General features: G+C 41.1%; 17 protein-coding genes across 22 annotated transcripts in view; 9 read left to right on the forward strand and 8 right to left on the reverse strand.

Annotated features, from left to right (window-relative positions):
* Positions 1–591, forward strand: part of LOC115787375 (uncharacterized) — a 5,228-nt gene extending 4,637 nt beyond the window's left edge. Inside the window, exon 8 of the mRNA XM_030740058.1 lies at positions 1–591. This exon is cut by the window's left edge and continues 295 nt beyond it. The gene's annotated coding sequence lies outside the window, so the exon portion shown is untranslated.
* A 983-nt stretch (positions 592–1,574) lies between these two features.
* LOC115787466 (gap junction beta-1 protein-like) lies at positions 1,575–5,291 on the forward strand. Of its 2 annotated transcripts, none has more exons than XM_030740192.1 (2): positions 1,575–1,711; positions 2,619–5,291. In XM_030740192.1, exon 2 carries the CDS (start codon positions 2,633–2,635, stop codon positions 3,458–3,460), a length of 828 nt encoding a protein of 275 aa, XP_030596052.1. In that variant the 5' UTR covers positions 1,575–1,711; positions 2,619–2,632; the 3' UTR covers positions 3,461–5,291. The 2 variants fall into 2 exon arrangements, with proteins under 2 accessions (XP_030596052.1, XP_030596051.1); XM_030740191.1 differs by lacking the exon at positions 1,575–1,711 and adding an exon at positions 2,262–2,355.
* A 660-nt stretch (positions 5,292–5,951) lies between these two features.
* LOC115786749 (gap junction alpha-3 protein-like) lies at positions 5,952–8,849 on the forward strand. Of its 2 annotated transcripts, none has more exons than XM_030739133.1 (2): positions 5,952–6,177; positions 7,008–8,849. In XM_030739133.1, exon 2 carries the CDS (start codon positions 7,032–7,034, stop codon positions 8,109–8,111), a length of 1,080 nt encoding a protein of 359 aa, XP_030594993.1. In that variant the 5' UTR covers positions 5,952–6,177; positions 7,008–7,031; the 3' UTR covers positions 8,112–8,849. The 2 variants fall into 2 exon arrangements, with proteins under 2 accessions (XP_030594993.1, XP_030594992.1); XM_030739132.1 differs by lacking the exon at positions 5,952–6,177 and adding an exon at positions 6,773–6,882.
* Positions 8,850–13,987: 5,138 nt separating this feature from the next.
* vma21 (vacuolar ATPase assembly factor VMA21) lies at positions 13,988–16,071 on the reverse strand. The gene is made up of 3 exons (XM_030739172.1): positions 15,879–16,071; positions 15,511–15,620; positions 13,988–14,962 (listed from the first exon to the last, which is right to left on the reverse strand). Exons 1-3 carry the CDS (start codon positions 15,938–15,940, stop codon positions 14,823–14,825), a joined length of 312 nt encoding a protein of 103 aa, XP_030595032.1. The 5' UTR covers positions 15,941–16,071; the 3' UTR covers positions 13,988–14,822.
* Positions 16,072–29,325: 13,254 nt separating this feature from the next.
* mtnr1c (melatonin receptor 1C) lies at positions 29,326–38,649 on the reverse strand. Its single transcript, XM_030739399.1, has 2 exons — positions 38,337–38,649; positions 29,326–30,356 (listed from the first exon to the last, which is right to left on the reverse strand). Exons 1-2 carry the CDS (start codon positions 38,527–38,529, stop codon positions 29,491–29,493), a joined length of 1,059 nt encoding a protein of 352 aa, XP_030595259.1. The 5' UTR covers positions 38,530–38,649; the 3' UTR covers positions 29,326–29,490.
* A 7,010-nt stretch (positions 38,650–45,659) lies between these two features.
* neurl1b (neuralized E3 ubiquitin protein ligase 1B) lies at positions 45,660–73,025 on the reverse strand. Of its 3 annotated transcripts, none has more exons than XM_030739181.1 (6): positions 72,847–73,025; positions 52,988–53,232; positions 52,559–52,892; positions 50,195–50,935; positions 46,920–47,045; positions 45,660–46,573 (listed from the first exon to the last, which is right to left on the reverse strand). In XM_030739181.1, the coding sequence occupies exons 1-6, from the start codon at positions 72,941–72,943 to the stop codon at positions 46,326–46,328; spliced, it is 1,791 nt and encodes a 596-aa protein (XP_030595041.1). In that variant the 5' UTR covers positions 72,944–73,025; the 3' UTR covers positions 45,660–46,325. The 3 variants fall into 3 exon arrangements, with proteins under 3 accessions (XP_030595041.1, XP_030595043.1, XP_030595042.1); XM_030739183.1 differs by lacking the exon at positions 72,847–73,025 and adding an exon at positions 58,054–58,298; XM_030739182.1 differs by lacking the exon at positions 72,847–73,025 and adding an exon at positions 58,054–58,298 and having other exon boundaries at positions 52,988–53,235.
* A 9,162-nt stretch (positions 73,026–82,187) lies between these two features.
* Positions 82,188–85,484, reverse strand: dusp1 (dual specificity phosphatase 1). The gene is made up of 4 exons (XM_030739131.1): positions 84,805–85,484; positions 84,411–84,556; positions 84,073–84,292; positions 82,188–83,449 (listed from the first exon to the last, which is right to left on the reverse strand). The coding sequence occupies exons 1-4, from the start codon at positions 85,211–85,213 to the stop codon at positions 83,094–83,096; spliced, it is 1,131 nt and encodes a 376-aa protein (XP_030594991.1). The 5' UTR covers positions 85,214–85,484; the 3' UTR covers positions 82,188–83,093.
* A 4,565-nt stretch (positions 85,485–90,049) lies between these two features.
* Positions 90,050–109,112, forward strand: ergic1 (endoplasmic reticulum-golgi intermediate compartment 1). Its single transcript, XM_030739331.1, has 10 exons — positions 90,050–90,187; positions 97,716–97,777; positions 101,381–101,453; positions 101,910–102,004; positions 104,550–104,674; positions 105,268–105,372; positions 105,470–105,530; positions 105,702–105,802; positions 106,603–106,725; positions 108,030–109,112. Exons 1-10 carry the CDS (start codon positions 90,168–90,170, stop codon positions 108,135–108,137), a joined length of 873 nt encoding a protein of 290 aa, XP_030595191.1. The 5' UTR covers positions 90,050–90,167; the 3' UTR covers positions 108,138–109,112.
* A 756-nt stretch (positions 109,113–109,868) lies between these two features.
* On the reverse strand, positions 109,869–163,029 carry flt4 (fms related receptor tyrosine kinase 4). The gene is made up of 30 exons (XM_030740032.1): positions 162,654–163,029; positions 141,384–141,480; positions 139,578–139,852; positions 137,427–137,548; positions 137,149–137,320; positions 135,514–135,653; positions 135,264–135,435; positions 134,169–134,286; positions 133,847–134,031; positions 131,469–131,634; positions 128,775–128,910; positions 128,123–128,231; positions 126,352–126,711; positions 125,622–125,768; positions 124,080–124,211; positions 123,504–123,610; positions 120,742–120,877; positions 120,162–120,266; positions 119,862–119,975; positions 118,740–118,828; positions 118,321–118,480; positions 116,906–117,000; positions 114,724–114,846; positions 114,471–114,582; positions 114,198–114,297; positions 113,858–113,963; positions 113,655–113,779; positions 113,091–113,211; positions 112,853–112,938; positions 109,869–110,427 (listed from the first exon to the last, which is right to left on the reverse strand). Exons 1-30 carry the CDS (start codon positions 162,709–162,711, stop codon positions 110,208–110,210), a joined length of 4,188 nt encoding a protein of 1,395 aa, XP_030595892.1. The 5' UTR covers positions 162,712–163,029; the 3' UTR covers positions 109,869–110,207.
* Positions 163,030–167,396: 4,367 nt separating this feature from the next.
* On the reverse strand, positions 167,397–173,353 carry trim105 (tripartite motif containing 105). Of its 2 annotated transcripts, none has more exons than XM_030739310.1 (7): positions 173,249–173,353; positions 172,458–172,802; positions 170,005–170,100; positions 169,327–169,560; positions 169,153–169,166; positions 168,896–169,011; positions 167,397–168,669 (listed from the first exon to the last, which is right to left on the reverse strand). In XM_030739310.1, the coding sequence occupies exons 2-7, from the start codon at positions 172,743–172,745 to the stop codon at positions 168,110–168,112; spliced, it is 1,308 nt and encodes a 435-aa protein (XP_030595170.1). In that variant the 5' UTR covers positions 172,746–172,802; positions 173,249–173,353; the 3' UTR covers positions 167,397–168,109. The 2 variants fall into 2 exon arrangements, with proteins under 2 accessions (XP_030595170.1, XP_030595171.1); XM_030739311.1 differs by lacking the exon at positions 173,249–173,353 and adding an exon at positions 172,939–173,046.
* A 3,365-nt stretch (positions 173,354–176,718) lies between these two features.
* npy7r (neuropeptide Y receptor Y7) lies at positions 176,719–180,282 on the forward strand. Its single transcript, XM_030740035.1, has 2 exons — positions 176,719–176,750; positions 179,113–180,282. Exon 2 carries the CDS (start codon positions 179,147–179,149, stop codon positions 180,260–180,262), a length of 1,116 nt encoding a protein of 371 aa, XP_030595895.1. The 5' UTR covers positions 176,719–176,750; positions 179,113–179,146; the 3' UTR covers positions 180,263–180,282.
* Positions 180,283–181,989: 1,707 nt separating this feature from the next.
* Positions 181,990–187,672, forward strand: prelid1a (PRELI domain containing 1a). Its single transcript, XM_030739976.1, has 6 exons — positions 181,990–182,121; positions 182,671–182,779; positions 185,023–185,248; positions 185,342–185,455; positions 185,757–185,835; positions 186,816–187,672. The coding sequence occupies exons 2-6, from the start codon at positions 182,688–182,690 to the stop codon at positions 186,935–186,937; spliced, it is 633 nt and encodes a 210-aa protein (XP_030595836.1). The 5' UTR covers positions 181,990–182,121; positions 182,671–182,687; the 3' UTR covers positions 186,938–187,672.
* A 194-nt stretch (positions 187,673–187,866) lies between these two features.
* On the reverse strand, positions 187,867–191,373 carry mxd3 (MAX dimerization protein 3). The gene is made up of 6 exons (XM_030739977.1): positions 191,194–191,373; positions 190,481–190,580; positions 190,274–190,303; positions 190,043–190,157; positions 189,668–189,833; positions 187,867–189,510 (listed from the first exon to the last, which is right to left on the reverse strand). Exons 1-6 carry the CDS (start codon positions 191,261–191,263, stop codon positions 189,398–189,400), a joined length of 594 nt encoding a protein of 197 aa, XP_030595837.1. The 5' UTR covers positions 191,264–191,373; the 3' UTR covers positions 187,867–189,397.
* A 1,527-nt stretch (positions 191,374–192,900) lies between these two features.
* Positions 192,901–206,441, forward strand: fam193b (family with sequence similarity 193 member B). The gene is made up of 10 exons (XM_030740197.1): positions 192,901–193,183; positions 194,882–195,160; positions 198,775–198,961; positions 201,911–202,129; positions 202,309–202,720; positions 202,820–203,003; positions 203,089–203,322; positions 204,654–205,704; positions 205,800–205,875; positions 205,986–206,441. Exons 1-10 carry the CDS (start codon positions 193,025–193,027, stop codon positions 206,080–206,082), a joined length of 2,898 nt encoding a protein of 965 aa, XP_030596057.1. The 5' UTR covers positions 192,901–193,024; the 3' UTR covers positions 206,083–206,441.
* A 1,115-nt stretch (positions 206,442–207,556) lies between these two features.
* On the forward strand, positions 207,557–218,868 carry ddx41 (DEAD (Asp-Glu-Ala-Asp) box polypeptide 41). The gene is made up of 17 exons (XM_030739184.1): positions 207,557–207,733; positions 209,305–209,400; positions 209,650–209,800; positions 209,899–209,973; positions 210,089–210,149; positions 210,238–210,374; positions 210,491–210,563; positions 210,647–210,800; positions 214,404–214,540; positions 215,128–215,290; positions 215,788–215,919; positions 216,031–216,102; positions 216,188–216,284; positions 217,521–217,670; positions 217,769–217,840; positions 218,200–218,310; positions 218,488–218,868. Exons 1-17 carry the CDS (start codon positions 207,707–207,709, stop codon positions 218,622–218,624), a joined length of 1,845 nt encoding a protein of 614 aa, XP_030595044.1. The 5' UTR covers positions 207,557–207,706; the 3' UTR covers positions 218,625–218,868.
* Positions 218,869–219,198: 330 nt separating this feature from the next.
* dok3 (docking protein 3) lies at positions 219,199–225,394 on the forward strand. Its single transcript, XM_030739616.1, has 5 exons — positions 219,199–219,255; positions 220,374–220,676; positions 220,969–221,059; positions 222,906–223,093; positions 223,474–225,394. Exons 1-5 carry the CDS (start codon positions 219,199–219,201, stop codon positions 224,329–224,331), a joined length of 1,497 nt encoding a protein of 498 aa, XP_030595476.1. The 3' UTR covers positions 224,332–225,394.
* Positions 224,857–226,007, reverse strand: atoh1b (atonal bHLH transcription factor 1b). The gene has a single exon (XM_030739617.1). The coding sequence runs from the start codon at positions 225,971–225,973 to the stop codon at positions 225,203–225,205; it is 771 nt and encodes a 256-aa protein (XP_030595477.1). The 5' UTR covers positions 225,974–226,007; the 3' UTR covers positions 224,857–225,202.
* Positions 226,008–276,389: the final 50,382 nt, after the last annotated feature.

Below are 276,389 nucleotides of genomic sequence, written 5' to 3' on the forward strand. Positions count from 1 at the left end.
GCAAGTAAACATACAGTGGACTCTGAGTTGTAGCTTACATGAATGGCTATAAAGTTGAAGGATATTTGGGAAAAAAAAATTATGAAAAAAATAGATTTATAATAGATTAATTGGACTAGTACACATTAAGTCATGTGTATATAAAAGTTATCTTGTGTATTTTTAGTTGATACAATAAGAGCTTGAAAACTGTTTCTAGTAAGTGTACATTTATTTTCTCAAATGACTGAACAGGAATTTTTTCATCTTTTGTATCTTTTTTTTCCTTTTTTTTTTTTTTCTTTTCACTTTATGTACATGAAAGGGATACAGTTTTTTGCTTGTTTTCTTTTGAAAGTTTCAGTCTTTAAAGATGTGTATGCATGTTCCCTTCCCTGTGTTTAAAAACTATATTTCAAGTTCTGATTATTTTTAGCCACTAGACGGTGCCAGCTCAGTCTGATTACCCGCTCTTGAGTAGTATTCATTGCTTTTTGTTTTATCTGTATGCTGCAAACAGTAGATCTGTTATTTTTCATTTTATTTTACGTATCACTTTTCTTAGATCATAAAGCCATGTTGCCTTGGTTATCTTGTTCTTATACAATGGCAAATTTGTTGTTTTTGTTTGCATCCCTACTTTTGAAATAAAAACGTGCTCTCTACAATTTCAGATTTATGCTGTGTCCCTTCCTTGAAACTTGTAAATGAGGTGCAGTTCATTCAAAGAATTAGAAAGCCACCCAAACCCTCCCACTGCACTTGTCAGAAGTGATGGTATGGTCTGAGTGACGCAGAAAAGCTCGCAGCACACTGAACTGCTGTATGCCATTGTGACAGTACATGACAAACGGCCCTGTTGTTTTCACTTGTGTGCAGTTTGTTGTTACTGTAAATTACTGTTTCTGCTGTTACAGGAAGGGGTTTGACCAGAACTGACTTGTTATCAGTACTATGTAAATAATGATTTTTATACAATGTCGTCAGTAGACCGTGAAGCTGTATGATTGTGAGAGCGTATGGAATTGGTAACATGCAGTACAGTAATGTGTTTTATAGATGGCAGAGACATGACTGAAGTTATCTAACCTGGGTGACTCCAGATTATTACATTCTTGTGGTATGTACTTGTAATTAAAAGTGTCAAGTTAACAATCAGACATTTAAAGTGAGTGTTCAGATTCCTGTCAAAGGAGCAATTTGGAAAATCTGGTAACTATTAATTCCATTATATTTACAGCACATGTTTGTGAAATCAAATCTAAAGTATTCAAATCTGGCCACTCCATTAGTGTTTGCAGTAGCTGACTAGGTCATATATAATCTGGATAAATTTGGAAACCTGTTAGTATCTCAGTGGCAGTGACTCAGGTCAAAGGCTTCCTTCACGTCTCTGCCCTGCCAAGCACAATAAATAGTGTGGCAGGCTGAGGCCTTTTGTGTCCACACAGATTCCTTCTTTTGCCCCGGGGTAGGCGGAAATTGAGGCGTTTGATCTGAATTCTGAAAGAGTCTTGTTGCAGCCCCATAAAGGGTGCCATTGTATGTAAATAGTTTATATAAGAGCATATGACTGCTACGGTGCAGGGCAGCGGCTAGTGGCGGAGGAATGATTAGCATTTTCCGAACGCATGGTGTTCTCAGTCCAGCCTTTTGGCTCGCTAAAAAACACAAAATTTGAATTAATTTCTTCCCATTTTGTACACATTTTTGTGTACCACCACAGCTGAAGGTAAAATCCATGTTCTCTCCTTTTAATTGTGTTTTATACTAACATTCATTGAGTGAAAGGGGGTTGGATTTGGTGTGAGTGATGACTGACATGCCCCAGTAACTTGGCTTGACAAATACTTGGCGTGCTCATAGTCTCATTATTATTTCCCTTTATGGTAGCAATATTTTATTGAATATGCTTTAAAAGACACTCATCATTTTGAGATGATTTTTTTTTTTTTTTTTTTTAAGGCAAATCTCAAAGAATGTAGCTTTTCTCAAACAATAGATCACTCTCACTAGTCAGACAAAAAAGAAAAACCTCAATGAGATGCAGGTCTTGCTGCTTCCTTGGAGAAATTCGCTGGCAGTCTGTCTGTCTGCAGCTGGGCTGTAGGCCAGCCTGGGAGTACAGTATTAATACAGGACGAGTGCATCACGTGGTTCTGCAAATGTTTCACAATTGGTTTCGACCTGTTGCGTCTTCTGACGGTGCATGGTGGTAGGCCATCGCCCCTGTTTTTATACAGCCGGCAGGCTGCTTGGCAATTCTTGTCTGTTGTTCCTGACTGCCAAATCCAGCTTGATGCTCAGGTCATACCTCAGGATGGTCATCTTTGGACCCGGCGCTGCTTACGCCGCTTGCACCGCCGGCTGAGCCTGGTAAACCTCTAAAAACTAATGTTACACCAGTTAGATTTTTCCTAAAATGCTAAATTTTGTGTCATTTACATAGTTTATAAGCCTTATTTAACATGACAACCCACTGTGACTTTATGCCAGTAATGAAAGAACAGGCTGTAAATTTTCTAATCATTCTTAAACTTAGCACTTTTTTGGAATTATGATAGAAAGTCACACACACATGTAACTGCATACACCTGTAAAATCTTGTTGTTTATCCAATATTAATCCCTTTTTTCCAGACCTGGAGGCGAAAATGAACTGGGGGTCCTTTTATGCCGTGATCAGCGGCGTAAACAGGCACTCTACTGGCATCGGACGCATTTGGCTGTCTGTCATCTTTATCTTCCGCATCCTGGTCCTGGTGGTTGCTGCAGAGAGCGTTTGGGGAGATGAAAAGTCTGGCTTTACCTGCAACACCCAGCAGCCCGGCTGCAATAGCGTCTGCTACGACCAGTTCTTCCCGATCTCACACATCCGCCTGTGGGCGCTTCAGCTCATCCTGGTCTCCACCCCTGCACTCTTGGTGGCCATGCACGTAGCCCACCGAAGGCACATCGACAAGAAGATCCTGAAGAGGACAGGCCGCAGTAGCCCCAAAGAGCTGGAACACATCAAGAACCAGAAGTTTCAGATCACAGGAGCTCTGTGGTGGACATACATGATCAGTATCATCTTCAGAATCATCTTCGAAGTGGCTTTTCTCTACATCTTTTACTTGATCTATCCAGACTTTAAGATGGTGCGTTTGGTGAAATGTGACTCATACCCTTGCCCCAATACAGTGGACTGTTTTGTCTCCAGACCAACAGAAAAGACCATATTCACTGTGTTTATGCTGGCAGTGTCTGCGGTGTGTGTGCTGCTCAACCTGGCTGAGGTGGTGTACCTCATAGGCAAGGCCTGCAAACGGTGCTTTCGCGGCTCTGAAGATGAGTCAAAGTTGCCGTGGATAAGTCAAAAATTGTCTACTTACAGGCAAAATGAAATCAATCAGCTGATAGCAGATCATTCTCTCAAGTCTAAGTTCACTGTGACCAAAAAGAGCCCAACCGAGAGGGGTGAGAGGTGTTCTGCTTTCTGAGACTCTCTTGAACTAATAAGCAGTAACCACACCTGACTGTAGCATCTCATGCATTAATGTCACGTATACTGTGTATTTGGTCAATGGTCAGCTTCTTGAACATTTATTTATTTATTTATATATAATTCAGTTAGTTGGTCTTAGATTATTGTTTTTATCTCTTCATTTTTACTCACAAATGTTAGCTGCTCTTCTTGTCTAAACTATGTGGAGCCTGTAGTGAAGGTTTAAAGACCAAACTAGTGGTTCTGCACATTTTAGCTCATTTACCACAAATCCAAGATGGCTTGACACTTCAAAGTATGCATTTGTTGAAATCTTGCAGGTGCAGCAGCTCAGTTTGCTTAAAAGCCCCAAAATAATTGTTCTGATTGTTGTATTATATGAGAACATTAACGCATACCAGCTATAAATGGTAAGTATCGTTACATATACGTGATTTCAATTAAGAGAAAAGAAAAGCAGCCAAAAAGTTCAGAAACATCGGTTTGGTCCTTTAAAAAGCAGCGATTACTGAAGTAGTTTAAATGCTGGATAAGAAAGTCTACTTGTTAATTTTTGTCATTTTGGTCACAAAAATGCTACTATTCAAAGCTAGTATAAGTATATGGGTTTAATCATTTATATGGGTACAATGATTTTAACATCTATTAACAGTATGGTAATTAGATTTTATTGGATGGTCACTGATTACTCTAAACTTTGTGTAGACATCAAAAACATATTGCTATAGTTGGTGCTAGGAAAGAATATTTAATTTATTTTTAATTAAATATTGTTTAAATGTGTCTGTGATGTTATAACCTACACCATACCTATTGACCACAATATTCAATTTCAATTCAATTTTATTTATAGAGCACTGAATCGCAACATTGGCCTCAAGGCGCATTATATTGTAAGGTAAATGCCCTACAATAATTACAGAGAAAACTCAACAGTTAAAACGACCCCCTATGAGCATGCACTTGGCGACAGTGGGAAGGAAAACCCTTTAAACAGGAAGATACCTCCAGTGTAACCAGGCTCAGGGAAGGGCAGCCATTTGCCATCTGCTGGGACCGGTTGGGGCTGAGGGGAAGGGAAACGGGACAAAAGCACATTGAAGTCAGCAGCCTCTGAGGCGGGGTGGTCTGCAGCGTGCAGCAGATCTTTTTGGGTCCCTTAGGCTGTAGCATGGGGCCTCTGTAAACTTGCGGATGCGCGATCCAAATGGGATCTGCGGGGTTTGGAGGCCTGGTCACTACCTCGAGCGCTGCGTCTGGTTCCTCAAGCAGCTCCTTTGACAGGGTGCTTTTATCTGCAGGGAGAGACCACTGCTGTCGGGGTGTGCTGTTGCCACGGGTGGTGTTTGGATGCGGGCATACCTGCATGAATGCAACAACCCAAAGTTTCTTTGAAGAGCATTGCATTGTGAGGAGATGATCAATGTTCACCTGTCAGTGGGTTTAGTATTGTGGCTGCTCAGTGTGTACAAAAAGGAAAAATATTTGCCTCAAACATGTTACTATTTTTGAATGATGAATAAAGTCTTCACTTTGACATGTCATGAAACCTTCATCCATTTCCAACTCATAATCCCTGAAAGATATAATAGACATTACAGTGATTTCAGTGTTTCTATTTGTCTGCAGGGTTACCATTCAGTAGAATATCTTTGCAGCTTTTGTTGTAAAGTTTTCTTCTGGTGAGCTTAAATAAATGTTTGCAGTTGACATACTTTTTAACAGACCCTTATATTCACCATCATGTTATATTAGTTAATATCTCTCCTATCCCATAAATGTAATGCCTGATGCTCTGGTATGTTTATACAAACCTTTTGTCATTTATACATGTAATATATGGGGGTGGGGGTGGGGGGGGCACTCTCTAAATGCACATATAGCGGTTTACATCCAGGTAAACAATCCAGATAAACTATATAATGGGTTGAAACTATTTACAATGTACATTCTGTAATATAAAAAAATAAACTGCCAGATAATATGAAATTGAGCAAATGTACAGTGTATTGTTTCTTTGAGTACACAATGAAATGGGTTGCACCAAACCGATGAAGTATTCTGAGTTATCATTTTTAATAACTATGATTTTAACTCCCTGAATCTAAAGTTTTTTTAATCAGTTTACCCCTTCCACTCACTAAGATTTGGAACTTGAGGATGCCAGTACATGCTCATCTCCAAGCACCCACCACCACCACCCCCATGATAGGAAAGAGACCCTTGTGCTATATTTAGACCCCAGGAACACTTGTGGCCAGACTTAGCAGACAACATCATTGGCCAGCTGCCCTGTCACTTGCTGTAACAAGCGAGCAGGGGTTTGTTTAATAGTTTACACTGGACAGTGCACACTGTGCCAAATATAACTGAGGGTTGAGGGAGGGCAGGTCGGCTGGTTGGTTGGTTGGTTGTGTGTGTGTGTGTGTGTGTTGTGGCCGGCTGAAGACCCTTGGGCCTGGATCCTGATTTCTGCGTGAGCTGTATTTGAAGACAGAGGCCTGAGTCACTGAGCTTGTCGGCGTGGAGCTGAATTTGTGACTAGCAGTATTCCACTTTTCCTGTCCATTCAAGGGCATTGTTGGGGGCCCTAAGATCAGAGTTGCACTGAGGCCTGTCAGAAAAGCAGTGAAGCCTTATGGACCCTCCCAGACGAGTGAAGCTTTGCCGCAGAGGATGTATAAGTTGACACGGTGGCTTCCTCCAGTAAATGTGAGTCTTCTGTGATTTTGTATTTTTGTGAACTTTATGCTTTATGGACTGAAATACTTGTTCTTTTAGGACACGCTGTGACCAAAAGCTGTAGATGTCAGTTTACAGCTGCCTTATGTGGAAACACAAGTTGCAGTTTTTTTTTTTAACCCCAAACAATGCCATTATTCTCCATTTTAACATGGGATCACACACCGCGGTGGTCCCATATTTACATTTCTGCTCAGCCTATTAATGTTGGATGCGGCTCCCACAACGTTAACCCACCTGCTGCATTTCAACACTTGAATTCATCCTCCTTCACAGCAGCATACCTTCTGCTTCCACTCTTACTACTGCACAGTCCATCCATCAGAAGCAGAATCTATTTAAAACCTAATGTGTCACAGGAGCCGACAGCTCCAGCATTACTCAACTGTTTCTAATTCGCACTCCCACCACATCTGCCCGGTGTTTGATTTCACTTCGTGTGACTCGTGTTGCCATGGCGTAGGTCATGAAGGCCAGGAGCTGCAGAATCATGACTGAAACCTGCCTTCCTCCTGTCCACACTTGCCAAATATATACCTTCCAAAAGTAAATATAATCCTGTTTGCATCCATGTGGATAAGCCCACTACATGCTCTGTGGCAGTCCCTCAGTTGGACACTCAGTTAGCAGATTGGCTCCTCAGAAACGTCGTTATTCTGAGCTCTCCTGAAGTCGGTAAGAGAATTTGTAGTCATCAGGAATAACTTTAAACTCAGGATTAGTTTTACTTTTATATGTTATGTGCACAAGTCTGTAGATGAAATACATGAAACTATTTTCTGTTTTCAAATCCTCTGTAGTCCCAGATCTGACCTCTCACAGCCATGGGGGACTGGAACCTGCTGGGAAAGCTCCTAGAAAAAGCTCAGGAGCACTCCACCGTGGTGGGGAAGGTGTGGCTCACTGTCCTGTTCATATTCCGCATCCTGATCCTGAGCGCTGCGACAGAGAAGGTGTGGGGCGACGAGCAGTCGGGCTTCACCTGCGACACCAAGCAGCCTGGTTGCGAGAACGTGTGCTACGACATCACTTTCCCCATATCCCACGTCCGCTTTTGGGTGCTGCAGATAATCTTTGTGTCCACACCCACTTTAATATACCTGGGGCACATTCTCCATCTTGTGAGGATGGAGGAAAAGGAGAAAGAGAAGGAGAGAGAAAAGGAGCATGCTCATCATTCAGACAAACAGACTCTCATTGTGGACTTGAAGCACAAGAAGGCTCTGATAAGGGACAATAAGGGGAGGGTGCGCCTGCAGGGGGAGCTTTTGCGCACATATGTCTTCAATGTAATCTTCAAGACGCTGTTTGAGGTGGGCTTCATTGTGGCCCAGTACTTTTTGTACGGCTTTGAGCTGAAACCTATGTATGCGTGTGAGAGACCACCCTGCCAAAATGTGGTCAACTGCTACATATCCCGCCCCACAGAGAAAACCATCTTCATCATCTTCATGCTCGGAGTGGCCTCTTTCTCTCTGTTACTCAACCTCATAGAGATCTACCATCTGGGCTTCACCAAGTGCCGCCAGGGCATCACCTTCAGGAGACGTAACCAGTCCCATGAGAGTATCTCCAAGGAGCCCATTGAGGCTGCAGGGCTGTTTGCCCCAAGTTACGACGACTGCTTCCAGGGGCACCGCCAAGTCCAGCCTGCTTACCCGCCCGTACCCTGCTACACTGCGGCCACAGACTCGTCCTTCCACCCCTACCACAGTAAGGCAGCCTACAAACAGAACAAGGACAACTTAGCGGTGGAGAGGAGCAGCAGCAGCAAGCCAGAGGAATGTGACCTGAAAGGAAAGAAGGGAGCAGGATCTGCCCCTGGGTCACCTACGCAGGCCAGGCCCGGCCACAGTGCCAAACACAGCAGCAACAAGACTAGAATAGATGATCTGAAGATATGAAGAGGTTTATGTTTCTCTGAGGGGTCTTAAAATGTGTGTGGGGCTCATATGTTGTTTGGAAGTGTTCATACATGCCAAACTGACTCCCACTCTTCAAGATGGCACCGCTTTGACTCATTCCAACTTGGAGGGGAGGTATTCACAGAGCACAGAGAGAAGCCTGAAATGGCACCACAAAGACATTTCTAATAAACCTTCACAATAAAGGAGATTCTGCTTCTTTACTGGTCCTTTTATATATGGAGAAACAAAAATGGATTTCACTTTGGACTACAGCAGTAAATGTTGTGGCAACAGACTAGTTTTGGTACTGGTGTTTTCTAAAGTTGTGTTGATTGGTGTGAAGCTTTCCGCCATTCAGTTTTATCACTCATATCAAATCTACAAAAGAGAGTCGGCTCGGGTTTACAGAGAGCTCATCTTTATTTTTCTCAACGCGTGAAGAATCTAGAATCCAGGGCAGGAACTTGCACAGCACTGGCCTGACCTCATTCAAGGAAATCAGATAGGGAGAAAAGTTAAATTTAACTCCCTTTAACTGTTTTGAGGTCATCATCTAGCATAGTTCACTTGCTTAGACTTGAAGTGAGGAGTTGTGCAATACCTGACAATTCATTGGAGGCTGGAACTGCAGTTACTCCAGAATGCGCCTCAAAAAGATATTGCACTGGTCTCAGGAGTTCCCACATTTGTACTGTCTCTTTGTGGGGTTTTTTTTTTTTTTGGTTTTTTTAAAATTGCAGCAGCCAAAAAGTACACAACAAGAAAAGCATGTCGTTTGGTTTATCCTTGTTTCTGTCTGAATTTGTGACGTTTGTTTTCTTTGAAGCACTCGGTTTCAACCCTGTTTGTAAAACCGCTTGAAATAAATTGTCTTAAATTTGCAGCTCATCTGTGATTTCGAGTCTTTACCATGTAGCGATGTCATGTCATACCCCTGAAGTTAACACATCAACAGCAGCTGTAATATTAGCTGTGCTGAACCCAACTTGAAATGCAGCGAAGCTCTGCAGGCGACGTCTTTCTTTTAAAAAAGATCACATTGTTAACGAACACGGGATCTCTGAAATTAGGATTTGCCAGGTGTCGTTTGAGTCATCATTTCAGCATGTTTAAAACGGACATGTTGAAGCAAGAATAAACACGTGTAAAGTCTTTGCTGTGCGCGTTTCCCTCGCGTGCACATCTCATACTCATCTGTGCCAGGAAAGCACGAACCACTGCTATGAAAGCCTTGAAACTGATCGCAAGTGCATGATGAAGAAAGCACACTAATTTCCAATAATTTCCAATCCAGATGCTTGGTGTCTCAAGGAAATCAGTTCTTTTATATATATATATATATATATATATATAAGTTCATATATAATCTGTTTAAGTTGCAGTTTCTGTGTGTTATGAGGTAAGACTAAGTATGGTCTGGGCATACTAGACTCCACTTTTGTGTGTTGCGGTGCCAAGCACAAAATGCTTCACATCCCTCACATGTCATTTGGGAAAACACACAATAACACAATGGACTAAAGAGTCAAACACTTCACACGATTCACACATCCTTACGAACTGAGATGAAAAATGGAGGTAATTTTGGAATAATGTGACCGTCTTTGAGAGAGAAGCTTCATCTTTTTTCTTAAAGATGACAGATGAAAAGGAATGAGTTATGACGTAGTTCATATCCAGCACCTTGAAATGAAATCCTTCTGTGAAGCTTGTGTTTCACCATCAGATTATTGGACTGTTACAGAAGATGTCCAGTGTAGCACATTTTTTGGAGATATATGGTATATTTCGATAAATTATCTACAGCTATAAAAGTTCAGTGTGTTATATAAAGCATAAATAACCTAACAGTGGCATTTTATGAAATGCTGCTCTTGCACAAAACAGTATTATTTCTAATATCCTCCTGAGGTTTTGCTCATTTTTTTTTTTTTAATTCTGTGGGTGAAATTATCAGCAGCGTGACCACCCAGGACTACAAAAACATGGTTATTATTTCAATGCAATTTGTCTTTGAGGCTATTAAAATCGTGTGGGGTGATGGGCCAAAACATTACGTTACTGTTGAAAAGAATCAAGGCGCTCATGTGTGTTATTAACATTTGATTTGGAGCCTCCCATTTACAGTACAAGGAGAAGAACAGCACATTATCTCTGTTTAATGTAACAGAAGATATTAATGACTAAAAGTACACAGAGATGCTGTGCTGTAATTTTAAACTGCACAGCAAAACATCCAGTATTCTAGATAAAGGTGATAATCATTTGAAAACACTACTATGGTAGCTGAAATTGGCTCCAGCCCAACAGCAGCCCTGAAATGAATGAGAAGAAAATTAGTTGTTTTTTTAACTCAAAAATATCATTAGCTCTAACTCCCCAACTGTCTCTGATATTGGCTTCTTTCAGTTTGAGAGCTTTCTGTTATGTACCGCCAGTGTCACATCCCCCAAACACCACAGCGGGATTCCAATCTTATCTTTGACTCGATTTCTTCTTTCACAGCCATTCCTTGATTTAATTCCACGTGTACTTAGCATTATTATCTCTATGAAAGGCCCACTTCCAGTCCAATTCCAGCTTAAGGATAGCTGGCTTTGCAATAACTTCAAGCAGAGTGCATAGGTGAATCAGTAGCTGCAAGCTGTCCGGTTCTTGAGTCAGCAAAGCAACCCTGAATCACATTTTCACCACCATTATTCACAGCTGCTGTGGGGGTTCCTCTTCTGAAGAGCTGCCGTTGGCCTGTGTCAAGCAGAGTGTTACTGTGTTTAATTTGTCTGGCCAGAGCACATTATAGTTCTCGTTATACCTCTATGTTACAGTCACAGTGGCTCTTTTGGAGAGTTTTCCTGACAGACCTCCCGTTCAGGTCATCTCTTTCCAACTGCAGCTACACACACTTTGACACTAAAACTTGCGAGCATTACCTGCAGATCCTGAGGTGAATTTTAGGGCTTTGGGAATTAGTGCACTGGAAAAAAAAACACTGTTGTTTGAAATCTAAGCTTGAAAATGATTCTCCTTACTATGTAATATTTAATTCAAATAATTTGGAGATCTTTTCCATTTCTTTCCAGTATTAAAAGCATCTAAAAACCGTCTTTTTGAAGGTCTCTATATCTTACCCCGATGCCATCATACGTGTCATGGCAAAGAGGACAGCAGACCCTAAATGTGATAGGCTTAAATAAGCCCCCTTTTCACTCCTTGATGAAGAGCTGATCACTGGCACCTAATCTAAAAGCCCCTGATTAAACTTTACTTGTTGATTTGAAGGTAAGATAGATGCAAGAATCTATCAGTTCTTCTTCATATCAGTTCTTTCCTTCAATCATTTTTTTTTCTAATTTAATGGTAAAACTAACGTGTCATTAGTTTTAGTGTGCCACCTTTATCTCCGTGCACTGTTCAAGAGGATTCAGTTGCATTGGATTATATTAAAGTTGCAAAGTATCTACATAAATAAAACCTTCTAAAGTGGTAAGTGAGCAAAGATATCCTCATATGATCATAAAAGACTAAATGATTATTATAATCTCTGTGCTAATTAAATAAAGAATACCCCAGTGTTGCTGTTGTTTTTCTTCAGGGCTGCAAACATGCCTCACGTCTTCTCCAAAGCACCTGAGCAGAATTTCATGGGAAATAACAACACAAACTAACACAATAACGTGCCTTCTTGGTTGTGTTTAATGGTGGATATGATCTTAAGTGTTCAGATGAGTTATTTTCCTGCTTTACTCTGTTTGCTCCCTGAGGTTTAGTGTAGTGTATTTCACATGCACGGTACTCTACTGCCCTCTTTCTGTACTTTCGCTTAAACACTGACGCAGCTGCTTGTCTTTAGCTTTGTATCTGTTGGGCACGCCATCTGCTGGGCAGGGAAATCTAAGTGAGAGAGGCAACTGATACACTTACCAGCCACTTCATTAGGTACACGTTGCTGATGCTGGGTTGGACCCCCTTTCAGCCTTCAGAAATGCCTTAATTCATCATTTTCAACAAGGGGATTCAACGAGGTGCTGGAAACATCTCAAAGATTTGGGTCCATATTTACATGATAGCTCCACATCTACAAATCTCCCATTCCGCTTCACAAAGGTGCTCTATAGTGTGGCCATTTTCTTCTGACCTCTGGCATCAATGAGGCATTTTCACCCAGAGAACTGCCTCTTACTGGATATTTTCTCTTTTTTGTACCACTCTCTATAAACACTAGAGATGGTTGTGGGATGGTTGTGGGAAAATTCCAGTTTCTGAGATACTCAGAGCAGCCAGTCTGATACCAATAGCCACATTCAAATGACCTAAATCACCTTCCCCATATTGATGCTCGGTTGGAACTTTAGCAGGTCACCTTGATCATGTCTGTATGTCTAAATGCATTGAATTGCTGCCTTATATTTGGCTGATATTCATGTTAACGAGCAGTTGAACAGGCATACCTAATAAACTGGCTGGTGTTCTATGTTTTACCATATACAGTATGATCCAATGTAAAGTGCATCAAGAACATTTGTGCTGCATGAGGCGTGTGGACTCCACTATAGGACAGAACAGAAAAGAAAATCATCAAGTGCTGCTGCTGCATGCAGCTTTTAATCCTTCATTTAAGTAGCCGTTCAGCGCTCTCTGGCCTGTTTTTCGTGACACTGACACTACGCATTCAACCTGCTAATGTGTGATAAATGACAAAGAGCCAAAGGCAAAGCCTGCCCTTGCCCCCATCTTTGTGTTGTTGCAAGGGTAAGCGTATGAAATATCAGCCAAAAGGAGAAAAAAAAAAGGGGGGGGGGGGGGGGGGGGGGGGGGTGTGGGGGGGGGGGGGGGGGAATCTGATGTTTGCTGACTGATTCACTCTGATTGCTCGCAGGCCTGTCACCTCATCACTAACACCAGGCTTGTTAAACTCAATGCAGACCGCACAGCTATAACTCTAGATTTTGCACAGTGTTGGAGCCACACACGTACACACAAAGCAGTACTGGCGAGAAGAGGCTCATGTGGTGTGAAGAGAAAACGAACAGAAATCAGCTGCTGATACGGTTTCTGAGGCAGAAAACGTCGTTCGGGCTCAGCAACTGTCAGTTCTTATTCCTGCTCCTTTAATGTGTTCTCTGTGGGAACTGGCTGACCATGTGCTGCCACCATGTGACAATTCAGACTCCCTGCAGAGGTCAATAAGGTACAGATTTTTGAGACAAAGCGTGTTTTATTATGGCAACTGGAACTCATGCTGTTCACTGAAGTCATCATCAGGCCTGGGAAAAAGTCTGTCATGTTCATTTGTTTGTTTTTTCTGTAAAATGTTTCTTATTAAGATGTCCTTATAAATTAAATCATCACTTTCAACAGTTTTCATCATCACTTTTTGTTAGTGTGGTACTGTTGTGACAATGTGTAAAATGTGCTTCTGGGGTGGATTTTATTAAAAAAATAAAAAATTATGAGAAAAATCGCACTCATGTTTGATCTCTGTGCACACATTTTGACTCGTTATGGCTTATGCAATAGTCAGCAGGGGAAGTCATGACCCCTTGTGTGATGCAGCTCGATCATGCGCATGCCTCACTTATTAAAAAAAAAAAAGAAAAAAGAAAAACCAAACAGTTCATCCGAGATTTAATTAGAGGATGGGGAAAGATAATATTTTAAATGTGATTTTTTTTTTTTTTAATGTCACATTTACAATAGACTGTTTGTTGTTCAGGTATTGGATCATTTAAAAACACAGGACACACGAGAAACCTGAAAACAAATGTGCATGCATGTTATTTAAGATAATTGTGTTGGAATCAGAGAAATTTATTCTTTACCAGGAATAAAGCTTCTTCGTGTATCTTCATAATTTCAGAAAATGACACTAAAAATTTACAATTTTTTTTGTTTATTTGAACAAGTCAGTACTCACATCTGCATGACAACCAACTTCACTGGCTACATTCTCAAAAATCACTGAACGTCATTGACACAAAACACAGAATTTAAGTACAGTGTGAAATAGTAAATGATTGCAACACCAAAGTTTCATAATGTTGCCAAGCTACAGCACACAAACGCACTACATCTGAAAGAAAAACACTTGGTTTAAAAGGGCTAACAGATGACTTAATTAGATCAAGGACGAGACGTCACAAAGATTTTGTTCCAAAACACAGCATGAGACTTAAGCATAAGGTGGGTTAAAGTAACACAAATTCCAGCTGAATGAAGCAGTTTGGAGTCAGATCTTTCATATGCATTAAACATGAGACAAAGTGTGTGTGCACACCTGCACACATCAGTCAAAACCCAAGATGCTTTCCTTCAAGACAAACTCTTTACTGAGAAGGGACTTCGAGCACTTAGCCAAATGGCAGCTTATGACAAAGCCTCTTAAAAACACGGGCCGTCCTCTGTTGACAAAAGTAATATTTTCAGAGAACAAAAAGTCAAAAAGCAGGCTTGCTGAGGCTGGTGAGAAAGCACACCCAGCAGGCTCCACTCCCCCCAGGCCAGAGAACAGAGTAGTTTCAGACTTCAACCTCATGTAAAAGCCTCAGTGCAAACCAGACAACCTAACTGTCTGGTTTGTAGATGGTGCTATATTGTAGATGGTCTTAATGCCCACAATTTTGGGGGAGCAGAATGGGTGGGTTTGGATCCCTGCCTGCATCTGTCTATCTGTCTGTCTCCTCTTGTCTTATAAGCTGATAAGGACATGCCTTAATCATGTTTGCCCTTGCCTTTGGGCATGCCTTCGTTCCAGGCCACATAAACAAACAAAGCCAGCACCACATGCACAGCAAGAACCGCCACAATGGCTGCATAGAAGTAACTGTCAGAGCTTGACATCTTCATCGAACCTACAAAACAAAAGCAGAGAGTTAACGGTGATGACGAGCAGCTGCATCACAGTGTCAAAAGTGTCATGTTTTTCGTGGCATTTAGCACAACTTTCCCTGGCACAGAATTACACTCAGAAAAATAAAAGCAGCAGTTATTTATTAGGTTTTGCCATGTAATCCTGTAGTATCTCTGGTTATGTTAGATCACTGTGGGTCATATTAACCAACAACGAGTATGCTTAAAGGCAAACATGACATTTTTAAGATAGATCAGTCACTGGCCTGACAATAGATACGCATTCTCATCTGGATTGTATCATTTTAAATAAAAACCTTGATATGGTAATGCTCTGAATGATGAACATTATGCAAACTACCACTGCTATTAGAAGTTCAAGATAAAACGAAAATAATCAAAGCAGAAATCACAGGAAAATGTGTCAAGAAAGAGCGATAGGAACAGACTGGTGGCTCTCATGAGATGTTTACGTGGTCAGCTGTTGTCTGCAGGGACATTACCCCACAGTACAAAAAAACAGTACTACAAATTAGAAAATATACCTCACCTTCAAAGACGTAAACCTTTGATGCGAAATACAGTCCAATAGGCACCGTGACCATGAGGATGGTGAAGAACAGCAGCGTCTTGAGGGCTGAAACCAGGGAGCTTTCATTTCTGCAAAGAAGCGTAAGTTCATGAATGAGCCGAGTTCAAACCACACAGCGACCCTACTGTAAAGGAGCACCAGGGGTCCCACAGGCTGACTACTGCCCCTTGGCGAAGATTAAATCCATGTTACAGGATTACGCTACATAAAAAAAAAAAGTCTCCGATCTACTTTGGCGCACGTTCAGGCTCCAGCGGGGTTTTCAGGTTACTAGGTTTACAGGCTAGCCGTTAGCTTAGCCAGTCATTAAAGGAGTGTTTTCTCACCCTCTAAAATACTGCGGCGGCACGGCTGCAGCGTCTGGAGATGCTTTCACGGTTCCGTCCATTGCTGTGCTGACAGGAAGTGACACAAATATGAAACTGTGAGATAATTATGCTTGAATATGAGCGTTTAACCCTGTCAGCGTTGTGTTGACAGCGCTGAAATTCCTTCTTCCTGGATGGTCACGAGACTGCCACATGACGAGGTATGACGCCAGATAGTCTCGCGGTGATAGAATTTATTTGTATTAACGTGAACATACAAAGGTCGGTGTTGTGCCAAAAAAGCGATCGTCTGCCAAAAAGTGATTTCCGGTATTTGCCAAACAAAGATTGACTGTATTTAAGTGATTGTAAATAACTTGTTGGCCTCTAATCTGTGAAAGATATGCCAAACATATCTCTCATGAATGATATCAAGTCATTCTGTCACAAAGTAGAAGCTGTTATTAATCAGAGTAAAACTTGACATTAAAAATAATAATAATAATAAATTCAAGACAGATTTGGCCAGGAGGGCAGCAGAAATTGCAACAAATATAACATCACAGTTCTATAAAGATATTTTAGGTCGCCAAAAGGACTGGATTTATTATAATGTAGATACAATAACACAAACATATAAATACTGGCAAAATAAGTAATTACACCATGCCATTATTTATTTAACAAAAATGAAGCAGTGTGCCGAAAAGCTACGTACACTCTTACTGCTTCCATTAAGGGTAAATAGCAGCTTCTTGATTAAGTGATCATCAGTGTGAGCAGCTCTATAAAAGCAAAAGTTTTGGTAGTTTGCTGCTCTGGAGCATTCGGGTGTGTGAGTTAACACAATGCCAAGGAGGAAATACATCAGCAGATATCAATTTTTGCTGCCAATCAGTCTGGGAAGGGTTATAACACAGTTTTGAAATAATTTGAAGTCCATCTTTCTGCAGTGAGAAAGATCTTTCTCTAGCAGAAACATTCCAGTATAGTATTTCCATGCTGTCAAACTCAAAGCTGCCATCACTGCTGTAGTCCCATCGTCTTTCTGCCTGCATACTTCAAGGCAATCAGTCTCCACTTTGCATACTTTAAATCTCACCACCTACCTGTCATTCTTCCTTGCAGACTCATTTGTGCAACCCACCACCTTCCCGTCTCCACCTCATCCAAATCCCTCAGTACACCATCAAAGCCTCCATCGTTATCTTCACCACCACCAGTGTCTAGACTCCGGGGGTCCTGTCCTAATTCCTATTGATTCCATTCTGCTTCGATGGGCCATCAGAGTCTAACCGCCAGATAGATTAATTGAATTCTGTATATTAATAAATAATGTTCCACTTTTCGAAATTATCTCTCCTTACTGAAATAGCCTTAGCATCGGCGTCTGTTCCACGAAAACGTCAGTGTTGGCCATAACTCGAGAATGATGTGACCTATGATGTTCAAATTCACACCATAGATGTATACAGCTAGTTCAAGCTAGAACCATCAAACTTCACACACTTGTTCACTATCACAGGGGCTACATGCTGACCGAGAGCAGTCATGCATTTTGACAAATGTGAGGCCATCTGTCTGACAGGTAAAGCTTGGCCCAAATCGAATCCTGGAACAGGTCAATGATCCCAAGCGCCGCAGCAAATCCATAATAGAATGGCTGAAAAAGAAAAGAATCAAAGCGCTGCAATGACCCAGTCAAAGTCCAGACCTCAACCTGATTGAAGTGCTGTGGCAGGACCTTAAGAGAGCTCCGTGTAAACAAATGCCCACAAAACTCAATGAACTGAGGCAACACTGTAAAGAAGAATGGTGTGACTGAGAAAGTCATACAGAAAATAATTCCTTCAAGTTATTACTCATAAAGGTGGTTCTAAAAGCAGCTGTGTAAAATCTTAGAATTTAAAGCGGGCTTGCATACATACAGTACATACTTAGCATTTAATGTTATATATTGTTGTTATTATTATCTGTCTCTGTCAGACTGATTTATTGCGTTATAGAGTGTGGTATGAAAATGTTTCTGAATCTGTCCTTGTGGCAGCAAAGCTGAATCAGTCTGTTAGAGAAGCTGCTCCACTGCTTGCCCAGTGAGTGGAGCAAAGGTGGTCAGGATTATCTAAATTACAGTTTGCTCAATGACCTCTTCTCCAGCACAACCTCAAAAGTGTCCATTTTGCAGCCAATCACAAAGTCAGCCTCCCCAATCAATTTATTCAGTCTGTTGGCACCACCAGCTCCAATGCTGTTCCCCCAGCAGACCGCTGCAAATTACACTGAGCTTCCTGTAACTTCTCTCTCAGCAGCTGCAGCTACATTGTGTTAAGGGATGTTTTCACCTGCAGCCGTGTGTGGTCCAAGACCTCCCCAGCACCTTCATTACATGTAACGCGAAGGCAATTGGGTGATAGTTTTTAAGCTCAGATGGTGTTGACCTCTGGTGCAAATGCATCACAATAGCTGTAGTCCATCCATCCATCCATCCATCCATCCATCCATTTTCCTGTGCTTATCCAGTTCAGGATCACGGTGGGGCTGGAGCGGGGTGCACCTTGGACAGGTCATCAGTGTGTCGCAGGGCTAACAGCATTCAGCATTACATTATTGTATATTACGGTACTCTGAAATAGTAAAATTCATATTTGCTAAACCTCAAAATGTCTTTACAGTCAGGAAAACATTCATTTCATATGCTCTCCTTCCACATCCTGACATCATAAAAAATACTTAACGCACAAAGCAAAAAACCAATATAAAACATACAAGAATGCACATTCTTTATTTTTTAAATCTCCTGCACACTTACACTGTAGTTCATTTCTGGCTCTTTAGATGAACATATTTCAATTTAAAGACTACATTTTTAAATTAAATCCCCAAATTCTTGTAGAAATGTAAAAATAAACTGACATTCAAATTACTAATAAATTATTTCTTCATTTTGTTTCTCAGAAGGTGGCTCAAAACTCTGTTGTAATATGTTTATACACCTAACACAGCTCTATTTTCAGTTGAATTAGCTTAAAAAAAATAAAAACACTCATGTAAGCACCACTTTCCTATCCTTCCATTCCCATATATATTCTCTGAAAATAGAAGTGGGTGGATATTGAATATATCAATTACATTGGGCTCATTACTTCATTCTTAAATAAACTGCATCTTCAATGGAAAAAATAACATGACATAACATAACCTCAGTGTCCTCAGTGGCTGTGCATGCACAGTTCACATGTTCAGCACGTGTTTGTGCACGCACACTCCCGTATAACACTGTTACATTATTTCTTGTTTAATTGCCGATGTAACAGAAAGCCATTTAGCCCATTTCGTGCCATTCGTGTGCATTTAGTATTGGTGCATTGCCCACGTTTCTGGTCAAAGTGTGCCTCGCTGAGTCTCAGGGAGTGGCACTTTCTGCTCCAGTTAGCTTTGTTCTTACCAGTTCCACGCTCAGCAGGTTCCCCAAAACACATTCAATTTGAAAAGACTCTCAAAAGGCACCAGCAGAACCTCTAAGAAGGCGTCCAGGGATGCATGTTCAAAATAATCATTTTGCTTCCAGTGCAATTTCACTCTCAAATAGTTATCCAGGGAAAAACAAAAAAAACAACAAAAAAAAACAGCCTAAGACGTCAATGACTGTGAAGATGCAGACGATTGTCGTGGTGATTCATATTAATTTAAAATGGGCTGCTGGATGAACCAACATAAGCAATTTTTGAAATTGTTTTCTGCCTCTTTAGTTTTGTTAGTCACCTTTCGGGAGACAGACAGGAAGCACAGGGGAGCAGTCCCTGAATCTGTCGTGCATTCTTGTGTGTAGACCTGTGAAACCAAGTGCATTTCTCTACAATCATCAGCACCCCTTGTGAGAGAGTGGAACGGGTCAGCCTTGACCTGTGAAGGAAGGAGGGAGGTGGGAATTAGCAGTTTGATGAGCTGCTCATAAAGGGAGATGGCACTGAGCTGTGGCCCCTGTGACACTGAACATTACTGCTGACAGTTGCTCAGCTGTGTGGGATGATGAGCTCCTTTTGTCTTTATGTTAATATTCTATATGGTTTATAGATTACTTGGTCATATATAGCTCTTCACCAGTTCGCCTTTATTGCTACAGTCTTAAGTCCATCCTATGCATATTTAGCTGATGAGCTTAATTATGATTCTGTTGATTGTACCGATGACTCACATGGATCGTGTGGCTATGTTTTGTTCTCATTTTAAAAGCTGTCAATCAACAGCCATCATCATCATGTTTAACCATGTAATAAAACTGTCAGTTGAGTTCATTCATCTCCTATGCCTTTTGTGTGTGTGCCTGTGTGTCTAACTGCACAACCAGTGTTGATCTTCACCTGAAAAACTAATACATATCTGCCACTTAATATTTTGCAGTAGCACATTCAGTTTTCATTTCTATTCATGCCATGTTATTCAGCCTGAAACATCCTTCTACCACACAATAATAAACTCACACCAAAGATTCAGTGTTTCTTTTCCTTCTTTCTTGCTTTTTTTGTGGAAATGCGTTCAATCAGATGCTGATTTTAAAGAGAGACACACACACACGGCTGCCCCTCCCTGTGCCTGGTGCTGCCAGAGGTTCCTTCCTGTTAAAAGGGAGTTCTTCCTCCCCACTGTTTCCAAGTGTTTGCTCGCAGGAGATTATCTCATTGTTGGGGTTTTCTCTCGAATAATTCAGGGTCTTGACCTTACAATATAAAGTGCCAATTTAAAGCACTGCTGCTGTAAATTGGCACCTTATGAATAAAATTGAATTTATTAAATAAAACAGAATTGAAATGAAACACTGACATTTTATTAGTCTTAAACCCTTTTAGTGACATCCAGTGTTATAAATACACAGTATTTTAAGTATTTGCACAATTTATCGATGTAAAGGCTTCAATGAGGACATTTTATTGCACCTTAGCAGGATATCTCCAAACAGTTTTCAGTCAAAATGCAAACGGTTAGCCCTGCAACAGGCTGGTGACCTACACAGGGTGTACCCCACCTCTGCTCTTTTACAGCTGAGATAAGTTCCAGCTCCACCGTGACCCTGAATTGGGGATATCAACATGGACAGGAAGCACAGGAGAGGAGCCCCTAATCTATGTTTTCATTTTGAGCCCCCTCCAAAAGGCCAGTAGATAAATCTGAAGGGTTATGAGGTAACTGATAAAAAAAAAAAAAAAAAAAGAATAAAAGCATTTTATTTAAAGTCTTTTTTTTTCTGTTCTTTCCATTGCAATTTTATGGCTTCATGCTTTTTATCATAACACCATCTGAGATGGTGCCTCATTGGCGCAACTGCAAAAAACGGGCAACATACAACAAACCCAACTTAGACCCTCATGAGCTGTGATGTCACAGGACATTTCATACTAATCATTACATTATTACAGTTAGGACCAATTATAAAATAAACAGTGACCTCTTTTGATAAACAGGTCATCAGTGAATATTCCAGGTCAAGATTCCTTCCTCTAAACACACCGGACTTATATTTTCCCTGGAAACAGATGAAAAACTGGAAAGTAATTAAATAGTTTATTGCAATGAGCTTTGGGAATAGACCATAAACCACACAAGATGGAGTCAGTGCACTCACTAGACGCACTTGTTCACCCTGTTATGGTGGGATTATAAATTTTGATAAAACAACCAGTTCTAAAATAGAAGCCTGACAAAAGCAGTGCTCTCAGTGGAATACAAGGGTGTAGGGGTCTTTAATTGCAAGTTTGTTTGAAGGTTGCCCTTCAAATGAATCTTGACCTCCGACCTTCTGGAAGTATTTCTCATGGCCCTCTGTGTCTGGACTCCCCTGGCTATTTGAACTCCATATCTCACCGGCAGTCAATGCCAAACATGAGGCACTCGGCATTCGACACCTGTTGCTCAGACCAAACTACACAGTGTCCTTCAGAAAATATTTAAAGTGTCGTAACAGGGAACCGCCACTGGAAAAGAAGTTTCTGTTTGAAACCAGAGTAAGAACTGAACAGCTTTAAAGACAGCCTGTGTTATTTATGGCTACAGCTGTTCCTGCTTGTGAAGCTACTGTTATGGGATAGGATTGTTATTAGAATGCAGTCATGTCAGCAAGCACTTAATACTTCACACTAGGAAGATTTCACTTATTACTTCAAACAGTTTACCAACCACCTTGAGGCTTATTGATTACAATAAGCCTGCAGGATATTCAGTTTTCTGGCTTTAAATCAATATATGTGGAGGGAGGGCTTTTTTTTTTAATAGCCAAATGAAGGTTAGCCTGTCTAATGTTATGCCCATCAGTGGAAGTTACAAGTTACCAAAAAGTCACAAGGATTGCAGATTTTGATGAATATGAATAAGTGCCAGCATTTTATGCCATTTTTTTTTTCTTTTCAGTTTTGCACAGGATATGATGTGAAGTGGCACAGTTTATGTGTCATAATTGGCTAAAAATTGATAAAATTGTCAGATATGGCTCAAAAAAATATGCCAATCTATGGATGCACCCCTACTGAAATCCAACTCACCAGACAACACAGCAGGTGAAATAACAGAGAGTATATAAAGAGTATTGCATGAAACAATAAAAAGCTTCTTTTTATACTTATTCTATTTACTTACCAAGAGAACTGGAAAAGGTGCATTCAAATATAATATGTCTGACTACCTCTCAACATCCCACTTTATCCCAGTGAAAAACTGTTTGTCCCACATATAGATTGTTGGGATCTGGTAACCCTGCACACTTATCCAGATTCATCCAGTGGACCTTTTTTTGTGCTCTAGGGCAAAGTCATGCTGGGAAAAGGGGGAAAGGGCCTTTCCCAAACTGTTCCCACAAAGCTGGAAGCATAGCATTTTCCAAATTGTCTTGATAAGATTTCCCTTCACTGGAACTAAGGTCAGCCCCAGAAAAACAACCCCCATAGTGTTGTTGAATTCAGTGTTTAAAAGGTGTGGCTCACCTTTGTCCATGTAGGGTACTTCCTAAACACAGCCATCCATCCATCATCCATCCATCCATCCATCCATCCTCTTCCATTTATCCAATTCAGGGTTGTAAGAGAACTGGAGCCTATCCTGCTACCATAGGACCAGAGGTGGGGTACAGCCTGAACAGGTCGCCAGTCTGTCACGGCTAACGCAGAGAGACAGAGCCATTCACAGTCACATTCACACCTATGGGCAATTTAGAATCACCGATTAACCTAACCCCTACTAAACACATGTAGTAATTTAATATCAATCAAGTTGCATTTTCCTATTAAAAAACAATAATTTTGGTAATTTAAGCATATTAAGTATGAAGATATAAGTATATCTTCAGTAGCATGGTCTACTAGAGGTGCTGTTAATAAATAGTGAGCATGGGAACATTTTGTCAGGCTGAAATGATTGAGCATTAAGAAGTTAAACTCCAATCCCCTCTGTAGCGTATGATACAAATGAAGTCAAGTCAAATCATTGTCATCATCCCCATTTCTGGCTCTCATTGGCTTCCTTGGATGCACGACACCTAAAACCTCCTGGTAGTATTGTGACCCACAGCCCGTCGGGACATGTAGGAACACATCATATGCATGATAACACAGGCAGCGCTAAACCCGATGGACAAATGCATTAGTTAGAATTGCCATTGTAGCAGCAGGCCCACAGTGAGACTCCCTGCTGTAAAAGGCAATGATGTGCAAGAGCTGTGGAAATTCCTCTGTGCAGAGAGCGGCGTTACGTGCGGCTTCATCCAGCCGGCCAAAAAAACCCATCCTGTCACGCAAGAGCTGGGCCATATAATGCCTCATTGCTCATCCATTTTGTGTCAGCTGTGTTTGTGGCAGAGCTCTGCTGCCGTAGAAATAATCTCCCACAAATGATTTGTTTCTTTAACACTTCTCATGCGCACATGCCGCTGAAGGAGGGAGGAAAATAAGCAAGTAAATGCAGGGATAAAGGGGGTAGAGTTTCGTGTCATCAGATAAATTTGAGTTTGTGCCTTTGCTCCACTTGATGCATTTGCATGAATAAATACTCAGTGACATCAAGATGATGCTGCATAGAGCGCTGAGATATTTACCCAAAACTGAGGAAAGAAAACCCATCTTGGGTATGAATAAAAAACACTGTTATTTACACTGGATTTTAATTTATCTCAATATTGAAAATGTATAGGCATCTGTGCTGTGACTTAGCTCTAAGCTTACCACATATTTGATGTAGAGCCGAGAAGCCAGGGAGACTGTAAAATACTGCTCAGAAAGACCATGTGACTCACAGTGAGACAGAATCACATAGCTATGTGAAATTGGCAAAATAAAGGCATGAGTTATGATGGATCATATAGCATACAGCAGCATGGGTAGACCATGCTGTCCTTGAACATAACAGTAAGAAAAATGTCTTCAAGCTTTTGCCCTTCATATTAAATCACAAAATGACAGGCACAGTAGAAGGAGGCGTGGGCGGGGTTCACTTCAGCCATTCATCCCAGATTCTCGATTCTATTATGGATGTATCTGCTGAGTAATATGAGTTATGACACAGTCTTTTCAATCAGTCTACTTAGTGTAAGGACAATAATTATTTTTACAAAGACACTATTTTAAAGTTGTCTAATATGATTAGAATTTTTAACAGATATTGAAGACCAAGACCAACATTTTTTGTTTGTTTGTTTGTAAGAACTAACATAAATGAAACAAGCAGTTAATGCTTAAAGCTAACTGAATGTTTTCACCTTGGGACTGCAGTACATCAGTGACAATAAACACATATTCAGACAGCCAGGATTTTACTGCGGTACCAAACCCCCGTCAACATTCAGGATGAGGCTAACTTGTCTGTTTCAATATTTGCATATTATATTTTTGCCAGGCCTGCATCAAACTTGGTACAGCTACAAGTTGAGAATTTTAAAGAAAACATATTTAATTACTTCAAATGTCCAGAAAGATTCCCCTCTTTCTGCCATCTCCTGTGACCATCTTCCACCCTCAGTTAATGGTGTAGAATGGTAAAGCCGCATCAGATAGGAAATAAAAACTTGCCAGTTGTTAGAAGTTAAACCTTCTAGTGACCTTTCACATGTTGGTATAACGTGCATATGAACGCGCAATCGCAATGTCCCATTTACGTGCGTAAAAATGACGTACATTAATGCTAGTTTTCAAATACACATACACAGAAAAAGAAACAGTAATTTTTTTTAAGTAAATATTTTAACTAATCACCATATAAATGTCATGAATGTTGATACCTTAGGTAGTTTCATCAAAATTGAACCAGTCATCCAGGAAGAGTTTGGGAAGAAACATACATACAGACATACATATGCTATGATCACTATATTATTTAAAAATGTTTTTAAATGGTGTTGTAATTGGAAAACAAATTAGCGTAGATGTAACTCATCAGACGAGCTATTTAGCAGTTCAGTTCAATTCAGTTTTATTTATACAGCACCAAATCACAATAACAGTTGCCTCAAGGCGCTTTATAGTGTAAAGTATATTTATATTGTGAGATAAGCAATACAATAAAACAGAGAAAACCCCAACAATGACACGGCCCCCCATGAGCAAGCACTTGGTGACAGTGAGAAGGAAAAACTCCCTTATAACAGGAAGAAACTACCAGCAGAACAATTTGTTTGCTTTTTTTGTTTGTTTTTTTGATTTATGGTCAAAACCAGCAATGGCAACAACAGCGGTAACAACAAAAACAGGTATTTCTTTGTTTCAATAGAAGACACAGTGGTAGAAAACCCTTCTGTGAGTTTGTAGATATTTTATGGAACATATTAGAGCGGTACCTGTGGCATTTTCCCTCATGAAAAATAGCCGTGGCGATGGGGAAGGTACCCTCAAAAGAAGGACAATATCACAAAAGATATGTGAATCTATAGCTTAAATGTTTTGGTTAATTTTTTTTAGACTGATAAGAGCCAATCAGTATGCAAACATGAGGGTCCACAGTGTCAGTAAGCATTTTACATCAGATGGATGTACCCAGTGTCTTCTGTGCTCCTCCTCTGCTCCACACCAAAACAGGTGCACACAAAGCAGAGTAGACACAGGGGGTGGAGAAGATAAGAGACAGTTGAAATGACAATAACTTGACTTGACAACAACTAGTCACGTTACTGTAAGTGTAATAAAAACTTCCCTAAAGAGAGTTAATGTATGTTCATGCTTTTGATTTGTGCGCTGGCTTTTTCTCTCCTCTGACCGGTTGAAACAGCACTCTCTGTGGTCGAGACCTTCTGTATTACAGTTTAAACACTTTCCTCTCTTGCTTGATAAAACACACTGCTCAGCACTGTGGACTGGCGTCATGTAGCAAGAGAACCTGTGAGTGAGTGGGGCTGTGGAGGGACAGTGGGCGGTGAGGCAGGAAAAGCTTAGCATAGTTATAGATATATGCATAAAATGAGGTAAATGTGTGATTGGAGGGCAAACTTTCAGCTTTGGTTCAAGGGGTTTAACAATAGATTTGACTAAACGGTCAAAAATTACAACTGTAATTGGACAACTGACTGACAAGCAGTTGTCAGTCAGTTGTCCAGGTAATGCCTGTTATCTTATTAGTTCATAACAAATTAAGCAGATAAAAGATCTGGAGATGATTCCAAGTGGTGACCTTGCATTTAGCAGCTGTTCATGGAGCTCTTAACCGGAGGTCCAGAGGGATGTCAATCATTATTTTGGCTAAAGCTAAAGCAGCCTGCTACTAAAGTACACAATTTGGTCCATTTTTTGTTGACTCTAAGAAAAGTGCCAAAGATTACACAGGCATAAAGGCATAAAATAGTATTTTTTGCACCAACAAGGTGACCAAAGTGCTATTAGCTGAAAACTTGGCATATCTCAGTATAGTGTGCAGTGCATGCTAAAGATTTGAGGAAACTCTGAGTGGAGGCCAAAAGAAGACGTGGCAGGCTTACAGCAGATGAGCAGTATCTGGAAGTGATGTCCTTAAGAAATCTGTACCTGGCACCTGAGAGACCTGAGAGATGCATGCGTCCCTTAAGTTGAGCCATCTATTGTTTGCTGAAACCTCATTAGAAACGGTCTCACTGGAAGGATGTTTGTTAAGAAGCTATTTTTAAGGAAGGGAAACAGGGAGAAAAGGCTGACGTATGCCAGATTACACAAGAAATAGATTGGCCTCCCCAGAGCCCAAATCATTATTGAAGCAGTGTGGGATCATCTTAAGAGAGAACAGAACAAGAGGCAGCCAACATTCAAAGAACAGATTTGAATATCCTCCAAAAAGCCTGGATAACTATTCTTAAAGACTATTTAAAAGAAATGAGAAGAAAGCTTGCCTCAGAGAGTTCAGGCTGTGTTGAAGAAGAAAGTTGATCATACCAAATATTGATTTTCAAGCTTGTCAGAATTGTATAAACTCTGTTTTTGCTTTATATACTATATTTCCATGTGAGTATTTCCCATTTTGCTTGCAAAATGTAGAGAAATGAAGGGTCACACAAGACTTTTGCACACTACTGTAACTGTGTGTAATTTTGATGGACAGAGATTACCTGGTGATCTATTTTGTTTATGTGCCAGTGAGCAAAATCTGTAAATACATTTGAGAATAAAAAATCTTTGGTATTTGCATTCCGGTTGAACAGTGAAATGAGGTATAATTGGCTAATCAGTGTGATGTAGTCATCAACCTTTCTTCTTTTAGAAGCCTTCTTTTTTTAACCTTGTGTTTAAAAAAAAAAGTGAGACTGTAAGATGCCTTAGGAGACAAGAAGAGAAAATAAACAGCTTAGGTTAAAAAAAAAAAAGAGCGAGAGAGCAGGAAAAGGAGAGAATGAAGAGTAGAAGGTGAAAGGAAAAGGAAGAAGGGTGACCAAGCCATCCGTCTGTGACTCTTTGGTGCGGTAGTGAATGCTGTCATTTTCCCTCAAGCCCCTTTAGCCACTCATCTGTGGCTGACTTTGCACTGGCATGTGGGTTGCTTCTTTCTTCCACATCACAGACACTGATTTGTTAGCAGCAGAATTGAACAGTTTTGTGTCGTTTTGCTGCTGTGCAAGTTGACGTCGCCTGGCTCTGTAAGACGGCTTGAGTGCTGAGCCAACATCCCTCATGAATTCAGATTCGTACTTCTGCATCTGTAATCATCCACTGATGGTTTAATTTAGTCAGACATCAGGCAAGCCATTCAAGCTTAGCTGCCTCAAAGCACAGCAGAATACAAAAGCTGGACAGTGGATCTGTAGGTAAATGTGGATGTTTACAAATCCTGAAGTAGACATTGAGAATGTGCAATCTTTTTAATATTCCAGTAACAGTGCATCATATCAAAAATGTGTCACGTTGACATCTTGGAGCCTCCCTGTGAGGTGAACTGCTCAGGGTTTGTTTGCTGGGTGGAAGTTATGCTGGGAGGTTGTCAGAGCTCATCTTGGCTAGGGTGACATGTGCTCAGGCACCCTTGCACTATCACGGAACTACATCTCTTCTTTCCTGATGCTTATCAAGTCCCTTAGGCATTTTATAAAGAAGAAAGTGAGCTTTGTTTATCATCTGTTCTTCCTCATTGCACAATCTCCCCTATCCTTAAATCATTTAGGGTCTAAAAGGCAATGCCCGGGGCTTTGAACTTCTTAGTCAGATAGACATTTGAATGCAACAGTTGAAATAGCTAAAAACACAAGAGATCTGACGAAAAGCTGTGAGAGAATTTTTCAGACAACAAGGCATGCTTTGTTGTACTGACACACAAAACCATTGTGAAATTTGTCTTTTCCTTTTCCTCAGTTCTAACTGGAAGAAAAGCTTCCACAATTTTCCCGCTGCATCATCGCTCAGAAGATGAACCCAAGGGTGAAACAGCATCATGGTGAATTAATAAGCTGACATTCACAGAGAAACTGAGGCAGAGCTGTTCACTCACGCTGAGGGAAAAACTCTGAGATTTGAGTTAGACTGAAGCTGAAATGTGTTTCCGAATTGGCACCTGCCCCAGTTTTAATACTCTGAGTCACTAGCATCCAAATAAGAGCATTAAGTCTTTGGTAATTGATCCATAAAAGGGCTTCTGTTTAAACCTAAAATTAGATTAAGGACTCGACTGAAGGAAACAAACCTTAAGGCTTTTCCATCATTATTGCTGTATTTAAGAGCCCAAAGACACAGAGGTGATAGAAAATACATTTATTTCATTATCACCATGGTGCTGAAGTGCTCATAATTGTTCTGTGCAAATAGGCAGTGAGTCATTCTCGTACACGTGATTTGCACATGTTAGGATGTGGCTTAAAAAGCAGGTCCCCCAACCAAAGAACCTTAAGTGTGCATGAAAGATTTTAAGAAAGTAATTTTCACAGCTGACCACCATCTACAATCTGAATGTTTTTGGTAATTTGCCCTTTCTATACTTTTTTCCCCCAGTTTGTTAATATGTCGGGAAAGCCACAGTTGAACACAAAATGCTAATCATACAATCAGTGTTTGTTCTCAACAGGAGTGCAGAGTGTCCAACAGGCTGAAAGGAATATGATGGCAGCGGTGCTGTCTCCAAACACAAATGTATCTTTACAACATGAAAAAGATACAGATCCTGAAAAGGCACTCAGTGAATCATAGCACACATCCACTTCCCCGGTAAAAGTTCATACATCGACCTCTGCCACATTATTGTTTGTTACAACCGGTGAAGGCTTGCTCTTCAGTCCCTCTGTGGCACATCTTGAGGTTTCCATGAGGAGCAAACGTGGCACGCAAAGAGCGAGGAGAATCGTCTTGTACTCTTTACGGAAGTTTTGGTTAAGTAGTCCATATATGATGGCATTGAGGCAGCTGTTGAAGTACGCCATAAAGTAGCTTGTGACAAAGAGCCACTCGGGTATGTTGGGTGCAACTTTCGGAGGATTTATAGCTACAGCCAGGCCTATAAGGTTCAGTGGAGCCCAGCACACGGCAAACAAGACAAATACCATAAACATAGTCAGGAAGTTCCTCACATCACTGGGTTTCAGTTTGGTCCTTTGCTCCGGTTTAACTCGATGTTTCACTTGAATCACGAGAACCCATATCCTCATGTAGCAGTAGGACACAACCAGCAAAGGGATCAGAAAGTGAATAATCACCACTGAGATAGTATAGTACGAGCTAACAGTCTGGGCAAAGGTGCAGGAGTAGATGCGAGGGTCGTACTGCAGTGAGCCGACAAAGAAGTTGGGAATAGTGGCAATGGCGGTGAGTAGCCAAGTAAGACCTAGGTAACAGAGTGTATTCCTCAGGCTGTACAGACGATCGTAGTGGAGACTGTGGCAAATGTAACAGTAGCGATTGATGGCGATAGCCGTGATGTTAAAAATGGAGCCGATGACACTGATGCCCATGATGAAGCCACTGGCCTGGCAGTGCAGGTCACCCATAGTCCAGTCATTGTGGAAGATGGCTGTCAGGACCAGAGGGTATGGGTACAGCGCCACCACCAGGTCTGCCACAGACAAACTCACCACAAAGATGTTGCCTGAAGAAAAAGAAGAGATGATGAAAACTGACAAAATGTGACTAAAAGTGCAATTAAAACATGCAGTGCCCCCATCTTCAACTCCCATCTCTGGGTTATTCCTTAAATTGGGACAGTGGAGGCTTTACTGTGACTTTTCCTTGATAAATGATGCACTTGATTGAAAAACCATGATATTTCTCTTAAATCTAACCATGCAGTTTGAGTATTTTACCTAAACAAATGGTGATAGAAAAGCTAAAATCAAAAACCAAAGTCAAATAAAAGTGTATAAAAAGCAGAGACACAGGACTTGAACTACTGTCTTCTGGTTTTTGTGTATTCCCCATGTCAAAAAAACTTAGCTAGAGAGGTAACCAGACGCATTGGAAGATAATGCTAAAGGGTGAAGGAAATTAGTTTTTATGAAGTTCATGGTATATGTTTGCACTTACCATATGTACATTTATTTGCCTGAGAAACTTTGTCTTAGACTGGAATATAAACACAACTGATTAAAAATACACAAGTACATAATGTTTGGTGTCATTGGGAACTTGGTATTCTCACTGGGCAACGGTCAGCCACTCATGGAGACTACACAATGATAGAAATGGAGACTCCGAGGTCATCCGAGGAAGCAGCTGTTGAAATTCTCTGTTTTCCACATTTTGTTTTGTATAATGATGTAACCAAGATAGATAAGCTTTGACTATATGAAACTGTGAGCTGAAAAAGAGTGTGTGAGTTCTTCATGTCACATCCAGTAACACACTGGCATGGCATGCGGTTCTGACCCAGATTAATCTGTAAAACTGTATGAAAATGACTAATTAAATTTAATAATTGGACTCCTTATTCCGTTGTTTTGTCTCATTCCTGTTCGATAAACGAACACGCAGAAACCTAAAATATCCAATCAGTCAATCACATTGCAGCAGCTGCATGATTTGTAGACATGGTCAAGACAACTTGCTGAAGTTCATGCATTAGAATGGGAAACAAAGGTGATTTAAGTGACTTTGAACATGGCATAGTTGTTGATATCAGACGGGCTTGTCTGAGTGTTTCAGAAACTGCTGATCTACTGGGATTTTCCCACACAAAGGTGTCTAGGGCTTACGGAATGGCCTGAGAAAGAAAAAAATCCAGTGATGTTGATGGCAGAGGTCAAAGGAGAATGGCTTTAAGCTTATAATACCACTTACAACAAAGGTATGTAGAAGGACATCTCTGCAGAACACATCTAACTTTGAAGCACATGGGCTACGACAGCAGAAGACCACACTGGGCGCCACTGCTTTCAGTTAAGAACAGCAAACAGATGTTACAGTTTGGCTCGCCAGAATTGGACAGCAGAAGATTGGAAAAATGTCACTTGGTCGGCTGACCCTCAATTTCTGCTGCGACATTTAGCTGGTAGGGTTAGAATTTGGCCTAAACAACATGAAAGCACGGATCTGTCCAGCCTCGTATCAGTGGTTCAGGCTGGTAGTGGTATAAGGGTCAGGAGGATAGTTTCTTGGCACACTTAGTACCCTTTCGTACCAAATGAACATCATTTAAGCACTACCGCCTGCTTGAGCATTGTTGCTGACTGTGCCATGCCACAAAGCTCAGATCATCTCAGCTGGTCTCTAGATTTCAGTCCAACAAAGCATCTCTGGGAAGTTGTGGAACAGGTGATTCCCATCATGGCTGTGCAGCTGGCAACTGGCAGCTGGTGATCCTATCATGTCAATATGAACCAGCAATGCTTCCAGTACCTTGTTGAAGCTGTGCCACAATGAATTAAGATAAAGGGCGTCTAACCCTGTACTAACAAGGTGTACCTAATAGTGAGTATATATAGTTTTTATTTTAACAAATATTGGATGGTTTACCATGATATATCGTCTAGATAGTCATGTCCCTTGTAGCGACAAACTAAAACTGACATCAGCGCAGTCTAGTTTGTCCAGTACTTTGATTAAGCCCAGATTTAATTAATTTAGCTGCGTGTGAGCAAAACATTATCTCCCCATGGGCAGGTCCATCCCAATAATGTGTTTCAATCGGCCTGTTCTCACTGTAATGCTTCCTTGCTCCTGGGAAAAGGCAGTCAGATACTTAGAACACTACAGTTTAAGTGCATATCAACAAGGACATGGGTGGTTTGAGGGTCCGATTACATTCAAACATGTCCCTATTCTCCCGAGGTCAGTGCTGATTCTGGTGTGACGCTGGATCTCCTCAGATGACATGAGTTATAGAAAATGACATGTGATATTGTTACAGTGCAGCTGTTCTGGGCGGGGAAGAATAAAACAATAAATCAACTTGTAATGTCAGATAAGAAGATAGATAACAAGGACATACAATGGCCCCATAACGCAATTGTGTTGGTCTTGGAAAATAAGCATTAATGTCCGAAAAGTTTTGAGTAAACGTTGCACAATATAATCCATGTAAAGTTACGACAGCATAAACAGTTTTTACAGCCAATAGTCACAGTTTACTCATCTTTTTTAGAGATTAAGTACTTTAGTGTATGATAAATGCTCGGTGACAAGTTGAAGCTTAAGTTACATAATGCTTGTCATGATAACCAAGCAGTTGGCTGCTCTTGCATTACATCCCTGATTAAAAAATAAATTACATATAATGATAAATATCAGACATTGACGTGGCATAACCGCCAACTTCTGAAGGTTTTGTGAATTGTGAAGGAACAAGGCTCTCCCTCCCTCAGACAACAGCTGAAACAACAGCGCTGATTGGCAGATAAGATGGAAATGGATTTGAAACACATGTGGCCATCAATCCGCATTCAAAGCCTGTTCTAATCTCTGCACCCCAACACGGCTACATTACGTTGTTTAGCAACCAGTCTAATTTTATTTCACTCCATGAACTTTATTCACATGGTGTACTGATGAAGAAGATAGCAGATAGCAAACCATTATAAGTTTCGTGACGAAAATCAGATTGTTGATTTCACAATTTACCACCGACCTGGGTTTTTAGAGACAGTCAATTTCCAAGTCCCTAAAACAGCACCAGCCATCGCTCAAACCTGCTGGGATAAAAATAAAAGCATTTGTTCTCCATCCTTGAGTCAGCTCAGTGGGCAAATCTGTCAGACTGCATTTGCGATGCTCCCAGTGCTCGCTGTGTGCATTTGTCATTGTGCAGAGGTTTGATTCCTCGCTGACATCACACGGCTCCGTGTTTACTGTGTGCGCTGGCTGGACGGGGCATGCTCCAGCCGAGCTCACTCTGGCTGAACCCTCTCACTCGCTTATCGTCGGGAGGATGAGGTAAGTGCTAAAACACCACTGAGAGGATTGCTGTGAAGTGGCCAGATGACTGTCTTTGTTTTGTTGGCATCCATTATTCAAACACTGGATGAACCATTACCTCTCTCCGTTTAATTAACCGACTTGGCCGGCGATGATGCTCACCACAAACAAACCCAAAGCACTCAAATGACTGCTGTATCAAACAGAGATATTCTCACACGGATACAAGAATGGAGCAGACATCTTTGGGAGCTATAATTATCAAGTGTTGAATAGAGCTTAACTTGAATGCTGATTGGTTGCAGGCCATGAGGGACAGCTGACACGCAGCCTTTAACTTGTCTGACACCACTCGCTCAGTAGTGATCCGACTTTGAAGAGTACTCGCACAAAACTGTCAACCAAGCGAAATGTTGCATCAGATTAACTGACTCTTGTCTCCTGAGAGCTGAGTGACCACCCAGTGAATTTCCCCAGTGTGACTCTTGTCATATTTTCTGGTGAATGAAACATAAATTGAAACAGCGCACCGCAGAGCGCAGTGTGAGCGAAAGATATTTGTCCCCGCTTCATTCCAACCGAGTGACTCGGAGTAGTAAAACAATGTGGGAAATAAAAAAAAGGGAGTTAAGCTGGAGCAATACACCGTTATATTATGAAGATGCACGCGACTGAGATAAACAAACCACAAGACAAAACAAAAGGCTGCCGGCCGAGTCGGTTTTCAATCTTACTGCTTCCATGGCTGCTGCACACGTGAATCTCCAGGGTGCGTGTTCCGTCAAACCCACCGTCTGTATCCCATCACTCTCACTGCTCAGACTGGAGACTTGACTTACTAGGCTTTAATTCATCCGGCTGTATTTATACACTTTTCCCTGAATCCAGCTGTCACCAGCACAGTGCTTATTACTACAAGTGCACATCCCACATATGATTGCATTCGACTTAGTAAGTCGTGTTATAAATAAGTAAGAATAACCTTTTGGCAAGGGCATAAGCACTGATGAATTAGTAGTGGCGACTTCATGACCTCGTGTTCATGGGGCCAGGGAGTTTTTTTCTCTCTCTCTCGCTCTCTGAAGCTTAACATTAAACTGACATGAGCTGCCTTTTGGTGATGCAGCCTGCTATGAGCCTGGTCAAAACCATCATTGTCATCATCAAAGCCCATCTAGCAATCATACCCCATATGTCTGAGATAGGAAAATGCAACTGCCTGGAGTTTAAAACAAAAAAAGAAGAAGAAGAAGAAGAAAGGATCATCAGTACACAAATATTGTCTGGTGCAACAGGATTTCACTTATTAAACTCAATACCTGAAAGGTAGGAGGGTGAAATATGGTAATTTTATAGAGGAGCCTCCTCCTGTCTGGGGTGGATGAGTTGTGAATATGAGACTACATTTCCAGGTGTGGCTTAGTTAGATAATAAGAATCTAACAACACCCTGTGACTACACTGGAAAACCTAATGTCATCTACAATTTATTATTTTATTTTTTTCCAGGGGTGGGAAAAAAAAAGACATTTAATGGCGCGTGCTAAGTGATATTCCCCATGGATCTGTGCTGTCAATTTAAATCGGCTTCTGGTTTGACTCACTCAAGTCCACTGACTCAATTAACTCACCCCGACCTCCATGCACCTCACCCTGTGGACGCTGCAGTTTTTTAGGTTTTATTCATGACTGTGGAATGACTGAGGGGATGCAATGCATGATTTAACAAAATTCAAGTCCATCTTCAACTCTTACACACCTCACGACCCAGAGCTCCCGACACAGCAGGGGGGCAGACTATACATGCCTATGCACACATGGGATCTTTGGAATTCTCTTTCCTTTCCCCATTTTTTTCCCTGCCTCCATTTCATCCTTTCCTTTTTCTGTCTCTCCTTCTCTCTCTCAGTCTCTCTCTCTCTCTGCACTGCACTCTTTCTCTCTCCCGACTGCATTTTGTGAGTGTATTTTTAGTATGGTTAACCCCAGTGGGAAAGCGTAGTGTTAACACCCCCATTGGCAGTCCTATAGTGCCCATGCTCTACACTTTGAGGATTCTGCGGATGCATCCTGTTACATTTGCACACATGAAAGACCCTGCAAACCTGATACAACTGGAACATAAGGTACCAGTTCTCCCCAGATGTATCAAGATACTGGGGCAATGTCACTTGGAATACGAACCAGCAACTACCAAATGTTTTCTTGTGCATGTTTGTTTGTTTGTTTGTTTGTTTGCTTGCTTGCTTGTTTGTTTGTTTGTTTGTTTGTTTGTTTGTTTGTTTGTTTGTTTGTTTGTTTGTTTGTTTGTTTGTTTTAGGGGGGAGGTGCGTGGGGGATTAAATGGTGGCGAGTGAAGGGATATATTGAGGGAGCGTGCAAAGCGAGTGTGTTGAAGTGAAGCAGAGCGGAAAGGTCCTGCTGCTGCTGTGTGAGGAAGCAAACCAGCTGTCTGAATAATGTGTAATGGAGAGATGAGATGGGATGTTTTCGGCAGTCCGCCTGACACATCTATATCTGAGCGTGTGTTTTATATATTATACTTCTTGTAGGCCCAAAGAGTGATGTTGCATTATACTGTGCATACCGGCCCTGCACTAAAAAAGCCATGTATAAAATAAACCGATTTTTATAGCCAGCGGATCTTCTACAGCTGTTCTTTAGCTGTGTCCATGCTTTCCTTTTGGAAACTGTACAATTAAACATTCATACAAAGTGAGTCAAACCTATAAATAGCTTGTTAAGAACAGAGAGGAGATTGTTGATAGGCTAACGGCAGCAACAATTTCAGTCACTTAAGGACACACTTGGAAAAAAAAAAAAAAAAGAAAAGCAAAGCGATAGCACGGTAGTCTCTAAGCTTCCACTGGAGTTTCAGGTTTCTATTCATCCATGCTAACAAATGGAACACCACAACTCTGGGGAGGACTCGCGTGTGACTGGATATGTCAGCAAGCCCAATTAGAGCAGGAGAACAGTGACATGAGGTCTGCAATCAGTGGACTGTGCACGGTCCACCAGCCCAAGGTAGACTCTTGAATAGGCCATTTACTCCTGGCCTGTTGTTTGAGACCAGTGGACTGCGTCATTTTTTACCAACTAGATAATCAAATTATTCTCTGGGATCCTTAACTTCTTGCCAAATGCCTTTCGGCTGATGCACACAGGAGCAAAATGGGTGTGTTATGTAATGTATTTGAAATTGTAATTAAAGGCTCATTATGCCCAACACTTGCTGACCTAATCCCGCTGCCTCATTAGCATGTTCTCATTAGCATTAGTTGTGATCACTGATCACTAAGTTTAGTGTTTTTGCTGGAGCAGAAGGCGTTCTTGACTCTACTTTCAACCGCGGAGCTGCTGGGTATAATTGCCAGGGTGCACACTGCTTCCTCTGCCAGACCTTTGAGTTCAAAGCAGCACAGTATCAAATGCACCTTTTCTTGTGGCTCTCAGATATGTTGTCAGCCTCTGCAAGACATCTCCGAAAAACACATCTCAATGTTCTGTTCCGCGCTTTTATTTTTAGTAAGGAAATCATGGGATTTGGTCAATTAAAGTAAAATGCGCTTCTGTGTTTCTTTTCAGTGGAGAAGAACATATCCATGCATCTGTTGCACAGCTACTTATTATGCATTAAACCCTGTAGGGCTTCAGTAACTTTAATGCTAAGGCTGTCCTGTGATACAGCTTTTTCCAGTTTTATTTATAGGGAGACACAGAAAAAAAAACGCAGTGCAGTTATGACTGCCAACATTTACTAACAAGAGACTATTATTTGTCATCCAAGAAGGAATAGGACTAAGTCATGAGAATATCTGTGCAGCTTTTCTAAGATTTTCATATGAAAAGTTTCATGATCTGACTTCAGTATGTTGATTAATAATGAGAAAATGAAACCCCAAACAGAAACAGTACTGCTCCCTGGTGCATAGATGAAAAGGCACCTTGAAAAATACTGATGCACAAAACACAAAATGCAACTAATATTTTTTTTATAGTCCCTTGGTTCGTGAACACAGATATTAGGAGACAAACAGTGCCAGTCACTAGGAATGACAGTGGCTTCTCAGTGGCCATTAGAAAACGCAGGCTACAAGATAAAAGGGGCAACTGAAAGATAATGCTACCACTGCCGAGGAGGAAAAGGGACATGGAGCTGTCCATGATAAATGGACCTTCACTCTGCTTTCTGAGTATTTCAAATGTAGCTCACAAAGGATGGGGTTGTGTGTGGCATAAAACGCATACAAAGGGACGCAGAAGCTGCACAGCAGTGTCTATCACCTTGGATTGCTCATAACACCTGATATAAGGAGGGATATGATTTATCAGGGATGGAGAAACCAGCAAGGTTAAAGCCAAATGGGGGAGTGTGTGTGTCATTATTTATGAGAAGATATGAAAGCAGGCATGCAAGGCTGTGGAAACTCTATTACAGTGAGACTGGAGGTCCACTTCAGATAGCAGTCTGCTTGTCAAACGGGCTGCACGCACATTACATAATTTTAGTTATGAATGAAGCGAGGCCAGAAGACTGAATTTCATACCGTGGCTCACTGAGATTGAAGTTTTTTCTAAATCCAGCTGCTAAAAAAATTCAAATGAATTGTTTTGGAGTAGTTATGATCAAAATGAAGAATAACTTTTGCCGCCCTGTTGGTCCCCCCCCCCCCAAAAGTATCAGTTTCTGCACAATAAACAAAGTCTGCGTGTCTCACCTGCATTCCTTAGCTTTTTGTTCCTGTACACGGACAGGATGACGAGCACATTGCCCAGGATGTCTACCACGATGGTGAAGATCAGCACGCTGGCCAGCGCAGTGGACACTCCAGCCGAGGTAGCGCTCAGCCCGCAGTCGCTCTCATTCCGCAAACAGCTCGAAACGTTCACATCCTTCTCCTCTAAATCCATCTCAGTCCTCAGGATGCAGCTGCCATGGTGGGCTTACTAATGTTCAGCTAAAAATAATGATTAAAAAAAAGTGCAAACCAAAAACGCAGAAGGACTTTAGGGGAGGGAGTCTTTAACTTCTTGGCGCATGAAGCCACACACCTCCAACTGTGGAGTAGGAGGCTAAGAAGACGTGAGTCCTGACATGATCTTTACAGTAGTGACACGCTTTACGTGCGCCCGGGGGAAAGTAAGGAGGTGAGAAAGACTGGAAAAGCTCGTGTTTCACCTCGGCGCTCGGTGTGGTCAGTCACAGAGGCTCCTGCTGCGCGCCGCTCCATTCTGACAGGAGAGCTCGTCCAGAAGGCATGTGAGCACTCTCCTGTGCGTAATGGAAATGCAGAGCTTACAGACAGCAAAACGGAGTCTGGTGGATTTGAGAGCACTGAGAAGAACCCAACTTCCGTTCAACTTAAACAAAAAAAAACAAACAAACAAACAAAAAACTGTCAGATTAATTATGATCTGTTTAAAATCTACAAATATCCGCTGTTTCTGGAACCGCTTCAGTGTGCCATTCTTGCTGAATAACAGCTCGTGTGATCCAAATGAGCACGGGGTTGTGGAGAATCCTGGCAAGGGCATGTCGCTTATTTTAAATGCAAGATCTGTATTTATTCCGATCAGTTATTGCATCTATCTGATCACGAGAGCCTCCATGTGCTTGGAAATGGCGCCTTCATGTGTCCAACACAGAGTCTTACAGTCAGAAGCCTACAAAAAAGTTAATATTTTAAATGTATAAAAACTGCACTGTAATCTTTTACATTAGAGACTGAAATGCTAATTTAATTTCTTACCCGTATTTATTTTTGCTCAGTTTGCAGCGGTAATGCACATGTGTGTTCCTTGCAACCTAAGGGATGCAAGGAATCCCAAACCCATTTGTTTTGTTTCTTTGTATATTAATTCAGTCTATATTTAATATAATCTAAAACCTCTATTGGATTTACTACATAAACAGCAATTCTTCTACATATCACTAAGAATAAGTCATATTGGTCACGTTTTCCAAAAGTTGCATTTTTCCCAGCAGTGCATTTGCATGTATCCTGTCTGCACAGAGGTTTTTGAGATGTTTTCAGTTTGGAAAATATTGCTGAAGTGTCTCTTTGGATATGAAATGAGTGTGTCTGCTAAACACGAGGTGATCACAGGAAGCCAGAGGGTGCAGAGTGGAGGTTTGACCAGCTGAGGCTGAGCTCTGTCTGTCCCACTCCTGACCATATGCTGCCTGCAATGGCAACTCTTCTGGTTTTCCAACTGAAGGAATATAAATGACATCATGTTTCCCTGTTGTGTTGTATTCTTTTGATGCATTTTATTGCCTAACTAAGCAGTGGAAGTCCTCTTACAAATTTAACCACAATGAAAAATTGCCCCTCCACAAAACTAATAGCAGATGGGGTTCAGTTTGTGCACCCAGTGATCTGCAGTGCCAGTTTCTTTTTTTAATACCACAGAACTGTCTCGCTATTGTAATTAAATTAATCAGTAGCTTTTAGCAGTGGAGCTCCCCTCACTCCCCTCAGCTCATTCTTATTCAAGGTGTGTTGCTTCCTTCTCAAAACCATATAAAAAAAGACCTCAAATATCACAGTGCTACGTGCCTGGCCTGGGGAAAACCATATAACTCATATAAAATGCTCTGTGACTCCCTGTACATGTCCCAATCTCAAACCAGATGTGTATGAATCAGAGTTCAAAGTAATAGATTTATGAGCAATGCCCAAAACAGCACAGAAGTTCAGCTACACACCTCCCAAACACTAAACGAAGAGGAAAACCAAAAAAAAAAATGTTTATATATAAAAGTTCCTTAAGCAAAAAACAAAAGGTAAAACAAAGGGCTTCTCAGTTCTACTAAACCACCATGAGATGCTCTGTATATACAGTGTACTATTCATAAAGGTAAAGTCTCAAATAACAACACAATCCACATATCCATAGCTTCTCTGCTCACACAACTCTCATGACAATGCACTCAGCTAACTGCTGGCTTAATGGTGGGAGTGGTAGAGATGAGGAGAGGGCTGCGGTAGAAGTCAGCTTGAGTTTAAAAGGCTGCTGTCCTACATTTCTTCAATCCACAGGCAGCTATCTCTTCAAATGGAACAATCACAGGGCCCCACCTGTTTCAGCATCAGACACACAAACACCCACACGCTCTCAGCAAGAAGGCGAGAGGGATCTGCCAAAAAAGAAAAAAAAAATACACCGACATAACATCACAACATCCCCGCACCCGAAAAATGTCTGAGTCAGTAAGAGCCGGACAGATTGTCAGTCATGACGTTTTCTAAACCTTTTCCTGTAAGTGAAATCCTGAAGGAACAAGTGAATGATGTGCTGGTTGTTATTCGGCATTCGGCACATGCACTTGGGGTAGTTTAGGACAGGACTGGACCCAAGGTGCACTTGGAAACATTGCAATTTCAGTAAGGCCGAGGCCTCTTTTTCAGTGTTACTGGAGTGCAAACTAGCCCGCTCAAAAATCTGCTACTGAACTATCAACCTTTTGTGCAGTGCCTGTATTGGCTAGTTTTGTACTGAACTGAATGTGTCAGCTTGATGAAGCGGCAGACTGAAAGTACTTTTGAACTGACAGTTTGAATCAGTGTGAATGTTGCGGGTATGAATGGTGATGCTTTTAAGCACACACTGAGACACATTTGAGCAGCTGTGGGTGCGTCTGCGTAAAAGAAACTGAATAAAAATGCAGACTCGGTGCAGGGATTTTTGCCATCCGATTTTATAGCAAAGTTTCAAAAATGCTAGCTTTATTTATATCCATAGATGTGAATAAATCTAGAATCCGTAGCTGTGGAGTCCCAGCGTCTTTTTCCATACTAACCCCAGGCGCTAAAGTCAGAATTTGAAATTGTTGCTCACTTGCACTGATGTGAGCAGCTCACAATATAAAGCTACCACTTTATGCTGCTGAAGATAACAATGATATCGCAGTATGGAGACATTGCAAGAAAACCATATACAAGACTGAACTATATCCGTGTAACTGCAGAAGAAATATACCCTAACAGTTAAATCTATCTATCTCCCATAGCTTATATAGATGGTTGCTTTGCTGCTCTTACTGGGTTACTGCTCTTACGGACAGTGAACAAGAGAAGTGAAGAAAAGAGTGCTGGCAGTGTGGAGTGGGTGGAGATGAGTGTCGGGGGTGATTTGTGACTTAAGGACAGCAGCAAGGGAAGGTTTACGAGATGATAGTGAGACCTGCTGTGTTGTATGGTTTGGAGACACAGACAAAAAGACAGGAGGCCTAGCTGGAGGTGGCAAAGGTGACGCTATTAAGATTTTCATTGGGAGTGACCAGGATGGACAGGATTAGAAATGAGTACATCAGAGGGACAGCTCAGGTCAAACAGTTTGGAGACAAAGTTGGAGAGGAAAGGCTGAGATGGTTTGGATATGTGCAAAGGAGGGATAATGGATATACTGGACAAAGGATGCTGAAGATGGAGCTGCCAGGCAGGAGGAAAGAGGAAGACCTCAGAGGAGCATCAGGGATGTAGTGAAGGAGGACATGCAGAGGGTTGGTGTGACAGAGGAGGATGCTAGAGATGGAGGCAGGCGATCCGCTGTGGTGACCCCCTAAAGGGAACAACCCAAAGAGGAAAAAGAAGAAGGTTGGCTGAATTTGCGGAGAGGGGTGGGGTGGGGATCAGGTGGAATTTAATAAAAATGTCCAGTCTCAGGGGGGTAAAGAGAGGGAGTGTGACTGAAATATTCATATTGGCATATTGGCATCAACTCCCCAAATAAAAGCCAGAGAAGCTGACACTGTGGACTGGAAGGAAAAAGAAGAACTCAGGACTCAGGACTCAGATTTGTTTCCATCCTCAAAAAAGCTTGAGGCTCTGCAGCAGGTCTAATGAAAGCACAAATTTTTGGTTGTCTGTTTTGCTTGACAGAATATGTCAGCACATATTTTAATATTCAGCAATGTCATTCATTATAGAGGGGGAGTTCAAAACTAATGCCTTTTTATGATTACATTCACAAATATCTATCTATCTATCTATCTGTCTGTCTGTCTATCTATCTATCTATCTGTCTGTCTCTGTCTGTCTCTGTCTGTCTATCTATCTATCTATCTATCTATCTCTCTCTGTCTGTCTGTCTGTCTGTCTGTCTGTCTGTCTGTCTGTCTGTCTATCTATCTATCTCTCTCTGTCTGTCTGTCTGTCTATCTATCTATCTATCTATCTGTCTCTGTCTGTCTGTCTCTCTGTCTGTCTGTCTGTCTCTCTGTCTGTCTGTCTGTCTATCTATCTGTCTATCTATCTATCTATCTATCTATCTATCTATCTATCTGTCTATCTATCTGTCTATCTATCTATCTATCTATCTATCTGTCTATCTGTCTATCTATCTATCTATCTATTTATCTATCTGTCTATCTGTCTGTCTATCTATCTATCTATTTATCTATCTGTCTATCTGTCTGTCTATCTATCTATCTATCTATCTGTCTATCTGTCTATCTATCTATCTATCTACTTATCTATCTGTCTATCTGTCTGTCTATCTATCTATCTATCTGTCTATCTGTCTATCTATCTATCTATCTATTTATCTATCTGTCTATCTGTTTATCTGTCTATCTATCTATTTATCTATCTGTCTATCTGTCTATCTATCTATCTATCTATCTATCTATCTGTCTGTCTATCTATCTATCTATCTATCTATCTATCTATCTATCTATCTATCTATCTATCTATCTATTTATCTATCTGTCTATCTGTCTGTCTGTCTGTCTATCTATCTATCTATCTATCTGTCTATCTGTCTATCTATCTATCTATCTATCTATCTATTTATCTATCTATCTATCTATCTATCTATCTATCTAGCTAGCTAGCTGAAAATTTGACATAGATATTGCATCAAACTGCATATTTAGAGATGCTTATATTCACATTTGAAAATACTTTGATTTCTGCAGTTTCCACTGAAACTAAGCATGTGTCATCCCCCAGTATATTTAATGGCCTCAGCCTAGCCACCCCACCCATAAACCATTTGTCGGGTTCTGCCACTGGTTAGCACACATTTGCAGCAACATTAGCTTTTATTTTGATGTGACAGCTGCTTGACTGTAACTACAGTTTTGTTTTGGAGCTCTGGCAACTTCTGGGAAAAAAAACATACCACAATCATAAACTTGTGATTTTAAAATATCAGCTTAGGGCTTACCACTTACCAACAAGGGTCATATTTGCACACCCATGACAGAGCCAGAGAATAATTAGCATCTCATTGATGTCATGTCCGTAATGACATCCAATACAACCAACAGAGCCACAGCGTGAATTTTGGTTTGACTTAGAAGGGAAAACAGAGGGAAGCCTCACTGTACATGCTCTATTTTTCCAAAAATAGTAAAAGTAAATTTAATCCATACATAGAGTTATGCGCAAAAGTCTTGAGCCACCCCTCATTTCTTTATATTTTGCTTCCTAGCAGCCAGACCTTCTTATAATGTTTTATTAAAGTGGTCTTGAGCAATAGTTCTCCAGGCTTTCTGAAGGCCTTTCTCTGGACATTGGCTGCTTTTTTTACTCATTTTCATTTCAGTCCTCTTACCTGATCCTTTTCAGAGGAATGAGCTCTTTTTTCTGTTTAAGTCACTTAATACTCAGTCATACTGAATAATTCAAGCATAAAAAAAGGCACCTAACTCAAGGGGATAAACTAGTGTCGTGTCTACACATAACAGACAACAAAGAACCCATTTTAAACTGTATCTTCAGGAAGTTTGTTACTAGCAGCCTGCAGTAACATATAATAAAAATGGCAGCCAGCATCCAAAGAAGAGCTTTGAATGTCCTTCAAGAAGCCTGGAGAACTATTCCTGAAGGCTTCTTAAAGAAATGGCAAGAAAGCTGCCTCAGAGAGTTCAGGCTGTTTTGAAGAATAAAGAAAGTCATTCTAACACAAACAATCTCTGTTTTTGTATACGTATATTTCCATGTATGTTTACATCTTCAGTAAATCACTGCACCTATCTCACATTTTCCAAGCAAAATAGAAAGAAACAAGAAGCACTTTTTTACTTTGAAGAGAATAGTATTGTATTTTTATAATCATTATGTAGTATTAGAAAACAGATAGGTATTAATTTGTGAATAACTAGATATGAATAACTTGAGCATATTATATAATTTTATACTAAAGTATATTTCTAACTAACAAGGCGGCTAAATTCTTTCTCTTGTCCAAACTTTTGGGGTCGACTTGAAAGAAAGATGTCAGGTCAGAGGTCAAAGGATGCAAACTATAATGAGATATTTAGAATCCAATGCAAACAAAGGCAGCATAACTTTAAGCAGATTTTTAAAGATAAAAGACATTTTATGAAAGTTTGACCTTATTTGACCTTGAAGAAGAGGTCAGAGGTCCAAAGTAATGTGATATTTAGAAGCCCCATATATCATTCCCTATATGCTCTCAGTACAAACAATGATAGGAAGAAACATGGTTTTAAATAGCATTATTATCAGTTTGACCTTCAGATCAATCTATTGACCTTGAAGGAGAGGTCAGAGGTCAAATGTGACATGATATTTTATATGACACTTTCTATATGTTGACGCCAACATATTCTAAGGCTTTTTGTCAATTTTTGACCAATAAACCCTGAAGCTGACCTTGAAGACCTTGGTGCATGTAAGGTCAATTTTAATGGATTGCTAACACGACCCCACTTCACACCCCTAAAAAGTTTTTATCAGAATTCAATGAAAACTCTTCGAGCTATCGTGTTTACAGACAGAAGGACACACAAACGCTACCAAAAGCATAACCTCCTCGGCACAGGTAATGAGGGGTGGCTCAAGACTTTTGCGCAGTACTGGGATTTGCAAAACCATAAACATTTCTTTATACTTTTATACATTTCTGCAATATTAAACAATAAAAATATATTAAACTACTATAAAGATATTACTACAAATTTAAATGTGATTACACAACCTTATCAGGTCGCGGGTGCTTTTCACATTTTTTTAACTTGAGGTTCTGTAAAAGTATTAGTAAGAAACTCGACACACTTTAATCACACTTAATTCATTTTATTAATCTCTCGTTGTGCAAAGCCAGATTCTTTCTATTACACTTTTCAAACGTTCCATTCACACTTTCTTAAAGCATGCCACTGAACACACTTATATGCTATTACAACCCTCTTTCTACTTACTATTAGAATTTTTATTGCATAAATTCTGTGCCCTTTTCCACCACAAACCTTTAGTACTGTACATTGGAAATATGGCTAGGATTGTTAGTATAATTACTCAGACACATTACGTGACATAAATCTAAGGCACTAGAAGTCATAGACGATGGTCCGCGTATTCTGCTGAAGCACACATAATTCTAGGACGGTAAGGGTACAAACAAGATATTGAGGAGAGGCCTTTTCTGCTCAGCAAATACATGTGACGTCACATGGAAAATACAAAACAGGAGCACGGGTTTCATCTCTTCTTTCGTATCCAGAATACGGGTGCTCATGTGTGAATACCACGTATTAAAAATGAGCCCCACACAGTTCTGCGTGTGAAGCGCTCAGTCTGTCTCGAGATATAAAATCTGATAGGCACAGTAATGTCCTAGTGTGGCTAATCTCCAGTTGGGATCAAGATCCATGGACAGCAAAGCCTGAGAAGGAGCAACAGGTAGTATCCAGCAGGGGGAAGTCACCTCACCTGTTTAAACTTTTTTAGTCATCATGGCCGATACGTTTTGATAACATCTTTGATGGGCCTCCGGCATATCGGACAGCACGCATTGATCTGTCTTTTCAACTTCAGCCCGCAGTCGTTGCACAGGCACATGTGTCCACAGGTGTAGATGACTGTGTCAACCTCTTGGTCAAAGCAAACGGTGCATTCTCCTCTTTTTCCTGCAGAGGGCAGTTCTGAGGCAGTGAGAGTGGGAGAGGTGGGAGGACTGAGAGGGGAGCTGGGAGCAGTCACTGCAGGAAAAGCAAGAAAACATATGTGGGTATTTTAAAATAGCGCAGGCATGGACGCATGGAGACAGATACCGCTTGGTTATTTTGTTGTTATAGGAAGAGAACTCCAGGCTCAGCTCAGTACTACTACTGCTTTTTCTTTATTTTACACCTACTTTTCCATGCTTTTTTTTTTTTTTATGAGCCCATCTTAATCTGAGACCTAAAGAGTTGCTGCTAGGGCTTAATCAACTGATTGTTTAGTCTGCATATAATCAGAAACCACACAAACCTTGCTACAGTGATCTTGAGAGGGTTTCTATATACATTGTAGCCTTGGGTATGCTGTCAGGATTTGGCAACTTACCCAGAGAGGATTCAGAGGCAGAGGAGGATCTGTTGACACTGAATGCCAGGTCTGAGTCACTGTCATCTGGGCTGCTGCTCTGTGAAGTGGTGGGGGATGTAGAAGGAGGACTGGACTGCAGTGTTCCTGTGTCGCAAATATGAATACACATGAGCAAACTCCATATAATTAGACTCGCGTAGTGGCTTTTAAAGGTGGGATTCAATTAAAAATGGTACAGTAAATGTAGCTCTGTGTGCTCTGGGTTAGTGTGCCCTTGAAATGTTTGATAGTAACACTGGAGTTTTAGGATGGATTCTGATCAGGCCTAATCGGTCAGATTAGACAGGCATGTGTCCTTCATGGACTGATTTATTTATTTACTTTTTTTTTTTTTTTTTAGGAGAATATTGCGGGATCAGAAACCACTGAAAATGGGGTCTGAGCTTTGGGAGTAGTGGGACTAGGACAGATAGGTCACAGCTCAAGGCTGAACAGGCTCATGCAGACATAAACTATTCCAATACATTCCTTCAGCCTGGGAAGAAATGAATGATAGGGACTGTCTAGAATAGACATTCATTATTTTAGTACTAAAGCAAAACTTAGACATTTTAGGAAATAGGCTTATTTGTTTTGTGTCAAAGAGCTGAATATGAAGATAGATGCCACTCTTGTTCTGTCCATTACATAAACTTGTCGCCACAGATTCAGCATTGCACACCAAAGACAGTGCCTTTGTGTGTGGAAGAACCAGAGATATATTGTGTTTTACTTTTGGTTGGAGATTATAGGTGTGACATTTGGGAAGGAACTATAGACTCACATTCATTTCCCCCGCTGCAGATTTGTCCATTAGTCTGCTTATCTCGTTAGACATGTGACTTTAAGAGCTGTTTCCTTTGTAAACTATGGGCATTGAGAGTCAGTGAGACAAGTAAGGGCATGCTCTTCGGGGATTAGATGGAAACTCACTCAGACCAAATGAATGCGATGAAACAAAACATGGGAAATGACACATGCCCAAGCTAAAGGTGTGACCTATTTGCTGAGTGGGAAAACAACAGGCAACTTCTCAGACATGACCGAACAAGAGAAGCTTTGATCACATGACATCTCTGTGATATTTGTGCCTACTGTTTAATGCTTACTTCGCAAATAGGAAGTGAACAAGTTTGTAAAACAATCAGACCAAAAATTTTTAAATCAAATCTACAGTGTCGCAACGAGTCAATTTTCCCATAATTATTATAGATGTGTCTTTTGCTAGTAGTAGTTAATAAAGTATAACTGGCAAGCTTCTTGGCTGAAAAATACAAACACAAGCATCATTAGCAGGTAACTATCTGCTAGGTTTCAACTCATGTAAATCAAGTCCTTGAACTGGACCTCTCAACCATTTTTTTTTGGAGTTGCTGTTGATGTTTTGTGGAGCAGTTTTAATGCAGTTACCTCACTGATAATATGGCCTGCTGTGCAGTTAATTGTGCATGTAAATTAGTCTTCTCCACATACCAAAGTTAGTTATGGAGTTCTACAGGGCTCTGTGCTGGGACAAGTACTTTTTAGATGACACACATTTTCACTGCTATGCAGATGATAGTTATATTTATGTATGAAGCCAGATGGGGTGCGGTGGCTATAGCTCAGGAGGTAGAGCAGGTCACCTCCTGATCGGAAGGTCCAGGCTGCATGCCAATGTATCCTTGGGCAAGATACTTAACCCCAAGTTGCTCTCCGACTCGACTGTTGGAGTGTGAATGTGTGTGAATGTTAGATAATTAAAGCACTTAGCTTAGTTAATCATGGAAGTGCTAGTATGAATGGGTGTGCATGGGTAAATGCAAAACATGTATCTGTCAGACTGCCCCAGGACAGCTGTGGCTACATTAGTAGCTTACCACCACCAGGTATGATTGAGATGTGAATGAATAGTGCATGAAATTGTAAAGTGCCGTTGGGTGTCTAGAAAAGCGCTATATAAGACTAATGCATTATTATAAGCGCTTTGAGTGCTCAGACTGAGTAGAAAAGCACTATATAAGAACTAGTCCATTTACCAGATGACAAATCAAGTCAATCAGTTAAATTACAGGCATGCCTAAAAGACATAAAGGCCTCGATGTCTTGAGCCTTCAGCTTTCAGGCCTTTCTCCTATGGAGCCAGCTCTTAGTTTGGATTCAGGTAACAGACACCCTCTAGTTTTAAGATTAGGCTTAAAACTTTGTTTATAATTCCTTTATAATAAAGCTTAGGGTTTGGGCTAGATCAGGTGATCCTGAACCCTCCCTTAGTTATGCTGCAATAGACTCAGGCTGCAGAAAGACTTCCCATGATGCACTGAGCTGTTCTCCTCCACTCCCATCTTTCCACTCTCCATGTGTTTATACACCTGCATGTCATTATCTCCCCGTGAGCCTGGTTCTGCTGGAGGTTTCTTCCTGTTAAAAGGGAGTTTTTCCTTCCCACTGTCACCAAGTTCTTATTGATTGTTGGGGTTCTCTAATATTGTAGGGCCTTTATCTTACAATATAAAGCACCTTGAGGCGCCAGTTGTTCTGAATTGGCACTTTATAAATAAAACTGAAATGAAATAATTGTGCAGGCAGACAGGAATTCTCTGTTTAGGATTTAGGTGAGTGAATTTCTAGTAATCTCTTTTTTTATGCTGGAACTAAAAACCAGATATCTGTGTGATGCACCACCACAGTCAATGTATGCTCCATGCTCACCAGGTTTTCTAACATTAGCTGATAACTTAGCAATCATTTAGCTTATCTAAATCTGGTTACTTCTAGACATTAAATACTAAGGCAGTCGTACTGCTAAAGCCAAGGCTGCAAATGCAAGTTGGCAAACCAATGGGTGAAATCATGGTGGGTAAATCCCTACAGTCTGTGGTAATGTACTCTGGAACTGGCAGCCTCAAAGAGATGAGGAGTGAGCTACAGAGGTCTGGCAACTTCTTTTCAAACTCCTTACCCCCAGATGCTTACTTCATCTTTATGTTTGTAGCCCTTTAGCCCTGACTGACACTGACTCAAGTAACATCATTTGAGGCACACTATGAGATGCTGCTCCATTTTTTTTAATGTAATGCAGCAATACTACCTAATACCTGTAACTTTTCTATTTAGTACTTTCTGTTTTCCTCAGCAGCTAGAACAATCTGATCTAGTTTCAATAATTACCTTAATAAAATTCATGGACTTTAGGAATTTTTGTGCAAAGGGAATCAGTAAACATCTGGATTTGATTCTTGATATCTACTGTGTGCTGCTTTAGAAACACGTACCAAGTATCCTGAGTCTGTTAACAGCCCCATGTAGGGTGAAAAAGGCCCACAGGACCTGAGAGGAGTCCACACAGAGCAGCCTGCCACGTCCCACTCCGTTCACTCCATGGTGTACCTCTCCACTGGGCAGCAGACTGAAGCTGAGTACGTCTCCAGAGCAAGGCATCGGGAAGCCCTGGTGCACCACCCAATACTCTTTGCGGTCCAGAAGAACTTCGGGGTCTGCTGGCAGGTCCCCAGCATGTAGAGTAGCAGGGTCACAGGAGGTTAAACCAAATGACAACGCCCCAAAATATGGCAGGCCCATGTGGCCGACCTCCACGTACAAAGTCTCACCCACGTGCAGGGGCCGGTCAGTGAACACCAGAGTCCGACTGCTGTCCAGAAAGTGTATGCAGGCAACTGAGCGGTCTGCGGAGAGTATTACATCAGAGCCACGGATGAGGTGAAAGTGCAAATCATTGTCCAGTGGAGAAGAAAGACCCCGGACCACCCTTGGGACAATGAATCCAGTGGAAGCAGACGAGGATGATGTGGAGGAGGAAGAGGTGGAGGAGCAGCAGGGGATGAGCTGAGTGTAGTTATTGAGCTGGAGGTTGGCCATCTTGGCAGCGGCAGCCTGGTTGTTTTCCAACTGATTGTTGCTGTAATTGGCTGAGTCGTGGCTACTCTGGGGGAGATAGGCACTCAGACGGGCCGCACTCAGGCAGCTGGATCCCACACTCTCAGCAAACGTGCTGTCTGTGGTGGAAAATATGGAAAAGCAAGTACGTGACTTGGACATAGAATTACATGATCCTTTCCAGATAAGCTCGGGTCACTTCCCTTCTCAGTGTTCCTTTTTCTCTTTGTTCTCTGTGTTTTCATAGTAAAACTATGAGATGAAAGCGATAAGCTCTAGGATCCTATTTGCGTAGTTGCATACACTTTGATGTCTTTGCAATGTGCTTTCTTTGGTGAGGTAAGCACCTAATAGTTGATTTAATTATCATTAAATATGGTAATTCTTATAGGGAAACAATGGCAAATGTCAGTGGCAATGCTCTTAATCTTAGGGTGACATTTTCAAATGTTTCCTTTTGACCGATAAATGCTTCCAAACCTAAACAAAAACATCAAATATTCAGATTGAAGATGCAAAACTGAGATTGTTTGTTCTATAAAGAGAACAAACAATAACTAATAAATAAACGCACTTGTTTTCAGTCAACTTGTTCATTAATTGACACGCAAACTTGATAAGCAACTTTAGTAGATTAGAATTTTTGATGATTTCCTTTTTTTTAGTAGTGCAAAGCAATTCCTGCCTTGAAGAGTATGTTATTAAAAGAAAAAGAAAGAAATGGTGACATTTCCAAGAAAACACTACTGTCTATCTGTGGTGGTATTTAATGCTTATTCTCACTGTTGCTGACAGCAAGCAGCTTTGAAATAAGAAATCAAACATGTCTTTCACACAGTAAGCAACAACTGTTTGCTGACAGGCTTTTTGATAAATCCTCTTGATGGACACTCCAAAGAGAGCTGGAATAAGCATCTGTGCTCAGAGCCCTTCATAAGTCGCTCTTGTTGTGATGTTTGCTGTGGCATTAAACAAACCTTCCCTCGCCGAACAAATAAGCACTGCTGGTCCTGAGTTCGTGTGTCATTCAACATTTATATTTGCCTCCCTATTTCATTTCCTTTCTTTACTATCGTGTGCTCTCTAAACGACCGCAGTCCATGCACAGATTCCACAGCACAGCTGAAACTGTCTGTTTTATAGGCTGATATAAACAAGCTCGCCGCTAGTAGTCCTCCTTTGACTTATTATACATTCCTTTATTACTATTTCTAGTGATGCAGGAGCAGATGAACACACTGGCCCCTTACCAAAGCTCCTGGGATCTGCCGACTTGACCAAACAAGGCCAGAGCTCCTGTCAGGCTGAAGATAAACACACCCAGTGTGTACGAGAGGGAAGCGCAGGGGAGAGGGTGATGGAAATGATGGCAGCATAAAGGGAGAAAGTACTAAAGCGCGGGAAACTGACAGCAAGAAAGTGTTAAAGGAGGAGATGAAGAGCAGTCTGAAGTGCTCAGGCTGAAGTGATTACTCACTACAAACGAACTACTCCTACAAACTCAGCATGTAGCGCTGCAGGGCTTTGTAGAACTCCCAAGAAGCTGCTTGGATTAGCTGCGAATATGTTAAAACCATAAAAATATGTCTCAGCAGTTACAGAGTTCTAGCTGACTGACAAAGCCGGTTGAAGTTACTTTCTTCCGTTTCCAAAAAGTTAGCGGCCCGCCTCGCTCAGCTGCAGTCACAACAAAAAAACATAAGTATTTGATTAGTGATTCAGCAACATAATAAAATGCTTACCAAGCAGCGTGACCTCCTGAGTGATGCCATAGATATCTATGATGGCCCACAGCGGACAGCCGATGCTGAGCCCACAGTGGAAGAGGATGGGCTCTCCTTCATTGATGCTATAGAAAACTCTTCCATGGCGATCAGCCCAGAAAGCCAAAATGTTGTCCTTCAGGGCCAGTCTCTCGGGCAGAGCTTTGGCCCAGTAACCGGGTCGTGTCACCAGGTCTGGACAAGCATACTTGGGGATGTCAGCAGCAGCTAATTCGCTGGGATCCAGACTGGTAAAACCAAAGCGTAAAGCCCCGCTCCAGCCGGTGTGCACACCAGTCAAGCGAAGACGCACCTGAATAAGAGGCAGTGGAATAAGTTTTTATTTTGATTCTTTAAATTAGTACCTCTTTAGAAAGTTTGTAAGGTAATTAAAGGATGAAAACAAACCTTTTCATAAAGGTGCACGGGCCGATGGCTGAAAGTGATGCCATTGCAGAAGCTGTTCTTGCGAGTGGCTCGCCGAAGCTGTCCATCCAGCCTGATGTTCTTGCCTTTAGCATGTGGGTGAAAGCGAGGTGACTCCATGTTGAGGCTGACTGGTGGAGCAGATGTTCTTCTTTCCACAGCTGCCCCATTGTTAGGCAGGGTGTAATACTGCCGAGTAGCCACCGGGCGGGGTTGCAGAGTTGTATCTGCTGGTAGAGAAACAGGGTACAATAGAAAAGAGAGCCAATAATGAGTCCACTAATTATGGAGAATAACATGGAGTGTGAAGAGCATGTCTGTTTTTGTGTGACTCAGACATGGACAAGACAGCAATTTTGGCCAAAAAAGGCCAAACATATTAGGATACAATAACTCGCTTATAAGTGGCCAGTGGCAGCTGGTTTAGAGGGCAGAGGCCAGTTACGTAAAGGAATCCAAAGTCTTGCATACTGCATTCCCAATTAAGTAAATATGAGTAAAAAAAAAAATCCCTCTGCTCCTCTCAACAATGAGTTTCTTTTAGCATGTAGCCTGCATTTACAGTATAAAAAGGCCAGCTGTCCCAAATCAGTCATCTCACCACACACCATATGGGACATTTATATCTCAAATAAAATACAGTAAATATAGTGAAACTCATGACCATGCACCACTGGGACACATAAAAAAAGATCTGGGCTTGGCTAAAACTAACATATACATATAGGTCCAGTGCTTATATTAGTACTGTCACAAGAGAGAAAATATTAAAAATAAAATAAAATCAACAGAAAGTCAAGAGCAGAAGTAATAACATTTCCTCTTATTTATGGAGAACACACACTCCTGGCCTACAGCATAAACAATCTCTGGATAGCCCCTTTGATTCCTCCACAGTTATCTTCAGACGTGGGGAATGAATCACACAGTGCCTCGTCAGTATAGAAATACCCAAATAAAAAAAGGCTTAATCTTTGATTTTATCTTCAGAGGAGTCAATGTCCTACTGGGGAAAAGAATTTCTTTGTGAGCAAAACAAATTAACAAGGTTCAGAAATCAAACAGGACCAGCTGTACACTGGCTTAGAAGAGGTCTAGATAGCTTGGGTTCAATATTAAATGGCATTAAAGCTTTAGGTTAGTGATAAAGGTATAGATTGGTGCAAATTCAAATTTCAAGGGGAGGCAGGGTTTTTTTTTTTTTTTTTACTCTCCTCCAGGGCCACAGAGTGATTACGCTTGTTTAAAATTCACTGCGAACTGGTGTAAAGACAATAACTCAGTGAAATGTTCCACAGTACATTTCCTAAATTAGACATTATCGCTGATTATATTCTAAACTATGAAGCAGCAGCAAGAACATCTGTAACATCTCAAATCATGTGCTGGTGCCCCTTCCCTTTCTACTTTGGGAATTTGGCTTTTGAGAGAGTAAAATATACTTTGGTCAAGTGGAGAAAAACATGTTGGGGCTTAGCCTATAGGCCTTCAGCTCATCTGCCTCACTGACAGAGTGACATACTGGGGGTCTGCAGTTAAGGGACCGAGCCTGATATAGACACTTGTTTGCCATTATTAGATGAAAGGCATAGCACAACAGGTCATGCAGCAGGGGACAGCTCATGGCAAGGTCTGTGTTAGCCCTAGCTGGTTCCTCTCATGAATTAACATTACATTGGTGTCACGGCACTAAATATTTGATCTTCTGGAAAAGAAACACCCGGTGATCTTTGAAAGTCTCAGAATGTCATTTAGTAAACCTGCAAACGTTCTGCAAGACCATCCTCAAAGCCTCCTTAAACAAGCAAATCCTCCACTTAGCATTCACACTGGTTGCTCATTCCTACCATCTGAAACAAGCCACACCAAAACTACTTTATCAGTGTTGGGATAAGTTCTACGTTTGAGAGACCAGACCCAATTTAAATCTGGCCAATCTCCCCTTCAAAGTCAACTTCACATGCACCTGTAACTGCTTTCAGCTGCTTTCAAGTCCTGTGTTGCCACTCATACTTGTGCGTCTCTGACTTCACAATGGATGTACAGGGAGCAAACATCAACTCCTCTAAGCTGACTTTCATGTGAAGCGTGCTTTCAGTCAAAGAGTCCGCCGTTTCTGAGACAGAAGGTGGTGCATCAAGTCAGGAGTCTTTATTTTTAACATTTACTGAGGTTCTGCACTGCAAATTTGTCCCCTCATGGGCAGACAGCATATTGAGTTCTGGAGTCAAACCCCTCCTTAGGCATCAGGTGGAGGAAATTCTGGTGTGTGCCGGAGTCTGTGAGTTAACCCAATCATCAGCAAAAATCCCCCTTTATTGGTCAGATTTAGCTTATTGTGAATGTCGTGAGCGAGTTGCCAGAACAGATCATTCTAAAAATTGGAGCTGTGCCGAAAGTGGTCCAGAGGTGCACGTGTGGGGTCTTTGAAGGGGAGCTTGGCTGCATGCGGGTGAGCGGTACGTGTGACAGAAAAAGAGGAACAGCCTTTTTTCCTGAAATGTAATGTCATCATCTCACCATCAGCTGTCATCTGACAACAGTTTTGCTTTTTATTAGATGTTTTTAAGTTATAGGCATTTGCCAGAAGCAATAGTGATGGGTTTGACCTCTAGTGGCACCTGGAGAAGTCTATTTATCATATACTGTACATATATTACAGTGTCCACATATTCTTTGCCTTATGCATGCATTTGATGCCTGCCACAGGCCCACAGGTGGTGGCAGTGTCCTGGTCATTTGCTCATAACTCATATCTGTCCAATGTTTTGTTGACTTACTCTTCCACCCAGACCTCCTCATTACTCAGATTTGTGACTCCATACTTAGTTCATACTCCTCTGCTGTCTTAATTACTATGGCCTCTAGAAGGCACTGTCATCTAGATCAAGGCAAACTAATGTGAGCTGTAGTTTGTTAGAATCATTTGGGTGCACTTGTCCCCTTAGAGGAAGACAATGACCCCATCAACAGGCACAAGGGGTCACTGAGTGGTATTTAATGGCTACAGCTATAGGACATTTTGGACCAGAGTATTAAACAGCGCTGTCCACAGTCATATTCAAAACACTATGTCGTTAAATATATTTGGAAAAGGGGTCATCGATCATTCAGGGAGCGATTCCATAAAGACATCTAAAATCACTGCCTGGGTGCACTTTGCTTTTCTGGTGGTAATCACTTTACTGAGACATGTTCATGTTGGTTAGTCCTTCAATCTGTCGCTCTGTCTTTCTGTCATCTGCAGCTTTCTGTACAGAACCTTGATTTTAACATACAGAATCAGAAATCTGCAATCTCATCTGTGTTGGAGCCATTTAATGGTGAATAAATCCAGGCAGCTGATCAGAAATTCTTCTTTTTTCCAATTTTTTTAAATTTTTTTTAGCTCAGTTAATGTGGTGGTGGAGGATGTTGCCATCAGAAAAATTCCTCGCATACAGTATATTCAGTATCTGCTACCGTACATTAATCAGTTGGTTTTAGAAATGACTTAGGGCATGGGAATGTTCTCCCCATGTCTTGCTCCTGATGAACGGAAAAAAGCGCAAATAAATGCAATCATAAGACTTCACAAGACAAAGAGCTGTGCCAAAGAGAGCTTTTTGATAGTAAATCTGATATGTTATCTCTGGCCACGAGATGATCAGGCTCTTTAGTCGTTCATGTGTCTCGGCTGTATGTGTTCATTGCATTGTAAATGATTCAGTAAGCAAGACATTGTGGGTTTTAAGGGAATTTCAAGGTCTTCTCTTTTTGTTAATCTTTATCTCTAACAGTTACGAAGATGAATTTCATTTTAATCACCTCTAAGGGCAGGTCTTCGTGACAGCAAAGCCAACAAAAATAACTCTGTGCAATGAGAATATATAGTTAGACTGCACAAATGCAGATATTTGATTAATACATTAATAGGACCCAGGCTGCTCCTGCTTTTCTATGACTAAACATTCTCAGGCCAAACCCCACTTCAGCTGCTTTGGCAGCAACCACATCATTTAGCCAGTGAGTGGGTCTGTTGGGGGCGTGGGAGTGTGACAGACATTAAATCAAAGTGATATGTGGAACTGATTATCAAGTAATGTGCTCTAGGTGTCACCATAAAGTGGCTCAGAAAGAGGTATTCTGAGAGCTCATTACAGCAGCTTTATTCAAAAAACTCGGGGCTGACAATCAACCCACATGCAAATTACTGGCAATCACTTGAGACTCTACTTTACATAACGCACCTCTGATACTTGGAGATGCTGGAAACCACCACCAATAAATATAGCTGCGCATATTAGGAATATGGCCTATTTTCATATTTGTTCAGTTCAGACTTGTGGTTATTTTTCTTGATCTGTTCCTTGATGTGTCTTTATGTTGTGTGTCTTTGGCGATTTCGGTCTGTAATAAAAGCGGAATAACGGGGGAATCAACAGCCTGCTATTTGCTGCTAGTGCCACACAGAAAGAGGAAAAAAAAAAGGGGGAACAGGAAGTTAAAAAAAAAGAAAATAAAACTAAATCGTTGTTTGGTGACACAAACACACACACACACACACACAAAGAAAAGCTTACATTTGGGATTTAATGCGCAAGCTCTATTTTCAAATAACTTGCAAGCAGAAATGTAACCCCCCCCCCCCCCCCCCCCATTTATTGTATATTAAATGTATTGCTGGCTTCGCACCGTTTATATATTGCTCGTTGTGTTTTAGCATCAGCTCTCCTACAGTAGCTCAAAAACGTGGCTTTTCTGATTATTCTCGATGCTACCGGTATTATTATTGAGGCCACATCCCTTTGTTTAAATCCTGTAGATCGTGGGTTCAAAGTGAATTTGTAGAGAAACGCGGCGGCTGCTGCTGCTGGAGCGCTCGCTTGGACCCGCTCCCTGGGAATCACGCTCTGCTCCCCCGTGATGGGAAGCGCGTCTCTAACGCAAAGCGAACACAAGTAGGACAAGCCATGTGTATCACTGGTTATCAAGCTGTTCCGCGCAGACACCCCTTCTTGTGTGAACATTACCAGCCCTGTTAATTATAAATGAATAACAAGACTCACCTATTAAGGGTTTAGGTGTTGTATTCCCCATTACATCCAGAAATTTCTCGCACCGGCTGACAGCTTAATCCCGATCGCAGTGCTTCTCTGTCCATCCATGTATCCTCGGTCTGCTGACTATTAGCCTGGACCTGCTTCAGTCTGAGTATCAGTATCTTCAAATCGCGCTGTGCCTCCCCGCTGGACCACAGACGCGCTCTTCTTAATGTCAACTGCGAGCCCTGCGACAGGCAGACACCTCCAACTGGCGCACAGCAGCCCCCTCCTTTCTTTAGTATGATTCTCCCCTCTGCACGACTTTAAAGTCACAGTGAGCTCAGATCCCCCCTCAAAAAAAAAAAAAAAGTCACAGAGCCTTTTAATAATTAATCGTGATTTAATCACAGCTATAATGAAGCCCAGTGGGCGTGTAGCCTGTAAGACAAACAGTATGTTTGATGGAGATGCAAAAGGAGTGTCTGCCAGGATATTTGCATATGACAGTATGCTGCAAACTTTGGCACCAATAAAATGATTCCATCATGGCTGTTTAACGATCGGGGGTGGTGGTGGTAGTGGCAGGGGGGGGGTCATATACATCAAGTTAACAGATAGATGGATAGCCAGAGTGCAAATCACAGAACCCTAAAGGAATACAGACACTGATAGGAAGGGGAGCGACCCAGATTTAATCACTCACTCATAGAGTGCACACACAGATAAGGATTCCACACTGTCGATAAAAGTCCAAGCACTGTATGAGGAAATCCCCCTTTTCCCACCCTATCCTCTGTCCTCCCACAGCCTTGACTGCTGTGCTTCTCTCAAGCTGTTTCCTGTCTTCTGGACCGCATTGCTCTCTGAGGAGCCATGGCCTGCAGGGCTTGTAGGAATCAGACCATCAGTGAAGGGGGAGTTGGGACATCATGAGCGGAGCATTACAGAAGCCTGAGGTGCAGCAGCAGCAGCAGCAGCTGTGTGACAAATATTATGAACAGAATCTGTTCTTGAAGAAATGGAAATGCATGAATATTTATGTGCGCAAATTATGCTTCCTCGACATCAGAGTCATGGCTGTGACTAATTGGAAAGCATATGGCAGAATTAGGTGGTTCGTGTGTGCAGGTTGACTGTGCTGACATGATCCAATTTGCAAAGGGAGGGGGGGGGAAGTGCTGCTGGGCTCTGGTAGCTGACAACATGGTCATATTTGATCTAACTCAGGTCGAGGGCAAACAAGTCTTGTGTGAGATGGCGTTTGGGTGAAGGCAGACTGCAACTAAATATAACTCAAAGACAAAAGCGTTTGTTTCTTGCTCCTCAAAGCTGTTTGTTTTAGCAGGATATGGTGGCTCCTTATAAGAGCCTTGGGTGAAGGGGTGGGTGAAGCAAATCAGAAGTGAAATCCCCCCACCCCCACGCCTACACCCTTGCCTCAGAATAAAAGAGTTGCTACAGCAAAGGGGATTAACACAGGAAGTGAATATGAGGCTGCAACGAGTTCTGCAATCAAGCTTCGACTGTAAACACACCAGAGCTCCAGTAACAAGTGCTGCCCCCCCCCCCCCCCCCCCCCACCCCCCGATGCTTGATGTACTCTGTGAGTGCAGACTACAGGGTGCTAATGAAAGCATAATGGTTACTGTGCTGACATTATTCCAAAGGCAAAGAACTGTACTTTTAGGATGATTTTAAGCGCAGTCATTGCAGACGCAGTGGGGCGTCTGCGGAAATATTCAGTGCTACAAGAAGCTGCGTGATACTTGGTGAAATACACGTTCTAGAAACTGCATTCTCAAAAAGAATGACATCATCAGTCTTTCCACACAGGGCCCTAATACAGATGGGTGATAAATTATAGGAGAAAAAAAACAACATAAAGTGTCTTAGTAGGTGCTGAGCCACCACATCCTGCCAGGATAACTCCAATAAGCCTTGGCACGGATTCTCCACTGGAAGGATTAAACGCTGCTCTTCCAAAAGATATTTTCCTCATTTGGTGTTTTGATGATCGCGGCGGAGAACGTCATCTAACACGTCAAGTCTAAAATCTCCCACAGGTGTCCAGTTGGGTTGAGATCTGGTAATTGTGAAGGCCGTAAAAAATCATTTACATAATGTCACTGTTTTTTCTTTAATTTGTCACATGTGGTCTTCTCACTGCAGTATTAGACTTAGAAATGGTTTGGTTTACCTATAAGTGTCAAAGTACTCTAAGGGGTGTAATAATTATAACACGGGGCAAAGAAGGAATCAAAGTGGCAGTAACTGAATGTCAGATATTAACACATCAGGCTGCTGTTCATTTCCCTATTAACTCAAAGATCACTGTCCAACCTTAATCACGTGTTCACACCTGGCACAGGCCATAATTTGGCTACTCGGACAGAATTACTTTAACTGGGGGGGCTTCACATCAAATGCATTTTAAACTTTGACTTTCAATTTACACTTTCCTGCTGCAGCAGAGCGCCCTGCACACTGGCAAGCTTTTGAGGTTTTGGTGTGATTAAGGTGCGAAAATGGTTTAATCCAGAGCGGAAAACACCAGCAAAGCCAGCTGAAGGATGTAGAGTCCAGAAGAAAGCTGCATCTTTATAGCAACACTGTGCTCTAAAATAAATCATAATGCATACTGTCCTCTTTGGGGGGGGGGGGGGGGGGGGGGGGGGGGGGGGGGGGTTGAGCATATGTGACGCAGTGATCTCACAAGGGCCCCTTCTGTGAATTAAGTTATTTCCAGAGAAGGACGGCAGACATGCCTCGTTTGCTCAAGGAAACTTGGCCCACGGCAGCGCGACTGCTGCCATGCAGAGCAGCGCGGCGACTGGTCCTTGGACAGCAAAGTGTTACATTTGCAGTATTTTAAATCTCTTTAAAGATTCAAAGACATGTGTAGAAATGCTGAGCAGATGGCTGTTTGGGAAGGTTTGTGTGTGGTGGTCTCAGTATCAGGGGAGGGCTGCTGTCCAAACCCCAGCCACTGATCTAATGGATGAAGTGAGTCATACCCACCTTCAATGTGAACACAACCATCTCCATCAAACACACATGGGCCAGCACAATGAGCTGCATTCATACAACAATGTTTTTCTGGTCACCTTTTTTGTTTCGTGCACTGTTTTCTACTACGGTGCGTTCACATCTGTTTTCAATGCATCCTCCTGTCTTTTCATTAGGTCGACTCTTAACGGGCCACGGGAGTCAAGCACCTGCTTTTCAAAAACGCAGTGAGAGTTCAGCTGTTGCCAAGGCCATTGTGTCAGTAAAAAGTCTCTCACGTAGATGATGAAACATTCAAAGTTAAAAAAAAACAAAACAGACTTTTTTCTTTTTTTTCAAATCAAAGCATCAGTGAAGCATTTGCCTTTAATTGGAGCCATTTTAGGAGGAGTTCTTGCCATGTGCTCAGTGCCCTCACACACTGTTTTAATTTGCAAAATCCTCAGATCATAAGACTGAATGCTGTGGTAGTCTCAAGCAGACAAAATGCTTGGTTTCACTTCTGCAATTTCACATTTCAGTAAATTAAAAACACCACTGGTAGTGAATCACTGGCAAGCGGTGTAAATTTTGAAAATAATTCCCTATAAATGCAGCCATTTGACAATCTATGTGCTTTTTAAAGCTCATAACATCTCTATCCACCTAAACCTAAGAAGCAAGTGGGGTTTTTTTTGGGGGGTGGGGGGGGGTTAGCCTAACAGTTCATGAATTATGGACCAGAATGATAAGTGACACAAAATAGGATCAACAAGTTTTATCATACTTCAGTTTCAGATTCATTTCCCATTGAGGGAGCTTCTATCATGACATTGTGTAAAATGTCAGGCCCTGGCTCTAAATGACCTCTGCTACCCTAACAATGGAAGCAACAGGGAGGCGGTACTGAGAAAAATAAATAAAAAAAAATAAATGAAAATTTGATGTTATTCAGCATTTTAGGCTACACTAAATTTTGCTGCACCTACTAACTATATTATCTGGTGGTGAAACATGAAACACAGCCATGGTTCCACTGACATGTTGTTTTAGGCCTCAGTGTCAGTGGGAGGCTTGCTAAAAATGTCCTTTCAATGCATTTAACCAGACGCACGGACAGTGTTCTTCCTCCATCTGTTCTATTGTCTCGATGTTCTCTGGGATGAGGAGCGGATGCACCACCGAAGGAGATGCAGGAAACACTCTTGGCCCAGAACTTCTTCTAGCCTCTTGCATACTGCCTTCAGATTCAGGTGTGGCGTAAGACGGTGTTCAAATTAAGGTACTGCTGTAATGCACAATTCATACTGTTCGGAAAAAAAAAAAATCCATTGTTCTATGAATTGAATAGTCTTCATAATTTTGTGTTCAGGAGTGTAAACGCTGATCTGCGCAAACATATAGTCTCAATTTTTTCCTTCTGCCTTCGTATTTTAAAGTGACGGGACTGTAGCGTGCTTGATGTAGTGGAAAATTCATAAGTCTTGAAGTTGTCAGAGGACTCATCACAGCTCTGACTGGTCTCCAGTATAAAGAGAAACAGGAAGGCCTATTGATGCCCGGGTCAAGGTCTCTGGTCTCTTCAACATGACTCCACAGAAACAGCCGCAGGCTCGCTCCGCACAGTCTGTCAGGCGTGCTCCAGAAATAGATGTTTCGGTCGAGCATTAAAATTTACGAGGGAAAGCCATATATTTTTAATCATTCTTGAAGAACGGTGCAAAATAAAAGAGTATCTTGTAAAGATCAAAAGTAAATAATGTGTGTGTTTATGACCAGCCCGGTCTCACGGCAGCATAAATATGTTTGTAAGGGATAATATTCTGAAGGCAGGGCAGCCTCTCGCTGCTGCACCACAGTTGTATAAAGCCCTGTGCCATATTCACATTAATCCTGTGAGGGCTGCATAAGCGAAGCAGTGAATTCTTGCGGTTTGTATTAAACAACAAACCTATATTTAAGAAAACTCCAATTAAGCCTCTTAACATCATTAGAGTTTACGACGCCGTTCAAAAGCAAACTACTTCCCAAGCAATTTCAGGCTTGTCAGAATTCGCCTTCAGGCTCCCAAATTCGAACCTCTGAGTTGATTCACTCTCAAATATTCAGCCAAAAAAAAATCCACAATCTCATTAGAGAAACACAAGTGGTTTCAGGGCGCTGAGCAGCCAGATTTAGGCACTTTTTAGCTACAACCGTTTTACCATTTTAATCAGTTTCTTTATGTAGTTCCCTTTTCATGTGTTGATCATGTAATATAATTTCTCGCTAAAGCTGGAGCAGCATTTTATTAAAGTTAATGTTCCTGAAAAGTGGAAGGGGGACTTTCAGTTTTTGAGATGGTAAGCTTTAAATTACATGATGGAATAACATGGATGCTATGCAAGATATGCAGGCTCATGCGTTACAGCTCAACAGAGCTGGATATTTCCTTTCATTTGTTTACACACCCCTCCCCCAGTAACCTTGACCACAAAGGGCTCGATGACCGAGTGAAGACCCCGAGGTTATGACACGAAATACTTTTGCTATTATTACCATGCTGGTCACTCTGTATATGACATCTAAGCCCAAGTTGAGCAACAAACTTGGCCAAGCTCTCAATTTGAGAAGAAGGAGGACCAGAACACCGGTGACCCCTGTTTCCATCCACGGGGTCTCTGTGGGGACAGCGGAGGATTATAAATACCTCGGTGTTCACACTGACAATAAACTAGACTTCAAAAACACAGAAGCCCTCTACAAGCAGGTCCAAAGCTGTCTCTGTTTTCTGAGACGACTGAGGTCCTTCAACATCTGCCGGATGATGCTCAGGATGTTTTGAGACTGTGGTGGCCAGTGCCATCCTCTATGCTGTGGTGTTCTGGGGCAGCAGACTGAGGGCAGCGGATGCCAGCAGACTCAATAAACTGATCTGCAAGGCCAGCAAGATTGTGGGTGTAAAGCTCAACTCTCTGACAGAGGGTTCAGAAAAGAAGGTGTTGTTCAAGCTACGGTCAATATTGGACCATCTTGTTCGTATTTATATTTTAATTGAGCATGTGTAACAAAGTAACCCCCCTCGGTTTAATTAAGTATTATGAGTCTGATTCTGTACCATTTTAAGAAATTTTTTATCTCATGTTGATGGCATGTTTGATGGCAGCAACACATCTCAGAAAGGTTGGGACAAGGCAACAAAAGGCTGCGTAAAAGTAAGTGGTACTAAAAAGAAACAGCTGGAAAACATTTTTACAGCTAATTAGGTTAATTGGCAACAGGTCAGTGACACAATTAGCTATAAAAAAGCATTTTAGAGAAGCAGATGTGCACATGTTCATCAATCTTTAAAAGGCAAAATGTGCAACAATTTCAGAATAATGTCCCCCAACTTAAAATTGCAAAGACTTTAAATAGCTCATCCTTTATAGTATAATAATATCAAAAGGTGCAGAAAATCTGGAGAAATCTCTGTACGCAAAGGACAAGGCCAAAAATCTGTATTGAACGCCTGTGATCTTCGAGCCCTCGGGCACCACTGCAATAAAACCAGGCATGACTCTTGCTGTGGAAATCACTGCATGGGCTCAGGAACACTTCTAGACATCACTGTGAACACAGTTTGTTGTGCCGTCCACAAATGCAGGTTCAAGCTTTATCTTGCAGAGAAAAAGCCATGTGTGAACACGTGATCCAGAAACACTAAAGCTCAATTAAAACAGACTGAGGCAAAGTGGAAAACTGTTTTGTGGTCAGAAGAATTGAATCTCTGGTGCTATGGGGATACCTATGGAATTGGCAGCTTGCACATCTTGCACAGGCACCATCAGTGCTGTAAAGTATATACAGGTTTTAGAGCTCCCATCCAGATGACGTCTTTTTCAGGGAATTCCTTGCATATTTCAGCAAGACAGTGCTATACTGCATACTGCAGCTATTACAACAGCATGGTTTCGTAGTAGAAGAGTCTGGGTGCTACAGTTCAGACATTTCACCAATCAAAAACATTTGACCCATCATGGCACGAAAAATACAACAAAGAAGACCCGGGACTGTTGATGAGCTAGAATCGGTAAACGTGGCCCTGTCCCGACTTTTTGACGTGATTTTTCTTAAAATGGTAAATTGAGTGGAACATTTTATATGTTTTCTGTGCTCTGTTGTAAATAAAATATGGGTTTATGAAATTTTGAATGATTGCATTTTGTTTTTATTGACATGTCACACAGCGTCCCAACTTTTTTGGGATTGGGTTTGTGTAGACTGACCATTAATGTGTGCTGGATTTGCCTCACAGTCCAAAAAGAGAGGGTATAGAGGGAGCAGACAGCTACAGGTACTGCATTACATAATAGCATATTTCCATTCAGCCCTCCACTCTTTCCATTGCTCTGCAGTTTGTAGCCACCGACAGTAAGACAGACCTAAACTGCATGTAGGGTAACCTCCCTGTAACTCTAGCTTTCCTGTTTTTCTACTAGTTGCCCCTGCTATGCCCCTCTCTTGGGGGTTAGGAGTGGCACACAGGCTGTTTTGCTGCAAATTTCCCATACAAGGCAAAAGAAATTTACACTGTCCTCCACATGTCAAAAGTTGTGGAAGCTACTTTTCTGCTCCGGTCAATGCCTAATTTATCGGCGCCTGAGTTTTAAATGTTATCAAAACAGTAAAACTCCCTTTGGTTTCACCTTATGGCTGATGATAGATTCATATTATTTTTGTGATTTCACCACAGTTTGTGTACTTTAACCACCTCCAAAAAAAAATAAATAAATAAATTATCCCCGATCAAAAACATCTGAGCAAACTAAAACAGAGGCTGCAATACAAAGCAGTTTTTGTTCTCCACTGGACTGCACACCATGAAGGACATATAAATGAAACTCTGGGGGGGGGGACATAAGTCAGGCCTCTCCTTCCCTAGATCTGGGTGCATGAGTCACTCATGTCAGCTGTCATAAAAGATATTCGAGCCACGAGCAGCACTGGAGGTTCAGTAATAATGCGCTGTTCTTTTTGGTATCTAGGGCAGTTTGGAGGCCTGCAGGTCTCTTTGATGAAGAGCAACAGGGCTGCCTTACAACACATACCATGCCAACAGACCCATCCTCACTTGAATAATAAAGCCTCCTCCAGCTTTAATTAGCAGATTTAATGTCTGTCACTGACATGTTCAGTCCATGCTAGCCTCAAGCAGAGACCTCTGGGGTGGAAAAACGAAACCAATGCCAAAAACTGCAGTTCCTGAAATGGCCATTTGAGGCTTGCTCCAAACAGCAGAAATAAACATGCTTAATGGTGGCACAAAAAACTTGTGGGCTTCTGAAGCATTTTTGACGCAATTATCTGATAAATAACAGTCTGAGGGTAATTTTTCTTTTTAATTTTACTCGTGTTTTCCTCAGCTCTGACTAGCATGTTTCTTTGTTGGTGTGAGGTGCACGTGCCACCTATGGATGAAGCTTACTTAACAAGCTTGCAAGCATTAGTAAATAATGCAGAACTCCACCTTCTTCTCCAAATGTGGCCCCTTTTGCTCCTAAACAACAAAATGGTGAGAGCCAAAATGCTTCAATAAAGTCTTCAAATGGGACTTTGCAACCATTTGGTCACGTTGCATGTGCCATCTTTTATATACAGTCCATGATTAGCCTTTGCTTCTAGGCCAATGGAGAATCAAAGAGTTCTGCTTTCAATAACATAACAATTTTACCACATCTTTTTATATTTTACCTGTCATCCTAGCTGTGTGCCAGCATCAACATGCCCGTGTTGCTTCCTTTCCAGTTTCTATGTCCTTTCCTTTTGCCCTTTTGCCTCTTTGTATGTTTTTTCACAATTTCAGAACAAAGCAGCAACATGTAGTCAAACAAATATGCTCTGTTTCTCATCTGAGTGTCTTGAGCTGAGGCATGCCCCCTGCCTTGCTGCTGACTTGGGTGGGCGTAGCTAATTAGAGAGCAGGTCCTGTATAGTCCAGGTCTCCAGGGAAACAGCTGCCATCCGTCCCCAGTTCCCATGGAGCAGCTTGAAGCTGAGGTGTGTGTACTGACTCCTCTCTGTTCAGGATGGATTCCCTTCACTGAGCACATTTAGGCCGTTTTCTTTCCTGCTGCTCGAGGTATCACTTCAAGATCAATGATCACATCACAAATTCTGGCAGCATGAGTGATAACAGATCTGTGCTGAGGGAGTCCATTAAAAATGATCAAATCAGCCAGCAAATGAAACAAAACTCATGGCACCTCTCCTGTTCTGTGATTCAGGTGTTTACAGAGAGGTTTCTCTTACAGCTATGTATTTGGTACTCTACAAATAGAGAGAATTTTCAGGAAATAAGGAGTAAGGAGGCCATAGAGCGAGAGGTGCGGTCCGCCCTGGACAGGTCACCAGTCTGCAGGCTCCAGCCCCTCTGCGACCCTGAATTGGATAAGTGAAAGAAAATGGATGGATGGATGGATAAGGAGACAGAAAAACACACTTAACTGTGTATCTGCTTCTTATCACTGTGTCTCCAGACAAAGCAAGAAAAGAAAAATAATCGATGGCTGACAGATTTGCAAAACTGTGACTCTAATTCAAACATGACGCTGAGACAGATGGGCAGCAGAAGTTTTCCTGCGATTCAGATCACCTTGTTTTGGCTGACCCAATCAAAGTCCAATGCCAAAATAAACGCCTTTCTTACACAGAAGTGCAAGTATGAAAATTCTTTTTTTTTTTCTAACTGCAAAATAAGACAGATGATTGATGAGGTTCCTAAACTTCAGAGCGAAAGCACAGCGCCTCTGATTTATTCAAAGTAAACTCATGGGCTGGAACAAAAATATTTGGAGGATCTGATGAAATCTTGATATATACAATTTAACTACTCATATCTTGTGGTTTTGTAGATTTCATGACTAAGTTGTGGATTTTCCCCATCCAAAATATTTGCAATTTTCTTCTATCTAAAGCAGTGGATGAGCAGTGTGGCCAGCATCTGACATTCAAATGTAACTGCCAACTCCAGCATCATCAAAATCTAGCAAAGCTAGAATGCATTGAATTGGACACTATCCACTATCTGCAGCCCCCACTCCAAAGACAGACCTCATATCAGACATCAAAGACCACTGCCATGGAAAGGCACGCAGCAGTGGGAACTCTGTAAGAGGATCTCACGTCCAGGACCTTGCGAAATGTTACAATGTACAGTATGCGGTTAACATATTCAGGTAAACAACAGGGCCAGGTCACAGGTAAGCACTCCCGCTCTGGAATTTGTTCTCATTTTATCAAGGAGATGAAAGACGAAGTTATGGGTGTCATAAAAACCCCACTGCATAACCCCTGAAGTTTGAAGCAGGAAAACGGGGTCAGTTTCACAGACACTCTGTTCACCTATAACACTTCGACACTGCTGAGTGCTTCCGTCCATCTGTGCCCCTGTTCCTGTTCTCCGCGTCCCTTCGCTGCTACTGGGTCGATCACCGTCCATACCCTTTATCCTAACCCCCTTTCTCCTTCCAACATCAGTTTGGAGGCTTTTTTGGACTATTTTTCTTATCTGTCCTCAAAGCACCCCCCCCCTTACTTTCCCACTCCCTGGCCCTCTTTTCTCTCCCTCATTCTCTCGTCATGACATCGTTCCTGTGACATACATGGGAAACTTCTGCAAGGCCCCCTGCTTCAGACAGGACACTGATATGCTGAGAGTGCTGCATGACGGGGCTATTTTTGAAGCTTGTAAATATGAGAACTTCCTTTCCTAAAGTATATCTAATATCCCAGAGGATTAGTAACAACAAGAGGCAATACAGAGACATAGCTACAGCATGTCTGTTATCAATTACAGTGCAGCTTCTTCTGCTTTTCTCGATGTGTTTTAATAATAAGACAGAGCCCCCACTTTGTTTTGTTTTCCAAGTCTAGCTTACAAGTAACACAACAAAATTCTTTTGTGTTTCTAATTGCATTTTCAGGTGCTTCCACATATTATGCACGTGCAAGGGTCTGTTTGGGTCAAAGCGTGACATAAAGTCCATCATCGGAGGGTGAAAGCGAGGCTCTGCACTGATGTTTTTGTGACTGCCCAGACTCATCCCTGAGGCTTTACACTACAATGCACCAGATCTGCCTGCATCCTTCACCACGATTATAGCGTGTTGGTCGATGGACAGCTGTGGACACCAGGGATGAGTAATCCTTATTATACTTTTTCTAAGTCTGTTTGGACCCTGCCTGAATCAGGCATGCATAGTTGGTGAATTATAATGTAGTGACAAATCTGCACAGCCATATGTTTTTCTCGTTCCTATGGCTCTGACAATGTTTAGACTCGGTCATTTTTGAAGCCTCTTGAACAGTTTCACTCATGAGCATACAAGTATAAATGCAAACCCCTACTACAGTGTAGGCTCTACAGGGATTCAACCCAGTACTAGAAATTAGGCTTTCAGCCCAAGATTTATGGAGCCATCCAGCACACAGTTCAGAAGACAGCCAAACCTTCTCCCCTGTTTGGAAGTGAAGAGACAAGACGAGGAGCAAAATAAAGTGGAAAAATAATTGAATTTGACCTTTGGAGGAGGAAGCTGAGGCTGCGATAAGGGAGATCTGGGGTTTGTTGCCAGTGTTTTAACTGAAAGCAGACCACACAGCATGAGAGCAGTGACTCCGAACAGTCGCATACGGGTTAGGCCTAACTGCCTGGGCCTATTTATAAAATTCAAATCAGCATTAAAAATGTATGGCAACTGCTTGCAGCTTGACTCCCCATCAATACAGATGATTAATAGGTGATACATATTCACAGAATATTACTGCCAAAATGACAGTGCCTTTCATTTTCTCTTTTCTTTTGCCCCCTCTCTGTCACACGCACAGCCGAGCAGTCTTAAATAATTTAGGTGCTGCTTAATGTTTAACTGAATCCCCTTTTGCCACCCAAGAGCTTCATTATGTGTGAGAGAAATGAACAAGTTTGCACACACAGGACAGATCCTTATTTTGATGTGCATATGCAATACAGTGTGTGCAACACGCAGCATGCAACCTATGCATGAGATCTGAAGGCAACAAAGCAAATTCTACTTTTTTTTTTTTCTACAACCACAGCTTTCTTCAGTGTCATCCTACTTTAAAACACCAGCCTGGCTGATGGTATCAGGGCTTCTGCTGATTTATATGCTTTAAAAGGACCATCACTCCTATAAAGAGAGATGCTCCCGTTCAGTGCAGCTTTAAAATATAGGAAAAACCCAATCAGCACTTACTAGACAGCCAGATTTGCTGCTTGGAGCAAAAGGACATAAGGATCTACTTGCACTACATCACAGAACAAGCATGCAGCTGCTTCATATTAATTGGGGGCTTGCATTGACAATGGCTGCTTAAATAGAAACAAATTTTTCTGTTCAGTGCAGTGACTTAATGCAGGGGAAGACACTGATGAAAGATGTAGTTCAGCTTATTCACGACAGCCCAATGAAGTCATACTTCAACTTGCCAGGTCAATCCTGAAGTGCTGTAGTAGTGTCCCTGCATAGTGGGTATCAATATGATGCAGTGGCACCATCTAGTGGTAGGTATTCGCATTTCTTTCCTCTGCTGTTACGGCGCGCACAGAATATTTAAATGTACGTAGTTACAATGAAAAGAGATGCCAATGTGCATTGGAAAAAAAAAACTTTAGACGTATAAATAGATACAGGAAAAAGGAAGAAACAATGGCGCGACCAAAAATTTGAAGACATAATCAGTTGGTATATTTTCCTTTCTTCGAGATTACATTAGCTCTTGACCAGTCACTTCCTCGTCTGTTCTCACAAGCCTTTTTTTTTTTTTTTTTTTGTCTTTTTCAGCCCCTCGGGGGTGTTGGGGAAGCTATGAAGTGGCCTCTTGTAACCTCTCTCAGCCGACATGGGCCTCAATATAGCAACAATATGAGCAACAGGCATTTCCTGCCTGTCTGAAATAACAAATACAGAGTTTGGTTCGATCAGAATGTGGAAAGCGGCTAAGACTGGATATCTGAGCACCTAAATGCATCATAAATGTGGCATTTTTTAAATATGACAGCAGCATTGAAGCTCATCAGCTGACCCATATTTGAGGGATCAGTACTGTGCTGAGTGCTGAAGAGGGTCAGGAATGAAAAAAAAAAAACATTAATGGAATTCACAGTATTGTTGTGCAGTTAATAATGTTTTGTATGATGCTTTGAATACCCCTGTGTTTAAGTCTAAAAATACACCAGCTAAGTGTACCCTTGGGACAGGGGCTTTTGTTATTATCGCTGTGACTTCATAGAGTGGTACTGTACACACTCGCCTAACAAGCAACACATCCACAGTTCGATCCCAGCGGGGGGACAAATCCCTTGTGGGTTGTGTCAGGAAGGGTATCCGGCCTAAAGAGCCACCAAATGAAAAAACGGGGAGATGTCCCCTGTGGTACCTTTCTTGTGAACATGGGTGTGTCTAAACTTTGATTATACAACCTGTGCACTATTAACCCTTTATAGGACAAGTGACCATATTTGGTTAATTTCCACACACTTGATAAATGATGACAGTACTGCATCACAGTCAGGTTAGGAAGCATGTGATTTTCATCCAGCCAATCAACAAAGATCACGCTAATCACTGAACGCCTCACTGTAGCATTCGACCAATCAGCAGAGACCCGGAACACGTCAAAGTTTGTGTTGTCACGGAATTTAAAAAAAAGACGCTTATTGGGCTCAGCTCGCTGTGCATTTATGTTCAAAACATCAAAACTAGCCATGCTAAGTTGATAAAACTGTGCTAAGTAATGGCATATTACTTAGGCTTAGTGAAATGAGTGAAATTACGGCATGTTCACGTAAACACTAGGGATATTTGGACATATGCCTGATGCATCTAACAAATCATACTAAGTGCATTTCCTTTACAAATGAGGGAATAAAGCTTAGAACATTATTTTTTTATATTGCCAAAGTTTTTTTATAGCACTGAAAAATAATATAATTCTTCAGAGAGAAATTTAACCCATTTCTAGACCTTTTAAAGCTATAAATAGTGAAGATGAGTGGGGGGGGGGGGGGGGGGGGGGGGGGGTCAGTTTTTGACATTATACCAGTTGTCTTATTGCTTGTGTATTAATTTTTAGCAAATGTCTGTTTAGATGGCAAGAGCAGGGAGACTGTGGTTATGCTAGCCTACCTTGCCATCAGTGATAATGACGAGAAGGAAGATGATCATGTGGCAGACACTGACATTGTCCCTCCCACCTAAAACCAGGACATTCCAGGCCCAAGTGACATGGGAGCAGTGATGTTGTAATGAATCGTTTGTAATGTTCTAAATGTTCTAAAATACATGCGCCTTTCACCATATATTTGTTTTTCTTGAATGTATATATATATATATATATATATATATACACACACATATATGTTTCTTGGAATTTTTTTTACCACAGACGGGCAAGGAAACGTTTTGAAACATGTCACAACAGTAATTAAGTTTTGTTATATCCCCCAATAACATTGTATGGTTGAAATTCTGAGTTTCAAAGTATTTCAATGAGTGTCCTATAAAAGGTTTAAGCAACTTGAGGGTTATAAATTTTACTTAAGAAAAAAGTCTAAAAAAGCAATTATCCAATGTAAGATTATGTATAAATTACTATGTGCGACACTTTGCACACACACACACACACACACACCATGTTTTCTTAGCCTCCCTTGTGCCACCCCATTTCAAAAATCGTGGAAACGCCCCTGCTTGTGAGCAAGGGAGCAGCCGAAAGAGGCTTTTATGTTTTATAGGATTTAAAAAGATAATACACACGGTGAAATGAAGTGTAAGTTGGAATTTGGCTCACCGTCTGTGCTGCAGTTCAGCGTCTTCTCTTTGTTGGAAAGAGGCAAACCAAACAAGCCAGAGGGAACGCACGAGTTTGAAGAGTGGTTACTTCCCATGGTGTCTTCCGTGGAAAACAAAACTTTACTTCACATTTATTACAACAGAGCTGATCTTGTAGGGCACAGTCCCTGCAGCCTGATTTGAGTCGAAAGCCTGCTTTTATTGACAAACCCATCCCGCCAGAATTTTGAAGGCAAGTAAACACGGGCACGTGGCTTTAGCTATCTCTTTATTTTATCCAATAAAATCAAACCCGGGAGGGGAAGGATGTTAACACGTGGGGAAGGTGTGTGAGTGTGCGCGGGCGGACCGTTAGATTAACTTTGTGTTGCAGTCCAAACGGCAGTTTCTAAAAAGGGGAAGTGGGCGTGCGCAGTAATCCTGACCTTGAAAGATGGGCGCTAGACAGAGTTAATGTTTGGAGGGGAAAATGATTTGTTTCAAACGCGCTCGGCGCTGCCAAAGGACAAAGTAAAGGCAAACTAGACTAAATAGGTTTGAAGTTTTCTGGTTGGGCGCGTTTTGCTGGGAGTCTGGGCTGCAAGTTTATTCATGCTCTATTTTTTCTGTTTTTTTATACACAGCTGCCACTTTCTGCATTAGTGAGGGAGCTCTTTGATATGTGAAAGCAAAGTGTGGGCCTATTAAAGCATCACTTAGTTAATTTAGCTGGTCAAGATGGAACTAATTATTTATCATTGTTATTAATTATTATCCAGTATTTTTACTCTATGAAATCCAGTAGAGGACGTTGAAGCAGACATTGACTAAAAGCACATCAAAGTAAATACACTCACCACAGTTCCCACTGCTATACCTGCTGCTTAATGCTCATTATTAACTCCCTATGCTGCAAAGGTGGCTGCAAACAAGGCCCAAGCATTTAGGAGGCTGCAAATACCCCAACATTTGCTGTCAAAAATGAAAACCATGTATTCAGATACATGACAGCTCAAAAGTTTATGTTAACCCAGAAAATGTAATGTTTTCCCTGTATTATTGTACTTTTCTTATCAATTCAACAGCAAACAGATAGCCAAGACATTATTTTGCCCTTCAAACTTTAATTAAATGGTAAATGGACCAGTTCTTATTTAGAACTTTTCTACTCTGTCTGAGCACGCTTATACAACATGTTTACATTTACCCATTCATACAAGCACTTCCATGAGTAACTAAGCTAAGTTTTTACTGTCTAACATCCACACACATTCGTACTCCCACGCTTGTGTCGGAGAGCAACTTGGGGTTCAGTATCTTGCCCAAGGATGCTTGAGCATGCAACCTGGAGCAGCCAGGAATCAAAACGCCAACCTTCCAATCAGTAGGTGACCTGCTCTACTTCCTGAGCTACAGCCACGCATCACGTGGACGAGCTGCAGAGCTCAGTGTGGTTGAGCTCCAGTAACATCGCTGCTCACCACTCAGCTTGAAGAACACCAGCTGACTTGCTTCTTCTCCAAAGAGTCCTTACATAGTTTGGAGTTGTGCTTTGGGCCACTGTCCTGCTGTAGAAATAAACTGGATCCTATCAAGCAGCAGACACATGGCATGGCATTGTGCTCCTAAACAGACTGATTGCCTTCTGTTGTGTGTCATTCTGCATCCTGTTATTGTGTTACCAGTGTGTTTTTCTGTTCTTTGTATTAGGGGAAGCTCACTGATGACTGACTGAGGCCATCTGCGTGAAGATGTGGGTCCAAATAAGGGGCTCCACTTGGCCCAAGCTTTCTCACGCCTGTCTTGATTTATTTAATTTTTTTTTACTTTTTTGTTGGCCTGTTGACTCTTTGCATCTCCACAAATAATGACCAGCATGAAGTCTCAAAGTCACTGCTGAAGATGAAATCAGTGTTTTGTGATTACTCTTTAACTTGACTTAGACGGTTAATGACTCCGCCAGCTGAAGACCCGTTAAATGTTATTCAGGTGTTTACCGGGTGTGCCGATATATTAGGTATACCACTGGAACACGGGAGGGATGCCTGCTGAAAACGTTCACATTAACATTAAAAATCATTAATTATTTGAATAATTCCATGAATCGTTTTCAACATTTCTAATCAATTTATTGCTTCAAGGAAAAACAAAAAGCTTTTCTTTGAAAAACAGGTATTTTTAAGTGACCCCAAACATTTGAATATTATACTACTACTTAATCTGTTGTATAACACTTTAATGTCATGAGTATTTGAAGCTCAGTCGTTATTGTTTCCCATTTTAAACTTAATGTATCAATGAGTCAGCTTTTTTTTAGTTGATAATTAACTCTGTTGAATACAGATTTCTCAAGTGGTCACTTTGCCCTCCATCAGCAGTCTTGCAGCAGCGTTACTCATTAACTGGTCAAAAGTCTACAGTCAAAATGTGATGAATTTGACCAATGGAAGTCCAGCTTTATCCAGCTTACTTCAGCAGTTTATTTCTATGGGACTTAGGGGTATTTGTTCAGCTGTAGCTTAAATTTGAATAATTAACACTAGAACTCCTTTTTAAAAATTTTGCAGTGTAATATCTTTGTTGTATCCTTGTTGTGTATATTATATTCTAACATTGTCATTTTATTAAAATTACAAGACACAAGAGAGTTATAAGTGTTTCTACCTAGAACTCCCATAGGTGGTCATTCTGACACAGTGCATTATTTACATAAATTTATAATAAATAAATATATGTATAAATATAATTTGTAATCAATAAAAGATCAAAGAATACATGGATCTGTAATGTTACCAATCAACTAAAGATGGTCGTGGCCATGGTCATAGCAGTCATATTGGCCATGTGCATATACAGTGTAATTTGGTGAAGTTGGATGCTTTTTCATCTCTGATAGCTACCACCTGCTGTTGATGGGCAAAGTGTTGTTCCTGGTGTTATGAAGAACTTGATAAAAGGTGACTGGAGTTTATTTAAACCCTAGTGGGGGTTGTTCCCTTTGGAGGTGCTTGTTGACCCATTGTCTGTGCAGGTTCTCAGTCATACAGGTCATAGTAGTCTCTGAAGCTTTGTGGGTCATTGCCAGAAAGGGTTTCCTTACTTTTTACTTCAGGTGACCTCAATAGCTCACCTGAAGTAAGGTGAGAGTGGGGTTTGAGGCACCTGGAAGGGATCTCTAGACTGTATTGTAGGAAGCTGAGAGCTGGTGTCATAAGCTGCCACCTCTGTTCAATGATGGCTCTTCAAAGTGGACATAGATGGCCTGTTTTACTCCTCTTTCAAACCATCTTTGTTCTTGGTCCAAAATATGAACAGTGGCATCCTTAAAAGACATGTGGTTTTCACAACTGGGCCTTCATCAAATCAGTGAAGATGCACAGGAAAGAAAGTCAGACACCAACTAACATTATCTGTTATGTAGCAGGTTTGTCAGAGAAATGCAGGAGAATTTTCTCCAAGCATGATGTCCCAGCCACAAGACAAAAACTGGTCCCAAGGACAAAACTCAGAAACCCAAGCCAAGCAACATGGTGTACGCTGTGCAGTGCAGCAAGGAGTGCTCGGACCTCTACATTGGAGAAGCTAAACAGCCACTCCACAAAGGCATGGCATTGAAAGGCCACCTCAGCACAACAAGACTCAGCTGTACTGCTGCATCTAATGGATGAAGGACACTCTTCGAGGATGCTAGTGTTGCCTTTTTGGACTGGGAAGGCGGGATCGTTTGAAAGAGGAGTAAAAGAAGTCCAATGTCCACTGTGAACGACCATCACTGAACAGAGATAGTGACTTACAACACCAGTTGTCAGCTACCTACAGTGCAGTCTTGAGATCTCTCTCCAGGTACCTCAACTCACACTCCCACCTCACTGTCTTCAGGTGGAGAAGCCTGAAGAAGCTTCTTGGATAAGAGGGGAACCAGCTTAAAAAAAATGTAAAGAAGTCCCCTCACCTTTTTTTTTTTGAGCTGATGAGAATACCATGACCCGGATGACTGAGAATCCACACAGACATATGTTCCCGCTACTGATGTTCCTTGCCACAAACATCTTTAGTTGATTGATAACATTACAGATCCATGTATTCTTCCATGTTCTTATTGATTATGAATCATATTTATATATGTGATATTGATTTATTATAAATTTAAGCAAATAATGTATGGTGGTCAGAATGACAGCCTATGGGAGTTCAAGTGTTAATGTTGAAAATAGCAGAATGAGAATGATGTCAGGTTAATGTGAATCCCCAGGTTAGACTCATGAATAGCGTGTCTGTGTTAGACTGTGGGTTATTGATATTCTGATTTTCTTCACCCACACTGATCATTTCAAAACTTCTGTGCTGCCAAAGGGGACCTTGGAAAGCTCAGCTTTCTGATTATGTGGGCGCGATTTAGTCAATATGAAAAACTGACAAATGTTTCTCGTGCTGTTGGGGGAAAAAAAGCTACTTTCTATTCACTCCGTGTCTAAGTGGTGAAACACACAGCATTTTCCTTAAGATGGCGCTCACACCCAATGAACTTAGAAGGAGAACCCGTCAGTGAGACTCAAAGCTCCTTTTGTGTGACAAGCCCGGCTGAGCCCTCCTGGACTTGTGTTTTAACACACTTTTTTGCGTCCCTTTAGTCAGCTATATCACAGACTAATTCCCAAACTTGCCCAAATTCAAGAACTTTGTTGAGCAGATGTTCACACTGATGACAAAAGAAAATGTTAAAAGTGATTCTTTTTGTCCTCAACCTTGTTGCAGGTTTTAATGGGACATCAGTGAGTGAGAGGGCGTGTTAATACAGCATGAAGGCCATGTGGCTGTGTGCAACCATTTTCAAACATGCTCGTGTAATGTGGAGCATGTGACTGAAAAGTGTGAGCCAAGCAATGATTGGAACACATAAATGTAATTGCAAATAATATAAATGTGACACATCGAGGTATGTGAACAAAGCAGGTGTTTGAATTTAGAGGACTTGCTGTAGTGCGAGTACACATGTGCCACACGCAGGTTGCCTCTGCTTCTTGGGTCTGAACTTGGAGGCTGGTCATTACTGAACCAAGATGAAGACCAGCTCCTAAGATGAAGATGGCCACATTTTGATCAACAGTTTTGCAACACCATCTTTTAGCACTCTGCGTGATTTCACTTTGGATTCGGAAAGTACCATATTCTACCCACCCAAATTACCAAAGTCTTATTTATCCTTCAAATATTTGTGCGTTTGTTTAAGCAAAGAGATCGATGATCCTTTCCTCGACTTGTTTGTTTTCCCTCAGATCACGGCAAATGGATAAAACCCAGCAAAACTCTCCTGAAATATGACCATATTTTTTGAACAGGCAAACGCATCTGCGTGCGGCTCTGAGATTTATATCTGCACCTGCATATTTTTGGGGTGTGACATCATCCACCCAGAGTGCAGTCGGTGTAGAAGACAGGATGCCGAGCATTCCTTGAATACCCCACACAGGATCTCGCTTCTGCTTGTGAACACAGCTCCAGTGAGTGGAAAAATACAGGCTCTGCTTGGAGCCTGTGGGGTGACTGAGTGTGGACTGAGTGCTTAAAAGTTGGCTTGACTTTTGACTGACCTCCTTTTATGCCATATAATTATTTTAGTATTATAATAATAAAAAAAAAAACAGTACACACCTTTTAAGCCAACATAGCTTCTCTCATCTGACATTCTAGGAGGGGCTGTTAAAGGAAGGGGAGCCCTGCAGGCTTCAATGCAGCCATACATAATGTGCTTAAATTCCTCCAGCTAGTGTTTGGTTATCATGAAATCTGACCTTATCTCTGCTCCTGTCACGCAACAGCAGCTTGTTTGGCCTCTGTGCTGTGGAATGTCATGGATGCAGAAGGTTAGAAAAAGCACAGCAGCTTTTGTGACATAAATCACCCTCTTGCTGGGTCTGTTTGTCCATTAAATAGCTTTTGAAGCCGTTTTTGCTTTGGCACATTGGCCTATTTTATGCGACAGCTCCTTGACAGCGTCCCTGTAAAGATTTGACCCAGCAGACGGGGCCTGCTCCCGCTGACGTAAAGATTAGAGCAAGCCATTACAATGCCGCAGACACAGGATGTTTCAGAGGCCTCGCCGTCATAGTCACAATCCTCTTACTGATTTACTGCAGGTGCATACTCTGCCATGACATCAGTGTGTGGAGTAAATCTTCTCACTCAGGATTTTGTGAGTGTGTCCGCCGCGACAAAGACAAGATCACAAAATCCAGTTTTAAGGTACGATGAACAGTGGGAAGTGTAATTACTCAGCATGCCCCAGCAGTCACATTCACATTACAGACTCCTGACACACTGAGAGTCACTTCTGAAGATATGTGTACGGTTGTGGTTTTCAGCATCTCAATACTGAGGCATGTCTGTGTCCCCTTTATGAAAAATGCTGATTAGATGAATAACATTGTTTTTATCAGAGAAATTTGAAAAGAGAGATGTTTGAATGATCGTTTTTTTCTATACAGTTTGTATTAGAAGGCACAACGCTAACAATAATAATACATTTTTAATTCCTTTGACCATATGTTACAATGTGCTTTAAAAAAAAAAAAAAAAAGCAATAAAATACAGCAGGGTAGAGCGTGGACTCCAAAGAGAAGTACTCTTTTGGGCATCTCAAAGTCCCCCTAATGTTCCAGAGTTCCTGTTTTTCTTATTGGTCTTCCTCTGTGGTCATCTTCTCTTTAGCATAGCACGTCACAGCAATGTCAAGTACCTTATTTTTCTTTATGTCCGTTTACCTTGTGGAAACCACAAAATCTGTGACCGGAAAGCCTGAGTTATGTAGTTATCTTATGTATTGTTCTTTGCCAATACCTTTTAAACAAATCTGTGTCATGATCAGACAAATGAGTGTTTTGTGATCAAGCAGTAGAGCAGATGCTAAATCTTCTCATTCTCCAGTACCAGCCATTAATGTACAATGTTGCCCAATATTACCCAGTAACATTAACCTCACAGTTAACCTGTAATGTTTCTGTAGTTGGTATCAAGAGTGCAACCAATCATAGATGCAGTGAGGGTGTGGGGCACCACTTTAATGGAACTTAAAGGTCTTTATGGGAAAGAGATGTGATAGGTTATTGTCTGTGTCTGATAGGTTCATTGCATGGATATATTCATACTCTCATAAATGATGTGGAAGGGACCATCAAGTCCCACTGATCTGATCTGCTCTGAATGATATAAAAGGGAGGGCTGGGATTCTGTGCTTTCCTGACCTGGCAGCTGTGTCTGACCTGTTATATAACCTTTTTTTTCTTGGGGGTCTGTTAATTAAAATGACTTTGAAGTAGAGTCAGAGCTCAGCTGCTAAATGGGAGAGTCAACTGGCAATTTAGTGGAAGAGCCAAGTGAGGTGATGGTCAGTTCTGTCTGACTGGTGCTGAGTTCAAGCTGGAGGATGTGAAAAGAAACGAAGATGGAGTCAAGACTGCACTTTTTTATTTTTACATGAATCGTGTCATTTCGAAAGCTCCTTGAAATTGTCACCCACGCTCAAAGTCACAGCATTTCAAAGTCCCTGACCTTACAATTGACTGGATCCCCCACCACCACCACCACCACCCCCACCCCCAGAAACCCGCATCAGATCATAAAAGATGCATAACGACTCTCACACGCATACAAAAATACACACTCCCGCCAGCCTCCCTCTTTACAATGGCAAATCTGAAGACACAAAAGCCGGTGGGCTTGTTGGAGGAGGCGGGGGCCGCACATATGTCACCAAAAGCAGAGCCTCTCTGAAGCGGTGGTGAGGTCATGAATGAGCCTTTCATTGCAGAGGCATCACATCACTAGTAATGGTTTCTGTCAGAGACTACATTTGCATTGCTGTTAGATAAGACATCATAGTGAAGCTGACGGTTTACTCCCCCTCCAAACCTTAGCTTCACTGAATACAGACTCTTATTTTGTATTGGGGGCTTCAGGGGCTCACCATCATCACTTCTACAGGAAGTTGTGCTCCTTTTTCTCACACCCCAACATGAGTCACAGCCAATGTTTTGGCTAATTTGCAAACCAAACATATTCTGTTCCTTTTCATGGCTATCTCAGTCCCCACCTCCTCATTTGAGTTTGAGGCAGGGAATACAAGGCCCGTGCTTGACTGAGCCCTGAATGCTCTTTAGTTGTCACACTTTTCCCAAACGCCTTGCAGCTGCTCCTATTGTGGCCACGCAGGGAGGGCTCCTTGGCTGATTCTTTAAACCTCCTGCTGTCGCCCTGGCCTCAGAGGGGTTCATAGACGGGGAGTGTGGCCTGAACAATGGCCGACGCCATGACATCATGTTTCTTATTTTGGTTAAATCCTTATGCAGATATAAGATAGAGGATTCCATCACATGGAACAAAGCAGGGAAGGGTGGTACACAAATATTTTGAACATGTCAGTTGACCATTTCCTATCAGCTTTGTTTAGGTGCAATATAAATGTTTCTCTTCTTTTCAGTCTTCATATGCACCAAAAATAAAGTTTCACACTAAAAAACAAAACAAAAAACCAAACTATTCAAACTCTTTTTTTTTTTTTTTACTCTTTTTCCATCTGTTGAAATTTTGATGGACTAAATTATTTGGGAGCGATAAATGAAAATGATGGTTAGTTGAAACCTGTTCTATTGCTGGCCATACACAAAAACAAGTACAGAATTATATTTTGTGGGCTGGGAAAGTGTGGCTCCTTTCACAAGCAAATATGTTTATAAATTAGTTATACACTCACCAGACACCAGACACTTTATTAGGTACACACTGCTAGCCCAGTCATGATGGATCCATGCTTTCATGCTGTTTACCAAATCAACAGAAATCAAGACTCGTCAGACCAGGAAACATTTTTCCAGTCTTCTGTTGTCCAATTTTGGTGAGTCTGTGCAAACTGCAGCCTCAGATTCCTGTTCTTATCTAGCAGGAGTGGCAGCCAGTGTGGTCTTCTGCTGCTGCAGCCTATCTGCTTCAAGGTTTAACATGTTGTGCGTTCAGAGGTTTCTGCATATCTTGGTTGTAACGAGTTATGTTGCCTTCCTATCAGCTCATCTGGCCATTATCCTCTGACTTCTCACTGGATATTTTTGCTGTTTTGGCCATTCTGTAAACCCTCGAGACGCACCGAGTTGCTGCCACGTGTTTAGCTGATTAGATATTTGAATTAACAAGCAGTTTAACACATTTGCCAAAGTGGCTGAGATGTGTGAATTTTTCTGTTGAACTGATATTATCTGCATCAGATTACAGACTGTGACATTAATTTCAAAACTATATCTACGTTATGATTTGCATTATGAAAGATATGAGATTATATGAAATGAAAAAAAGAGCAGAACTGCAACCGTGTTAAAAAAAAGGCAAATGAGATTTATTCATTTGTATAAAAACATTCAAAGAAACACTTGCAAAAATAGATATAATAAAGAAATATATTACTTTCATTAATAAATATGTCAGAATGCAGTCAGAGGACTATGTGGCCCCATTTTAGTAGTTTATGGGGTTCTGTAGCACACAGTACACATACATGAGGTATTTCACGGTCAGCTTCCCCAGTATGTCAGGATCGTCATGGCTCCAGGATGTCTCATAAGGCAAGTACATGCATTTGAAATAGCCACCTATGCAACTCTAAATCTAAACATGAGTTCCTGCACATCTGCTCCAAGAAAGAAGGGGATACATTCATTGTTCAAAGTAAGGAGAGACTTCCATGCCATGCTGGGGAGTAGATTAATATTGCTTTCTTTGACCAGTATTGAAAGCAAATGAACATATGAGAGGATAAATCAAAATTCCTGAGACAACTGTTATAGCCCTCTCTCTCTTAATGATTATGATTATCGGAAGCAGTTGCCTTAATGGGAAAAAAAAATCAGTTCTTTGAATAAAGAATAAAAGGATTTCCAACATAAGACTAAGCACAACTATCTGATCAGTTGTTTCCCAAGTAATTCAGGACTAAAAGTGTGGATAATTTTCACATTTCGGAGGTTAAACATCAATACTGACTGATGGTGGTTCACAAACATCCCTTTGAAATGATGAAGCCAGGCTACAGAGATTTGACCAGCAGATCACAAAGCCAAATGATCCGACCCCAACACAATAAGTGCCCCATTTTTTTAAGGTGATACCAGCATCACCATAAATGGAAAATAATCAGAACCATGTTTTGTGAAGTGCTCTGAGCAAAGTCACAAGTGAGTTACAGTTCAAGTCTAAACAAAGTCTCCGCTGGCAACCCCTTCTTCAGCAGCTGGGAGATGTGGTGATGGGACTGTGGAGGAATGAGAGTTGGCTGGCGGAGGTGTGTACAGGGATGGAGACGGGGAAATTAAATACTGTGCTGCTGCTGCCAATAGCTGGACTGCCCGCCTCTGAGGAGCACGTTGACGAGGCAAGGACTTGGGACTCAAACTGCAGGAGCTGACCCATGAAGCTGAAGTTGGGGGAAATGATGCTGCGGCGCTGCTTGACAAACTCAAAGGCCTCATCTAGCTTCACGCGGTTGGTCCGCATGAGGTAGGCGAGGCAAATGGTGGCGGAGCGGGAGATGCCGGCTTGACAGTGAACAAACACACGGCCTCCTTTGTTTTTCACTGAGTCTGGGGAGAAAAAGAGAAAGGGAAAGAATATTTAGTGAGCTGTATACACTTACAGGGTTATATTGAGCCTAAACTCTGCCTGCTACAGGAAAGCATGAGCACAAAAGTCTTTGCAATGCTTTGATTTTCTTTTTTAATTTAACAGTCCTCATTACAACACAGGAACAGTCTATAGCAGTGCAGGGTGCAAGCCTGTGGGGGCTGCTACTAAAGGAGCCAGACTGAATGGACAAAAGAGGGGGATAAACCCCTGCTGGCGGTATTGATCTGGGAGGAAAACTGACATTGAGTGAGGAGAAACTGCCTTTTGTTAGGCCCAAACAAAGAGCAGTGTGGAGGGAGCCTATTCAAGAGCAGCCAGTGTACCCACCACTAGTTTGGGGCTGCTGCTTCGCAATTCATAAAAAAAAAAAAGGAAAAAGGAGGGGAATCCCATTTTCTACGCCTGAGGGGTGGCAATGATGTAACCACATTGTACTGGAGTGGGGAGCCTGTGCTGAGCCAGCTGTCAGTTTTGGAGGGAACTTTTTAAAAAAAAAAAAAAATCTAAATACATGAAACTTAGGTGCTTCTATTTAGCACTGAGGAGGTGTGAAGAGTGTAAATGTGACGGACGTACTCACCGATAAACTCGATTGCCTCGTTGAAAAACGAGCTGATATCAGCTTTGTGGTTGTCCTCGACAGGGATGCTCTTGTAGAGGAAGGAGTCCTCAAAGTGGTTGGGGCAGTTGGCAGACACATTGATTAGAGCAGTGATGCCAAGCATGTCCAGCATGTCTTTTCTAGAGGCATGGTAAGCACTACCAAGATACAGGAAAGGCAAGATCTCCACAGGACCCCCCTAAACAAAACAACAAAAACAAATCAGTCATAAATACAACAGCACGACAGAAATTAAGACAGAAAGTGAGTTTTTTTTTTTTAACGACTATGTAAACAAAACGTAATAAAATACAAACCTGGTCATATAGCGGTGTATTGCAAGGACTACCATTTGTGCCTGCACTGTCAGGATGGCTGCAGCTTAGAGGCAAACTAAGCCCCTGTGGAGGGGAAGGTTTGGTACACATTTCTGGATACTCTGTAGAAAATGTGTCAAATCCACCTGGAAAAAGGATAAAAAAAAAATACACCATGTCAGATTACACGCCACAACAAAGATATTTAAATATAGATCCCAAAAAAGGTGACAACTGCTCATGGGGCTATTTTGGAACATTGTTTACTCCAGCACCAGCTGGTATGGTGACAGCTGTAATCAACATTTGTTGACCCCGTTGTCAGGATACAGTAAAACAACTGCGTGAGACTCTTAACTCTTAAAAAAAAAACAAAAAACCGGCGTTTTCTTACCTTTCAGGATAAAAACGCTGGCACCACAGGGGTGACGACACAAGGCCGTAACTGCAAGCATCATTGTCCCGTCCTTCTTTATTTGGCTTAAGTCCAAACTGCGATCGTCGAGCAGTACCACGGACTGGTACTCCCCGGACAAGAGCCGGTTCCTGGTATCCTCGTTGGGGACGATGTGTTCAAGTCCCAGACCACCCCTGGCTCTCCTGCGCACTATGGTGCTGAAGCGCACGTTGGTGGAGCCCGAAATGTGAGAGGAGTTGAAGGATAGAAAAGAGCGGCAGTCTAACACCAGGCAGCCCGGGACTTCGCCCTCCAGCAAAGTACGGAGGGACGCGCAGTCGATGGTGGGAACCTCCATTATGACCATAGTAGTACGGCGGGGTAGAAATGTTAAATCCAAAAACATCAAAGTCACAACGGAAGACAACACAGAAGTTTAAGCTGGTTTGAAAAACTGTTGTTCGTCCAACTGCTCCTCGAAGCGCGGAGTCCTTTGTTCCGGTTAGCTTGTTTTAAAAAAAATAGTCACGTAAGAAAAAAGTTTTAAGACTATCTAATCTGATTCTTTCCTCTTCTTTAGTGAAGTCTATTCGGTATACCTAGGCTTTGTTTTTCTTAAATAAAAAAAAAATAATAATAATTCAGTGTTAAGTAAGTAAATGCTTCTACTCCTGAGCGTTTGAACCGCTTATATATGCGCCTCCGTGCTTGTGAATGAGAGGCACTGACGTCAGAGGACCGCCCCTATTTGGGTCTCTGCCAACACCGCGAACGTCATCGTGGCCGTAGCGAGTGAGCGGGGGCAAAACCTGCTCGCGCGCCTGCAGGACATTTCTGTACATGCGTGCTGCACGTACGCGGGCACGCGGTGTTGACCGGCCTAACCGTGAGCCCCAAACGTGTTGTCTTTCTTTCAGTTTCAACTTCACACTGTTATAAATGGCGCATTAGGTTGCTAAATCACTGAATTAACAGCACTATTAACATCAGTTTACAGTCATTTGTGTATTTTCACATATGTTTGTCCTTCTAAACAATTATTTATAATAGCTGGCTTATGATTGTTTATTTCAACGTGCACTGCCCGAGTCATTATGGTTTTAGTGTTTAATTCTAGTTAACATAAAGTCTTAATTTGAATGTCTGCATGTCAGGGAAAAAAAGGAATTTTCCAAATTTTTCCATGATGTTAGTGTTTAATTAGATTTCAAATTTGCCTCTTCAGCTGAGAGTTGACAAATAACAAGATAATAAATAGATATCTGCCATGGGCGCAATAAAAGTTTATACTTTGTTTTTATTAGTCAGTGGTGCATAGTGTTCAATACCCCGAGAGCAACGGCTAACCATAAAAGTTAATCGCTGTATAGAAATCTGAAGTCCAGTAAATTTCCACAATACTGAGAAACAAAACACTGGATTGCCAGGAAGACAACAGCAGATGGAGATCCCTCAACCTGCTACTTTTGTTTCATTTGCGACCTAAATTGAAAATGATGCATGAAATGTTGAACACCCCGATCGAAATAAAAGTGTTAAAAAACAAAACAAAACAAAAACAAACAACAACAAAAAATAAAACTGTGGGAAACCCTTTTCATTTGTTGCTGCGGTTTGCTGACTCACAGCGTACATCACTGCCGTTTCATAATAAGGAAGCTGGAAGATCACTGTTGTTGGAGACCACATATCTGTTGACAAGGGCTTTCTTAAAGTCTTGAAACTGAACAGCAGAGAAACGTCACGGCTGTTTGGTTGTGAAACAAATGTTTACTAAGCAGAGGTAAACGTGCTATTGCGACATTGCACTTTATTGGGAATCATATTTGAGCTCTTCTAATTGTCATTTAGAAATATGAGGTTATTATATTTCCAACAGCGCCAACATTTTTTTTTTTACTTAGTGTTAGTTTTAAGCTGACATGACATCAGACAGGTCACGCTGTCATTCTGATTTCACTGTAACCTGACCGAGTGCGGACTTTCAGGCTCGGTGAGTTCACACCTGCCCTGTTTCTGCTCCTCCGTCTGACTTCAAGCGAAGAAAAAAATGCATGTGTTATCTAAGAAAGGAGGAAGGAGGAGGAGAGAGGGGCAGCCTATAGGACGGGAACGTAACCGGTCGCAACTGAGTGTGAAAACTCTCCAGCCGGTTTAACCTCGCACTCGTGCGAGATGTGACTCATCGCGCACGGGTGCGAGTTTGCGAGCTTGCCCCAAAGCAGGAATGTTACACACAACACAAGGATGTAGGGACAGTCTGTACCCAAACACTGTGTTCTCACAGCAAATCCGCTTTCCTTCAAGTTGTGGAGTAACAGGTTTTACGGTCAAGACCCGATGAAGAGGCGAAGAGAGACACCTAGAACAAAAATAACCCTGTAAATCAATTTTGTACTTCCTTGAAGTAGAAATTGTTCACTTTTCCCCTTAAAACATTATTACTTTCCTTCCAGTTAATCACAGAAGCTCCTGATAGCTGATAACTGATTTACAAAATATTCTTTTCAAATTTTACTGAAGGTTTTACTGGCCAAAGCCAAGTGTCATATTTCAGTTAGGCTGGTTTTGTTTGGTTCTTTTGAGTCTGTATGAATGGCTGTATTGTGTGTCATCACATCAAAATTAGGCCCTGAGGATACAGTGGGAACTACTACAAAGACAGGTGCTTGTATGCCAGGATGTAGATTTTTTTTGTGTGTGTGTGTGTGTGTGTTAAGATGATTGTGTTGCAGCCACGCTAGATGAGGAAATTTAGCGTTTGAAAATGGGTATGTTGTCATTTGTGTACTGAGTACAGGTATTCAGTGGGGGGATGAATACGGGACCCATGACTCACGGACCTTTGTATGTAGCTGAGGTTGAAACAAAAACCAAGAGATGACAGGTTTCGAACTGGTGTGATTGTCTCTGATTTCTCTGTGGTCATGATGACCAGAACACTGGACTTGTGTGTGTGTGTGTGTGTGTGTGTGTGTGTGTGTGTGTGTGTGTGTGTGTGTGTGTGTGTGTGTGTGTGTGTGTGTGTGTGTGTGTGCGCGTGACAGAATATTAAAAATTAGCTCTGAAAATAGAGGCTTAACCATTGCTTTGCTTTTCATCCCCACAATAACAGACTGTAACCAACCAGAGTTCCCATCCAGAAAGGGAAGTGAAACAGAGGATGACAGATAGGCATTTCCTGTGGTCAGACCGCTCCGTCACTTTCTGGCATCCTTGCCTGATTACTGTCATTGTCACTATGGGCTACATTTGAGACATCACTGGGAAAATACAGGGCCTATCCTTTCTTCTAGTGTCTCAGCAAAAGACCATTCTTCTTTGAGCTGAAAATATTTTGTTTCTTGATGCCTACACTGGGAAAAACCTTAATTGATCGATCTGATGGATTTTGGGGGAGACAGATGCATTTCTCAACCACACCAGCGTGATGTAGGGCTTTCTATTTCTGGTTTGCAGAGTTAATATGGTCAGCTAAATATTTATATCACAGTGGATGTGAATAAAACACATACTGTTGCAAAAATACACGTGCTGTCCTTTCATTTTTTGAACACGGGAGCATGATGAAAGCAAAGGCTTTTTTGCTTAAAAACTGAATTTACCACATATCAGCCATCTTCTTGTCTTGGTGACCGTTTTTTGCATGGGAAGTGTAATCATTGTTGGTCAGTTATTATACAGGCTTTTGTTGACTTGCCAGACAGTGCAGTTGATGTGTTTGGAGTTGTTGTGGAGGATTAGATGTTACCACAGTAATACCTATATTAGTTTTATTACAAAGACAATATGATTGATGTCACATGGAAGCCTCCAGTGGTGTAGTGGTTAAAACTGGCTGCTTGGCAAGCGAAAGGTTGCTGGTTTGATTGTGGCACCTGGTGTAAAACCCTGCCAAATCAAACGTGTGTAGCTACCTGCTGTGGCAAAGAAGCAGCTGAAAGTAGCTTACTTACTTTTAGAGGCCAATAAATAAATCTAAACAGTGTTTGTAAGTCTTAGAAAAGCTCTTAGCTGATTTATAATACATTATAAAATATACAGTATACAATGATAATAATAAAACCCATGCTCATTAATTATCATACTTTATGGACTGGCACTTATAAAGCACCTTCCAATCAAGTTCAGCGCTCAAAGCACTTCCTACCACAAGTCTTATTCACAAACTCACGTACATTCATTCAGCATTTTTTCTAACATTCACACTCACATGAAAGCATCAGGGAAACTAGGTGTTCAGCATATTGCAAAAGCAAAGATACTTCAACATATGGATGGGAGAAGCCAGGGTTCGTAACCACCAACCTTCTGATCAGTAGATGACCTGCTGTACCTCCTTAGCCTCAGGTGGTAGAGTTTTATAGCTATAACTTTTCATTTCTAGGTAATAAACCATTTTCCTTCATGGAAATTTGGTGGCTGTGGCACAGGAGGTGGAGCAGGCCGGCTACTAAAGGTCAGTGATCTAATCTTTGGCTCCTCTAGTCTACATGTAAAACTATTGTTGGGCAAGATACCAAACCCTGAGTTGCCCCTAATGCATCCATCTGAGTGTGTGAATGTTAGGTTCAAAGCATTTAGGCATAGAAAAAGGTACTTGTGTGACTGCAGCTCATAGTAATAAATAGAGGAGAAAAATATTAAACATGTACCAGTTCAAGTTTTTAGGGGTGGCTGTGGGTCAGGTGGTAGAGCTGGTTGTCCACCAACCAGTAAGGCTTGTAGATCAAACCCCAGCTCCTGCAGTCCATGCATCACGAACCATTGGAGTGTGAATATTAGATAAAAGTGCTTAGGTGTGTGTATGAATGAGACTTGTAATAGAAAGTGCTTTGAGTGCCAGACCAAATTATTAGAATTTTTTTAAAGTGCTCCCTCTGCACATGTAAAAATACACTGTGCAGTTCTTACAAAAAGAAAAAAACAGTAATAAAGACATAATACATATACTAAATTAAGTTTCCGTTTTGTGCAGTGTGTATTGCTCAGTTTTGTCCTGATATTCACAACCTTTTCCCCTCATAAAAATCTCTAATAATTCAAATTATTTAATACAAAATAAACACTCTGCATAATTTTCAGTCAATTAAAGTTTTTTTTTTTTTTAAACTGAAGTTATATGTATTTTTCTTTTGCTATTTATTATATTTTAATGCAGTTATATTACGGACGCGTCACTCAGAGGAAGTAGAATCACAGTGAACAGGAAGTACCTCTCACCCAATCAGTTTGTGCAAAGCGTCCTTAAGCTGACGTCAGCCCGGTACCCATGAACAACCGGTAGCGTTGAAGATAGTATGGTCTTCTGTTGTTTTTAGCTTTGTTATTTAACCTCCCCTGTCCAACGTACAAACACCATGCCTTTCGATGTCAGGAGGTGAGTACGGGGCTTCCGGTTCTTTGTGCGGGGATATGAAGGAGAAGGGGAAGGTGGAGGTGGAGGTGGAGGTGGTGGTCTGCTGTCTGTGAGCTCTAGATGAATTAACAGTTGGCTCGGCATCGCATGTTACTGAGGGAGCCAAAGTTGTCACAGTGTTGTGTTACATTTGGCATGAATGAACTCAGTTTTTTAGCGCTGGCTCTCGTTTAGTCGCCGCAGTGATGCTCGGGTATGCCTGTGGAGTTTTTGTGTGGGTTCCTCTTTGCGCATGCGCAAATGTCTTCGTTCAGACCTGCAAGACGTGAGACTGATTACAATCAGCATGAGAGTCAGCACATCAGCGGTCTAAACGGAGGCGATGGTCTGGGTTGGGTTGGTTTACGAAAGAAACGGATCAAAACATTTAGTCACTGGCAGCTAATAAACAGTCAGTGAAATCGGAATGCAGTCAGTGTAGTGCCATTCAGTCTATTGATATGCAACCTGAACTGGTTGCCACACCTTCTCAGTAGAAATGTTGAACCTGGCCATAGAGCACGCCCAAATCAAAATAAAAGACAGGATGTTTGCACTGAGGTGCTATTTGCATAGTGTTCACTTCATCCTGTTGGCCAGTGCCAGATGCTGGGCAGTACCGTGCCAAAGCCATTGAGTTACAACCCATTCTGAGTTAGTCCTTAGATTTTGAATGAAAATCCCCTATGGTTGCAACTTTTTAGATCATAAAGTTACATCTCCACACATTTACACAGAGTCTAAACATATTACAAGCCCAGACACCTCATTTGGAATACTCAAAATCATTTATTCCATTTTGTAGTGGTGGTTTTATACCTTTTGAGGAAAAGAAAAATAAACAGTTTAACTTGCATTCTCTGCCCTTCCTTCCCCAGAACATCAGCTTATAAACTTGACTGCAGAGTTCTGGAAGATGATTAAACACGTAAAAAAAAACACTCTTTAGAGGATATTGAATAGGTTATCTATTATTTTTGCAGATGTCATATTGCTCCGATTAAATGTGTCATCACACCCAAACTGAAGTCATTTCCTATGTAATAAACACTTACTTCATCTCACAATCTTATTTGAAGCTAAAATCAGCAGATATGTTGAAGAAAAGCATTAGATTTTTGTTTTGTTTAATTTTGTGAGAGAATGAAAATGATTGTCAAAACAGTTGGTAAGAATATTTCTTTTTATTGATTGGGATGCATTGTCAAATTTTTAGGCTTATATAGATGCTAAATTAACAGATTGGTTGATGCCATTTTGTTGGTTTCTATCTAAATTCTAAAACAAACCAACTTCAAAACACTACCTTCGAACACACAAAACTAATGTAACACAACAGATGAATATGGACTGTTACCTGTATAGCAGTTTTCTACTTTAAATGAGTACTCGGAGTGCTTTTTAACTACCATCTTCACTCACCCTTTCACACAGTGCTTTATTCTGTGCCATCGAGAGCGGTATGGGGTTCACTCTCTTGTCCAAGGATGCGTTGGCATCTGTACCACAAACCTTCCAAATTGCAGATGACCCACTCAACCTCTTAAGCAAGGATTGGCAGTTAATTTTCCCAAAGGAGGTACAATTAGGGCCTAATTGTAACGATTACTCTTACAGTAGCAGTTTCTAAAGAGATAAAGTTCATATTGAACAGAATTGAGTTCAGCTTATTGCTGTGGCCCTTCACAACAGTCCCAGTTTCTCATGTGGATAACTAGGGGAAATTACTTGCCCATCCCTGCTCTTGAGCCACAGCTGCCTTGTACACTGGCTGCTTCCATTGGTAAATGTGATTTCATCTGCTGATAGTTCAACAGGAACCATCAAGGCTGATATCTTGCATTACAGGTGCTTGTTTTTACACTAAATGTTAATGCAGAAATAATGAACAGATTTTTGAAAGTCATCAGCACATTCACATTGGAGGTCACAGTTTCTGTTAATCTTTCCCAAAGATTACAGCTGTGTTGTGATGACAGAATGAATTTAACACTCTCGAAGCCTCTCGGTGACCTGTGTACCCGGGTTGTGTCAGAAGAGGTCAAGTATCATTGTCTTCTTTGGGTGCTTTACTTACTTGGTGCCTTCATTAACAAAACCTGCATTGCAACAGCTTGAAAAGGCTTGACTAACTCTTTTGAGGTGTCGCCTGTTCAGAAATACTGCAGGGTTAGTCATTAGTGGGAGGGTGTGTTACATTTTATGGTTACTGTAGATTGCACCATCAACAAAAGTGTCATGTAGTCCCAGAATGTGCATGTTGTTTCTTTTAAAGCACACCACAAGTAAGTTAAAGTACAAAGCTGGTGTTTTCCTATCTTTTTATGGCAATAAATCCAATGAAAAGGAAAAAATAATACAGTGTTTATTTTTATCTCATTTGTTTATAATGATGGGAATATTTAAAACCAAATTGCACGTACATAATTTCATTCTTGAGGAAAAAAGACATGTAAATCTCTGCAGCAGCTGGACACTGTACTAGTTAGTCAGCTTTCCTCAAAAACGGTGAATTTTTTTATTTGTTAGGAACTATTTTAAGCTGTGGATTAATGTACATTTGGTGTTTTTAGGGGTTTTTCCAAGCAGCAGGATGGTGAGTCCTTGTATTCCCCTTGTGAAACCTCTTAGGAAGGTTCTGGGTTTGATCTTTTCAAGAAATTGACAATGTATTGGCTTTCTTCGCTGCTTTTGATTGGTGTTTCAACTGTAATAAAGTTTCTTCACAAATGTCAACTTCCAACAGTGAGGATCACCTCATTTAGGATGACCGGGCAGCGTCATTGAAGGAACAAGTGAATCACTGAAAGGCTTTTATGCCCAAGTTTAATGTCCTTTAGATTATGTCATTTATTGGCACAAGGACATTTTGTTTTAGCCAGCGTGATGATCTGCTGTGTTTGCTATGTGGTGACTTTAGAGCCTTAATATGGATGTTCCGTGTTTTGTCAATAAATGCAGTAATGCCTCTTTATCGTAACAGAGTTGGGTTACCTACGCAAAGAGAGAAGCGTTGCTTGTATTCTGTGGTCTAAGGAGTGAAAAGAAGAACCTTGATCATCTGTAATGTGGGTTTACTCAGCTATACGTGCAATGAACTTCTGACTCATTATGACTCATTTGTGAGATTTGGTTTATTTATTTAAGACCCTCATTGAAAAGTAGCCTCATGCTTTTATGTCATGGTGTCAGCAGAGAGATGCTGGTACACCACGTCCTCACTAATCGCATATCATCTGAGCAGTGAGATCTGACGGAAGTCAATGTGTTGACGCTAATTCAGGAAATTGCGAGCATCATTGATAGACCGAGATGTGAACTCTTGAATCCACATCATTATTATTCATGAATACAGAGTGTTCTGAGCAGAGGAAACTAGTCGAAACCCAAGTTTTAAAATACATATACTGAAAGTTTGTCAAAGCTTATTTTAAAGTGTTTGTGTATTTATATTTCATTACAAAATGTTTTTAGTATTTAAGTATATAGTATATAAGTATATTTTGAAATAATTATTCAAGATATTTTATATTTTTTAAATACTGACTTATATAAAGTGTGCTTTATTATACTTGTAAATAAATATTTTTTTTTTTTTTTTTTTTTTTTTTTTTTAGTCATGCATTTCTTATGTTAGTCTTTTGATGTGACTTTTATTATTCTGTTTGGTATTTTTCCCCCCTCTCCTTTTTTTCATTTGTTATACGTTAAGTGGCTTAATAATTTTAGTAGTATTAGCTTGTTTGGTGTTTCCCTGTTGGCTGTAGGTGTTGCTAATCACAGCTGGATTTTTCCAGGGGCTGTTCTAATTCAGACAGTCGATGGTGGGTATTACGATTGTACACGTGTCCTCAAGTTTCACTTTAGCCTGTCAAAGTTTTTTCACTTTCGTCCAATAACCCCATCTGATGTAATTGATGCTAATTATGGCTTCAAAGAGAGCAGTGGACCAGGACTAAATGGGATTGAAACCAAATTCTCTTAACTACATGTGAAATACCAGCTATCTGGAGAACTGTACATATTACTCCTCTTCATAAAGGTGTTAACACTATAGACTTATTTCAGTTATTTGCTCAACTCCCAAAGTCTTTGAAAACATTTTTTAGAATCATTTATTTCTGTATCATATCTTTTCACAACATCAATTTTGTTTTTGATTGAACTATTGAAATTTTACTGTTCTCTTGAAATTCACCAGTGATGGTTTTTCTGCTACTGATTGCAGTTATCTTACCGGGGGCTACATTCATAGATCTCACCAAAGATTTTGACTTGCTGATCATTATCTTCTTTTAGATAAGCTTCACGCTGTTGTCACAACATACACTAATGTGGTTTAATTCCTATCTGCACAATATGAAACGGTGCCTCATTTTCAATGGGTGTTCAGTGAAATTGATTATTTAGCAGCGAGAGGTACCTTAAGGTTCTACTACTGGACCTTTCATTTTTTAAATATTTTTATTAATGATTTATCACTATTTCTTTGATTGCTCTGCACAATCCTATGCAGATGGTACTATCATATATACATCAAAGGCTTCTGTTTTGCAAATTCAGGCCCTGGAATGCAACTTTAATTTTCTTCAGGCCTCGTTATCAGCTAATAAATTACTGCTTAATAAATCAAAAGATTACCTGATGCTTTTTTTGGTGTAAGGAAGAACCTTAAACTTAAATCTTTTTTATTGACTATAATGTAATGCAGTGATGGTAGAGTGCTATAAAAAGTAGTAGGAAATTTATTTTTTTTAGACATGTGGACTGACTCTGAGCTTACCTCAAACCATTATCGATTATGTTTTGGAAAAGGTTAATTTTGGCGTATCGTTCCGGGCACAGCTTTACACACAATGTTAAACAAAGACTTGCTGCACAGCTTACTTTGGACTGTGCTGACATAGTGTATCAAAATGCCTCTAAGTATGATCCTCATCCTCTTAATGGTGTGTATATATAATCAACTCTGTAGATTCATATTAGACTCTTCTTTTTTTTTTTTTTTTTACTTTATTCACTGTATAATGTTTGACAGACTCAGCTGGCTTCCTCTAGATTCAAGATGTAAATATCAATATATAAAATACATTTGAGTAAAGTAAATATTAGTTTATGAATGGGACTAAATGTGCTAATGATTTAATTAGAGTTGTTGTTTAATTGTCACTTCAGAATGAACACACTGTATGTAGGACTGTGCTTTACAATGTTCCAGATAATTCTCATTTTCAGCTGAAATAGTGTCGTTGTAAGGCAAGAAACATTACTCATTTTGTTTAATGTCAAGTGGCAGGTGCCGTGTTGTGGTCATGTCTATTATTGTCCTCTTGTGGTGTAAGCTTAAATCTGGCCTTTATTTACTGACCCCAGGTTTTAACTGCGGGACAGTGTTTGTAAAATAGTGTGTTATTCCAGTTGGGTGACATGATCACATGCCTTTTTTACTTTTCCTTCAAAGCAGAGGCATGTATCTGAATGAGGGGGTGTGTGTTTGGATGGGATTCCTTGATTTCAGCTAGGGAATAGTGCCGTTACATGTTTTGCCTTTTAAATGCTCGGATGGTATACAATTCTAAATACTTGAGCAGATATTGTATGTACGGAGTGCTGTTGTGCTGTGATGTCATAGTATTAATTTTTTTCCCCACATCTCCAGCTGCTAATTCCAAGTTTAATTTAGACCTTGCCTCCAGTTATTTATAGTTGTAGCATGACACTCCACCTCACATTTCTAGCCAGCAGTTGAGAAGGATTTTGTTTCATCGCACACATTTGTATTTATATGTGTTTGTGCTCGTCCTGGAAGAGATGGGTTTTTTAAATTAATTTATTTTTTTACTGATCCATCAAAGGTAGAGAAATAATATAATTAGGGGTGGGACTTGATTAAAAAAATTAATCTAATTAATTAGAAGCTTTGTAATTAATTAATCAAAATTAACGCGTTAAAGTCCCACCCCTAAATATAATATAAAACAGAATATTCTAAAATGCTAAAATGCATAGAAAAAAAGCTACATGCTCTAAAATACCTGTGTAGTTTTTCTAATTAAGTGGGGAAAAAATGTATATAAATAATCTAAATATAATCCAGATGACCTTTATTAATCATTAAACTGAAGTTTTATGTTTCAAATGTATAATTTAAAAATTAAGCTTAACAAAATTAAGCTTAATGTGCAAAAGTTATGTATTCCTAAAATAAGCTCAGTTGCTTTTTGTTTTTTGTCACTGTCCCAAATGTGACGGCATTACAAAACTGGCTTCAAATGTGACCGCTATGACCACAAGCTGCCCTACCAACACTGGTCATGCTACCTTCACTGGATAAAGTGTAAAACTTGAACAGACTCCAAAGAAGTGGAAATGACTAGAATGGGACTTGCAAGGCCTTCACATGGCAGGGATGTAGATGGTTTTGCTCCACCTGTCAGGTTCTTTCATGGTGCCGATGCGAGGAAAGTGACTGCGCATGAACTGTCTGCATTAGTTGCCCCGATCCTGATACAGAATGATCCAGGCTATCTCTACAGTGATATAATACTAAAGAGAGGCTCTAGGGATGCTTTACATTAAAAGAAAGGCATTCAAGCAGGAAGTGTTGCAACACAATGAGAAGCAGCAGGGTTGTGTTAGATGAAGCCCACCCTCATATTTCCTCCCCCACCCTGCTTTGGATTAGCTGTGATTATTTCTCTGGCAGCTCTAAGTGGAAGAAATGTGGACAGATGTGACTGTTTTGGTAGGAAAGTTGAGTGCAGGAGGGGAGATGAGAGTATCAGGGGTGTGGGTGGAGTTTTCACAGTCAGTGATGAAGTTCAGGGCCAAAAAATGTTTCACTGCCCAAAAAGGCCATGCGCAAGAAGTCCTGAACCTAAATAGTTTTGGTGTTGAGTAGCAGGTTTTTTTTTTCTTCCCTTTTTCGGCTCCCAAAATTGGCAACAACAGTATTTCACAAGCAGATTGTGTCAGGTGGAAATGATCTTGCCGTCTCTTAAACACTGATTTACGAGCAGTTTAAAAAAAAAACAAAACAAAACGAGGTATTTTTAGAATTATTCAAAAAAATGTTAAACTGAGGATTTTACTGAGAGTAAATCAGCAGTTTTTAGAGCCACTCGCTGCCAAGAAGATGAAGCCATATAATTTAAAGTGATTGGTGTACTTGTGTTTATATTCGCATGTGTGTTTTTGTTGGCTTTGTGTTCATGTGGAGTGTCGGAGACCTTTGTTGGGGTCAGGTCATAATTACAGAGCAGACATTTGAAGGAAGAGGTGTAGCCCTGTAAAAGTGTGTGTGTTTGTATGTGTTGCGGCTGACCGTCTGGATCTGTTATATGTAATGGCGGACGTCCAAAGCTAACATTCCACCACGCTTCTGTAATATTGCACAGCCTGATGGGTACAGAATGTGCTGAGAAACGCAGCACATATTTACATTTAGTTTTTTTTTTCCCTTGTTCCCCTTTTCACTTTTCTTTTTCTTTTCCTTCTTGTCTCTCCTCAGATTTGATATCTACAGGAAAGTGCCAAAAGATCTCACCCAGCCAACATACACAGGGGCTTTCAGTGAGTAGTCCTTCATGCACAGGCACAAAATCATGAGCATCTACTTTTGGTGTTGCGTTATTTGGAGGTTTGTTACTGGAATCCCTGAATCTCGCTTCTATAAATGGGGATTTATGTTTAAAATGTAGCAAAGCAAGACAAGAAACTTGATCACTTTTTCCAGTTCAAGTTAGCTGAAAAGATCGATCTGCTTCGTGACTGTTCATCTGCCTGCAATAGTTTGACAGCAATGAAATCCGCCTCTGCGTCACCTTTCAAAGTGAGAATCAGCACAAACCAAAGTGTAAAATTGACAAGCCATATTTCTTTTTGTCACTTCTCTGCATGTTGAACAAATAAGATGCCATGTGTTAATCTTTGTGCAGTAGAGCATCTGGTGGTTAGATTTTGTGTGGGCTTTCTTTGTGCTGACTAAAGGTCTCAGCTTTACAGTTATTATTGTTTTGTGTTTTCCAGTTAGTTTCTATCAGATGTTTCCAGAGTGGGTTAGATCAGTTTATGATACATTGTTTGACACTATCTAATATACAGTGATTTAGTTTAGTTTTTAGAAGTTTCAGTGTTAAACATGCAACAAAGCCTCACTTGGCAAGTTGTAATAATAAATTTGACCAAACTGACAGAGACTAAAGCATGGACATGTTCTTATTTTATTTAGCTTGGAGTACACAGTGTTGTTTCTATTAGATCTCTTTTTCTCAACCTAAAGTCTATTTTTTTCTTTTTTTCTTTCTTTTATTTTTTAGTTAACTGAAGTGTCATACCTGTAGTTTTAGTTTGCTATAATTAAAAAAAAAATCTTGCTTCACTTCACATTAGAAGATGTGTAAACATGCTAATGGACCTGATGGACCCTTTTGTACTGTGCAAAAGTCTCAAGCCACCCCACGTTTCTTTAGATTTTGCGAGGAAAATGGGAAATCGGTGCAGAGATTTATTGAAACATGTGCAAACATACATGAAAATACAGAATATAAGGCAAAAACAGAGCTTGTACAACTGTAATGAGTCAACATTTAATAGGATCACCTTTATTCTTCAACATAGCCTGAACTCGCTCAGGCAAGCTTTCTTCTAATTTCTTTAAGTAGTCTTCAGGAATAGTTCTCCGGGCTTTTTAAATGACCTATGGCTGTATTTACAGATGGCTGTAGACACTCACTGTTGTACCTCTCTAAAAAGGGTCAGGTACAAGGCCTGGACAGCAAATGAGTGAAAGAGCAGGCAATGAAAAACTTGGAAAGACCTTCAGAACGTCTGGAGGCCTGTTGCTGAAGACCCCTTTAAAAATTCCAAGGTCTGGCTCCTTGGAAGCAAAATATAAAGTAATGAAGGGTGGCTCAAGACTTCTGCACAGTACTGTATTGCTTTCTCTCATTTCTGCAAACCGCCTTGTTCTTAAATGGTAATAACATTTGAGTCCTAGCAGGGTTTAGAGGCAGTAGCCTATTTTTTGAGCTTGAGAATAAAAAGTGAACAGAATGGGATGCAAATCTCTGCTCAGGCAGGCAGATGTTTAGGAAGGAGATGACAGGTATAATTGTAATTTAAATGCTTCCCTTTTCTCAGCTCAGAGGTCTGTTCTGACATCATTTTAATACATGTGGTATGTTAAAAATGTTAATGGCCATGTTCTCTCATAGCCACGGGCAACTCAGGAGTCAGCAGTGGAAATCTGACTGCTTTTTCCTGTCAGGTCATGAGTTTTCCTTCTTGCCATCAATAAGTCATTGTGTAATCAGGTACTGTGTTGATTATTCACTGCTTGATAGAAGACAAGAGACCCGATGACACATTTTTGGCTCCATCGTTATTCATTAGTCAGCTGATGAAGACACAGTTTTTCTACTGTCAACAAAACTCATGACACAGTGGATAAACAGAACTGTCATTCCAGTATTAGATCCTTTAAAGCGGATAATAATTTCCTAGATGACAGCAGAAAGAAGTTACTAAAGTTATACACCCATGTATCCACCCAAGAGGAAATGGCTATGAGTCCTTCCTGCACACAGTTGACTCCCTTCCTGACTCCATCCACTGTCTAGGGGTGACGGCACTGGGCTGATTCGGATATTAGACAACTGTTAATGCTCCATCCACACCACCACACTGACATTCAGGCCACTGTGGCAAAAAGAAACCGAGTCTGCTTTTTTTCACAAAAGGCCAAATATGTGACCCACATCTGCTTTTGTTACTCCCTTTTTTCTTTTTTTTTTCCCTCTTCAGGGCACATTCTGTGGGGTTCAGTTTACTCTAAACAATAGCTCTGTTTTTAACCAGCATGGTCTCCGGAAGTACTCTTGTTTTGGATATATTGTATCAGTCTCTTGTTTGTCTGTCTTAGTATTTGTTTTTCACCTGTGCTGGTAGAAAAAAAAGCTAATTTGCCTGTGCTATGTGGGGGAAAGTTAGCCTTAGAAGGAACAGAGAAGTTGGAACAAAAAAGCACATCTGATTGCATAAATAAGGCTAGTTTCAAATGTCAGTTACTGATTCATGCTGTTATTGTATCTGATTCCTTTGTGTCACAGTCCTAAGAATGTCTGAGGTCTCCGGATGAGCTGGAGCTTAAATAACAGTCGTTTTGTGTCTTTGTAAATCATTTGGCGTGTTGGTATTTCCATTGGGAGTCTGTTTAAGATCAGTTGTAGCCCATTGCTCTAATCTTTAGTAATCCCTGTCCTATATTGCGTCCTTTGAAAGCAGAGAAAATTACTGTACGAGTCTTTTAATGAACCTGAATTTGTAATCTGTGTGTCATAGCGACACTCCCTTGTTTGTAGGTTAAACATTACCTTATGTAAAGCTTCCTCTAGCCACAGGTTCGCCTGTGACGCCCTGCTAACCACAAGGTCGTGTGACTGTGTGAACCTAGGAGACTGTTGCCACGTAAACATGCCTCACCTGGTGAGCAAGAGCTTTCTAACCAAGGCTCTCACCACACTGGATAGACCACAGTTGCGCAGACACAGATCAGTTCCTTCCATATTTATCTTCGTAAACACATGGCACCTTTTTAATTTGACTCTACAGCCGATTAGTTTGGTGCGTGGCACGAAGCAGACGACCTGGCTTTTTAAGCTCAGACTTTATGTCGGCACAGAGTGAAAAAAGGTTAATTTTCCTGATTTGGTTTCTGCTCAGCTCCTTTTTTAGGAGCCATTTTTTGGCCTGGGTTGATTGTCGGTGTGTGAGTTTGTCTAAGGAAGCCTAAAATGAGTTGTTTGCAGGACTTACTAAGGCGTAGCATGAGATCACCTCTCTCAAAGAAGTTATGCTGTAATGGCTGCCTGTTGTGCTGGTATTTAATGTGTAATTAGTGTAGGAGGTTCTTTAAAAAACTTTGTAATCACAGGGCTAACACTGTCTGTAAAGCTGCTATTTAGAGACTTTTTTTTATAGCTGCGGTGATTTCATTAATACCAATAGCTCAGGTCAGCAACTCCTAAAGACCAGGTTAGTCCGGATCATTTGGTTTGCATGATTCTGTGTAAAAATGGTGTAATTTGAGATTAATGTGAAAGAAGTGACATGTGAAACCAGTGACCTAAGTATGAACAAGGTCTTCATGCTAACGTTCTTCCTCTTTGTCCACAGTTTCCATCCTCTGCTGTGTCTTCATACTCTTCCTCTTCCTGTCTGAGCTGACGGGATTCATAGCCACTGAAATGTAGGTACTGCCGCCTGCCTAGTAATATCCTCTAGCTGAAATGTACAGTTTCTTGGTTACCACACAGGCACAGACATGGGACTTAATTATGAATGTCAATGCCCTCATTATGATGTATTCTGCCCAGCCAGTGTTGTAACCAATGAATGGAGTCAAATTTGTGACAGGAAATTGGCTTTGTGCATGCGTCAGCCTCATGGCAATGTGTAATAAGGGATGATTTGGTAAGGGTGTGACAGAAAGGAAATTACACTGACAGAGATACACAATTGCTCTCTCCTTGTAATTTGGCAAAAGATGAGTCCCCTGCTATTAAAGTGGTGTGCAATGGCATGACATAGAAGGAGAAAATTGTCTTTTTCTAATGAAAATGGGCCCTTTTTTTTTTTCTCACTCTCTCATTAAAAGTTTGTTTTCTGTTAGTCTAACCATTTTTCTTTTTTCCATCCATTGCAGTGTAAATGAACTGTATGTGGATGATCCCGATAAAGACAGTGGTGGGAAGATAGATGTGAGTTTAAACATCAGTTTGCCAAACTTACACTGTGATTGTGAGTATATACATATATACAAATCTCTATTTTTCTGCATTACATCTTTGTTTGCATCTTTCCATATCCACACTCTGTAAGGCCTCTTTTAGCAGTCTGTTTTTCCCTTCATCAGACTCATACTTTCCATGTGCCCTGTCATTTGACATGTTATATTGGCAAAGGATAAATGATGCCTTAGATAAAGAAGCACACTCTCAAATATTGTGCAAAAGTCTTGAGCCACCCCTCATTTTTTTCTGATTTGCTTCCCATGAGTCAGACTTTGTAGTAACTTTATTCTTGTCACTTTTTTAAAGAAAAATGGATTTGAGGAATAGTTTTCCTGTCCTTGTACCAGACCATTTTCAGAGGAGTTTTCTTTTTTTTTGTTTAAGCCACTTAACCTATGAATTTATAAATAAGGCACCTACCTCTAAGGGATGAACCAGTGTTGTGTCTGCACGTAACAGAAACCTAAACTATATATTTAGGAATGTTGTTGCTGGTAGTCGGTCACAAAAACACATAATTTCTTCCCATTTCTTTAGTCTATGAAAAATCAATGAAAAATGCCAAAGCTTGACAGTTTGACAGGCATTAAAAAATTGTTTTTGCACCAACAAAGGGATTCCCAAAGAGCAATTGGCTGAAACCTTGGTACACTGAGTGATGTGCAGCATCTCCTTTAAAAAAAAACAAAAAAAAAAAAACTGAGGAAACTGCAACAGGACAACAGAAGCAGTGTCAGGCCTAAAAAGCTACCTGCAAACTGATGAATAGTATCTGAAAGTATTTTCCTAGGAAAATATAAAGAAATGAGTGATTACTCAAGACATTTGCACAGTATGAAGCAGTTGTGGTGTAGCCATCTGCGGCACCACTCCAAGATAAGACTGCTGTTGAACCTCGTGCTGCCCCGCAGCTGTGATCCTTGTTTCACATTGTCGCCCCCGCTGGCTCGTATACTGCACTTCGATGTCTGCGCGGTTGAAGGGTGCCAGGTCACTTTTCTGCTCCTCATGACTCCCCTCCGAAACTATGCCAAATGACAAATCACTTGCACAAACGCACTAGCAGGTCTCAGACAGTGCAGAAAACTCACACATCGATTCAGTTCGGGCAATATCCAAAAATGGAAAGGCTTATAACTGCTTGTATGAAAATTAAATCCAGATTTCTGTGATAGAGGCTTTGGCACGCAGACGCACAGCTGCTGGCCATGTGTTCGGACAAGCTCGCTCGCTCATTGCATACCTAAACAAAGGCCGTCCCCTGCCGTTACTAATGAAAGCTCTTGATGATTGTATGTATAGTGGTTTTGTTTATTTGCGGAATTTAAGCTTTTTTTTCTTTCTTAAGTGTGGGGCCCTCTTAAGTGGCAGCTCAAACACGTCGGTCTGAGCACACTGCAGCTGCGTGTAATGAGCAGAAACGTTCCTCTCATTGCGATTATTGTACATAAGTCAAATTTCCAGGCCTCCAAAGAGGTTGCCATCCATTGCGAATTTACTTCAAGGAAGAAGCTCTTGCATCATGGAAAACTTGACGTTTCCATCCCCTGTTTTTAGCATTTATCTGCTCTGCTGCCCCAGAGTTAAACATCATCTCCCTTCGGTGACCTTTACGGATTGCCCTGCCTTGATTTGTGACTTCATGGAAAAACACATCTGTGTGTAAATAACCTTATAATAACCTCCACTTTCTTTCAGCCTGCTTCAAGTGTGAAATGTCTTAAAAAGGAGAAGCAACTGTCTCTCGCATACACTCGCACAGGCACACTTCACTTATATTTATGCACTGTATTTTGAGATTTGGATAGATGGAGGTGGGGGGCGGGGGAGAATCCCGTCTTGAATGTCAAAGGTCAGGCAGACAGCGTGTAGAGGTTTTAGCACAGATCAAGCAGACATCCCTTTCTGTCTCTCTCAGCGCTGCTGGCTGACATAAAACACAGGCAGCCTCTGAAAATAGGCCACTGCCAATGTGTGCCAGCGCACGGCCGCCTGAAAGAAAGGGGTGAAGTCTAGATGGAAAAACACCGACAGAGAGAAGGGGCCGACTGGGCATCATAAATGGTCTGACTAGACTTTGTGTGTTTACTCTGTGGGTCACCCTCTGCAGTGATAACCAGATATTCTCTCTTTGGTTTCTCTTTCTTTATGAATAAAAAGTGTGTGTTTGGTTTTCAAAAGTTGAAGAAAGCAGCTGCTCACATTGAGAACAATCAATATTTAGATGCCCAGAAAGTCTGGAAAACGCCTTCCACAAGGTGGTGATGTTCTCAGAAAGCTGATTTTTAGCTAAATCTATAAATAAAATAGGCAAATTTATGTTATGGAATTAAAAACACTTTAGTTCCTGCTTCTTAAACATTTGTCACTGTTTTCCTGGTATGTTAGAGATTAAGGTAGTCAATTAAACAAGTCCCAGAAAAATGATCAGTCGGTTTTGCTGGTTCCTTTGTATTGTTTAACTAAATGATTAACTGTCTAATCAGCCTAGCACTTGTCTGAATTTGCGTGGGCACCTCATTGAATCATCTCCCGTGTATCTTTGCTTTCAGTGGTGGGGTTGGACATCCAAGATGAGATGGGACGCCACGAAGTCGGTCACATAGAGAACTCGATGAAGATTCCTCTAAACCAGGGTGATGGCTGTCGCTTTGAGGGGGAGTTCACCATCAACAAAGTAAGACCTCACCTCACAGTGTAAGAAGACTAATCCATACACACTGTGTGAACCACTTATGCTCCTGCTTCCCTCCAGGAAATTGTAAAACTCAGCTTTTCTGTGCCCGGCAGTTAACTCATGATGGATTGGATAATGGGCCTGATATTTGTATTTTGCTGACATACAATCCTGGACTGTACGTCAGCTGTATATTTGACTTGGACTCCAGTTAAAAAGGGATGTTGTCCCCCCCACCAACCCCTTCAGTCTAAATTGAGTTATGCTAAATGGAGCGAGTGCTGGGATTTAGTTACACCTAACGGTATAATCTAGGCTCCACGAAGCTGTGTTTGTCCCACGTCTGCATCTTGTGCGTCAGTCTTTCCGCTACATTTACAGTGATTAACCCAGCAGCTTAACAGTTGACACTCTTGCTTGTGGGAGTAGTTGGAAATATGTAAAACATGCACGGTCGGGAGGCGAGGAACATTTAGTTTCCAACCAAACGCATCCAGGCTCTGTCATTAGCTAACTAAATGTCTCGCACGTGCTTGTGGTGTTAGACACAAACTCACCTCGGTGTGTGTGTGTGTGTTTGTGTGTGTGTTCAGGTACCGGGAAACTTCCACGTGTCTACACACAGTGCCACAGCGCAACCTCAAAGCCCTGACATGACCCACACCATCCACAAGCTTGCCTTTGGAGAAAAGCTCCAGGTGAGGATGCTTACACAAAATAAATAAATCAAGAGAAAGTGGAGGAGGAGATCAACAACAATGAACATGGATGTTTTCTCTATTTATTGTCACAAAGGTTCAAAAAGTCCAAGGAGCCTTCAATGCGTTAGGAGGGGCCGACAGGCTGTCATCTAATCGTATGTATCCAGACAGCTCATGTACTCATTATGACCACCTTATGACAGTGCCTACATAGGATGATGTAATGTCACAAGACACCCACTGGACAGAACTTGTGTTGTAAAGACTGCACTTAATACTGAAGATGCTTTGTTTGTTTTATTGGCATAATGTTGTGTCCCTTGCAGCTCTGGCTTCACATGACTACATATTGAAGATAGTACCAACAGTGTATGAAGACCTCTCGGGCAAACAGAGGTTCTCCTACCAGTATACAGTAGCCAATAAGGTACTGCATCCCTTCACTCATTAGTTGATAACCTTTTTTCATCACAGAAGCAGCGCGACCATCTCAGCATATGTCCGGAGCACGTAGCGTGCGTGTAGCTTGTGTTAATGTGTGCACTGACCTGAAAGTGAAAGCTCACCCATAGTGACTGGAAACACTCGCAAGATGTCAACAAACTTTAAAAAAAAAAAAAAAAAAAACACTTCCTAGAACTGTGTAGATGGACAGCTGGGACCGGAGTGTGGAGTAATAACAGTGCAGGTCAGCTGTGAAGCAGGGGCAATAAGGGCCTGAGTAAAATATTCCAAAACCTCATTTCGTAAGCATAAATAGCGGTCCAGCTGAGGCCCACATCCGAGCCTGGAGCGCAGTATTGGTCTACGTCATACTACATGTGTTGAATATGGTCAGAGTTATTGTGTTGGGCAATTACTGCAGCACCGAATTTGGAGAAATGGATTTATATCCAGTGACTGATGACATGTCAACTTGTAACAATAGCTCAATTCATATCGTAGCCTCCTCGAGATTACTTCATCAGAGTATTATTCAGTCAAGATTTATTTTTAATTAATCATTTATGACTGTCGAGTGACTTTATCCGAAACTGATTCTGGAATGACTCATAAATACCAAAGCTGCCACCACCGCCACTGTAGATAAGAATATATATACAGATTTATTTTACAAACTTAATGGGATTAACTTTTCTCACTGTCGGTTAGATGGATTTCTCTTGTCAGACGCCGCTGAAAGCACATTAAGTTTTGTGATGCTCTTTCTTTTTCTTTTATACACAGGAGTATGTTGCTTACAGCCACACGGGAAGAATTATCCCAGCGATCTGGTTCAGATACGACCTCAGTCCGATCACAGTAAAGTACACAGAGAGGAGGCAGCCCTTCTACCGCTTCATCACAACAGTGAGTGAACCCAAGCCTGCGGCCCCCAGAGCTGTTTTATGAAAGTCGCTTTTATTTGAATTACCGGCCACCCCTCATTTCTTTATATTTTGCTTTAAGGAGCCAGACTTTCTTGAAATGCTTTTTTTTTTTTTTGGTTTGTTTGTTTGTTTGTTTTTAAAAGAAGGTCTTGAGCACTGGTTCAGGCTTTCTGAAGGTCTTTCGTTTTCTTTTTCATTTTTTCATCTCTTTTCAAGTTCAGTCCTTGTACCTGACCTTTTCTGTTTAAGTTACACAACACTGATCTATGAATGATTCAAGCATAAAGAAGGCATCTAACTCAACAGGATGAGCCGGTCATGAGTCTACACATGGAAAAAAACTTTGCAAAGAACCAATTTTAAATTGTATTTTTAGGTACTTTGTTACTAGCAGCCTGTCACAAAAAAACAATTTTTTCAGATTTCTTTAGTCGAATCTACAAAAAAATCCCAAAGATAACACAGTTAGACAGGCGTCAAAAAATTTTTGGACCAACAAGGTGATTCCCAAAGATCTGCATCTGGCTCTTCAGTTGATCCATCTACTGTTCACTGAAGCCTCGGCAGAAAGGGTCTCGGCAGAAAGGGTCAAGAGGCCATTCTCGATGAAGGGAAACGGGGAGAAAAAGCTGAAGTATACCAAATTACACAAGAGCTGGACTAAAAATCAGTGAGAACTCTTTGAGTAAGAAATCAAAGGGGAATTTGGTATATTTCAAAAGCCCTGCCACCTCTACGCAAAGCCTGACTAGCCAGTCCCTCCTTTTTTTAAACCTCTGAACTCCTTTGTGCTAAACTAGTGTAGCCAGCTGCTAAGTGTGGCGCTCATGTTCTTGGCATGAAAGTTAATAATGACCATTAATAATGACCTGCTGAATCCCTTTTGTCTTCCTCAACTCCCCTTGTCGTTTGTGGAATTTTGGCTTAGCCTCCAGCGCCTCATCAGGAAGTTTCCTGTTGACTGATAATGCGGTCAGCATTAAATTGGCTGCCTGGCTGATGAGCCACGCCGTTATTTGTCTTGTGTGGTGTTTAGCTTTATCATGACTTAAGGCATTGATAAGAGATGACTGTTTTTAATGTGCTCATGAGTCATGGCTCAGGAGTGTGAGTCAGACAGGACTCTTTGGTGGATTCCAACACACACCGAGACGTCGGTGCAGTGTATTGTTTTGATAAATGCGATTAGGCCCAGCTGATATTGAGACATAAGAAGAAAACATCAAAGCTTTTAAATCTTGAGCCTGACAGGATTTCTTTCATTTTTTTTTTTTGTTGTTGTAGATTTGTGCCATCGTCGGAGGGACGTTCACAGTCGCGGGGATCATCGACTCCTGTATTTTCACCGCTTCGGAGGCCTGGAAGAAGATACAGCTTGGCAAAATGTCATGATGACTGCTTCCCACCCCTCCTCACATCTTATTTATAAGTGCAAAGTTGCTAGCCTGTTAGCTAAATCCAACCCGAATTGCCTTCCTTCAGGAGCTTGTATCACCTTGTCCATATAAGAGTCTTGGGCACTTGATTTAACTACCAGGCTACAGGGATGCGTCTGTTTTATTAAAGATCCTCTTGGCCTCTTTCTGCTCTGCTGACGTGAGAACGCTGACTATCACATATCAGCTTCCTCCGTCTTCAGTGTCAGGAGGGGAAAGGAGACGAGATCTTTTGTTACTTTGTGCCAGGGTTTCATCCTGTATGTGGGTTTTTATTGAAGGTTGCGGCTGATATTTTTAGTATGACGTGAAAGGATAATAATAGATATGTCCACATGTATTCAATCTAAGGAACATTTTTAATTCATGGGGATGTGGGGGGGATTATTTAGAGGAAGAATGATATAATTCAGTGAGGAAATGGGATCAAAACAGGATCATCTCAACCATGTTGTGTTGCTAAATCAGAGGACCAGTCTAGCTGCTTTTGACTCCTCAAAGCTGCAAAAGTAAATGATTATTTATAGGAAGTATTGTTGGGATTTATAAAGCACGCATAGGATGGGTTGAAGTCGATAGTGTTGTCTGTACAAACGGCATTTTGTGTCATGCAACCTGGTCTCTTGTCTTATCTCCACTACTCAACCTGTGTGCCTTTTGGCTTACTGTTAAACCGTTCAGGATTATCACCAGCTGTCATGTGTTCGTCAGCCTCTTTCTGCCACTGGAAGCTGCATTTTCAGTTTCTCCTGCTTGTTTTGGTATCGGTGCAGACTCAGTTTTCGAGATCTCTTTACAGCACATTTATCAGTCCATTCGTACCAAATATGTCCCTAATTTCACCTTTTTTTTTATTTCATCTCAGTGATTGCAAAAATATAGTGAATGTTTGCATTTTTTCTATTCTTTTTTTTTTTTTTTTTTTTTGGTTTATCTACATGGTACATGTTTTTTTGTTTTTTTAAATGAAGGTTTAGTGTGATTTTAAATAAAGGTTTGGTTTTGAAAGGGAAGAACCTGCGTTTTCTTCCTGTTAAATCAGTGAGCATCACAGGACCCCAGACCCCTTTTTTCTTAAGCTGCTGCCTGCCAACTGGAAGCGTTTTTCCACACCAAACTGACAGTTGACCTGAACACACAGCAACGCTAATTCATAGAAACTGAAAGTGGAACCTTTGTGTTTCAGATTTTGTGACATTTACAGGTGCGAGGGTGTGTGCGTGTATTCAAAGTGGACTTTGAACCCAGCCACTGCTCATTTCCCTCAGCTGGCAGCGCGGGATAACACCCTTGCAGGTTGTCATTTGTGATGTGGGCTTGCAAGAGGGCGTTAAGCTGTTAGCGCTATCATCATGCTTACGTCCAGCTCTGATAAAAGGTGCTTAGCGTGAGTCACTCCCTTTATTCGCCAACCATCCCTCTGTTTACCTCCATCACTTATTGCTCGTTAACGGTGTTGTGTATCTAAGTGTCTCCGCCTCCACTAGATGACACAGATGCCACAAATATCTGCTTACTTCGCTGACTGGATCATCGCAGAGCTTGTGGCTCTTTCTCAGTGTGGGCCAAAATGCAAATTTAGACTTAAAACCAATACTTCAGGGGAATAATGATAGATCCAGCTCTAAAATCATATTAATCATTGAAATAAACACATAAAGAAGATAAAATTCTTTATTTCCTCCTGTATGAGTCATAATTTGCACAAATAAAGGAAGAATACTCTGTATATAAAAGATAAAAATATATATGTGTAAATAGAAAATACTTGTGGGTTGGTTTTTGTCATAATGCTGCCACGCAGTGGCTGGTTAGAGAAACTTCAGGCACATGTAGCTCAGTCCATTTGTTGAGGCGACAGTCTGAGGGAGGACGGATTTTGAGATGAGGAGAAACAATCATGAGAATTGAAAACCTGATCTTCAGTCACGAGGAAGTAGTTACATGTCGATACTGAGATTTTACTGCAAACCTCAACCTCAGCTGTCCATCTTTAAACCCCTTTTTATATGAATCTTTGGTAAAATTACACATTCAAAGAGGCCGGGGAGGCGGTGGCTGGCGAGGAGTAGAAGTCGCAGAAGCCCTCCTCGGACAGATGTCCGTACTCGTTGTTGTAGAAGGTCTGACCCGACAGCTGGCTGAAGAAGTTGGGCCGGGGCCTGGAGCTGCCAGTGTCATGGCTTTGATCCGGGGAATTCTGGGAGGCTGTCAGAGGCTCTGTGCTGCTGCTACTGTTTACACGACTGAGGGGAAAAAAAACAAGACAGCTTTCAGCATTACTGTAAAAGACTCACAACTCAGGCAGTATATGGTTATCTTTCAAGGATATACTGTCAGCTATGGAAGCTTGTTCCCACCATTGTAAAAAAATATATTTTTTTTTGCCACCATAACTCAAAATTTTGAATTATCTCAACATTTCAACTTAAACTTCTGAGAAAGTAACTCAAAATATAAACTTTGTTGTGCCTGGCATGTTTCAGTGGCAGACACAAGCTCCCACAGTCAGCAGATACCCGCAGCTTTGTTGGACAAACAAACTTGAGGAGCAGCCGTTTTTCAAAACTTTATTTTGTCTATCTATCTCTGAACTCTGATGAATACAGCTGTCCAGAACCTAGTTCTCCATTGTTAAAACCCCTCCTGATTACTGTGAACATGGTGTTGCTGTTTCTTTTCAGGCTACCCCAAATACAGTGTCAAATCTGCAGCATGTACACGCACTCAAAGTTTGGAAAGTCTTAGTTATGTATACTGCTCAGGAACACTTTAAAAACATCAGATCTCAATGGGGGAAAGAAATCATGATGCATATCTATATTGATATGGACTGAGTAATGTGTTAGGAATGAAAAGATGTCACATCGTTTGATGGAAATGAAAATTATCAACCTACAGAGGCTGAATTCAAAGACACCCTGAAAATCAAAGTGAAAAGTTGCCAAAATTTCATTGCAGCAACTCAAAATGGTGCTCGGTAGTTTGTATCGTGCTTACATGCATGCCTGAAAACATTAGGGTATGCTTCTAATGACACAATGGACAGTGTCCTGGGGGATCTCCTCCCAGATCTGGACCAGGACATCACTGAGCTCCTGGACAGTCTGAGGTGCAACCTGGCAGTGTCAGATGGACCGAAACATATTGTCCCAGAGGTTTTCAAATGTATTTAGGTCAGGTGAGCGTGGGGACCAGTCAGTGGTATCAACAATTCCTTCATCCTCCAGGAACTGCCTGCATACTCTCACCACATGAAGCCAGGCATTGTCGTGCACCAGGAGGAACCCTCTCCCGACCATCACTAATCCACCACCATGCTGAACAATGTTACAGGCAGCATAACATTCTCCATGGCTTCTCCAGACCCTTTCACATTTGTCACATGTGCTCAGGGTGGACCTGCTCTCATCGGTGAAAAGCACAGGGCGCCAGTGGTGGACCTGCCAGTTCAGGTATTTTATGGCAAATGCCAGTCGGGCTCCACAATGCCGAGCAGTGAGCACAGGGCAAACTTCGGGTCCCTTGGCACCCTCATGAAGTCTGTTTCTGATTGTTTGGTCAGACATTCACACAGTGGCCTACTGGAGGTCATTTTGTAGCTCTGGCAGTGTTCATCCTGTTCCTCCTTGCACAAAGGAGCAGATACTGGTCCTGCTGATGTGTTAAGGACCTTCTACGGCCCTGTCCAGCTAACTGCCTGTCTCCTGGAATCTCTTCCATGCTCTTGAGACTGTGCTGGGAGATACAGCAAACCTTCTGACAATGGCACGTATTGATGTGCCATTCTGGAGGAGTTGGACTACCTGTGCAACCTGTAGGGTCCAGGTATCATACTACCAGCAGTGACAGTGACTAGCTAAATGCAAAACTACTGAAAAAATGGTCAGAAAAGATGAGGAGGGAAAAATGTCAGTGGCCTCCGCCTGTAAATCATTCCTGTTTTGGCGGTTGTCTCATTGTTGCCCCTCTAGTGCACTGTTGTTAATCTCATTAACACCAAAGCAACTGAAACTGATTAACAACCTCCTCTGCTACTTAACTGATCAGATCAATATCCCAGAGGTTTAACTCACTCGATGCTCTGACTAAAGTGTTTCTTTAATTTTTTTTTTGAGCAGTATATTATCTAAATGACTGTACATAATAGAGAATAGGATAGTTTATTTATTTTTAACCACTTTGTGACTCAGGATCAGAACATCTGCTCTTTCAGGCCCCACCTACACTTTGCTGTAGGCGTGAGTTCCTCAATAAATGCATTTATTTTTTCACTTTTAGTTTATGATGGCTCTTTTAGAGCACTGCAACTCTCAAAATCTTGCTTAATGCATTCCCCGGGTTTGAATGACTCAGACAGTTGTTTACTCCCACTTAACTGTGCATAGATTGAGACCGCCCCGATGCCTACTTCCTTTGCAAATCTGGTTTCGTTCCACACAAAGCAGCGGGTGACTATTCTACAGTTTCCGAGCAAAAGAGCATGAATGTCTTCTCACGCTGACTGAAACATGTGGAGCATAAAGGCATCCATTACTAATGCCTTTAACTTGACAGTCATTGTGCTGAGTAATGAGTGTTTATCAGTCCAAATGTCAGACGGTTTGACTGGCAGCATACGTCTTGCATGTCACTTCTAGTGTTCATAGAAATGCTCTCATAGGATGTAACCTTTTCGTGACGACACCCCCGTGGTTGTGCTCAATTCTCTCGAATTCTTCAGAGGCCAGAACCATCCCGCTGTCAGTCTGGTTGTCCTGGGGAAGAGACACAGGTTGCTGCTACATCTGTCTCGATCAACAACGGCCATTCTCAGTAATAAACTGAGAAGTGAAGTCTAAAAACATTCAGAAAATGTCACCAGCCAATTCCCATTTTCCAACAACTGATAAGAGGATAAGGAGCTTACTTGAGGAGGTTTCTGTGGATGCAGCTCAAGGGGCAACTCTTCAAAGGTCTTCACTCTGGGCTGGCATATTTTGGAGGGCCCCAAAAATACACAGCCGGCAAAGGGCACACAATTATAATACCTGACCAACCAATAGAAAAAAGATAATGATCACAAACATACGCAAGGAGAAAGATAAGCAACCGGACTCGATTAAAACATGAAAAAAATAGGTTGAATTCAATGAGAAAAGCTTCATATTACATTTTTAAAATAGTGGAGCTCTGACTTTCTGACAGCAGGTTTTTAGTTTTGGTAGCAACAGTTGTGAATGAATCACAAACAGAAGGTAAATGGTCTTTATCTCTTTAGTTATTTATGATCTATTATGTTCATGTCAGAGTGAGAGTTTGATAAACCAAACCCGAACAATCCGCCCGAGCAAACGCCTCAGAAAGAAAGCGATTCATGATAAGAATACAAGTCCTGGTCAGTGATCTCTTAAAGGGACTGCTGATGAGAGGACAGCATCATTCATACCGTTTCATTGGGTCTGAGGGACAAAAGGAGGTTGCTCTCCTGTACCTTGTGGGCATTGTGTTGCAAGCGAGTCTCAGTTCCTCCTCAGATGGCGGGCGTGACGAGGCCTGAGAGAAACCATCATCTTCTGAGTTCTGTGAGTGGTTCAAAGGGATGTAGTCCTTCCCATCCTGGGGGAAACAGGAAGATGATCCAGACCCAAAGTGACAACAACTTGGTGGAGATATTGTCTCTCCAGCAGAACTTACGGGTAGACTGTTGTCCTGCAGCAGGTCTCCCAGGATCTGGACCAGGGCGGGGAAGGTGGGCCTCTCTTTGGGCTCGCCCTGCCAGCAGGCCAGCATGATGCCATATCTACCAGCAGAGGGCAGTACAGTCACAACAAGAACAACAGACTCAATCCCGCATCTGCAAATGTCATCCTATATTGTTCCCTAGAAGTGCAAATCAGTTTATTAACATTATAGCAGAAGCCACTCTTCTAACTGGCGAGCTCAGTTAAAGCGATTCAGAGCAATGTTTTCTCCTTGACACCAGGAGCATTTGTTTCTTGAAGATGTGAAAGAAAGAGAGAAAATAAATGCTCACATTTCAGGAGAGGCAGTCTCCGGTGCTCTCATCCTGACACCTTCTTTCAAACGCTTGCAAAACTCTTCATCAATCTGTACCCCCGGGTACGGAGAGGCACCTAAGAAAAAGACAACATCAATTACCATATCGCGGGATGCTGACTGTAAAAGTTAAATGTTTTTGGCAGGAGCAGACATTTCTAGGCATTTTCAAACACAAGAGATTGGATTGAAAGCTTTGAGTTCTGCGTAAGCGACGTAAAAGACGTGCGTGTTATGATTCCGACTTTACCGAGGGAAAAGATTTCCCAAAGGAGAACTCCAAAGGACCACACGTCACTCTGGCTGGTGTAAACTTTGTCAAAGATGCTCTCTGGAGCCATCCACTTTAAAGGCAGCCGAGCCTGAGAGAACATTAAAACAGATTATACGACAGGCGCATAAAACACAGTGGCAACCTGCCATTAAATGTAATCAAAAATCAAAAAGCAACACCAACAAAAAAGAGATGGTTAATACTCTGGGAAGCTAAAGTGGTGACATACGTTGCCCTTCCTGACATAGTCGGGGTCTTTGTATATGTCTCGGGCCAGGCCAAAGTCGCAGATCTTTACGATGTTGTTCTCTGACAGGAGAATGTTCCGGGCAGCCAGGTCTCTGTGGATACACTGGACACACACACACAGGACCACGCACACATCATAACCCTGCAGACAGGTGTTTTCTGTATCTGTGTGATTGTTAAGTGTTTGCACTTGTTTTCTCTGAGTACATTGCAGGTATGATTTGGAGAGTGCAAATAGTAACCTGACAATTTTTTTTTTTTTTAAATCTGGGAGTGTGTTTGTGTCTGCGCGCGCCAGTTTGCGGCCCCGGGGCCGGACTGTATCTCTTCCAACACCACTGACAAAGCTGGCGAGTAAACATACAGCAGCTCTGAGTGGTAGTCAAATAAAGCCGGCCAGTCTGCTGTTGTAAGTCTCAGTATCATATTTATTACAAGTTGCAGTGGCTCCACATTTCAATTTAATTATTCATCCAGTCACAGTGGTTTATATGTGTAATGGAGTGTAGCAGTGTGTATGAGTGTTTTGGTAAAATAAAAAATTATAAAGGCTTATTTTGACGGTGTTTGAGTTCACGGGAACAAACTGAAACAATCCAATTACGCACCTCTGTAACACCTGGATCACGGCAAAATTCGGTTTGCATCGAACTGCTGTCTGTGAGAAGCATTCCTCAAATAATCACACAATCCTAATTTTACTACTTTGCCCGTAACCAAATGGTTCTAATTCAATTTTGAATGCACACAAAATTTCACTTCTAAGTTATTGTGTTTTCTTTTAAATCAGTTGAATTTTACCCCATTCAGTGTATTTCCATTTGTCTTTAGACTTCTAACAGTCCTCCAAGAAAATCTGCTCTGGGAAACGCTCACATCATATCTATTAAGAATAAAGCCGTTGCTAGGGACAGTTAGTATAATTCAGGAGGCCTAAATGAACCTAATAATACAACAGTGATCATGCAGCGTAAGAGAAGATATAAAATACCATAACATGTTGAGTGCCTCTGGTGGCTCATTCCTAAGCTGTGCCATTTGGCACCCAGACATATTAAATGTTTTCTTTTTCATATTGTTTTTGCAGTTAGTACACAAGACTGAGAAAAACACTAATATCATAATTGCAATTGATTCAAAAGGCTGATGCTATACTTCTGAAAGGTGCACAGAAGCATGATTACATTTTGCCTGTGGGCTTGCTCCGGGTTATCTATCAGACATTTGACAAGCCCATGTTCCATGCCGCTTGCTTGGAACCATTGATTAGCAGCTTTTACTAACTCCAAAATTCCTGATTGGCTCTTACAGCCAACTAGGTGTTCACTACAGGGAAGAACAGCATCATACCAACATTGTCCAGCTCCTCACTGTAAGTGGTGATGACATCCAAGGAGCTTCTGCTCGCTGTGGCTTTAAAGCCGACCGGGCGCTCTCAGCTGCAGCTCCAAAACTCTGGAACCCCGCCCCCTTCAGATTAAGTCATCTACCTCACTGACAGGTAGATGGATTAGTTTTAATTCTCAGTGTTATTTACCCCAGTGCATTTTTTTATATACGTATACCATAATTTTTAACGTCATTGCTTTTATTAGCCTTATTAATAGTTATTACTATTTTAAATCATTTTTATTGTTCTGTTTTTTTATGGTTTTTCTTGCCGTGCAGAACTTTGGTCAGCATCTGCTGTGTTTAAACGTGCCGTGTAAATATACTTGATTTGTATTTTATCTCTTTTAATTTTTTCCCTCATTAAAAATCTTCCTAATCTGATGTTTGCATATCACTGTGGGTAACAGTATCCATGCAAAAACATCTGATAATTGTTAGTCGCAAAGGGCTGAAAAGCTGAAAGGTAAATGAAATGCATTTATGTAGTGTTCTTCCACCTTAGTGCACAAAACAATTTACCGCTCAATTTCCCATTCGCATACATACTCCATCTACACCGGAGCTGTCATGAAAACCGTGACAGAACATGACACTCGGAGCCAAGGGACTGAGACGCCAAGCACTAACGGGCGACCTGCATGCCACCTGAGCCACAGTGGACCCCTCATAAATGACCCAGGCTACAAGATGCTGCTTCTGAAGCTAAGCTCTGGTGACAATTCATCACAGCTCAATCACTAATTGTCAACACTGTAATGCTGAGAATGAACCTTTCTGGAGGCCAGGAACTCCATCCCACGAGCCACCTGGAAACTGTAGCAAATCAAATCTTCTATCGTCAGAGGAGTTTTCCACAAGTCCTCCACTGCAGAGAGAGAAGGAGAGGATAAGGGTAGTCACGGATAGGGTTTAATATTTTTCCCGAAAATGACATGGATCAAATCCCGGGAAATGAAGAGCCATTTCCCGGGAATCCCGGGAAAAAGTTTATTTATTTTTTTATTTTAATTAGGCCTTCTGTAGCCTGTGTCGGCCTTAACCTATTGTGATATTGTAGAGGTAGCTTTCCAGCTATGTCCTGTTATGCCCAGTAGGGGGTAACGTCGGCTTGATTAACGCAATAAAACCTACATCTCGACATTCGAGTGCTCGAGCTATGCGGTGTTGTATCGTTCCTCAACACTCCCTTAACAAATATAATTCGAATATTCCTCCATTGTACATGGAATTATACCAAGATATTTTACAACTGCTGGTGCAAAACAATACGGTTCATCTCCACAGCATTGATAAAGGCTCAGCCACGCTGTCGTGGCGACATCTGTTGGGCTATATCTCCACCAGTGGAACGCTGTAATAGTCATTGAAAAGTTAACTACCGTACTACACTATAATATGGCATAACACAGGGCCTTGAGTAATGCACTACGACTTGGTCATTGCCATTCTGGCAACAGCAAATTTATAACACCGTGTCTGAGGGTTAAAGTAGGTTCGCTGTGAATCGTCTATTGAAAAACTGGCCAATCCTTATAGCCTAAAAAAATATACATTTTACTCAACTCCATTTTAAAAGCGAAATATGTTAAAGCAATCTATTTCATGATAATTTCTTCACACATTAGGCCCGTATCCTAATTCATGATTGTTAGTAAGCGGCTGCAAACGAGGAAAAGAAACACTCGAAGTTAAACAGATATTTCTTTATTGTTCAGGGCAGGCATATTTTATAGGCTATATAATGCAATATAACAATATATAATAATATAAAATTATATAATACAAAATACCTTAGGGTAAACACATTGCCTACGATTTCAACAAATTAAAGAGGAAAAAAGCACAACTGTGTAATACCTCTATTAAAACGCTTGAGATGAAGCTGAAGCCTTAAACGGAGGCTGAACATGCCTGAAATGAAGAGTAATGCTTTTCGCATTAAACGAACCCTTCTCTCAACATTTCCTTAAATTTAACATTCTGAAGCTTTCTTTTCTTTCTGAAAGTCAAATCGACGCGCGCGACTTTTTTTCCCGGTTTCCCGTCTAACGTTTCCCGGGAAACGGGAAATGGTTCTGATCGCATTTCCCGGGAATCCCGGATCTCGGGATTAAACCCTAGTCACGGAGAGAAAAGATCACAGTGCAGCGCGGGACGAGGAGTTAAATAATATGAAATGACTCACTTTTCTCAACTGCAGGAGTCTGACTGGAGGGATTGGATGATGGACTCTGGGGAGAGGTGAGCGGGGAGGCGGATGGAGAGGGTGGCCTACGAGTGCTTTGGTCCATCTGACCCGCTTCAATCATCCGCCTCACCTGGCTCTGGGTTTTTGGAGAGCGATCCTAAGTGGGGAAACGTTTCAATGCATCATCTCAAAAATCAATATCGAAAAAAGACTTGCAGAATACACATGGCAGATAACCGAATTTGTGAACAGAAACTACATAAAGGGAGCAAAGCAGAGACAGAAAAATGGTACGGCCTAAAAGGTTAAAATGAAAACATGATTACAGATGGTCTTTCTGAAGTTTAAGCTGCCATCAGAGAACAAAAGTGAAATTGCTTGCGTAAATTGCTTCAGGTTCTGCAGTGTTGTGTTACCCTGTAAGGGAGGAAGAACTCTCTCTTGGCTCGTAGGAAGTTGGAGAGATTCCCATACTTGCAGTATTCCACAATCACCATCAGTGGGCCTGTTGATGAAGATGTTTCAGATTTTTCAGCACATGTTCACTGCTCGTCTAAAAGCTCTTTTTTTTTTTTCCTCACACCACATCTGAAATAGAGGAGCTGCAGCTTGAACCGCTTGTTGTTTAGGATAAACACTTTCAGACGTCCGTGACTCAAAAATGTTCTCAATAGGTCAAAAATCATGTATGGTTGGGGGAAAAAAAAAATGAAGGCATCTGTTTTACCTCTCAAATGGTTACAGGCTGTAACGGGGGTGGACAAAAATGATGTAAGGACTTTCACACTCAACAGGACAAAGAGCACAGCCTCAACATGTAGGTTTCACAAAATACTGACACTGGGAAAGACTGCCAAGAAATGTTCAGAAAAAGATGATCAAAGGCTGAAATTAAATGATCACAGTGACAGCATTACCAAAGCAATCCCGCAGTCATTTATCCTGTGAGGCGAACGTGTGCAGATGTTTTTAATAAACTATATGGACACACGTACTGGGCCACCCACACACTACACCTACAGGAGCTGCTCGGCCATGGAAACCCACGCCGTGAAGCTCCTGCTGCACAGTTTCTGTGCTGATGTTAATGCCAGAGGAGGTTTGGAACGCCGCAGTTATTGAGTCAGCAGAGCGCCGGCAACTTTCACACATTATGCTCCTCAGCACTCAGAGACCCCGCTCTCTAGCTTTATGTGGTCTGATACTTTGTGACTGAGTTGCTGTGGTTCCTAAATGCTTCCACTTTGCTATAATACCACTTGCAGTTAATCGTGAAATATCTAGGAGGGGAAACATTTGACAAACTGACTTATTGCAATGGCGACATCCCGCAGTACCACAATCAGTAAATTCAGCTCTTTAGAGCGACCCGTTCTTTCACAAATGTTTGTAAAGGTGCTTGATGGGTGTGAAAACATCTCAGTTCAAAGATTAAGATCAGAAAACATATTTCAGTACATCACCCTCAGCCAATATTACTTATTACATTATAAAAATAAGATTCTGCATGCATGATCCATGTAATTCCATGTCCTCACCATTTGGTTTGGTGCAGGCTCCCAGCAGATTCACTACGTTCAGGTGGTTGCCGATGTGAATCAGTATCTTTAACTCTGACATCAAAGCTTTGTGCTCACTGGCCGTGGCTCCGTCTGCAACACAAAGTGACACATCACACTGTGTATTTTCATGTGCGTATATTTTGTATAAACACAAACTGTGTGAGCTGTACTGCCCTGCAATTTTTGCTAAATTTGATTACTCTGACCACTTTGAATCTGTTCATTGGTTGCTTCATTTTTAGAAAGGCACCAAAAGCACACAAAGTCAAATCTCACCCTTCAGCATCTTGACAGCCACCGTGTCCAAACTTTTGCTCTTGCTAATGCCGTAGATTGACGCTTCAATTACTTTTCCAAAGGCACCGTGCCCTAAAACTTTTCCTGCATCAAGAGAGAGAACAGAAAATCAACAAGATATTCATGCTTATTGATTGATGCAGGCTTGATTTTAGCCTCGCTGGAATACACAAGCAGTTGCATCTGCAATGGGATAACGCATATGACATCCATATAGACGAAGAGGAGCAACGGCACACTAGTCAACACGCTCCCATAAGTTGCTGTCATGGAACAGATGGTTTTCCTCTGGGCATTTTTAAAAAGCTGTTCTGGGAATGAGCACATATTTAACATTAGCACTATTGCTGGCAGCACTCTACCCAGTTGGCAGCAATACAAAATCATGCCATTATGGATTGTGGAAATGGAAAAGTAATTCAGTTTCATCCATCTATTTGCTCTCATCCACTTCTGTTTATATCCTCACACACACCTCCAACTCCTATGCTACTTTAGCATCCATCCATCCATCCATCCATCCATCCATCCCTTTCTCCCACTGTTCTTTGCTGCTCACCTAGCCGGAGCCTGTCTCTGGAGATCTCCCACTGTGATGAGTCATAGGGCAGGTATTCACACTGCTCATCCAGTGGCACCTCCCCCGGGTCCATAATGATTGACAGATAACCCGTCTTTATGTCTGCTGGGTTAACCTGAAGTTCAAGGTGAGGCAAGAGGCGGGCTGAATAAAAAAGGATCTCGGAAAGGAGGTGCAGGACACACGGCACAAATGCGAAACACAAATAACACGAGTGCAGAAAGAAAGAAAGGTCAGCACAACCATGATGTATCTCAAACAAGTGAAATTAGCTTTAGTCCTGCTCTTATTGGAGACAGAAATATGTCAGCATGTTCTTTTAATGCACTTTCAGTGTTGTTTTTATTACTTAAAGTAAAGAATTTTTTTTGTGTGTGTGTGGGGGGGGGGGGTAGCTAAAGTGGCCCCTCTGTGTTTTATGAGCACTAGTCTTGATGACCTCAGCACTAACTAAATGCTTAAGGTTAAGTAGCTGCAATGTGACATTAGTAATTAGTCAATGTTTGTTTGGTGGCTTAAACATAGGACGTGTGTTTGCAATGCTGTGTCTACAAAGCATTTGAAGCACATGTGTAAGCAATACACACTTTTGTGCTTCATGTTTGTCTCTGGGTGTGTAATGAGTTATAGGACACCTGTATTTTTGCAGGCCTCAGAGGACCAAACAGCAGCCATTGTGACTTGAAACAGAAGATAAACATGGGTGTTGCTGATGAGGCACCTGTGTTTACTGCCTAGTAACAATAAAACAAAATTATTCAAAATACTCTTTATGTTGTGTTTATATATTATATGTTTCATAGCCTGCTGTGATGACCTGGCTTACGTTTTATAAGCACAGTGAAGGTTTGGCTGTGATAGAACAGCGATGCTGCGGTTTCACTTTAAATGCCATCTAATTGGCTATGATGGAAATTTAAAAGTATCCTAATGCTATCATTAAAACTGCAAATCCAAATAATATAAAATGTAAAATAAGCACAATCTCTTTCAATTCTAAGATTTTATGTATCAGGACATAATTAAAAATCATCTGCTGCATACAACCTCAGCAGAACAACAACACCTGACATATTACACTGTGTCATTATTTATTTAACAAAAACTAAGCCACTAATGCAGAAGCAAAGTGTGAAAACGAAGCACAGCCTAACTGTTTCCAGAAGAATTAAGACGTAGTGTTCAGGTGCTGCTAATGGTAAAATGGACTGGTACTTACAAATAGCACCTTTCTGCTCAGTTGAGCACTCAAAGCTTTGCCTTCCTACAAGTCTTTCTCGCCCAGTCACACACACATTCATACAGTGTTTTTTATTTTATACCTAAGCACTTTTATCTAACATTCAAACACACACTCTGATGGATCCATTGAGGGCAACTCAGAGTTCAGTACCTTGCCCGAGAATTCTTCGGCATGGGGACTGGACGAGGCAGGGATTGATCCACCAACCTTCTGATTGATTGACGATTCACTCTCCCCGCCTGAGCCTGAGCCTGAGCCAGAGCCAAAATCGAATGTATTTGATTAACTGATCATCAGCACATTAGAAAGAGACCAAACCAGCATGGCCTGTTTGGAAGGGATGTCAGGAGAAAGTCTCTTCTCTCTAAAAAGAACATTGCAGCATGACTTAGGTTTGCAAAGTTGCATCTGAACAAACCACAAGGCTTCTAAAACAGCGTCCTTTGGACAGATGAGACCAAAGTGAAGACGTTTGGTCTTAATGCAACAAAACCAAACACAGCATATGAGCCAAACACTTTATTCCAACTGTCAAGCACGGTGGTGATTTGGGCCACAGTCATTGAGTCGAATCATGAATTCCTCTGTATACCAAAGTATTCTAGAGTCACATGTGAAGCCATCTAACAGCTGAAAGCTTGGCTGAAATTGGGTCATTTAACAGGACAATGATCCAAAGCATGGCAGAAAATCTACAACAGAACGGCCATAAAATGAAAACAATCTAGCTGTTGCAATGGGCCAGTCAAAGCCCAGACCTCAACTTGATTGACATGCTGCAGCGGGACCTTAAGAGAACTGAGCATAAATGAATGCCTGCAAACCTCAATGAACTGAAGCAACATTGTAAAGAAGATGTCCTAATATGTTAAAACCTTAGAACTGAAAGAGATTGTCCTTTCTTTTTCTTTTTTCTTTCTTTTTTACCAAGACTGTAAATGTCTCCATACTGATCTGAGGAGATGGTAAATTATGTCCCATAACAAGCATACATATCAAAAGATTTTGAGCATTCCAGACAAATTAGTGAATGACTGTCCTGAAAAGTTCAGATTGTAGAAATTTTAAAGCAGCATTTATGATTTACCATTAAAATGGTATTTGTGACAAATGTGGCACAGAGCAGCAGAGCTGTAGACAGACATGAGTTAACAAAGGGCTGAGAGACAAAAACATTGAGATGCCACAAGCGGGGGGGGGGGGCTAATTAAAAGAGAGACTCACCCTACCAATTGTGCAAATAAAAAACAAATGGAGTCTCATTATGACCACGTTTGTTGCTGCTGCTAATGGCAATAAATGATTGACTGGATTCACTCCCAGAAGATAGCACTAACTGTCTCTGGATATAAATTACCCTCTATCGCTAACAAACAGACTGTGCTCAGAGATAGACAAACATGAGTCAGAGGTCAAAGTAGCTCCGTCACAGTCAGTCAGCTTCTCTCAGAACACACAGACACAAACTCAGACACAGTGAAAAGTGGTGTCCTCTGACCCGCTTCACATTGCAGAAGATGAGGATGAGCAAGGCCCAGAAGAAAACTGCGATGACTCCAGTCCCAATGAGAATTACAATCTCCACATTGGCCCTGTCACTTGACCCTTATCAGAAAGAAAGAAAGAAAGTCAGTGTTAGAGGAAAGGGTTTAAAAACACTGCAGAAATCCACTCAGTCCTGTCACAGGGCCAACTATAGGGGGCACTGTATTACAAAGTATTTGCCCCAGATTTCTAGCAAATTGCTTACATAAAGGTATCTTTAGGTTTAATCAACCCTGCTGAGCTGATTTGTAGCCATTCATCATAAAACCACTTCAAGCAAACTCATTCTGTTTCTGAATCAAAAACACAGTGTTTCAGTAAGTCAGTGTCCACGATTTGAGAACTGTGCATAACAAAAGCACAAAAACTAGAGTCACAGTGAGAGTGTGAGAGGTGAAAATATAAGCTCGAGGGCAGCTGTGATTTCAGGCCTGAGTGCACTCGAAAAGAGAGTGGTGAGCGTATTGTGAATAGATTCAGGTGTCCCTGTGATTGTGTGAGCGCACGCGCGTGTGAGCGGCTGTCTCACCGATGACGCTGACGGCGGCCGAGGAGTTCACGCAACCACGCTGGTTGCAGGCGGTGCAGGTGTAAAGACCGGCATCCTCCTCTCTGACCCGCTGGATACTCAGCGTGCGGTTTGAGTCCTGCAGCTGGATCCCTGCGAGGAGGCACGGGGGGGGGGGGGTTGTTAGTGGCACGCACTCAAACCAATGCTTCAAAATCTGTGAAACAATGCCGTGTGACTTTGGTGGCGCTTCTTCACCTTTTCGCATCATGAATTCAACACCATTTTCAACAACACCTTTTGAATTCTGGTCACACCTCAGGACCACAATTTGCAGGATTCATTTATTATTCCATCATCCCACTGTGTGCCCCAGCAGCCTCTTCTGAGTGATCCCAGGGCATCAGCTGTCATTCAGACCCGCATTGACCCACCCTACAGACTCATCTCGTTCACACGTTAAGAAGAGACTAAAAAGTTAATGAGCTGTGTCGGCCCGACAGGGTTTTATGTGCGTGTGTGTGTGTGTGTGTGTGTGCGCGTGGAGGTGTACAGCAAAAACATCAGCACAAGAACTCCTGTCACTAGTTCTGTTTGACCCACTTGTTCCACCGTGTTCCTGTGTGGGAGTTGGCTCATAAAGGAAAGCAATGGTATCTAGAACACTACTTTCCTTTCTATTTGGGTGCAGATTGATAATTAAGACACAAATGTTTAAAAGTGGGCCAATAATTAGTGAAACACTGCAATCTGACCCCAAAGAGCAACTGTCCATGCCAAGGTAATGTTTATTCTGTGTTTTGACTAATCCTGAAATCTCACAGGAGGTGACTTCTTTCAGGAAGACATCAGTGTAATTGTGAGAGATGGAACTCAAAGGAACACTGGAGCAACGTCACAGAGTTGACAAACCAAACTGATTAACTCTGCAAGGCGACACCTTGACAAAGTTGTGGCCAGTTGTGCCAAAAATGGATGAAAACCAATGAAAAACAGTCCCGTCTGCAGACACGGCGCCTTGCAAGAGCATCACGTTTGCGCTGATAGTGTTGACCTGGAGGACAGTGTAGAAGAAATCCTACACCGAGGCAAAATTTCCTGAAGAAAAATATTGTTCTGAGTGCCGGAGAGAGAGTGGCGGTAATGTTATAAGCTAAAGGCATGTTGTTGACCAGGCTCAAGTACTTGCAAAAGCATGGGAGCTACTTTTATTTAGACTTGGACAACTGCACTCAAGTATTACTTTGCAACTGTTTCAAGGTTCCTGGCTATAGATTTGAGCTATTTTTGCACCTCCCAATCATTCAGAGCCAAAAAGATAGAAAGCAGACCCCAGGATTAAAAATTCAAGATCTTTACCCGAATAGCTGGACTGACCTTTATCATACTGAACCAAAAGTTGCTGTATCTGTGTAAATATCAACAGAGCCTATTGGAATGTAAAGTGGATGATACAAGTCCTGTCAAATCAAGATTCAGAGGGCCAGGCTTTCTGAGTTGTTGTCGGAGTGTGTGTATGGACATGAATGCCTGTTGTACAAACATTTTGATATATTCATGCACCTGACATTTGGTGGAGAGGCTGGTTGTCTTTGAACCAGAAGAGTCGGGGCAGAGGTCTACCCTCCACATCGCACTCCATCTTCAGAGACTTAGTCACATTCACTGTCTGGTTGGTGAGGCTGCGCTTATAGCGTGGTGCCTCCAGGGCTACGGAGGGAGAGGGAAAGTGAAAGACATACAGACCAGGAGGGAGAAAGTGAAATCATAACCATGTCACTATATCAGCACTACATCAACTCACAGAGTGAAAATGTACAAGATATGCTCTTGTGGTTTTGTAAAAAGGGCAAAAGTACAAAAAAATCCCATTAAAGCATACATATGTCCTCCAGGCCCTGATGCAAGGTTACATAGCACACAGCATGAATGAGGCTTGAATTTATTAGTGCATTTCAGCCCTGCAGCATCTCAGCTCTGTTTTCGTGTCACTACATATTGATGCTGCGCAGGCATCAAGTATTTTCTCCATTATGTGTGGATGTGGGTATTGGGCTGCGTGGGCTCTTTGAGTGTGGGTATTTTTAAGCCTCCAGCATCTCAGTGCCAGTTCCACTGCGACCCATGTGTGCTGCCTCTGCCAAGGGTTGGGCTTTTCTCTATAATTAGTAGTACAGCCTAGTGTGCTGTAGATAGAGTGACTACCTTCTGTATTCAGAGCTGTGTGTGTGTGTGTGTGTGTGTGTGTGCGCGCATCTCTGTGTCTGGAGCTTTTAGCCCTCTTATCGCTCACCTTTGACAGAGATGTATCGGAACAGGCACTGTTTCTCCCCACTGCGTCTGCTTTGAGCCTCACATACATAATGTCCCTCATTCTGCAGCTGTATGGAGTCAATGGTGAAATCCAAGACCCAGCTGTTGGAGGACTCCTGGAAGGAGAGCTCACCAGGGAGAGGATTAGCATAGAGGTGCACGCTCCTGCAGTCCAGCTCCTGGGGCTTACCCTCCTTGTCCTGCAGGGCCTGAGGGTCCAGGCGGTGCCACTGCAGCTGCTCATAGGTGTAATTATCAGCACTGCAAAGGAGAGACACTTTCTCCTGCTCCAGGGGATACTCAGAAGGCTGAACGTCCACACTGAAGCCCTCAGGGATCGCTTTAAAGGTGAGAGAAGAAGAGGTGGGCCGGTATGTTAACCTCTAAAAAGCTTTGAATTTCATATTAATAAAAAAATATATACTTACACTCCTTAGAAGATAGATTTACACGAATTACACCAAAAAGAAAATATAGTCCAGTGGTATCTAGACATACAGTGCAGATAGGATGGGCTTGTTTTAAGCTTTCCAATTTGTGCTTGCTCTCAGGATTTAAAAATTCTGCAGCAACATTGGGTCCTGTTACTCTCATAAATTACCGGCCACCCTCAGTGTGAGTTGTTTTCATAAAGACTATTTCCTTGGCATGAAAGTGTGACGAGGCAACGGGGTTTTGGGCACAGACTTCTAATAGTTCTAAAGCAATAACAACACAAGTTGTTGCATTTGCTTTGAATGTTTTGATTTGAATTCGGCCACTGTCCCCTACAACGTGGGCTCCTCGTGTATATCCGAACACGAGGAGCTCTACTTTTCTTTTTCTGACCGTTCCCTGAAGTCCCGTTCTGGCCACTTGCACATGTATGACTGTGATTTCACAGCTGTGCCAAACCGAATCAACTTTCACGGCGAGGATCATCGCTTTTAATGAGTTTAATGAGTTTTTACTGAAAGAGCACACAGTGTCCAAACCCAAAGAAGGCACATCATGTCAGAAGCTCAACCAAAAACCTACCCACTTGTTTTTTTTTTTTTAGGGGGGGGGTTGTCATTCGGGGTAGTGCACCCTGTATTCCTCTATCACAGTCGGATTTTTAACACCAAGTTCTACTGTGGCATGTGCCGTCGTGCCATCGTGAGCTATCGGGCCATGCAAACAGAACTGTGGCTCACCACCTGCCCTTTTTGCCCAGATTTAGCTCCACTGCAACTCTGTCCTGCTCCTCAAAGGGGAATTTGAGATGACATGTCGTTGTTTTGACAAGTTGGATGAGATCCAGCACACACTGCAAAATGGACACCTGCAAGCGGTCAGAGCGTGACTTCCAGAGAGAAATCCAAACTGAGCTGGAGTGCTGGAAGCGGTGCAACAACCTTCAAGGGCCAAATTGAAATCAGCCGTGCTTTTTGGTTTTTATTGGATTACTGAAACCTTTGAGCACAGATTACATAGTGCCTTACGCATTTTGTGTAGGCTTATGCATTGTGTAGCTTTATTATTCTTGTAGACAGATTAGAATCCATATTAGAGGATCAGAACTTACTGAGCCCAGTGACAGAGCAAAATGACCTGTTGGCTCTTGTGCCCAGGATGGCTAATTTGAAAATCCATCCACAAATTCTGCTCATCTTTATTAAAATGGGGTAACAGCAAAACCTGGATCGACCTTTGGCTGTATAACCAACCAAACAATATATTTTTTTATTTTTTGTATTGAGTTTGGGAGATATCCAACCACACATACTCACTGGTTACATAGAAGTAGATCAGCCGCTCATCTTTGCCCGCTTTGTTTTCAGCAGAACACTTGTACATGACGGAAACACTGGCGTTGCGAATCTGAAGTCTGCTCACTCTCTGCGAGGTGAGGAAAGGTGGACGAGACTTTAATTCATGTCATGGAAACACACATTTTAAAAGGAAGTGCAATCTGCTGTCATGTAATTCTTCGTGAGCTGACGCAAACCAGATTTTCTGCTGACAGACCAAAAACACGTAAACTCACTCAGGTGTGAGTGAAAGGACGTATGCGTGCGTGACCGTGTGTATGTATAATTTCCTCTTAACGGCTGTGGTTTATAAATGTGCAGGCATGGGTACGTGTAAATTTTTCCCTTGTGTGTACCCCTGGATGTGTTTATAACCAGGACTTACAGGAAGTCTGCAGAGGAAGACTGTTCTAAATATTTCTGCTGTGGAAATGGCTCTTGATTGACAAATTTTCTTATGGAGCTCAGAATTTGGGACACTTACATAAAAACATCACAGTTCATGTTCATGTGAGGCCTTCTTTTATGGCTTGGGTCCTAATTATATTCTGTAATTCTTATCCCAGCAATCACTTTATAATCAAAATACGTCTGTCCGCAGAAAGCCAGCAACAATCACAATGAGCTGAACCTTTTCTCGTCCATCCACCACTTCCAGAGACGACTCAATCGGTTCGATTTCATTCATCGCATTTTCCGAGTTAATGTCCTGCCAGTTTTGACAGTCTGAGATCCTGTCACTCCGACTCTTCCGGTCTCGTCGGGCCCTGGAGAGAACCACAGACACATTCATGACATCTCGCCTCATTGACATGTACAGCACAGAGTGGGCAGCGGGTGGGAATTAAGAAGCACATCGAATGATATCCTGAAGTTTTATGAGCATTCTTTTTCCACACACTGGCTAACATTTCACATCAGCTTGAAGCCCCCAAGCCAATGCAATTATGGTAAGTTTCCTAGCAACTAATGGAAGAAGTTATCAATTACAACAATCCACACTGAAGCGCTGAAACTAATGAAACATGAAAGGGTATTTTTATTTAGTATTTTCTCCATATGGCAACTCTTCTGCATTAGCAGGCCATTGTGTTCAGTTTCATGTTACTCTACAGAATCTAATGGTATATGTACTTAAAAAATAATAATAATTCTTAAATACCAATGTGCACTATTGTGCAAAAGTCTCAAGCTACCCCTCATCTTTTTGTATTTTGATTCCTAGGAGCCAGACCTTCTTGTAAATTTTAAAGTGGTCTGAACAATAGTTCAGGCTTTCTGAAGGTCTTTGAAATTTTTTCTTTGTATTTTCTTTGGCAGCCAACATCCAAAGAGGAGCTTTGAATGTCCTTCAAGAATCCTGGAGAATGACAAAGTAAGCTGCCTGAGACAGGTCAGGCTGTGGTGAAGATTAAAGGTGATTGCACCAAATATTGACTTTCAAGCTCGTTAGAATTGTACAAACTCAGTTTTTGTCTTATATACTGTATGTTTAATGTTTCAAATAAATCGCTGAACCTATTTCCAAACAAAATATAAAAAGATGAGGGGTGGCTCAAGAGTTTTACACAGTACTACACATAGACACATATATAATTATTTAAGAAACACTGTCTTCTGTTTTCCACAAATTATTTTACTGACAGTATGAACACTGCACGTAGCATTTAAAACATAGTCAGAAAAATTTGCAGCAAGCCTTTTTAAATTGCTAAATTACTCAGCAAAAGCTCAGTAAATAAGATCTTAAACCTCCTTTGTCTAATCTGTAAGACTGAAGGGCCCCCACAAAACAACCTACATGCAGTCAGGGGATTATTTTCTTTTCCTATTTCTAGTCTTTATGCTAAGTTAAACAAGTCATCTCCTAGATGAAGATTCATATTCAGCATATGAATCTGACAGTACTATTAACAAGCCACTGAGCTCAGCAACAAGAGGTCGGACTATTTCTTTTTAACTAAAAAATCTTAACTTCGCGTGAGGACCGGTTTTTTGTGTGCACTTGTTTTCTGTTGCCACAAGAATGGGGGAGTCCCACAATGTGCCTTTGTGAGTAGTATGACACACACACACACACACACACACACACACACACACACAGATAATATCGGCCAAGACATTACTCTTCTGAAAGTAATTTCTCAGGCTCTACAGAAAAAGGCTAGCACCACTGATATAACAAAAGCAAAAGCCTGATATCCTGAAATTATTATTTTTTAATCAAGCACACTTCATCAGGAACACACTGTGCTGCCACACTTCACAGGAGCCTGTGACAAAGGATGGGTTTAGCAGGAAGTCCTGCACTATATTTTGGACCGTCAGAATGAATAAGGAATTTCAGCAAAGGTAAAAAAAAAAAAAAAGAAGAGGCAGAATTCACTGTCCATGTAATGGCATATTAGATCGACAGTGCCTATAACAAAATATGAACTGGGTAGTTTCAGCCAAAATTGAACCGAAGCTGCCACTGCTGTGAGTTTCAGAGCACCTCTCAGAACAAGTGTACCTGCACTCATACTGCATACTGACATTGAAAGGTCAGAACAGCAATATCTTCCAAAATTAAGCCTGAGAGGAAGATGGTAGAGGCAGGCAGATATTAGAGAGATATTCAGTGGAAGCAACTAAAACACCAGGGCTAAAGAAATAGGAAATAAGTGAATATGGTTGTGCTGAGAATTCATTATAACATCTTTTTTTTTTTAATTTCAGAAGAGATAAAGAAAGCCAGAAAACACCTGAGGTGATGCCCGGTAATAAGTGAGTGTTTTTCAGTGTTTATGTATGCATTTAAGTGTGTATTTGTATTATATAGCACTCTGGCTGGGTTCAACAACATCTAGGTGGTTTCTGTGCATTTCAGACTCTCTGTGCATGTGTGCATGTGTGTGCCTTATGCAGAAAATTGTAGTGTGCGAGAGCTGGACCATGGCAGAGTAGAGTGACAGGCACATTATTACTGTGTGGGGGAGGAAGCTGGTTGGACATCGAACAGAAGCTTTCCCTTTAGTCTCCTCTTTCCTCTCTTTCCTTCCCCTCCACCTTCCTCTATATATTAGCTTTTTTCAGCCCCTCCACCACCACCTTCCTCTTCTTTTATCATCTCCTCCCTCTCTTGTGCACAGACCCAGTGGATAATTTCACACTGACCTCTTCTTGTTATTTGGTCTCCCATAATGCTTCATGCACTGCATCCCGCTCTTCCCCTCTTTCCTGTCTTGTCTGATCAAACCTTATCTTCACACACACTGGTCACACACTGCAAAACTAGCAGTCCTGTATATGAATGAGTGAATGTCTCTGAACTTTTTTTTCTTACAGTCTTCTTTGGGTGCTGTTGAGGACACAGGGGCCCCAGGCCCTCCACTGCCAGCTGATGTTGGGAATGGGGACACCGTAGGCGGTACACGTCAGCGTCTGGCTGCTTCCACTGGGGTAAGGGCTGGATGGATCTGCCACCTCTTTTTCATGAATCTGTGGGGGGACTGAGAGAAGAAGAGAGCTGATCAATCAATTCTTCCAGCCAGTCAAAATATTTAGGTGCACAGGCTCTCAGTAGGCTCTGTGATCACTGAGTAGAACAAGGAAACACTCTGGATTAGATGCTAAACCATCATGGTTAACACAAACTGAGAGAAAAATTGATTTTGGAATTCTTGGAATGTTACAGGGACAAGGACATTACAGTTCAGATGGGATTATACAGGGCAAGTACAATCATCCAAACTGTGAAAACAACAAACAGCTTTGCATTAATCACACAGAAAATTAATAGCAAGTACTGTTTTTCAACATGGATCAAACAGTTTCATTATTATGTAACTCTTTCCTGATTTTAGATACAGCACTATTTGCAATTCAGGGACGGAGCCATCGAGCTGAAGAAGGAGTCCTGTCGGGCTTGTTAGCGGCAGGCCAAGCGGAACACAGCTTGGGCAGTGGCTGAAGCAAAACCTCTCCCCTGGGGTGGACAAGATTCGCCCTGAGGTCCTGAAGACTGGATGTTGTAGGGCTGTCTTGGTTGACATGTCTCTGTTTGTCAGCCAAGACATGTGGAGATCTGGGGTGGTGCTTCTGGATTGGCAGACTAATGTAGTGGTTCCCATCTTCGAGAAGCTGGACTAGAGGGTGTGCTCAAACTTTAGGTGGATCACACTCCTCAGCCTCCCCAGGAAGGTCTATGCCAGAGTCCTGGAAAGGAGAGTTTGTGTGTTGGTCGAAGCTCAGATTCAGGAGGAGCAATGCAGTTTTCATCCTGGTCGCGGAATGCTGGTCCAGCTCTTCATCCTCTCAAGGATATTCGAGTGTGCGTGGGAGTTTGCCCATCCAGTCTACATGTGTTTTGTGGATCTGGAGAAGGCATTTGACTGCATCTCTCAGGGTATCCTGTGGGGGGGGGTTGTTGTGGGAGTATGAGGTGTCTGGCCCATTGTTACGGGCCATTCAGTCCCTGTACAACTGGAGTGAGAGCTTGGTCCACATTGCTGGCAATAAGTCGGACTTGTGTTGGACCGGGGTGTTAGACACTGCCAGGGCTGCCCTTTGTCACAGATTCTGTTCAAAATTTTTAAGGACAGATTTTCTAGGTGGAGCACAGTAGCAGTAGGATTCCACTTTGGTGGCTTCAGAATCTCATCTCTGCTTTTTGCAAATGATGTGGTCCTGTTGGCTTCATCAGGTGGAGGCCTCTTGATCACACTGGAATGGTTCGCATCCGAGTGTGAAGCGGCAGTAATGAGAATTAGTGTCTCCAAATCTGAGGCCATGGTTCTCAGCTGGAAAAGGGTGGAGGGCCCACTCCGGCTCAGGGACGAGTTTCTGCCCCAAGTGAAGGACTAAGTATCTCGGGGTCTCATTCACAAGTGAGGTGAGAGGAGAGCCGGAGACTAAACTAATAAAAGCCATATAAGCCAAGCTGTCGATTTACCCTCACCTATGGTCATGAGCTTTGGGTAGTGACCAAAAGAACGTGATTGTGGATACAAGTAGTGGAAATTAATTTTCTCCAAGGGTGGCTGGCCTCTCCCTTAAAGATAGGGTGAAGAGTGCAGTCATTTGGGAGGGGCTCAGAGTAGAGCCGCTACTCCTCCACATCAAAAGATGCCAGTTGCGGTGGTTCAGGCATCTGACTAGGATGCCTCCTGGACGCCTCTTGGGTGAGGTGTTCAAGCTATGTCCTACCAGATAAAGGTCCTGGGGTAGATCCAGGATACACTGGAGATATTATATCTCTTGGCTGGCGTAGGAATGCCTCAGTGTTCCCCCGGATAAGCTGGAGGAGGTGGCTGGGGAGAGGAAAGCCTGTGTTTCTCTGCTTGGGCTGCTGCCACTGCAACCCGGCCCAGCTAAACCAGAGAAGTTGGATGGATGGATGGACAGATGGATGGATGGATGGATGGATGGATGGATGGATGGATGGATGGATGGATGGATGGATGGATGGATGGATGGATGGATGGATGGATGGATGAATGGATGGATGGATGCTCTTTGTAATTGCTTCAATGTTTACCACTTTGCTCCTTTTTTAGATGATTAGAAAGATGATTAGAAAGTAAATCTACAGTAAAGTAAATTCTACATTCCCTTACTTGGAAAAGCAGTAAATCTCTATAGCTGTACACTGCTGCTTCATATTTGTTCCTAAAATATTTGCTGTGATTTCCAGTGGAGGTGCACAGAGCAATATGCACATACCATTGACAACAAGTGTGATGTTGAGCTTCCTCTCCAGCCCAGCAGCATTGTTTTTCAGAACCACAGCGTACAGCCCAGAATCCTCCTGACAAACATCCTTAATCTCCAAAGCATGGTTAAGGTGCATTTTTATCCTTTTCATCTTGAATTCTGGGCGCTGGGTTATCAGCTTTCCATCTTTATACCTGCGGACACACACATACACACAAAATATGCTGCTACTGAGGTGTTCTGCTCTTTAATTGAGCTACAAATCTCAGATTTGTGAAGCCTAATTATGCCTTTGGACATTTGCAATTACATTTAATGAGGCTCCTCTTACCATTGCGTTTCAGGTGTGGGGAAGGCAGAGACATTTACTTGTATTTTGTACGACTTCTGGCCAGCAGTTACCTCCACAACGGGTCCAGTTCTGTAGTCGAGGAGGATGAATGGCCTTTCTGGAATCAGAGGCATTCAGTTGTTTACATAAAGGGTTTTGAAATCTTAAGGTTAGAGTACCAACCACTCGTCTGCCCTAAGCTTAAAACGTGGCTCTTTAAGATGTTACAGATGTCTCCAGTGTAGTCAGCTTGGATTCAGTACACTAAGCGAAGTTTTATTCTCTTACACTGACTTTAAGTCACCATTGGAATCAATTCTTTCTTCAAGCTTGCAGCACTTAATATTTGATTGATTTTTGTTGGAGAACCCATGTAAAAGAAAACTGTATAAAAGTTAATCCATAAACAATAAAATGCACCCCTACTCAATTTAAAACTCTAAAACTCTAAGGTATTTAATTTTTTTAGATGTGTTTTTTTTAGAGGTAATGAGAGGTTGCTTTGTTATGGGCGCTATCTAGTCACAGGGTTGCCACCTTTCGTGGTTTTGGAGTGAAACACATGATTTTAGACCTCAGGGAACACAGGAGAAGGCCTCAACGGCCTTTCTCTTGTGGAAAAGAATCTGAACATGAGGCTTCTCAAAAACACCATTGAGAGAGTTTTCTGTGTTTGGTTATGCTTCTTTTTACTTTGCTCTGTTTCACATCACACATTCTATTACAGACAAAAAAAAAGGTTTGAAAATAAAATTATAATGATAAAGACCTATAACAGGTCAAATTAATGAATGTAATCTGGTTTGTTTTAATTAAAAAAAAAAAAAGGATAACAGGAGCTGAAGTTTTGTGTGTCACTTCCAGCTCCTTCCTCTGATTATGGTGTCAGTGTATATTTCTACACTTGTGTCCTGAGCATCATCACAGATATTGCACCATCATTATTCTAAATTATTCTTCTCTCATATCAAGTTTTTCATTACAGGGATTAATGTGGAAGCTAACCACAACTACATATAGAGCATGACTTTTTTGATAGATTTGCAAGCAGGCAGACTGATGGGTGGTACAGGTCTTTTCTATCCTGCTGCTTACCATGAACTATGACTTGACTTTGTTGGGTATATGTTGCGTCCATGCTGGAAACATTGCAGGTGTACGAGCCGGAGTCTGTGACATTGACACTGTGGATGGTCAGGATGCTAAAAGCAGCTGTGGCTTGAGGCAGAGGTTCACGCTGGGTGTTAGTTTGCACCAAACTGTTCATCTGGTGAGGAGAAACAAACTGTGAGTACAAATTCAGGTTTGTCCCTTACTAATACAACATGTGACCGACTGCTAATACCTGCTTGCCCGGGTAAGACCACTGGATGTCCACCCCTGTGTTGAACTCCACCATCGCTGTGCAGTTCAGGGTGAGGGCCTCCCCCACTATCAGCTGTACTGGCTCCTCAGGAAACAGCTTGACATCGTAAACCTGACTTCCTGTCCAGGAAAAGAAAATGGGTGAGGTAGTACCAGACAGAGGGAGGGGAGACAGTGAGAGAGGTCACAGTGACATTGTCAGCAGTTTTCCTTCCTTGCAGGATGAGAGGAAATGACTTTCCTCTGGACCTGAGAAGCCATCCCAGGCTACTATATATATATATATATATATATATATATATATATATATATATATATATATATATATATATATATTTATACACACTATTACACTATTATGCACTATTCATATGAATGGGTGAAAGTGTTCAAACTTTTGACAGTGGACAGTGTAGCTGATATTTAGGGCAGTGAATGAAAATGACTGCATGTAAAAAAATAAGAAGAAGAAGAAGAAAAAGCAGAATTTGATTACTGATTGTTTATACACTCCATTAGTGTGAAGAGTGAAGACTCTGAGTTTCTCCTCTGACTGATGTGGCTATTACATTTGGCTGGAAGTAGTGAATATGAGTTTCCATTTGCCCTCTGAATACAGAGGTGAATGATCTCATACAATACGATCTCGCCTCTTCGGCTGAGTTTTCCAAAATTTGATTATGCCTGCCTTTTCTATGTGCTTTTTTTTTTCTTTTAATGCTAGTGACATAATGACTCCAGCCTCACATAAAAAGGGAGTTGTTTTAGAGGAAATGACATAATTAAATAAAAGCCTTGAAATGGTCAGCATTAAGGCTTAATTGGCTCGCCGACTACCCTGGAAAATTATAGCGACAGGGCAGTCAGTCTAGCACCACCTTTGATTTTCTAGCTAATTTGTCTTTCAACAAGAGCAGAGTCTCAAATCTAATTCAAATATTTGTCCTGGGTCAGGAGTGTTTTTATAACTCCATTCACCCATCCATCCATTTTCTGCTGCATATTCGGGTCTGGAGTGCCGGGGCAGCAGTCTAATCAGAGATGTCTGGAGAATAAGGAGTGTGATACCTCCTGAAGTTGGACAGCTACCCCAGATTGCTAACTGCCACACAGTGTTGCAGGACAATCTCACAATATTGGCTGACCAATATCTCAGTTGGCCAGTATGATTGCCGATATATTGCCAATACAAAAATATTGGCTGATATATCAGATTTTTTAATCACCAAATGTCAGTGTCAGTGTTAAAAATCCTGTATCACTCTAATCCAGAGCCATGAAACTCAGGCCAAATCTCATCCACCCCGAGGGCCCCACCCAAGTTTTTTAACTTCCTTGGTGACCTCCCTGGTGTGTCAGTGTCATTTAGGAGATCCACCAACTATTCCTTGTATTGCATGACTATATTCCCATTTGAGGTCAGCAGCACTCCATCCCCCGATTCAGGGTAGGCAACTTTCTGCCCATGCTGTTTCCAGTGTAGTCAGCCCTCACTGTTTTTGTAATTGTCGAAGTTACAATTAGAGTTCAGTTCAGTTTATGCATTTCTGCAGGACTTCATGCTAAATACTGGAAAATATTTTTTAAACTTTTGGAGAAAACACACTATTTTTACCTGTAATGTGGAACAGGTAGTTGGAAGATTGGTACTGTTTGCCTCCCAGTGTGGCCGCACAAAAAAATCCAAGTAGAAAATTGCTGTCTACGATGGTTCTGGGGATAGACCAGCCTTGTTTGTTGTCCCATCTCATCCCGTTCTTCTCCAGAGGCTTGGGACTGGTAGACACCTAAATGCACAAAAATGATTACTGGAGTTGAAATCATCAATTTAAGCATCGGTTGACAGCTTTAAGTGGAGGAACAGAGTGTGAGAAATTTGTTTTGAGTGCAAACCGTGTAGAGGGTGACATTCAGATCAGGCACTGTGACCAGGCATGGCACTATTACATTCGTGGAGTGGTGTGTGATGAAAATGGTCTCCAGGCTGCCGCTGTTGAGGAAGGGCTGCTCTGAGTCTAGATGCAGATAGAAAGAGGGAGGTGTTATAGGGCAACCCTGATAGCAGCTGGGGTAATGGCAGCTATTACTGAGCTAACTTCATGTACGGACAGCCAGATCTCTCCCATCCTGATAATGACCCCTAAGGACACGCCTCATGTGTAGTTTATCATGATTACCAACAGCTCAGTGTGTCCCCACCTACCAAATAGCATTAAGAACCACTATTACACATCAGCAGAGAGACAGAAAGCCAAGGGGTTTAGTCCTCCTCTAAATGGTGTTACAGTTTCACTTCAGGCTCTCTGGTGGTGGAAAATATCTCTCTTGTGTTTCATTCTTAACACCTTGATGTTTCCCTTTTTGCTGTCGCAGCTACTGATGCGCAGGACTTTGGGAGACATAGCAGCAATTGCACTGCCAATTTACACTGCAGCTCTTATCACTATAAAACCTAATATTCTCCCAACAAGCAATCACGCTATTATAAAAATGATTACCTCTCTGTCTTTGCTGTCAGTACTGGCGATGCTTGAACAGCAGCCAAAGATGTTATAAGGCATGCTAGTTTTTCTTCTTGTGTCTTGTTTTGCACGATAAGCCTTCAGTTATTTCTACTTTTTTTTTTTTTCTGCACGACTCGAACCTATCACTTCAAGCCACTGCAAGGGCGAACAGAGAGTCGTATCGAGAGACGTACACTTCTGCCCTGCGGTGGACTGAACACACACACAAGCAACAGAAATAATACACAGCTCCTCGCAGTTTTACTTCTTCTCAATAAATCACCGCAGGTATCAGACTGCAGTCAGCTTTGGAGGAGGCGATCTCCCACTCGAGGCAAGGAGAGGCTGCAGAGCATCAGGGATGTGAGGCTCGGTTTCTGCGTGAGATTGTGCAGGTGTTGGTGTGCTTTGCTTGTGTCTGCTTTTGTGTATGTAAGCATGTAGCAATATTCAATAACAGCATATTCATGTATTAAAGTCATATTCTACATTCACACTACACATTTAGAGCACAGTGGAAAGCCCTGAAGGGGTAAAAGGCTGACATCTGCCCATCTAATTGAATCCACATGTGTCCCCTTCATCCTTCCACACACTGGGTCTAATTTATGGCTGCGATTCCATCTGCTTATGATCAGCCCCCCGGTTAGATCTGTGGAAACTGTTTTGGCACCTTGTCAGAGGGGATAAACAGACGTTTCACATGAGTGGACTGGTCAGCAGGATTCCCCGACATGACAATCATCCGTCTCTCTGTCTCCTCTCCCTTCTCCTCCTCTCCCATGGCACACAGAGCGAGGAGAAGTAAAGAGACAAGTTCTGAGTTCTAGAGTTCGAAATAGGATCAATGCTCTGAAACTTGTATATGACAAAGAATTAACATTGGAAAGAACATATTAATAGTTCTTCGATATGTTATTTACTTGAATATTTAGAAATGAATAACAAATCCATTCTTTAATTAGGGAAGTGGACAAACTTCCCATTCCTGTCTTTATCAAAAGCTTTGCATTCTCCCAGCTTCCAGGGTGTGACCGAGGCAAACTTCCAATTCTAATAACAGTGCCTGTTTTGCTTATTGAAGTAATTTTCAAACAAGAGATCTATTTCAACAGGACAGCTATGGTTTACTTGCCATCATCCCAAGGAAAACAGAAATAAGGACTAAAGGGTACACACAGCCAAGCCAAAGAGCTGTAGACCAGGTCAAACAAGCAATGGGATGAAACACACTCTTTTACAAAAACAAATTCAGCAGCAAAATCAACCCACAAACATCAAGACTCAACATAAAATAACGTATAAACAGAAAAGAAGAATCTCAGTTGGAAAAAATGGTGTTTTGTCAAAGCTGACAGTTGTTGTTGTGCACCACATTCTGACAATCACCCTTAAAGGAAATGAGAAAAAGATTGAAACAGTCCTTTATAATTGTTTTATACAGAGCCTGTGAGGTAAACAAGTCATTTAAATGTTTTCAGTTTCATTTTCATGTGAGTTGGTGTCAGAATTAGCGTGCGTGCAGGATTATGTGACTCACCCCTGACAAAGACATAAATGCTGACGGCAGTGGTGCCGTCAACGATGGCCTTGGCATCCTTATAAGAGCAGTGATAGTAGCCTGTGTCTTTAGCCTGTGCCGCATTCAGGACAAGCCTCTTGCAGTACGGCCTCCCAGACTGCCCCGGGCACTCAGTGACTAAAGCTACCCTCTGCCCGGGGGCCGAGATGGACGGCAGCTGGGAGTGACGGTAGGTTAGCTCTTGTCCAACCAGAGTCCCATCAGGCCAGGCCCAGGCCAGAGTGTTATATCCCCTGAAGAGATATAAAAAGTCAAAGACATGGAAGAGATTTGATCTTAATATGAGCTTTTACATGATACACAATTAAAATGAGAAGGATTACTGGAGTTAATGCCCAGATTCTCACATTCCCAGTGGTGTACCACAAGGTTCAATTTAAGGTCCTATATTATTTTCTATGTACATGCTTCAGTTGACCAAATTATCTAGTGTCATAAAGTCTCTCTTCGTTGCCAAGCAGACATTGTGCATATATGCATTTCTTTGGGACCAGATGACCCCTAACTGTTGTTAGACTGATTGTATCAGCAATGTTAACTATTGAATTAACCTTCTTTTTGCTTATCCAATGAAACACTTTCTGCACTCTGTGCTAAATAAAGATATTATTATTATTAAATTGTTTTAATTTGCCACAAATTAACTATAAAAACTAAGAGTTTGTTTATGTGACTGTGAGTGTGGTGTGTGTTCTTGTGCATGTGCGCTGATATAAATTTCCCTGAACATCTGCACATCCTTGTTTGCTTTGAGCTTTGTCACATAAATTCAGTTATGTTAACCCGGAGGCATTACGAACGGGATTGAGTGCAACCATAATGGCCGTCTGAAAACCGATAGCTATGCTTTCATCACTTTCCTCCACTAAACACAAATGTCAGAAATTTGCAGACGGTGCCAAAATGTGATGGCTGGAAATGACACGAACATGACAGATTATAATGAAAGTATTCTGTGGCTTATTTTCCATCCTTTGTGAATAATTCTAGAAATTGCTAAAATTAAACTGATTTTCCCTCTCAAGAGACTCTCGGTGGTGTGGCCATCAAAGGTTTTTTTTTTTTTTTCTTTTTACATGAGAACATCTTTTTGAGAAATATTCTGGGAAAAGTCCAAAAATAATAATAACTCTGGCAAAGACAGCATTTCTTCTTTCTTTTTGTTCGCCACAGAAATAAAATGGTTAAAGGAGTGAGTGCCTGTGGCAGCACACAGCACAGCTGAGATTTTATAGGGATATAGGATAGTTATTATGAGCAAATTCATATCTCACACAGACTCAGTTTAAATTGGGGCTGGCTTTGCTTTAGAACAAAAAAAATCTGTTTCTTATAAGACATGGCCTTTTGTTTGCATGGTTTAGAGAAAGTAGAGTAAAAGGAGTCCAATTTCAAACTGAGTATGTAACCTGACATAGTTTAGATACAAGGCCTATAATTTATGAATAAAACTGAACTAATGAGTTTGCATCATAAATGCTAGACATATAAAATGCTATGAAAAATATTAACACTACATCAGTGTCCAGATCCTTTATTAATCAAAGATAACCATGCAAATAAAACTGGAAACTTTATCCGAGAAGAGAACTGTAGTGGAGTAAAAACTATATTTCTCTCTTTTGTGGATTACAAGTAAAGTAACACATGTTTTTTTTCTTTTTATTAAGGATGATTTTTTTTTTTCAATTTCCTGAAATAACTCACAGGCATACACAAGTGTATGTAGTAAATCCAAAACCAAAGGAGCATACAAACACATACCTGCATGTGAGAGTGAGCGTTGTGTGGGCTGGAATCACTAGTTCGTTTTTGGGGCTGTCGAGGACGGGTGGAGTCATAGAAAAGCCTATCACCAGACCTGTGGGAATGAATGAGCCAACTGCATTAGAATCATGTTACACAGGTCAGTCAGGACCTAGTGTTTTTGACAGAGCTGCTGGTAAGCTGTCAAATCTCTGAAACACATCGGGAATCTGAAATCTGACACAGTGGTTATTACATTTACAAGCTGTAAGGCAATCTGCTGCTAAAGGACCCGGTCGCTGATGCTGAAAAACACAGAGACAGAGAAATCATGGCCTCTTCGTGAGGCAATGCTGCTTTGAGCTCTTCACCTGCTCCTCTGAAACAGAACCTGTTTGCCCTTGATTCATTACTGATGCATTCACTTCACTCACTGGTGCTTGGTTAATATAGCCGGCCTAGAATGTCATTACCATCGTAGAGTCCCCTCAGGGTGTCATTAGTGCTTAGTCAGACTCCACACCTACAGTCGATCATATATAAAAGTGTCACCATGACTTATGCCCCACCTGGATATCATTAGGGGAGGAAAACACACAGTGCAAGAGCAGAAACTGAGAGGCTGTACGTTAGTGGAGAGGCATTTACAAAACAAATCATGACCATTTTTCCACATCAGATGGAATAAATAAATACATAGTGCTTCTTAAGGCACTTGGTTACACACAAACATTACAACAAACTAAAAACAAAATATTAGCATAGTAAAAACAGACAACAATTTATAACCTCAACTCCTAAAGAGTTGTGACAATATGTAAAATGCAAAAAGAATGCCAAATGTTTAAACTGAGACATTTTACTATTTCAAGAAAAATATTAACTCATCTTGAATTTGATGAATTTGATGTGGTATACCACAAGGTTTAATTTTAGGTCCTATATTATTTTCTATTTACATGCTTCCACTTGACCAAATTATGTCATAAGTCTCTCTTCACTGCCAAGCAGACATCATGCTCACTCGAGACATCACTAGATCTTGATGGATTGATTGTATCAGTGATGCTAATTGTTGGATTGTACAAAACTTTCTCAGTGGGTGAGGCGGGGGCACCAAAAGGCTGGAAAATTAAGTGGTACTAAAAAGAAGCAGCTGGAGGAACATCATGCAGCTAATTAGGTTAAGTGGTTCTCAGAAGCAAAGATAAGCAGAGGTTTATCAGTCCACACCTGCATCTACAAGTTGTGGAGCAGAATAATGTTCCTCAGTGTAAAATTGTGAAGACTTTGAATATCTAATCATCTAAAGCACATGTCATCAAAAATCTGGAGAAATCTCTGCGTGCAAGTGACAAGGCTGAAAATCAATATTTGATACCTCTGATCTTCGGGGCTTCAGGAGGCAGTACACTAAAAACAGGCATGATTCTGTCATGGAAATCACTGCAGGAAACCAGAAATCATTGTCTGTGAACTCAGTTCGTCATGCCGTCCACAAATGCAGGTTAAAGTTCTACCATGCAAAGAAGAAGTCATATGTGAACCTGATCTAGAAAAACTGTCATCTTCTCTGGGATGAAGCTCATTTAAAATGGATTGAGGCAAAATGAAAAACTGTTCTGTAGTAAGACAAATCAAAATGTGGAATTCTTATTGGAGAACATGGACATTGCATCCTCCAGCAGAGGGAAAAAATTAGTCAAATTTGCATTTTTGATCATTGGGGGTGCATTAATGCCTATGGAATTGGCATTTTACACATCTGAAAAGGCACCATCAATGCTGAAAGGTATATCCAGGTTTTAGAGTAACATATGCTCCAATCCAGACAATGTCGTTTTTCAGGAAAGCCTTACATATTTCACTAAACTGCATACTGCATCTATCTACAACAGCATGGCTTTGTAGTAGAGTCCGAGTGCTGAACTGGCCTGCCTGCAGTCCAGACCTTTCACCAACTGAAAAATTTGGCTTATTGAAACACAAAAAAAGAAGACCCAGGACTGGTGAGCAGCTAAAATCCTGCATCAAAGAAGGAGATAACATTCCTCTCCCGAAATTCCAGCAACTGGTCTCCTCAGGTCACAGACACTTCACAGACTGTTGTTAAAAGAAGATGGAACAGTACACAACAGTGTCCCAACTTTTTTAGACTGTTGCTGCCATCAAATTCAAAATGACCTTATTTTTTTTCTTAAAGTTGAACATTTTCTCATTTAAACATCTGATACGTTTTCTTTGTTCTATTGTGAACAAAATATGGGCTATACAATATGGGCTATCTTTCTTTCATAAGCACAGAAATCTATCAGGGGTCAAACTGTTTGTGCAAGGGAGCAGCACACGCACGTTTTTACATTACTGACTCACACACCTTCAAACATGTCTGACAGACAGCAGACTAGGCAAAAACAGTTGAAGCATGCAACAGTGGTTTCACAACAGCCAGTCATGACCTGCTGCCAATTAAAACTATAAAAATACATCACAACTGTGAATCTTAAACACCAGCCCCACTCCTCCAACATGTCCTGCTGCCCAGGGAGCATCACAGAGCCGAGTTATTTGTACATTTTTGTGTTTACAATATAAGCCCAGCTTCCTTTCAAGACTGCACAGAGCTGAAAACCTAAACTGATCATTTTTAAAGAAATGATGTGCGATTTTGAAAAAAAATAAAATAAAAAATGTTGATTTGCTTTCTTGCTGTGAATTAGATAAAAAAAAAAAAAAATCAACACCAGTCTCATATCTGCATACAGCTGCAAGCAACAGGTGGTTAGCTGAGCTTATCACAAAGGCTATAACTGTGGCAACCCAGCAAGCTGCAAATACATAAACATACAACAAAACACAGAAACAAAGTGGGCTAACGGAAGAGATCTGCAGTAATATCTGAAATATGTGAGACACGACCAACAGGCAGACGTCTTCAGTAACTTCCTGAGTCACAAAGCACAGTAAAAATAAGCAAAAATCACAATGAAACAATGTCCCAGCTGTGTCCAGGTTTTTACTGTAGTCTGTTTTGTTTGCAGTGTTTCTACTTTTGGTTATGTGTTCTATATTTGCAGTGAGCTGCTTTATACATGTAAGTGGTGGGTTACCTGGAGCCAAGCTAGCTGTTTCCCACCAGTTTCTTTATGCTAAGTTAAGCTAAATGGCTAGGCAAGCTAACAGCAGTTAGCACTAGTTTTGCCAAGAAAACAAATGAGCATGTGTTGTATTAGAATATTATTCTATGTTTTTGTTTTTTTTAAAAAAAAGCTAAAAAAGTCACAAATATTGATTCATCTTTTGACTTATCTCTGTTTTTCACTGCAGGAGGTAACAACTGAAGCAGTAAAACCATCATCAATATCCTCTCACGGATGTTAAATAGTTCACGGTTCAAGGTTCTTTATTTGGAGAAATTTGGCTTGGTTTAAGGATGGGATGGGGGGGGGGGGGTACTGCTGCATAGACAATGAGAGCATTCAGAACAATAAAACCACTAAAATCCAATAAAAAACAAAAGTAAAAACTAACTTTAGTGAATAATTCAGAGCTAATATTGCCATTCTCAACAAAAACAAACATGTTGAATGTTGCAGTGGGAGTTGGTGGCAGTCTATAAATCATTCCCAGCTTGGTGCCCAGCAGGATATTCCTTCCTTACTTTTTCTGAGATCTTTACTCTGCCTTGGAGGAATACCAGAGGCTCCTCCAACATATTGTCTCTGCTCTCATGTGAACCTGCCACCAGCTTCAGTCCCATCACCAACCTTGAGATGCTATGAAGTCAAATAGTGGGCTGTGAAAATTGCGTACACAGAGGCCAACATCAGCCCCCCGCCCTCAAAAAAAAAGAGCTACAGACAAGGGGAAAGTGAGAAAGGAAATTCCTGTCAGGACAAGTCCAAATTTCTATTTTTACAAGAGTGGATTTCCTTCTCACAGAGATCATCTCCAGGATTCTTGGCTCATTCTTTAAGGACAGCAGATGCATGAGTTCTGGACCACCCACACCTTCCCATTCACAGACCTGGATGCAGAGGGTATGGTGACACCTGCAATATTTCATCAAGTTAATCAAGCATTACATTCAAATTACTAAAAAATAGTACACGAGGTAGACTTAGAATAGAAACTTTTCTAACCTGATCACCTTGTATTTATATTGACAGTAGATTAAATGATGTGTGCTAATAAAATGTGTACAAGGATATGGATCATTTGTCATGATAAATTAGAGAAAATTACAAATTGACTCAACTGTGCCCTTAAGTATGTTAGAGATCTTTCATGTTTTTCAATTATTTGTTTTCTTGCCTGCAACATAATTTCATTCACTATCTATCCTCCTCACGTACAAAATCTTGAACACTCAGGGCCCATCATATCTTAATAGTACCTTATTATCCTAACAGCACACTTCACTCTCAGACTGAATGAAAGGCCGGGCCTTCAGCTAACAGGGCCCTCTACTATGGAACCAGCTCCCAGTTTGGATTCAGGACACAGACACTTTCTCTATTTTTAAAATTAGGCTCAAAACTTTCCTTTTTGAGCAAGCTTATAGTTAGGGCTGGATCAGGTGACCTTGAGCCCTCCCTTATTGATGCTGCAATAGGCCAAGGCTGCTGGGGGCTTCCCATGATGTTCTGAACGTTTCTTCTTCGCTCATCCCTCATCTCTGCCTGCTCGCCTTTTTCCCTTCACCCCCAACTGGTCGGGGCAGATGACTGCCCCTCCCTGAGCCTGGTTCTGCTGGAGGTTTCTTCCTGTTAAAAGGGAGTTTTTCCTTCCCATTGCCGCCAAGTGCTTGCTCATAGGGCATCGTCTGATTGTTATTATTGTAGGGTCTTTACCTTATAATATAAAGCACTTTTAAGTGACTGTTGTTGTAAATTGGCGATATATAAATAAAACTGGATTGAATTATCACAGTTCTTACAAGAAGCCTTATGTCTCAGGGTTTTTTAAGCTTTAATCAACACCAATCAGAAAAACAAAGCTCACAAATTGCAGGTGAACACTGCAGTGCATGTGGCTGCTGACGAGCTGTATTTATCTTTTATTAATGCCATCAATTTTTTGCCACTTGTCCACATCCAATTTGTGGGCGCAGCAGTTTAAGCAAAGATGTCCAGATGCCCCCCTCTTCCCAGCCACCTCCTCCAGCTCCGCCAAGGGTGCACACCAAGGCTTTCCCAAGCCAGAAAAGAGATGCCTGGCAGAGTGCCTCCTTCTGGAAGGACATGTCTGAAACTTGTCACCGAGGAGGCATCTAGGAGACATCCTACCCAGATGCCCAAACCACTTGAACTGGCTCATTTTGAATTGTTAATGCTGATGACGTAAATAGGAAAATATTTTATATAAACTTCATACTTAATATTTAATCCAAACACCTAAAATAATCTTTTAGGGCAGTTTTCCATGTAGTGTCTTGCCTTTTTTTTTTTTTTTTTTTCACACACAGCTGTTTAAATTTTCCCATGGCTTTAAGTAAAGGGTTTGGACTGACAGATAGATACCACCATAGGTGGCTGGAGCCAGCAAATGTCTATCTATGCTGTATGATTTGCTGTGCAGTTTATTGAGCTAACAGCCCATCTGTGTCTGAGTGGTGCAGCTGTGCAATCTATGGACACCCCTTGTTAACAAATTTGCTCACATTAGCTGATAACTTTAATTCCACCCTCTCATCTCTATATGGTCACTCCTGGCTCATCGAGATGGCAATGCCCATAATGCTAAAATGAAGGCTTCTAAAACTAAAGGGAGATGTTGCAGTAGTTATGTCTAAGGGAATGGCTGCCTGTGTTTGTAAAGACTTTTACTTGGACTGATCTGCTCCCACTAATAAGCATATCTCTCTGACATGTCAAATAGCTTAGGACAGACAGACTAGAGACAGAACAAGCCTGGTTATCATTGTCTGGTCCATATGATCAAGTGCCTGAAAAGGATTTACAGTGATCCCACCGGCAACTTTCTGAAAAGTTAAAGAACTAACAAAACAGGCAGAGTGCCCCAAAAAAATCCTTGTTGCAGTACTTTATGTTTTTCTCATCTTTGAGAACAATTGAAAAAATGCTTTAAATGCTTTATGGATATACATGTTTCCGAAGATGGCCTCTCAAGCTTCTGTGAGTAATGACTTTTGCTCTAAAAAGCAAAGGTAAAAGTAGCGTTATGTCCAGAAGGTTGGGTGCATAAAATGTCACACTTGGACAATGAGGTTTGCATCCCTACAAACACTAACAGTGGTTTCTTTTAACATAATTCTTTACCAAAACTTTACTTAGGTGAATAAACTTGAAGCGCTTTGTAAAAGAGCTTTTATTAAATCATTTTTTCAATCAAAAACAAAGAAGAAAATGCAAATGACTGAACTACGCAGCGCCACCAGTGAAACAATATCAGACGTGGTGTTACACAACCCACACATCTGCCATTTGTTTAGCATTTTTTCACATTGGTCATTACAATATGTAAGATACTGTGACACTATAACAATATCGATCTTTGATTCTAAGATACAGTTGACTGACAGCCTGTACTGTACACAGACAAGACAGACAAATAATTAAACATGTACATTGAAAAATAGCTCTAAGACTAATGAGGTATATCAGGGCATAATATGTATGACTGCTGTGCACAGGCTGATCTATGTTGACATCTGGTAGATGTGCAGACTGAGTGATGAGCTGTGTCCTAAATCCCCTTTGTAGATGAGTCTCTGTGATGGATGTTTCCCTGAATATCTGTTGGGAGATCACACACTGACAAGCCGGATGCAGATTGTACATCTTTTTTGAAATGTCATTAATGACTGGCATGCCTGAGAGATGAAATATCAAGATGCCAGAGGTGTCGTTTTTGGAGGGGGGGGGGGCTATAAAACCCATGTTTACTATTACAGCAAACACCTCAGTTTTGAATGTGTGTGCCGCAGGAAAGGGAAAAGCAGCATAACACCCACAAGGAGTCAAGCTAAAAGCTCCCTGAAATCACAGATCATTCAAACTGATAGAATTCATGGCAAATACGCCGATGCACGCTGAGCTCAGCACCTCTGACACGCTCTATCTGAAGCGGCAGTTTGAAAATGATGTGCGCCAACTCGATACTCATCTTAAGTGGCTCTCTCACATCTTCTGGAGGAGATAGAACTTATTTTGTGCTGCATTACACATGACTGCAGGCCAAAACGCCACTGACCTCTCTGCCATTTGGACACTTCAGATTGATGACTGGTGGGAAGGGTGCATTTCTTTTCCATACACATTTTAGGTGACTCTCATCTGTGAGAGTGCAGAGGCTGCAGTTTCTTTCACCCTGTGTTTCACAGTGATGGAAGTTTTTCGTGCCAGATGTCAATATCTTCCATATGGATGTGCTTCAAAATGTATACACTGTATTTCCAAACTGCGAGGCCCAAGAGATGGAGGCCTGTCACTCCAGCAGCTACACAAATGGTTTGAGAATATATATATATATATAATCCCATTAGTGTTTGTTTGCAGTCTGTCAAATACAATTAAAAGCACACATTGCTCCAATGTGTGGTTATGTGAGAGAAATGCCAAAAAAAATCAAACACATCGGTTCCTAGAGGTCCAGGTGGGATAGCATATCTTGTCCTGATAATAAACACATTTTACTGCTTTGACCTTACATGCTGCCCTTCATGTTGGATTGTTATGACTATCACTCAGTGAGCTCATTTATCTTGGTGTGCCTTAAACTGTGAAGAACAGAAAGGTTAACGGTGACCATGTATTGTATGGGCTTTGTTCCTGAACAAGAGTTTCAGCTGGAGGACAGTCGGTGGGTGGACAGTGAGTAATCTGAGCTGCAGCTGTGAACTCTGGTTTAAGGTGACTGTGTTATCCTTCTGTACACAAGGTGGTAGCTTCAAAAAGAAAAATGAGGGTCTCAGTTATGTCTAGTTTGTCTTTAATTTTCTTGTCTTTAATTGGTTTTAGCAGCTGAGCTACAGTTTAAATTAGTTTGCATTTCTACCGACCTCTTTTTAATTCAGCCACTGATGTCCATTCATTTCTGTCAGATATACAGACTTTTAAAATGTCCTGTCATTGCATTACAATACAGCAACTGACACAGGGCGCACTGCATTGCTTGATAATGTTAATGTAACTGACAAAAAGGTCAAAAAGTGTTTTATGTTCAGGCTACACATCAGCGAAATAATTTCCAAATTTAACATGAAGTCACAGAAAATAACGAACACCTGAAACTTCAGAAAAACTTCATAAAGTGCAACTGCTTGTACACCTGTTCCAACTGCACTTTAATGCTAATATTCAATTGAATTCACTTCAATTTTATTTGCATAGCGCCAAATCACAACAAACAGTCACCTTAAGGTGCATCATATTGTAAGGTAAAGACCCTATAATAATTATAGATGAAATCCAATAATCAAAATGACTCCTATGAACAAGCGGTTGGCAACAGTGGGATAGAGAAACTCCCTTTTAACAGGAAGAAACCTCTTGTCAGGAAGAGGGTAATTTTAAATTGTTTCTAATTTTAGACATATTTGTTTAATATGTGCATTGAAGGACATAGCCTGATCAAAAATGACTCCAAGATTCCTCAGTGTTACTGGAGGTAATGCCATCCAGAGTGAGTATCTGGTTAGACACCGTGCTTCTAAGGTTTGTAGGGCCGAGTTCAATAACTTCAGTTTTATCTGAATTTAAAAGCAGGAAATCAGAGGTTATCCAGGTCTTTATGTCTTTAAGACATTCCTCCAGTTTAACTAATTGGTGTGTGGCATCTAACTTCATGGACTGATAAAGCTGGGCATCATCTGCATAGCAATGAAAATATATGCAATGCTTTGTAACAGCACTGCCTAAGGGAAGCATGTGTAATGTGAACAGAATTGGTCCTAGCACAGAACCCTGTGGAACTCCATAATTAACCTTAGTGTGTGAAGAAAGCTCCCATTTACATAAACAACTTGGAGTCTATTAGATAGATATGATTCAAACCACTGCAGCGCAGTACCTTTAATACATATGGCATGATCTAATAATAATAATAGTCAACAGTATTGAACGCTGCACTGAGGTCTAACAGGACAAGCACAGAGATGAGTCCACTGTCAGAGGCCATAAGAAGATCATTTGTAACCTTTACTAATGCTGTTTCTGTAATGTGAATATCTAATCAGCCAATCACATGGCAGCAGCTCAATACATTTAGGCATGTAGACATGGTCATTCTGAAGTTCAAACCAAGCATCAGAATAGGGAAGAGAGGTGATTTAAGAGACTTTAAACGTGGCATGGCTGTTGATACCAGGCAAGCTTGTCTAAGTATTTAAAAAACTGCTGATCTACTGGGAGTTTCCCACACAATGATCTCTAGGTTTTACAGAGAATGGTCTGGAAAAAATCAAATATTCCACAAGCAGCAGCTCTATGGTTGAAATTCCTGGTTGATGCCAGAGGTCAGAGGAGAATGGCCAAATGGCTTTGAGCTGATAGAGGTCAACGGTATCTCAAATTACCACTTGTTACAACTGCGGTATGCAGATGAGCATCTCTAAATGCACAACAGATGGGCTGTAGCAGCAGAGGACCACACCGCTGCTATTCCTGTCAGCTAATACCTGGAAACTGAAGCTCCAATTCACATAGGCCCACCAAGACAAACTGATCTGATGCGTCTTGATTTGCAACATTCAGATCTTCCCTTGTATCAAAGATTTGGGCTGGTAGTGGGGGTGTCATGGGGGATATTTTCTTGGCACATTTTGGGCCCCTTTGAGCACTGTTTAAATGCCACAGCCTACCTGGGTATTGTTGTTGCCCATGTCTGTCTCTTTATGACCACAGTGTACCCATCTTCTGATGGCTGGAAAATGTGTCATGTCACAAAGCTCAGATCATCTCAAACTGGCTTCATGAACATGACAATGAGTCCACTGTACTCAAATGGCCTCCACATTCACCAGATCTCAATTCAGTAGAGCACCTGTGGGATGTGGTGAAAAGGAAGATTCACATCTGTGTGATGCTTTCATGTCAATATGGACCAAAATCTCTGAGGAATGTTTCCAGCACCTTGTTGAATCTCTGCCATGAAGAATTAAGGCAAATGAAGGATCAACCCAGTACTACCATGCTGTAACTAATGAAGTGGCCAATGTGTGTACAATATAAATGTAAAACACAAGAACACACATGTTAACACTTTTTTTCTTACTGCTACAAAACCTGGAGATTGAACCGCTGACCTTCCAATTAGTGGACAATCTGCACTCCATCCCAAACCACAGCCACCCATGAAGGCATACAAAATTAAATACAGACATACACAGAATGGTTAACAGCAATCTACAGTTAAGTGGTGTGCTGAAAAATGTGTTGGAGCGTGCCAAATCACTGGTATTGTTTTAATCATTTTTGCAGATGATTGTATGTCGAAACCCTATTCAGAATGATTCCTTGGCCTAAAACAGCAAAATGAATGGTGATTGGCTCATTTACAACCACCTTACAAATGCGAACATGGACAGTGAGCCAGAAAAATATTTAAGCCTGGTTCCCCTCTTTCCCATGCATTCCAGCTGGTGGTGTAGAGATAAGCAGCAGCTACAGGAGATTAGCCTCAACCAACAAACATCACAGTAATTTCAAGTTGGATTCTGTTATCCAGTTATTACACTGGGTATAAACACACAACATTAGATGTATAAATTACTTCAGACACATAAAAGTTGTGTTAACATGCTCTCTTAGAGATGGGCTAAGTCTCCTTTATATTTGAAGCAGTTGAAATGACAGTGACTCCATGGCTTTAGAAGCCTTGTGATTCAGCTCACTGAGTTCTCTGTATCTGACACTCTGATCACCAGGGATTGTCAGAAATAATTAAATTCTGTCTTCAAGAATTGTAGAAGATTTAAAGAGGAACTCCTCACTGACAGTCATTTGACATGGCTTTGTAAAAGATAGGCAGCTCACTCAACATGTCCTTGTAGGAAAAAAAAAAAAACTGTATTTTCTCTTGAGAAAATGTTCTTTCTTGTTTTGTAAAAACCCATTCTCACTGTGGGAGTGAGGTGTGTACCCTGCACTGGGTCCAGCTGCTTCTGCCAGGCAAACAAGAAAAAAAAACATTAGGTTTTTTTTTTCATCATAAGGAGCTCTGGTAGGCAAAATATAATTTAGAAACTGAAAACACTTCAGCTGGTCTCAAACATGCCATCCATGTAACAGAGCTATAGGGATACAGTTACACTGGCCACATAAGTTCCCACAGCTGGCCCTTCTGATTCATGATGGAAGTTCCCGATGTATGTGAGCTAAGTGCCAGAAATCAAAAATTTTCAAGGACAATTGTGTCTGTTTACTCCACAAGTCCATCAGGCTGCACTTTGCTGTGTCAGCCTCCTAACTGGCTGACAGGGAGGAAAGAAGTGCAACTGGTTTCTTGTCCAATAAAATGTGTAAACAGCATGCTGGAGGAACATTTTCAGTAGCTCTTCATTCATTCTAAAGGGCCAGAATGCTGAACGGTGCAGACGACTGCTGCATCTCAGTGTTTTGCAGCAGTTTTGTTCTGCAAAATATAATAAAAAAGTGATGTTAATAATTCTGAAAAGTGTAGACATAATTTATTTAGGGCACATTTAGGTGCACAGCAAAGCTGATTAGACTGATGGTTTACATTAGAACTCCAAAATCATATGCATGCTTGAATGCATACCATGGTAGATCCAGCCAGGAACCTTTGTTACATCTCATTGCTGTTCCCTGCCCTCACATTTCCTGCCTGATTTTAAACTGTATCATTCAACTCAGCGTAATCTTATTTACATTATGCCATATCACAGCAGAAGTCATTTCAGGGCACTTGACTTAACAAGGTCAGGCTCTCTCATAATATTTCAGAGCAAAACCTACTGTACAGGTCCCTTTGATTATGGAAACAAGATGGGAAAACTCCCTTTTATCAAGAGGAAACCTATGCGGGGGCAAAATCCTGGCAAAATCTGCAGCTGCCTGCTTTTCTTCTAAATCGCAGCAGAAATCCATAAATCAAACAAATGTGTGTCTCAAATCACTTGTTCCCATTTCTGTTGCCCTTACTGATGGCTGGATGCAAACAGAAGCACCATATCAGTGCGGTTTCTCGTTCTCATGCACTAAACAAGAAACATTTCCAAATAAACATCTCTCCGAGGCAGAGTTACAGGAGCAACATTACATTTAAATGTACTAGGTTTGCAAAATAAACTGCAGAACTGCTGAAGTTACTGAGACTACAGCGATATATACACAGTAGATCTTTAGCCTTTTTGATACGTGCATTCACATTATCTTTGCTGAGCTCTCTTCATGGCTTATATTGGCAGTTTTTGTCACATTTAGGCATGTGGACTTCCTATAGCCTGTGGAGGACACCTGCTGACTAGATAAATCACACACACACACACACACACACACACACACACACACACACACACACACACACACACACACACACACACAGAGGAGCCTCAGTGTCATAAAGCACTTTAAGCAAGTTAAAAACGTAAAGCAGGCGGATGCAAAGCAGGCGGGATTCGTGGGCCTTAAAGAAAAGCATGAAGACGAGCGCTCCTCTCTCTCTCTCTCTCCTCGGGTGAGACACGAGCATTCATGTGAAAAGCTGAGCAGTGTTTTTCACTGCGAGCAAATTTCCTGTTTTCTTTATCATATTCACGCTTCTCCCGCTTCCCGTTTTCATGGACACTGAAGATGATTTTGCCGTCAGCGTTTTCCTCTCTCCTCTGTAGTTTTGTCTCTGATCAGTCACATGACAGGAACAGGAAAAGAGGAACCATTTGCAAACAAATAACTTCTCAGAGTCTTAGTTTGGCACAGAGGAGGCATCAAGGGACTTTAAAAATAAAGGCATGGGCTTTCAGAGATAATAATTATGGTAAGGCATGTGCGCTTTTGCTGTGTGGTTATATATAATATAAATGAGCAAAGCGCCTAGAAAAGCAATGGAAATTCAGTTTAGATTAAATCAGAGAAAAAAAATGAAGCACACATGAATGAAAAGAATGTAGAAAATGTAATAACTGTAATAACCTTTTGGTAGGTGGGTTAAAATCAAGAGCAATGTGAGTGCAGAGCTACACTGTTACTGTGTTACTCTCAGAGACACAGTGTTTGGCAGAGGTCCAAGGCTTAGAGAGCTCTGAAATAGCACCGTATATGTGATGAAGGATGGGAGGCCAAGCAGGCCAAGGAGCAGACCTGTCTTTGGATGTTAAGCCAGTCAGCCACGGGCTCTATCATACTTTCTCTCTCTCACCCTCTCTCCCCGCTTCCTCTGTCATCTGGACACAAGGCCAGGCCAAAGCCAGGCGACAGGCTGACTGGCAGCCCAGCTTTGATTTCATTGTTACCACATAGGTGGATGACATCCACCGCATCCCTGTCCTCTCCACTGGCTGGGGGGAGAAAGGCCTTTCCAACATCCTGCCAGAGGTGGGCTGCGGATTTAAGAATGCTGCAGCAAGCCATCTGGGCCAGCTTCCTATGTTTAAAACCTCTGACCCTGACTAAACCTTCCTGTACCTGCCGCACAGGCACACCGGACAGCTCAACTCTTCCTCTGTGGCAATGCCTTTTTTTTTTTTTGGCTTGTCATCATTTTTATCACTGAGATATTGCTTCCTCTACTGAGAAGGGAACCAAATGCTGGTAAATGCTTTGCCCTTGTTTCTGGCAATGACAGTTCTGTTCGGAAGGATCTAAATATCCTTTATACAACTAGTAGTACAAAAAAAATTTTAAATACCAACGCGAGTGCCAAAGATTAGCACAATCCAGGCCGGCTGTGATGGCTTGCACTCTCATAAAAATCATGCAGTGCCTCTTAAGAAGCCAAACATTAAGGAGCTCCATTACTCCATTACTCCGTTACCTGATTCGTGCAGACTCGGGCAATAAACAAGTCTCTGCTGCTGTCATGTCAGGTCTCCCAGTGAATGAAATCAGTGCAGCAGCTTAAGATGGTGGAGAAAACAAGGGCAAAGTAGGGAGTACTGGGTCAACAATTATGGTGCTGAATGCCTAAAGGGAGGGAAGCTGTCAATTTCCTCAGGCTTTGCCAATAGACCCTTTCCCATGAACCTCAAGTGACCTCCAATACACGGCAAGTGACGTGAGTGACCAATAATATGCTACATGGACAAGTCTAAACCCTAAACGCGCACAGCTGCCTGAGCTGCAATTTGAAAGTAATAGCGATGGTGGCTCTAGTGCAACTTATAAGTGCTCCAAATGATGCTTGTTTCTAAGCAACAGAGGCACACTGGTGTGTAATAACTGTGTTATGGCCACCATGTCCGAGGAGCCAGTTTCTGCCTATAGAGTTATTGGGACACAGATGCCACAAAGGAAGAATTTCCCTCCTGCGCCTCACACCATAACTTAGAATAAATGTCATCACTGTCTCGTATGGGCGTTGAATCTCAATTACTTTTGAATTAGCGTGTGAAGGCAACTGGTGAACACATTTGTAGCTGTGAATTGAAACCCCCTCATCATTCCGGACTCTCTAATTTGATTAGCAACCTGCTGTCCTGTAGGATGACACCCAGCTGACTCAACAGACTCCTCACTGTCTTTTTTTTTTTTTAACGTCAGTTAACAACAGCAGTGACACAGCACTTACATGTGCAATTGCATAAGCTCTTCACCCTCTATGGGTGCTTTTGTACACTCAGGGAGTCGTAGTTCAAGTATTCAACAGACGGAGCATCACAAATATTCTGTCTTTGTGATGGCTGCAATATGAAACTCGGGCCTGGGTGAACACGAGAGACAGGAAGAAAATCAATAGGTTAAACCTCCTCTCTGCGGTAATTATTCAAAGTGTGGGAGAGATTTTTAAAGAGCACAAAGAAAATAGAGTCCACTGTAACATTTCATTTGCACAGCAGGAACACTGAAAATGACCATGGAGGTATGGTTCTGAAATATCCCTTCATGCTCAGTTATATAATTCCTCCTTTTCATATGACAATCCTATCAATTCTGAAAAGGTGCTAAAATAAGGGGGAAGAATTGAGCAAACATCCATTTTTTTTTCTTGCAGTGGGTCAAGGGAACCATTAGACAACCAGACAAGGGCGGACTTCACTCTTCTGTCCTGCTTAACACAACTCTGAATCACTTTTTACATCATCAACTGAGTGCAACATAATGAAAGTACTCCGTTAAGCTTGTATGTAAACTGTTATGGCATCTATAGGCTCGCATGTATCACCTATGGGTTTGTATCACTTTGCATTCTTAACAGTAAGTGTATAGAGCTTTAAACAACAGGAAACCCCCCCCCCCCCAACCTTCAAGGCAATTTGTGAAGCCATCAGCTAGCTGACTCTGGGAGCAACGACCAATATTTTTGGGCTTCAGATGTGCCAGGATATCCGGATGGTGGACACTGGATAGGTGATTCATATTCCTGTTCCATCTGTTGGCCACTGCTTGCACAGGTGATGATAGCCTGTGGTTCCTCCGTGTAACGAGAATCAGTTACATGGAGCAACAATAAGTCCTTAAAAACCAGAGTTTCTGGTACCCTTGCCTACAGACTGTGTTAGTTCATATTCAAAAATCTGTTTATAGATATTCTGAGTAAGGCTGCTTCAATGTGTAGCTCACTCTGTGCCTTAGATTGTGTGTGTGGGTGTTTTTTTATGTATTTGTATATGTATTTGAGTTGTTTGTTTAAATTTTTGTGTTAAATATGTAAATGACCCTGTTTATGGGTCACAAATGGGTGCAAATAAATTGAGCTGATCTTAACTGAACTGAGTTGAATTGAATTGGGAAGTTGGAAGTTGGAGTGGGAAATGATTTTCCAATCTTGTAAACGGACTGACATTTAAGTGCTTTTCTGCCGTTACTAACCACTTGGTGCCACATTTACCCATTCACACACATTCATATAGTGCGTTTTACAATCTATCAAGCACGTTCATCTATCAATCACACACACTGATACGAGTATATACGGTTCAATATCTTGCCCAGAGACACTCACGACTGAGTTAGACTCCTGCGGTGAATCTTTGCAGAGCCTACGACATAACCTACGTAAGTGGCTGCTGCCAGCATTCATCCCTGTGCGTGTGTTAATTTCCTTGTGGTTGTGTTCCGGTGTTTTATGTGAGGTGTCAGCCACAGCAGAAACAAATGAAATGCTGGGAATTTTTTCCCTCCTGGGTCCCCACTCTGTTGTGGTCATATTTATTTTCCGGAGGCAAACATATTTGTCTCTCAACTTTTTCCACTTCCTTGTCATTTTTCTCATCTCCAATCGTTTCTGCAGTCTCCCTCCAGAAATTTGCTGAGCCCTTATATTAAGCCCTTATATTAAGGTGATCATTGTTATTCTCTCACTGATGTATTCAAAAACTGCCGTGGAAAAGTGGTCACATAGAAAATGCATAGGCCGACTCTATGTTACTGAACGGGCCAATCACAGTAGCTGCACGCTGCGTTGACATGTCTTGTAGTTACATTTCAGCAGAGGTGGCAAAAGTACTGACATTCTGTACTTAAGTAGAAGTACAAGTACTTATGTTAAAAAATACTTTAGTAAAAGTCGAAGTACTGGTTCAACTCCTTTACTTAAGTAAAAGTAAAAAAGTACACGCTCTGAAATGTACTCAAAGTAAGAAAGTAAAAGTAGTTTTTTGGAGGATGTTTCTACCTGCTATTTTTGTGTAAAACAAACCGAACCTCATTATATATTATTGTAATAATATAAAATAGTACATGAGAATACAAATGTTATTCCAATCTAAATTTAAATTCTAATGAATGCTCTCAGCTTGAATCTGTTATGTAGGACACAAACTGTGAAAGGGAATTTAAACCCAGCTCTATTCTCTGTGTCCTCCATAGTAGAGGGTGACTGTGCCTCCACCTAAACACCAACATGAGGATACTCAGGGGTTACAGTGGGATTCAGAAGGTGGAGGAACCCTAAGATCAGCTGTAGTGGCTCTGCATGGAGAGAAGAATCACAACTTTCTATTGTGAGCTGCAGTAAATGATGCTGGTGTGCAGGCTGTGATCAGCTGACCTGCTGCTGCTGCTGCTCTGAGGTTTACTGCTCTGTGTGGATGAACTGAACTCACAAAGATGTAACCCAGTATTTCACAGCTCTCTGAGCTGATCTCCATCCCCTACACTGACAGCATACAGGCTGTAGAAATGTTGGATTCAGTGAATGAATCTCAGCATCAGCAGCTTTGATTCAAACTCATCTCTGCTGCACTGATGTAACCTGTAACTCTGACCATGAACACAAACACTGTGCTCCAGTCCAACACAGAGCTTTACTGTAAATACAGTACAACAAACTAACCTATTTATTAAACACTAAACTGCAGCATTTTCATAGAATCTTTGAATTACACAAAGTCAGCATACTTCAGTTTATTTTCCAGTCCTTACCTTTAATTCTAACCTCTCTTCTTCCTCTCCTGTCCTCTTTCTCCATCTCTGAGTGAACTTCTCTATCTTTGCTCTCCCTGAAATACAGCAGCTCTTCTTTTAGCTAGCAGACACACTGTGTGACAAACTGCACACACTTTGTGTGTTTGCTGATATTTGTTGAGCATTTAGAAACGTTGCATTTACCTGCCACACGTTACTCCCTTCATGCTCGCTCCTCTTCAGTAGCGCTAGCTAAGCTGTTTATGTGCCGCAGCGCAACTTACGGACTCGGTCCGGCCCGATTATAGCGCTATAAATGATACATTAATTATATGGGTTTGCGTATTTAATCCCTTTGTACGAGATAAGCCCCGATGATGGAGGATAGGCCAGTACGATTGTCTCTTATATGTTATTATTCCTCCATTTAGGCTCAGATCGTTTTATGTTTGAAGGCGCACTGACCGGAAATGCAAACTTCTCTCTGACGTTAAAAAGTAACGAGTCTGTTTGAAAATGTAAGAAGTAGAAAGTACAGATACTTGCGTAAAAATGTAGGGAGTAAAAGTAAAAAGTAGTCAGAAAAATAAATACTTAAGTAAAGTACAGATACCTGAAAAATCTACTTAAGTACAGTAACGAAGTATTTGTACTTCGTTACTTCCCACCTCTGCATTTCAGGGAGGTGCACATCAGGTTGCAACGTAGGTTAGATTATAGGGTTTCAAAGAGGCCTGCAGTTACAATGGACCTACGGTGCAGATTTAACACAGACGTATAAATCCCCCATTAATTCCCCGTCACACTGAAAACACCCAAGGGTCGACCAAAAGTCGCTTCTACAGCTGGGCTGCAGTTACAAATATCATACGATACATATTTGGACTGCATTACATTTCTAGCATGCAGGGATCACTAACGTTAGCACGGGTCTTCTTCAGGGAGAGAGGAAAGTCTGTATCAAATCTCATGGCATTGCTTTCAAAAATCACTAATGTCACTCTCGAGGTGGTTTTAGAAATGCCAGGGTATCACCAGAGTTCTTAGGATTCTGCATGATAGTAACTGATCAAGTAGAAGATAATGAGTCAAAAGTAGGCTTATGGAAAACTGGTGCCTCTACCAAAGGTAACAGTTAATTAAATGTTTCCATCAGAACCAAAAGGGTGGCCATTACAAACTACAAAGCAATGCAACTAGTATCACTCAAAACTGGGCATCGAAAACATGCAGGGGTCAGAAATATGAAAACAAAAATACCACAGATGTTTTTCATCAGCAGTCTAACACCACACTGGACACATATTTGGCCTTTGCCGCAGATTCCTGGTGTTGAAAGAGCTTATCTCTCAGTTCTAGTTGTATTTGGGGTATTTGCGCTTTAGCGTGATGAGAAAGAGAGTGACCAGACTCCCAGATGCCCAGAGGGCCTCACTGCTCCATGCCAGTGATGAGTGAGGCACCGGACTCACTGTTTATTTGGACTTTGGACTGCAGAGACCTTCCCGCATGGAGCAGCAGTAGCATTCCTCTCTGAGCAGGCTCTCCAGCTGACAGAACAAGATATTCAAGGACAGACACCGTGGGCCCGCTCCTCAGAGTCCTGAGGTTGAATCCTGAGATCAGCACTGAGAATAAGTGGGGGTATTGTTAGTTAAAACAACTCAACCTCTATAACGGTACAACTAGAATAATACCCAGGGTGGAGAGTCAGATTTCTGGGATGATCTGATCAAGCAGAGGTATGCGTACAGAAAACACTGCTAAAAGCAATATCAACACTGTGCACCCAAGACAGAGAGCAAGCCAAAGATCATTTGGCTCTGGGGCTCAGGTTTTCTTTTCTTTCTTTTTTTCCTTTTCCTTTTTTTTTCACATGTGGCTCATTTTGACGATGAAGGGTTTAAATAGCCAATTATGATGCAACAAAATCAAGGAAATTATGAGGGGAGAATGAAGGAATCAGTGACTCGCTATTCATTTGAATGGTATCTAAAAGCGGAGCAGTTGCGATAAAGTTGTGATAAATGTCTTTGCACTGCTGTAATTCAAACCAGAGGAAGAGCGCAGCAGGAATATGGTACAAAATGACTCGGGCAGCAGCTTTTTTAATGCAGCTGCTGCGTAAAGTATCTCCTCTCCCCGTCTTATGACACTGACTTCTGGGCTGGCAGGTCTACAGTCCGCACTCCCTCAATCTCTCCCTCTGATCATAATAAGGGCGAGTCTGTGCTCTCATTACGGTTACATCAGACTCAGAAAAGACTTTTTAATGTCACACATTTGTGCTTTGTTGAAAGAAATCGGCAGGGTTAGGAGGGCTAAGAAAACCCTCCAGGCCGAAGACGTGTATAATCTTTCAAAACAAGACTTGTTTTGCTGAATTTATTTGATGAGAGATTTTATAAGTCACAGCCACAGACAAAGTCTGATGTTTCTGTCTCGGATGCTGTTCACGAGTGAAAAAAAGATGAGAAACACTTTGCATTAACTCCACATCTCCAACACCTCAAGACCGTATTTAGCCCTCAGCAAGTCTGTATCCTATATAAAGCAGCTAAGCATAACACCAAGTTTGACTTCATTCCAGTCTGAAGTGATTTAAAAAAAGTAGCAATTCTGAGCCACAAAATGACATCTTTCTCCCACCTCTCTGCCTCAGTGTGTCAATCAATCTTATAGGTTCCTACTGGGAGGCTTGAAAAATGCCTCCAGGTTAGTTCTTAGATATTCTGTTTTATTTTTATGTTTTCAGTATCAGTTGAGAAGGATGGGGCCGGCGTATGGTTGAAAAACCTGCACATTAGGCTTGTACAGTGAGAAAGAAAAAAATCAGACGGAGCTTCATGAATTCAAAGGTCAAAGTTTTTTAGTGTGATTGAAAGCTCAGGTTCAGTCCTTGTTCTCAGTGTGTGCGTGTGACCCAACCACAGCCCAGTGACAGTAATGAAAGACGCAATCTCTCCAAGAGTTTTGAGTGGGGGCGGCCATATGGTGACTGCCCCTCACTACAGTTCTTCATGAACAGCTGTTCACCAGCAACTGAGCAACTCAAACATGCGCATTCAGTCATTTACGGAAAGCAGCGAGCATTCTCAGCCGTAGATGTTTCACCCATCTGATTTAAACAGTGCACAGAGGACCAGTGTGCTTTAGATTATTTAGTCTTAGTCTGGCTGAACTTGTTTGACTTTGAGACACACAAGTGACAATGGAACACATATGGAGGCATAACTTTTGCTTTCCAAAAAAAAAAATAAGATAGCAGGAAAAAAAAAACAAGATCTGGACCCCCCCACCCACACATGGCAGCCCAGTGAGCCACTCAAAGCCACTCAACTCAGCAGAATTCTCATGTGGTTTACACCTCCTGCAGTTATGGCACCATCAATTAACAGCTGCATCTTCATCAAACACAACATCAGCATGCCTCCCCCTAGTGCCCATCTGCATGTAGACTAAGAGAGTGCCTATTGATTACAGGCTACTTAAAGATATGCACTCTTGGTTCTTCTCCAAAGAAATTATTAAAAGTAGGTTAACAACTTCAAGATTTTGCGCATTCATTTCGCAGCTGATAGCACGCTAATAACACAGGAAGAAGGTCCTACACACAAATGTGCACACTTAGGATCCACCTGGGTTCGTTCAAACCTCGAGTAAAACTTTAAGCAACATAAATTGAAAGCTCAATCAGCCTCGCAGCAGGGGAAAGTCGGCGTAATCAGCGAGCGCAACTCTTCCACGTGTTTGCAGAAAGTTGCGCTCAAAACTTCCACCGTCACTGAAGATGTCTCCTCACCTGAGGCGTATGCTAGTCCAATCCAAGTCCGACAGAACAGCGTAAAGTCTGTCTTCATCTCCAGATCTCCAGACCAGAAGTGCAGAAGCTTGACCTGAGTTTCTCTACCTTTTTTTTTTTTTTTTTTTTGGGAAAAAAAACCAAAAATACGGATTGGCTTTAACAGACTCTTAGTGGAGAAGGTGATTTGAATGAAGATCCTTGGATGGAGTTAGGGGGAAAAACTCAGGTGAACGTTGTCTGCCTGTCTGTAGCCGAAGTGCTGAGGAAAAGGAAGAAAAAAAAACACTTTTTTCCCCGTTTTGTTTAAAAGGATGCATAAGGTACTGAATGGGATTTTCAACGATTTCCCCTTCCTCTGCTCGTGACGGGAGCGCATCCACATCCACCCACCCAGTTCATAAAACAAGCTGAATTTGGAGAGGGGTGTGAGCGTGTGAGGTGGTGGGGGTGTGGGTGTGGTGTGTGTACGGGGTGGGGGTGTGGTGAGGGTCAGCCAAACATCCACGACAAAGTTCCTTCCTGCAAGATCCTGTTCGTTTCATCCCTCTGTATTAAAGACTTTTAGTACTGGCACATAATATGGGGAGGATAATAAAAAGGACAATAAGAGCTGTATTGGAGTTGTGGGTTTTCCATTTGTTGCTTTGCTGCAGAACCGTTTGACATTGATTTTATGCCATGGGTTTTTCGCAAAAGCATTTAAAGTCGTCCTGACACCTAAATAGCTCAGCGGGTAATCCTAATGCCATCAGAAATTCTTACAAAGCCACCACAGGAGCACTGCAGTCACCGCAGGAAGGAAACAAATGCCACTGCAAGATAAAGCAGCAGAGGCAGCCTGCAGACATATATAAGAAAAATATAAGAAGGATTGGTATTTTCTATGTTGGTCAGCTGGTCCAAAAATTTACTAAAAAAAAACAACAACAAAAATAATAATGCTCCCGACACCAAACTGAATGCAGGTATTTTTTAATGTGTTCAAGTCAAATGTTAATTTGATGTAAAGGAAAGATATCTTCTGGCGTGCTTGTGGACACAAATTCTTCCTCATGTTAAACAAACAAAAGCTGAGCTGAGCTGAGCTCAGGGAGTGCCTCTTTATTAAATGTCTGTAATAACTCATCTAAAGGGTCAGATGTAACGATGCCTCCAATAAAATTTAACTTGCAGAGTTTCTAGCAGGCTTGACCAAGTCTCGTTAACCCCCACCACTCGCTCGCCCATCCTCCTCAGGGAGTCCTCAGAGTGTGAATAAAAATCATGTACTAAGAGCACAACATGCCCGTGTCCAGCTGCTATCAGTCCTGCTTTATCTTACAGGGAGGGATTTGGAAAATTGAAAACCCATGTACCATAAGTTGGGGGGGGGGGGGGGGGGGGGGGGGGGGGGGGGGCTGCGAGGGCTGCACATTTGTGTGATCGAGTGCACACACATAGATGGGGCTTCTGGTGCAGGTGTGTGCTTTTTCTGTGAACTGTCAGGTCACCTTTGTGGCACCTTTGCAGGTCAGTCAGACCTCATATGGAAAGTGCAGAAGAGTCAGCATGCCAAATTCATTTCAGCAAAATCAAGCCCAGAGAGCTTTACTCTCCAGCAGCACAACAGTGCTGTAGAATCCTATATAACATAATATGCTGCATCACCGCTCGGAAATTCATTACAACATTAATAATAACATTTCTCCAGACTCCTTCCTAGCTGTGCCTTTAGAACAGTCCGCACATTAAGCAGCAGCTGTCGATAAGACATGTGGGAAATAATATTTTCCTTGATATGAATATGTTGTGATTTTCAGCTATTTCTCAGCTATGAAGAGCCCAACCTCAGGAGAGAGCCGAATAACAGGGAGTCAAAGGATCATTGCTTGTTATTGTGGGCATGCGTTTCCACTCCCAGATCCCTTATGGCAATCCACCTCTCTGACCTTAAAAGACAATGTTGTGATTGAATGGTTGTAATTAAAATGTTCCCCCGGTTTCAGGCCGGCAGAGCCTTCGGCTTCAGAGGAAGACAAACACACTAAATTGTGATGATAGTCTAACAAAGCGTTGTCTGGGGAGTTACTAAATCTCATTACGAATATAAAGCAGATAATGTCATAAACAAATGAAAAACACTTGAGCAGCCAATTCAATAAGAAACCACACACATAAGCCATTCAGGCAACAGCAAGAACACACAATAGTCTTTTACGCAGGATGGCACAATCGCCTCTGCTGTGTCAGATGAAAAGGTTTCAGTTTATAACTCTGCTGGCCTCTGAGAGACAACCGAGGGCTCAAGGACTCGTCCTTGAAGTGCCAGCACTCCATCCGACCCATCCTCAGGTCAGGAAACAGATTCCAGCTCTACAGCTAGTATCATAGGAAGGATGTGGAGCAGGCATGCAACCCCCTTCACTCTTTCGCCGAAGTTCATGCCCATGGGCCTCCACGCCACGCTGCACTTTTGCCAAGCTACTTTGAAGAAGCTGTCACAGTTCAGCAGAGTTCCTTTGGGTTTGTTTTGATTGTGATAGCCAAGATTTCTCAGCAGTTGTAGAGCATGCCAAGTTATGGCACCCTTCTGACTATAGGAGCAGCGCTGCTTGCATTTAAATGATTTCCTGTGTAATCAGGCACGGAGCTAATGCACTCAGAGGATAGCGGTGGGACAACACAAATTCAACCTGAAGCTTAAATCTTATTCTCACATTCATTTATTTGCAACTTTTGTCCTCATTTGCAGAAAATGCTTGAAGGTAACTTGTATACAAGTCAAGCAGGCCCTGACAGACCTGCACAGCTCAAATCTGCACTTTATGCTTGACTAGGCTGTTCCATAATCCATAATCAGTTCCATTCTTTATGAGCAGACAGTGGTTGAACGTTACTATTGTTAGATGTATATAGTTAAGTACTGTACTCAAGTAAGATGCACTGTTGTCTCACAGCAAGAAGCCCCTGGGTTCGAATCGACTGAATCTGTGGAGTTTGTATGTTCTCCCTGTGTCTATGTGGATTCCCTCTGGATAAAGACATGAATGTTAGGTTAACCGCTGATTCTAAATTGGCCGTAGTTGTGGTTGTAGGGCACTCTGCCTCTTGGCCTATGACACCCAGAAAACGGTTACATAGATGTACTCAAATACAAATTTGAGGTTGAAATCATTCACTGACAGATAATCAGCAGATGAGTCAGTAATGAAAATTGGAAACAAAATAGCTCAAAATGAGCTCCACCTCAACCACCAGTATAATCCTGCTAAAGTGAAAATTATCTGAATAGTGTAACAGCCAACTGCACTTAGTACTTTTAGTATTCATACAAAAAGTACACGTTTGAGAAAATAGTTATATACTTAGGTAATATTTTCAATTCAGACTTTTATTAAAAAGGTTCATTTCATCATGTGGTTTTAGTACTTCTATATAAGTAAATACACAAAGTTTCCACCACCAGGCTCACAGCGGCCATGAGCTTCTTCTCCTTTGGTCTGCACCTAACACGTCTGCTGTTACTGTGACTGAGCACCTTATCTTTGATTTGTCTGTCCAGGGCAAATCTTTTTAAAAAGCCCTTCGCCTTTGTGTCCTTTTCTCAAATTGTCGCTTTGCTTCAATCTTCCTTTTAGACAGCAAAATGCCCCCCCCCCCCCGAGTTTGCCTCCCACACACGTCGAATTTGTGCAGCCTCTTTCTTGTAAATGCACACACTTTGACTCCAGCAGTTGTAAGAGTTACTTTCTACTTTACTTTCCATCAGTCTGGGGCTGTTTTTCCTTCTTTTTTTTTGGAAGCAGCCAGTCCAGCTATGCCACTTGTAGACAATTTCTCTCACAGTGGAGTGATTTATTTCAAATTATTGTTAAACCCCCTCACTGCTCAAGAAGATTCACAATCGTTTTGCTGAAGACCTCGGAGAGCTCTTTAGATATTGGCATGACGATGGCAAAGACTTCGAGAACAGCAGAGGTTAAATAGTTCAAGTTGTTATGAAGAGGACTATTAATTTCCATATTATTTGACATTTTTCTCCTCTATTAATCAGCAGTCACTGAATATGTTGAAAAGGTCAATAGTTTCTATTGGGTGCACTTCCTTTTTCACAATACTCAAACAACTGAAGTAGACCTAAGAGGGAATGGCAGGGAAAGATAGAAGAAATCACAAGCAGCAGCTTTTTTTTACATCTACACCAGTATCTCTAAATCTGAATACATACATAAAATAAATTGTGTGATTAAAGCATTGTGAATGCATATTCCATGTACCTGCTGTGTGGGAAAAGCATGACTCCCCCCTCTAGTCCAGTTTATTGTGCCACTTTCCCCCAATCAGGAGGCGCAGGCAGCAGCATCCTGCTTCAGCGAAAGCCCCCGAGGCCTGTCAAAAAGCCCAGAGGCAACCCCACTGTCACTCTGTTTATCTGACCCTTCACCTGGCGAGAGGAAACAGGACGTCGGTGCTCTCGTGTGTTTGCGAAGATAACCGAAAGCCTGCCTGTTTTCGCTGTGGAAGTGTCAGCGATGGCTCACGCGTTTAATAAATTCCAGCCCAGGTGCAGGCGAGTCAGCAAACCTCCACTGCGTCTCCCGTTCGGACAGTTTTGGATTCACATCAGTTACACTGCACAGTTGTACATTTCGCTTTGATGATGTTTAATAGCATCCTTGATTGGTTCAAGTAGGGTTGAGTTTACGCTTCCACGGGTCACTTCAGTGTGCGTCGTTGCAGAAAAAAGAATCAAAGACTGTGTTTGAGAAGAGAAAGTGATTTGGTTTATTTGCATAAGCACTTTATATACAAGGGAAGGAAATGACTGAATATGCATTCAATGTAAGTACACAAGAACATGCAGTGACAATGTGGATTAGACTGCATAGGCTGGAGACTACTTCAGTATTTTCCTGAGCTAAGGCAATTAAACCCATGACACAGCTTCAAAATTATAGGCACACATATATAATGAATATTGATGAATAAGCAGATCCTGTACAAAAACAAATACAAAATCTTGCAATAAGTGCAAAATAACCCCTCATACTGACTGAACTTGGCCTAAGGATAGTCTGACCTGATAACTATTCTATGAAATGTTTAATAGATGTAGATAAATGACCTATCATTTCAGGCAGAGTATGCCATTCATATATTCTGATGCATCAAAGCTTAAACACTGTTTTAATAGAAGATAACTGGTGCTACAAACTGCATGAGCCTTGGCAAAATGATTACAACAAAGTGGATTTTTTTCTTTTTTGCTTTGATGAAAAAGACCATTTTCATAACAACGTAAAGCTTTTAAGATAGAAAACAGCATCTGGCAAAATCAAGAAAGAAATTTGTGGAAAATACAAAAACAGCTGCAGAATTAATCACTTTTTTATGCCACACTGCTTCAAATAATGGCATGTAAATGCTGACTGATAACCATCTTATGTGAAAAGCACTGATTGACTGCAGCGATGTCACACGGACAGAGCAGCAGGAGGGTAGTGGAGGAGCTTGATAGGCTGAGGTTTGAGGCGGCTGTCGCTAATGCACGGGCTAAAGAAGGGGAACACCTTGTCCCTCGGCCCGTTGGCAAACGAGTAGAGCAGACTCATGTCATCGGCGTTGTAGAAGGAGACCCTCCTCTCGTCACTATCCAAGAAAACCCCGAGCCTCTGTGGGGAACATCTGACCTGCAGCCTCCTCCAGGGCTGCGTTCCCACCGAGTACTCGTTCCCGTTACGCAGCCGCAGAGTCCAGTAGCCGCTTTCTGGGCTGAGCTTGATCCGAGCGCGCCTGTCTACGTTCTCCGAGGCCACGCCCAGATCCCATTTAGGGCTGGAGCCCACTTCTACCTCCCAGTAGTGTCGACCTGACTGGAAGCCCTGTGCAGCCAGAACGTTGACGCACTGGAGGAAGCGCTTGTTGTTGTCCGCGTGGTGGTTTATAACGTCAGATTCGACCACCACAGTTTTGTCCCTGGAGACTTGAATGCTCGGGTGTGCTGTGTCGACATCAAACGTCAGTGGGGATGGACCTTTGGGGTGAAACAATTCATTTAGGACATAATATTACTGCAATAAAACTCAGATTTTTAAGCCAAATAAAATCCTTTCACAGCAGGACGGTGGTGTCACTCCCGTTTCCACCTCAACAGCTGATTATCCTCCAGTTATTTCGCCTTAATTACTTCCATTATTGACTCAGAACCAGTTTTCAGCTCAAGTCATTTCGTGTCTAATTAAGCATCGGGTGGAAATTACCTGGTTTCAAAGACTTGAACAGCCTTCTCCATGTGATGTATTGTAAGGGAGCCAGGTATTTGTTGCTGAAAGCATTTATATCAAACTCCGGGGCGACATCCACCTGCACACACGGTCTGTCCAAACAAAGAACACAGAGTTCGGGTTATTCGCTTTCAGCATGAATTACTCTAAATGGAGGCAGATGTCATATGAGCACGACAGGTGCAAAAACTGCCACGGGTACTTAATCGGTCATAATGGAAATGAACACTTACCTTAGCTGTGGGAGCTAGTGAGGAAAGAAAAAAAAAAAAAAAAAAAGTCACATTTACAGCTTGGTTGACACAGATTCAAGAATTCACATCCAAGTCACAATTAGATGATTTAAAATATTAGATGTAAATATGATCATATTGAGAGATACAGTTTTGTCAGGTTCTGATTCCCACCTCAGCCGGTACAATGTCCTGACTGGCAGCGCTAGCCTCTTGCAGTGCTCTTATGTTGTCCTCCAGCTCCTTTACTGCCTGCTCTGAGACCTCCAGGTGGTGCTGGACTTTCACCAGCTCCTCCTCCTGCTCCCTCCTCAGCTGCTCCAGCACACAGGTTTCCTCATCGTGCAGGATCTGATGGAGAGCTTGGAACTCACTTTTGACACGAGCCTGAAGATCTGTCGCGACTCTCTGAGGCGGAGAGAGATAATTAATGTTCTAAGGAGAAGGCTTTCTATGTCATGTCGCACGTTTTTGGAACATATGACTTGTTTGCTTAAAACTCTAAACAACTCGCAGAAGAAAACACCTCAAGAGACAAACAGGTGGTAATGAAGTTACAATTAGCATAAAAGCTCCATGTGTCAGACAATTGCAGAGCATAAAAAAAGGAACTGATTTCCTTTCCATCATCTCAGCCCAGCACGCACAGCCAAAACTCAAGCTCTTATCCAACATCTGTCTCCCTCACTTTAGATGGCTTTTTGTTTCTGTCTGCTCTGCTTGTGCACAGTCTGTCACGTTCTGCGCCACTAAGTATGCACATTAACATGCTGTAAACAGCCATTAGAGAGGGCCGTGCATTTTCTTATTTGTTAAGCGCTGCCATCCCTTTGGATTCCCACATGAGCGTACCTTTATAATATTCATCTTTTCTTTGTCTCTGTGAATACTGTTGATGAAGTCCTGCTTCCTCAGGCGATGGCGCTCCAAAGTCTCCTTCAGTTGTTTCTGTAAAGTGGTATGCAAATCTAATCAGTGTGGAAATAGAAACCTTAAAGCAAAGAGACTATGGAGAGAATCGAGGAACTCAACGGTAAAGGAGGGGGGGAATAATGAATGACAAGAAAAAGCAGCACTACAGTAAATGCTACTCAGACAGATCCTTCTGAGAACTTTACTTGTGCACTGTTGTTGAATTAATCTGCATCATATTCAGAGGTTTCTGTTATAGTCACGTACTGCCTTTTTTTGGCATCAGTTTGGATGAGCTTTTTCCAACCAGCCTCCAGTGAGGTTTTTTTTGCAGCCACCGGGATCGTCGCCCATAAATGTCGTATGTACTGCAGGTTTGACTCTGCAGACGTGTCAAAATGTGCAGCACAAAGCCTTGAAGTCCCCTGGCTTAAACACAGTCTCATCACAATCAATAAATAGCCAGACGTGACAATTCTGGTATCTGCAGCAAATGCTAGTCTGACTCCACAGTGCTGGGCAGTGAGCACAGGGCCGACTAGAGGACATCGAGCCCTCAGGCCACCCTCATTAAGTCTGTTTCTGATTTTTGGTCAGAGACCTTCACATCAGTGCCCTACTGGAGGTCATTTTGTAGGGCTCTGGCAGAGCTCATCCTTGTCCTCCTTGCACAAAGGAGCAGATTCTGGTCCTCCTGATGGGTTTAGGACCTTCTATGGTCCTTTTCAGCTCTCCTAGAGTAACTGCCTTGACAGTGTGCTGGTAGACACAGTAACTCTTCTGGAAATGGCACGTATTGTTAATTTCATCAACACCAAAGCAGCTGTAACTGATTAAGAACTTCTTCTGCTCTCCCTCTCCAGATCAACATCCCAGAAGTTTAACTGACTTGATGCTATACTCTGAAAAGTTGTAGCAATTGCGCAGTCCTGACTGGCTGATATGAAAGGTACTAAGAATTGGGTATGGAAGCAGTTTGAATTTGAGGCAGATGACCAAGGATTAATATCTGAATTTCCTCCCTTGGTGCAATAAGCACCAAGGGAGGAAATGCTTCAGATGTAGATGCCGGCACCTACATGCTCAAAGAACCGAGGTTTCAGTTCATATTAATGTCCTTCTTATTACATTTTACCATTATTTTCAGACGGTTGGCATTGTTGTACTGAAATCTACTATGTTCCACAGAATAAATGTTTGCAATGCCTTTTCTTTTTTTAAAATAACCTGTCCTGTTTGGCAGCTTTGCGATCAGAATCATGATCTGGAACACAACCATCATCTGAATGTTTGCATTGTCTAACGTTAAATTCTTAAGATAGCATAATACCTTGTGTTGTTAGTAGGCTACTTGGCAACCATCCTCTCATTTCAGTCTTTCCACAAAATGTGTCAACATTTTCTGTTCTGTATTGTTGTAGCTTCTATTTACAGAAATGCTATTTTAAAATGGTAATTTTATTAAAATAAAGGCTTTTTTTTTTTTTTTTTAAACCACAGTGCCAGTAATTGGTCTAACAGCCCCTCCAAGAGGTTTTAGAGAGTGAAATTTTATTTGAACATTATTAAGTCCTAATTTATATGTACCTGTACATGGCTGATAGCTTAGCAATCGACCTTATTGTTCACATGTGGTTGCTCCTGCCTCCGGGGGCGGGAGGGGGGGGATTTAGGCAACTTTACAAACTGATGACTGATGTGGTCACAGCTTTGTCTATCTTTAATATACAGTCTTTGCACACTACACCCTCTGGTCACCAGCACTTACTTTAGTTACTTTATTGTTCAAGGTTTTATATGGAAGCAGGGAGACAAGTTAACTGTACTTTATGTTAAGTGAAACTAATCAGCTGAGGCCTTCAGCCTTATATTTTCTAGTTAAATTTTTTTTTTATAATCTGTTCTGTTAGCTAAAGCAGATAAGGGTGTTTCATAAAATGTCAAACTATTCATGTACAAATTGCCAAAAAAATAAGAGTCACAAAGGTATAGTTTATTACAGTGATTCTGGACTGAATTGCATTAAAGCCTACAAGTGGTTTTATTATTCCAGCAGTGTATATTGATGCCTCTGCTGTGATTAAGTTGTATATTCCATCATACCAAGTAATATAAGGGGAAGTGGAGAGTGAACTTTGGTCTCTGCAATTCAAGCAAGATAAGTGGAGGGTGGACCAACAGTGAAGTAAACACAGCTGTGGACTGAAACATGGAACATAGCTGTATTGAACCCATGTTTACAGGCTTGACATTTGCTATTGATTGGTTTGCTTTGGAACATAAAGTTATTTGTATAAGATTGCAGAAAACTTTTTCCAGCTGACCCAGAGTATACGCCCAGAAAATGGCCAGCAAGATTATGGGTAGACATGACGTGAGAATGAAATACACACCTCTAAGTTCTTGATGTAAGCATGTGAGGTAGTGGCTCGGACCTTCTCCACCATGGCTGCCACAAGGTAGTTAGTTTGAAACTGCTTGGAGCTGAACTCCTTGCGGCACTGCGGGCAGGTGACAGGGCCCTGTGTTCCTCTCCAATACCTGGATATGCAAGCTTTGCAGAAATGGTGCATACAGGCCAACATGACAGGCTCACGGAAGAGATCACAACATATGGCACATGTCAGGTCCTCCCTCAGGCTGCCTTTGGTGGATTGAGTAACGGCAGCAGCAGCAGCCATGATGGAGGGTGCTGTCCTCTTCGAGGTCCTTTCGCAGTGAGGAAGTGAAAGCAAAGTCTGAGGAGAAACAGAAAAGGATTACCCCTTCACTTCTCCAAATCCTGGACCGGGAGACAGACTCGATTGTTCTGTCAGCCGCGAATAATTAAATGATAAATAAATGAATAGATCAACTTCAGACAACTGGACCCACCACAGTGTACAGTTTGAAGTCCACCACTGATAAAGCGGCGCAAACAGCTTAATACTAACACTAAGCACCTACTTCAGGGTGATCAGCAGTGAAAATCAAGTGATCTATCACGAGGCTGTACGAGCTAGCTTGTGATTTGTATTATAAGGCAGTGTTTAGTCAGACGGCTTGTTTGCTTTTATCCTGCTTGCAGCCTGTTAGCGTTTAGCTTCGTATAGCAGCCTGTGAACGGCAATACAAAACAAAAGACTTTCGGAACTTTAATAAAGTGACTACAAGCCGCACCTAATTTATACTGTGATGAACTTACGCCGTCTGATGTTCGGAGAAATTCAAAGGCGAATACTTCAAAGTTCCTCCTACGGGTCTCTACTCCCTGCTGACTGCTGCTACTGTTTGGGAACAAGACGTCTACATGTTCTGCGCATGTGCAGACCACAACCCCGTGTTTGATTGGTCCTTATGTTTCACGGCGAGCAGCAGTCCACCTCAGCAATGATATTAGACACACCTGTTCAGCCGGTCATTAACGTAAATATCTTATCAGCCAATCACATAGAAACAATTAAATCCATTTAGGCATATAGACGACCTGCAGAAGTTTAAAGTGAGCATCAGAATGGGGAAGAAATGTGATTTAAATGCGAAATGATTGTTGGTGCCAGACAGGCTGGTCTGAGCATTTTAGAAAGTGCTGATCTGCTGGGAATTTCCCACACAGCCATCTCTAGGGTTTACAAAGAATGGTCTGAAAAAGAGAAAATATCCAGTGAGCAGCAGTGCTCTGGTGATTGTTTATACCAGAGGTCAAAGGAGAATTACCTGATTGCTTCAAGCCGATAGGAAAGCAATATTAACTCAAATAACCACTTAATTGGAAACTCAAGCTACAGTTCACACAGGCTGGTCAAAACTGTACAGTAGAATACTGTAAAAGCATTTTCTGTTCTGATGGGTCTTGATTTTTGCTGGATTGTTGGGTCAGAATTTGGCATAGACAACATGGAAGCATGGTTCCATCCCGCCTTGTATTACTGTAATTGCCTTGTTCAGTCTGTTGCTGGTGGTTATTAAATTAAAGCAGTTCTGAAGGTAAACACGGGTCCAATCCAGTACTAACCTAAAAAAAAAAAAGTGGAACCAATATATATTTTTGATCTGCCTTTTTCACTTCCTCCATTGTGTAATACCACAGGCAGGGAAGCACAAAGATCTACAAAGATCTTAGATATACTGGGTCTACTATCTACTCCCTAAAGATAACCATAGCAGGCTATTTCATTCTTTTGCTTATTTTAAAAAGTATACTGACAGATCCATCCATCCATCCACCCACCAGATATAATTCTAAAGGAGTAAATCTCTTAGAAAGTAGCTATATAGATTTAAGTTGTCTCTCTACCAATAGCAGTACTGCAAAATAAAATAAAATGTAATTTGGCCCCATTCACATGTACAGGTCAGCCTCCCAAAACAGTTTATACTATTTTCATACAATGCAAGACAGCAGGCTCCTAAGACTACTGCCAAGGAGACAATCACACACAAACAGCCCCCGACTGCAGCAACATCTTTTTGCTCCAGATTTTTCCAATCCCAAGGTGAGACAGGCCTGATTGTGGTTATTTGTTCACATTTTTGAAAGGTCCCTCCAGAGGCACTGAAGACATCATACAACAGATTTCCCATTACTTGCTGTGATAAGTGAACTGAACTCAGTGTGTAAAACAAGTGGAAGGTTTGTGCAATTATAATAAAATTTGCCTAACTATAGCAAAAATCTACACTCTCTCTCGCTCAAGCTGCTAACACCTCCAAACTCTCTGAAACATTACCAAGGATACGACCTCAGTATCATTAATGGTGGCTACAGGCATGCTTACAAGGAATGTGACTATTAAATCTCAGTCTAATGGGGGAGAAGGAGAAAACACAGAGATGTACAGGACCGCTTTTACCTTCTTAGAAACACTACTGTCTTAGATAAAAGAAAAGTTCACCACGAGGTATGACTGGAACAGCCCACACAAATGTTTATCTGAGGAATCCAATTTGCAAACTTCAAAGGGAAACCATCCTTTAAAAATCAATGTTTTGTTTTTTTTCCACTGAAGAACTGAAAGGCTCTGATCTCCATCGTACGGTTTCTAACTGTTAAGTGTGCATCCTTTGTGGGAAACAACAAATGAAAAAGAAAAAAAGGCCGTTAGTTTGGGATTAATTACACAGGAAGACAGACACACAAACAAGTGGGTATGAAATGTGAGGACCCCCACAGTCTGTGAGCTGGACACAAGAAGTGATGGGATGGAGAGTAAGCGACCGTAAATGCAAGTTAGCTGACTAACCACCTTTATGAAGATTAATTTGAGTCCTTCAAGGTAAATCAATGACACAGCAGCCTGAAAGACTCTCAACACTGACTTAGTGACCCAGTGCATGCGGAGGCTGGTGGATGGCTCTTTTAATTGGAAGAAAAAGAGGTGGGAGAGAGCGAGAGAGAGAGAGAGAGAGATTCAAGTATGATCGCTGTTCCGGAGATAATCAGTGCATCAAACTGTTGCATCACAACATAAAATCCCACCAAAAAGAATCAAGGATCTTATTAACATTCAGATCAGGTGAATTCATTTCAAGCAGTCATGTGGGCTGCAATGACAGGAAATTCTTTTCTGATATTTTTCTAGACTTTAAATGCCGTTTATTTCCAGGTACCTCGTGATCTTTGTTGCATTTTTGGAGTTTGACTTTACTTTTGAAGCTCCTTAGAAATGTCTGGTCAAAATTTATAATCAAAGTAAACATGCAATAAATATTTTTTCCACAAAACTATTTATTCCAGTCTTTAAAAATTATCTCCAAGCCTTGCTGCATTATACAGAGGAAATTGCTTCTGGCACAATACTGTCTCCGTCATTCATAGCCCCTAATAGAAAATCATCCAGGTAAACGACACACTTTGAATACAAAAATACGGACTGAAATTTCCTCCACTCAAATAAACGAACTACAGTTTAGTAAATCTTTTAATTAGGCCCACCCCCCAAAAAAAGCACTGTGCCACCAGATTGAACTTTAATCTATTTGAGGTATTCATGGGAGCTCACAGAAAGAAGCTGAGAGGCTTGCTGTTGTTCTGCATTGTTTTCCAGGCACGTCAACTCAATATGACACTCGATTTCGTGCAGTTAACTTAATAGTGGCTTTCTGCACAGCAACACGAAATTGTGTTACGCAGCACTTTAAATGTTGTTCATTAAAGAAATTAGATCAGTTGAGACAGTGATGCTGAGAATCAAATAAAGCAATATAAGAGATTTACTTTACAGCCCTGCTCTGTTCCAAAGTTCATCAAATATTGTACACATCAGCAAAGGGAAAGCTTCGAGGAAGAAAAAAAAAAAACAACCCGGAAAGCTTGGCCGGAAATAAATTAAATAATAAACGGAGATAAATTTGATAAACCCAGTGACGTATCTTAAGTGTGCTTCGACACTTTAAAAGCTACTTTGTGGTATTATTTTCGGATTTCTTTGCCGAGTAAAGCGGGTGAAAATGAACGAATTAGATAAAACAGCATAAAACATGTGATTTACAAAGCGCAGCCTCCAGCTTCTGTCCCTGACAGGCTGGCACAGATGTGGAGGCTCACAGTAAATCCTGTAAACCTGACTGAGGAACACACAAAACTGTCGAGCCACAAGATGCGCACCAGGCGCTGCACGCTGGGAGGAGCTTCGGGATTTTTCCCACTTGTTTCATGACACTCTCCAGTGAAGACACGTTTGCAAAAAGGAGACATAGGTGGACAGGTGAGTCGATTAATATGTGGATAGCGTCCATTTAGACTTAAATGCATATCTATAGATTGATAGCTATATTTGCGGGGCATACATGGATCCCCCATGAGGTGCAAGCCATGATTTCTCTGTTCTTTTGTGACAGCGTAACCTGTAGTTGATGGAACTATAAAATGTGCGTAATTTGGATAAGAGAAAACTAACACGCAGGATGAACAAGAGTCCAAACTGCGTACCTGAGACTCAGGCGATTTGCACCTGTCAAGTCGATTGAATAATCTCTCAGAGCTCAGCTGGAGATGCTTGAATGGGCACTGTTGATTAAGTTGAACAAAATGCCACAAATTACGCACCCACGCATATTCAATTAGAAATAAATTGCCTCATTATAATTTGATGGCAGTATACAGAGTTTGCTTGAATCCGGTTGTGTTGTGGATGTTTGATCTAGCAGGTGTAGTGGCATAAGCTTCCCATCACTGATCAAAAAAAGAGGCAAATAATGCTTTGTAAAGCGCATGTTGGCTGAAGCCTGCCTGGTGCAGCGGTGTGTTCCAGGGGTGCAGGCAAGGTTTTTCATGCTCCTCGGGTTACTGGCACTGCAACACCTGTTGTGGCACCACGATCACATTTTTCGGTGTTTCCTACCTATAGATTCCGAGCCATCCTGCAAATCATTTTCATGGGTTAGGCTCTTTTGTTCGATGTCTTTGAGACTTTACTCTCCGTTTTTCTTTTCACACATTTTAAGCAACCGACATGTACCATGCATGAATGGTTTTACATTTCAGGAAATTGTGCAGCAGCTCAGAGACACGTCACGTTTGCAATGCAATACCTTTAGTTTAAATGTGACATTGGAAGAAGAACACAATGCCGCGAATTCCACTGTTTTATGTATAAGTAAAGCATGGGAAAGCAATGTTGTCAGTGAAATATAGTCCTTCTAGTGGTTCTCAGGAAATAGGCTGGATCCCCAGAGTAATCAAAGAGTGTCTGTCACCAGTGAGATGACCTCTCACTAAAGGGTGTCCTGGTTTGTCACAGTGATCTCTTAAGGAAAACTTTAAGAGTGTTAGCCACAAAAAATGCGCAAAGTCGCCTCAGGCCCATAAGGGCAGGTCCAGGTTTTATGAGTGAGAATCCCAAGGAAATGGTTATGGATTTGAGGTTACCATAATGCGATTTACATGCATTTAATACGGATGAGACTGAACTTTTATTATTTGCGAGTCAAGCTGTGTCTGCAGTTATACTTGTCTTTATAACATAAACTGTCTGAGCTCAGCAGCAGCAGCTCTTGCTTTACACAGGTAAATCGACATAAATGACAAGATGATGAACTACAGAATGTTTTAAACTCACGTGTGGTTGTTTAATATCAGGCATAAAACACAATATTCTCTTTATAAGATTCAGACTATATATATGTGACCTGTCTGCAGCTCTAATGATGCAGCTTTGGACCGGCTCACGCCTCCTGATCTCATTGCTTCCTCCACCATTTTTCTTTAGTCTTTTTAATAGTACAGGTGTTCATGCTTTATGCACAGCATGGAAAAAGATATTTCCAAGTTAAATAGCTTGGGATATCTATTTCTTTTTTTGTATAGGGCTTTATAAGAAGCCGCTATTAAACGAGCTGGTCTTCAGTTAATTAAAATTGACAATCTGTTAATTAAAATTCGTGTTATTTTCTTAGTTTTTGTGAACATCCACCTCCTCGACGCAATCACTCTAATAATGAGGTTGCACGAATTAGAGGATTCTCATATCTTCTAAATTGCAGTGTTTCATTATCCTTGAGTTAAAGACTACGAGTCTTTCATATTAGAGTGATATTTGTGGGTGATACGAAGAAAACAATGACATAACTGTTCAGCCACAGTAAGAAAGTTGGATTTCAGATGTCTTGCAGTGCAGAGGATGAAAAGACCCTGAAAGTAAAAGGCATGATTTTAAGTGCAGTGCATCACTAATACTTGTCTATCTTAATACACTGACAGGAACGTCTACAGTTCACTTCTGTGAGTGATTGAGGGTATCACAGTATAAAATAAACAAGCCAAAATAGACTTGGAGGGTAACACACCCCAAGAGGGGGGCTAAAATACTGACGCTCGACCACTTGAGCTTTAATGTTCAGATCCCTATCTGGCAATGGGAAGCCTCTGAGAGCTTAACTGATGTGTGTCCCGGAGTTGGCAATGACAAGGAATGTAGATCAGGGGTGATGAGAACTCTAAATAGGAGAGAAAAGTTAGCAATAAGACAAAAACACCTGAAGTGTGACTAACATCGAGAACCAGCGCCGTCATAGCTTTTTCTGTCCGGCCTGTCTCAAACAGTTATTTTATGTGTTTTCTCTGTTCAGGTGTCGACTCAGCCTTGATCTCGCATCTTCCAACATGAGCCCACCAGACACGTCCAACAGCACAGGCGAAGAGGAGGCTGGAGAATCCGATGCCTCGTTTCTGCTTAATGACAGCATGGGCTTACACCCACCCGGATTCCACACCGACATCATCAAGCACCTTGGAGTCCAGATCACACTGATCACAGCTTATTCCCTTATAATCCTGATGGGGCTGCTGGGCAATGCTCTCGTTATCTACATGATTATTCGCTACAAAAACATGCGAACAGTAACCAACTTCTTCATAGCTAACCTGGCCCTGGCAGACCTTCTTGTGAACACCTTCTGTTTGCCCTTCACTCTGGTTTACACTCTATTAGAAGAGTGGACATTTGGGGCTGTGCTGTGCCACCTGGTGCCCTTTGCCCAGGCTCTGAGCGTGCATGTATCTATCCTGACTATGACTATCATAGCCCTGGAGCGCTACCGTTGTATCGTGTTCCACCTTGGACGGCGCCTCACATGGCACTCCAGCTTCCTCATCATGGCATTCACCTGGACGGTGTCTGCTGTCCTGGCAGCACCCCTGGCGATCTTCAGAGAGTTCCGCTATGAAGAGATCACTTCAATCAACCAGCGCTTTCCCGTCTGCACTGAGAAGTGGCCCCATGTGACCAGCAGAGATGGCCTCATCTTCAGCGTCTCAATGCTGCTCCTACAGTATATTATTCCTCTAGCCATCATCAGTTATGCCTACATATGCATCTGGGTCAAACTGAAAAATCACGTCAGCCCATCCAGCCGCAACGACAACATCAACCGCCGCAAAAAGACCACAAAGATGTTGGCGCTAGTGGTGGTGGTGTTTGCCATCTGTTGGCTGCCCTTCCACGCATTTCAGCTGGCCATCGACCTGGACCTGGTGCTCAGGCTTGAGGAGTATAAACTGATATACACCGTGTTCCACATTGTGGCCATGTGTTCGACTTTTACCAACCCTCTCCTGTATGGGTGGATGAATAAAAACTACAGGAATGGCTTCCTCATGGTCTTCCGGTGCGAAGACAAGCCGGATACTTTCCACCCAGAAGGCTCATTCAGGACTCGCTCCATAAGGACGACGACTCTGAACGGCCGCAATGGCGGACACCCTCCCACAGCTGTATGAGAGTTGCACATTTCAAAACATCTGTAGAATATGAACATATTGCGCGCACCTCTGCTTTGTGGTGCTTGTCATTCAAACGTAGCCTTTTAACTTGAATGGTTTGATCCTGAGTATCTGTGTCACTGGAGAAGACCCCAAGCTTTGCATGCAAATCGCTTCATGTGAGGTTCTTCTTTCCTTTGCTGATGGTACGAGTAAAATAACAGCTGTCAAACCTATTAAGAAATATGTTTAAGATGCTTACTTAGGTGTTCTTTCACATGGTACCATGTATAATGTGTTCTCTTGTAAATGCAGAGCTCTCGTTGGTTTGTAACGTCCAATTTACAACACAGTCTGAAGGCAAGACTGCGATTATTGTGACAGTGAGAGTTTCATTTTTCACACCTGTTTTTTTTTTATATTTGGTGGCTGTTCAGAAATATCTGGATGGTTTTCAGCTAATGAATGCAACTGCTGCATTTTGGATTAATTACAGTGTTCTAGCAGAGTAACATTCAACTCTAGTCCATGGAATCTAAAGGAGGTGATCGATACATTACTGTCCACACAGGAAGTTAATTGTCCTCACCTGGCAACCAGCTGCTCCTGATTGGACAAAGCAGCAGGGCCTTGTTTCCAGAGGAATGGGACTCCGTGGAGCGAGAGCAGCAACTTATTGATGTCTATAGCACAAAATGCAGCCATCTGCTTCGAGGATTTGTTAAAAAAACAAAAAAACAACAACAACAAAATAAGCTTTTGGAAGAAGGCAGAGCATGTGATTCTACATGTATTACAGTGCTGATAAAGTGCCCTTTGTTGACTGTTTAATGAACAGAGGAGCAGTAATCAACTGCAGCACCTCTTGGCACACATAATTAGCCCCCATTATACATGTAAATCCTGGACCTGATCTGGCTATGGGGAGAAACTATGTTTTGTTCATGTCCTTGTCAAATAAAGAGATCCAGGCTTGGATAAATATAAGTAAGTAAAGTAAATGGCTGTCAGATTATTCTGGGTGCATAGTATGAAAATGTATTGAACACTGTGCATGGACTCCTCATACTTATGGTAAACCTGATAGTTGAAATATCCACTTGAACATTAACAAATATTCATAGGAGCAAATCACGTGTTTATCAGCCCTTCATCTAAACTTTTAGGTTAGTTTGAAAAAGAAAAAACTAAATAAGTGGGTCAAGTCAATCCAATAAAGCATTTTGTATGTGGCCTACGCATTGTGATTCATTTTACAAGCAGAGAAAATACCCATTGCTCTTGCATGACTGGCTCTTGACACCCACATTGCTGTTTTATTTCCCTTGTTTGGCCTATATCCCTTTTTAGTCCTGTAAATTATTATGAAAGCTGTGAGTGTTATCAGGACAACTGGCAGAGCAGCACTGAGCTTGTATCCATTACATCAGACCCGCTAAGCATTACAGTGGATGTGTGGATACTTTTTTTTTTTTAATTGGAAAACATTATTTGGTATTCTGGGCTGCACATTGTGTCAGGGAGCCTTAAAGATGCCAGTTGCAGTTGTTGAGACTTGACAGCCTGAATTACACACACACACACACACACACACACACACACACACACACACACACACACACACACACACACACACACACACACACACACTTACTTTATTTGAGGCTGTGTGGCGAATTGCACGGTCACCTGCTGCCCTCTAGTGTTCTAGGCAGGAGTTGCACAAGCCCCACCTAACCGGATACATCGTCGGTGTTTGACCTTCCTCTTGCTGCCGTTAAGTATGACATGACTTACGGGCACTGTTCGCGGTGATATTCTTCCCGATAGGACTGCAAAATGCAAATGTTTATCTCATAAATGGTGTCGCCGTGCAGGTAACTACCCTTTCATCTGAGCTGACATTAAAAAAAATTGCTTATTGAATTTGAGTTGTAGAAATTTCTCGGCCACGCTGTGCCATTCATTCATGTGGCTCTCCTCATGCTAGGCTATGCTAAAGAGGAAGCTAGTGAGTGCGGACGTGATAAACGGGGCGGCAGTGTTTCATCTCGTGTTAGCATCTCATTGTTGAAATATTTAACAGCCTGTGGTCGTAACGAGACCTACATTGTTTGCTGTCAGTCATACGACGAGACCCGGTCCAGGTGTTGTCAGGTAAAAAGGGTTTAGCTGGAAATGACAATGGTTTGGATTTATTTCATAACATAACACCCAAGTCTTATTATTCACCCACTGTAAGCATAATGTATTTTTGTCAGTTGGCTTGCTTTTTGACACCTTGGAGGCTTTTCATCGATTGCTGCTGAGCTGTTTTTGCCACATTATTGACTCCACTGCTCACTGCTTCGCCCTGATCTGTCATCTGAAAACTATCTGAGCAAAATTGCAAACTATCACGTTCTGTTTGTTCTGTGTCTTTACAGGTTAAACCAAGGGAACAATGGTGAAATATTTATGCTGTGCAGGTCTGCTAAAAAGCACCTGGGACCAAGTTTGTGTCGCTTTCTGGCAGCGATATCCCAACCCTTACAGGTAAGGGTAGGGGGGAGAAATGCATCGGATGGATCATTTAAATTGCATTTTATTCATATAGCACTGTTTCACAACAAGTCACCTCAAGGTGCTTTATACTGCAAAGAAAATACCCTACAATTTTAGAGAAAAAAATCCTGATCCCTGTTTTGCAAGCACCAGGTGACAGTGGGGAGGAAGAACTTCCTTGTAACAGGAAGTGACTTCTGGCAGAAACAGACTCCAAGATTTGCAGCCGTTTATCTGCCGCAGCTAGTTTGGGGGTCGGGGGCAGTAGACAGAGAAAAAAAGGACAAAACACAAACAATTTGTGTAATTATAGTTTTGTCAACTTAATGAATACACTTTAGTTCTTTAAGGGGCAACTTTTAAGACAGTCACACTAGGTTTTACGAACACAGTGCTTAGAGAAGTCATGTGACTTACGGTCATGTAAACATGCTAGTCTCTATAAGCAGATGATGATGATGTTGATGATACTTTATTGATCCCACAATGGGGAAATTACAGTTAACAGAACGTCCATCCAAGAAGACAAACAAGCAAACATGGGGAGATAGGTGAACTGTGGCCATGCTGCCCCTCTTCTGGAGGGGCTGCCATTAAAAAGATAGAAACAACAGTGAGAAACATATAGGGATGAGTGAGGAAAAAAAATTATCTCATACTTTGCATACATACACACATGCACAGTATAAGGTTACAAAAACGGCTGTGATAGTGCAGAAACATATAGCATGGGAGCACTAGGGTGGGGAGGGATGGAAAGGGGAGCCAGCGGAGGCGAGTCGGGGGGTCGGGCTACTGTGGGACTGACTCGAACTCCCTCCTCAGCTAACAGTTCTGATAAAATGTAAAGTTCCTCAGCAGCTAGGTCAGGGAGATCAGTCCAACACAGGTCAGAAGAAGACAGGACAGCGGGGGTGTAGAGCATCTGTTTACAAAACGTCCCGGAGACAATTTGATAAGCGGTAGTCCAAGGCCGCCAGGGAGCCAAATTTCTGATGTACGACTTGTTTTGGTACAGACTGTACTGATTAATTTGTTGACAGCCTTCAGTCTTTCTGGCACCTCTCTGTGGTGAAATACAAAATCCAGTTCATCCGAATCTTCTTGGTTCGTTCCTTCGCCGTGCAGAAACAGATACATACATCTCCAAGATCTTACCCCTCCGAATCAGCTCCAGATATACTGAGTCTGAACCTTCCTGCATTCCCGTCATAAGCAGCCTTACCAAGGCCCAGACAGCTGCCCAGACTTCCTGAATTGCAACGACAAGCCAGATATCTCCAGGTCCAATTCGGAGAAATCCCAGTGTCAATAAGCCAAATGTGTGTGTCCTCCATTGACAATACGGCCAGGCACGTCATCTTCCACACCACACAGGAACCATAACGTAGCCAGCTGGAATGTCAATTAATAAGAGGGAATAGGGTTCTCCTTCCCCCAATCTCCTCATGGTGAAGATTTGATCAAAACAATGGCGTTGAGAGACCAGCTGACCAGATCCATAATTATAAATTCCAGTTCGGAAGTTGTGTGAAGAGAGGCTCTAAAGCAGCAAAGCAGGGGAAAAAGGAAGTGCTGGGGAGAGAAGAAAAGTGTGACCGTCTCCGCTGAGAGCTGAAGAAAGAAAAAGTTCACCACTGCTTCCTCGTGCCTGTTCCATTGATATTTTAGCTTTCATCGGAAGTCTAGTTATTTTTGTTGTGATGATTATCAGGGGCCAAGCAACGTAATTAACAAAGGTTAGTTTTATCATAGTGATCTCGCTATTTTCACAACTTGTTTCCTAACAGCTGAAGGGTCTCCCTGCTTGGCCCCCTCATTGCTGCTTTTGCCCATATTTAGTGTTATTATGTTAACAATGTATTTTTTTCCATGTTTTGTTTTAGTTTTAGATTATTAGAACAACTTGGGTTTAGATTCCATCTTAGCATTCATTTCTGCCATTTTTACCAACAAAATGACCAGTTAATGAAGAATGTAGATGTCTCTGTAAACAAATTGAAATAAGTGTGATTGTTACTTGTAGTTTTGACTGAAAAATCAGTTTGTCTGTTTGACTGTAGGTTAATGGTTCTTATCAAGCAAAAACACAAAGTCCTGTCTGTCAAATATCAGTATTCGTGCTTGTTTTATAGAAGTGTAAAGAGAGATTTTTCAGGACCATAATTCTTAGGTGCAGCCTTGCACAGAGGTTTCATATCAGCTTGATCCATCGCCACTTCTTCTTTTCACAGTAACCATGTCTTGACTGAGGATATCATTTTCCGAGAGGTTACCCCAACCAACTGCCTCATTTCCAGACGTCTTTTGACCAAAACTAGCCGTGCCCCTCGCTGGATGGAGCGCTACCTTCCAAAGCACATGGCCAGCTCAGCGTACATCATTGAGGACTCCATTGTGGACCCTCAGAAAAGGACCATGACCACGCTCACATGGAACATCAGCCACGCTCGCCTAATGGTACATTCATGTTTACGTCCATAAGCATTCATCCGCAGTGCACAGAGTAGTAACTTTGGCTCATGTTGTGCTTGTTTTTTTTCTTGCTGGCAGTCCGTGGAAGAGCGGTGTCACTACAGAATTAATCCTGAGAATGGCAGCTGGACTGAGATTAAGAGAGAAGCTTGGATCTCTTCCAATGTCTACGGGCTCTCCAGAGCTATTCAGGTCAGTAGAGTAAAGTGGAGTGCTGCGCTACATTACAGCTCGGGGAAAGCAGTCATGGGTGACCGAGAGTAGGACTCACCCACCTAGCATTTATTCTGTATTTAGAAACATAATACAGTGTTAAGATGCAACAGCTGAGCAGTCGAAACTGTCCGCCAGAACCTGAAGTAGTAAATGACTTATGACAGAGTTACAGTAGTTGTTGACAAACTAACAGCAACTATGTCATGATGTGAGTTATGTGTTATATCCCAGGAATTTTTGCTCCTGTCTTTTATGACTCTGTTTTTCTACTTTCCAGGAATTTGGGCTCGCAAGGTTCAAGACCAGTGTGACAAAGACCATGAAAGGCTTTGAGTATGTGCTTGCCAAAATGCAAGGTAAATTATTCATATAATATTTACTCTCATTTAATTCCTATTTAATTTTGACTGGTGTCAAAAAGTGTTTTTGGGGGGAGTTGTACATTGTTCAAAAGAAAACTTAAGGGAACACTTGATCATCACAGTATAACACATGAGAATGAGGGCCCAGCGCCCTTTATCAGGACCTGTGCTCACACACCAACACCATGCTGCTCACTTAGCATTCACCAGAGAACACCAGAACTGGCACGGGCGACACTGGAACCCCACTAAAGGACACTGGGACCTCCTGCCATTCTCATGAAGTCCGTTTCTGACCATTTGGTCAGAAGCATTAACACGAGTAGCCCTCTGGAGGTCAGTCTGTAGGGCAAAGGCTGTACTGCACCTGTTCCTCCTCACACAGAGGAGCAGATACCAGTCCTGCTGCTGGGTTGATGCCCCTCTAGGGCCCTGTGTAACTCTCCTTGCATAATGGCCCGTCTCCTAGTATCTCATTTACACACTTGAGACTGTGCTGGGAGACACGGCAACTTTTCTTGCAACGCCATGAGTGGATGTGCCATCCTGGAGGAGTTGAACTACCTGTTCAGCCTGAATGGACTGCAGCTATCGTCTCATGCTGCCAGTAGTGACAGGGACACTAACAAAAAGCAATACTAAAGATAAGTCAGGAGGGACAAGGTGTGTCTGTGGAAACCACCTGCAGAACCATTCTCTTTTTGGAGGTTGCCTTGTTGTTGCCTCTCGGTGTTGTCACTTCAAAGCAGCTGAAATGGATTCAGAATGTTTTGTTTCCTGATTAGATAGTTAATCTTAAGGGATATCAATCTAACTTTGTGTTGTACTGTGATGATCATGTTCCCATAATTTTTTAGAGCAGTGTAATAATAGTTAGCACATGGAACTGTATAATACTTCTAATTTTAAGTGTCAGCTCCTTAGACACGAAAACAGATGAAGCCAATGAAGATCTGTGTTTTGTTCCTGTGTAGGTGAAACTCCATCGAGGACCTTAGCAGAGACCGCCACAGAGAAGGCAAGAGAGACAGCGCTGGCTGCTAAAGAGAAAGCCAAAGACCTCGCCTCACATGCCCAGAAGAAACAGTATGTGTGACAAGCTACACAAATAACTCATTCTGCAGCAGAACTCAAGAATTTCAGTCATGGGTAGACACCTCTGTGAGGACACATCCAACTGGAATGGTGGGCGGACCATAAAAGAACTGAGCGGGGTTAAATAGCCTGTTCCTGCTTCCCTCTTCATGCCGCTCTAGGTATATCGTCGACACCACATCACCTCAGTATTTATCAGAGACACAGATCTTAGACAGTAATGGTTGGTTATTGCTGTCTGTGCCATAAAATGATTGTGAAGCTGTTGTTCGCCCTTTGTTCCACCCTCTTGCCCATCAAGTGTTTTTTTTACTGCTCCTTTTAGTATGCCTTGACTCCCAACAACACACATAGTGTATAGCTTCTTGTCCAGTAGCTAAGAGCACTTCAAATTTGTGATTAAGGCATTCTTGTTTGATTTGTTTCAAGTGTTTTTGTTTTTTTTTTCTTCTTTTTTTAAAATATCTTGCATACAATCCTGCTGTTTGTTGCTTCATTTCACTTTACACTTGAACTGCACTACTGAGGCTGATCATCTCATTGCTTCAAGTGAAGTTGGTGTTATGGCTCAAGAAGAAATGATCTCTGAAAACTTGAATTGTGATTGTGCATGAAAAGGTGCAGAGGATACCTTGAATTGTACGTTCAGCTTAGGCCTTGTGATAAAAACCCATGCAAAAATGTATTCTTCCTTTATCAGTTTGTCAATAAATTGACTTTTCCTTTCCAGTCTCAATGTTGTCTGTCAAGTGGATGTCTGTGTGCTATCCCTGGTTGATTTCAGCTCTTTAGTTAGGGCTGAAATAGCAAGGGACACTTCCCATATATCATTCCCATATAATTGTCCCTCTAAATTACTCAAATAACAAACAGCGCATAAATAGAGAAAATATTTATTCATTAAAAAAAAAAAAAACAAGCTTACATCAGTACAAAATGCTACATAATATTACTGGGTGGAGAGACAGATAAAGTAATAAGGCCTCTTGCATATACAAAAGTCAACTGCGGGGCGGGGGGGGGAGCACCTTAAGTTATTAAATACTAGGGGTCGACCAGTTATCAGACTGGCTCTGATGCAGCTACCTCTGTATGTGTGTTTGAAACCAGCTCACAAAATCACAGCCTGTCAACACTGACTGGTACAGAGCAGTGCAGCTGCAGGCTTGGAGCAGCTCCAAAGACCTGCTGCAGAGCAGAGCTGTGTTTCCATGTTAAAGCAGCAGATATTGCAGAAGTTGCAATAAACATTGCAATCCTATGATGTGTTTCTATGACTACAAGCATAGTGATTTTCCCAGTTTCACTGAAAAAGGAACAATTCACCTTTTTTTTTTTGTTTTTCCATTGATACAATTTAGTATAACAAATTCATAGTTTATGTAGCCGTAGCATGCATAGAGTCATTTCAACAAAGTGTTATGTTTATCTAAAATTTAAAATATCTGTTACTGGTGTCCTGATAATATCAACTGAAAAGAAACAAAAAATATAGGTCGACCCCCTATTAAATGCACAGAAATGAATATGAAAAATACTTGTAATACAGCATCAACTACATTATCATTACAAGTATAAATTGCCTGCCTGACTGGTGAATTTGTTGAATGCATAATTAACAATCTAATTCATAAATGAAGATAAACGCTTCTAGGAAACCTTAATTATCATTAGGCCTCCGTAAGCAGCTCCTAAGTGCTCCTCTCACAGTTTTAAGTTCTGACTGAATTGTGTACGAATTCATATTTGGCAATGTTACTGAATTTCCTGATATCAACGTGCAAATATGACCTGCTTCTGTTTGCTGTTTTCAGATCTTTTTGAGACAAGTGCAACATTTGGACATTATGTGCAATAGAATAAAAGGAGCAAAGTATATGACTGCACTTAGATATACAATAGGACAAAAACACAACAAAAAAAAAAAAACAGCACAGATTAATGTTTAAGTGCATGCTAAACGTGGCATACTGAAATATAAGCTTAGTGCTAAGTAAAAGCTGAATAGCATACTAAACCAAATCTGATTTAAGGCAGAATTCAGTACAGACATTCTGTAGTAAAGAATAAGTTAAAAGGTGAGAATAAAAGCCCTTATTTTGATTTTTAAAAGCCCTTAAAAAAGAATGAACAGAGCCGCATGAATCATTGGAAGTCTGACACCTCATGGCTTTGGGGAGAAAATACTATTAATGATTGATGCTAGAATATACTGTATGTGTGTAATGTATAGTGACAACACAGCCCAGAGAATTTAACTGCTGTTCAGTGCAAATGGACAGCTCTCACTCATAACCAATGACGAGCTTTTCGGCTGACACATCTGACAAGAGAATGCCAAAAAGATGTGTTGTACAGTAACTTCTTCATCCATACTCCCCCGTCCTTTGTTTTTGGAATGTTTTTCTCCTCTTCCTGTCCGCTTGGCGACATTAAACTAGTTACCGCACGTTTACCGCCGTCATAGCCAGGCCTTTTCCAGGCTGGAGTAACAGTGGTCTGCACCGGTGTGCGTAATGCTCAGTCCATCAGAGTCCACAAACACGATGCTCTCCACATCAACCTCCACGTCCTCTGCAATGAACCCGACCACAGATCAAATCCATCAGCAGAGGAAATATGACAAAATTCACCCATCATGCTAAACTTGAACTTACCTCTGAAGAGACTTCCAGCTCCTATTAAGACTGGAATAGTTTGAACGTGAAAGAAAAAGATCCGTGAGACTTACCTCTGTCGGAATCTGACCTCTCGGAGGACATGGTCGACCCCTGGCTGTCGTTCCTCATCCTCTCCGTTCCCCTCTGCAGCTGCTCCAGCCGAACCCGCAGCTCTCGCTGCTCCCAGCGCAGACGGTCCTTCAGCTGCTCTGCGCGCTCATCCTGCTCCTGCAGCTTCTGAAAAAGGTGAACAGTGCAACAATGAAGAAAGATTAAGCACTACTGGCCAAAGCAAAAATTAGAGGACTAAACTCACTGTAACGTGCACAAAATGCCCTGAGAAACACATCGCATTTTAAATATGGCTGGAATGACAAGTAAACTGAACTTGAGTCTCATAAAAGTCAGATTTAATGTAAATCTGTAAGCATTTTGATATCTTGTACCTTTATGTGAAGCTGGGCTCGTCTCAGCAGGTTCAGAGTGGTGTTCCTCATGGAGTCTGAGGACAGCGGGACCTGCTTCTTGAGCTGCTCCAGGCAGTGTCTCAGCTGAGCCCGTCTACAAAGCACAATAAGAAAGAAGTGAAGCTGCTAATCCACACTTCCCTCACTTTTTGTCTTTTGATCCGACACCTATGGACTTTAATGGAAGAGTTGCAAAGAAAAATCCATTACCGGTTTTTTTCCAGCTCATTGTGAACTGACCTGCAAACAAAAAGCAACAGACAACTCGGTCAATGCTGAAAACATTCAGGACAATTCATTCTGCTCAGCAATGACTGCGTGTGTGGCATGCAAGTTTAAAAGGGTGCTTTATCAAAACTGAAAGTCAGACTCTGAGCCACACCCTGTTGTCAGTTATTTGTTACATAATGCATTTACCTATTGCCACCAGCAGATATCTTCTTGCTCTTCTGCTTGCTCCCCCTGTCAGACCGAGTTGGACTGAGAGGCCGGACTGAAGCATATCCATGTTCTGCCTCTGAGCAGAGAGACACATCCCAGCTGTGTTACACAACAAGTCACCGGCTAAATCACGGTGCTACAAATAAACCATTATTAGGAGGTGCTTAAACTGTGACATAGCATCAGCGCTGTACGAAAAGAAAGAAAAAGGAGGCTGAGAGCAGCCTACGCGCTGTCATCAGCTGGACGTTTTTTCGCTTTTGGCGCCATCATCCACTATCTATCCACTTTTATCCAACCAGCCTTACGATTTTTAAAAAAAATAAAGAGTCCCCATAGTGCCTACAGCTCGTAATCAATGCACGAATCTTAAGGTTTTTGCTCAGCTTCCCTTTCATTCATTTGCAGTGAGCGCTCAGCGCCGCCCGGATTCATTTTCAAACTGGTCCAGATTGGCGCCTTCGAGTACAAAGATGCGACCGATATGTAGGTCAGAGTCGAATGGCAAACACCGCCCAAGAATAACCTTCCAGACAGAATCCCGAATAAATTTTAAACAGCTGGTTAGTATGATGTTCCTACAGTGTATGTAGGTGCGCACTTGCTGCCGCTTTATTGTGCATTTATTGTTGTTTTAACAATAACCACCCAACTCACCTCTAGGCTGACAGTTGACATAAAACACTTACCTCGCTCTCTTCTCTCCAGAAACTCGGCAGCCCGAAGAAGCACCTGGATGTTGCAAACTTGTCCTTCCATTATTATTTCTGCCCAAATGAAACGGCCGCAGGTAAACAACCTACTGTGCTACAAGCGTCGGAAGCCCGAAGTAGGTGAAGCTGTGTTTGAGCTACGTCTTCAATCCACACAACAACTGGCGCTGCATTCAGGAGCTCCACGCAGACTCGGATATTTCAGCTCTACGCGGTGTAACGATACCAGATATATGTATCACATGGCATGTCTCATATCATCAATAAACAATATCCCGCAGTAAAAGAAAACAAACAAACATTCGAGTCATATCAGTATGTTGTTTTCTTCTGAAAATTATTTTTTGGGGTCAAAGTTGAATTTCAGAAAAATGATGTTCAGCACGATAGCATCAGCAGTTTCTGTCCTGTTCATTGAAGTTATTTCTCATGTCATTCGTGCCCCACCTGCAGCGGCAATAACTCTCAGCGATGGTGGTTTTATTTTAAATACATGCATATGGTAAATGGTAAATGGACTAGTTCTTATATAGCGCTTTTCTACTCAGTATGAGCACTCAAAGCGCTTATACAACCTGTTTGCATTCACCCATGCACTCCCATTCATACAAGCACTTCCATTTTTACAAAGCTAAGTGCTTTTAATTAACTAACATACACACGCATACATACTCCGACAGAACGGTCGGAGAGCAACTTGGGGTTAAGTATCTTGCCCAAGGATACATTGGCATGTAGCCTGGAGTAGCCAGGATTCGAACCGCTGACCTTCCGATCAGTAGGTGACCTGCTCTACCTACTGAGCTACAGCCACCCCTGTAATGTATGTATATATATACATACATACATACATTTTTGTAAATTTGAAGGTCTAAACTCGGAAATTCTGCATCGTTGTTCGCTATTTAATATTTGCTTTCTATCTAGAACACGCCCCCCTACAATTCCCTGAAGCGTCTAAAATGATAGTTTAACATTTATGTAAACTTCTATGCCAGGCAAATGATAAACCAAGAAATAATGCTATAAATTTACCGCACTCGGTTTTATATAAAAATATAACATAAAAATCTGTGTTTCTATTATCAGATCTTAATGACAATATTTCCGAAAGCATTAAAAGCACCATAGGCTGACTGGTCCCTGTCCTTCGATAAAGTTTATTAAAAAAAAAAAAAAAAGCCCTGTCCTTCCATATCCCAACCTTTCACACGGCACTGTTTTCTATTTTTTTTTTATGACACTGTCAATAATTGCAATAATAGTCTCTTTCGCGCGTTCTTACTCTTGTTTCACCTTTGCACCGCGTACAAGGTGGTTGTTTGTGAGGTAGCTGCTTCTGTTACACCTACATATTTCAGTTTCACTGTCTCCCCCAGCGACCAAAACAACCAGCTCAAACATTTTATTTCTATAACAAAATATTTTCTGATAGAAAAAACAGGCAACATGAATAAACATTAAAGCCGCGTGTGAGCCTCGTACAGATACAATCTGCTCAGTAAATGACAGGATTTACCGATGAAAAGTGGGAGGGGAAGTTTGCCCTTACTAAACATGGCGACGCCTGGCTTCACCGCAAGAATATGTTTGCAAGCCGCATATGCCGTACGGGAGTGAAGCCTCTTTGCCAGTAGTATGTTTAACCTTTGAACTCCTGAGTGTGCCAGTCCTCCGCCATATTGACTGTTGTCTTGACTGGAGGAGATAGAGAACATTTTGAGGTCCGAGAAGAAACGAAAGTGTGCTCTTAAAATAACCGAAACTGGTGCAAACTTGGCCAAAGCGTACTATAAATAACGTCGTAATGGCAAGGAAGAAAAGCAAGCAGCAAGGGGTCGCCCAGAAGGAGCTTGTGCCTGGACAGCAGAGCGCACCGAAGAGCCCAGTCTCTCCCGGCGATGCAGCTGGCGGTGGCGGCGGAGATGCTGGGCTGGATAGGCTGCCCACTACCAAGGCGAATCAGGTAGCTAGCTGCGAGCCAACCGCTGCCTTTAAAATAGGCTAGCTAGCCTAGTTAGCCCCACTCAGCTAATCCAAGCATCCTCCATTGTGCTTTTATTTTATCAGGTAGATCCTGCAGACGTGCAATTATGTGCATCCGCTTGTTGGTGGGAAGCTATTTTAGTTGTAATTTAGCAGCGATGGATGTATATCTTTATGTCGTTTGATGTGTAATTAAATAAATATTAAGCTTAACTTGCCGAGCAGAATAGTTCCCACCGGGCGCGTTTTTAGGCACTGTGATCAGCACTGCAACCAGTCCCTTACACCGGACAGGTGACATTGTACCTCGGGTAGGTCGTCCCATTTCCACCGCTTACAAGTCTTCATCCGCCCAGCTAACGTTAGCCAAGCTATCATCTTCAGCTAGCGTGCTGCAAACGTGCTTGCTGCCTGCACTTGATCCCGTCCACAGGACCCACTCAGCCAGCACACGCTAACCAGCTACAAGCTAATCAGCCCGTTAATTAGCTAAAAAAAAATTGGGGGGGGGACATAACGAGTTAATAATTAGGGGAGCAAACTGCCAGACTGGTTCGTATTACTTAGTTTTTGTCTCACCAGACTCAAGTATCAGACTGTAACAAGAGCTAATGTCAAAAAGTTTCAGTGTAAGCAGTTAACTTATGGGCTAATGATGCTTAGCTGGGTCGGAGCTGTCTGTAATGTTAAGAGTAACCGCTTAAAAAAGAAAGATGATGATGGTACGCTGCATGCTGGACCACTGTTTTCTTAACAACCTGCTGCTGTTACATGTGTTCTGAGCCTTATACCTGCCTCATGACTGCTGCTGCTCGGACCTGTTACATTACATTTTTATACTACATGAATAAGGTGCTCACCTTCACGGATCGATCACATCTATCCATACCAGCTTTTTAGTACTTTACGAAAAAATAGTGGTGTTTATTTATTTATTTAGATATCAGATTGTATGTAATGTAGCCAAGTGTAACTCCAAACTGGTAACCCTCCACATACACATAATGATAAGCAGATGTTTGATGTGCCCTGGAAGTTGCTTGATGACCTCTGACTTATATTACTAATATATTTATAAACTAGTATTCTAGATGTTTGTACCTTTTGGGAGAGGGATAACTTTCCAGTTGATCTGCCTTTGATTTTTCCCTCCTCCTGAGAAGTTTTCCTCATCTGAACGTAAGCCTAAGGATTGCGGGTGTAAGCGTATTGAATGAAATACCCCCCTGTTCCCCCTAGTGTTAGTTAACTAACCAAGTTATGTGCCTCAGATCAAAGGTTGAAAGGCAAACTGTGATTATGCATGTAACTTATGATTTAGGGATCTGCAGAAAAGATTCAAAGCACAATTAGAATCAGCTCAATATAAACTAGTATCCTTAACTATCCACATCAGCAAACTTAATGACTTTTGTGGATGAAAATCGTTCAACGTCCAGTGAGGGTGGATTACTTATCTTTAACCCTCATGTATAATATTCACAACAAAACTGCTCCACCATACCTTTCTGATTTTAGTGCTCCTTATTCTGGTATCTTTAATATGCACTGTATCGTGATCTTAATTCATATATGTTTTAGACTGTGATATTTGTGGTCTGTGATACATATTGGAATGAAATCAATCAATCAAGAAGTTTTATAAATGGAACCATTTCTGCTCTCTTTTTCTGCATAGCCCATGCACACCTGTTGCCTCCTGTGCCATCGTGAATTTAAGGACTGGGGAGCGAGTTCTGTGAATGGGCTTCCTGGGGGCCATGGAACGAAGCTGGCCAACGCCGTGCCTGCGCTCTCCCAGGCTTTATTGCGGGAGGCGCCAGGTCGTAAGCTCGCTGACGCTGTGCCCTCGCTGTCTCAGTCCCTGCTGGGAGAGGTGCCTCTGTGGATCTGTCAGAGCTGCTGCAAGAGTGTGGAAGAGGAGGAGAGGCGGAGCACACAGGAGCAGCCAACACCGGTAAATAAAAGGGGACTGATCTAGGTCACATGTCTGAATCCTTTCCACAGCTTCTGTTTACTACTGTTTAGTAAACTATGTTTCCTTATCCTGCTTAGTTTATCTCATCATTAGTCATCATTTATAGCACTGGATTTGCATGCCCCTACTTTCAAAATAAATCTGTCTTTCTCTGAATGTCACCTTTGGTATTAGGGCTGTCAAAATTGTCCAAATGTCAGTTATTTGTTCAAAAGACCCACACAGGTTAGAACTATTTGAATATTACATCATGTCCACAAGAGGGCAAACCAATATCATGAATGCTAACTACTTGTATAGGCACTCTTTTTTTCAACATAGACAATTGTTTTAAAAGTTCTACATACCTAAACCTGACAAAATAAGCAAATAAATTTCTTAGGTTAAGTTATACAGAAAGGATGTCTGATGTTCTAAGAGAGTTCTGCTTTGAATAACGTGAAATAACAATTATCTTTTCCTCAGTATAAAATGGGAGAATAATCAAAACATTAGGAAACTGTGCTGCATGAAGCACAGCTAAAGTTCTTGGTCTTCTACTGACCAGAATACTCCGCACTGAATTTGGTTGTGAACTCTCTGCCGTCATTACAACACATTGTTGTTGAATTATTCCTCAAAAAACTGATGGAGGTTTATATTTGTAAGATGTTTATTTTTTTTAAAAACTACCTCCTTTAAACTAGCTAACCTTGCTAGCTTAAAGGAGGTAGCTGGTAGGTGTACTGTTAACTGTTTTTACACTTATCAAACAGCATAGAAGAGCTGGCAGAACTAAACAAGTTTTAACAAGTAAAAAATAACAAGAAACTTTTATGACTCGAGACAATTTGGCTGATATCCTTCCACTTATATTTTCTCATTACATAGGGTAAACCATTCACTTCTATCCTTACTTGCACCTGCAGCAGCGTCTGTAAAGCGTAAAGCACGCACCTACACCACATAGCTGTTCCAGTTTTGTCAACCAGGTGGATTGTGGTCCATTAACCCTGCAGCAGCAGCAGATCTAACAACTTTAGTGCTGGAACCCCAGCTTTGCATTCTGTGCAGTTCAGGAGACAGACACCAAGAGTGCACCATTATTTTTTTTACCCACAATTGAATATTTTATATATATATATATATATATATATATATATATATATATATATATATATATATATATATATATATATATATATATATATATAAAAATTTTTCTTTCTTTCTTTTAATGATTTCTTTGAACTGTTCTTTTTCCAGGGAGAAACTGGGCATAAAAGCTCGAATTATGTGCACAAGTTTGGATTTATTTGGGATTTTCTCTAATCCACACAGGGTTAAAAGTATACATATGGACTCAAATATATTCTTATATTCACTTAAATTTTTTTAATAAGTAGTGCTGAAGAGTTTACAATGTCATTTAACTTGACAAGGCCAAGTCCTATTAATTTCTTGTTAGTGATCATAATTGTCTTCAGCTGGTAGGTTTTTTTTCTTGCTGACATAATAAGAATTTGTTTGACTCAACAAAAGGAAAATCCAAGGAACTCACCGAAGATCAAAGAAGGAGAATTGCAGATTTACTTAAGTTAGGAAGGTCTCTTGGAGCCATTTCTAAACAGTTGCAGATTCCAACACCGTCGTTTCAAACAACTGTACATAAATGCAATGATTTATTTATTTTTTTATTATTATTATGTTTTTGGGCTTTTTTTTCTTTTTTGCCTGTATTGGATAGTGGAGCAGTGAAGATAGACAGGAAAGTGGGAAAGAGAGAAGGGGAAGACACAGCAAAAGGCCAGACTCGAACCTGGGCTGCTGCACTCCAGCCATGTGGCATATGGTCGCCTGCTCACCCACTGAGTTAAACTGGCTCCCTACTTAAATGCAAGTTATTTGAATATGTCACCACTTTGCCAAGGTATGGAAGAAGACCCAAACTGTCACCCTTAGATGAGAGGAAATTGGTTAGGATGTTCAGAAGCAACCCAGGAGCCACCAAGGCTCAAGCCTGCCATGAACTGGAAACTGCTGGAACACCAGTGCCACTGTCCACAGTAAAGTGAGTTTTATATCGCCACGGGCTAACAGGGTGTTGACCAAGAAAGAATGGCATTTGACAAAGCCAAATGCCTTCTGGAGGAAAGTTTTATGGTCACAATGTCAAGAGGTATGTTTGAATGAGTAAAGGTGAGGCTTTCAAACCTTAGAATACTGCACCAACTGTCAAGCATGGTGGTGGTAGCATCATGCACTGCTGCTGTTTTGTTGCCAGTGGTTCTGACACATTGCACAAAGCCAATGGAATAATGGAGAAGGAGAACTAATTCCAAATTCTTCAACTTCACCTCAAATCAACAGCTAGACAGTTGAAACAGACAGGCTAAAATTAAGCTTCTGGAATGGTCCTCCCAAAGCCCGACCTCAACCAAACCAACCAATTTAAATGAATGATACTTACTCTGCCAAGAAGAGTGGTCACATGTCCAGCCAGAATTATGCCAGAAGTTTGCTGATGGCTACCAAAAGCATCTGCTTGAGGTGCAACTTGCTAAGAGACATTTAACTACATATTAGTGCATGTATATATTTGAGCCTGTGTGGATAAAAAAAAATTATAAATAAGTCCAAACTTGTACCCAATTCTTCTTCTTCTTTTTTTTTTTTTTTTAAAAGTCATTAAAGATGTAATCTGTATAATCATTCCACCCTGGAAAAAGAATGTTTCAAAGAAATAATGAAAGGCCCAAAATTACCATGATATTCATGCCCATGATGAGTGTTTGTAAACCTTTGACCAAATTATCATTATTCTTTGACCAAATTATATTATTCTTGGTGGAGGCTGTGCACTTTGAGAGCACAGCCTCCACCAAGGCCAGCGCTTCCTCTGACAAGTTTTTGCATAATCTGACAGACAGCTGGAAAAATACCTGCAGTGAACAAAAGTTATTGTCTGCTTTGTCTTTTCTGTAGTCTCTGCTGCATATGTAAGACAGAAGCAACTTTTAAGCTTTCTTATAAATTATTTACATGAATTTACATCATCACATTTCAACAGGACTGCTGTTGAGTGTCATGTTCATGATGTTTTGTTGACTTGTGGATTAAATGTTAAAATTTTCCAAATGACAATAATTCAGTGTTATTTTCTTTATATAGCACCAAATGACAGCAACAGTTCCCTCAAGGTGCTTTATATTGTAAGGAAAAGACCATACAATAAGAAAAAACCCCAACGATTAGATGAAGCACTTGGCGATAGTGGGAAGGAAAAACTCCCTTTTGACAGGAAGCAACCTGCAGCAGAACCAGGCTCAGGGAGAGGCAGGACAAAAGACATGCTGTGGAAGAAAGCCAGAGATTAATACTGCAGCACAATTGTGAAATAGTGACGTGTAGTGACGTAACACATTCATTAAATATGTATTGTTTTTTTTCTCTCAAGTTAGAAAGAGTAATGCACAAGTAAAATGGTTTTCAATGCTCATCAGCCAGTTAGATGCAGCTGCTGCTAAACTGCAAGGGTATATTGGTTCAATTATTAACATTGGGGTGTTTTTTTTTTGTTTTTTTTAAATGTTTTTTTTTTTTTTCAAATTTAGGTACCGTTGTCACACTCTTCCTCCTGTAAGTCCCAGAGCTGTGGGAATGGTTACCCAGAGCAAAATACTGTGGACTGGGACCCGAGTTCTTTCCTGTCGGCTCACAAACTGTCGGGTCTCTGGAACTCTGCCCACACCAACGGAGGGGAACATTGCAACCACAGCACTTCTTCACACTCACAACAAGGTCTGTCGTCACAGAGAAAAAGAAAAGCATGCAATGACTAACCATAAACGCTGAAAGCATCACTAACCTCAATTTCAGACTCTGTTGCAAGCCTCAGTTTTGGCAAATGGACACAATTTTGGTTCCATTCAGTGCCCTGGCTGACTTGAGTTTAATTACTTAGCAGTGCCGTATGTGAAGTTCATTTTAGGCCACTAAATGGCTCTATGACAAAATCATCATAGAAGGACGCAGATGCATCATGTAAAATATTACATTGCTTAAAGCTCAGAATTATGGGAGGTGCAATAATGTTTTAATATTTAAACAATGTCAAGACTGAAATTATATATTAAAAAAGCACAGTTATCGATGAAGGTCGTCGTTTATACAGTGTCAATAAGGAAATCATGGAGACTATTCTTTTTTTCTTTTTACAAACAGAACAAAACAAATATACAACAGTAATATCATATATAAGTATGTGTTAGTGTAACAGCTGAGGAAATGTGTATGGACTGAAAACAAGGTTATACAGATCTGTGGCTCAGCAGCAGACAAGATTAACAACAGCTGAAACAGATGAATAGAAAATTATAACTGTGTTAGTAAAAAGAGCAATTGGAAAATGCACTTCATTGGTAGATGTGTCACTTATTGAGGTCACATGTCAGAGGAATATAAACTTAGGGATTTCAGCCACTATGTTATCATATATGCGAAGTATATAGTTGACTTTTTATTGAATTAACTGTAATCTTACTCCTTATTCCTTTGGATAGTAATATTATGTTTGCAAGTTGTGCTGTAACCTGAGTAAATGGTAAATATCAGCATCAGTAAAAAAGCAGAAGCAACAGTCAGTCTAAATTTGTAGAGTTAGGCTAGCAAAACGCCAATTCAGTTACTCTGTTTCATCATATTGATTACTCACAAAGAAGCATTTATTCTGGACCTTGGACTTTCCAATCCAAAACTCAAGATTTAATCCTGGAACAGGTCTTCGCTGGTTAATGCATCATCACGTATACATTGTGATTGTTCCGCTGTTTTTTTTGTTCAGCAAAGCATGGCAGGCAGACCAGGCTGTTTCACTCCCATAACATGTTTTTCTTTACATGGAAAGTGGCAAGCAAACATCCATAACACCACATTATTACTTCATTTCATTACCGTTTATACACACACAACCTGCCAGTGTTATTCGCAGCTTCAATTATAGAAATCCCCTTTGTGCAAAACTTTGTGTATCAACAGAATGAAGCAAGAGACTTTATTCAGCTTTTACTTATTTATTCTGGAAATGTATGCGAATAGTTTAATTAGATAATAACTCATTTATGTATTTACACAAACAAACATTTGCAATTCCATAAAATCAAGAGGGGTAGGTACATGGTGATTTTGATGGGTTAAAATCTTCCCTATCCTGCCTTATTGTCTTGTGTTAATGAAAGTGTGAGAAATGAACTTATCTACCCACACAGAACAATTGTGTTAACAACACTGTTTGTGAACTGGGTGTATGATGCTCAGCAGTAACAAATATTTCATTCAGATCAGCTTAGTTTTATTTATGTGCATAATAAAATCAAGCCTTGAGAATGTCATAGACAGAAACCCAACAATTCCTCATTGAGCAAGTGCTTTGTGAAGTGTGACGTCACAGTAATGCACCAGCGACACTGAACAGTGAGTTCCCCCCTTGCCCTGTATTTAAAAAAAAAAAAAAAAAAAAAACCAAACAAGGAGGCGCATGCATGAATACTGCACAGCTGCACAGTGTTCATGCAGAGACAAATATTTATGACAGCGATTCACTTCGATGACACCACTTTCACATTGCAAAAAAAAAAAAAAAGTAAAAATAGATACAGTTTGGATATGTATATATTTACTGGTAGCTCGGTGGAGCAGCTGTCATTTTGTATGTTTAGATTCAGCGCAGTTTTTGCGGTCTCACCCACGAGTCACGGATTATAATGGTTATTCCCAGTTACAGCGACATTAAAGAACTTTAACATTCAACCTCGCTTCCAAAGTGGATTAATCTTTGATTTTGAAGCTCTGGCGCTGAGAGTTATGCACATTTCCCGGGAAGTCTAGTTAATTGCAGTTGTTTTAAAGTTCCCATTTCACATGATGAATGAGGCATTCAGTGGGAGTGGGTCATTAGTCTGTGATTTATTACTTAGTCCTGGCAAACAACCATGATGACTTTGTTTTTGTCTGATTTCTCACTTTTCTTTGTTCTCTTCAAAACACTTTGCTGCGTAAATGTGATTGCATTTCTAGTTAAATATTTGGATGGTTCATGGCACTAAATGGCATTTAAAGAGGAGTAAGTGAAAGACTTGTCAAGTGATGCATGTCCTTTGTGAAGGCAACTGTTTCCTGCTGAAATAGAAAAAGTTGTAATTAAAATGGTGTGCTTTACTTGAATTAATTAAGAAAGAAGGAAACTGTAAGAGCGTTGTTTAGCTGTGAAACACAGCATCAGCATCCTAAGTGGCATCCTAATTACACTCCAAGAAATATTTAAGCAAGCATTATGTTACAGGGAGTTGCAACTCCTCCTGACAAGAGCATGTGATTACCAAGAAGAGGTACAGTCGGTTTTGCGCAGAATGTTAAATTATTAAAAATTTGTGCTGTCTTGATGTTATTTTAGCTAGCAGAAAGAGGTTTATGCTTCAGGGCTTAAAAATGTTTTACATAGCTTTTTTCTTTCTGTATGTCAAAACATGTCTCCAAAGAAAAGCGAGTTGTTTTGTAAAACTGAAACTGCCCATAGGCAGAAAAAAATCATTCAGATTTTTCCCTTACTGAACTCAAAAGGACTTTTCCCCTTTATTGTAACAATTGTCACATTGATTTACATCCACCATCAGTTGCCTTTTTAAACAGTGTTTTGTTTTGTTTTTTCTGTGTGTGTGTGTGTGTGGTTTTTTTTTTTTTCAATATCTGCAGGTGTAACAGGAGGTTCAACTTGTCATGAGAAAAGAGGGCTTAATGAAGCGCCTGGGAAATCTGCTAAAATGTCAGGGAACAAAGTTTGTCCCTACAGTCACCCGTCAGCCCAGAATTCCAGTGGATCTTCTGCTGGGAACGCACTCTCTACCTCAGCAGACCTTTGTAAGACCACTCCCAAGCACTTCAAGACCATGTGCCGTCGACCAACGCCACCAGGTAATACTGCTTCTTGGAGTTCAGGAGCTTTTATGAAGCCCAGCAAAGAAGAAAACTCATGGTTCAAATCAAAATTAAGAATATATATAATAGGCACATTTAATTAAATCTAAAGTTTTTCGAGATATGTTAATACGTGTGATCTGCGACTCATTTTTATTTATGGTTTTTATCATCAGGTGAAGCCTTCCACCCCAGTGACCATCATCAACATACAGACTTGTCGGTACCCCCTAACAGTCCCACCGGCTTGCCTTCCCAGCATTCCTCTCTCCTTCCCCCAAAACCGAACTCTGGGCAGCATGGCCACGTGACCTCCTCCTGTGGCACTGGCGTGGCAGCCCATGCACCTTTCTCCCCTCTGGTACCAAACCTCCACGGTCCTGCAGCCAAAATCAATTCTCCAAGTCCGGATAGCCCAACATCTGTCCATAAGCCCAGCCCATGCAAAAACTCCCACATTCCTGCTGTGAACACACAACACAGCAAACTGGGCACGTCTGTCGTGGGTTGTAACCACTCCTGTAATGGACACAATCCGGGAACAGTGGCCACTTCCAATGTAGGTCATGTAACACCTGGGACCTGCAGGTGAGTTTTAATGTCTCACCCTTACTTTCTGTCACTTGTGTAGCTGTGTTGATTCAGAGAACAAATATATCCTAAGGGTTTCTTTTTTTTCTTTTGTAGGGATCAAGCATGTAAGGGGCACAAGGTAACTAATGGGACATTGTGCCACCCTTCGTCTGAGCTGGAGGAGGGCGAGGATGAAGACAGCAGCTCTGAGAGGAGCTCCTGCGCCTCTTCTTCCACAAATCAGAAAGACGGGAAGTACTGCGACTGCTGCTACTGCGAGTTCTTTGGACACAATGCGGTACGTTATACTCACAAAGATTATCAATCACGAAAGGTGACTTGGTAAAAGGATAGCAGTATTGTTAAATATTATTTGCTCACAGCCTCCAGCTGCACCAACTAGCCGAAACTACGCTGAGATCCGAGAGAAGCTTCGCTCACGACTGACCCGGCGTAAAGAGGAGCTTCCTCAACGGCAAGATTCAGAACTGACAGTGGCTGGAGCCATTGACAACCGGGACGTGGACGAGCTGCTGGACTTTATAAACAGTTCTGAGCCCAAACCTGTCAACAGTGCCAAGGCTGCCAAAAGGGCTCGACACAAACAGAAGAAGAAGGTGTGGTAACTTTAGTGAATGTGTGTGTTGTTTTTTCAGTGCTGTTATTTTTAATCTAATACAAAGGTTTTGGAAAGCTTTACTTCATATTTAACATGGAATCTTTTTAACCCTTCATTTTTCATCTTACAAAAAGAGGTCCAGTATTTAATAGTAAATGTGAACCAAACACATGCAGCTCAATAAAAGGGAACTAGCAAAATTCAGATGAGATTTTAGTGCAGACACCAGGAGAAATCTGCAAACACTTACACTGGATTAGTTGCATGCTAATCCAGTGTAATCTCATTGGGAGGTGGGCCTTATTCACTCTATGTGGGAGGAATAATTGATGAAAAGCACAATGCAAAGAGGTAATTAAAATGTAATTGAGTATGTATTATTCATAAAATGTGGTCTGATCCTTATTTCAGTCATTAGACATAATCAGTGTGACTTGACTCACACAAACATTTGTACTTTTTCCATTTGATGTTTTGTTTAGCTTAGATTGTAGATTTTGGACCTTCTCTCGCTACTAGACTCAGTATTTCTGGGATATCTAAATTGAACACACAGCATCTCAGCAGGGTTAATTTCAGGACTCTGATTTAGCTTTTCCAAAAACTGCCTTCATTGTCAACCATTCTTTTGTTTATATAAATGTGTGCTCTGTTTCATTGTCTTGCGACACATTGTTTACGACTCCTAAACTTCAGGGAATGAACTGCTTTGCTTCTGTTTGCTGCCCACGTGACGCCTTATTGCTAATTGAGAAACTTGAGTAGAACTTAAGAGATGTTTTTGTAGCCTTTTCGAGCATTGTGCATTTCTGTAATTCTTCCTCTAAAAAGTTGCTGTGATCGATAACCAGACTTCGTGTGCCTTTATATACGAGGAGTGGCACTTCTACAATCCATGCTTACAATCTCACCTCCTTAATTAGAACCTGACTTTTTATCTTTTCATTAGCACAAAGGTCCATTTACTTTTTTCAGACTGAACTGTGAGAAATTACTCAGTGTCTTCTGTGAACAACACAATTGTTTGTGTTGTTAGTCTTAGTCAGAATATGTTTGTCTGTAGCTGTGACTTAAATGAAGATAAGACTGCCTTTTTGAGTAATTAATCAAGGGTTGTTGCAACTGTAAGTGATGATATAATAACAGGTTACAGATTAATAGATATTAAGTGCCAGCTTTTGGTACTCAGTCCTGCAGATATATCTTGGTCAATTAAAAAGAAATCATTTAGAATATATATTGTAATCTTAAACAAGTGTTGAATACACAATATTTGTGTGTATGTGTGTACCCGTTTTCACTTTCATACCTGTACTATGTCTGTTGTAGGAAAAAGCTCAACAGGGCAACACGGGTGCTGCAGGCAGTGACCCCCACTCCAATCCATCTGAGCCTGTCGACGAGCCCATCCCTGATAGTTCAGAAGCCAGTCGGTTGCTAGACTGGCCTCAGCTGGAACTTGAACGCGTTAATAGTTTTCTCACAAGTCGGCTAGAAGAGATTAAAAACACCATCAAAGACTCAATCCGGGCCTCATTTAGCATGTACGACCTCAATCTGGATGTCAATGACTTCCCAAAGAAAGCAGCCACGTTGGAGGGAAACCATTTACTGTCCCATCTCAATGGTTCCTCTGATTTGCAGCAGATAGACCTTGACCTCTCTCCTCTTTCGCTGGGAACCTTTAAAAGCCACCTGGATCTGGTTAATGGTTGGGAGGACACAAACATTGTCTCATCTTCTAATACCACCACCACTGCATCAGGGGTCAGTGCAGCTTCAAAGGACATCCAGCGGTTGCACAGTACCCCCAGTCTCTCTAAACTCATAAGAGTTCGTTCACCAGAAAGATGCACTTCCAGTGGATCTGAGAGTTTACCACAGGTGCCAGTTCAAGCAACAGCTAAATCAAAAGAGGACACCTCTGATCCTAAGAACACATCCGTTGGGAGCAATGGTGCAAAGTCGAAGAAGAATAAAAAGCACCAACAGAGACAGGAGCAGTCTGTGTCAGAGCAAAATTCCAACAAACCAACCAAAGCTGCCTCTGGGAATGAAGCACAGAAAACCAATGAGTCTAAAGAAACGGCATGTAGTGGCTCAAAGTCTGGAAACAAACAGCCCCAGCACTTTGCAGACCATCAGAAAAACGGGCCTAAGAAATCTGAAGAGGGCAGATCATTCAAACATGTAGCAAATGGTGGCCCCTTGAGTGCACAAAGGGGGAAAAGTGACGCAGAGACACGAGGAGGTCGGTCTGAGCAGGATTCAGAGAGCAAAACTCACCCCACTACTCCAGCAAATGGGCAACAACAGCAGCAGTCCAAGGGGAAAAATAAGAAGAACAAGAACAAGGGTGAAAAATCTAACAATGCTATTGGTATGGAAAAGTATCTGTATTTACAAGATTGCATGTTGAATCATTATTGCTTCTAAAATTATTTTTACGTTTGATTCTTTATTTTTATACTGTAGATGATGTATTTCTCCCTAAAGATGTGGATCCAACAGAAATGGATGAGATTGATCGGGAAGTGGAATATTTCAAACGGTAAGCTCAGCACAACAAGGTTCAAATACACATATGTATTTAAAAAAAGACTTGGGTAAAACTGTTATATTTACATGATATTTTTCTTCTCGTTTCTTTGTTCTCTGTAGGTTTTGCCTGGATTCTGCAAAGCAAACTCGCCAGAAGGTTGCAGTGAATTGGTCCAACTTTAGCCTCAAAAAGGTTTCTTCCAATGCAGCTCAATAACTTGAATGAGTGCCAGAAAAGAAAAAACTTCACATCACAAACTCTTTCAGTAGAGCCCTATTTGGCCGAAGGCCTTCTCTCATTCCCAGTTTTCTTCTCTTCCGTACTAAGCCAAGGGACCCTGGTTCAAAATCATACTCTCCATTCAGAAGACTGAAGCAAAACTTGTGGCTAACAAGCCAGGGATCATACTCAAGGCCAACTCTACCCTCTGCTACTATTGCAATGTTCACTAAGTAAGAGATGCAAAAATGAAAAAAAAAAGTGTTGAATCAACTGCATCCATGTGCTTACATATGTAGTATGTAACCTTACATGAAATAAATGTTTTTATCACAAATCTGAGACATTTTAACGTCGTTAAACGTCTGAATTCCAGTTGATTCAATTTGGTGCTCATCCATTACGTTCTACATTGCTAGTTTCCAGTCCACTCCACCAGTCTAAATAGACTCTAGAGGCCATGTGTCTTATACTGTACAACTGTCAGAAAGGATCTAAAGATCTCAAGACAACATTTGGACCTAACTTTACTGGGGAAAAAAACAAACAAAACTTGTACCAGTTTCCTCTGCTTTTTTGTTTGTTTTGTTTTATTTGGCCCACAGTATGCATCTTAAAAAAAATAAATCCAATTAAGTATCCCTGCAGATACATCACCATGCATGACGTGCATGAAAGAAAAATATAAACACTGTCCCAGAGTTAAATGTCCCTTCAGTGTCAGTCCTCCTGTGGTGTTAGTCTTGAATAATCATCTCCAGTATACACTCTGTGTGTGTATCTGTAAAAGTCCTTGACCACAGTTTTCTCCCTCTCAAATATTTTTCTTACCCTTTGAATCCCAGCAGCAACAGGTACACCAGTGTGTAATGTTCATTTTGCCACTGGAACATGACACCTTGTTTGTTGTACATACTGACTGACTATTTTTCACCCTCTTGAGCCCTTGTCATGGGTTGTGTCTGGGATACATTTTCAACCATACTACTCTTTTCACCTGTAATGTGACCTTGATGGCACCCTCCACTTCAGCTAACCTACTGAGGCCCCACTTTTGATTTGTTTTAATGGCAAATATACAAAAAGAGCCCTTTGGGACACCGGCCTTGGGTTTTACACCAGTATCAATGTTTTAGCTGATGGCTTTCAGTGAAATGGATGACTTTTTTTTCCTGAATTTGTGCTGAGATTTTGTTTTAATATAACATCTCTGATGCTTTCCAGGTTATATTCAATTAGAGAAGATTATCTTAATGTTTCGAATGTAGATTTATACTATACCAGTGATAGCCAAGTGTATGTTGGCTTGTTTCTTAAAAAAATCACTTTTGATACTGTGAAAAATCTTTCGTTCGGAAAGATTAAAAACGATACAGTTTTGACAAAATAAAGTGTGGTGTTTGCTTTCTAAGTTTCTCCTTTGCTGCATTTGAAGCGCTTCTCGATTGGGAAATATCGCGATGAGGTTTGACCCTTCCAGCGCGCCGTTCAATATCGAGACTTCCTCGGTGCTTTACGTACTGGGTAAACATGCAGATTAGATACTTGAGTTAAATTGTGAGCTTAGTATTTTCCTCAATAACTTCGTACTTAAAGGGCGTTAATTTTTCCTAAAAAAAAAATGGAGACCGAAAACCGACTTCTAAAGGTGAGTTAAATGGTCATATTATGAAGAAGCTACGCTAACAAGGCTAGCTAACGGTAGCATTAGCTAGCCTCCATTTAGCTTTATGTTACCTGTTAGAGTAAAACTTACTGAATAGTCCGTATAACAATAAGCTTAAGTGTTTAGATAACAGCTGGGCTCAGATTAACTATATATGTGAGCCATTTTTATTTTATAAATTACAGCGCTTCTGCTAGCATTAGCGATGATGCAGTTCTGCAACATCGGCCGTAAATACGTACAGTTGACGTATGTGATATCAAACACAGTAAGACAAATGTGGAGTTGATATTTTAATAATGAATGTAGGATGAATACCCTAAAGCGACAATTAAAGTGTTCTTTTTAAATCTTGTTTACGGTCTTTGTTTTTATTAAGGGACTTTGAAAATAGCACGTCTACTACCCTTATGACCGCTTATAATAAGTGTTTGGTTTTGTATTTCAGTGCATAAATATCTTCAATTACATCAAAACATTTCAAAAGAAAACCCTAATAAAATTTGTGTCGCGCTGGCCAACCCACAACAAGGGGTTTCTCTGTGAGGCCTTTAAAAGGGTTTAAATTTTTTTTTACCTGGCCCTATGTGAGAAAGTAATTCCCCCACTTGTTAAATCACAAATTAACTGTGATTAACCAAATTTTTCGGAAAGATGAGTTCAGCTTCAGTTGCAACACCCAGGCCTGATTACTGTCAGACATGTTGAATCAAGAAATCGCTTAAATAGAACCTGTCTGACAAAGTGAAGCAGGACATCATGTCACCCTCTAAAGAAGCAGCTGAGAAATAGCAATTTGTAAGGTTTTGCAGTGAACTATGGTGAGAGCCATTATCCACAAATGGAGAAAATTTGGAACTTTGGAGGGCTGGCACTCCAAAAGTGCATCAACGATTCATCCAGGTGGTCACAAAAGGACCCAGAACAACATCTGAAGAACTGCAGGCCTCATTTGTCTGATGATCACAAATCTATGTGACAAATATGCACAAAAAAAAAAAAAAACGACTCAGAAAGGGGGTAAATACTTTTTCACTGCACTTTTTATTAGCCAAAATGTGTTTCATATCTATAGCTAACATACAGTGTTGGGATCGTTAAGTTTGAACACAAAGCTGGTAACACACAGTTTAAAAGCCTGACTGCTCATCACTACCTTTGTTACCTGTTGAACACCGGGCTCTGGCTGCTGGGCTCAGCTTTAACATCACTTTGGGCTCTTATCTAGCTTTGTGTTAGCATGCTACCTGTGTAGATCTCCACTTCTCTGAAGTTGTAGACCACTCCACCTTTTTCCCATTAATATTCATGAGGTATGCCAGCATATGATTCTAGTGTCTGCAAACAGTGATGTTTTGGTTGTCATTTTGATTCATTTTTACATAAATCATCAGAATCTGCTTTTGTATCAACTGCTTTTTGCTGCATAATGTTCTGTGTGGTAAAGTTTTATTCAAACGTCTGGTTTTATCTGTGGAGTAACCTCTCTAAGAGAATAACATAAATACCCCTAAGGTTGTGATACAGCTGATAATTAGTATGTGGTTTCACAGAGATCCCATGATGAGGATGAAAGGACTGGCTCAGAAGGATCGGAGGATGAAGACTACGTTCCATATGTTCCGGTCAAAATCAGAAAACAACAAATGGTAAGTTATTGAGAATTGTTCTGCTTGAGGTTTATGCAGGTAGTCATTGGCAGCTCTTGGCTTAGTATTGGGGAGAAAATTGATCCTATTGAGGATCATCGAGGATAGTAACAAAATCCGGTTGATCCACATTAACTGCAGTTTATTTTTCTAACTTATAAAAATGTGGGTGTTATTGCTGCACTCTCTCATCAGTGCACATTATTGTGTATCAAAATTAAGCACATTTTTAACATATTTGACTTACAGCTACAGAAGATGTTGCGCTTGCGAGGGAAGGTGGTAGATGAAGAACATAAGGACAGCGGGGAGGAACAGAGGGATGAGGATGAAGCTCTTGGTCCACGCTCCAATGTTAGTCTCCTCGACCAGCATCAGCACCTCAAGGAAAAGGCAGAAGGTATCTTGTTCAAACTACACCCACTTACCTGTTTAATTATCCAATTTTTAACTTGGGTTCTCTAACACCTCAGCTTATTTTTATTTTTATGCATGCAGCTCGTAAGGAGTCAGCCAAGGAGAAGCAGCTGAAAGAGGAAGAGAAGATCCTGGAGAGTGTTGCAGAGGGCAGAGGTAAAACTCTCATGCTTTCTGCTTAGGCTTGTTGACTTAGATGTTAGTAGACATGAAAAAGGTGTATCTGATTTTGCACAATAACTTGTGGCAACTTTCACCTCTCTTCTGTCAGCTTTGATGTCTGTGAAGGAAATGGCTAAAGGTATCATATATGACGATCCCATAAAAACAAGGTAAGATACTGATCTCAGAATTCCATATAGTAAATTTCTCAGTGTAGCTTTTTTTTTAATATCCATTTGTCCTGAACATACAATATAGCTGGAAAGCACCACGCTACATCTTGAATATGCCAGACACAAGACATGAGCGTGTCAGGAAGAAGTTTCACATCCTGGTTGATGGAGATGGCATCCCTCCTCCCATCAAAAGCTTCAGAGAGATGAAGTTTCCACCAGGTGACACCAGACTCAGTCCAGCAAAGGAAAAATGCACTTTCTTTTTCTCTGTGAAGCCACTCTTGGTCCACAATGATCAATAATTGGCAACAAATCTGTGTTTATCTTGTTTGCAGCCATTCTGAAAGGTTTGAAAAAGAAGGGAATTGTGCACCCAACACCAATTCAGATACAAGGAATCCCAACAGTGTAAGTACAAATATTTAACTTGAAAATAAACACTGTAATGCATATATTTTAAGTACATTTAAAGGAACACTGTTTGTCTGTAGTCTTTCGGGTAGAGACATGATTGGAATTGCCTTCACTGGATCGGGGAAGACTTTGGTTTTCACTCTGCCGATCATCATGTTCGCTCTGGAGCAGGAGAAAAGACTGCCTTTCTTTAAGAGAGAGGGGCCATATGGACTTATCATCTGTCCTTCGGTAAGACCAGCATGATCAGCACATTTATATTAGTTATATCATAGGGCTGAGCAAATAATCTAAATTTGATTTTGATTTTGGCTCCAAACGATCACAAAAACAGTGTAATCGACAAAAAATGATTAGTATTAAAATTATTTTGTCACATTAGGCTCTGTATACTCTTAGCCCTGATTTATGCTGCAGTGCTGTCTTTGCAGCCCTACAATGTAACCTACATAAGTGGCCAGTGACGTTGCCGGCACTTACGCTTGTGCAGGTGCATTATGTGTTAATTACTGTTAATTATTGAGCAGGAAATCTACGTCGTAACCTGACCTGCACCTCTCGAGTAATATCAAATAGCATCTGTTATGTCCCTACCAGTCATGGGGCTTGATTAGCAAGGGACAGTATGAAGATGCCCCTACCAATATTCGTTCTGTAATTAGCATCGCACCGGACCCTGATTTTCCCACCCCTGGAAACCGATCCCTCACATCCCTACCAATGTTAATATCAACCCTTTTGAATACAGTATGTCTGTCAGTATGTTGTGGCACTAAAACATGAGCAGATTTATTTAGTCTAAATAACTATACTATTTCTTGGTAGTATTATTATTCGTGATAACTGGAATTACCTTTCTATTTATTTATTTATTTTTTGTTTAATTTATAATGTATTTATATTGCAAATTATTTATATATTTTTATATTGCAATTAGTTTTATATTTTATGTGCATGTGCATGGTTCTTAGACAAATATTTTACACTAACAGGAAATAACAAAATAAAACAATAAAAAAAAAACTTTAAAAATAGAATTCAAGACACTGAGTTGCCAAAACCCAAAAAACATGCACCTGCATTGTGTTGGGGTTGAGGGTGAAATCTCAAAAATGGTTATCTCAAAATCTGAGCAAATAAACCAAAGAAAATGGCCTAATGCAGGTACTGAAAAGTGGAACATTTCTCATTGACTTTTGCCACATTTCCACTAGTACCTACTCAGCGTGGCTTTGGACAATTTGCAGGGTTTTCCATTAGGTACCTGGTACTAGGTTTTTTTTTTTAGTACTTAGTCAGGGTTCCAAGTGATCTGAGGTGATTCAAAAATACTACTGGAAATACTAGTGGAAACACGGCATTTGATGTAAAGGGACAGTTTCATGTTTTTCCTCTAGGAGTGCTATTTGTGTATCTCAGCCATTCCCAAAGTTCAGACCACTGTGGCCCATTTTGAAGCCCAAACCTTTAATTACAAGTCTGATCATCGCACAATCAGAAAATTAAACATTTCTTTTGTGTTTTTATTAATTAAGTTTGCCCTTCTAGTGATTTACTTGTTGATCTTGAGTGTCCATCTATAGCTTTACTTTGCATATTAAGTTCTTTTCAACTATTAACGAGACATAAAATGAGTTCACGATTCAAAATAGGTCAGAAAAGGAAGAATAAGTATTTTTTAAAATCCCATAACTTTGTTTAATTAATGCAGATTCTTTTAAAAATGTAAATGTTGGAATTCTAAGCTAAATTATAAAATCAGTCAAAAATCCTTTAGAATTCCAAAAGAAAAATTTTAATAGAAAAAATATTTTTTATTTATTTATTTTTGAACCAATCCCAAAAGATTTTGTCCTATAGAATCTTATAAGAATAAAACAAAATGATTAACATTTTATTCAGCCTATAAATCTATTCTATAAGATTAAGTTGTATAAAGGTACCGCTTTAAAATTATATATTCCTATCTATTTAAATCTTGCAAGAATTAAGAATTTTAGTTAAGTGATTTTAAAAAACAGAATTTTTTTTTGTAAATGACCGGTATGGCCACCTGCAGTACCTTCATGGCCCACCAGGAGGCGGCAGCCCACATGTTTGGAATCACTGATGTTTCTAAATAGTGTTGGTGAGTTGCCCTATTGTCAGTGACGTTGGTCAGATCTCAGTCCAATCGAGCATCTGTGGGATGTACTGGACAAACAAGCTGGATACATGGAGGCCCCACCTCGCAACTTACAGGATCTGTTGCTAACATCTTGGTGCCATATACCACAGCACACCTTCAGGGGTCTAGTGGAGCCTATGCCTCAACTGGTCAGGGCTGTTTTGAAAGAAAAGGGGGACCAACACAATATTAACTAGGTGTTTATAATGTCATGCTTGATCGGTGTGTGGCAGTTTGATGTAAGATTTATTTTGTTTCTACCAATCTACTTACCCAGACTAGATCACTGTGCAGATAGATGCATGCAGCTACTTGTGACAGGGGGCTGAAGCTCATGACAGGATTTAAAAATGAATATCATCCTCAGCTGAGCTGTAATTTTCACTGTGTCCTTGCTTCCTGTGGTTGTCAGATGCAGTTAAATGGAAGGAAAATAGTGCCTGCAAATAACTGCCAAAGGTAATAGTTTGATGAGCGTGAAATAGTATTTTTGCACCAACAAGGTTTCTAAAGAGCTATTAGCTAAAAACTTGGCATATCTGAACATGGTGTGCAGCGTGTCCTTAAAAATTTTGAGGAACCTGGACAAGTGAACAAAAAATGAAGTGGCAGGTATAAATCTAGCTACAGTAGGTGAACAGTATCTGAAAGTCATGTCCTTAAGAAATAGGAAAAAATCCAGCAAAGGCCTGAGAGATACAGCTGATCCTTCAATTGATCCATCTACTGTTCACTGAAGCCTCATCAGAAATGCTCTCAGTGGAAGGGCGGCTGTCAAGAAGCCATTCTTAAAGGAAGGGAAACTGGGAGAAAAGGCTGAGGTATGCCAAATTACACAAGAACTGCTCTGATAATCAGTGGCAGCAGGTCTGATGGAGTGATGGATTGTTGGTTTAAAATCATCATCAATAGGTGAGGAGAGAGAGTATTGAGTGTCTCGTACTGTGCTTACAGTATGAGGCACTCACTGAAATCTATAAAAAACTTGTTTGAAACTAAAACTTATTTATTAGGCAAATGACAAACTGAATTCACATTTTTATACCCGAGTTTGAGCCGTCACACTGGACCTCTCTGAGAAGTTAGAAATTCATCAAGCATAACATTCAACCACTAAAACTAATTTTCCTGTTCAGGAAGTAAAGCACCGTAATCAGAAAGTCATAATGTGCTTTACTATTTTTTTTTTCAGCTTTTTTTGTAAAACAGTACATTTTGAAAATTCATGGATAACAACAATAATCATATTTTAGCATTAAAAAATGTCATTGGGATTAAAAAGCTTGCGCATACTGGCCACTTAACCATTAAAGAAATTTTTTTTTTTTAATTATTTCTGTAATTACCAATACTGTCAATTTAGGGCAGCTGTGGCATAAACCTTACATTTGGTGGTGGTCTAATACTTTTGTTAGGCAATTTTATTTCACACCCACACACACACACACACACACACACTGCTGTACTAGTCAAAGGTTTGGACACAAAAACAATCTAAATTGTGGAAATTAAACGTGTTCCTTGGTAAACTGTCCATGTATTGTGAATTTCTGCAGAATTTTTCATCCCCTTTAGATAAGATGACATTAACTTAGAGGAACTCTGTTTATCCTCCTTTTTGACTCCTGATTTCTGTGTGATTTTTATAACCTCATTTGTTTTTGCAGCGAGAGCTAGCGAGGCAGACACATGGCATCATAGAGTATTACTGCAAGCTGCTTGAAGAGGAGGGAGCTCCTCAGCTGCGCACAGCGCTGTGCATTGGAGGAATGTCTGTCAAGGAGCAGATGGAGGTTGTAAAGCAGTAAGTAAGACTGAAGGTTTGCATGGGAAAAAAAAAATCTGGATTTCATCCAGAATTTCTGTTTGAGCTGATGTAAAGCAAAACTTGCGTGATTCAGCTCTATCATTCAGAGAGAAACAGAAAAATCAAATTTTCCCAAATCAATGCTTTACATACTGCATGCATAATGCAAGAAAATTCAACAGCATTTCCACCTGAGGCCTGTACTACATTTTTAACACGCAGTGCTATGTAAAAATATGTAAAGTTTTAGATGAATTTTCTCTCCTCTGTCTTGGTTAAAGACAGGGTGGTAGTGGCACAGTGGGCAGGTGCTCACCTTGCAACCAGAGGGTTGCTGGTTCGAGTCCCCATCTGAGCGCATGCTGTCATTGTGTCCCTGGGCAAGACACTTAACTCAGATTGCCTAAGTGTGAATGTGGTTGTGCGTTTGGTTAGAGGTGCAAATTAATGTGGCTCCATTAATAGTTTACCACCACCAGGTATGATTGAGGTGTGAATGAATAGTGCATGAAATTGTAAAGCGTCTTTGGGTGTCTAGAAAAGCGCTATATAAGACTAATGCATTATTATTATTATTATTAAAGTGGTGTCCATATGATGGTTGCTACCCCTGGAAGATTGATGGACTTGCTGCAGAAAAAGATGGTGGGTCTCGACATTTGTCGCTACTTGGCTTTGGATGAAGCTGACAGGATGATAGACATGGGTTTTGAAGAAGACATAAGGACCATCTTCTCTTATTTCAAGGTGAGACACTTCATGGCACTAGCTTTTTAGATGTTACAGCACTATTGCAGTAGTTTTTCCTCATCCATTTTCTATGTTGTGCTTGTTCTGTCCCTCAGCAGACAAGTAGCTTTACAAAGCCAGTCAAGCGAGGCCAGACAGCATAATTTTTTTTTTTTTACACTAGAGAACTGAGACTCCTCTGCTTCTCTTCAACATAAAAATAAATTCCTCTTTTTCTGATTTCACAAATCCACATCTTACCAGAGTTTTTTCTTGTTACTTTTATTAAATTTACCCATTCAGTGATTCTCACTACTTTTAAAGACATCATTTTCCAGGTAGTTGTAATACTATCGAAGGAAATACATTTCTCCGTAATCTAACCGCTACCCACCTTTGCCAAGAAATCTGTCTTCCAGTTGATGCACCAATCAGTTGATGCTGGATTTTAGATTTTCATGCCAAATTTCTGTCATGAAAACATTTATGTTAACTATTTGTGTTCCCTAATCTAGGGACAGAGACAAACCCTGCTTTTCAGTGCCACTATGCCCAAGAAGATCCAGAACTTTGCCAAGAGTGCACTGGTCAAACCCATTACTATCAACGTGGGCAGAGCTGGAGCTGCCAGCTTGGATGTCATCCAGGTGATTTTAATCTTTTATTAAAATAGTTGTTTGTCTCAGTCAGAGATATGGATTGCATTCCAGTTACATAAGTAAAAGTTTCATGAATTAAATATTTGTATATGTGTGCAGGAAGTGGAATACGTCAAAGAAGAGGCCAAGATGGTTTACCTTCTAGAGTGTCTCCAGAAAACATCTCCTCCAGTTTGTACTTTCACATGTTTTGACACTTGTGCTTTGATAAAGAGTTAAAGCAAACACATCACAAGTCTTTTTTCCATTCTGACAGGTGCTGATATTTGCTGAGAAAAAGGCGGATGTAGATGCCATCCATGAATATCTTCTTCTTAAAGGAGTAGAGGCCGTGGCCATACATGGTGGAAAAGGTATGCATTACTATATTTTTATAATTAAAATACACAGCAGCCAGTACACAGTAATAGTGATGAGTCAACATGTGACATTTTTTGGTTGAAATCACTGTCAGTATATACGGAGGAGGCCAGAGACAGGTACAACAGTGACACTTCATTAGGTACACCTTGCTAGCATCCAATTGTATCCCCTTTGGCCTTCAGAGCTGCTTTAATTCTTCATGGCACAGATTCAACAAGGTCCTGGAAATCTTCCTCTGAGATTCTGGTCCATATTGACTTGATAGCATCACACAGCTTTGTCAGCTGTACATCCATGATGTGACTCTCCACCACATCCCAAAGGTGCTCTACTGGATTGAGATCTGGTGACTGTGGAAGTCATTTAAGGGCAGCGTCGGGTTCAAGAAACCAGTTTTAGATCATTTGAGCCTTGTGATATGGTGCATTATCCTGCTGGAAACTCGTTAGACCAGGAAACATTTTTCTAGTCTTCTGCTGTCCAATTTTTATAAGCTTGTGTAAATTGTAGCCTCAGTTTCCTGTTCTTAGCTGACAGGAGTGACACCCGATGTGGTCCTATGCTGCTGTAGCTCATCTGCTTTAAGGTTTGAAGTGTTATGTCTTCCGAGATGCTGTTCTGCATCCCTTGGGTGAAACGAGTGGTTGCCTCCCTATCAGCTTAAGGCAGTCTTGCCATTCTCCTCTGACCATTTTTGCAGCTCACTGAATATTTTCTGCGGGGGGGGGGGGGTGTCTTTTTTGTTTGTTTTTGTTTTTTAAGACCATTCTCTGTAAACCCTAGTGATGGTTGTGTGGGGAAAATTCCAGCAAATCAGCAGTTTCTTAGATATTTAGACCAGTCCTTCTGGTACCAACTACCATGTCATGTTGAAAGTAATTTAAGCGACCTGTCTTTTCCATTCTGATGCTCAGTTTGAACTTCAGCGGCTCATTTTGGCCATATCAACATACCTAAATGCATTGAGTTGCTGCCATGTGATTGGCTGATTTAGATGGCTGTGTTAAGAAACACTTGAACAGGTGTACCTAATCAGGTGGCTGCTGAGTGCATTTAATATGCACAAAGCTTTCACTCGTCAGTTGTCTTGCAGTTGCTCATCATTACCACCAGATGTCATCTTTCTTGCAAATGTCACATTCACGGTTTGTGTGAAGCAGATTTTTTTTTTTCTGTTTATTGGAAAATGCTGTTTTTAATTGATCCATCTTCTGTATGTTTTCCAGATCAAGAGGAAAGAACAAAAGCCATTGAAGCATTCAAAGAAGGAAAAAAAGATGTGTTAGTAGCCACAGATGTTGCCTCCAAGGGTCTGGATTTCCCAGCTATTCAGCATGTAGTGAACTATGACATGCCAGAAGAGATAGAAAACTATGGTAAGTGAATAACATACCTTCTTGAAATTGTAACATCAGGTATTCATCAGTTGTCTTTAAATTTCTCATGCTGGTCTGACAAAATTTTCTTGTTTCAGTCCATAGAATAGGAAGAACTGGACGATCAGGCAAAACTGGGATTGCCACAACGTTCATCAATAAAGGCTGCGGTAATGAAACAACAATCAAAAATTAGATTCATTACTAAGCAGTAGTAGTAACCCAGTCTAAGAATACATGCCAGGGTAATGTTAGTAAAATAAGACTGAAGGAAAAAGTGATGTCGCTGTGAAAGTTTGTACAATAATTACAGTATACTTAGAAAGATATTACAGTAAATGTCTTTAAATAACTACTGCAGATGGTTTTAAAGGAGGTAGTTTAGTTACTCATACAGGCATGACAATGTATCAGAAGCCTAAGGGGTGCCAGATATTTATTGTATAATTTCTTACTGTAGTGAATTTAGTTAGCTGGGTTAGGGTTTAAGTAGAGTTTAAATTTAACGAGTGCATGTCTTTGTTTTTAGATGAGTCCGTTCTGATGGATCTGAAAGCTCTGCTCGTTGAAGCCAAGCAGAAGGTTCCTCCAGTCCTCCAGGTACTCCAGACAGGAGATGAGACCATGCTGGACATCGGAGGTGAGTTGCCCCATCTCTTTATTTGCTCCTTAATTATGCTTTTTCTTTTCTTTTCAAATATTCCACTAACCAGATCTGGCTATTTCATGTCAGATTGATAGAACCAAGTGTGCAGCCTTTGCAGTCCTTTTCTTACATCTGACTCTGTGGGGGTTTTGTTTTGTCTTTTTTGTTCAGGTGAGAGAGGATGTACCTTCTGTGGTGGTCTTGGTCATCGTATTACAGACTGTCCCAAGTTGGAGGCCATGCAGACAAAGCAGGTCACCAACATTGGAAGGAAAGACTACCTGGCTCATAGCTCAATGGACTTCTAAGAGCTTTTTCATTTTATCAGAGGCAAGATTCTCCAAAGCTCATCAGAACTGAAAAACATTTCTGAGGAAACTGTACAGTAATGTGTCGTGTCACTGAACAAAGGAAGTGGATATTAAAACCCTCCCAACTTTGTAGATATGACGAGTGATTGCTTCACCTTTCCCACCCTCTCATACTTCTTATAGACTATGTAATATACATTTTTGAAGCTCTGTTAATAAAACCACTATATTTGTTACTGTTTTTTGTTTAGCTTTTGTGTCTCTCTTCTGGAAAAATAGGCAGGTGTGGCATAGTGAGGAAGTTGCTACAAGAAATAGACCAATGCAAACGGAAGTTGACACAAGAAAACAGCAGCACACAACTCGTGTCCTTTCTTTTGCAACAGATAAAATGCAGCTCGCAGATCTTTTATCACACTTCTTTTGTCCAAAAAAATAAAAGCTGCTGGTGACGTAAAGGAAACATTTTTATTTGTGGCCAAAGGGATCTAATTTTAACTTCGTTGGTAGTTTCATATTGACCACAGAGTAGCAGCGGGTGTAACAGACAGATTTAACAGCATTCACAAGCATGGAGGTCATCTTCAAGGAGGGACTGCTTTACCTTCAGGGTGCCAAATTTGGAAAAGTAAGTTTTATAGACACTAATTACATTTGGTAAACATTGACTGTTGTGGATTAACTGCTAGTTGATCTAAAATACATTTTTGCTTTCATGGTGCTATTAAAAGAATAAGTCTTATTTTGAAATATGACCTGTTTTAAGTGGTTGCAGAGACATTTTAAAGCAGCCGCTTCAACATAACCACATCTTAGTCAATACTGCGAGGTTCCAGAGGGTACAAAGACCATCCTTAGTAGAAAAATGTTGACTCCAGTGTAACTTCTTAAACACTGACACATCCAGTAAATGTCATATCTCAAAAACATTTTCAGAATTTCCTTAAAGTCTTAAGGTTTGCTGTTTAACCGAGCTCACTACTCTACTGCACAGCATGAATAGCATTTCATCCTCTAACCCTGTTTGGCAACAGTAGCTATAAGATTAATGAAAATATGTTTTTTGCCACTTCAAGTATGAGGAAGGTGAACGTGGAGCTAAATCTACTGAATGCCTAAAAGAGTCACGCGTGGATATATGAATAAAGTGGTAAAAATTTGATAATCTGTTCTTTTCTCTAATAAATACCGTTAATTAACAATAACCAAGACTTCTTATACAGGTACAGTACCAGTCCAAAGTCGAGTGTGTCCAAACTTTTGACTGGTACTGTATATAGTGGTGTTATTAAGTCTGTACTATTTAGTACATGTCATGCTGTGGTTAGTGAACATCCTGGCAGCTCACTGCACAGCGGCTCATTTGTTTTGTGAAAGTGACAGTTTGATGGACAGAGGATCATATCTACTCAATATGTTTTGTCAACAATTAAAAAGCCGCTGGTGTTAATAATAAGCTTATTTAGCATATCTCTAAGACCGATGTGCTTAACAGGAAACAAGCGGAAATCCCAGAAATTACATGTTATATTCTGTCTTTGTATATAGCTTTCTCTAAATATGCACTTGAAAGCTGAACTCCTTTCCTAAAAATTCAGTTCAGTTTTAACTGTCTGATTATCCTTTAAAATAAGACTGTAGAGTTGTGTATCTGTGACAGCAGAAAGATGCCATTCTGGCTTAATGTGTTCTTGGAGCACATTATTACCTCCCACAATTAACAGTCACTTTTCTGACTCCCAACAGAAAACATGGCGCAAAGTATGGATGGTGCTTTACAAACCCAGCTCTATGGGGGTTGGCCGGATGGAGTTCTACGCCGTAGCCGACAGCAGTTCTCTCACTGAGCAAAAGAGGGCTGCTCGGCAGAAAACGGCTGAAAGAAAAGTCGTGCGTCTAACTGACTGTCTCAGCATCACACCTGCACCAAAGGAGTCTTGTCCTGCTGGCTGCGCGGCCTTCTACCTAAACACCACACAGACCACCTACACCTTAGCCTCCACGTCAAGCCAGGACTGGCTGAGTGCCCTCTGTCTTCTAGCCTTCCAGGTATCACGTGCCTCCAATCTTGACCAGTGCAACTATGTCCTTTCTTTTTATTTCAGAGGTTGCATTTTAATTTCTGGAAAGGTTAGTAAGGACAAGCTTTGCCCACATCCAGAGACAGATAGAATAATAAGGAAGTTAATGCAGTATCTGTAACTTCTGTCCCTTTACTTCTCTAATTCTCGTGCTTGCACAAGCTATGTGCCTTCTTGCATCTTACCACTTTAAAGTCGTAAAACTGTGATAAGAGGCACTTGTACACTCCATGTAATGTTTACCATGCCACTGTTTACAGAAGGATCCTGGAGAATCAGACAAAGGGGATTTTGAGGGAGGAAATGGCTTAACCATGGCAGACAATGACCTTTATGCATCTTGGAAAAGTGGTAATGCACTCTTGTTCACACCTGATAAGTGATCAGCAATCAGAAATAAGTAAGAATGTGCAGGTCTTATTTCTGCTGCTTGTCTGTTTGTCCTACACATAACTGCTGAAATCTGGGTACTGGTAGCATTATTAAAAAAACTGCATGAAAAGTATTAGTCTTAGAAGAAACGGTAAGAAAAGGGGAAGGGTAGTGTAATTTTTTTTTTCCACAGAAGACAGGAGGAAGGGTTGTAATTGTGTTTTTTTTTTTTTTTTTTTTTAACTGATATTCTTCACACCCAGGCTGGAAGAGCCAGTATGGCTACTGACATCCAGCAACATGACAGAAGCATGACAGAGAGAAGCAATCAGGCGTCCAGAGTAACACAGGAACACATTGCCAGAATTTCTGGCACAGAGCTTTTCTAATAACTCAAGGTTAATGTTGTGAAAGGGTCTATTTCAGTTAGAGTTATTGTGTCACCCTATGGCAGCTGGGATAAGCTTCAGCCCCCCTCACAATCCTGAATTGGATAAGCTGAAGAAAATGGATGGATGGAATTAAGTCAGCTAAGGCAGGATATAATAAATAACTAGATTTTTATTATTATTGCTACTTGTAAAATCCCCAATAATAAGCATAAACCTGTGAATGTATTATAATCAAGAGGAGAAAAACTCCAGTTTCCGAGCTAAAAGTACTGCGTTTCACCCCTTCATCGACCCCGATTTCCTTATATTCCTCACCTTATATTTTACTGTTTTATTTTAGCTAGCCTTTGCTATACTGCTGATAGCTTTAAACGGTTACATTACACTGATAAATGTGGACAGCTGTTTCTTTATTGGGGTTTTATCAGCGTGTGTGGTAGCTCACATTAAATTTTCAGTAGGACACAAAGGTTTTAATTAGCTTACACAGCTCAACCACCTCTGCTGCTTTATTTACATGTTTTAAGGAAGGCACTCGGGGGCGTGGGGAGGTTTAGCAGGACGTGAGATAAATGAAAAGATAAACAACGCTTGCGAGGGCCGTTAAGTTTTAAAAATGATAAATAAGCTAGCGCCCTTCCCACCAAGCTCACCAACACCGAGGAACCCTCTAACGTTTACGTCAGACAGGTTTAGAAACACCGCAAATGTTCCCTGTCAACAATACCACAGCTAGAGACGGACTTCCTGTTTTAACTTTAGCACGTTTACCTAGTGCTGTTGTGTTCACACAGATTTCACAAGCAGCAAAAGTTTATCAGCATCAAACGAAGGCCTAACGAGCTCTCAGACTGATCAGATCAGTAGCAAAATTTCTTAGCCCACATCAGCAGGTAAATTAGTGAGCACAGCGCTTCCACGGCCAAAAATAATAGCCAATAATTTGATTTATTGTTATTACTTGTCAATTCCCCATTAATAAGCATAAACCTGTGAGTATATTTTTACGAAAAAGAAAATATTTCAGTTGGATAAGCAGTTGAGAAAATGGATGAATGGAGGGAAATATTTCACAGCATCATAAATTCAGGACACCAGCAGAAATTTCCAGTGTATATATGGGAGCAGGCACTACAGCCACTAATTTATTCAAACACGAAAGTCAGAATGTATCAGCGTCAGCAAGCTCTGACTTATACAAATGCATTTCTCTTCATTTCCTAATGGATTACACTTCTCAGCAATCCAGGCAAGCCAGTCACACAGAGAGATTAGTAGAAGGCAAGCAATTTTAAATCAGCCTTTTCCCAAAATTAAAATGTATTTGCTGTACATTTATTTCCTTTGCTGCTCAGCCTTCCTATGGAAAAAGCTCATGGTGTGTAGTTAGGCCGCACTAACCTCTGTGTGTTGTGATGTTTTCTTGTGTTTAGATCTGACTCTTCCTCCGAACCAGTACCAAGTGACTATCCAGAGCACAGAGGCATCCAAGAGGTGCAAGCTGTCTGGGGAGTATCTGGTCTCCATAGATACAGAGACTATGGTACTGCTAGCCACGAGTACTCGTTACATCATTTACCGCTGGCCATACAAGCTCCTACGCAAGTTTGGACAGATTGAGGTAAAGCACTCAATAACATGCAGCCCTGTAATCACGATAAACCACATATTAAAATGAGATTATTCAGGATTTCTTAAAGGAATAGTTTTGTAAAACACACTCATTCAATTTTGTGCCAAGAGTTGGAAGAAAAAAAATTACTACCACTCTGTTTGTACTCCAAATATGAAGCGACAGCCAGCAGCTTGTTAGCCCAGAAACAGAGGAAAACAGCTAGTCTGGCTTTGTTCAAAGGCAGCAAAATCTCTAAAGCTCACTAATTAACATGCTGCAACTCATTTGTTTATTCTGCAAAAAAGAAAAAAAAAAAAAAAAGGAGTATTGCATATTTTATAAAATGACAAATACATTTTCTAACATGTGAATCTTTGTGATTGCAGGGGGGATTCAGCATCGAAGCGGGCCGTCGCTGCGAGTCGGGACAGGGAGTGTTCATCTTTCTGACCCGGCATGGTCCCCGGATTGTTCAGACTATATCTAAGCATTGTACAGTGGAGAGGAATTCAGAGAGGCAGGGACTCAGTGCTCAAAGATCATTATGTGACCTGTCTCCTGCTACCCTTCCTGCCACAGCTTACTCACTTGCTGATCCTGCCATCTACAATCTTGCAGATGTTTCTGCTGACACAGAGAACAAGTTTGCCAATGATTACCCTATTTATGACGACCCTGTACAGCAGCTATCGCTTGTCAAGCCTCATCCCTCTTGCAGCAAGGAGGCTGTGGGAGAGGATGATGACAATGAGAAAGAGTTGTACCATTCCCTGGAGGCTCTAAACCTGGATAACGTCATTGAAGACAGCATTTATTGCAATGTGAGGAGAGGCACGCCTCCTTCTACGAGAAAAGCTGAGCTAGATAATTCAGAGTGCGTCTATTCCAGCATGATAAAAGTTGATTCTCTGCCAAACACCCAGCATGAGCCTTCCTACACACTCTCAACGTTGCCTCTACCCCAGCCTCCTCCCATATCGGCTATTTATGCCATAGCCAAACCCAAAAACCAGCATGTGCTCCCTGTGAATAACTCCTTCCAGCAAGGATACAATACACAAGCAGACCACTATGAAGATGACATAAGTGAGACTGAGGAGGCCAGCAGCTCCCCTGCTCAAGTAACCCCCTCGGAGATGCCTGGCAGTTTTAAACACAGACTGGCAGAAATCATTTCTAAGGACTTGGCAAAGTTCCAGCCTTCTCTTCCCTACGGAGCAGGCAGCCTCACATTTTCTGAGTAGACTATCAGTTAACAGACAGACTAGACAGAACCACTTTATCTGTGATAAATTGTTATAAAACACAATTAGTTTCTTTGCTAATGTAAAATCCCCCTCCACTGGGAACGTGCAGTTCGGCGTTTTGGCTTGCAAAATTTGTTTGATTGTTTTTGCAGCTTGTTTTATGAAAGATGCACCTGGAATACATTTGATCCGTGGATGCTATTGCAAAAATAAGATTTATTTTGTTTTCGCCTTCACTGCGGGGAATGTTAGGTGAATACCGGGACAGTTTCATAATGCTGGGAAAGAAAACAGATGATGTCTCCTTGTTATATTTAATGCGCTACACATCATCATCATCATCATCATCATCTCTGGAATAGGTTTGCTTTCTTAAGCGGAGTCAGGGGGTTTTGTCACATATAAACCAACAGCTATAAAACAGAGCAGAAAAAAGAGCAATAACCCACACTGTACTTTGGTGTAAATACTGCATGTATTGCTGACAATCTCCAATAATTTAAAAAGCACACTCTTATCTTAAGTATATCTTTATTGTATCAAAACAGCCATCATAAAATACCCTTAACTATACATAAATAGAAAAATACTTGTTTTGTTTTTTTTAATTAGACAAATGTCACTAATGAAAGTGGAAATGTCTCTAGTAGTTCTGGGCATATAAAGTGCAAAAAAAGGGGCCTATAAGAGTCCATTGCATCCTCATGAATCAACAAATTCAAAGATCTTAGCAGGTGTTTCTGAGTTTTACCTGTGCTTTTTTACAGGTAGTGCAGCATCTAAACTATTTATTATTAAGACAGGACACTATGCAGTAAGACTGTCTCATCAGTTGATGTCTTCTGCCATATAAACGTCTGGAAACAAGTTAGAAGTCAGTGGTATTTACTTTCTGATACTGTCTACTATTCTGACCCTCCTCTGCATCACTGAGATGTGAAGATTCCCCATCGCTGCTGCTGGAAGAAGCCCCTGATTTATTTGATTCCATGTCCGATGTAGGTCCAAGTAAAATCAGATGGCCAATAGAGGCGGAGGGGTCTCCGGTCAGAGGGTTCTGGGACTGTGCAGCGGCTGCTGGTCTAAGAGAGTGAATCAGACTCCTCCTGGAGGGCTTGTCTGCAGAGCTTGGGCGAGGGCTCCTGCACTCCGGGTGAACCACGCCGGCCAGGAGCTCAGACAGCTCTGTGATGTAAATCTGCGCCATCTGGAGGGTATCATATTTGGATAACTTTTTCTCGTTTTCCAGGGAGGGGATGACACTCCTGAGCTCGTCAAACGCTTTGTTTAGACCGTGCATCCTCCTCCTCTCCCTGGCGTTGGCTGCGACGCGCCTGTGTCTCTGAGGGCCGAAGTGGCCCGTCTTGCCTCCATCTGGTGCCTTAACAGGATCTGTCTCTGTGATGCTTTTAGTGGTAACGCGGTCAGTGAATTCGGTCACTGGCACAAGTTTCTCCCGTGAGATGCCCGCTGCCTCTGCAGCCGCGTGCGCGTCCCTAATTGAGAGCGCACGGATTGAAGTTGAGGAAATCCAGGTTTTGGAGTTGATGTGGGCCAGGTTGTGCTGCTGCTGCTGCTGCAGCAGAGCGAAATCCTCTGGGTACTCTGGCCAGCTTGAAAGTTCTGCTTTGGCAGCCATCAGTGCAGTGTCCTGATGTAGTCGTGCACGGCAGGATAAAGGTCGCGCTTTAGCTTTGGCTGATGCCTCCGTCTCTGGAGTGGTTTGCACTGCGCCTGCAATTTATACAGCTTCCCCTTAGTCACCTTGGTGTCACTCCCAGCCCTCAAACAGCTCTGACAGCCCTGTAGCCTCAGGAGGCAGCAGCCAATCGCACAATTCCTTCTGACCCTGTCTGTCAAAGAACAATCAGACAAAGCTCGACTTTTCCTCCTATTGTGTATTGTAACTCAATCACGACCTTGTTATCCTCAAACAGAGACGAGTATTAATCATTTAAGAGCGTGGAATACCTTACCTATGCTTGATCTAATGAAGGCTGAGCGTACTTATGAAATGAATGATTGTGTAATAAATTAAGTTATAGTGTTTCTACTAATAATAAATGTGAGCTTGTATGAAAAAAAAGCCTGTCTTCCTTTTAATTACACTGGTAGGATACCCGATAATACTGCTATATTTCTATACAGTTGCATTCAAGGCTGTATCATCATCATCATCATCATCATCCTCGTTCATTGCTCCCATTCCATGGAAAGTCAATTTCGACCTCTTTCTCACGCGTAACTGATTCCTGATTTGTTCCGACCCGCTGAGAGATGCGGCAGTGAAAAACAAACGCGCAAGATTGTTCTCAAACAAACAGTAAAAGGTGGCCAATCTTTCGCAGATTATTTGCAGAAGAATAATAAAACGAACAGGTGGGAGACAAGGATCGAGACACACCTATAGCGGAGCCGCGATAACTGATAAGTTGTCTGAAGGCAATTTATGAATCATTAAGGAAAGTTAAAAACAAGAAGGGAAAAGTGCGGAACCAAAGAAACGCTCCACGCTTGTCGTTTATTTATTTATTTATTTTTTACTATTATTGGGTTGCCGTTGTTGTCGTTACAAGATTAAGATTTTTTTTCCTCTCCTCTCAGTCTGAGCCCTGAAGGAAGAAGATAAATTAGGCTACAAATTTTGCTTAGGGTCACGTGGCCCCTGCCCTGTGCCTATCAGCTGGTGTCCCTTGGCACCGCGGGCAAGCTACGCACCTCGGAGACGGTGTCACCCACGTCTCCCATATGCTGCCCACAGCGTTCACTGAGCTTTGACTCTGACATGAGAGCTAATCATTCATTAGAGCATCAATTACGCAGGAGAAACAACTTCAGTACCAGCGGCGGACCTGTCCGCTGAGAGATCTGAGATGTTGCAGTGAGGGGTGACCGGGACACATTTTGCATTCAGTGATCCCTCTCTCTCTCCCTCTCTCTCTCCCTCTCCCTCTCTCTCTCTCCCCCTCTCTCTCTCTCTCCCTCTCTCCCCCCCCCCCCCCCTCTCTCTCAGTCGGGGTCGAGTAGTGGTGAAGAAAATCACCGTGACCTGCCTCGCCGCCAGCAGTTTAATGAGGCCTGGTCTTAGTTGAATAAATCGGCACGTTCTTCGTCCCGGGGTGTCCATTCTTTTTTTTTCTTTCTTTCTTTCTTTTTTTTTGGAGGGGGGCTACATGAATATTTCATTCCTTCAGCCCCAATGCCAGCGCGCAACAGCCCGCAACCCTGCGTGCAGGCTTTAAAAAAATGCAGCTACACTTCCCATCTGGTGCGGGGCGTGAGCGGGGAGTGGCAGCGGAGGCCGAGGAGGTGTGAGGAACATTTCTAAGGTCAACTTCTTGTGACCTTGTGCAGGAGACAGGAGAGGAGGGCGGGGGGTTTAACTTTACTCGAGTGTGTTCTTGAGTGTAGTTAGGCTACTGTACATCATTATGGATAAATGACGCGGGAAAGTGGAGGCAGCGGCGGTAAAAATTGATGCAATGACCCTGGTTGAAAATACTGTACACAATCGAAAACATTAACTCCAAATTGCACAAAACTGTTTTGCACAGAATACCTCAGCAATTTCACAACTCAATTTATCTCCAATGTGGCTGTTGCTTCTTTGCAACCGGTGAAGCACAGACAAAGACGTTGATGATGCAGCCTGGCACAGGTCCCAGCATTTATTCCTTACCCTTGGATCATCCACACCTGAACTCAACCAGCCAGCCGAGAGCGGAGCCCACTTGTGTCAACACATCTTCCCGTAGCTGCTGTTTAACAGGCGCTAACCTCCTAAGCTGTTACACCCGTAGGTGACTGCAAAGTGAAAGGTACGAGTGGCCTTGGTTTAAAATGAGGTGTCTAACTAGGTTCACAGCTCTACAGATATAAAAAAACACCACTCTACTTTTAAGGTGGATATTTTTGAATTGTTTCCTGAAAACAAATATAACAATATAGTGGGTAATAACACAGGAAATGAGTTTTTTGTGTGTGTCAGTGTGTTTGCGCAAAAATAACCGAACAACTAACTGAAAAGACAAAGGTCACCTGACCTGCTGACTAGTTTGTTTACTCTAGTCTGAATATAATATGGTCTTAATAAACAATTACATACTAATTAAGCTGGAGAAATAACACACATGAACGTCCCTTTGATGCTCTTGAATTCCAGTATATTTTCCACTTTATTTTTCCCACCCACTGAATCCCATCCACCCCCGTGCTCAGCGTGCTTTTAGGTTGCCTAGCAACGTACAAACAGCCACACACGTAAAACTCCAGCCCAGCATCTCCTTCCTCATCGCCTCAGTGGGGATGAATGGTCTCTAAAGTGAGCCGTCCTTTTGCCTTGTGTTTTAATTAAAGACCAGTTAATTTCGGAACAAAAGACTGTTTCATATATAGATATTGTTTTTCCACACAATCGTGCACCAGGAACAGTGAACCTCTTGATGTTGGGCGCACTCTGGTCTGTAATTATCCTCTCACACCCGAAGCTACGGAGGTGGTTCTAGTGAGCAAAGAGAGAAATCTTAATGTCCGGGTCTTCAGGCGCAAATTAGGACAATTAGTGGCCTCATTAATTTGGGAAATGGAAGTAATATTCTAGTTAAAGTAACGGTTCATTAAGTCTAATGCTATCTGTGGCAAAAGGGCTAATTGATGAACTCTGAGAAGGACAATAATGAGAGAAGACTCCCTTCCCCCGTACAGTATCACTATTAGGGCTTTGAGTTTAATACCCGTTAATTTAGGTACACTTGAGTGGTCGCCTGTGTCATCGCGAGAAGACTTGAATTGTTCTCTTTGAAGTGGAAGAAAATGTCGCGATGCCTGAGACAAAGTCTCTGCAGGGTGCCGTTACCGTCAGACCTGCGTCAGTGATCACAGGTATTACCGGTAACCTTTTTGGAAGACACGTGTCACGTGTTCTGTAGCCTTCTTTGATTACTCGTTTGCACACTTCTCCTCACTTACCCCCAGCCTGTAATCCTTTAGACCGCAGGGAAGCGGGGCCAAAACATTTTTTACACCATTAAAATGTTTGTTTCCTCATTTATTGTAGTACTAGTATTTCTAAGGCAGTAGCTGCAAGTAACACTCCCTCAAACGGACTACGTTATAAGATAACGTAGTCAGTGTGTGTGTTTTATGTCCAGGTATGCTTTTACTGCATTGGCAGTGTGTTTGGGATCATCATCGTCATGCTGGAAAATGAAGCAGTTCCCAATCAGATGCTTTCCAGATGGTATTTTACGGTGGATCAAAATCTGACTGTACTTTTCTGTGTGCATAATTGCATCAATTTTGACAAGAGCCCCAACACCACTGGCTGAAATGCAGCCCCAAACCATGACAGAGCCTCCAAAGTGTTTTGGCTGTGGACACTCACTGTTGTGCTTCTCTCCTCACGTCCTCTGCACATATTCATGATGATTTAAACCAAAAATGTTACATCTGGATTCATCATTCCACTCATAATCATTGCCACTGATTTCCAGTCCATTTTTTTGTGTAATTTGGCATACCTCAGCCTTTACTCCCCGTTCCTCTTCATTAAGAATGACTTCTTGACAGCCACCCTTCCACTGAGAGCATTTCTGATGAGGCTTCAGTGAACAGCAGGTGTATCAGCTGAAGGGTCATTTCATCTCTCAGGTTCTGTTTCAGGTCTTTGCTGGATTTTTCCTGTTTCTTAAGGTCATGACTTTCAGATGTTGTTCTGTTGTAGAAAGTTTTTTTAGGCCTGTATTATTGTAGGGTCTTTACCCACAATACAAAGCACCTTGAGGCGACTGTTTGTTGTGATTTGGCACTATATAAATAAAATTGAATTGAATTGAATTGAACTGATGCTTCTTTTTTCCTCCACTTGTCTAGTTTCCTCAATTTTATTTTTTTTTTCAGGACAAGCTGCACACCATGCCGAGATATGCAAAGATTTTGCATATAGATTTTTGGAAATCACGTTGTTGGTGCAAAAATACAATTTTATGCCTGTCAAACTGTGTTATATTTGACATTTTTTGTAGATTTGACTAAAGAAATGTGGAAAATTATGTTTTTGTGGCAGGCGGCTAGTAACAAAGTGCCTAAAGACACAAATGTAAAACTGGTTCTTTGCAAAGTTGCCTGTGGTTCATTCACTGAGTTAGGCACTTTTTTATGGTTGAATGATTCACAGGTCAGGGATATATGCAGGGGTTTTAGTCAGATTTAAATAAAGTCTTCTTTCAGCTCTGTATGCCAGCTTTAAATTCCTTTAAATATATCTGCACACATATATTTTTTTCAATTTTTTTTTTCACCTTGGGATACAATGTGTTTACTTCTCATTAGTGATGAATCCATCTAAACTCTCAGAGTGCTTGATCAATCTTAAAAAAAAAGACTTGTTTTAATGGGCCATCCACAGCGGTTTTTGCTTCATGTATGACGGGCTGAAAATGCAGTGTTTGAGTGTGCTCTTTTCATGTACCAGCACACCATATGGCAGATAGGCGAACGTGGAGTAGGCTGTAAAGACCCAGTCCATCAAAAAAAGAAGAAAGCCTTCCAGACACTTGAGCATCAGGGACTCTGAAAGCTGTCAGCAGTAGATAGACACTTATAGTGTGTAATGGATGCTCAGGCTATTGTGCTTGTAATAATACCATTATATGATGTTTTGATGCGCAGACAAGCACATGAGTGAACTAAAACCTCTACTGCCCCAACTCTTTTATTTTTAATCATTAAGGACTTTGGTGGTTACCAAAGCAGCCCTGGGTCCTAGTTATTGATTTTAATTAGTGCATTAAAAGCACATTCAAGGTAAAATTTGTGGAACCAGAAATTAGTAGCCTAGCTTCCACTTTCATGAAACTAATTTATGATTTCTGCTGTTACAAAGGCTTTTCATGCTACCCTCAAAGGCTACCAGAGAACACACGCACACACGCATGCACACGCGCACGCACGCACACACACACACACACACACACACACACACACACACTCAGTTGTGAAAAAAATGACAGATTTTAAGGAAAATATTATTTACTGTGTGACTCGTGTGTTGTATTGCATTACATTACATCAGATATTTTTATTTTTCAGGTCACACATGAAGTTGGATTTTTCATCATGCAGTTCTTGCAGCATTTGAACTGTATGTCAGATTTAATAGTACTGTGTCAAAAATGTCTCTCCTGCTTGTTTTGATTATTTTATAGGTGATTTTTTTTTTTTTTTTTTTTTTGTACCCCCCCCTGGCCATGTTATACCAAATTCTGGTTGCAAACTTGAACAAAAGGGTTTATTTGACAGTTAATGGAAAAACTTTAGGTGAACAACACATGAGCAGCAACCACTATGTGTTATTAATATAAAACATTTATGAGCGAGTGCCTGAATTCATATAAAAATGAAAAAAAGAAAAGAAAAAAAATAATGTAGTGTCACCAGATACCACCAGATGGAGACAACACAATATACATGCCACAGGCGGTCATGATGCTGCTCAAATCAAATAAGGGCTTTTCATTGTTCAGTCTCAGAAACAAAGCTACTGATTATATAAATACCATTACACACTCCTCAAGCTAAATGAGCCTTTAAGTGCTGATAGGGTTATTTACCAACTGCCTGCCAGACATAAATCCTGTAAGAGATAGGCAGTTGTCTGAGAAGGGCATATCTCTGGAGGCTTCAGCGATGGTTTGCAATCAGAAAGCTATTTACTGTGAGGATAGAGATGTGTATCGTATAATAATAAAGCCCTGCTCAGTTCACTGGGGATTACATCCATCATGATATAGACTATGAAGGGATGTGATGATATCCTTAGTCCATGTTGCTCTAAAGCTTGGGGGGGAAGAGCCTTCAAACCTTTCTCTAGTGTGAAACACAGAAAAGAATCATGGTGCCACCATGTTTTCCAGTACTCATTTTTTTAATATTATTATTTATCAGGGACAGGGTAGATCTCAATAAGAAAGCACTATCCCATCCAGCAAGTGATGTGCAGCTGTCAGTAGAGAGCAGTAGTGCTCTGTGTGTAGAGCTGAGCAGAGCACAGCAGCATGGGGCTGCTAGTCAGTTAAGATGAGCAACACTTTGTCCACTGACCTCTTTGACCTTGCGGACTGAATTAAACTCGCGGCACAAAGCGGGAGCTGTTATGAAGTCATCCGATCATTACCGAATCATGCGAGGCTGTTTTCAATAAGTGATCCTTCAAGAGTGCACGGTGACCTTCAGTGTCTTTAGTGTACACTGTTTAGGAAATCACATCTTCCTCGTCATCCGTTTTGACTCGATCCCGCCACCTGTCTATTGTAGGCACAAATGCACGGAAAGCAAAGTGAGTGTCCCACTTTTAACTGACAATCTCTATACCTGCAGGAGCGTGGGGCGATGTGACGAGTAAGGCACAATATTTTGAAGAAAAAAAAAAACCCTCATGATTATGTCTGTCATGATCACGGTCAGAGGGTCAGTTCAACAAGATTATTTCATTAGACAGATAGTGACAGCCACAACCAACTTCATTTAGAATCACGCGGGATTGTTCATCAACTTTCAGTATGGATTTTCTATGGTTGATTAATGTAATTGGATTGAGAGTCACGGATGTCGCAGTCTTAGCTGACATCTGAGCGGATGTCAGATTTTGGAGCAACAGCCTTTATGTTTATTTTTGTGGCTCTGAGTTATGGGTGTTTGTAGTTTGTGAATGGTCAAAAGAAGGGAAGCAAGAGGTGGAAAGAGAAAGAGTCTTGGACATTAAGTCTGGGTAACAAAGAAGCAGCATGTCCACCTCTATGAGGCGGACTGTATAAATATCCTTCATTATGAAAAGAGCAATTTTCTGCACCTGCCTGCTAATTGTTCCCATGCTGACACTCTGGGTTGGTGAGATCTCTCCTTTTAGAGCACTAACTTCAGATGGTGGGTGGGTGTGATTTAAGGGTGGTAAAGAGAGTGAAATGAGACTGCCGAGGGTGTACGGCTTCTTAAACCGAGTTGAGCTGATTTGCAGTCATAATCCGTCTGTGACTTCCATCTGTAATGCGAGCTGGTGGGGATGCCAAAGGATTAGTAAAGGTGGTCATGGCTCCTGCATGGCATTCAGTGTCCATCTCAGCCCTCTTCTTGGTCATCCCGCACTTAAAAGAAGATAAAATGTTGATGCCGTAAATCTCAGGGAATATATTTCCATATGCCAGAGGATAAAGTGAATGAAAATCATTAGCAACTTGTCCTTCATTGTGATTCCCATCCTGCAAAAGTGCAAGTGAATGCACCAAGAGAAAGTGCCATAGGTGAGTGCAGAGATGGATGAGACTGGCAAGGCAAAGGTGAGGGGTGAGTAAGAGAGAAACAGAGGGATACTTGCAGGAGCTAGAGTTTGTAGCTGGGAGGAGGTGAGCGCTGCTGTCTGGGATGAGAGGTGTAAAGCATGTGTTAGTCCTCTGATAGCTTAAACATTTGAAAGCATGAACAGCTTTCCCCCCTAAAGACTGAATAACCGTCTGATTTCAATTGCGAATCGTTTTTCTAGTGTGCTGCACGGTGCTTTCATTTTTTTTATTTTTTGTCGGAGAGGTTGCGAAGTTGCGTGTGTGTTTTTATTAACCTTCAAAGGGGAATTTATGTGGCAGAATCTTGCTGCATCCACATTTGTGATAGATAATAAGCCAGATTTCATTTGTATGATTTACTCAGCTGGAGGCAGAAGGTAAACTGACAGGCGGGGGAAAAAAACTGGTGTTAAGTGCTGACTAACATGCCTCTGTGTCGACTGAAGTCACTAACAGAAATGAAATTTGATTCTCTAAATATATTTCTCTGTGCCAGTGTGGCTGAAAACAATCCAGATGCTGAAAATGGGAGTATAACCAGTAAACTCACATGCTGTGCCTTATGTGCAAATACTTGTCTTGTTCTGAAGCCTGTTATATCTCTTCAAGACGACTAAAAGCTTTTCCTAGTTTAGCTTTGCCCTTTAAAGCAACAGTTTGGCATTTAACAAACTCTATTTGATATAACTTGTAAATTAGTGAGCCTTTAAAGTAAGACTAGGTAGATTTTCTTAGACAGCCAGGCTTGTTGTTTCTCCCTGCTCGCAGTGCTAAGCTAAGATAACCATCTGCTTCATATCTTATGAACAGACTTGAGAGGGCTATCAATCATCTCATCTAACTCTAGACAAGAAACTGAATCCCCAAATGCCAAATGCTGTGACTTTTTTTTTCCTACAAAGTTTGCTCCACTTAATTTAAAAATTTAATCAAATGAAATATGATTAATTATGACATCCCGATGGGTGAGATGAAAAAAGAACGCTTTCAAGAATTCAGCCTGAATTTTCAGTTTTAGCCTTAGACCTTGTAAAATCAGAGGGAGGTCAGGGGGTGCTGAGGCACATAGTGCAGAGAGGTCACCAACTTTCTGCAGATTCAATCACCACAGACCTCCAAACTTCATGTGGCCTTCAGATTAGCTCAAGAACAGTGCGTAGAGAACTTCATGGAATGGCCAAGCAGCTGCATCCAAGCCTTACATCACCAAGCAAAATGCAAAGCGTCAGATGCAGTGGTGTAAAGCACACTGACACTGGATTCTAGAGCAGTGGAGACATCTTCTCTGGAATGATGAATCATGCTTCTCCATCTGGCTCGCCCCCTTAGTTTCAGTGAAAGGAACTCTTAATGCTTCAACATACCAAGACATTTTGGACAAATTTCATGCTCCCAACTGTGTGGGAACAGTTTCACTGCGCATGAGTGCAAAAAGCAAAGACCATAAAGACATGGATGAGCGAGTTTGGGGTGGAAGAACTTGACTGGCCTGCACAGAGTCCTGACCTCAACCTGATAAAACACCTTTGGGATGAATTAGAGCGGAGACTGCGGGGCAGGCCTTCTCATCAACCTGATGTTGGAAGAGAAGGCCTTGTGGAAAGCCTTCCCAGAAGAGTTGAAGCTGTAAAGGGTGGGTTGACATCTTATTAAACCCTATGGATTAAGAATGGGATGTCACTCAAGTTCATGTGTGTCAAGGCAGACGAGTAAATACTTTTGGCAATATAGTGTAGCTTCAGTCAGCAACTTCCAGGAGCCACTCACCAACCAGTCACACATATTTTCCCATATTTAACCAGTAGCTGCAACTGGTCACCGCGGCTTATTGAGTACAATAATTAATCAGGTACACAATCTATGAATGGGTTAACATTCTGCGAGATGTTTACCTCCAGTTAAACACAATCTACTGCAATCCAGTGTTTTCTTCAATCCAAACCAGCACAAAAGTGATAGAAAAGGAAGAATGTCCCTCTGTCCTTGCAGCCAACAGTGCAGCACAATACAGGCTTCGTGAAAAACAGCAATATTTTGTATTTAAACAATGCATGAGTACAGTGTTAAAGGTTGTGTCAATAGGTTGTATCACATCCCACTACATTATGAGCTACTAGCAACTTGTTTAGCAGAGCATAAACAATAGGTGTACCACACAGACCAATTCCTGCTAATTACTGCTAAGTAGTTAAATAAAATGCTGGAATTTCACTCACCAAAACTGGAGACCTCTTGGATGCTCTGTAAAAGTATGATAACTGCTCCAAGAGACACCAATATCACAAACCTGATTGAGAGATGCGGTTTTATGGCTCCAATATAGTAATCACCTTTATACAGCTGCTATGAAGGGATAAATGAGCTATAGAGACCAAAATCATACCCCTGTTTTAACAAGGAAGTCTATGGGGACTGATTTGTTTTTAGAGCCAACCTCAACTGGCCATCTGAGAAACTTTTTTCCACCCTGGAGCTTGTTACTTGGACTTAGCACGCTGTTAAACACATGATATTTATTGTCCCTGGAGAGGTAAATGTATTTAGCACCCTATTGTATACACCACAAAGCAATGACCTGGCCAAGCCTATCCCTTCCACAATGGAAAACGCACTAGATAGCAGTACAAACACATCACAACCTACGTCCCCACCCTCCCCTCTCAAACAGGGCTTGATACTTAAAGAAATAAAAAGTGGCTCAGGACATCTGCAGGGCATCAGTAAACCAGGAGAGTGGAAACACGGAATGGAACCACGGCTCTTTTGTTTTCTTGCTTTGGGCAAGGCTTGTTTTCCCTCGCACTCACTCACTCACTCATTCCCCCACACATGCTTGACTACAAGTCTACAATAAAGTGTCTACAATGAAAAATATGAGCGAATTCTGCTTGACAGTGAATTTTCGCTTTATTTTGACAACCATTGTGAGGCTATAAGCTCATCCGGGGGTGAGTGGCATGCCTGCAAAGCAAAAATTATGGTTATCAAAGAAAAAAAAGACCAAGAAAGCGCTGCTGAAAGGAGGCAGGGTGCCCAATATGCCTGGCATCGCAAGGTCAGGAGCAATGCCCTCTGGCATGAAGTGCTGTGAGGAATGGCAATGTCAGTCACAAACCTCCCTCATCTTCCTGGACCTGTCAATTTGCCGATGATAATTAATCTCTCTCTGGTTAAATATAAAGATTGTAAATCACAGCGTGGTCCTGCACCGTAGGTGGTCCTTCATCTGTCAGCTACAGACCTTGGCTAATGGCCCTTTGTAAGCAGAGCACTGACTGAGGCAGCACACCAACCACCTACGGCTCTCGTCATCATCTGTTTCTCACAGAGACATCCTGCCTTCAACCTGCAGAATATGATCAAGCTGCGGCAGGCTTCACTACACTCAAAAATCCTTTTTACTTTGCACTCACAACTACTTGGTACCACCTCAGGGACATCACTAAGTTATCAAAGGTTTAAATGTTGGCTTTATGAACAGTTAATCTTTTGTAATGACTTATATAGAAGATCAGTTATTGCAGAGGACAAACTTTGAGTTGCTATTATGTGTGGCCCTGCTGTTGTATAACTGAATTTGGCCTATAGGCCTGTAAGGGTCTATAGGTGGTTACATATTTGCCATTTTACTTTCATTTGAGAAAGGACTAAAGAGAATAGTATTAATAGCAATGCTATTTGTAACTGAAGACCTGATGGCTGTTATACAAATACCATTGAATAAGGTTTCTAATGGGTATAGCACCTACTTGTCACTGTCAGTCAGTTAGAGAGCTATTGTATCATCACGTTCCTCTCTAAAGCATAACCTACTTCATGCGTTACTAAATAAACATGATGCTGTGTTAAATACAGTTCAAAACTAACAATGGACACCATACACTCAGACCAGTGGTATTCAATTAAAATTTGAGGAGGTCCAGTTAGATAAAATTTCCTCAAGATCTGGAATATCATAAAATTTCACAGGCATTATGATTCAATGCATATATAAAACAAAGAAATTACACTTTAACAGTATTTCAATAATGTTTATTAATTATTTTCACAATGAACTGGAGGGTACTCTAATAATGAAATAATAAAATATTCTTTTCTCATTTCATTTAAAATAAGGTTTGTGTTCATAAATTTAAACAAATAGACCTTTTGAAATAAAATATAGTTTGAGTTTCCTCTTTTCTTCTTTTTCTACATTTCACATGTAAACCGTTTGCTTGAATTACTTTTTCAGACTTCTGCATCTCCGCTCCTCACGGGAGCTTTCTGTTTTCACATGAACTCTGAATAAAGTATTTGATTGGCTGAGTATCAACACGAGTTACAATGCATGCCATTGGTCTGTGTTTCCTTTGTCTCTGACTACTGTAAAGACAAAGGGAAAAGCTGCACAGATTAAAATATCCTTATGTAAATATGAGAAAAGTTGTGCAGAGTAAAACAGAAATGGTCAGTCAAAATCTAGTAATAGGTCTGGGTCCCTCAATCACAGGAAAAGAACATGTTTACTGAGGTCACAACTCAGCTGAGCAGTATGCCTTTTCTCCATCTTTTTTTGGTCACCCCCTGCTGGCCATTAGAAGAAGTGTGGCTTAAAGCTACATCCATCTTTTATATACAGACTATGTACACAGCTTATTTCAGACATGAAGCTTTAATAAAGGAATTAGTCTAAACTTAATAAGCATTTATAAAGTACTTTTTTTTTAAAAAAATTGTGAATTCTTGATAGGGAGTGGTTTGAAGTTCTAGCTAATAAGTGTGCAATTTCACTTAACAATCTTAAAACTTTAATTAATTTAATCACAGCAAGACAGTAACACACCCAACTTAATTCCCTCAGGCTTCCCACCAGACTAAAATCACATCTATTTTTCAACAATATCTTGTGTAATTGAATATTACAACCACTACAGTAAACTAACCTGACAGTCTCTAATTTAATACCAAAGCATTTCCTCTCCTACATTGAGACCTGTTCCTGCTCTTTTACCCTTTTGAAATAAGAAAGCAGACACTACAGTTTAGTGATCCTACACTGAAAATCTGCATAGACATTTATATTAACTGTATAAATCTAGTATAACCTGCTGTGGCATTAAAATATACTATTTCAAGCTGTTAAGCAGTTTGTTCTTGGTCAGCGTTGATCGATAGTGAATAAAAACTGTCTTCAATGGGCAGTGTAAAGTGTGTGTGTCCTTCACATCCACACATCTAAGAACATGTCTCAATGTAAAATCTTTCTTAAATGTCCTTGCTATTAATTACTCAAACTGAGCTCTGCGAGCCACTTCACGCGGATCAGCACATTACTTCATTGTTGCCTTCTGCACAGCACCTCTTTTTTTTTTTTTATTTAAAAAAAAAAACAAACTTCCTTTGGACTCAACCTTATATCAGCTATAATAAAGATGTTTGCTTGTGTGCTTGTAGGGGGTAAACTCTGGCATAGTCTTTGAACGAGCTGTTAGCAGTGTGCACTGTTGTGCTTGTTAAATGCTTTGTTGGAGGTTTGACACTCAGCTTCTCAGGCTGCACTCAGCGCCTCCGACGCCACCCTTAAGTCGTGAAGCTGTTTCATGCTGGGCCCCCACGGGTGAGGGAGGTATGACAGGATAGCACAAGAGGCAAACAAAAATGTGGGCACACACACACAGAGTCACCTTTAAAGTGTACGAGAGCTCCCCGATGCCACTGCTGCCATACTGCATGACTAATGCAGCCCGCGAGTCACTGTTTCCCCTCGCACAGTCCCCGAGAGCTGCATTAATTGGCTGTCATCATGCTAGCTAGCTCTCACTCTCCCTCTGTCACACACACACACACACACACACACACACATGCACGGAATGATCAAGATATAAATAAACTGAGTCTACATGACATTTAAGTGAAAGGCAACCATAAACATTTGTGCCACAGTCAGTGACAGGCTCTAACTTTGGGGCCTACCATCAAGCATCCACGCTGAAGTGTGCATAATAACAGCTAGCCTATCACAAACCATACTTTAATATTTTTGGGACTTTCTTGAGAGTTTGATAAAAACATCAGTAGCCTAATGTTTTTGCATTAAGTTGTCAGCAGGTTATGAGAGGTTGTCAGCTTAGCACAAAGTATGGAAACAGGAGAAAATCACTATATTAAACAGTTATAAAAATATAAAAATTGCACTATGCTCTCTTGGAGACTGTCAAAAACCATTAAATTCTAACTCATCACATTGAGAGTTAATGCTCCGGCTGCCCATTTAGTGTCATTTCTCAGCTTGCAGGTTAGCGCGCCACAATAGCATCATGACAGAAATATAAAACTTACAAAATGAATTCCATCCAGAAGACAGGAGTTTGTGCTATTTTCAACTTTTTATTTACTTGTTTCACTTTTCACTTTGCATTTTTATTTGCTTTTTGGTGGGGCTTATGTAACAAAAGTTTCTGGTTAGAGGGGTATCCAGCGTGTTAAAATGTGACACCAAGGCCTGAGCAAACATTTTTTTAAAGCTAGTTTTCCTCCTATTTTCTAGCGAAATTATTATTTTCTTCCAGTACACACACTGCTGCTAGAATGAAAACTAGAGGAAAAGTTTACTTCACTGAGACCTACGTAAAAAAAATATTCATGCATTATTTCAAGTTGTTTACTCCTGCTGTTAAAGACCCAGTGTTGCATCAACACGTAGCCTAAATTAACCACATTCTTGTTTATTTGAATTAGTTAAAAACTGAAAGCTTCCAGAGTTGTGCAATAGTCTTGAGCTACCCCTCATTTTAGCATATTTTGCTAGGAAAGTGGGAAATAGGTAGAGTGATTTAATGAAATGTGTAAACATATATGGAAATACAGTATATAAGGCAAAAGAAGAGTACAATTCTAACAAGCTTGGGGGGCAATCAATGACTAGTAGTGCTCCAGTGGTTTTCAATCCAGGTATGTTTTTTACTGCATTGGCAGTGTGTCTGGGATCACTGTCATTCTGAAAGAGAAAGCAAATCCCAATCTGATGCTTTCCAGATGGTATTGCATGGTGGATTAAAATCTGATGGTACATTTCTGTGTTCATAATTCCATCAATTTTGATATTTTCTCCAACATCACTTGCTGAAGCCCCAAACCATGACATAGCCTCCACCGTGTTTCACAGATGGCTGTAGACACTCACTGTTGTACCTCTCTCCTGACAAGTGCCACACATACAAGACCACGATTCGAACCAAAATTTTCAAATTTTGGATGGGCAGCACAGTGGCGCAGTGGTTAACACTTCACAGTTAGACTAACATCTGATAGGTCTGGGTTTGATTCCACCTTAGCCCAGGTCTCTCCCTCTCTCTGTGTGGAGTTTGCATGTTCTCCCTGTGCTTGTGTGGGTTTCCTCCCACGTTCCAAAGACATGCACTTACTGGGGTTAGGTTAACTGGCTACTCTAAATTGCTCATTTAGGTGTGAATGTGAGTGTGAAAGGTTGTTTGTCTCTGTGACAGGCTGGTGACCTGTTCAGGGTGTACCCTGCCTCCCCCCGTGACCATGAACAGGATGAGCGGAAGTGAATGGATGGATGGATTTATCGCTCCTTCAGACCTGCTGTCACTGATTTTCAGTCCAGTTCTTGTGTAATTTGGCATACCTCAGCCTTTTCTCTTTCCCTTCATGAAGAATGACTTCTTGACAGCCACCCTTCCACTGAGAGCATTTCTGATGAGGCTTCAGTGAACAGGAGCTGGATCAGCTGAAAGTTCAGATGCATCTCTCAGGTACTGTCAGATCTTTGCTGGATTTTTTCTCCAAATTTCAGATGCTGTTCATCTGTTTTAGAATTTTTTTTGGCCTGCCACTTCTTCTTTTATCCTCCACTTGTCCTCAATTTTCTTAAGGACACACTGCACACCATGCTGAGATATGTGAAGTGTTTGACTCTTTGGGAATCATGTTGCTGATGCAACATGCAAAATTGCTATTTTATGCCTGTCTTATCTCTGGTATTTTTCAGCTAAAGAAACTGGAATAAACTATGTGTTTTTGTAACAGGTCACACTAGTAACAAAGCACTTAAAGATAGAATTTTAAATTGGTTCTTTACTAAGTCTTCTATCATTTGTAGACACAACACTAGTTCATCCTTTGAGTTAGGTGCCTATTATATGTTTGAATAATACATGGGTTACCCTAACATACAAAAAATATGCCTCTGAAGATGATGAGGTACAAGGACTGGACTGAAAATGAAAGAAAAAAGTTTGAAAGACCTTCAGAAAGCCTGGAGAACTTTAACTGTGTGTTTCCCTGACTTTGTGAGTTTTGTTTTGTTAACAGCCACAAAAAAGGCTCATTTTCTGTTTATCTCCATCTTCCTGCCTCTGAGTCTTGCATTTGGGTCCTCACCATAGGTGGCTTAAGACTTTTGCACAGAACTAAAGTCTTTGCATCTCCTTTGCCAGAGATGAGCATTTCTAAATCTTAAGTGCATCTACCAGAATGCTGAACTATTCCTTTTCTCCATTGTATGCCCTTAATTTTTCAATCTCTTTTACTCATAGGTGATATGTGGCAGAGCTCTTAAATGCATGCATGAAAAATATCTCTATCAACAAACTGTCAAAGTGAACGGAGCACACTGAACCACCGCTCTCTCTTAAATTAGTAGCTTTTAGCAGTCGAGCTCTTTGCTGATGAGCGAGATTGCTGCTGTCAGCTCCGCTGTGATGTTATTGCCTCATTCAAAGCACTTTTAATGACCACGAAAGCCAAAGAAACAATATTCTGGAAACAGAGAAAAAAAAAAAAAAAGAAACAGGCTGGTATTCATTCATTTTTGAGCTGAGCTGAAGTGAACAGGCTAACGTAGTACTAACCTGAAGCCAGTCAGACTCAGCTCCGAATGTCAGGCCGCGTGAGCGCTGATGTGTTCGCTGAGTGATGCATGCGACGAAGTGCGTTTGAACCATGATTTAAGTGGTGCATAAATTGAATCAGAAATGTAATTTCCACCTCTACAGTCTACACAGATAACACATTGCTTCTTTGTATACCGCGCCATGAGCAGGTGATATTTTAAAGACCTATTTATTTGAACAGTTTTGAAGTCCAATTGTAGTGCACTTAAAAGACAAAGCACTCTGCCTTCCTATTTGCCTGGGCTTTGAACCGTAAACAACGTTTGTGTTTCTCAACAGTTTGCTCCGAATGAAAGGAGGTGTCATAGTGGCCTTCTGCCTTTGCATAATGCTGTCTGAGTCGTCATGCAGTATAATATCTTGTCTGTCTGAAAGTGATTCTCTTTTAAAGGATTTCACTTTAGCTCAGAGCACAATCGTGAGCTTAATATAAGAGCAACAGAAAACTTTCTTTTTGCACTGTGATGGTGATGTGTTGTGATGTGTGCATTATTTCAGACTGGGAGGGCTTTATCTTTTAATGACTTTGGGCATGTTTTACTCGTGTATTTGTATGCATGTGTGCGTGTGTGTGTGGGAGGAGGGTTTGCTCTGTCTTTCTCTTTGTCCTCGGAGCTTTTCCTTTCTGTAAGCCTCCAGATGTTGTCGTTTGCTCATTTGGGATAAGACAGAGCAGTCAGGTGTGAGAGAGATCCTCGACAACAGACTTTGAACGAAAATAAAGCTCTGCCATGTGTTGATACATGAAATATGTGTTCACACCTATTTAGGAGGTGTTGTACAATCAGTGCACTGCTCATTTTCTACCTTACTAGGCTACAGAGGCTTAGGTGAGAATTATAGACTACTGTATGTTTTGAATAAAGCTTGCATTATGAAAACATGTCTGAAATAGAAAGGCAATGGGAAATAAAAATTACCAACAAAAGCATCTGAAAATATAAAGGAGTAAAAAAATATATAAATACCACAATTTTTTAATAATAATAGCCTCTTTTTGCTAACCAATCTTGTAAATGATTGGTTGGCAAATAAGAATTGAGGTTTTCAAGAAATAGTTTCAGGTATGTGTAACCCAAGAAATCTGCATAAAACAGGAAATATGACTTGATATTATCAAACAATCAACAAGCTTGAGTTATACTCCTATCTATGATACCAATACTCCCCTTGTGCCGTGTCCATGCCAGATCAACAGTGTGAGTCATACCTGTGGCAGATCTTTCACATACCTGTGGTGCACTGATAGGGTATCTACTTTGTGTATTTAACAAACAAGAATAAATCAATCATGTTATGAGCTTCGTGGCTGTATTTAAGCATGATGATGTTTTGAGTTCAATGATGACAACAGCCTGACATTATATACACATACTAGTGCATCTCAAGAAATATAAATATATTGTATTAAAAAATCAATTCATCTTCTATTGATCAGTTGAAAAATGTAAACTTTCACATATTCCATATTGACTGTTTGTAAAGTGAAATATGTTGAACCCATTTTTGTTTTAATTGTGATCATTATGTCTTATAGCTCATTAAAATCATGAGTCTAGTATGTCAACTTATCAGAATATTTCCTAATAATAATCACAAATTGAGTTACAATACAGGACTTCCCAACTTATGACAAGTTTATTCATTTATACATGTAACACTTCATTGGGTCTCCTTCGCCACGAATTACTGCATCAGGTACGTCATGGTGTGGGGGTGATCAGCTGAGGTGAAAGCCAGATTGCTTTCATAGCAGCCGTACGCTCGTCTTTATTTTCGGGAGTTTCTCACCCTCCTCTTGACAGTACTTCACAGATTCTCTGTGGGGTTCAGGTCAGGCAAGTTGGCTGGCCAACAAGCACAGTACTACCATGGTCAGCAAACCAGTTGGCGGTAGTTTTGTTTCTTGATGAAGAAACTTAGTTACCCTGATCGCCATCAGAGTTTAGCGTTTTAGAATGACATCATTCACTAAAAGTAAAGACACCTGGAGGTTTATCTGTTTTTATCTGACACATTGTCCCAAGTGATGACAGTTCATCCAGATGTAGGGTAATCCAGCTGTCTAATACCAAACTAAGACCCCCTTCCACCTGACCCAATGACACTGATATACAAAACCTGAGAACTTGTAGAGGGCCTTCAAATACAAAAGAAAATAACCTAGGGGGTGATGTTATGGGACAAAATATAAGATGACATCATTGTCACACAAAGAAACAAAGTGTTCCCACTTATCTTTGTAGCTAAGTAACTGATCAGAAAGGTACTCTGCCTAGTTTTTCAGAATTCTTTCAGTTCAGTCTCATTTATCTCTTTCAGATGCCTTTATAGTTACTAGGCAACATTTAAATTGCCTCACAGGGCACTGTGTAGGTCTTTCAGCAAAGTTGCCTTGTTCAAGGACCTTTCAGCCACCATGACAGGTTGAGTGTATTGTAGAAATGGATGTGACTCCAGCCAACCTCCACAAACTTAGATGGCAACTGGAGCGGACCCATCTCTGAGTGGCAAGGATCAAACTGACAACACTGGTAATTAGGTGGCCTTTGCACCTTTTTGCTAACTCACCAGCTCTCCAGAGTCCGAACGGACTAATCCACTTATTCCTCATCACGATCATGGAAGCAGTTGACACCGCTTGAGAAAAATCTAATCATAAAATATAATCTTGTTAGCCAGGTAGGTGACTAATGTAAATCCTTCTAACGTGCCTCACAAACAAAGACAATCATCACTCTGGTCTCTATTTTTCTGACCTAGCAGAAGATTCAAGGTGCTGTGCAGATGAGGATGATGCATCACGCTGTCATTTAGTTGTGAGAGGCAGAGAAATATTATCACATTAACACTTGATCTCCATTTTCCATGAATAATTTCTTTTCTGTTCCATTTTTGGGGAGCATAATTTATCCTTCATCTGAAATGAAGAAAACTATGTATTACCAGTGATGCTGCTCGCTACTAAATTATGATTCACAGTTGAAATTAAACATGAAACATGTCTGAAATGTGCCCTTTGGAAATGTTCTTACCAGCGGTCCACTGTAATCACGCAGCTTGACAAGCAGCTATTTCAATTCCATTATCAGGAAAACACAAACTGTGACAATGGTCCAAAGTGTCCGCTCGGTGTCCTTTAATATTTGTTTATCTTTTTGCCATATGTGCTGTGACAACACTGTAATATGAAAATGATTCTAGTTGTTATTCACAAGGTATTATGGTATTTGACAACAGATTCAAGAAATTAATTCCAGGAAACAGGCTATGGGTGAGTGATAACAGCACCTTTCTATTGACAGAGCTTTCACACAGATCAAAACTTAATGGGCTTTATAATTAACAGTGATGATTCCTCTCCCCTCTGGTTGGCCTTTGTTGGGGTAAAGCGAAAAGGGAGGCTGACATTTCTCAGATTACTTCAGATTGATCTTGTCCATCCTACTGCGAGTGACAGATGAAAAAGGCTAACTAGCTTTGACTTTGAAACTGTGGATCACAGGCTCTGCCATTCAGTAAAGACAGCGCTGACAAGAAAACACCTCATTAAATGTGTTTTGCTACATAGCATGCCAGGAATAGGTGCTGTTAGGCTTGTTACTGTCATAAAGCAAACAAACAAAAAGAAATACTTAATCCTCGTTTTGATTTAATCTATTGCTCCAAGAGTGCAGTAGCACGCCATCGCTACTCTTTCAAAACTGGCAGTGAAGGGGCTTTCCGCTGATTTCGTTTCAGATTTCCACAAAATAGGCAGCACAGCTTATTGATGGTCAAACTCAAGGTTGCTCTTGCTGTAGTGGGTAGCATTGTTATCCGCCAATCCCAGGCAGGATTTAAATAACCTACTCACCCCTGTGGGATTCACAGGATACGATGCACATACGTATCACTGCTTTTAATGTTATCTCAGTGATATTCACCACCCTGCTCACAGTTTACTCTTCTACAGCTATATTAGAGGTGTGTTAAATTATTGATGATACAAACCAAATGTTTCCTGCTGCTGACAGTTCATATAAAAAGCTCTAAAAGTGGTAAGAACTTTATTTTGGGGGATAATCAGCCAGTCTTTGAGGCAGTTTTAGCCCCGAACAGTCATCTTGACCAATGATGGCTGAGTTGATGACTCCTTAAAAATCCATGCATCAAACACGACTCGGCAGCAAACCCGACTCTACAATATTCACTATCCAAAGAAAGAGAGATTTTAGAAAATTTTGACCAATAAAATCTGTATGGTTCTGCAAAAATATATCTGAGCCTTATAATTAAGGCTATTAAGTATAAATTAGAATGTAAGTGTAAATAATCTAAAATCTATTACCACATGTGAATACTCTGCAGTGGTCTATGTATGTTTGTGTTGCATTTGAAAATGGGATTCAGGAGACAGGCACCCTCTCTGTTTTTAAGATTAAGCTTAAAACTTTCCTTTTTGATCAAGCTTACAGTTAGGGCTGGATCAGGTGACCCTGAACCCTCCATTAGTTACACTGCAATAGGCCCTGCTGGGGGGTTCCCATGATGCACTGAGTGTTTCTTTTTCATTCACCTCTTTTTATTCTATTTATACCCCACTCTGCATTTAATCATTAGTTATTATTGATCTCTGGCTCTCTCACACAGCATGTCTTTTGTCCTGTCTCTCTCCGCTCACCTCCACCCAGCAGATGACTGCCCCTCCCTGAGCCTGTTTCTGCTGGAAGTTTCTTCCTGTAAAAGGGAGTTTTTCCTTCCCAATGTCACCAAATGCTTGCTCATAGGGGGTGGTCTCATTGTTGTATGGTCTTTACCTTAAAATGTAAAGTGCCTTGAGGTGCGTTTATTGTGAAATAAAGTGGAACTGATTTGAATTGAACTGAAAAATATAGAAAATTTAAAAAAAAATTGATTTTTTAAAAATTATTTTTATTACAAACAAAATAAACAATTGAGGGGAAAAAAATCTATTAGCATGTTTAGACCTGCTTTGAAACATAGTAGCTAAAAAGCTGTGCCGGCCACAAAGAGTTCTAACCGCATTTGTGTAAACAAATCAAATTAAAAGGAGCCTACTATGATAATAAATAAAACATTTAGCAGCCTAATAGCTGAGCAGTAAAAGCTAAAAAATACACCAGTGTTAGTTTAATTTTGACGAAAGTACAGTTAAGTATGCAATTATCGTCTTTTTCCTTCATCTGTACCAGGGTTATAATAGTTTTGGATTTTACATTATAGTTTAGTTTTAGTTAGTTTTTACTTTTTTTTCTCTAATTCAGTTAGTTTTAATTAGTTTTCAGAGTGGTTTTGCTCGTTTTTATTAGTTTTTATTTTTGGTTTCATGCTTAGTTTTAGTTAGTTTCAGTTAGTTTCAGTATTAGTTTTAGTATTTTCATACCTAATCAGGTGCAAGATTCAAGGCGCAAAAGTGACTATTGTGTAATGAAAACTTGACAAAAGATACAGTTTAAAGAAATATAGTCAACAACCAACTGTTCACAAGACATGCTAAATTTGTGTAATATTAAGGACACACATGAGCATAACCAGGGAGAAACAAAGAAAAACATGAACTCCCAAACTCAATAAATTCTACAATAAACTCCACAATAAACTTCAGCATCAGTGCAGCAGATTAATAACGCCTACATGTGGTGTTAAACAAAAACAAACTCTTTGAAGGAGTCAAAGCTCAAATCCAGCTGCATCCTGATGTTCTCACCACCTGAAGCTGCTTCTGTTTTGGAGCTAGCTTGGTTAGATGCTCGCTAATTAAACCTGCAGGGTCTTTGCGGCCTCTGTACACAACCTACAGAAGTTGCCGACCTCATGTCCACATTTATGCTTGTGTAGGTGGATTGTGTGTGTTAATTACCTTGTGGTCGTGTGCAGGTGTTTGTACTCAAAGAACCTCCATACGGGACTCGGCAGACCGCAGCCATTACTTTGCGGACCAGCGCGGTGAGCGCACGCACATGCGCACTCACACAGTTGTCCTGTGGCGCTCCCAGCTTAAACTCGGAGAGCGGAAACAATGATTTCATATCAATCCACAAGGCTTAAAAAACCCCCCAAAAAAACAAGTAAATGAAAGTAAGTTTATCGATTATTTCAGTTAGTTTTAGTTAGTTTTGTAAACTCACAATTCAGTTTTAATTAGTTATCGTTTTTTCCTTTTAATTATAGTTTTTATTTATTTCAGTTAACGACAATGTTTTTTCAATTTCAGTTTTCGTTATTTCGTTCGTTTTCGTTAACTATAATAACCCTGATCTGTACCCTCAAACTTGTTAACACAACAATATCCTGCTCGTTCTGGAAACTGAATCTTTTTAAAATTTTGTTCCACGTTACTTTTTTGTTGTTTGCTAATTTCTTGGCAGGGAAAGCAAATGAGTTTGTCCATGTGCTCTTAAAATTCTCAGTTTCTTTTCTTTCTTTTTCTTTGATTTTGATCACATAGCTCCATCCATGTTAACCATAACGGATGAGGTTCAGGAAAATTAAGCGGCACCAGGTGATAGATGCAGATGGTGATGCTATGACTTTTTTGATTTTAATTCAGCACATAGGGTACACATTTTTAGAATTTGAGAATGTAAAGATAAACATACAGCAAACTTAAAGCACCTTTGTGTCTTGAACATGAAAAAAAGTTGCATATTCATGTAGATTTTTTGTCAGAGTTGCGGGACTTGAGATTGGCCAAAGAGCCGCACGTGGCTTCAGAGCTTCAGGTTCGACATTCACAGAAGATGTAAGTATATGCACGCGTGTGCCCAGCAGCGTCTCTCAGCAGACAGCGATGTCTGCCTGTTTTATCATTAACATTTAGAAAAGTCACCCAACAAAATGGGAGGTCAGAAGAAGCGATAAGGTGGAGGAAAGAGGGAGAAAATAAAAAAGGAAGGCCCTCGCCACAGATGCAGATAATTATGTAACTCATTATTTTATTTTAAAAAAGAACTGTTTTGTGTGCCTTCCCTCCAAGGACATTACAGGTTACAGTGACTAAATTTCAAAGTAGTCTGGTACCTGTTACAGCCCGATAACCTGCCCCAGTGTCAGTTTTTTTTTTAACCTGGCTACAGCCCTGCTGTTGTACAAGGGAAATTTTTCAGCCTTTTGCAGCAAAATCTGACAAATTATCACTCAAGAATGTTTCAGTATCAGATGGGGCTGAGAATAAAAAATTAAACAACTCTTTGAGGTGGAATTAAGTCTGGAGCATGCTCCTCATCTCTCCTTGTTGGCTTCATTAGGTATATGTAATGTAACACACCTCACAAATTTGAGTGTCTCCCAGTTGCTCGGTCGGTAACATAGACACCACATTTGGATGAAACTGAAAAATACACTGAATTTTAAAAAAGGAGATGTATTCAGTCCTGCTGGATTGATCTGATTTGGGTTTTTTAAAACGGTGCTCTCAATATTTTCCTCATGCCTCTCCTTTGAGAAGTCTGTAAAAAAAAATACTTCCTGCCCGAGAGTGAAAACCTTTTTCACATTTCTCGCTCTCCTTGTCCTTTTTTTCAAGTAACGTTATGCTTGTAAAATAATGGAGACAGGCCTGAAAAAGTTTTTTTTTTTTTCAAATAATAAAAACATATGTGGGAAGCACTGCTGTGTCTAATCACACAAACGCTCTTTGGTGAGGGCATAAAACATCCACAGTTAACCAACAGAGGTGGGCCAAGAAAAGCATCTACTGCCAAGACACAGTAACCAGATTAAAAAGCTTTCATTGAATGGCTCGTTCACAGAAGATGTTTCAGCATCAACATTAAAATTTATTACAGGTTTTCATCACTAAAATCCCAGACAGCCACCTAATTTTCTTTCTTTGGCACACTTGTCATTTGAAAACTTCATTCTGTGTGCATCTGTCCAACTTTGAATGACATGAATTTACCCACAAGCCTTCCAAACACTTGCAGACCATCTTGTTATTTACCCCCACAGTGTATTAAAATGCCAAGCAAAGGAAATCATAATGAGTTTTTGAATCACACTCACTGACCAAAGAAAAGGGAGGCTGCAAGTGCAATTTCCATTTTCATTTTCAGAGACTCAAAGAAATGCCTTCTTTGCTATACGCTAATGTGCACTGTATCATTTGTGCACGTGCGCGTGTGTGCATCTAAGATATTGTTTTACAGTAATTAGACTTTATACTTGAGCGATTCCTTGTGTTAATTAAACGAAACTCAAACTGAACAAATGTGCCAAAAGTGTATTTTCAAAAGGGTGAAGGCTACTGCAGAAATTTAAAAAAAAATAAAGGATGTTAGGTATTGATTTGTCTGGGAGTGTTGGAGACAACTCTCCTGGCTATCAATCTGAGGTGGCTTTTGACCCACACTATGACAGGGTGTGAACCTGCGCTGCACACAACAAGCACTGAGCAGCGAGTAATGAGCTGCATGTTGGCTCTGTTTGTGTTCCTGGAAGAAGAATTTTGTTTTTATTTTTACACACACACACACACACACACACACACACACACACACACACACACACACACACACACACACACACACACACACACACACACACACACGCACACGCACACACACACACACACACGCACATACACACTCCTGTTTCCCTTTTGTCCCTTTAGATGCTTCTCTTAAGAAAATTGCTCTCATATGAAAATAGCACGCCATTCCTTTGTTCCTCCAATAAAAGATGTAACAGCTGCTTCTCAGGGAGTGAATTCTAAATGAGGCTTGGCATTGCCCTCCGCTGTCAGATCCAACAATGACCTGGACTTCTCCTGCTTCCTGCCTCCCATCGCCCGCCTCCTTCTTGCCTCTGTCATCCTCCACCTCTCTGCTCTGTCTCCCTCTACTCCTTAAGACGAGCCCCTTGAGCTGGACGTGTTGACAGGGCTTTCTCACTCAGATGCAGCCATAGGGAAGCTGATGTGTCCCAGGCCGCCCAGAAGCATCAAGGCATGTGATGGCACCTCAGCCTCTGCTCTTAACAGAAATCACTAGAGTGCCTGATGTGCAGAAGGAAATTAAGAAAAGAAGAGAAAGCCCCTCAAAGAGTTGCCAAACAATTGTTGTTGTAGTGTTGATGAGTTGTGATGTGTTTGTGCTACAGCACTGGGATTGAGGCCCTTAGTGCGGAAGCTGCTGCTGCTTCTGATTGAGGCTGTCCGCCCTGAAAGCCACAGATCGGCACCAGGTGACACCAGGGAGACGTGGCAGAGCCCAAATCCCAAGCATGCAGCCCCTTGAACCGTGCAGTCTGTACAGTTCAAAAGCAATTCTCATGCTGAATGAATGATTCATCCTCTAAAAACATGTGATTGTCAAAGGAGGATGGGGAAAAAAGTGTTTGTGAGGTTTAAAAAACCTCACAAACCTCACAGCAATGTGAGCATATGATTACCGAATGACTGCGTCATACATTTCTGAAAATACAATGTGAGACAGGAAGATACGGAGCAAAGGAGGGAAAGCAGTCGAGTAAAACAGCGAAGATGTGACAGAATCAGGAGATGTGTGAAAAGGGTAGAAATCAGGCTGTGAGAAGATATTTAGGCCATGCTGTTTTTCTTTTTTTGTTGTTTTTTTAACTGCTTACACAATATGCAGTTTGTCTGCTACCTCGGATGTCCAGCTGCTGCTCTTCTCCTGGGTAATGCAACTGCAATGAAATTATGCTGTGACTCCTTATGCAGAACATGCTGTTATTCGCCCAAAGCAACAATCTGATCATTCAGCATCCCTTACCAGCAAGCTTACAAATCCCATGGTCTTTGTAGTATTTTTCCTGGATTTTGTAGCAAATTGGGTTGAGGGATTGAATCAGCTTAACCTTTCACCAGTAATCATAGGTGATTATGAGCATTTGGACATCCTGTTATTCAGTATTACAGAGACGGGTGGCCAGCTCAGCAGTAATTACACTGCAGAGGACTACCTGACTTATATGGTAGATTTTTGTCCCATGCAATTTTCAATTCAATAGGTAAAAGGTTCCGCTGGACTGCAATAAAAAGAACCCACCTGGCTTATTTACAACAAGCCGACTCCATTTTTATATTAATAACAGTGTAGCAGAATCAATAAAACCTCTTTCCCTTTGGAAGATATATTTTATTGGAAGCACTCGTCCAACTAGGCTGAGCCTTACTTTTTCCTTGTTCCAACCTAGCAGATGGATTCTCTAAAAATTTCAACGAACAGATTTTTTTTCCATCTTTGTTTCCTTGACAACACATCTAAACAAGGAGTGGTCTCCCAGACAACAGGTCTGAAAGTACTGCAAATATCCCAGAGTGTGTGTGAGGTGAGAAAAACAGGGAGAGGTTGTTGTGTGCATGGAATTTTTAATTTTTTTTTTTTTGTGCTGCATAACTGTGGCTTTACCTGCTGATTGAGCTATTTACTGAACTGTACATACATTACACCCGCTTGCAGTCTGCAGCAGGTGTGTGTGATGTATGGAGATGCAATAGAATAATATGATTATCTGTTTAGTCAAGGCGCTGCTTGCTCTAAATTGTTAACTGTGATTCCTTCCAAGAAGAGAAACATGGCAGATCGTGCCAGCTGGATCCTTTTCATCGCCAAAACAATACTCTCTGTGTGAAGCAGATAGTATTTTTTGCTAGATATGCCCTGGAATATGTTTCCTTCGCGGAGAACGCACATCCCTATCTCAGATCCACTCAACAGGGCCAACAATTCATCCCTCCGTCTGTTATTGACCCATCCTCTCTCCTGTAGATGACTGCATCAGCTGACAGGGTCTCTTTGTTTTGCTGAAAATTTCTTCATCTCCTCCTGCTCACTCTACTGTATCAGTAGTTATTACACAAGATTGTTACTATGGCAGTGGGGGGAAATGCTATTAAAGGGCTTATTGTGAGTATTGTTTGCATTGAGGCATCATCTCTTCTTAGCAGACTTGTATGTGAGCCTATGAAGCCATCTGCCAGGAAGAGGCATCAGTATAGAGAGCGACTGCCTTTGCACTTTCATTAAGAGGACAGGGGACCTAGACGGATCAAGCTGTTAGTGGCCTTGGAGCATTAACACTACATTTCCAAGGACATAAAAAACCCCATCAGTACAGAAAAAACAGATGGAATTAATCAAACCAAGGCTCAAGGACCTTGATATCACTGAGGGATGTGTTTCTACTGAAAACAGAATTAATTTCATTGATTTATTCATTCAGCAAGAAATAACTGTTCTTTATTTAGGCATGCTAAAATACATCCCACGTATGAAGGAAGAACCTTGCTCTCCCAGCAGAGTACAGACTAGTGGAAGCTGAGCCCCCTGTTGTACTGCCTTCCTGTAGAGCTTCCTCTGTCAGTATGGATTAGAGAAGCGAGCTGGAAAACTTCAGAAACAGAACAACACCTCCCGATTCTGCTCCAAAGACTGCTTTCATCACATATAACAGAAGGCCATTTTCAATATTAGTTATACACATTTAATGACCGTCACAGCGCCCATTGATATGGGAACTGTAAACCAAAATTTGATCAAAAAGGACCAAAGTAGTATTTCAAATTAAATTTTCCAAAGTAAAAACATTCAGAAGGAATATTAGTTTATGCTTTTTTTGTGTTGTGTGTTTAACTGGACATTATGATGTTGTCCGGTCCAGACGGAAATATTTAGACAGTTGGGAAAATTACACAACAGCAAAGATGGTGGTAGATTTATAAACTTACAGAAGAAAAAGCTTTTAAACCCTTTTTTATGGACAAACTTTGAAAACCTGTTTTTTCTTTGACTGGATATTGTACATGCAGCCCAAATAGCTGCAAAGCTGTGACTCAATATGGCTGCTAAGTAACAAGATCTGTTTCCAGAAGGATTTTGGTAGGCGTCAATTTAACTCTAACCTGATTATGTCCTTTAGTAACATGTGTTAAAATCCATCTTTATACCAGATTTATACTGGCTAGTGGTCAAAAAGTTGCCATGATGGCTCATGTAAGATCTGCTTATATACTGGTAAAAACAAATAAACAAAAAAAAAAAAAAAACAACAACACAAGTTTATGTTTTAAATAGATTTTATAGACCAACACTTTAATATTTGCATATTCATGATGTTTAATACATGGTATGGCCTACTCTGGACTTGATGCAAACAATCACCCATCTGTGACCCAGCATGTCAAGGTATTTCCAGTGGGACACATATCAGGAATGAATGCTACAAGGAAGTATCTGGATATGCGCCTGATCCAAAAGGCCTGTGGGGCACTGCTACAAGAATGGCACAAGTACAGGTTGGAGCATCTTATCTCGGTACTGCTCTCCGGTCAGATTTCCATCAAGATCAGAGATGGTGCTCTCATGGACATGCAAGGCTGGGGCATGGACATGCAAGGCTGGGGCAACAGCTTGGACACGCTTGCCAGCAACCAGCATGACAATATCCTGACCTCAGTCAATTACAGCAGAACGTGACATGGTGGCACTGATGACAGTGTAGTGCATATTCTTGTTTTTTGTGTGTTCTGAGACTACTGGCTTCAGAATACCGTAAACTGAACCAATTGTGAGGCGTACAATTTCATTTGTGTAAACAAATTACCAATCCTGTCAATGACTAAAACCAATCAACCAGAACTGAAAGCTACTTGCAGAATATGTTTGAGTTTTCCAAGTAATTAAAATGATGTGGTGAGAACTGGATTTAAAACAAATATTGAAAATGTTTTTCACATTATAAAACTTGCATTTTTTGTTTTGATTAGTATAAATTGTAGAATGTAGTTGTCTAGATCCACAAAGGGCGGGACCACAGAACCAGCACAGGTCAGCTGATCACAGCCTGTCCACAAAGAAAACAAATCGATTGGATATCAATTGTCTTTTGATTGTCTTATGCAGTATTTGATATACTGTAGTTATTTACGTACTGTGAGCAGAGGTAGCTTTCATCTTTGGGCATTCACAGCATACTACAACATTTGAGATTAGTGAGCCATCTGTTGAGCACCAGCCTCTTTAGGGTCTTCTATTTACAGTGCCCAATGTTTGCAGGGTTTTGATTTACTGATAACACACAGAAGCAAGTCAACTTTGTAGTTTTTGGCAGATGGTCACTGATGTACTTCCATGTATGCATCACTAATAAGAGTTGTGTGCACTCACAAATTGAGAACCACAAGTTAAAGTTTCTGCAGGTTAATTTTCAGATTGATCACAAATAAATAAAAATAAAACAACTAAAAGAACAAATGAAATAAATTTGTTCTGATTAATATTACTTGTAACGTCTGTTAGCCATTCATAGCACTTGCTAGAAGACTTTACATAAACCCATTTTCGCCAGTGGAACCCCTCTGAGTGGTCCCAGCAGGGAGGCAAAGACAACTGCGAAACGACATGTTTCACGAAGTTTTATTAATAAGTTTTGAGCCTCTCCCTCTCTCTGAGCAAAATGAATTATCAATGTTACGCTTTCAAATTGTGCCAGCTATCCAGTGCGGCAGAATATAGTTGTTTGTGGATGGCGTACTAAAGAAGGCACTTCAGCATTCACTAAATATTCATATGGTCGAACTAGTACAGGTGGTAATCTGAGCAGAGAAATATCTGTGACCGCTACATCTGTCGGTTCAGTTTGCTGTGCATCTGGCCTGTGTTGTACCAACGCCAGTTTCTCTAAATAAAGACAGACTTCTTGCATCCCCAGCTCCCACCCTCCTTTCTACACACCACACTTTCCCTCACCATTGCCAAGTGGCCCAAATTAAATCAGGCTTAAATAAGATATATCTCTCTCTCTGTATGCAAGTTTAGACTGATCCTCACAGCAGCGCTTTGACATTTCTCTCAGGCCGTGGGATGCCTCTGAAGGATTACCTCAGTGGGAGTGGGCTGCATTAGCTAGCCCATGACGACTCACTCTATTGATAGCCGTGGCAGGTACACCTCAGCGAGGAGCCCTTGTATGGCCTGTGGAGAGAAATGAAATGAGTATAAATTGTGGGTGTCAATTCCAAAGGGGAAAGCTGGTCATCTGTAAAAGAAAAGATGTATGAGCACATAAAGAAGGGTAATTCCACTCTTCTGCCAAGAGAGGACGTGGAGAAGATGACATTCCCTCCTTTGGTCTGTGACAGGGCATCAGAGTTTCTCCTACTTCTCCTCCTGACTGTTTCTTTCCCCACCAACTTCTTCTTTCTTATTTGCTCTTTGACTTTCTGTCACACTTGCAAATATCCAAACTTTAGCATCAGACAAGCAGGCACACACAAAAAAAACAGACACGCACCCTCGTATTGATTTAGCTTCTGATTTGAGCGTCACTGGGCTGTTGTTTCTCCATGTTAGAAAGTGAAGGGAGCAATGACCCAACTATCAATCACGAGTAAGACAAAAGTAACACCTTCTTCGTCGACAGGCTTGCACGCTATTTGTCAGGCAATGCATCGCGTACTCAAGGTCGCATCAAACTGACAGCTGTGCCAAAGCAAATGTTGAACACCTTTTGATGCAGCCTTTACAAATTAGTTTAATGAGGAATTGATTTTCACTCCTCCTCTTGTTTTCTTTTCCCTTTTTTTTTTTTTTTTTTATGAACGAGGCAGGCTGTCCCTCAGGCCCCGTAACAGCAGGCGGTTCAGCTCCACGGGAGTAACAATCAGGCAGAGAAGGAGAGCTGCTCGCCATGAGAACAGGCAGTAAGAAGCAGCTCACTGGAAGGACCTACTCACAGGCAGGGCCATTCAGATGCACACGATGATGGCTGCAACCTGCCTCTTTCACAGCCTCCACCAGGCTGTTGGGATCGAATTGACAGACCCCTCCCCTTCACAATGCTAATGCATTGTAGCCTAATGTTGTGGAAACAGATGGAGCTCAGTCATCAGGGTTGAATGAAACAGCAGACAGAGAGGTGGAAAACATGCTTCGGAGTGTGAGTGATCTCATCAAAACAACAGAGGGATCAAATACATCAGGTCTGCTGCTTTTAAGTTTGGCTGTCTGGATGGAAGAATGATGAATTAAACATGGGTGAGGTCTGAAGTAACATGGCTGCCCACCAAAAGGGAGGTTTGGAATTTCTAAGCAAAACATTTATTCATGACCAGCGCAGTGAATACAAAATATTGTTTAAAGGAGAAGCGCGTCTCTGACAAGAATAGTGAAATACAATTGATGGATCACAGCATTATTGATTAACTAAACACAGGGATTTATCTACCATTGATCGAATTGCATATAAATAATCGTCATCATCATTTCTATTCTGCGGGCTAACAGAATGAGGAAAAACTGCCAACCTCAGAGGACGTCATCTTGGCTAAAGAATGCGTTTGGCCTTCTTCCCCTTCCATAATAACTCACAGAGGATGGTCAAGTCTTTGTAAATGGGTTAATGAAATCCTAGACTTTACCCAGCTGAGGAAAAAGATATTGATCCCGCTGTGGGGAGGAAATCCTATACCACTGTGCCAGTTCAGATTAATCACAGGGCCCAGTGTATGACATTGCTTTGCAAAAAAATGTGGTGATCACACCGTCTCTGAGAGGAGTTTGGAATAACAATCAGACAATGATTACTCAAAGTCGGAAAAGAAAAGGCGCAACAAATATAAATGAAGATGAGTTAAGCGGTCAATTCAAAGAAGAAAAATCTAATCAAACTATTTCAAAAGTTTCTCGCCTCTATTTGACCTCACTGTCTGGTGAATAATGGGCAATCCCCATCAGTGGTGCTTGGAATAAAGTGTGATATGTCTCTGTGTAACGTGATGACTGGTCTGATTATTTTCATTCGGTGAAAATCACACTTTTTTCTTTGTGACAAACATCTTTGATTGACCCGCCAGCTTTGCGGGGTCATCTAGCAAATCAGTCGCTTGCAACATTTATGCCAGACAATTTGCCTCCACTAAAAGAAGGAGAAATAATAAACAGTCATATTTGTTTCATAATAAAATGTCCCTGAACAGTGGTGACTGACATGTCTTCAGACCTGAACAACTCGAGGTGTGGATCTGTCAGCAGTGATCCACAATAAGCCCCGGTAGAATAAGCGGGATCGGAGCAACTAGAAGTCCAGCTGGGGCGGATGTCTTCTCTGTGACATTGTAGACTATGACAGGCTTCTGTTCTTGCGCAGACAGGGAGAATTTATGGAAATGGAAGCAGAGTGTTGAGACGGATGGTAGCTGATCATTGTCTGCCCCATGCAGCAATCAGGTGAAACCCTGCAGGGCTGAATTTAAAGCAAATGTGCCCTATAAATCTCCAGGTTTCCCTGGGCCGCCTAATGAAAACTAATAGACAGACTGTGAAAGGAGTCATCCATCCTCCTTGTTTCCCCGCCCAGTAACGGGGTACTTTCCTAGTGGTTGTGAGGTAAAACTGTAAAGTGTTTACATGCCAGTTTCTCAAGGGGAAAAGCGTGTTAAAAGTAAACAAGCTTGGGCTAAAATGCTTTTTAAAAAACTATCATTGTCACCTAAATACAGGCAAAGGTCATTGCCTGTGTTAAATATGGAACTTATCTATCACTGACAGCTTAAAATGCCACTTTACTTACTGTAGTGTCCTGCAGCCTTTTTTTTTTTTTTTTTTGAATGCATGAATCATTGTATTTCATCAATATTTAGAATTTTAAAAAAGTATTTCTGTAAATATCTATGTTGAGCACCAATATTAAGGTGCCTTCTTTTGCACTGAGGAATGACATGAAGAGTGGTTCCTGAGTGGAACCACAGGGAAAGAGGCAGAGAGAGAGGGTGGGAGGAGAAGTAGGGGAAAGAGCGGGGTGGGGGGGAGACAGGGAGCCTGTTGGTGATCTCAGCCTGCAGATAGGCACCACGGAGACGTTCCTAAATAGAATGTGACTTTGATTTCTCACCTCATTTCACTCTCAGCTGTCAGATAGGTTTCTGCTCAGATGACATCTCCTTCACAACGATGCGCAAAAATGTGGAACGGGTCAGAAATGAGGCAGCTGCTGCCCTACATGCCAGACAGTCTCTGGGACATCATCACCTCTGCCGCTCTCCTGTGACTCACAACACTGACAACAACATTTAGAACAACAAAACTTAAGGCACATTCATGCAAATGATGCACCACACTTTTCTACACCCTCCGCCCCCCTGCCCTCCTCTTTTGTTCCCCACCTCTGCATTTTTGTGTGCTTCTGCACCTCCCTGTGAGCAGCCATGACCCATTTACCACTGATCAATCAATGTCTTGGTTTTACCTGTGCAGACATGTTGATGCACAGCCATCTACTCTCTGTCACATACGAGTTCTATTAGCAGTTCCCTCTTTGCAAAAAAAAAAGTGAAGAAGGAGGGTTTTGGCATCATCTGTGTAAGAAATGAATTTGTGGATATAATTTTAAAATGAAAATTACACACTAAGTCGTGAATTAATTAAATGCTAAATAAAAGATTTACTAATGCTTTTTAATCCAGCAATGGCATCAAGATTTTCGTTCAGTAACAGGTAAAGTATCCAGTAAAGTGGTTTTAAATCAGGTCATTTAAACATTTTCAGTTTATTTATGGCTTATGCTCCTACTGAGTGAATAAATAACGAATAAACCAATTAGATTAGATGAAAAATGCAAAGCTCATAAAAAAATAGATGTTTTGGAGATGCATGGATTTCACAGGTCAGTGAGAAAACGTTGGTTATTATAACAAATGAATTTGAAACATTTTAATGATCCGTAAAGTCTGCAGCAGTGAGTTAAAACGTATTAATAAATAGATGGTAGTCTAGTGTCTGCAGGCCTATTACATAACTGGAGAAATGTGATGATTAAAAAAATGCATGTTGAAATAATTACTGAGTAAACAAAGCCACTGTTGTCTTGCATGTTAGTGCATTACCTCTGCATTGCAAACATTTAGCTTACAAAATGTTTTCTTTGATATAACGTATATAGAAGTACTTTGACAAGGAGCAGGGGATGTTCAGAGAGCCTTCACTGTGTTATAGGTGTATAATTCATTTAAAAATGTGTTTGCAGTGTCTCAGAAGATGTCAGCTGAAGGTGTCTCGGTTGGAAAATGATGAAAAACAACAGCAACGCCTGGCTATTTCCAGCTAAGCTCAAACCTCCTGTGCAGTCTGACCACATACAATAAATAAGATATGTGTCTCGTTCCGTAACTTCATCCTGCCTCCCCCTGTTGATGGTGTTCTCATCTCGAATCCCACTAGGGTTTAAACAGGATTGGGGAGTATAACCGAAGTCACGGACAGGCTGACTGGTGCGGAGGATCAACTAGCTCAAACTTCAGTCCCCGGCCATAGATTTTTTTTAGCCATCGGGGACAGCTCTGCAACAGTATCTACTAGAGTCGTCTAGTGAGAACATATCAGACTCATATCTGTGATCGGCCAGCTCGGTCTGTGTAAGAGACACCAGAAAACTTCTGCTGTCCTTGTGAGGGATTATTCTAGAAACATCCGCACTAAAACAATCTGCCTGTGCTTGCTGGATCAGGTCATTTTCAAACCTGTTAGCAGTTGCCCCTGTGGTGTCATGAGGCCTACATACCACCTGCTTGGCTTGTATTCCGACCAGCTCTGCTCCACTTGGCCAAGAATACTATCTCAATGAGACAGCTGGGTACTGGTAACTACTCTCCAATGTTTCATCAACAGGGATTCATGTGTTATTCATTCGCCTCGGCTGCTGGCCGATGGCCATGTAATGACTGTTGATCACTGCGGTTGTATACTGGATTGAGATTTTTTGCCCTGGTAAAATCTGCTGTTCATTATTCCTCAGACATCCCTAAGCCAGGCACAGAGCTGCTGTTTAAGCCATATGAATAACCTAATCAAGTCGACATCCTCAGGAACTATAGCTGCCTTATAATCAAATTATAATGAAATTCTCATGGAGTCTCAAAAGCATCATAAAACTGTGTTCAATAATTCACATGGCAAATATCATATTACCAGATCTTGTTTATAAATTCGCTAGCCCGCCACCCATCAGTGCGCACTTTTTGCCCCAGAGCAACTCTGGCTGATCCTTCAGCTGCAGAAGTCAGAGAAGGCTGGCAGCCACAATATTAAAAAGGAAAAGCCACTTGCTGGTTCTGCAATATAAGTGTAAATATGGGCACCTTAAAACAGCTGGGTTATGAATAATGGAGGCAGGTTGCCCTTGGTATTCATGGGAGGGGGAACATTCTGGCACTCAAAAAACAGAGAGGGAAAGTTCACAACCCCTAGCTGTACTTCTCTTTTCTTTGCTGCCTATTTGCACACACGGCCGTCAGATGCCGGTCAGAAGTGAGACAGCAGCAGCAACACAGGCGGATGCTGCAGGCCTTTGGTTGAATTCGCTTGTCTCTTTTATCCCCTTTTCCTTCAGAGATGCATCTAAAATGCCGCTGGAGTGGGATCTGTTGCTGCATGTGACAATAAATAAATAAATGACTCAATGCCCTTGCCAGCTAGCATTAAGAATAGAAAGAGAGGTCAGGTGCCTCAGGGTGTGAGACAATGCAGTGGGGTAATTGTGCAGTGACACTGCTGATCATTTCGCAAAAGAAAAATACAACAGACCCCACAGCAATCTGCAATCAAACTTAGCAGAACTCAAAGGGCAAAACACACGTACTTATATACTCTAAATTGTCCATATTGATTTTTTTTTCTCCATTAACCAATTACTGTCTCAGTTCTAAATTAGTGTCTGTTCACTGATGAGTTGGGCTGTGGCAAGCCAGATGGGTCATCAGTCAAATCGGACCGTAGTTTTGCAGAGAGACTGGCTAAAGTGTCTAAATACACGACATCTCATAAGTTGCTGGTTGACGTGTGGTCATTCAATAAAATTTCTTGGTAGGAGCTCACATCCACATGAGACACTGTCACTGCTACATGTCTTATATTTTAATTTTGTGGTGCAACTGCTTCCTGCCAGTCTTCCTCATTTACTTCTGCTTATATAGTGACTTCTGATGGAGAAAACAACCTTGGTATTTTTGGCTGTGAGAAGATGAAAAAGACAACAACAACAGTTATAGTGGAGACACATAAACCAGAGGTCACGTCACTTTGAAAAAAAAGGGTGGGAAAAATTAAAGAAACACTTTGAAAACACATCAACTCACATCATCACATCATCGTTTGATGGAAAGTAAAATGGTCAACCTACAGAGGGCTGAATTCAAAGAAACCCTGGAAATGAAAGTGAGAAATGATGCAGCAGGCTAGTCCATTATGCTAAAATTTGATTGCAGTAACTCAAAATTGTACTCAGTGGTTTGTATGACACCCCCCCCCCCCCCCCCCCCCCCCCCCCCCCCCCCCATGTTCTTCTGTGCATGCTTGACAACATCAGGGCATGCTCCTAATGCCACGATTGATGGTGTCCTGGAGGATCTCCTCCCAGATCTGGACCAGGGCATCACTGAGCTCCTGGTCACTCAGAGGTGCAACCTGGCATGCAAAGTTGCATCTCAACAAACCACAAGATATCTGGAGCAATTTCCTTCAGACAGATGAGACCAAAGTACTCATCTATTGGACAGCGTCATATTTGGTGAAAACCAAACACAGCACAAACACCTCATGTCAACTCTCAAGCACATTGATGGAGGGGTGATGATTGCAGCTACAGGACCTGGGCAACTTGCAGTCATTGAGTCATTGAGACCATGAACTCCTCTGTATGCCAAAATATTCTAGAGTCAAATGTGAGGCCATTTGACTGACAGTAAAAGCTTGGAGTAAAATGGGTCATGAAATAGGACAATAAGGACAATGATCCCAAGCACAGCAGCAAATCTACAACAGAATGGCTGAAAAAGAAAAGAGTCAGGATGCCGCAATGACTCAGCCAGACCAGACTTCAGACTGAAATGCTGTGGAGCTTAACTGCCAAATAAAAAAAATTACACATAACAAATCTTCTCATGCTTCATGTTTCTGAAACAAGCAAAAATATTAATCGATATAACAGATTTTCAAATTACCAAATATCGGTCTTAAAAATCCTCTGTTGCTCGGGTAATAGTGACAACAATGGTCCTGTTGCCACTTAGAAGCAATATAAGCCTTTGGTGTGTGACATTTAAATGGGATGGCCCATTAGTTGAGCAGGATAAGCTGTAGTGTTTTCTTGCTAGAAAGTCCTGTTCCTGTAGGAGACTGTAATTTCTCAGACATCTGCACTACTTTCATTTTGAAGCTGTTTATCATTCATGCCCTTTTGACATAAACAACATTCAAACCCTCTGGATATGAATCAAAAGAAGTTTTGAACGTTTTTGAAAGTTTTGCATCTTTCACACAGATCACAGATTTGGATTGAAGATGTCTTTTAATGCACCTACTTATATACTTTGTTTCTTCAAATTTGGAGATGCTCTTGGGAGTATATATCTTTATGCTTTTGGAGTTGCCCTGTGGGATTATTATATATAGAAGCCATGCCAGGTCTAGTTTTTGTGAAACCAGTCAGTCAGTCTAATGTTCATGGATGTATAAAGAACAACTGTGCACAGCTCAGTGGCTAATATGCCAAAAGATTTTTCCAAGCTTTCTCTGTGAGATGCCCAGTATTCCTTTTATCTGTGACTGTGTGTGGGATAATTGCTTTTTGTCACAATGCGCATCGAGTGATGAATATGGAAGTTGCAGTAATGAGGTCTTATGCTATGCCAAAAATGGTGACACAGTCCTGCAGCGTTCCTGGGGGCATGCTAATACACTCAGGCCAGTAGGCCAGGGGCACGCACTGGTCTGCCACACCTGGTGGCCCTGCAGTGTTCTTGGAAGAGGGCGGAATTAAGAAGAAGTCATTACCATGCATTATAAGTGGTTATCTCGGAGGTTGTGACAATCACAATGAATCACAGGAATCTCCCCGACACACTGCTTGTATCCTGTGGAGAGTTTTTCTCAGTCTAGGATGTACAGATTTATAGTGTGTAGTATGCGGTTTTATTTGCTGTACCAGGATCTGCAACCATCTGCCATTAAATCCCACCACGATGCCAGAAGCACAGTTCAAGTAGAATTAAAAAAAAAAAATGCAGTTTTCCCCACTGAGTTTCTTTTATTTCTAATCTAACAATCTGCTAAAGCAAAACTTGACTGATTAATCTTAAAGGTCCACATATGAAATAGCAAGAAAAATAGTTAATTAGGGAAGAAAAACAGCAGTTTGCCGCTCCATCCCTGCGTGCTGCGTCAAGCGCCAGCGCAACTGCAGGGCCCCTGGATTTCAGTGCACAGCTGGATTTGTGTTACTACATCTGCTACTGCAACAAAACACAGGTGAATCTGAGTTTCCTCTATGTATTTAGATTCTGTCAGTTGCTCGATTCTTTTTGATACTGTAACCTTCGGGGGGGTGGGGGTGGGGGTGGGGGGGTGAAATAACTACTTTGACAGAATGAAAAAGCTGAATTATAAAGGTCACACTCAACACTGACAGAGTACGGTGCACATGAAATAGAGTTATTCTGTCTTTTCTCTCTTTAGAAGGAAAAAAAAAAAAAGCCACACACTGAAGGTGAAATGTTTTGTGAATATTGTTACCCGAGCTCCATCAGAATAATAACATCTGAGAGCCTGACCATTGACCAGCACAAATTACCGCTTTCCAAAACATTAGTCAACTCTGGCGGGGTGAAGAAAACAACTTTGTCTGTGTAATCTGTTTTAATTTAAATGATCAGTGCCCCTACAGTACAGTATTACTCCATAGCTTTAGCAGCATGGTGGAGCACTCTGTTTCCTCCCCCCTCTTTATTCATTTATGACTGTTGTCACTAACAATCAGAGTCAAATCAAACCGTGCTATGAAACAGCCAAAGATTCCTCCCTGTAATAAGCTTCCAAATTTCATTTTCATCCTTTCATTTTTTTTTGACCTTAGATATTGATTGCAACTTTAAACCTCATTGAGATGTTAAGCAGAGATTGAACTTTGTGAATTATTCATTTATTTAATTTGACTTTAGAGTTATGATTTGTTTTTCTTAATTGCATAAGCATGGGAATTATAAGATACAGTCTCTTATATTTCAAGATATAATTCAGGGTTGAGGTCTGGACTTTTGGCCATTATCCTGTGTGTTTGTTTGCTTTTTTCAAAACAAGGTACAGTCCATTATGATCAAACATTTCCACTTTGGTCTTATCTGTCCAAAGGATCTTATTCTAGAAGTCTTGTGGTTTGTTCAGATGCAATTTTGCAAGCCTAAACCGTGCTGCCATGTTCTCTATAGAGAGAAGAGGCTTTCTCCTGGCACCCCTTCCAAGCAAAACATATGTGTTCAGTCTTTTTTTGAACCATACTGTCATGAGCTTTCACATTTAACATGCTAACTGAGGCCTGCAGAGTCTGAGATGTGGCTCTTGGGTGTTTTTTGTTTTTTGTGCAGTTTTTCTAAGCATTGAATGGTCTGAACTTGAGGTGAATTTGCTGGGATGTCACACTGCTGTGACACTGTCACACATACTTGAATGCTCCAGACCAGCAAACAGCCCAAACATCTGTTTGTATAGAGGTGCTCACACTTGCTGATGGTCATTTAATCAGGTGCATTTGATTAGCAGCACCTGGCTGCTGCTCACTCTCTTAATTCCTATGCAGAAAGCAGGGGTGCATATAGTTTTTCAGACATGTGAAAGAGAGTTTCTTCAAAGGCAAAAACTTGAGCCCCACACCGCATTCACCAAAGTTCTTCCAATACGAATTTTCATTGATCTCTTAATCACTTTTGTCTTGTTACATATTCCACAACAAAGATTTTAGTACCATTACTTCTTGTGTGTTGCAGCACTTTAGTAGGCATTGCCCCCCCCCCCCCCCCACACACACACACACACACACACACACACACACAGGCACAGCTGTCCTTCTTTTTATCCATAAAAAAAATAACACTTCTTTACAGGAGCAAAAAGGAGTCCCATGTATTTTGCATTGACTGCATTTGGTTGCATGAGCTGGGACTGCTAATATGATTTGTAAGGCGCACATAAGATGTAGCATCCCATTGCGGCTGACACATTTGAATACAGTCAAGCGATTAACAGAGAAATCATGCATGAGTGAGCTTGCTTACCAATCTGCTCTGCGTATTTGCCAAAACATCCATATATTAAAGTTCTCTGAGCCTAATGAACATCCCGCTCTTATTGATGATCCCATTGTTGTGTGGAGGAATTTACATAATCGCTTCTTTGCTCAGATTAAATTTACCTCCATTAAACCATACCTCTCTTCCTCTTCGCTTTAGCTGCGATCATAACATTGTCTCATATACGTGTTTTTATTTTGAAAACATTCTTTCTTTAAATTGACTTTTTTTTTTTTTTTTTGTTCCTGTGTGCTTTTTTTTTTCTAAACCAAATTGCATGTGAACAACAAAGCTGTTTTTTACTACTCTCTGCTCCCTGTGACGCATCATCATTATATCTCACAATATTTTCTGCTGAGACAGGGACTTGCGGAGAGTGTTTTTATGTTCTTGGTGGGGAGAGAGGGGAAGGCGGAGGGGGCGAGGAGGAAGGAAGCAGAGAGATAATAGTTTGAAGGCTGTGTCAGTGGTAGGCAGGCTTCAGAAAACATCAGGGCAGCATTCGGAGATAAAAACAGGTATACCACCCTATCATGTCCTCAGAGCAACTGCGCTTTGATATGTTCTAAAAAATCCATTGATGTCTCTGACAGCACTTTTCCCTTTTTTCTTCCTTCTGTAATGATAGCACGCTCCGAGAATGCTAAATCGGGGCTGGTTTAGTATCAGTGAATTTCATAAAATTCAAAGATTGAATTTGTGCTCAGATATTAATAAGCAGGGGAAGAAAAAAAAAATACTTTTAAAGCCCAACAGGCTATTGGCTGCATTACATTTAATAATTTCTATGAGGTTTTGACTATGAAAGGCACAAAAAAAGTTTGTGTCTGGTTTCTCAGTAATTTTCTCTTGAAAAATGGTTTCACAATCATCCTGACACAGTAACTGTGTTGCAGAGAAGCGGAACATAAGCAAATGAAGAAACACAGACGCCGCTTTGACAGCATCTTGTTGGTGGCAAACACAGGCAGTGCAGCCAAATACAGAAATGTGTTGTGAATCCACAAAACCCATCTGAATATATGAAGAGTTCAGAAGAAAAGAGAGTCTGTTTGACATTTTTGTTTTAAAAGAAGACTTTTTTTTTTTTAAATCAGGCAGTTCAGATGTCTTATTTTCAAAAATGTCTCTGTGTCCTTGTGGACTTTTTTGTTGTTGCAGAAATCTGAAAGTCCACCTCTTTGTACAAGACGCAGCAAAATCACTAAATATGCAGCTGGAAACATTACAAATGATGGAAGCAGAACTGAAGTGATCAGCAGTAACCTCACAGTAAAACCACGTACAGTGGCACAAAATGACAGCACACTTTACTGCTGAACAATAGCAGAACAAGCAATGAACAGAAGATATAACTGCACTGTACACTGTGCATAAAATACATAAAAATGAACATAAAATGTGTATGAAATAATATGACATATCAAAAATAAATAACTATAAAAAGATTATACTGTTGTTGTGTCAAGTAAATTAAGATTTTTTTTTTTTTGAGGATTTTGCTTTGTTACAGAAATCTGCCATAAAGTAAGTAAAATCAGTCTTAATGTAGTGGTGTACAGGTTAACATATACTGTGTCTTAATGTGAATACTGTAGTTAAAACAAGTAGTACATTGTGTATACATACCTGTGTAGTGCATGAATGAAAGAAGTGTTTTCTCAACTGAACCATACCTGGTGGAAATCACAACTTGCAGCACTTCACCAGCATTGCTGCACTAGCTGCTGCATTTTGCACCGCCTGACCACACACAATACCAAGTTCTTCTGTGGTGAAGATGACAATTTAACAGGAATACACAACAAACAATGTTTTAACAAATTTTATGTTAATGCCTTACAGGAATCTGCCACTGTTAGCTAGCTAGTTAACACTAGCAGCAGCAATTGGTCCTCCTTCTACTGGCTGAATATTGCTTTGTCCCTACTGTTGCATAGGGCGATTTCATACTCATAGTTTGTTCACTCTGTTCTGAATCAGTTTGTAAACTTGTGGCTTTTCCCCTTTTTCCACACAGAGAAAACTCCAAGTGGAACGCTCAGTCTGCTTATGCAGATTGGATTCTTCCCAGAATCCAGTGTAAACCTGCTATGCAAAGGTGTTCGGCTCAAACCTGTAGTACACCTGGTAGTCGGCTAGGATTGAGGTCAGATCGTGTTCTCACAATAAGTGAGTTTGTTTGTTTGACCACCACCTCTGTAGGGTCTCGGTGTGCGATTATGGCATTCACATCTGCACAGACGAACCACGGTTAGACTTCACAGCGCAGGTGTGAAAACACCCACAACCAAGATGCTGAACACTGAGGCTAAAGGAGGTAGATTGTTCCATATGTAGCTTTTTGACTGGTGTGTAGCTCGGTGCACTTCAGATGGCTATACGTGCCAATGTGTACTCACTTATGAACTCAAAATAGCAAACATGTGATTCGAAACACAGCAATGAGTCTTTATCAGTCCAGGAAGCACAAATAACTCAATAGCTCAGATGTGTTCATTAGATTTTGGCGTCTTCTAAAAACATTTTTCTGTTTTGTAACTTTGTTTCCTTTCTTTCGCCCTAATATTGGGATTTTTTTTTTTATTTGTATTTCTGTTGCCTACATGTGCTCTTAAATTGCTGAATGTGTTTTTGCCATTTGTCTGTGTTGAATCTATTTTCCTGTGCATTTTTAGTTGTACATTCAGCTGCCAGACCCCCCCCCCCCCCCTTCAGCGCTATATACCAGCCCAAAAGCAAAAACATGAAACCCGATAAATTTGGAAACGCAAACGAGATAGCAAATATTGGGCAGTAATAACAACCGCTGAATATTGCTGCTGGAGAGATGAGAGATTATATAAATTGTACTGTTCTTGGTCAACAGCTGAAGGTGAACGCGAAGCTTTCGGAGAGACTGTATGTGTGAAATAAACAATGACATTTTGCTGTGCCATAATTTTTCTGATGTTACTGTCAGGGAACTCATTTCAGCTCTTCAAGTTTTCAGACAGGGTCGTGCACCCGAGCACATCATTATAAAATGTGCTCTGGCCACCCACAAAACACACACACACACACACACACACACACACACACACACACACACAGTGTATGTTTTATACACCACACGTGCACAGACGCGCACTCGCAGCCGAATAGAGAGCCATTTGGCAATTCTTGATTAATTCGTTTGTCCGTTTACTCAAACGCACAAGGAATTCAATTAGTTTCATAAAGTGGAACAATACTGGGCCTAATCTAAATAAATGAATCCACAAACCATGTCATTGCTATTTATTACAAAAACACATTTCTTCCAGTTTTGTACTGTGCATTCCAATTTCCACAGGCTGACCCGTTAGTCCCATACTTAGCTGCTCTTATAGCAAGTTAAAAAGGCATGATGCAAGTCTGGCTGCACTTTTGCCTTTAATGCCACATAGTGGAAAGTCATGCTGACTGAGTTCATTCACTCCTGTTGCGCTTTGTTGAAAGTACATCTTAAAAAAAAAAAAAAAAACATTTTTACAATCATTATAAACATTTTCAGGTCACTTTGTTTAATTTTGGAAAGTCATTACAGTATGTTAGCTCAGATATGTAGATGCTGGAATTATGGCAACGTGCTAATAAGTACAAATAACTCAAAGCTACACTCGTTTGAGCACTTCGGTTCCAAACTGAATCTTTCGTTTTTATCCTAAATGAATGGCACCATATAGTTCTAACTTATCTTTATTATTGTCTAATGAAGTGTGCATCCTGGTGCCTCATGCTTTAAACCCAGACAGCTGCAGCTCCAACAGCCCTGCTGCACAGTTACAGACAGAGATCGACTTGTTTTGCCTTTGCCTTTCCTGTTCTATAGACCCACTGAGACTTGCTGTGCTGTGCCATCAGTAACCTATACACTGCTGCATGTCAGCTCACAAGTGACTGCTACAAATATCAGACAACCCGGATGAGACACTTTATCATATTTCATTGCTTTTCAAATGTATTCCAAGACAAGGGCAATGTGATTTATTATTTATAGTCCCAAAGCCACCTTATCCCTCTCTGCCAATGGGCAAACTAAAAATAAACAATTCATTTAGAACTTCTAAGCACAAATAATGGAGACTTTGAGATTTTCATCTTAGATATTATGTGCTTTGACATGTGGTCCTGTTCTTTATTAACACTGATTGAGAACTGTGGCTCTATTTTCTATATTGCTTGAGGGAAAATGCATATTTTTGCATAAAATCTTATTTTGTTGCAATTCATTACAGAAATACGGAGTCAAGAAAGATTTTTGTTGCATCATCTCTGGATCAGAGATTCAGTATAACTATGTGTTTGCCAAAATCTGAAGCACTTACAGGCCTGAGAAGGCTATGGCAGACCAGGTCACAGGACAAGGTTACCTTGCTAGGATGCTTATCATGGAGAAAGTGGCCTGCTAGGACAAAGCAATTCAGAATTTTATTATCATTCAAATTAGAACATATAGAGGGGCTTCTATGCGATTGGTGAAATAATGGGAGTCATTTATCTAGGTCTCACCGACCTTTCATTTCCCATTCATGTCTTATTAGTGGAGCATACATCATCATCCTGCCATAATTAAAAAGAGAAAATCAAATTGATTGTGGGAAAAAAGGTGCATAAAGGTACAGATTGAATAGAGTTGTGTGTTCCTTGTAGCTGTGTTTCTGTTGTGGGTTTTAACCGGCCTTTTCTGCGTTGATTTTCTTTTGTTATGTGGATTCTTGGTCAGAGCCCAGGAGGGACACTAACCAGACCTCGTAGGTGTTTTATCAGCTCTGGGCAAACCTCTGCCTTAATCAGAACAAAAGCATATTAGAGCTCCTGTGATTAATGCGCCATAAGATTGAAAAAAACAGAGGGTTTCTCACGAATATCAGCCTCCATAATGGATTTCTGAAAAACAAAATTAAAACAGCATGAGCTGACGGCTGAGATAAGACAAGATTTATAAAGTAAATGTGCATATTTTTGCAGTTTGTGCTTCTTGTTTTCATTGCCACACAGTACCATGAGAAAACGATGTTATTCAATAACAGATGACAGGCAGCGTTTTAAATGGAAAGTGATGGTACAGTGGAGCCGGGGATGTCAGAGACAGAGTTTTAGTGGAGACTAAGAGATAAGAGACAGACTCATCAAAACCTAAACAAATTGAATATGGAAGGAAGTTCCGTGTTTACAGGCGTCCGCGGCGCTTTCAACTTCAACAAATCTAGATAGGAACTGAAAGGAGAGTAGTTAACTACTCATCACAGTGCAGTTCAATGAGCATAACTCAATAGTGTGCCTCCTCTCTTCCTAATCTGAAGCTTTCAATTCCCCAGGGGTCCACATTGGAGAAGATAAATGGGGTGAGAGTTACCCTCAAAGTGGCCCTAATGAGAAATCTGTGGGAGATGCTCATATTTTATCTGGAAAATAGAACAAAACAATTCTCCCCAAAGCCCTCTTAAATGCTAATTGAATAGTAATGCAATGCCTCAGGCATCTTGTTGTCAGCTCATTTGGGCAGTGATTTGTCTCAATCCGTCATAGGATTCTCACTTTTGGCACGCTCTCAATGAACTGCTCAATGTGCCATTGAAATTCAATTTCATAAATCCCTGTGCAGTACAACAGCCTCTTTGCCAGGACTGCTTTACACTTTATGTCATCACAATTCCTCTTTTTCAAGGAGATTTGGTACTTGAATACACCAACTTTGGAAAATTGTCATCTCCTTTTCTGTTTCATTTCTGTGTCTTCTTCTGAAGCGCCAACCTGGACAGAGGTCAGGCAGCTTTCTGATTTGGCTAACCTCCCTGTAAAAGCACATTTAATCGGCCTTCTTTGTCACGTGAAGATGGATTCCCCCAGAAACATAACAAAGTCTTATCTCACTGCAGCACTAATAAAAATGATGGATAACATGGGAGCCTGAGATGATTGGAGACAATTGGATTTCTTCCACATTATGTAATTCAAACGCTGCTTGGAGAACAAGCTGGAGTCTCGGGTTCCTCTTTGACTTCTTTGCACCCAGCAGGGTTATGAAGCGGCCACAGCGAACCCCGCTGTGACTGAGGCAGAAGCTGCTTCCACGCCGGAGCTGTGCGGTGTGAGTTTTGCAGCTTGCAACATTCAGCAGATATGCAGCTGCTGAATGAAGTCAGAGGTTAACCTGTTGAATTTGAATGCAGATATGAGATAAAAACCACCAGCATTAACAACGTTGCTATTAAGGGAGAACTGTGGTCTGCAAAAGGTATTTTTATTAACAACAAACAGGACTGTGGCTCTTTGAACTCACTTCAATAGATCTAACCACATTCTTTCAATCCAAAAAGAGCTGACTTGAATTCCAACTATCTGCTGCAGGTATTGCTATATGTTTAGGATTAATGATGCTAACTTTGCCCTGTTAATAAAGTGCAGTGTCACATGAAGTTAAATATTTAGAAATAAACCAATGCCTTTCTTTCTTTTTATACAGTGCTGTGAACAAAAGTATTTGCCCCCTTCCTAATTTTTTAATTTTTGCAAATTTGTCATCAAACAAATTTTAATATTAGACAAAGATAAGCTGAGTAAATACAAAATGCAGTTTTTAAATGATGATTTCAGTAATTAAGGGTAAAAAGTTATCCAAACCTACCTGACCCTGTGTGAAAAAGTAATTACCCCCTAAACCTAATAACGTGCACGTGTGGTTCATTTTGTCTTTTTTTGAAGTGGCCTTGCTGGTGTGTTTCGCTTGAGCTTCAGGGTACAAACTGATGGCCGGATGTTCTCCTTCAGGACTTTCTGGTAGAGAGCAGAATTCATGGTTCCATCAACTATGGCAAGTCATCCAGGTCCTGAAGCAGCCCCAGACCATCACACCACCACCACCATGTTTGACTCTTGTGATGTCCTTTTATTGAAATGCTGTGTTAGTTTTACTCCAGATTTAATGTGATGCAAACCTTCCAAAAAGATCAGCTTTTGTCTCATCGGTCCAAAGAATATTTTCCCCAAAATCTTGGGGATCATCAAGATGTTTTTGGTAAATGTGAGACGAGCCTTTGTGTTGTTTTTGGTCAGCAGTGGTTTTCTCCTTGGAGCTCTCCCATAGATGCCATTTTTGCCCAGACTCTTTCTTATTGTTGAATCATGGACTCTGACCTTAACTGAGGCGAGTTAAGGTCTTTAGATGTTGGTCTGGGTTCCTTTGTGACCTCCTGGATGAGTTGTTAATGCGTTTTTAGAGTAATTTAGGTATGCCAGCCACTCCTGGGAGGTTCTCATTTGTAGATAATGACTCTGGCTGGTTTGCTGGAGTCCCAAAACCTTAGAAATGATGTTGTTTCTCAGCTATTTCTTTAGATCATGACATTGAGATCTTTTTGCCTCCTTCACTTTGTCAGACAGGTTCTATTTAAGTGATTTCTTGATTCAACAAGTCTGGCAGTAATCAGGCCTCAGCGTGGCTAATAAAACTGAACTCAGCTTTCCAAAAAATGTGTTTAATCACAGTTAATTCATGATTTAAAAAGGGGGCAATTACTTTTTCACATAGAGCCAGGTAGATTTGGATAGCTCTTTTCCTTTAATCAATGAAATCATCTTTAAAAACGGCATTTTGTATTTACTCAGGTTATCTTAGTCTAGCATCAAAATTTGTGTAAAAAAAAAAAAAAAAAACTTTTCACAGCACTGTAATTATTATGTTCAAATCTGATGTATGCAGTGAATGTTTGCATGAGTTTGCTATCTGAAAGCAACTTTGAACATGTCTTTTCCTCCTCTGCTGAGTGCCACATGTCAGCTTTGATTTTCAAGCTTACTGCCCCCCCCAGTCCCTTTTAAATTCATTTGCCACATCTTAAGTTCGGCTTCAGTCCAGCAGCTCTTCTCACTGTGAGGTGGCAGAACAGGTTAATCGCTGGGTTTTGATTGTCATGCTGTAACAGATGACTATGGAGGAGAAAGTCTGGTGTTAAAACATAGATAACAGATTGCTATCTCATGCTCACAGCAGCCTGGTGTGCCATAATAGTGTCGGAGTGAAGAAATTTTAATCACAGCTCTATGTAATGACATAAATCTACATATCATGGATGAGTAAAAATAATAGATGAACTCCTTCCAGCTGAACAAATACTCTTCATGTACAGTATATGTCAACGAACTGCACGATTCTTATCTCATGATCAACTTTAAACCAGTTCCCGTATCCTGCAGCGACTGGGATTAGAGCACCCACTCTAAAATATGACTCAAGGATTTAAATAACACACTCATACTCTATGTTGCAATACATCAAAGACTGACCTTTACAACTTCTGAAGCTCAACAAATATCTAAGAGTGAGCCTTATATTTTTCCTCATAAAAAAGCTTAGCGAATATCTCCTGGTATTTTCAACCTGATCCTTTATCTATTTTGCACTTCTAGACTTCATATTTTCCAAGGACTGCTATATCCAATAGGCCAAAAAACATTTTTTGTTTGTTTTTTTATACATTTCTGTTTTGTTTTTTTCTTCTCTCCTTTCCAAAATTTCCCTAAAGAAAAGGAGCAGGTTCAGAATGAGTCAGATTAACTGACCTTGAATGATGGATCTTCCTTCCTGGGTACTTGTCTGTCACTCCATGACACAAGCATCTTCTGGGTTTGTCTGGATCTGTCGCTGGTTGACAAAACCGAGGAAAGGAATATTACACCATCATCGCAGGATCAGACATTATTTTTCGTTGTTGCCAATGCCTTAGCCCTGTCTAAGCCCTCGTTATGTTTAATGGTGTGAGTTATTGCCTGCCCTGAGCACTGTAACTCACGGGACGCAGAGCATAGAACATTTATAGACCCTTCAGCCACTATACAGGCTGAGGCCTTCTTCTGCAGTGAACGGAGGATAAAAGAAGAGCAATATGCCTCGTTGTGGTGCTGCTCTGTGGTACCTGAATTTTAACATTCTCACCTCAGGAGAAAATTATTTAAATAATTGAAGTCCTTTACTGCATTGTTTTTGCAAACAATCTTAGCTTTTCAAGCATGGAGTTTTTATCAAAAGTACTTTAGAAGGATTCACTGAAGTGAAGTGGACGGGGTCGTATTAGGGGTCAGCCCATTATCCCCACTAATGTGCTGTGAGATTGGTAGCTAATTGATATTGCATGCTAATTGATATTAGCGCTGGGCACACTACCAGTTTTAGGTTTTATATACTGTGCACACATGTACAATTAAGAGAAGCTCATTTACTCCAATCATCCTTTCTTTTCATGGTTATGTCTTGGATTTCCATTTAATATTCAAAGTCTCCAGCACAGGAGGACTATCCACGTCACACGGCAGCTGAGACAAAAACAGAGAGAAAGCAGAGTCAGAGAGGCTTTAGGTTGTAGAGGGCAAACAAAGAATCCCCCCAAACTTTTAAGGTCTTGTTGAATATTTTCTCCAACCAAAATACTGCACCAATACCAATATGCACTGGCCACTTTGTTAGGTACTGCTCAAAAAGGCAAGTGTCTAATCAGCAAATCAATGCATTTAAACATGTAGACATGGCCAAGACGACCTGCTGAACTTCAAATCGAGCATCAGAATGGAGAAGAAAGGTAATTTAAGTGACTTTGAATGTGGCATGGCTGTTGGTCTGACTATTTCAGAAACTGCTGAACTGCTGGGATTTTCCCACACAAACATCTCTATTGTTTGCAGAGAATGGTCCAAAAAAGAGAAACTGAGCAGCAGCTCTCAGGG

The sequence above is a fragment of the Archocentrus centrarchus genome, chromosome 10 (assembly GCF_007364275.1).
Source record: "Archocentrus centrarchus isolate MPI-CPG fArcCen1 chromosome 10, fArcCen1, whole genome shotgun sequence".
Classification (NCBI taxonomy): domain Eukaryota; kingdom Metazoa; phylum Chordata; class Actinopteri; order Cichliformes; family Cichlidae; genus Archocentrus; species Archocentrus centrarchus.

Coding starts and splice junctions, on each gene's coding strand:
- mxd3 (XM_030739977.1), bottom strand. CDS start 191,263: ATGGAAGGACAAGTTTGCAACATCCAGGTGCTTCTTCGGGCTGCCGAG. Junction 190,581..191,193: donor TCTGGAGAGAAGAGAGCGAG/GTAAGTGTTTTA, acceptor CTCTCTGCTCAG/AGGCAGAACATGGATATGCT. Junction 190,158..190,273: donor AATGAGCTGGAAAAAAACCG/GTAATGGATTTT, acceptor TGTGCTTTGTAG/ACGGGCTCAGCTGAGACACT.
- ergic1 (XM_030739331.1), top strand. CDS start 90,168: ATGCCTTTCGATGTCAGGAG. Junction 102,005..104,549: donor GCCAAACTTACACTGTGATT/GTGAGTATATAC, acceptor CTTTGCTTTCAG/TGGTGGGGTTGGACATCCAA. Junction 105,373..105,469: donor CCTTTGGAGAAAAGCTCCAG/GTGAGGATGCTT, acceptor ATTGTCACAAAG/GTTCAAAAAGTCCAAGGAGC.
- npy7r (XM_030740035.1), top strand. CDS start 179,147: ATGAGCCCACCAGACACGTCCAACAGCACAGGCGAAGAGGAGGCTGGA.
- dusp1 (XM_030739131.1), bottom strand. CDS start 85,213: ATGTTTTTGGATTTAACATTTCTACCCCGCCGTACTACTATGGTCATA. Junction 84,293..84,410: donor ATACACCGCTATATGACCAG/GTTTGTATTTTA, acceptor TGTTTTGTTTAG/GGGGGTCCTGTGGAGATCTT. Junction 83,450..84,072: donor CGAGGCAATCGAGTTTATCG/GTGAGTACGTCC, acceptor TTTTCTCCCCAG/ACTCAGTGAAAAACAAAGGA.
- atoh1b (XM_030739617.1), bottom strand. CDS start 225,973: ATGGCTGCCAAAGCAGAACTTTCAAGCTGGCCAGAGTACCCAGAGGAT.
- neurl1b (XM_030739181.1), bottom strand. CDS start 72,943: ATGGGAAGTAACCACTCTTCAAACTCGTGCGTTCCCTCTGGCTTGTTT. Junction 53,233..72,846: donor GCTGAACTGCAGCACAGACG/GTGAGCCAAATT, acceptor CTCTACCAGCAG/ATACAACTCTGCAACCCCGC. Junction 46,574..46,919: donor TGCCTCTGAATCCTCTCTGG/GTAAGTTGCCAA, acceptor CTTTTCCTGCAG/TGACTGCTCCCAGCTCCCCT.
- LOC115787466 (XM_030740192.1), top strand. CDS start 2,633: ATGAACTGGGGGTCCTTTTATGCCGTGATCAGCGGCGTAAACAGGCAC.
- flt4 (XM_030740032.1), bottom strand. CDS start 162,711: ATGAAGACAGACTTTACGCTGTTCTGTCGGACTTGGATTGGACTAGCA. Junction 128,911..131,468: donor AACAGCACCCAAAGAAGACT/GTAAGAAAAAAA, acceptor GGTTCTCTCCAG/GGCCCGACGAGACCGGAAGA. Junction 123,611..124,079: donor GGCCGCCGTCAGCGTCATCG/GTGAGACAGCCG, acceptor CTTTCTGATAAG/GGTCAAGTGACAGGGCCAAT.
- LOC115786749 (XM_030739133.1), top strand. CDS start 7,032: ATGGGGGACTGGAACCTGCTGGGAAAGCTCCTAGAAAAAGCTCAGGAG.
- dok3 (XM_030739616.1), top strand. CDS start 219,199: ATGGAGGTCATCTTCAAGGAGGGACTGCTTTACCTTCAGGGTGCCAAA. Junction 219,256..220,373: donor AGGGTGCCAAATTTGGAAAA/GTAAGTTTTATA, acceptor GACTCCCAACAG/AAAACATGGCGCAAAGTATG. Junction 220,677..220,968: donor TCTGTCTTCTAGCCTTCCAG/GTATCACGTGCC, acceptor CACTGTTTACAG/AAGGATCCTGGAGAATCAGA.
- ddx41 (XM_030739184.1), top strand. CDS start 207,707: ATGGAGACCGAAAACCGACTTCTAAAG. Junction 210,375..210,490: donor AGAGATGAAGTTTCCACCAG/GTGACACCAGAC, acceptor TCTTGTTTGCAG/CCATTCTGAAAGGTTTGAAA. Junction 217,671..217,768: donor AGAAGAGATAGAAAACTATG/GTAAGTGAATAA, acceptor TTCTTGTTTCAG/TCCATAGAATAGGAAGAACT.
- fam193b (XM_030740197.1), top strand. CDS start 193,025: ATGGCAAGGAAGAAAAGCAAGCAGCAAGGGGTCGCCCAGAAGGAGCTT. Junction 195,161..198,774: donor CACAGGAGCAGCCAACACCG/GTAAATAAAAGG, acceptor TTTCAAATTTAG/GTACCGTTGTCACACTCTTC. Junction 202,130..202,308: donor CCGTCGACCAACGCCACCAG/GTAATACTGCTT, acceptor TTTTATCATCAG/GTGAAGCCTTCCACCCCAGT.
- trim105 (XM_030739310.1), bottom strand. CDS start 172,745: ATGGCTGCTGCTGCTGCCGTTACTCAATCCACCAAAGGCAGCCTGAGG. Junction 169,561..170,004: donor AAAAGATGAATATTATAAAG/GTACGCTCATGT, acceptor TCTCCGCCTCAG/AGAGTCGCGACAGATCTTCA. Junction 168,670..168,895: donor GTTCAAGTCTTTGAAACCAG/GTAATTTCCACC, acceptor TTCACCCCAAAG/GTCCATCCCCACTGACGTTT.
- vma21 (XM_030739172.1), bottom strand. CDS start 15,940: ATGGACGGAACCGTGAAAGCATCTCCAGACGCTGCAGCCGTGCCGCCG. Junction 15,621..15,878: donor CCGCCGCAGTATTTTAGAGG/GTGAGAAAACAC, acceptor GCTTCTTTGCAG/AAATGAAAGCTCCCTGGTTT. Junction 14,963..15,510: donor AAAGGTTTACGTCTTTGAAG/GTGAGGTATATT, acceptor TTTGTTTTGTAG/GTTCGATGAAGATGTCAAGC.
- prelid1a (XM_030739976.1), top strand. CDS start 182,688: ATGGTGAAATATTTATGCTGTGCAGGTCTGCTAAAAAGCACCTGGGAC. Junction 182,780..185,022: donor CGATATCCCAACCCTTACAG/GTAAGGGTAGGG, acceptor TTCTTTTCACAG/TAACCATGTCTTGACTGAGG. Junction 185,456..185,756: donor GGCTCTCCAGAGCTATTCAG/GTCAGTAGAGTA, acceptor TCTACTTTCCAG/GAATTTGGGCTCGCAAGGTT.
- mtnr1c (XM_030739399.1), bottom strand. CDS start 38,529: ATGGATTTAGAGGAGAAGGATGTGAACGTTTCGAGCTGTTTGCGGAAT. Junction 30,357..38,336: donor CAAAAAGCTAAGGAATGCAG/GTGAGACACGCA, acceptor CTTTTTCTTCAG/GCAACATCTTTGTGGTGAGT.